At 43.1% G+C, this 238,273-nt stretch overlaps 1 protein-coding gene and 2 non-coding genes across 3 annotated transcripts; 2 read left to right on the top strand and 1 right to left on the bottom strand.

The window, feature by feature from the left end:
- Positions 1-12,909: 12,909 nt before the first annotated feature.
- LOC131753875 (U6 spliceosomal RNA) lies at positions 12,910-13,016 on the bottom strand. The gene has a single exon (XR_009334944.1). It is a non-coding gene; the product is annotated as a U6 spliceosomal RNA (small nuclear RNA).
- Positions 13,017-22,383: 9,367 nt separating this feature from the next.
- On the top strand, positions 22,384-211,103 carry LOC131752835 (dehydrogenase/reductase SDR family member 2, mitochondrial-like). The gene is made up of 11 exons (XM_059057527.2): positions 22,384-22,421; positions 24,390-24,515; positions 167,932-168,109; positions 198,928-199,029; positions 200,200-200,234; positions 202,519-202,538; positions 203,821-203,842; positions 209,611-209,656; positions 209,991-210,125; positions 210,478-210,533; positions 210,829-211,103. Exons 1-11 carry the CDS (start codon positions 22,384-22,386, stop codon positions 210,977-210,979), a joined length of 909 nt encoding a protein of 302 aa, XP_058913510.1. The 3' UTR covers positions 210,980-211,103.
- On the top strand, positions 146,708-146,894 carry LOC131753964 (U2 spliceosomal RNA). The gene has a single exon (XR_009335017.1). It is a non-coding gene; the product is annotated as a U2 spliceosomal RNA (small nuclear RNA).
- Positions 211,104-238,273: the final 27,170 nt, after the last annotated feature.

The raw sequence follows: 238,273 nt of genomic DNA, 5'->3' as shown, positions 1-238,273 counted from the left end.
AGAACATGGGACTCGGTTCCTAGGGCAGCTCTGGAGTCTCTGACATTGTGTTGTCTGTGGTTGTTCTGCCCCACTCCACCCCTAGGCCCTAGAGTGCAGAGGCCCCATTCCAGTGGTAAGCAAAGCCTGACAAGGTGCAGTAAGAGGCCAGAGGCTGTCACATGTCCCCAGCGGCTGCTAACCCCTTCCCAGGTCCCACTGGGCTACCACAGCCTGGTCATGTGGATTTGTTCTGTAATTCAGAGCTCAAGCTACTCCAGTCAAATCCACCTGCTGGAGAGGAGCAGGCAGCCAGCCGAGAGGGGAGCCGGGGTGTGTGGGACCTGTGCATCTGTGATAAGAACTGGGGACTCTTCCTTACGCCAGGCTCCAGAGTGGGACTCCCATGCAAAAGGGAGGAAATGTTGGTGGGAGGGGGCACCAAAGGCTGGGACAAGCCTCTGGCGGTTGTGGGAGAGAGGCCTCTGGTAGCCCCAGCTGGGCTGGGCCCACCCTCCCTTTGGAATGCACTCATGCTAATGAAAAACACTATCAGATGGGTTTGGGATCTTCTGGCTTTAGGGTGGGAAGGGCAAAGGTCTGGGGCCCCTGAAGAGGTGGGTGAAGTTGATCTCGGGTGGCCTCGGCCTGCAGCGGCTTGAAGCAGGGTTTCGGTTGCAGGCCAGAGGCTGAGTTCAGGCAGTGGTACTGAGAGTGCTGAATCCTAGCCACCAGACCACCAGGGACCAGGGACCAGTGACAAGGCCCTGGTCTGTCAGCTGTGTAGAAATGAATTTCCACATAGAGATGGAAAGCAGCGAAACAAGTGAAGTGTTTATTAGGAGGAAAAAGAGTACAGTACGTGTGAATAGACACACAGGGGTGCTCAGAGAGAGAGTCGCACCCTTGTGGTAGTTTGAATCACTTTTATGGGGCATTTCTTCTGGGTTTCCTCTGGCCAATCATCTTGTTTTGCCTGGTCTGAGTCTGTATTTGGTTTATCTCGGGGTCCTTCCCTGTGTGCGTGCTCATCTCCTAGCCAAGATGGATTCTAGCGAAGAGGACTGTGGGTAGTTGACATCACTTACTATGGGGTGGTGCGCCCTCCCTTTTTGATCTCCAGGGAGCCTTTCTGCGAGTGTGTAGTCCGGGAGATCTCCTTGATTTTGAGAATGAGGAATATGCGGTCTTTTATCTCTTATCTGGGCAGGGCCCAGCCTCCTCTCTCGATTGTCCTGTTATTGATATTTTGGAGTTTCTGTCCACAGGGAATGAACTCCAGCTGCCTACCCTGGGGCCCGTCTATTTTCTGCCTCAAAATCACTTGACATTCAACTTTCCAGTAACCCATCTTCCCTTTACCTCAGACATGACTTCTTCGGCTTCTTCGGTGTTAGGCCTCAGCTTGTCTGCAGGCTCTGCACAGGTGTCTGGGCCCTGACTAGGCTGCAGGGAACTCTTGCCCAGCAGCATGGCTGTCAGAGCGGGCTCTGGAGTCTGTAATTTCTGTGTCTTTGGGAAAGTTGTGTCTCTTCTCTGAGACTCTGTTTTCTTATCTGTTGAATGGGGTGTCATCATGACTCACAGGTTGTTAAGAGAATTAAACTGTACAACCTAGGAGAGAACCTGGCAGAGTGTGTGCCACCAGGACTGGTCCAGTAATTCTTGGACCTGGCCTCCTCTTGTCCATGTCCTCTAGTTCCAGGTAGCCGGAGGTCGTGGAAGCTACATGAGGCTCTCTGGGCCAGGAGCCTCATCCCCAACCACTGCTGTTCTCAGAGCATTTGACTCGTTGTGTCCAGTCCCCAGGACTCTGCCTGGGGCTCTGGACCAGGAGGCTGGACGCAGAGCTACAGACACTGTGGGAATCCTCAGGGCTGGCATCTCCAGGCTCCTGAGAAGGGACCTGTTCCCGCCTCTTTGCAAGGCAGGAACTGGCTCCAGTCCCCTGCCCGACTCAGCCACCCACTGTCTCCTGCTTCAAGGTTTCATTCTTTCTGGACCCAAGGCTATACAGGGACTCTCTTCTCTATTACCTACCCCGGAAGGGGACAGGGATTGGCTGGGGTCCCCTCAAGTTTTGGCCTTGTTCTGACCACGTAGGGCCCGAGCATGCCAGGATAAAAGGGCCCTGCTTGGAGGTGAGCGGGGGAGAAGTTGAAGACCCCTTGACTCCCCACATACTTCTGCCCAACCCTGGCCTATCTGCACTTGTGTATAGATGAGACTAGGTTGGCAGTCCTGACCAAAACTGAATATTGGCTGTAGAGGACTTTGCCCCATAGAGCTTCATACATAGGAAATCCACCAACAGTTGAGCATGTCCACCAATAGCTGCATCAGCAGCTGTGAGAGATAGAGAAATGTCCTCAGTTAAAGTGTAAACCAGAAGGGACTAGCAAGAGAGATCTTTGCCCAGGAGAGATTTGTGCCCAAGAGAGACTTGTGCCAACAGTAGACATAGCTCTCCAGGTGCAATTAACAAAAGATTCAAGCTTCAAGTACTTATCAGAGACTCTCCCATGAAACTCTTCATTAAGTTTTATGCATGGTAGTTGCTGAATGAATGACAGTGTGAAAGGCACAAGCAGAAGAGAAGGGAGAACACTTGTGGAGAAAACAGTTCTGTGTGCAGCCTGGGCTGCAGAGCAAGGGGGGAATCATTACAAACATAAGGCAACTGTGTGGCAGGTGGCCCTGTATATGCCAGATTTGGTGCAGAGTCGGTGCCCAAGTCTTTGGGTGTCAGATGTCTATCAACATATTCTAGGATTGTCTGGCTTCTGGGTTTGCCGCATGGTGTGACACTACTAATTCATGATTAGGGTGAGGCCAACTCTGACCTACAGCTTTTATTCTACTATTATTATACCCAGCCATTTGAGCACCAGCCTGTATCTGTGGGGTTTGACTTTCTGTCCCTATCTATAGCAACATTGTTCTGACAATGAAGGGGTCATCTTGGCCCCCCTATAATCTCTTCTCCACACAGTCGTCATACTAAACCTCTTACAGTGAAAACCAGATGTGTCACTTCTCTTCTCAAACCTCAGAGCGACAGCTGAAGTCCCCATCATGGCTTGGAAGGCTGACCCTCTCTGACTTAATTCTCATCCTTTTGCTTCAATCTGTCCACTCTAGCTACACGGGTCTCCTTGCTGTTCCCTGAACTCCATCAGACACTCTCCTGCCTCCTGCCTCTGCCTTGATGTTTCCCACCATCTGGAACATTCTTCACTCTCCCACTTCTTTCAGGCCTCTGCTCACCTTTTGCCTTATCAGAGGCCTTCCCTGACCTGGCTCTGATTGAAACAAGCACCCCTCCCATACTTCTTGGCCCCCTCACCTCACTGTATTTTTCTTCAGAGCACTTGCCAGCACCTGCCCTTTTATGTTTCCTTGTTGATCACCTGTCTCCCTCCACAAGAATGTAAGCTCCTTGAAGGCATAGACTTTTGTACTCACTGCTGCATCCCCAGCACCTAGAGCAGTGCCCAGTACCTAAGAGGTATGGAGTAAATATTTACTGAATTCATTAATAAGTCATGAAGACTTCAGAAACACCTGCAACCCTCTGCACCCACAGTGACAGCTCTTGCAGGGTGTCCATGGCCGTCATGCTTTGGTCAGCCCTCTGCAGGGGCTGAGGAGGTGGTAATCTGCCCTCACTTCCCTACCCACAAGGGCAGAATCTATCACGAGGCTAGAGTCTATCACGAGGCTATCCACAGGAGATAGCCTGATGGTCGGCCAGCCGTCATCAGGAGCAGGCTTGGGAGGACGCAGTGTAGGTGGGTTACTGGAGGAGGGAAGGTGGCTACTCCATGGGAGGAGATCAACAGTCCTGGGACAGCACAACTGCCTCCATTCTTCTCTCCTCGTGGGTAAGGAGCCCAGGCACTGCAGCAGACCCTGCCTTCAAGCATGCCCACCCTTCACACTCTCAAACCAAGAGGCTGTGTCCGCCAGCAGCTTGCTCTTGGCCCCGCCATCCCCAGAGGCTGCTTTTGGAAGGTCTCAGGGTTCTTCCCGTTCCTCTATCATTAGCCTCTTCTTAGACTTCCTCTGCTCATCACGCCCTTCTTTCTGAACCTCTTTGCCCATCCACTTTAAGATGATCCTGGGGCTTCCCTGGTGGCGCAGTGGTTGAGAGTCCACCTGCCGATGCAGGGGACGTGGGTTCGTGCCCCGGTCCGGGAGGATCCCACATGCCGCGGAGCGGCTGGGCCCGTGAGCCATGGCCGCTGAATCTGCGCGTCCGGAGCCTGTGCTCCTCAACGGGAGAGGCCACAAAAAAAAAAAAAAAAGATGATCCTGGTGTGCCTCCGACCTTGCTGACTTCTTTTTCGTCTGCCTTTTCCTCTTCCCACCCCTAAAGTGGAAGGATATCTGTGTCAGTCTAGGTCCAGCCAGGGCAACGATTCTATGCAAGGCATTCCAAACAGAGGGTGTGTGTGTGCAGGGAACAGGACTCCAGCGTTGGAAGGGCAAACAGAGGGGTGACCAGATACTGTAACTACAGGAAGAGCTGGTAGCCTGGGGCTGGAGGAACAGAGAGAAGAGGTGCTGTTGTCAGAACCTCTGGGCACCCTTATAGGTGCTGTAGTCATGGCAGAGAACAGTACAAATAAGGGCCCGACTCTCACGAGGGCCATAAAGTAGGAGAGTTAGGAGCACACACTCCACAGCCAGACTGCCTGGGTTTGCCTCCCAGATTCACCCCTTACAAGCTGTGTGACTGTGGGCAAGTTGCTCTGCCTCTCTGTTCTTGAGTCCTTTGAAACATGGAGATGTTTATAGTGCAACTTTTTAGGATTGTGGTGAGGATTAAATGAGTTTACCTGTGTAAAAGTGCTTTGAACAGTAGTTGGTATAAAATAAGAGCTACGTAAGTGTTATTATTATTTGCTTAGGGAGCTTACATTCTAGTAGCAGAGGTAATAAACTAATAAACAAGAAAAAAAATGTTAGGCAGTGACAAGTGCTATGAAGAAAATAAAAGAGAATGGTGGGAGAGACTGCTGCTGAGGGTCCCCTTGTACCAGGTGGTTAGGGAAAGTCTCTATGAGGAGGTGACATTTATCGACCATAAAATGTTTGTGGGAAGAGCTTTCAAGGAATTGCAGATGCAAAGACTGTGAGGGCAGGTTTGGGGCAGAAAGAAGTACGGGGGTGAAGGAAAATGTGGATGAGTTGCTCTGAGAGATACGCAGGAGCCGGGGGCTGCACGGCTTTGTGAGTCGGGGAAAGGATTTAAGTTTTGATTCTAAGTGGATTCTAGGTGCAATGGGAAGCCACTGAAGAGTTTTAAACAGTGGAGATTTATGTTTAAGAAGATAACTAGGGAATTCCCTGGTGGTCCAGTGGTTAGGACTCTGTGCTTTCACTGTCAAGGGCCCAGGTTCAATCCCTGGTTGGGGAACTAAGATTCCACAAGCCATGCCATGTGTGGTCATAAATAAACAAATAGATAAATAAGTAAATAAATAATTTTTTTTTTAAATTAAAAAATAAAAAACTCTAGTTGCAGGGTGGAGGGAGAAGGGCTTATGAGGGTTTAGGAGAGAATGAAGGAGGTCAGTTAGGAGCACTGCATTCATAGTATAGACCAGAGATGACAGTAGAGGTGGAGAGGAAGAGAGGATTTGAAGTGTGTTTTGGACGTGAAATCAACAGGACTGGCTGATAGATTGGCTGTGGGAGTTTAGGTGCAGAGAAAACTCAAAGGTAGCTCTCATGCATTTGGCTGGAACTCCTTTCTGAAATGGGGAAATACGGAAAGCCAGGTTTTGGTGTGGGTGGGAATCAAGAATTCTACTTTTGTCATGTCCAATTGGACAAATCACTTAAGCTCTGTGATCTTCAGTTTTGTTATTTAGAGTATGAAAATAATACTAATGCCTGCTGGGGCAGAAGATTCCTGTGATTGAGAGAATGGGTTTAAATCCTAACTCTTCCATTTACAGGCCTACCTCGTTTTAGTGCACTTCGCGTTTATCATGCTTCACAGGTATTGCATTTTTTACAAACTGAGGATTTGTGGCAACCTGGCATTGAGCAGTTCTATCAGTACCATGTTTCTAACAACATTGACTCACTTTGTGTCTTTGTGTCACATTTTGGTAATCCTTGGAATATTTTGAACTCTTTAATCATTATTTTGTTGTAGTGATCTCTGATCAACGATCTTTGATGTTAATATTGTAATTGTTCTGGGGCAACATGAACTGGGCCCAATTAAGACAGTGAACTTAATTGATTGTTGAAATGACAACAAAAGACTTAGAATACGACACAAACTTAGTTGGTAAAGCAGCGACAGGGTCTGAGAGGGTTGACTCCAATTCTGAGAGAAGTTCTGCTGTGGGTATCAAACAGCATTGCATGCTACAGAGAAATGGTCTGTAAAAGAGTCAATGGATGTGGCAAACTTCATTGTTGTCTTATTTAAATAAATTGTCACAGTCACCCCAGCCTTCAGCAGCTACCACCACCCTGATCAGACAGCAGTCAGCAACACTGAGGCAAGATTCCCCACCAGCAAAAGGTTATGACTTGTTGAAGGCTCAGATGATGGTTAGCAATTTTAGCAACAAAGTATATATATATATTATATATATATAAAATATATATTAAAAAAATATATATTATATATATATATAGGCTGTGCTGCTGCAGGGCATGTGGGATCTTAGTTCCTTGGCCAGGGTTTGAACCCATACCCCCTGCATTGGAAGTGTGGATTCTTAACCATTGGACTGCCAGGGAAGTCCCAGAAATAAATTATTTTTAAATTAAGATATATACTTTTTAAAAAGTTTTTATGTTTTTCTTCCAGTTTTATTGAGATGTACTTGACATATAGCATTGTATAAGTTTAAGGTGTACAGCATAATGATTTGACTTCATACATCATGAAATAATGATCACAGTAAGTTTAGTGAACATCCATCATCTCATATAGTTACAAAATTAAAGAAATAGAAAATAAATTTCCTTGTGATGAGAACTCTTAGGAGTTACTCTCTAACAACTTTCAAATATAACATACAGCAGTGTTAATTATATTTATCATGTTCTACATTACATCCCTAGTACTTATTGATCTTATGTCTGGAAGTTTGTACATTTTGACTGCCTTCATCCAATTCCTTTTTCCTCCACCCCTGTACTTTTTTAAAAGACATAACGCTATTGCACACTTAACAGTATAGTGTAAATGTATCTTTTGTATGCACCAAAAAATTCACGTAACTCACTTTATTGTGATATTCACTTAATTGTGGTGGTCTGGAACCAAACCTGCAGTATCTCTGAGGTATGCCTATATTGGCTGTGTGACCTTGTGCAAGTATTTATCTGTGTCTCAGTTTTCTCATTTGTGAAACAGGAATGATTATAATATCTACCTTAAAAGGTTGTATGAGGATGAAAAGAATTAATATCTACAAAATGCTTGGAATAGTTTCTGGCACATAGTAAAAGCTATACTAGCTAATACTAGCATTATAGAAATATAAAAACAAATAGGACATAGTTGAACCTCATATTAGGTGAGTGGTTCACCTCCCCCAGATGATCATTAACCATTGTGAAAGAAAAAGAAAGAAAGAAAGAAAGAAAGAAAACCCTGTTCCTTTTGGAGTATACTAGATAGATTTGACCAATTCTACATAATCTCTCCCAGAATATGGAAGAGGAAGGAAAACTTCCCAATTCATATTATAAAGATAGTATTACCTTGATACTAAAATCAGACAAAGACCATAGGAAGAAAAAAGAAAAGAAAAAGAAAACTATAGCCCAATAACCCTCATGAATATAGATACAAAAATAGGTACAAAAAGCCTTAATGAAAAATTAGCAAATAGAATTCAGCAATGCATAAAAACCATTATACATCATAATCAACCAAGGATACAAGGCTCATTCAATATTCAAACATCAATCCATGTAATTTACCATATTAACAGACTAAGGAAGATTGTTCTGTTTTAAAAGTTTTATAGTTTTATGTTTTACCTTTATTTATTTTTTTAAAGGTTTTCTTTTTTGATGTGGACCATTTTTTTAGAGTCTTTTTTAAAAAAATTAATTTTATTTATTTATTTTTGGCTGCGTTGGGTCTTCGTTGCTGTGTGCAGGCTTTCTCTAGTTGCAGTGAGCGGGGGCTACTCTTGGTTGCAGTGCGTGGGCTTCTCATTGCAGTGGCTACTCTTGTTGCAGCGCATGGGCTCTAGGCGCGTGGGCTTCAGTAGTTGTGGCACACAGGCTCAGTAACGGGCTCTAGAGCACAGGCTCAGTAGTTGTGGTGCACGGGCTTAGTTGCTGCACGGCATGCGGTATCTTCCTGTACCAGGGCTTGAACCCGTGTCTCCTGCATTGGCAGGTGCATTCTTAAACGACTGCACCACCAGAGAAGCCCTTAAAGTCTTTATTGAATTTTTTACAATATTGTTTCTGTTTTATGTTTTGGTTTTTTGTCCGAGAGATGTGTGGGATCCTAACTCTCCCACCAGGGATTGAACCCTCACCCCCTGCACTGGAAGGAAAAGTCTTAACCACTGGACAACCAGGGAAGTCCCCATGTTTTATCTTTAAATCTGTGTGCCATTTTGAATTAATTTTTGTATACCATGTGAGGTTTAGGGGCAGCCTGACTTAATGGACACACCCGGAGCTGGGAACCCAGGAAGGAGCAGCTGAGAGTGGGAGGGCAGGAGGGAGCACAGGGGGTGAGCAGAGTCCTGGGGACATTCTTTATATTACCTTGTGAAATGAACCCCTTACTGATTCTTAGAAAAATAATATATGACTCGACGACAGTTTGTTGAGTCAATATTTAGGATTGGAAGGGAGAATATATTCTCAGGAAAGAGGAGGATGGGGGTAAAAGGCTCTGGAACATCCTTGATATGCAGCCTTGGAGGACAGGCTATCAATCTTCTCCTTTTTTTTTTTTTTTTTTTCCGCTCTGGGGCATGTGGGATCTTCGCGGACCGGGGCGCGAACCCACGTCCCCTGCATCGGCAGGCAGGCTCTCAACCACTGCGCCACCAGGGAAGCCCCAGTCTTCTCCTTAACGACCTGTAATTTCCCGGAGCTTGACCTATACTCAGCTGGGGAGGCCTTGGGGTAGATAGGGATTATCTACCCTATAATAGTTAGGGTAGAGTCTTGCATAGGAGGAGGGTGGAGCTTTTTGTCTGTGGGGGGATGGCAGGAAGTGCTGGCCGTGTAGGGAGCCTGCCCTCTGAGTAATTTTCCTTGGGGCGGGAACAGGGTGGTGGGAATCTGAGGGGAGCTCTGTCGAGGGCCTGGCTCTCTGCCCTGGCTACCTGCTTTGGACTGTTACAAGGCTATTGCTCTGCCTGGCAGGTTGCCCAGTGGGCTTCTTAGATCTGAGAGGCTGGGGGCAGGAAGGCTGATGGGGAGTGGCTTCAGGAAGTCTCAGGCAGGTACAGGCTGGGAAATAGGTTAACATCTTAGAGAAAATGGAAGCCTCCGCCCCATGGGCCTCACGGAGTTTGGGGGCAATGGCACCACGTTCCCTTCTCTGATCTTTTGTAAGGCAGGAGACTGCATCTTCCCGATTCACTGCAAACCACAGGGCGAGTATGGGACGGAACCTTCTCCAGGCTCCAGCATGGGGTGGCCAGAAGTATTGGGGTTGGCGATGTGATGTAAGGAAAAGAGGTGGAGAGGGAGCTACCGTCCGATCAACGCTGGGTATGCTCCAAGAACGCTGCCTGGTGCTTCAGACATCACTTAACTCAGCCCTGCCAATAATGCTGCCCATATCATCACCTCCCCTACATTTGACAGATGAGGAAACCAATGTGCTGAGACTCTTAATGTTCTCATCCTGTCAACAGTGTGTTCTGTTTACCTGTGCCAATGTCACCGTGTCTGATTCTGCAGGCCTTGTCACAGTGGGTCTGGCATAGCCGTTCTGACTGTGCTTTCTATTGACAATGACAAACCCAGAACTTCCTTTTTTTTCCCTTTTTTCTTTGGCCACCACACCGTGTGGCTTATGGGATTTTAGTTCCCCGACCAGGGATTGAACCCGAACCTGGGCCCTCGGCACTGAGAGCATGGAGTGCTAACAGGACAGCCAGGGTATTCCCCCCAGAACTTCCTGATTTATCTGCATCCAATGTCAGGCACTGTCACCCTGCCCTTTCCCCTGATACATGAATCTAAGCCACCTGTGATAACAACTAATTACCCCTCTGTTAGAATGCTTTCCTCGAGTAAAAAGGTTTTCTTATACTGTGCACAAAGAGATATGTACAAAGATGCTTATTACAGCATTGCTTACAGGAAAAAAGGGAACAATCAAAAAGTGCCCATCAATAGACAAAGAGTTAGATAAACCAGGGCAGGCAGGGTTCTCAAACTTTTCTGTCTCAGGGGCCCTATATGTTCTTAAAAATTACTGAGGACTCCAAAGAGTCCTCCGTAATTGTGAGTTGTAACTGTCAATATTTACTATAATAGAAATTAAAACTGAGAAATTAAAATTTTTAACTTATTCATTAAAAACAATAGATGTTCACATAAATAACATTTTCAGCTTTATTGAGTTGTAATTGACAAAAAGAATTGTAAGATATGTAAAGTGTACAATGTGATGATTTGATATATATATACATTGTAAAACAATTCCCCCCATTGAGTGAATTACCACATCCATCACCTCACATAATTACCTTTTTTGGGTGAGAATATTTAAGTTCTACTCTCTTAGCAAATTTCAGTTATACAATACACTGTTATCAACTATAGTTACCATGTTATACATATATTAGATCCTCAGAACTTTTCATCTTATAGTTGAAAATGTGCCTTTACCAACCTCTCCCTATTTCCCTGCCCCCCCCCAGCCTCTGGAAAAGACTTTTTAAACTCTCTGGTTCTATGAGTTTGACTTTTCCTTTTAGATTCCACATGTAAGTGATACCATGGAGTACTTGTCTTTCCATGTCTGGCTACTTCACTAAGCATAATGCCTTCCAGTTTCATCCATGCTGTCACAAATGACAGTATTTCTCTCTCTCTCTCTTTTTGTTCAAACAAACAACTTTTTATTGAAGTATAGTTGATTTTCTTTCTTTTTTTTAAGGCTGAAACATTGTGTGTATATATAAATACATATATATCACTTTTTTTTTTTTTTTCTTTTTTTTTTTTTTGGGTTACGCGGGCCTCTCACTGTTGTGGCCTCTCCCGTTGCGGAGCACAGGCTCCGGACACGCAGGCTCAGCGGCCATGGCTCACGGGCCCAGCCGCTCCGCGGCATGTGGGATCTTCCTGGACTGGGGCACGAACCCGTGTCCCCTGCATCGGCAGGCGGACTCTCAACCACTGCGCCACCAGGAAAGCCCTATCACATTTTCTTGATACATCTATCTGTTGACGGATACCTAGATTGTTTCCATACTTTGGCTATTGTGAATAATACTGCAATGAACATGACAGTACAGATATCTCTTCAAGATAATGGTTTTATTTCTTATAGACATTTACCCAGAAGTGGAATTACTGGGTGATATAGTAGTTCTATTTTAAATTTCTTGAGGAACTTCTACACTGTTTTCCATAGTGGCTGCACTAGACATTTCTTCATACAATACCATGTTAAATGAAAAATAGCTATATTTTCTAAAATAAAAAAAAATTAGTGAGAAGAGTGGCATTGTTGTACATTTTCACAAATCTCTTTAATATCTGGCTTAATAGATGACAGCTAGAGTCTCATACCTGCTTTTGCATTTAATCTGTTACAATATGCTGTTTTGATGGAAATAGATGAAGCATATCTGAACTCACAGATATGCAGTTGGAAAGAGAGGTGTATCAGCTTTCTCAGATAATTGTGAATATTTTTCTTTGATACTACACCAACACTTGACAACTGGTAGTTTCTTAAAGGTTAGCTGTGATGTGGAATCTGAAACCATATCAACAAATTTTTCTACTCTGTTACATTAAAATTCCTCTGGTCTGTCTTGCACTTTGAGTGGATTGTTCATCCATGTGTGACTTTGTAACGTCATGCATTGGTCATCTGGAAAATTTTGGTTCATTGAACTTTGCATACCCTCCAAATGTTGATATATTTTATTGCATAATATTTAAAAAATCACATTTATTAATATCAATATTGATCTCATTGGAAAACTCTTATAGTGTCAGGCGGTTGTTGAACTCAGGATGGCAGATGCAGGTTTTCTATAATTCTAATTTTTGCTGGAAAATTCAAATCTTATGGATGGCAGCAAATATTGTCAGTTATTTTCCTTGAAGTGACTGTCTCCTTTGTTCATTTTTGAGAAAATATCTGCCAAATACCCAAATATGAATCATAGTTTGCCTATCAGTCATTCTCTCCAGTAAAAATAGCAGTACATGAAGAAAGCAAGTAGTTCAGCTCACATCTCAAATGATTGCACAAGTGCTTTTTATTGAGATAAACATTGTTCTTCAGTATGCAGCAGCAATGTTTTATGTGTAATTCTCATCTCTTCACAGTATACAATGTTTTATGTATACTTCCCATTTCTTCACAAAGAATGTGAATGTGTTTTACATTGAAGATTTTTTTGGTTGTGCTAACTAGCTTTTTTTAAAAATTGAAGTATAGTTGATTTACAATGGTTCAGGTGTACAGCAAAGTGATATATATTCTTTTTCAGATTCTTTTCCATTATAGGTTACTACAAGATACTGAATATAGTTCCCTGTGCTCTACAGTAGGTCCTTGTTGTTTATCTATTTCATAGATAGTAGTGTGTATCTGTTTATTCCAAATTCCAAATTTATCCCTACCCCTCTTCCCCTTTGGTAACCATAGTTTGTTTTCTTTGTGAGTCTATTTCTGTTTTGTAAATAAGTTCATTTGTATCATATTTTATTTTATTATTTTTTTATATGGAACAATTCACAAATTTGCATGTCATCCTTGAACAGGGGCCATGCTAATCTTCTCTGTATTGTTCCAATTTTAGTATATGTGCTGCCAAAGCAAGCACTGTATCATATTTTAGATTCCACATATAAGTGATATCATATGATATTGCCTTTCTCTGTCTGACTTACTTCACTTAGTATGATAATCTCTAGGTCCATCCATGTCGCTGCAAATGGCATTATTTCATTCTTTTTAAGTAACATTCCACTGTATATATATATATATATATATATATATATATATACACACACACACCATATCTTCTTTAAAGGATCAAGATTTAATAAAATGATCTTAAGTGAAACTGACATTTATGTCCTAAACTGCAAGTGTGTGCTATGAAGAACCTAATGACTACTTGGACAGTTTGGTGCCACTGCTTTATCTGTGGCACCAAATAATCCACTATTGCTTTTGTGCCATTGGTGGAAATATCAAAACCGTTGTTTCAGGAGAAACCATGAGATTCAAAAAAGTTAGTCAGCACTGAGAATTTCACTACCACATTTGTTCATTGCCAAGTATTCACAAAGAAGAAGATCTTTAACGATTAGTTGGTGCTGACATGAGATGAATATAAGAAAACAGCACGTTTCTCCTGTGCATGTTGATTCATTAATTTATGAGGCACAAGTACAATTCTTCGGACAAGACATTAACTCAGTCATCATATTTGCTGCTAAATCTTTAATTTGACGAGTGACTGTCTTGTTGTTAAGTGGAAGCTCAGATTTCTTTCACGACTTTTCATCTAGCAGGTGTTCAGCTATGTCAAGGTACGAGGCTTTATCTTCTCTCAGCTATTGAGTACACTTCTTCAGTGAATGCAATGTGATAAGTTATCCTGTACGACGCTTCAGTAACTTTTTCATTTCTACTTTGAAAAGCTGAAAGAAACAATTTTTAGCTTTTAAAGAGCTCAGCATATCTGCATTTAAAATAGGCAATTCCTTTTTCTCTAAACTCTGAATGATTGGTCTCACAATGATGCTGCAACTTACCTACTGCTATAATACTATTCAAAATGTTCTGTTGCGCAAGACATAATAAGATAAACAACTAACATCTATATAGTTGAGGGAAATACAGCTTTCATCATATTTTTGTTTCTCACTTAGTTTTGCACAGTTGCTTTGGAGTCTATCCCTCCTTTCCACTAGTCAGAGAACTCTGACATGTCAGTTTAATCTTTTTCAGTATTTTTAGGCATAGATGGTGTAGAGGTGGGTTGAAGAAGCAAGTCTTCTAATCTGTCTTTCTTAAGCCAATGATAAATTCTTGAACATAAGAAAAAATATATTTTAAAGAAATGATGGGGACTTCCCTGGTTAGCGCAGTGGTTAAGATTCTGTGCTCCCAACGCAGAGGGCCCAGGTTTGATCCTTGGTCAGTGAACTAGATCCCACATGCAGGCCGCAACTAAGTTTTTGCATGCCACAACTAAGGAGCCAGCCTGCTGCACCTAAGACCTGGCGCAACCAAATAAATAAATATTAAAAAAATAAAGAAATGATGATGTGTGTTAGAATAAAATATTATTACATTTCAAAGTAGCAATTTTAGATAAAATTACAATTTTATTATTATTTTTAAGATAAAGTTTTAAACAATATTTATTTTTTTATACAGCAGGTTTTTATTAGTTATCTATTTTATACATATTAGTGTATATGTGTCAATCCCAATCTCCCAATTCATCCCATCACCACCACTCCACTTCTGCTTTCTTCCTTTTGTGTCCATACGTTTGTTCTCTACATCTGTGTCTCTATTTCTGCCTTGCAAACCAGTTCATCTGTACCATTTTTCTAGATTTCACATATATGCATTAATATATGATATTTGTTTTTCTTTTTCTGACTTACTTCACTCTGTATGACAGTTTCTAGGTCCATCCACATCTCTACAAATGACCCTGTTTCATCCCTTTTTATGGCTGAGTAATATTCCATTGTATATATGTACCCCATCTTCTTTATTCATTCATCTGTCGATGGGCATTTAGGTTGCTTCCATGACCTGGCTATGGTAAATAGTGCTGCAATGAACAGTGGGGTGCATGTGTCTTTTTGAATTATGGTTTTCTCTGGGTATATGCCCAGTAGTGGGATTGCTGGGTCATATGGTAGTTCTATTTTTAGTTTTTAAAGGAACCTCCAAACTGTTCTCCATAGTGGCTGTATGAATTTACATTCCCACCAACAGTGCAAGAGGGTTCCCTTTTCTCCACACCCTCTCCAGCATTTGTTGTTTGTAGATTTTCTGATGATGCCCATTCTAACTGGTGTGAGGTGATACCTCATTGTAGTTTTGATTTGTATTTCTCTAATAATTAGTGATATTGAGCAGATTTTCATGTGCCTCTTGGCCATCTGTATGTCTTCTTTGGAGAAATGTTTATTTAGGTCTTCTGCCCATTTTTGGATTGGGTTGTTTGTTTTTTAAATATTGAGCTGCATGAGTTGCTTATAAATTTTGGAGATTAATCCTTTGTCCGTTGATTCGTTTGCAAATATTTTCTCCCATTCTGAGAGTTGTCTTTTCGTCTTGTTTATAGTTTCCTTTGCTGTGTAAAAGCTTTTAAGTTTCATTAGGTCCCATTTGTTTATTTTGTTTTTATTTCCATTACTCTAGGAGGTGGGTCAAAAAAGATCTTGCTGTGATTTATGTCAAAGAGTGTTCTTCCTGTGTTTTCCTCTAAGAATTTTATAGTATCCGGTCTTACATTTAGGTCTTTAATCCATTTTGAGTTTATTTTTATGTATGGTGTTAGGGAGTGTTCTAATTTCATTCTTTTATATATATATTTTTAAAATTATAAAAAAGTTATTTGGCTGCACCATACAGCATGCGGGATCTTTGTTCCCCGACCAGGGATTAAACCTATGCTCCCTGCACTTAGCTGTTTGAGGAATGTGGGATCTTCCTGACCCAAGGCTTGAACCTGTGTCCCCTGCAGTGGCAGGTGGATTCTCAACCACTGCGCCACCAGGGAAGTCCCTCTTTTCTTCTTTTTAAGGTTTTCTCCCCCCTTCTTTTCCTTCTCTTTCAGATTTTGCCCATAGAAAAATCTCTCTTGCTTTTATCATCTCTGCAATTTGTGAACCAACCAACCTTCTAAACAACAAATCAACTAACTACTAAACCAGCTGACCAACTTGTCTTAGTCTGCTTGGGCTGCTATAGCAAAAATACCATAGTCTAGATGACTTAAACAACAAACACTTATTTCTCATACTTCTGGAGGCTGGGAAGTCCAAGATCACAGTGATGGCAGATACAGTGTCTGGTGAGGACCTTCTTCCCTGTCCATAGATCGTTGTCTTCTCACACTGTGTCCTCATGGAGGAAGGGGTGAGGAACCTCTCTAGAGTCTCTCTTAGAAGGGTGCTAATCCCATTTATGAGGGCTCCACCCTCATGACCTAAGCATCTCCCAAACGTCCCACCTCCAAATATCATCACATTGGGGATTAGGTGTCAACATATGAATTTTGGGGGGGGCGGGACACACAGACATTCAGTCGACAGCACCATCCCAGAAACAAAGGTTGGAGGATGCTTCAACCTGGTATAGAGACCAAAGCAAAGTGATGCCGTGCTTCATATAGACCTCAACTCTGGGAAGAGAGTCTCCCATTCTGTAGGAAATCAGCTTTGAATCATCTATGCCCAGGAGAAGCTGGGGAAGGGTCACCACTGGAGAGGAAAGGGATTGGGTGTAGGTCAGGATCCAGGACTAACAAGTCTCATGGAGAAATCTTGCTTTTTAAAAAACTCAGACCTACTGGTGTTTGCTCTCAGTTCTTTTATTTTTTTTAATTTTTTTTTTTTTTTTTTTGTAGTACGCGGGCTTCTCACTGTCGTGGCCTCTCCCGTTGCGGAGCACAGGCTCCGGACACGCAGGCTCAGTGGCCATGGCTCACAGGCCCAGCCGCTCCGCGGCATGTGGGATCTTCCCGGACCAGGGCACGAACCCGTGACCCCTGCATCGGCAGGTGGATTCTCAACCACTGTGCCAACAGGGAAGCCCCTGCTCTCAGTTCTTTCTTTCTTTCTTTTCTTTTCTTTTATTCTTTCTTCCCTCCCCACCCCCCACCGGTTTCTTTCTGCCATGAGGCACGGCTTGTGGAATTTTATTTCCCTGACCAGGGATTGAACCCATGCTTTTGGCAGTGAAATGAGGAGTCTTAGACACTGGACCACCAGGGAATTCCCTCTTTCTTTCTTTTAAATCAACTCTATTGAAGTATACTGTCGATAAAATAAAATGCACACAATTTAAGCGTACAGTCCGTAGGATTTTGTCCAATGTCTATATCTGTGTATCCACCATCCCAATTGAGATACAGAACATTTCCATCACCCTAGAAAGTTCCCTTGTGCCCCTACACCCAGACAACCATTGATCTGATTTCTACCACCATATATTAGTTTTGTCTATTCTAGAACTTTATATAAATTGTACTTTTCCTTTTTAAAAATTTATTTTAAATTTATTTAATTAAAAAAAATCTTTGGCTGCGTTGGGTCTTCGTTGCTGCATGCGGGCTTTCTCTAGCTGCTGTGAGAGGGGGTTACTCTTCACTGCGGTGCGCGGGCTTCTCATTGCGGTGGCTTCTCTTGTTGCAGAGCTCAGGCTCCAGGCACGCGGGCTCAGTAGTTGTGGCTCACGGGCTCTAGAGAGCAGGCTCAGTAGTTGTGGCACGCGGGCTTAGTTGCTCTGCAGCATGTGAGATCTTGCGGACCAGGGCTTGAACTCGTGTCCCCTGCATTGGCTGGCGGATTCTTAACCATTCCACCACCAAGGAATCCCTAAGTTGTACTTTTCTTTTGGCTTGGCTTAGGTAGTTTTTTTTCCATGCAGAAGCAAAAAGAATTCCTGTAATTTTTTGTATTTATGGTCTCATTTTTTATATTTAAATCTTTGATACATCTGAAATGTATTTTGGTATGTGGTGTGAAAGGCACAGATCTAATTTAATTTCTTTTTCCCCAGAGAGCTACCCAGTTGTCTCAACATCATTTATTGCTACATGTATCTTTTTTCTCACTGATTCAAAATGCCACCTTTATCACATGTTAAATTCTCAAGTGTGTTTGTATCTCTTTCTGAACCTTCCCTTCTGTTCCTTTGATTTGTTTGTTCAAGTATCAATACAACACTGTTTTAGCTGTGACTATATTATTTTTAAAAATATTATATTTTAGGATTTTCTGCTCTGTCTCTTCAATGAGGTAAATTTTTTCAAGGTTCCTGTACTAGTTATCTGTTACTGCATAACAAATTACCCTAACATTTAGCAGCTTGAAAATTTATCTCGCAGGTTCTGAGAGTCAGGAATGGGAGAAGTGTAGCTGGGGGTTCTGACTCAAGGTGTCTGGTGAGGCTGTAGTTAAGCTCCCAGCTGGGGCTGTGGTCCTCTCAAAACTCGGGCTGAGACATTTGTTTCCAAGCCATGTGGTTTTTGGCAGCCCTCAGTTCCTTGCCACGTGAGTCTTGCCATATAGGGCTGCTCACAACATTGCAGCCAGGACTAATCCAAGAGGAAAAGAAAGAAACAGCGAGGGCCCAAGGCGGAATGCTCAGTTTTATATATCCTAATCTCAGAAGTGACATACCATGACTTCTGCCAAGCCGGGCATGATGTGGGAGGGGACTATACAAGGTAGGGAACGCCAGCCCACAGGGGCCCCAGAGACCATCTCAGAGGCTGGCAACCACATTTCCAGTTTTGGCTGTCCTCTCTTTCCACACTATTCACTTTCTTGGGATATCTCATCCGTTTTATGAGGCTGCTTCTACCTATGATCAATAGTTTGCAAATCATTCTTCTGATTACTAACTTGCTCTCCGGAGTGCCAGAACGATTTATCCAATTGCCTGGGTACCTCCTCTGAAAAATCCCACAGGCATCTCTACGTGGCTTATCCTCTGCTCTCCTTGGGTTTGAGGTTGAGTCTCAAACCTCCTTCCATTTGACATGTAGTGCTCTGCACTGCATTAATTTGATTCCTCTAATAGACTGTAAGTTTATTGAGGGTAGGGACTATGCCTTCAGTGAATATGCCTTCAGATATTCTCAGTACTTAACACAGTGCTTAGCAGGAAGCAGGTGCTCATCAAATATTTGGACCCAGGTGACAGCTTGGGTAGTAGACACCTGCAGCTCTGCAGCCATTAGTCCTGTATGGTGCCAGGGGTCCAATATAACAGGGAAGGGTGGGATCACTGGCTTTAGGACTGAGGTCTATGGTCTCTTTTTGGTGCTGACTTTGTACTCAGCTCTGCATCCCCAGCCAGCTAAGCCTATAGGCTGCCCCTCCTTTCATTCACTCCCCTCCACCCCCTGCCCAGTGTGGGGTCTGGAACCTGCTTGGACCCACGGGTCTGTCCACTTCTGTTGTGAGTGAAAGTGTGGGGACAGCTGGACTGGCAAGACTGCGTCATTGGTAAGTGGTCTGTGCAGTATTCTGCAGAATTTCACTCAGACAAGTACTTCCTACACTTTCCCCCTCCTGAGGCTTCCTCACCAGCTGTGTGGGGGAGGCCTTTTCTCACCTCCAACTTTCTTAATTCTAGGACTGTAAAGTCCATGAATCCTTGAGTTTTTCAGATAGAAACAGCAGTGCCTGAAACCCAGCCTGCTGCCTACTCACATTCTCGCACTCAGCTGCAGACTCCACGGCGGCGGGGCCCCTGACCAGTGCTCAGGACAGACAGGAGCACAGCCAGGTGATGCTGAGCTGACGCCACCTAAGGACAGGGATGCTGTGCCCAGGTTGGGGTTCGTGATGCCAGAACTGCCCACCCTCACACTTTTTTACTTTTTGTGCTGGTGCTTCTTTCTCCCGGGCTCTGTCTGCAGCTCAGTCTTTTTTTTTTTTTTTTTTTTTTTTTAGGCTGCACTGGGTCTTAGTTGTGGCACATGGGATCTTCGTTGCAGCATGCAGGATCTTTAGTTGCAGCATGTGGGCTTCTTAGTTGCAGCATATGGACTCTTAGTTGCGGCATGCATGCGGGATCTAGTTCCCCAACCAGGGATTGAACCTGGCCCCCTGCATTGGGAGCTTGGAGTCTTAACCACTGGACCACCAGGGAAGTCCCTGCAGCTCAGTCTTGATTTCTTCTCTGATTGTCATAAAAAAGCTCGTGGGGACTATCAGAGCCCTTAGGATCACCTAGCTCAACTTTTCTTACCAAGGTGCCAATGGAGCCAGAGAGGGGAACAGACACCCAAGATCACGCAGCTTCTGTTGACATCTCCCATGTGGCTTGCAGGATCTTAGTTCCTTGACCAGGGATTGAATCCAGGTCCTCAGCTGTGAAAGCACGGAGTCCTAACCAGTGGACCGCCAGGGAATTCCCTCTCTTTCCTGATTTTCGATGTTTCTAATGACTGTACGTCTCTCCCTAGTCTTTGTTTTCTTTCCTTTACCATTCTCTTGTCTCTTTGGACCCAAGAGATAAGAGAAGCCCATCTACCTCAACATTGGGACTAGGTTGAGGTGTGTCCATTTGACTTCCCATCTTCCACATTTGGGCATCTGAATTGAGCAGCATGGAAAGGGGAATCAGAGTGGGCAGTGCCAGGTTCAGAGGCCACTCCAAGCTCCCAGGACCTGCATTCAACTCTGGCCCAGCTGACTGCTTCAGAGTAAGGATGAGTGAGAATGAGGGGAGAGCCTGGGACTTTGGAAGCCACTCAATGTCAGGCCCTGGTCTAGGGGGACTTGAACAGGAAGGGGAACCAAAAGAGACAGATGAGGCCTGACCAGTCTCTCTGCACTTCACCTGCAATAGCCTGGATCTGCTTTTCCTTACAAGTAGGGCAGCTTTCCGGCAAACCACCTTACAGCAAGAAGTGTTGTAGGCCGCTGGCTTGCTGAGAGATGGGAACAGCTTCTCAGAGGTGCTATAACTCCAGCCTTCCAGCAGGGGATGTCCTGTCCCGACAAAATGCAAGTCCTCTTTTTCCTGCTGCCCTCCCAGCCAAGGAGACTGATTCCCCCGACACTTGATGGGGTTAATCTGTGCTCACAGCTAGGGGGAGAGGAGTCCCCTGGGGGTCAGAATAGTGTTTAGAATCTGGTGTCCTGTTTAAGAAAGGTAAAACCATCAGGAGTTGAAATCCCTCATCCCTCTGAATAAAAGCCTGTAAGTATGACCTTGCAGAGAAGAGAGAGAGCATGAGAGAGAGAGCAAACAGAGTGAAAGCAGCTGGGATAAAAAAGCAAGGAGATGTAGGACCTGAAAAGGGTGTTTTTGGAAATAGGGTACCAGAAGAGACATAAACTGAAAACAAAGGCTGTCCCTCCCAAAGCAGAGCATATGGTCACCTTCATTATGACACTATGACACTGATACAGACTGATATTTAATCTGAAATTTCTCCACAATTCCTGAGCAGCACCCATTCTCTTATCGTGTATAGATACCAACACCTAACTCCAGGGAACTGGGTTATGCAAGGGTTGCTAAGGAACGAGGGGAGATGCAGTAGGTAGGGCAGGGGTTGCTTAGTAACCAGAGTCCCTTTGTGATGGAGTGGCCAGAGCAGGTCTGCAACTGATGAAGATCTGTGGAGGGAGTCAGCCCACACCAGAGCTTCCTGAAAGTGCATGTCCCTTGGCCCCTGGGCCCAGAGTGGCCAGTGCCTGCCCCTCCTCAGCTCCCGGGCACTGCCCTGCCCAAAAAGTACACCCCAAGTCCCTGAGTATCCTCAACAGTCCTTTGCTCCAACTATGCCTTCCCCACCTCCCTTGGCAAGAAGCTAATCAGATTGCTAGATTCAAGAAGGGGCAGGGCTCACCAGCAAGAGAACGGGAATCTCACCGCAGGGGAGGCAGGAGCCTCTGGGCTCACACTGACCTGGAGCTGTGAAATTTGGGCTTGGGCGGAAAGAGGGCCCCCTAGGCAAGCATCCCTGATGTATTTGCAGTTCACAGGGAAATGTCTTCCTCTCTGAGTCTCCCATTCCGGTCTTCATCCTGCCTTCACACCTGCTCATAGCTAGGGTGGCACACCTCTTCCCTTCCCAAGGGTGTGCTGGGGGTGTGGCTCTCCACACAGCAGCCTGGCTTGGGGCTCCTTTGGCTGCCTGGGTTCCTCACAGCTGCCCTTCAGAGAGCTTCACTTCAGCACAGCCTGGAGGAGTCATCATGCAGGCATTTGGAACCAGTCAGCTTTTGTAGCCAGGACTCCTCCATTCTCTGCTCCCCAGGCACAGAAGTGGCCCTGCTCTCTCCCAGACACCGTGGACACTCACGCACCTCTCAGTCAGTGCCCTGGACTAGAGCACAGACCACCTATCCCGCTGCTCCTCCCCCCCCCGTCAGACCTCCCTTCACCTTCCAGGTCCTGTTTATCTGCAGCCTCCCTAGTGATGATTCTCCCAGCCTGAGCAGAATCAGGTGTGCACCCCCGTAATGTATTGGCCTGACGAGAACCCCTGGATTCAGGCCCGGCAAGGCTCTGGGGCCCCAGAGAGGGAGCAAGTGGCGCTGCCCTCAAGGAGCCTGCTGAGCCTCTGCTTCCTCCACCACCTGGCAGGATGCTCCCAGGAAAACCTTCGTGGATTGAGCGTTTATACACGAAAGCTTGTTGTTTCAAACAAAGCCCTTTGCACAGAACATCTCTGAGAAAGTGCTTGATACACTGGGAAGTCTGCCTCCAAGAAGAGAACTGGGAGACTTCATTTTTGAACTAGTTTTGAACCACTTGAATTTAAAAATTTACCATGAGCAGATAATCTTTACTTTTTGAACATTTTGATTGTGAAATATAACAAATACATAAAAAGTATATTTGTATGTATATACATATATATACATGCAAGACACACATATCCTTTTTTTTCTTGTGGAGGTATATTCTTTTTGAAAATTTTAATTTATTTTTTAATTAAAAACTTTTTTATTGAAGTATAGCTGATTTGCAATGTTTCAGGTGTACAGCAAAGTGATTCAGTTATATATATATCTATATGTGTACACACACACACACACACACATAAATAAATAAATAAATATATATATATATATATTCTTTTTCAGATTTTTTTCCATTACAGGTTTTCCTTTTTTTTTGGCTACGCTATGAGGCATGTGGAACAATGCGGGATCCACATGAGGGATTCCCCGACCAGGGATTGAACCCACACCCCCCGCAGTGGAAGTGCAGAGTCTTAACCACTGGACCACCTGGGGAGTCCCCATTACAGGTTATTACAATATATTGAATAGAGTTCCCTATGCTATACTGTAGGTCCTTGTTGATCTATGTTATATATAGTAGTGTATGTCTGTTAATCCCCAATTCCTAATTTATCCCTCCCCCAAGACACACATATCTTAGTGGACATCATGTAGTCATACAAAAGAACAGAGCCAGCACCCCAGAAACCCCTCGGTTTGCCACTCTCCAGTCGTCCCCCCTCTTTACCCTAGGAATATCCACTCTCCTGACTTTTGTGATAATCACTGCCTTGCTTTTCTCTGCAGTCTTATCACCTCTTTGCATTCTTAAACAACATAGAGGGATTTTGCCTGCTTTTGAAACTCGTGTATGTGGAATCACATAATAAGGGACTATTTTGTGTCTGGCTCCTTTCCCTCAATGATATCATTTTTTAGATTCATTCATGTTGTTCAGTGTAGCTTCAGTTCACTAATTTTCATTGCTGCATAGTATTCCATTATATAAGTGCAACCCAATTTGTCTATCTATTCTACCATTAATGGACATTTGGCCTCGGTTCCAGTTTGAGGCTATTACAAAGCATGTTGCTGTGAACGCTCGTGTGCAGGCTCATGGTACACACGTGACAGCACTCCTGGGTTGTGAAAGTGCAGAGTCAGAGGGCTGTTTGTTCAACTTCCCTGGGCAGCGCCAAACCATTTTCCAAATTGGTTGTGTTTATACTCCCTCCAGGTTTGACTGAGAATTTCGTTGATTTCTACTTTTTCAACTATAAGCAGCTCATTAAAATTGATAATTGGTGTAATTATTAGTTTGGCATCTGGCATTCTCACTCTACTGGGAAGCTCCATGGGTGGAGGTTGGGGGCCACAGTTCACCAGGGGTCCCGGCATCTACTGCCCAGTGCCTGACACACTGCAAGCGCTCGGTGCTTGCTTCTGGAATGAATGGGAAAATAATCATGTCTACTTAATTCTGGATCTCACATTCTAATTTGCCCCTTCTATAAATAGAGAATTTTCAGGAAAGTTTCCCTGACCTGAGGCTCCCCTGTTTGAAATTCACCCTGACTGGCCTGACTCTTTCCCACTCTCTGCCACTGGCCTTGTCTGTCCTGAGGAGCTGGGGGTAGATCATCATCATGCTTGCTGATGGCCTCAGTGATAAATGAAGTTGATTCTTTCCCCAGGGCCTAGTTCAGTGAGAAGCAGACCAGTCACTGGCCGCCATGCAGGGCCTGGGTCCCCGGGGGCCTGTTCCATCCCTGTGCTGGGCTCTCTGTGCAGCTGAGCAGCAGTGGGGTAGAACAAAAGGGCACTCTGGCCAATCAGGTAGCCGTGGTCATAGGGCCCACTCATGGGTGAGTATCCTATTGCCCTGTGGGTCTTGACCCCTCACAGGGACCCGTACTTGCTCAAAAGGACCTCAGGGCTATAGAGCAGGACACAGCTTTGTTGATTTCCAGGGCTGCGGGGTAGGAGAATAGTAGCGAGGAGCTGAGGCTTTGTTCCATTCATCTCCACTGCAGGATGGGCTTTGCCATGGCTCAGCGTCTGGCCCAGGATGGGGCCCACGTGGTGGTCAGCAGCCAGAAGCAGCAGAATGTGGACCTGGCAGTGGCAGTGCTGCAGGAGAAGGGGCTGAGCATGACGGGCACCATGTGCCACAGGGGAAGGCAGAGACAGGAGCAGCTGGTGGCCACAGTAAGGGGAACATCCTGCCTGCTCAGCCCTGGGAGGGGTAGGGACCAGGAGGGGGGCTTGGAGGCCCTGGAAGGCAATCTGAGACCACAACTGCTCACAGTCTAATGGGGCGGACCTCACTGCTCACGCCGGCTCTCTGGAAAGGGGCTTGTTCATGGGAAGACCTCACTCTTACCCATCCTGGGAGATCTGTGGTTGAGGAGGGATCTAAAGGGATTTCTCCATCCCCAGCCCGCAGAGGGGTTTCCTCCTCTGAGGCCCTCAGCCCCGGAGAGCCTACCCTTGGGCCTGTCCAGGGCACTTACCTTCAATGAGAGTTTGGTTCTCACAGGAGCCTTATGGCCATTCCTGGTGGAGACAGTATCTAATTAGCAAGCTTTTAAAATAAATTTATTTATTTTATTTATTTATTTTTGGCTGTGTTGGGTCTTCATTGCTGCATGCGGGCTTTCTCTAGCTGCAGCGTGCGGGGGCCACTCTTTGTTGCACTGTGCGGGTTTCTTGTTGTGGAGCATGGGCTCTGGGCACACGGGCTTCAGTAGTTGTGGCGCACGGGCTCAGTAGTTGTGGCATGTGAGCTCTAGTAGAATGCAGGCTCCGTAGTTGTGGTGCATGGGCTTAGTTGCTCTGTGGCATGTGGGATCTTCCTGGACCAGGGCTCAAACCCGTGTCTCCTGCATTGGCAGATGGATTCTTAACCACTGAGCCACCAGGGAAGCCCCTATCTAGCAAGCTTTGCCTCAATGTCCCATGCACAGGGCTGCTCAGGGAGGACGAGGCCTCCTCAGGCCATCTCCAGGCTCATCCAGCCCTTCATGTCACCCCACCCCCCCGGGCCCTGGAGCACTGTGGGGACGTCGACTCCCATATGTGCAACTCAGCAGTCAGACCCCCGGTGGGGAGCACCCGGGCGCCAGTGAGCAGGTGGGGGACAAGGTGAGAGGCTGCCCCTGGGAGTTGGCTGAGGGGTCTGAAGTGCTCCCCCACCAAGACCCTTCTCTCCCCTCCTGACATTACTGTAAAGCGGGTGCTGACCATGTGCCCCCTGGAATGTGCTGTGATGCTCCTTTCTGGCCTGTGTGGTTTTTTTTTTTTTTTTTCGGTACGCGGGCCTCTCACTGTTGTGGCCTCTCCCGTTGCGGAGCACAGGCTCCGGACGCGCAGGCTCAGCGGCTATGGCTCACGGGCCCAGCCGCTCTGCAGCATGTGGGATCTTCCCGGACTGGGGCACGAACCCGCGTCCCCTGCATTGGCAGGAGGACTCTCAATCACTGCGCCACCAGGGAAGTCCTGGCCTGTGTGCTTTTAAAGCTGGTTCCTACACTCTCTCTGCTCTCTTTTCTCTTCCTGTCCCGTTTGCATGTATTCATTCGGCAAATATTTATCGAGGACTTGCTATGTGCCAGGCCCTGTTCCAAGCTCTGGGGGTAGAGGTGTGTGTTTAAGTCTCTGCTTGTGGTAAGAGTCAAGCATAGTAAGGTGTCTGCTCTCTGCCAACAGTTAATGTTTTTCACATCCTTTGGTGGGGACATACATTGATGGTCACGTTCCTCTTTGGTGACCGTACCTGCCACTGAGATTCTCCACCTTTCCTAGACGAGGGCTTCTCACTGTCCCTCAGATGAATCTGCTGCACCTGTCAGGCCTGGACCCACCCACCAGCTTTCCATGGGCTTGGATGTTCCAACCCACTACAGTCCACTTGGCCATCCTGCCACCTGGTCCACCAGGATCTGGGACAGACCTCGTAAAATGCCTTGAAGTTCATCTCTGGCTTTGTTATTCTCCTACGACTTTGGTTCTGTTCACTCCTGTGTTTTTTCCCCTAGCCCCTCTGACAGACCAGATGTACTGTGATGGGGTCATGTTCTTCCTGTCATTGTTAGAATCCCCTGCTGCCGCAAGCACAGGCCAAAGCTTTCCTTCTGCCTCCCCAGCTCTCTGGGTTCTGCTGACATCCTTCTCGGGCTGGTCCCTCCTGTGTATCTGCCCTTGGCCGGATGCCCTTCCCTCCACCTTCAGAAATGGCCTGAAATCCTAGCTCCCTGTGGCCTCCCCAGGCTCTTCAGCTTCCTTAATGTCTCCTAAGGCTCATTTGTGAATCTGTAGCTGGGATTTCATTGCTGACAGTCTCCTAACTCTCCTGAGTCATTTTCCCTTTTAGCGTCTCAGTTCATGGGATCATGACTCTTCTTGGAACTGTTTGAAATCTTCCCTCCTGAAGCTGGGCACACTAGATGACAGCCCGTCTTACCTTCTCTGCTGCTTGCCTATTCTCCAAGGGCTTGCTGTTCTACAAGTGCTTTTGCACAGCTGGACAGAAATTTCCCCTCCCATCACATCTGCCACCACCTCAGAGGGGAAATGCTCACAAAATGAGTTTCTCTGCTTTCACCCAAACGCGATTTTCAGCAGGTGCCCGGTGAGGAGAATTTCTTCTCGCTCATCTTATCCATGGGCCATTTTGAGCACTTCCTTCAGGCAGACCCCATTCTCTCCAGCTGGCTGGGAAATTTTGAATCTATCACCCCATCCACCTCTCCTCCATCCCGTCCCCAAGGACTCTCCAGACTCTCTGCACCCTCCTCAGACTCACAGAGCTCCGCAGAGATGCACAGGGCAAGGTCTGCAGAAAGGGCACAGAGCTTCCATGCCTTCTCCAGGCACTGCTCTCCCCCAGTCTCCATGTGTTCACCAGCCCAGAAGCTCTCTGAACCCTGCCCTTGGGGTTTTTATGAAGGCTTCAGTGCATAGGCCTGATTGATTAAATCACTGACCACTGGTAATTTAAAAAAATTAATTTTTATTGGTGTATAGTTGCTTTACAATGTTGTGTTAGTTGCCATTGTCTATTCAACTTTCAATTCCTCTTTTGCCTCCCCAGAGGTCAGGGGGATGGGGCTGAAAGTTCCAACCCTCTAATCACATAGTTGGTTCCCCTAGCAACCAGCCCCCATCCTTAGGTATTTTCCAAAAGTTACCTATTAACATACTCAGGTGTAGTTGAAAGGGATTTGTTATGAATATCAAGACATGTTTACCACTTCTATCACTTAGGAAATTCAGTGAGGTTTCCCTGGGGTTGGGATTGGTCCAGGCCACACGTTCAGGGCAGGGTGCCACCTGAAGCAGCCTGACTGAGGGCTCTGAAGTGAGGAATCAGAATTTACCAGTGAACCAAGAGCATAAGACTCTGGGGCCGAAGGTCTCAGTCAGTGCAGAGCAGGTTTTACGGGCTTGGAAGAGTTGGGGCCATGGATGGTGGGCAGTGAGGTGTGCTGAAGAGATAGATACAGACAGGCAGGGCAGGACAGACTGCTTCAGTGGGAAAGCCAGGCCCAGAGAGGTGACTTGCTGGGGTGTCCCACAGCCTTTTAATAGCCAAGGCCATGGGCAGAACCTTGCCATTGGATCTCCAGCTCCAGCCCCAAGACCTTCTCCCACACTCCACAGGGGCTGAGCTCAAAGACAGGGAAGTTGCTATGCAGGCCAGGCCAGTGCCCCGGAGGCCTGCAGGGAGACACTGAGGGTGGTGCAGCGGGACCACAGGGGCCCCCAAAGAGAGAGAGGCTGCAGAGAGGGGGCGGGGAACAGCAGGCTGACAGCAGGGTCAGGGCTGCTGACCCCTCACCCTCCTGCAATGAGTGACAGAGGTGCTGACTTCCTGGGTAGGAGTGGGGAGGGGTGTCACCAAGAAAAAAAAAGCCCTATTTCTGTACCCTGAGCAGGAGGCAGGGATTTGAGGCCTGGAAAGAAGGGAACTTTGCTTCCAATAAGGCAACGCTCAGAGAGGGGATTTGTGTGTGTGCAGTGCTTGTGTGTGTGTGTGTGTGTGTGTCTATGGTGGGGAGACCTCAGGGATGGGAAGGGCTGGGGGAGAGTACAGGAGAAAGGGTAGGGGTGCAGAGGGAGGATTTGCGCTCGATTTATGGCCCTTGCCCCTTCTTCTGTTGAGAAGCGTCTGGAAAAGCCGGCCCTGGGCTCAAGTTGTCCAGAGCCCTGGGGCTGAGGGAGTGTCCCGAATGTGGTGGGGGGGGAAGGGGTGAGGGGAGGGGGAGGGGGAAGGCATAGGGAGAATGAGGAGTGGGGCAAAGAGAAGGGCAGGCCCTTGTGTCCACCACTCACGCTGCCCTCACCTCACAGCCTCACAAGAGGACAGGGCCTCCAAGGAAGGCGGCTGCCCGGGTTGGGTGAGGACAAAGACCGGGCTTTCTGGGTCTTCCCATCCCTTTCCCCCAGAGTCCTCCTCAGGCCAAGTTTCCAGCCAGAGGCTGTGGATTGTGGATAATCAGACACAAGTGCTTCCTTGGAATAGATAACCTCAGTATTTCTTTGGCTCCTGACAGCCCTTGGGGAGGTACTGGGATGCTTTCACCTGGGCTAATAAGTGAAAAACAAAACAACGGAGTTTGACACATGAGAGTGCCAAAAATATCCTGCTGTTTCGTGGGTATTTGTGTGTTGGAAGGCCCCGGGGTGCGGGGCACAGGGGCTAATTAGCTTGCAGCTCCCACAGGAATGGGAGGGGGTTCCTCAGGATGGGTCAGGCTCTGGTGCTGGGGGCTTTGCATATCCAACTCTACCAGGGAACATTTTGTCTGTATTTATACATTTCAAGTTGACCTCTTCATCTCTGATCTCTCAAGAAAGATCTGGAAAGAACTATTAGGGCAAGGGGGAATTCTAAGACATCCTGGGATGGCCACAGGTGAGGATTATGATAAACAGGGGTGATGGCATTCCAGCCTGAGGGTTCTCTGTCTTGTGACCCTTGAGGGTACCCAGTCTTGTTTGGATGTTGGGCGGCCTGGGAATAAAAAGTGGCACAAGAGCCAGACCCTGGCTGTTTTTCTCTTGTTTTTATCCCAGACCACTGTGGTGGTGGTGGGTCCCTTGTCCCGTCACAATGCAGCCCTCACCCCTGTGCTGACATCCCCGGCTGCCTCTGCCCAGGTCCCACTTGAGGGGCTGGGCTCACGGGCAGGAGGGCAGCTTGAGGGGCAGTGTCCGGGCAGAGGCTCCTGGTGCTGCACTGGAGCAGAAGGGGTGGTCCCTGGCTGGCCTGAGGCGGAGTCCCTGGGATGAAGAGTCAAACACATGAGTTTTCATGGAGCCTGGTTCGGTGGGGTGAGGTGAGGGCAAAAATAGGTGAATGCCTGAGGCTATGCTTGGTCAATGCAGAGTTCACCAGTGAAGATCCTCAGTCAGATTTTACCAATAAGCTGAATGATCCTTTCATCTAAAGTGAATGGTCCTTTTGGCCAAGTAAGCAGTGGGGCAAACATTAGTTGATTAACAGAATAAATGAAAGATTGGGAATAGGATGCGAATTGAGGACAGAAGTGATCAGGGGAAAGGTTCAGAGCTGAGGCTACAGGCCACAGTGTGCGCTGGGGCTTCCTTACATGTGGGGATGGGACACCACGTGGAGGCAGTAGAGGGACTGAAGGAGCCCTGCTGGGCTGGGCTGTCGTGTGTGTCCTGGTTGCCTGGACTCAAGTTTAGAGTTTCCGTTGCCTCAGCCATTGAAGGCCAACAGATGCTGTCCCCTCTGCAGGATGGGTCCCTGTGAATCCCGGTGGGTAAAATGTCTTCCTTTGCTGATCATTTTATCATAAATCTTTGATGTTTTCCAACTGCAACCTGCTCCAGAGAGGTTAATTTGTCTACATACGCGCAGCTCGTAAAAGGCAACGCTGTGATTTGAATCCCCCTCTGTCTCTCAACCACCCTCCATGACAAAGTGATGGCCAGGCTCTGTCAGCCCAGTTCTCTCTGCAGGTCTGTCTTAGTTTGGTTTCACTTGAAAGCAGAGACAAGGGCTTTTGGACAGGAGATGGGAGGAAGCAGGAGTGAGGGCGGGAGTGGTGAGTGATTAGGGAAGCAAGGAAAGCCCATACAAAGACTTCCCTGGTGGCGCAGCGGATAAGACTCGGCGCTCCCAATGCGTGGGGCCCAGGTTCGATCCCTGGTCAGGGAACTAGATCCCACATGCATGCTGCAACTAAGGAGACCACCTGCTGCAGCTAAGACCCGGCACAACCAAAAAAAAAAAAAAAAGCCCGTACAGGGGTGCGCAGGGAGGGTGGCACTGCTTGCCGCAGACTCTGTTCCCCAACCTCCAACAGCCCAAGGAGAATATGGAACACCTCTCAGACGGGAAGTGTCCACCCTAAGGCTGGTAGCAGAGCGTTTAACAGAGTGCTTCATCTCCCATCCACTGAGAGCGGCCCCTGGGGTTTAGCAACACACCCATACTTCCAGTCAAAGAGAAAGATGCTTTCTGCAGTGTAGCAAGTCAAGGCTCACAGGTACGGTCCACCCGCCCATGTCAGAAATCAGGATGAAGGCAAGAGGGGTGAATCAGGGCACCTAAAGTGTCCACCACAGGTTTCCAGGAAGTAACCGTCCAGGGTCTCAAATATGTTTCAAGGACAAAACACTCAACCATTGCTCCAGTGAGGCCCCAGGGAGAAACACAATCTCTCCTCTTCCGCAAATAACAATTAGTCCACTTCCCCCAAGTGATAGCCTTCAGAAATTTTCACTGGAGGCTTTCAAGCCGCCAGATCTCAGATCTACGGTTAATAATTTGAGTGGTCCACGTGACTGTCCCATGGGGTTCTCAGAAGAAACCAGAGGATTAAAATGAGGAGAAGGCAGGAAAGGAAGATCTGAGAGGAAACTCAGAATAAACTCATTACACACAAATAGAGCTGGGCTGGGGTCTTTCAACAAGCGAATGTTCTACTTGTCAAAAAATCAAATCATTTAAATGCAACGCTTAATATGGTGAAATTTACATATTAACAATTCCCTTTGCTTTTCCCTGAGTAAAAATCAGGACGGTTTAGAATGTGAGGACCTGGGAGGGGAGGAAGGCAGGGCACCCTTTTGTCCCATTTCTGGTGACCCAGCTTCTGGAGGTAATTGACAAAAGACACTGGTGGTGAGACTAGGGCCTTGGTGACCTGGTGCACCTCAGGTGTGGGACTGAGATGTGGAGCCTTGCGGTTTAACAACTGGATATCTCAACAGTAATCTTGACCAGAGCACTGGGCATTTGGGGTCTTGAGTGTCCTGGGTTAGATTTTATCATCTAAAGCAAATGGTCCCCTTGGCCAGTTAAACAGCTTATTGAGAGCATGGTTGGCTCACATTGGGAGAGTTCCTTTTAACAGGCACAAGGAAGGAGTATGAGACGCCAAGCAAAAGAAACCATCATCCTTATCACCCAACTTCAAAACAGACCCCAACAGCCCATATCAGATTGAGTTGTCTCAGAATCCTCCTCTCACGCCTTTCTTCTCCATACTCCTGAAGTGCATCAGCTAACTCCACGCCAAACATTTCAGGGAGACTCAGTGCCCCTCTTGCCTCGCTTCACTTGTTGGGGGTTAAGAACTGAAATGTTTCCCAAAGACTGGAGTGGACCAGTAGAGATCTCTTTCGTACTCAAAGGTTCTGTAATAACACACAGGTATATGGGAGGAGGGGAGACATTGTTTTCAGCTGTATCAGCTCACACCTTAGCAGGGAGGCCGAGGGTCCTGTCAGAGGGGGAGAGAGGGTGGCAGGGAGAGGTCCCAGGTAGAGTGGAGTGGGCAGGGACGCTGCCTGTGGAGCACGAGAAGGGCAGGTGTTCTGTCTCTCAACCATGCTATCCTGACTTGCAGTTTTTGCTGGTGCAGCTAGGAATCTGGAGTTGGAATCCTCTGTGTCTGGAGAGTAGACAAGGAAGATGGCACCGCCATTAGAAAGCCGGGCTCCCCAGGCCAGTGGAATGGCTGAGGAACTGCGTCTTCAGGAGGGGAATGTCTCCTGACTCCCTTAGAGGAGCTTATTTCCCAGGAGTGTTCCTGTGAGTTAATTTCCAAGGCCAGCATCCTTTCTCCACAGATTCTTTTTATTGCCATGGAGACAGTCTGCGGCTCTGTCCAATGAAGAGTCTGAACAGCAGGCACCATGACAACCTGTGGGGGTTGGAAGGACAGCTCCAAAGCACCTCACAGACCAGAGCAAGGATGGAAGCCTGGGGACAGTATGATTGCCACAAGTGTGGCTGATGAAAGGGCACAGCTTGACTGTTCGCTGCTTTCCTCTCTGCGAGCAGCGAGCGAGGGATGGATATGACGGGTGGGTCTGGGGCTGGAGGTGTTGAGGTTTGGGGCTGCCGAAGCCCCATTCTTTTCAGCTTCATTCTTTTTCTGACTCCGTATTTTGCTTATCCCCGGCCAGGCCAGCTGATATGTGCCTGGAGCCGTGACAAAGCCAGAGCAGGGCAGATCTGTCCAGCCCTGGGTGGGGGGAGGGGGCAGAGAGGAGGAAGCAGCACATTCCTAGGAAATGACCCACAACTAAAGAAGTGCTCTTCTGTAGAAATCACCCCACTCCTCCCAGGATTGTGGAGACAAACAACTTGCTGCCAACTTGAAGTGAAGCTTCATTCCCATGTTGGGGTATACTGGCTTTGCCGATGGCAAGGTGTTGGCGGTATGAGGCCAGAGGCCTGTGCACGCTCTCTGCTTGTCCCCAGCATTTGCCCAACTCCTGCTGGAGTCTGCCAGACACAGGTGGGTCCCGTGACCTCTGTGTTCAGCCCATAGCTGGTTACTTTGCAAAGCTGGGTCAGGAGCCTTGCCCACCTCCTTCCTTCCTCCCAGGCTCTCTCTCTATTCTATCCATCCCCTGGCCCTGGGCTTCCTCACTCCCAGGCCAGTGCTCTTACCTCACTATTCCGTGGTTGGGTTATTCAAAGAATCAGCCTGTGTCTCTACTGCAGGACTCACCCTGAAGGGCTAGAGAGGAGCCGAGGGCTACTGAGATCTCTCTGTTCCTGGAGTGGCTTAGGAAAGTCACAGACATGACCTAAGGTCTGCTCAACCTGCTGGTGGCTATCCTGGTGAAGGCCACATCTCAGGAGACAGAAGGTGGTCTGTAAGAGCAACCCTCAGGACTAAACTCATAACCAAATTTTGATAATAGATGCAAGACATGACTCCAGTTCTGGAGGGTCAAGCTCTGTGTGACTCAGTTTTCTCATGTGTAAAATAGAATTAAATGAATTGACAGCTGGGCCTGGTTTATGGTAGGTTTTAGCTGTTATTATGATGTTTTATTACCAAGTCCTCATACAGAGCTTGGGAACACGACTTACTGTTCAGTTATTCTCTGCAGATGCTCCTATGCCTGCCCAGCAGGGGGTTTGCTTATTTCCATCAACTGCAGGCCTGGGGAGCAGCCTCTCCCCTGCTCTTCCACCGTGTACACCTGTTATGTGGAGATTGGTAATCCCAGCCCAGAGCTATTCATTTTCATCTCCCAGGGATCCCCTGCTGGTGTGGTTTGCACTTCAACCCATCTACATAAGAGAGCATCTCAAGAAGACAATCCTTACAGGTGACGGGGATTACAATTCTTTCCTGTGGCATCCTCCATCTTTTTTTAAAAATATATATTTTATTTTATTTATTTGGCTGCGTTGGGTCTTCGTTGCTGGGTGCAGGCTTTCGCTAGTTGGGGCGAGCAGGGGCTACTCTTCGTGGCGGTGTGTGGGCTTCTCATTGGGTGGCTTCTCTTGTTGCAGAGCACGGGCTCTAGGCGTGTGGGCTTCAGTAGTTGTGGCATGTGGGCTCAGTAGTTGTGGCTCTCGGGCTCTAGAGCACAGGCTCAGTAGTTGTGGCGCATGGGCTTAGTTGCTCTGCGGCATGTGGGGTCTTTCCGGACCAGGGCTGAAACCCGTGTCCCCTGCATTGGCAGGTGGATTCTTAACCACTGCGCCACCAGGGAAGACCCGCATCCTCCATCTTCTATCCAACAAGCATAGATCACAAGCCTCCAACTGCCCATCATAAGCCCTTTATGTTCTCATGTAACCTAGGGATCAGTTCTGTGTTCAGTGCTCTGGTTTGACAGCTGGTGGCCTTACCTCTTTGCCCAACACCTCACCTAGTATAAGTACCTTCCTCCATTTCCTCCAGCCCTCAGCTGTGCAATTAGCCTGCAACCCCTAGCAGTGGTTCTTCTGAACTAGTCCACAAGGAATGTCTTACACAAATCACCCAGAGTTTGTCTTCAGAAGCTCCTCCACCCTGGGTCATCACTCTCTGGTGCATCCTATCGCTGTATCCATGTGTTGTCTTTCTCCTCTCCCCATGTCAAAACCTGCTCTTAGGAAGTTTGCAAACTCATTCATTCTGATGGGTAAGTGACTTTTAGAACTCAGTCACTCTGACGTTTAGACAGCTTCTGGGTAGCCATCCTTAGTGTTTAATGTGGATTAACTGCATGCTCATATGTTCAATAAACATACGCTGATGATATGCTCCAGTGGATGCTGCTGTAATTATCATTGTCATTGTTGTCACTGATAACCATTTACAAGCACCTACTATGTCCCAGGTAAGATAATTGGCCATAGTAGAGTATAGTGGCCAACATCTGTGCTGGATCCTTACCCCATTTGTTATGCCAAAAATTCCAGAAGGACCAAGGATTTACATGTAAAGTAATATAACCTGTGTTGCAGCTTATGGACGAGAACACATTTTATAGCCCCACGTATAATAGTAAAAGGCAGGAAACCACCTAAATGCCCAACAATAGGCCATGATTAACAGGGGATGATTAAATAAGTTATAATACATCCATTTATGGACTACTCTGTATCTTTTTTTTTTTTTTACGTCTTTATTGAATTTGTTACAATATTGCTTCTGTTTTATGTTTTGGTTTTTTGGCAGCGAGGCAACGTGAGATCTTAGATCCTCTGACCAGGGATCAAACCTGCACCTCTTGCATCGGAAGGTGAAGTCTTAACCACTGGACCTCCAGGGAAGCGTATCTTTAAAATTTAAAAAAAAGGGGGGGTGGGCATCGGTTTGTAACTACTGATAATGGAACAAACTCCAAGATAAAAGTTAAAAGGGAAAAACGCAAGGTGTGGCACAGTGTATAGAGTGTGCTACTGCGTGTGCAATGAGAGGAATCTATAGAAGGGTGTATGCAGAGACTATTTTTAGAAGGAAAAAGGAAGTTGACAAGAGTGTTTGGTTCTGGGAGTGGGATTGTTGATCTAGGTAGGAGGATGGCTTACTTTTTATCCTCTAATGGAGTTTGGATTCTTCTTATTCCTCACCACATGTGGGTATTATTTCTTTATTTAAAAATTTAAGACATGAGCAGATGCTATGGAATCAGGTAGACTTGGACTGAAGTTGAATTTCTATCAATTTCTACCTGTGTGGCCTTGAGTGTGGTACTTACCTTCATCTAGTCTCTTTCTCTGTAGAATGGGGAGTAAGAGCACCCACCTCTTGGGCTGTGGTGAGGACTAAGGGGGAGAGTGCCTGCGAAGTTCTCAGCACAGTGCCTGGCACAAAGAAGACCATCATTTGTTAGGCGCTTTACATAATTGTATCTAATTACCACTCTGGGTGCAGTACTACTCAACTAAGCTGTGCTAAGTGCATCAAGCACCCAGCAAAGTCTGTTAATACAAAAGCAGTGGGACAATTAGGCAGCAGACAACCAATCATAACAATCCTGGAACAAAGGATCTTAGAGGAAAGCATGTTTAACTCTGCCCCAGGGGTATAGGATAGGGGTCCAGGGAGGGTTCACTAAAGAAGCGACATTTGCCGTGGGAGCTTTATAGGATGAGAAGGAGCAGCTCCAGCAGAGACACCACACGAGGAAAGGCACAGGTGTGAGCGCTTGGGTCCCTCTGTCCCTGCCATAGGAGAGCAGAGTGTGAGGGAGGGGGTGGGGGCAGGACCTCAGATGGAAACAGTGCTGGGGACAGAGGTGAAGCACCAGTTCCTCTCAACGGCAGTGCCTCGTCCCCTCCTTTTCCTTGTGGCCACCTCCTAGAGATCATAGTCTGTTTCCAGTTGCTGCAGTGGAGTCTGGGGCAAAAGCACCGGGGGCCTTTCCGCAAATGTGCTTTGGAGACTTCTCATCTAGCCACAGCCCTTGGAAGTAGCAGCAAAACGTGCTCTTTAGGGCAGGCGTGTTTCTATTCCACATGCTCCCTAATACTGCAGTCTGTTACCTCTAGACATTTTTCTTCTCTGAAATATTCACACTGAGGACTTGTATGGATGTTCTGTTTTCTCTATCAATTATATATCTGCCTATAAAATATAGACACTTTTCTCCCTTTCTGGATAAGCAGGGAAGGATCAATGCAGGGAACTGTGATTGAACCAGATGCTCTGGAAGGAGGAAGAGCTGCAACAGCTGATGGGCTTTGGCGGTCACCCTACAGTCAGAAAAGAGAGAGCCCACCCTGATTGTCAGATGATGGGTTAGCCACCCCTGGGGAAGAGCTGAGTGTGCAGCTCCCTCCCTGTCTCCCGGGTAACAAAGCCTCTGGATGACCCTGCCAACAATAATGAGATGAAAATGAAGAGCCCTGCAGTATAATGAGCGCGATAAAAATAGAGACTTGCTGAGTAAAGGGCCGGCCGCCATGGAGAAGCGGGAGGAGGAGACAAGCCTGGAGCAGGTGGACGGGGCCTCTCAGCCAGACTCCCTGCTCTGCGGCTATGACTCTAACAGGCCAAGGCTGGTTAGGGCTCTGTAGGTGGGGTGGTAAGGATGTCAGAGAGGGATTAAAGAGTGGGCCTGAGTGAGCATCCCGAGCAGACTCTATCCTGGTCACTGTGACTCTGAGCTCCACAGGGGATGGACAAGGTGTGGCCAACATGCACGCTGATGGGGGTTGTGAGATTCCTGCCCTTAGCTTGAACCCCTTGCCTGTCAATGACCATCAATCAGAAAATGCTCTGAGTTAATGTACCAATTTTTTTCAAAACATGGCACCCCTTGTCTGTAGTGTATAGTGTAAGAAGCCTGCTAATTATGCTTGCCTTCCTTCCATCCCCCTCCCTCCCTCCCTCCCTCCTTCCCCCCTCCTTCCCTCCCTCCCTCCTTCCCCCCTCCCTCCCTCCCTTCCTCCCTCCCTTCCTCCCTCCCTTCCTCCCTCCCTTCCCCCCTTTCCTTCCTTCTTCAGTTGGCAGCTTGGAGTATTTGCCAGGAGAGGCAGCTGCTCCTACAGAAGGAGGGCTCTGGGCATTGCAGGGACAGCTGCGTGTGATGCCTTCTGGCACCTTGTCCCTCTGCGGTCTTTATTTTTTACAGTATTTTGTAAAAGAAAAATTAAAATTTATTTTTTATATTCAGCCACAAGAAAGATATCCTCCCGTATGTGCCAACATGGATGGGCCTTGAATACATTATACTAAGTGAGATAAGCCAGGCAGAAACAAGTACTGGCGGCATCACTTATATGTGAAATCTAGAAAAGTGAAACCTGTAAAAAACAGAGAGTAAAGTGGTGGTGACCAGGGGATGGGGGTGCTGATAAGAGTGATGGTGTTTAAGGGTACAAACTTGAAACAAGTAGAAAATAAGCTGTAGAGAGCTAATGCACAGTATAATGAATACAGACAATAATATTGTACTATAATTGTATAATGTGATGAATAGTGCTACACTGGCAATCATATTACCATATATAAATGTATGAAAGTAACACACTGTACACCTTATACTTACAATGTTACATGTCACATTCATTCAATTAAAATATCCACAAAGCTTATTTTGTAAGTAATACATGCATATAGTACAAAATTCAAAAGGAACAAAAATTATACAGTAAAAGTGAATATCTCTTTCTTCTCCCCAAGTCACCACTTCCTAGAGGCACCATTGTTAGCAGTTTCTGTGCAGGTTTCCGGAGATGTTCTAAGCATATATAAGCACATGTCCCCCCGTGCCCCCCACCAACATGCATTTTTTTTTTTTTTTTTTACCTAAGTGCTAAAAACTGTATCAGTCAGAGCCCTGACAGAAAACAGGCGGCACACATAACATGAGTCATTTGAGTTGACTTTAATGAATGGACTGCTTGCGAAAGTGTGGGCAGGACATAGGAGAAGCCCAGGGAGAATGCAGTAACCAGGGCCAGCAACAGTTGAGTGAGATGGCGCAGTGACCCAGTGTGAGCAACACAGAGAGCTGGGGCATCCCAGGGAAGAGACAGGGGCTAAATACCCATTCCATGCTCTCCTCCCTCCCTGCGCCCCAAAGGCTGAACCCAACCCAATCATTAAATCTAGGTGATGGATCTTCTTACATGCTGAAACACCCTCATAATAAAAAAACTTAAATGTCCAACCAAGATAATCAACAAGAGAGTCTGTACTCTCAGGCAGAGAGTGAGGCCAGAAGGGGAGGATGGGTAAGGAGGGCAAGCTGTGGTATGACACCAGTACGTGCACTCAGCCCCTTCACCTGCACTTAAGAGTCTATCTGTACATCTAGCTTCATTCTTTCTGGTTGCCTAGAGCATTCTACAATATTCCTGCCCTGGAACACTATACCATATATATATATATACTATATACAATTATATATGCCATATATAATATATACCATGTAAATATAAGTATATATGGTATATGAGAATTCTCTGTTGGTCCAGCGGTTAGGACTTGGTGTTTTCACTGCTGGGGCCTGGGTTCAATCCCTGGTTGGGGAACTAAAATCCCACAAGCTGCATGGTGAAGCCAAAAAATACATATAGATGTTGTAAATATAGGTATATGTAAATTATACATACATATATATATATAAAATCCCTCACTGATGGACTTGAAAATTGTTTCCAATCTTCTGCAAACAATGCTGCAAGGCATATCCTTTTACTTGGTCGTTCCACACAGCACGGATATGTACAGAATAAATCCTAGAGAAGAGATTGTTAGATCAAAGAGTGTATGCTTTTGATAGATACTGCCACATCACCCTGCATAGTCTTTGTACCAATTTACACACATATCAGCAATGTATGTGACTCCTGTGCAGTGTCTGAACATCTGAGTTACAAAGATGTGAATAAAGTTATTACAGCATCTTTCTGGCAGTGTCTGTACCTTCACAAAATGCAAACTTCTCTCTTTTTTTGGAAACTATGAAAATACACATTTCCCCTTTGTTTTCTGTCATTTCTTTCAGATTTATTCAGCAGGGATAAAATTCGTCCACTCCTGAATGGAATTCTGCTCCTTCTTTGGGAAGTCTTGTGTCACTTTAAGTCACAAATAACAACTTCAATTTAGAAGTTAAAAGTTTCCTATTTATCTTTCTGTGCATGAACAAACCAACTATATATATATATATATATATATATATATATATATATATATATATATATATATGTAAGACACTTAGGAGACAGTTAAGGAAACTGTATATGTGTCAGGCACCAGGGGACTCCAGAGAATCACCATTAATGCCACTAGGTGTGAGAGCGCTGCTGCGTCTGCAAGAAAGCACCCATGTTCTCCGCAGAAGCAGTCTCAAGTATCTAGAAATATGGAATCCCTGATGTCTGTAAGCTACCCCAAAACACCTTAGAAAAAAAGATGAAGCAAATATACAAACATTAACAATCATTAAATCTAGGTGATGGATCTTCTTACATGCTGAAACACCCTCATAATTAAAAAACTTAAATGTCCAACCAAGACAATAATCAACATTTCACACTGCACTCTTAGGTAAGACTTCTCCTCCTCCTTCCCATCTTCCCCTCCTCCTACTCTCCCACCTCCTCTGGCTTCTGTTCCTCTGGCTGCTGCCCCCATCCCACCCCATCTGGATCCGGTGGTCACCAATACACCAACAATCGGAACCTCTTCACTCTTCATGTGCTATTCTTGGGAACATCTTAGAATGGCTCCAGCCTGGCTTCGCCTCTGCTGAGTGGCAAACATTTATTGTATGGAAAACCCTCAACCCTCTAACAAACCCTGGCAATGCAGGTCCCGTGTCCTGTGGCCACAGGCAGCTTAAGCTTTCTTAGGCCTGAGTTAGGCAGGAGTCTCGGATCCACTCCAACTGCAGATAACACACACCAGGCTCTCCAGTGGGCCATGGAAGCCAGCTCTCAATAGGTTTACGTTGGAAGGTAGTTTTCTATCCTTTCCCTGGAGATTGGGGAATGAGAAAGTATCAGCATTCTCCAAAGAAATCTCATAAATCCTCCCAATATATCTCTTAGACAATACACTTTCCCCCCACCATGATGTTGAATATATCTTAGCATTATTAAACATTTACCTTCCATTACATACATTTGAAGTTTTGTCCATATTTACATAGTAGGATTTACTACATTAAATTCCATTTGTTTATAACTGTGTTAGACGAATGTTATTTTTATTATCTATTGTTACAGTGGCTTAAACCAGCCAACATTTATTATCTCATACAGTTTCTGAGGGTCAGGAATCTAAGGCTGGCTTAGTTGGTGGCTCAGGATCTCCCATGAGGTTGCAGTAGAGACGTTGGCCAGGTCTGCAGCCATCTGAAGGCTCAACTGGGACTGGTGGGTCCACCTCCAGAGGGCTCACTTACGTGGCTGAGCCTCAGTTTCCCACCAAGCAGCCTTCTCCATAGGGCTACTCAAGACAGACAACTGCCTTTCCCTTAAGTGAGTGATCTGAGGGAGCAAGGGAGAAGCCATAATCTTGGTCTTATATGGCTAAGCCTTGGAAGTGGCATGCCATGGCTCCTGCCATATTGAAACTGCAGAAATGTGTCTCGGGGGGCTCCAAGGAGCTCCAGTTCTTTATGTCTCAGCACAGAAAGAATTCAGTGAGAGGCAAAGTGATAGATAAGAAGTGCTTTATTAGAATAGGACGTTTGTGAGGCTTACAAGTGGGCAGGCGAGAGGGTGCTGCATCCAGAATTTGGTGGGCTACAGTTTTATAATCAAAGGAAAAGTGGGGAGATGGAGAAGACCACCTTCTTCCTCATTCTTTTAAAAAATTTTTAAAAAAATATCTTTATTGGAGTATAATTGCTTTATTTATTTATCTATTTATTTTTATTTTTGCCTGCATTGGGTCTTCGTTGCTGCGCATGGGCTTTCTTTAGCTGTGGAGAGTGGGAGCTACTCTTCACCGTGGTGTGCCGGCTTCTCATTGTGGTGGCTTCTCTTGTTGTGGAGCACGGGCTCTAGAGCGTGGGCTCAGTAGTTGTGGCACACGGGCTTTGTTTCTTTGCGGCATGTGGGATCTTCCCAGACCAGGTATTGAACCTGTGTCCCCTCCGTTGGCAGGCAGATTCTTACTCACTGTGCCACCACGGAAATCCCCTTCTTCCTCATTCTTGAGTAGACGTCACACTTCTATCATCAGCTCCTCCTCCACATCGGGTGGGGGAGTTTTCTTGCTCCTACATGGTCAAACTGGGACTGTCATGGTGCAATGGAAATGAGCAAAAAAGCGGTAACATATATTAAAATATGGTAAATCATCTCAGGTTTCAGTATAATGTCACCTTTTCATTATATTTTTGTTTTTACTGTGTGCAGAGGAGCATGTCCTAGGAATCATTAACTTACTGACCTCACGGGGCAGGATGTGGTTCTCAGTCACAATTCTTTTATTGTTTTGGGCATGTCTTCATGCTTCTGTTGCATGGTTTTGCTGATAAGCAAGCCTGCTTGGTTTTGTGGTTAAGCAAACCTGCTTTCTTGAGTGATCGTTAACTTACAGGGGTCTCCCAGCTTTTTTTCTCTACTTACAATCCCTTAGTGGGATTAACTATTTAATCACCTAATTTTTGTTCCTTTACTCTGTCCCTATCAATATGCTATTGGTTACAGAGTTCAACCATGGCACATGTGGAAGGGGACAAGGGTGTGATACCAAGAGGCAGGGTCATTGGGACCATCTTGGAGGTTGCCCACCACACCTATTGATGTCATCCTGCACGTGTCTTAGCTGTCAGTGTAAGTTGTGTCTTGTGGACTCATGACGCACAGAGTTGTATTCTGTGGAAGAGAATCCCTCCAAGGGTTTTTTTTTTTTTTTTTTTTTTTTTGAGGTACGCGGGCCTCTCACTGTTGTGGCCTCTCCCGTTGCGGAGCACAGGCTCCGGATGCACAGGCCCAGAGGCCATGGCTCACGGGCCCAGCCTCTCCGCGGCATGTGGGATCCTCTTGGACCGGGGCGCGAACCCACGTCCCCTGCATCGGCCCGCGGACTCTCAACCGCTGCGCCACCAGGGAAGCCCGCCTCCAAGGTTTTGAATGTGTCACTTGGTCACTGGGTACCAGTACTGAGTGGCGTCTGTGTCTCCCAGAGGTCACAGTGATAATAGCACAGGCATTCTCTGCAGCGAGTCTGAGCCAGAGGATAAATCTTCCAGACAGACCCTACTCTGTGTTCCTAATTTCCCCGCATAGTGTCCAGTGCTCTTTCATGCCCTTACCATCGAATCTCTTATAAACAGAAGGTCCTGGGTGGCCTGGCATGTCCAGACATGACTGAATCCTAGCAGGGATTAGGCTCAGGCAGGTACTTTTAACCGTTCCCCACCAACCCCGAGCACAAAAATAAGAAGCTCTGTCTACAGGGATGAAGGTGATAAACGGGGACAAAGTAGCAGTGGAGTTGTGCTCAGGTCGGTGCTTAGGGCATCCATCTCCCTGTCACAGGGGGAGTGAATCCTGACACAGGGCGGCTTCCATGGAGGGGAAGAAAAGACACCAAAAGCAAAGGTACAGAGGATACACCTTTCCCCCCACAGAGGACCTTTAAGCAATCTGTGAATTTAGTGGTCCTGCCACACCATGGACCTGATTCCCTAGGAGAAGGAAAGGGAGAGAGAAAGGGAAATTTCTTCTTGAATCTGGGGAGACATTCTCTACTTGGCACTTATACTTACTTGAATTATCTACTTGACACTTATACTTAACTTGAAACAGAACAGAAAAGAAAGTACAATCCAAACTGACTCAACACCCACTTTTTGGGTCATTGGCCTTTCCTGCCCTGCCCTACACTAACAATGGGCTTATCCCTGTTAACCTGTTGCTGCAGGTTCTGGTGATGGTGTGGTTTCCACTCGGGTCATTCCCATGGAGGTCATGGTTGAAGCCAAAAGGAAAAATGAGCTTTCTGTTTTCGACCTTTCTGAGGCACTTCATTTAAGGCTTGTCTCTTTAAACAGCATTGAGCTGAATTTAAAAAAAAAAAAACAAAAACCTGATCTGAGACACCCCATTTTTAAATAGGTGAGTTTAGTTTGATTGCATTTTTTGCAATATCTGATGTATTTAGATGTTTTTTCTTTACCAGACTTTTCTCCCATTTCTCTTTTTCTTTTCTCCATTCTTACCTTTTGTTGGATTAATGAAGTTTTCTTGTCTCTTTCACTGATCAGAAGTAGTGACTTCTATTTATACATCCATTTTTGTGGCTAGGTAAAACTTTAAAAAATGTGCACACCTAACTATATCTTTCTATAAAAGTCAAAAGTTAATAAAAATGATGATCCTTCTCCTCCACTAAAGATGTAACATGACTTAATTTCCCTCTGCAATCTTTCCTCTTAAATTCTACATTATAGTTGTCTAGTATTTAAATTCTTATATGCTTTTAACCTCTCAATAGTTACGGTTTACCATCAGTCACAGATTAGATTTGCCAATGTGTTTTATTGCTTTTTTGGCCACTACTGCCTCTTGCATTCCATTCTTCCTTTCTGGTTCATTTTCTTTTTTGCTGAGGTAATACTTTTGAAGTTCTTTCAAGTTGTTCTTTCTCTCTGATGCCCTGTAATTGCACTCTGATGTCTCCAGCAGAGGTGAGCATTCATCTTTGTGTTGCTTGATATTTGGTGTATTCCTTCAATTCTGGAAAGTCTCAGCCATATTTCTCAACAGGACAATGTCATAGAAGTCTCTGGAGATGGGGATGACATTGCATTGGATGGTCACAGAAGGGTCTCTGTGGAGGGGATGTGGGAGCCAAGATGTAAATGGCTAGGAAGAGCCTTCCTGGTGAGAGTAGTGTTCCAGGTGGAATGAAGGGATAATGCAAGCACTTGGTGGGATTCAGGAATCCAAGGAAGGCCCATGAGACAAGGACGGAGTGAGTGGGGGTGGGTGGCTGGAGATTAGATTAGATTAGATTAGATCAGAGAGGGAGGTAGGAGCCAGCTGGGTAAGGGTTCCTGGTCTCTTCAGAGGGGTCTGAGTTGACAGATGAAAGCGTTCCATGTGAGATTTTGTGGCAGAGACACCTAGCTGTTTACCAAAATCCACTGGTTCTTTCTTTCTTAGGCTCCCAGCAATATTATCTGCTGTGCAGTTGGGTGTGGCCATGTGACTGAGTTCTAAATGAAGGAATGGGAGCAGAAGTGACGTCTGCTACTTCCAGTCCTGGCCCATAAAACACTCCAACAAGTTCTCATCCTTGCTCATTTTCCCCTGTCTGGTTGACTGAGATGGAAACAACCACAACAATGGTGAAACCTCCGTGTTGAAGGTGGCAGAGTTGCCATTAGTCTGGGTACCTGAGTGACCTTATGGAGCAGAGCTCCCACCCCCATTCTCAACCTAGCCTTTCTGACCTGGAACTGCCCTGGAGTGACACATGTGAAAGAAATCAACACCCTGTTCTCCAAACCATGGAAAGCTTCTTATTGCAGCACAGCCCAACTAATGCTGCCAGGAGGACCTTGGCAATGAAGGCTGAAGTCCCATGGGTCACAGGAGAGAGGATGGAATGTTCAGGGTAATATGAAATTATATAGATTAATAATGTCAGAGATGGAATGGCTTGCTGAGGGACTATGACTCCAAGCTCACCTTTTAACAGATGAAATAGTCATGGCACAGAGAAATTAGCTGCTCTTCCCAAAGACACTCAATGGGAAAGGCCAGATTATAAAGCAGAACTCCCAATTCCTAGTCCAGAGTTCTTTCCTTGAGATTGCAAGAAGAGAGGTGGGAGACTTGGAGGAGAGGGGTGAGTGAAATTAGGTTCACTGGCCACCTGAGGGCTAAGATTTTCATGGGTGCCTTTAGGACACCTCAGCAAGAACCTTAATTAGCTGCCCCTTTAATTCTTTGAACAAGTTTGTTCTCCCTTCCTGTGGCTGAGGATACTCGAATCCTGGCAATGATGTTTTGGGCTCAGTATCAGTTTAGAGACTCAGCAGGAAATGGGTAATAACTCAAACTGGGTAATTGTAAACAGTTTTTTTACTTGAACACCCCTCAAAGGTTTAAGGGGTTTAGGAAACCAACTAGGATGGTGCAGTACCCTTGGGCCTGCAGTGATGCTGAGGGATATATTTGTTGGTGTTGTAAAAAGTTAACACAAATCTAGTGTTTAAAACAACACGAATGTAGTATCTCACATTTTTAAGGGGTTAGAAATGTGAAGTGGATCTCACTGGGCTAAAATCAAGGTATTAACAGGGCTGGGAAGTTCTAAGGAAGAACGGTTTCCTTGACTTTTGCACATTCTTTGGCTCCTGGTCCCCTTCCATCTTCAAAGCCAGCAATGGCTGGCTTTCCAATGATGTCATTTCCCCACTTCTGACTCTTCTGCTTCTCTCCTCCACTTTTAAAGGATCCTTGTGATGATACTGGGCCAACCTGGATAGTCCAGGATAACCTCCTTATTTTAAAGCCAAATGATCAGCAACCTTAGTTCCATCTGCAACCTTAATCCTCCCCTTGCCATATAAACTAATATTCTCACAGGTTCTGGGAATTAGGAGATGGACAAGCTTGGGTGCCATTATTCTGCCTATTATAAAGGGGCAAGGGCAGGGACCAGCTACTGGAACCCAGAGGAGGTAGCTGTATGGAAAGAAAGGGTCACCTAACAGGAATGTGACCTTTCTGAGACTGGACCCCCCAAATCAGGAGTGGTAGATATCCTCTGGCCACTTTTCTACCTGGCCACAGTGGACCAGGAAGCAAAGGAAGGACTTATTGTGCTGGTTGGGTGATTAATCCTGATTGGCATGAGGAACTAGGGATGCTTCTATGCAAGGGAGCAGCAAAGAGAATTTCCAGAACTCAGGGTGTTGATATGGGTGTCTCTTAGTACTCCTATCTCCTATAATAACACAGGAATTACAACAACTACATAACCATGGGAATAATCACGGGAATCATAGTAACTACAACCCACCAAGGGCAGGAAGAAAAGGAGCCTGAAGGTCTGGGCAATCAATCTGGACCAGCCTAAATGTGGTCAGGAGATAAGGGATATTTAGAACGGGTGGTGGAGGAGAGAGATGATAATTATCAGTTATGACCTGGGACCAGGTGCAACAGCAAAAACTCTTGTTTCAGACTCTTGTATCTGAATTCTTCCAGGGGATTGCAACTGGCCATCACCTTAAGGGACTCTGTGACTACTGATTGGACCCCATGCCTCCTGCTTGGGGAAGGAGTGAGAGCATCTTGTACTCACAAGAAATGGAGTCCCTACAATGTACTATGGGAGTCAATACGATGGGAATGAGTGACTCTGAGTGGTGCAAGGGCTGGGTTATATTTGATTCAAATCTATGTTCACCCTCAGATTGCCTCGGTACCGACAGCCTCCTGGCTACTGCTGACACTACCAGGGGCTGACCATCACTTTCTCTGGGAACTGTAAGTCCTTCACCTTGACTGCCACCAGACAGCCAGGCTGAACATCCATGATCCCAGAGTTTCTGGCTCCTCCCACCACATCCAGACTTGGATGAAACGTCACACTGACTCTCACTGCAGAAAGAGCCACCTGACAACCCCAGGGGGCGTTGGGGAGTTAACTTCCGGTGGACTGAAATTTCACTAATGGAAAGCAAGAGATGAGAGGGAGATTGGCAGATAAATTCCCCTTCCTCCTCCCTCCCATGGCTATCATGTCTCTTTGCAGTCTGTTGGGAGAAGAAGCATATGCCAGCCAGACAGGCTTGCTGAGTAACCTTCTGTGATCTTTGAGGCTTAGCATAAAGTGTCAGCCAGAAGGACAACGCACCATTTCACACTTCCTCTCGTTTCCTTGCTTCACTTCTCCTTTTCTCAGCCTTGTTGCCCTCTGTTTGCACTTCCCAAATGTAATCGTTAATTTTACGCTTCAACCTGCCTGGACCATGGTGCCCAGTCATGTGATTAAACTTTATTCTGTGAGGAGATAAATTTATATATTTGTGAGGATATTTTGGGGATGAAATAAACATGTAAATCAGTGGACTTTGAGGAAAGCAAACTCTGCCCCATAATGTGGGTGGGCCTCATCCAGTCAACTGAAGGTCTGTATAGAACAAAGGGCTGACCTTTCTTGAGCAGGAGAGGTTTCTGCAGCAGACAGCCTTTGGAGCGAAATGCAGCATCAACCTTACCCTGTGCCTCCAGCCTGCTGGCCCACTCTGCAGATTTTGGACTTGTCAGCCCATAACTGCAATCGCGAATTCCTTAAAACAAATCACTTTTTATGTAAATCCACATCCTATCAGTTCTGTTGCTCTGGAGAACCTTGACTAATACACCAAATGAGGCTTGAACTCTTTCTTCCTTGCTTTAACCTCTGTTTTAGAGGGAATTAGGTCAAAATAAGGTCCCTGATTTTCATGGACCTGAAACCTCATTTCCATCCCCATGTGAATATTAAAGCCCCAACCCTGGACCCTAAGGGTTTATCTCCAGGTCCAACACTCCACTGATGGCCGTAGTTTCACCTTCTTTACCTAATGGCTTTGGTTTCCCTATTTGTTTCTGGGACTTGAAAATTTCATATTATTTATTAATTCCTATTATTTTATCATAAAATTGCTTTGTATTAATTTCCTTCCTCAACCACATATTTCTAATATTATTATCTGTTATGCAGTATCTCTCTGTATTTGTTAGCAGGAGGGTCACCCTGGCTCTGATCAGAATTCCTCATGTAATTTGCATGTTGTCTTTTACATGTGTATAACAATATAAACAACACAAGTTGTTTAACAATAACAAACTCTTCATATATGTGTGTATGTATATGTGAGGCTCATAATTTCTATCATATGGGGATTTCATTTTCCTGACCATTGTACTAGTGTTAGATATTTAGATTGACTTTCATTTTTACTATTATCAATCGTTTTATGGTGAATGTATTTATGGACTAAGCTCTTTTAAGTATTTAGTATTATGCCTCTAGTATAGATTCCAAAAAGTAGAATCACTGCATCAAAGAATATAAACATTTAAAAATCCAAATCGCTCTCATGAATTATGCTTTCATGTGACTTCACTCTAGACATCTTGATTGAAGTTTGCATGCACTTGTCTCTTCTGACTTTGATCTGTTCCCTAAAGTGAATTCTTTAGCTAGCTACTCTCATCCATTAAAGATTTCTTTTTACTGGTTTAAGTCTCAGAGGGCAGGCATCTACAAGTTTTATCTTTCTGGGTCTAAGGACACAGTCATGTTACTGAACAAATATCTCACATATGCTTCCATAGCTATTGCTTTGGATTATATCTTTTTTTAAAAAATAAAAATATTTACTTATTTGGCTGCACTGGATCTTAGTTGTGGCATGTGGGATCTTCGTTGCCACATGCAGGATCTTTAGTTGAGGCATGCAAACTTTTGGTTGCGGCATGTGAGATCTAGTTCCCTGACCAGGGATCAAACCAGGGCCCCCTGCATTGGGAACATGGAGCCTTAGCCACGGAACCACCAGTGAAGTCCCCTGGATTATATCTTAATGCCATGATAAGTGTATGGACATTTACTTCAGTTTACAAGAAAACCAAAATTGTAGCAGAAAGGTTAGGAGACTGGGGTTGGACACACCTGGATACAAATTATAGCTCCACTACTTACTTGCTTTGTCACTTTGACAAATTATTTATACTCACTGATCTTTAGATTTTCCATCTGTCAAATGGGAGTAAAAATAATACCTAACTCAAAAGGCTGCCGTGAGAATTAAATGAGATAATGAACCTAGAGCCTTGGATATACAGAAAATAAGGCATATAACAAGTCCTCACAGAGGTAGCTGTCATTAATAAGCAGACATCAGATTCCGCTGGCCCCTCCCTGTGGCCCCCATAACCTGATGGTATATCCAAATCCCATTAGGGTACATTTTGTCATGCCCTCTTTTTTGCTTCTAACAGCACTTTATAGATTAGCTAAGTGTAATATAATTACCTGTTTTTTTTTGTTTTTTTTTTTTAGATGTTGGGGATAGGAGTTTATTAGTTTATTTATTTATTTTTGCTGTGTTGGGTCTTCATTTCTGTGCGAGGGCTTCCTCTAGTTGTGGCAAGTGGGGGCCACTCCTCATCGCGGTGTGCAGGCCTCTCACTATCGTGGTCTCCCTTGTTGCGGAGCACAGGCTCCAGACGCGCAGGCTCAGTAGTTGTGGCTCACGGGCCTAGTTGCTTCGCAGCATGTGGGATCCTCCCAGACCAGGGCTCGAACCCGTGTCCCCTGCATTAGCAGGCAGACTCTCAACCACTGCGCCACCAGGGAAGCCCAATTATCTGTTTTATTCTATTTTCATTTTAGTCTTTTAAAAATTGTTTAGTTTTTTAAAAGTTAAAATATTATAGATACTGCTAAGTCCTTAAAAATTTTTTAAAAATTGTTGCTCAATGCACATAACGTAACATTTACCATCTTAATCATTTTGAGAGTACAGTTCATTGGTATTAAGTACATTTATAATGTGCAGCCATTACCATCATTCATCCTCATAGCTCTTATCATCTTGTGAAACTGAAACTCTATATCTATTAAACAATAACTCTCCATTTCTCCCCTCCCCCAGCCCCTGACAATTACCCTTCTACTTCCTGCCTCTATGAATTTGACTCCTCTGAGAGCCTCATATAAGTGGAATCTACCTTATTTGTCATTTTGTGATTGGCTTATTTCACTTAGCATAGTGTCCTCAAGGTTCATCCATATTGTCATATATGTCAGAATTTCCTTCCTTTTTCAGGCTGAATAATATTCCATTGTATGTATAGACCACATTTTGCCTATCTGTTCACACTAAATCCCCTTTGGCAACATTGCCACTCTCTCATCCCTCTCCCTCACAACCCAAGTTATCCAAACTCAGGAACTTAATATTTTTCCTTCCAGACCTAAACCTTTTTTTATTCAAATATTTGTATTCACAGAAAATATATAGTAATTGTATGATGTTTTACATAATTAATATCAGACTGCATATAATATTTTGCATCTTGTGCTTTTCACTTAATGTTTTTTAATTTATCCATGTTGATACACACAGATCTAGTTGCTCCATTTTAATACTGCATAATTTTTCCATTTTATGGATATGTTCCAAGTTGTATTTACCTATTCTCCTATTGATCCCAAGGATTTGAGCCCAGTAACTTTGATAGCTTTCTAATACCTTAAAATACATAAAAAATATTTTGTCCAGTTTTTCTAGTCCTTAGAGGGGGAGCTAATCTTGGCTTTGCTTGCAGCTCTTTATTCTGCAAACCAAATACACAAGCATATACCCACAGAATTCTTTACAAATCAAGCCACAGAAAAATGTCAATAAAATTTTCCACTCGACAGAGAAAGAGAGAGAGAGAGAGAGAGAGAGAGAGAGAATGAACTACATTTTCTGACTTCAATTCAGCAAAATTAGAAATATAAATAGCTAACTCTATTAAGTACTTAATAAGTGCCAGGCACAAATCTTGATGCTTTAAACATAGTAAGCCATTAAATTGCATCTAATCAGCTCGATAATCCCATGAAGTACGAATATTATTATCATACACAATGAGGAAACCGCGGTGAAATAACTTGCCCAGCTTTTCACAGGGTGTCATCGGTAGAGCAAGGATTCAGAAACAGAGTAGCAATCTGATTCCATAGCACTTGATCACTTCATTACACTGTTATATTGAAAGTAGAATTAGAAAAAATGAACAAATACTTGCAAATTAAAAGTCAAAGAGAGACAGTAGAGACGATTCTATGGTGCAGACACAAAAAAAGAAAAGTCTGAAAGTCTAAAAATATGTCTACTGGAAAACCAGAAGACATTACTAAATGAAGGCTAACTGAGAGGGAAGGTGTAGGAAAAAAGAAGCAATGGTAGGGGTTCCCTGGTGGTGCAGAGGTTAAGAATATGTCTGCCAATGCAGGGGACATGGGTTCAAGCCCTGGCCCAGGAAGATCCCACATGCTGCGGAGCAACTAAGCCTGGACGCCACAACTGCTGAGCCTGCGCTCTAGAGCCTGAGAGCCACAACCGCTGAAGCCCTGTGCCTAGAGGCCATGCTCCGCAACAAGAGAAGCCACTGTAGTGAGAAGGCCACACACCGCAATGAAGAGTAGCTCCTTCTCACCACAACTAGAGAAAGCCCGCTCACAGCAATCAAGACCTAATGCAGCCAAAAATAAAAATAAAAAAATAAATAAATTTATTTTTTAAAAAAGAAGCAACGGTAATTATTGAATTTTGTAAAATATTTTGGTAAATGTAACTTTTAATTGACAGTAAATTTCTTGTTAATATACTTTATGTGTTATTTTGAAAGTAAAATAAAGTCTCTAAACAGGTTGTATCCAAAATGGGGTGCATGTACGCCACAGGGTTAGCAAAATGATCTCTTGGTGTTCAGAAAAAATATTAGAATTTTTATCTTTATATTGTATTTCTTCTTTTTTATATTTTTGTATATATTTTATAATTTATGTAATATGTTAGGTGATACATGTATATAAACTATAAATGAACAAAAACATACATTGCAGCTGTATGCTCAGAGTTTATTAATTGGGTATTTGGGATTTTTGGACACCAGTGTTCTAGACAAAATAACAAAGAGGATTGGGCTGGGGGTTATTCAATGGGAAATGAAAGTATGCTAATTTGGGGGTCTATTTTGTGAAAGGACAGAAATACTTAAAACATTAGATTTTATTAGAAAATTTTATGGCTAGCTAGATGTTAAAATTTAAGGACACTTACCAAAATTAATGTAAATAGCCATAGCTTCTGAACAATCAGAGGTAAAAAGATAAACCTTTATCAACCTGACATTAGTCAAGGAAAGAGCCAAAAATTTTAAAAAGCAAAGAAGAAAGAATAAGGATGGACTTGAATGATAGCCCTCCCCCACCCCCCACCCCACCTCCGCCCCAAAGATATGTCCTTGTGCTAATCCCTGGAATTTGTGAATGCAAACTTATTTGCAAAAAAAAGTCTCTGCACATGTAATTAAATTAAGGATCCCTAGATGAGATCATCCTCAATTATCTGGGTGTGACCTAAACCCAGTGATAACTGTCCAGAGGCACACAGGGCGAGGAGTTGATGGTCATATGAAGACAGAGGCAGGATGGGAGTGATGCAGCAACAAGTCTAGGGATGCCAGTAGCCACCAGAAGCTGGATGAGGCAAGGAATGGAATCTCCCCGAGAGTTTCTGGAAGGAACTCAGCCATGCCAACACCTTGATTTCAGACTTCGGGCCTCCAGAACTGTGAGAAAATAAATTTCTGTTTTTTTAAGTTTTTAGTTATTTGTTAGAGAAGCCCTAGGTAAACATACAGTTGATAAACAGAAAACACAATAGAATATAGTAAAAATAAGTCCAAATTTATTGCTAATCACAGTAAATGAGAAGTAGATAAACTCATCTATTAAACAACTCGCAGGTTAGATTTTAAAAGGAATATACAATCCAGTTATATGCTGATTACAAGAGGCTGAGTGGAAAGAGTGATTGTGGAGGTTGTAAACATAAGGATGGGAAAAGATATACTGGGTGATTACTAACCAAGAGAAAGCCGGAGTAGCAATATTAAATCAGACCATATAAAATTTAAGACAATAAAGAATTAATAGAATAAAAAGGGATAGCACATAATTATATGGGGAAGAGTCCACCAAGAGGGCTTTATTTATTTGCAAGAAAAGTTAAAATACAAATAACAAACTAGAAGAAAGTATTTGCAACTCATATTATAGACTAAGGCCTAATTTTCCTAATGGATAAAGAACCCCTACAAATCGATAAGAAAAGGACAAGAACTCTTAGGGAAAATGGTCAAGGAAAATGAATGGACATTCACAGAAAATGTTCAATTTCACTAGTATAGAAAGAAATACAGTTTAAAAAAAATTTATTATTATTATTATTTTGGCCATACCACATGGCTTGCAGGATCTTAGTTCCCTGACCAGGGAGTGAACCCATGCCCTCGGCAGTGAAAGCGCAGAGTCCTAACCACTAGACTTCCAGGGAATTCCCAGAAATGCAGTTTTAAACTGAAATACCATTTAAAAATTATCAGGTTGGTAACAATCCAATAAATTGATTGAACATTGGGTTAGCCTGTGTTTAGGGTGTGATGAAACAGATTGTCTCACACATTGCAAGCAGCAGTGCAAACTGGTATAATGTCTACGGAGGACAATTTGGCAATATCTAATAAAATAACAAAAGCGTATACCTTTTGATCTGCCAGTTTTATTTCTCTTAATTTCTTCTATAGATACAGCAAAATTATGTATGAAAAATACTATTAATTGCAGTAGTTAAAAAGCAAAAGATTGAGTCCATTATAGCAAACATCCATAAAATACAAATACTATTTGTAACTATTAAAAAGAATGAGGAATCTCATTTTGTAGTGATTCATCATGATCTCCAAAATATATTAGTAAGTGAAATATATAATGGATGGGACACAGTAAGTTTCTCTTTTATGAAAAGGAGTTAAAACTACATAAGTGTGATTGATAAATGTATGTAGTTCCTCTTATAAGCACATTAGTTGCCACTGGCGAGGGGAACTGAGAGACGGGTGGAATGGAGTGGGAGGGAGGCTGAGAACCAACTAACCAACAAACCAAACAACGACAACACCAAACCAAACCACGACCAGCATCCTCCCATCTCCATAGAAAGAAGAAATTGTAGGGATGATCGGCGAAACTAAGCGCTGGCTCTTTAAAAATGACTAATGACAAACCTCTGGGAAAACCAGAGGTACAAATAGTATTTGGTGAGATGTGTCCATTGCTGGTTCCCACTTGTTGTGTGTCAAAGTTGTGGATGAATTCCACGTCATCTAGAATGGGTTAAGGAGTAGACTTCATTGGGAAAGGGATCACTTGCAGGGCCTAGTTGTCGAGAGAAGGCAGGAGTCCCCTGACCTCATCCCGTAGAGGCTTGTGGGGTATTGCTGTGCCCACGCAGTGGTCTGCATTCCAGTGAGCGTCCTCTTCCCCTTGTTAGCCCCACCTTAAGTGCAAATGTAGGAGCAACCTTATCAGTGGCAGAACAAACAGATTGTTTGGTATCAAGAGAACTTGAAAAAAAAAATTAGAGAAAAAGAATCACTAGTCAAATTGAGTCTCCCTGCTTCCTCTCAATAAAAGCACTATGACAAGATGGTTTTATAGACATATTTAGCCAAGTAAAAGTGGATCATTCTTTTTTTATATACAAACTGTTTTGCAGGGGAGAGAGAACCCACGTGAGAGAACTATGATACTAGTTTGCATCCACCAAAGTTTGATATATTCTGCTTTCATTTTCATTCTATTAAAATATTTTCTAATTTCTCTGATGATTTCTTTTTTGATGTATGAATACTTAGCAGTACATTTTTTAATGTCCAGATGTTTAAGAATTTTCCAGATATCCTTGTTATTTACTTCTAGTTTAATCTTCTTGAGGCCAGAGAACATACTTGTATGATTTCAATCCTGTTAAATTTGTTGGGATTTGTTTTATGGTCCAGAATATGATCTATCAGGATGAGTGTTCCATGTGCACCTGGGGAAAAAAACATATATTCTACTGTTGTGTAGGGTGTTCTATACATGTTAGTTAGGTCAACCTGGTTGATAGCATTGTTCATGTCTTCCACATCCTCTCTGATTTTCCATTTACTTGCCCTATCTGTTACTGAGAGAGGAGTGTTGAAGTCTTGAATTATAAATGCAGATTTTCCTATTTCTCCTAATTCTATCAGTTTTTGCTTTATCTATTTTGAAGCTCTGTTTTTAGATGCATACACATTTAGGATAGTTACATCTTCTTGATAATTTGATCCCTTTAAAATTATGTAATATTTATTATTAAATATTATGTAATATGTATTCAATGTTGGTTCTTTTTTTTTTTCCAGAAAAGTTCAAGGGAGGAAAAGAGGAACAAAGGAACAACTACACATACGAAGAAGTGACTATAATGATGGAATGTGGATTCTAAGCCATATAAGGTATGAGGTGGGGACATGAAGGGGTAGGGGATGTGAAAAGTTGGCAGGTCAATGGATAGCAGGTTCCATTAGGGTTGCAGAATTATTGAAGTTGGGCTGTTGGAGAGAGTGTGTTGAAGGATAAATACTGAAAGGGTGGGATGCTTGTCATCAAGATAATGAAGGCCATGCTAATGGCAAGGTCTGGGGCATGACTGTGGAGTGTGTGGCTTGGGGGAGGGGATCAGGAAATAAGAAGATCATCCTTGTGAATATTGAAATCCCTGATAATTAAGGCAGTGCTCGTACTTGAAAGAGAGACAATGAACAAGGTGCTAAAATTTTAGGATGAACAAGGAATAAAGAGTGATAACCTGGACATCAGATGATTACAAGAAGTAGGGGGAAAGAGAGTAGTCTATCAAAAAGGATTAGCATTCAGAATATTCAAATAACCCTTAAAATCAATAAAAATCAGACATACAATCCAATAAATAGTGGACAGAGAACGAACAGGCAACTTACAGAAGAGGAACCCTGCATGGCCATCAAACATGTAAAGAGGACCAACTGCATTGGTAATTAGGAAAACAAGATGCTATTTCACATCTATCAGAATGACAAACATGGAAATGTCTGAGAGCACAGGCATTAAGAACAATGTGGAGGAACAGGAGCTCTCATACCAGTGCACATCAGTACAATGGCTTCGGAGAACAAATTTAGTAGTATATACTAAAGATCAAGATGGATGTGCCCTTTGACCCAGCTCCCCTCTTCCAATATAAACTCTACAGAAAAGCTCACACATGTGTGGTGCTAGGAGATGGCAGCATTATATGAAATAGATAAAAATCAAAACAACCCAAATGTCTGTCAACAGGAAAACAGGTAAGTAAATAGTGTCTATTCAAACAATGAGAATGCTCATTCTATGCAGTGAAAGTGAATGGACTAGAGACACATGTGCTGTGATTCAATTCCCAAAACACAAAGCTGATGAAAATCGGTAAATTGCAGCATGATAGGTACAGTGTGGTAATACCACTTTTGGTAAAGCTTAAAAATAAGCAAAACAATATATATTATTTATGAACATATATACAGAGTAAGAAATGTTAAAAAATGGGCCTGAAAAATGCACACAACTTTAGGACAGCAGCCACCTCTGGGGAGGGTTGAGAGAGGGGAGCGGGATCTTGGAGAAGCACAAAATAGCTTTCTATTCAATTTGGAATGTTTTAGTTTTGAAAAAAAGGTGAAGCAAATAGGGCAAAATGTTAATATTTGTGAAACGTGGGTGTTGGCTATATATTATGCTGTTCTTTTCCATTCCTTTGAAATATTTCACAATAGAAAAATTTCATGGCATATGTAGGATGACAGCACTATCCGAGATCAGATAAACATATTTTTAAAGCTCATGTAAGCCCACTGTTCAGTGTCAGTCTGTCAAATTACAAGCATTTCTGGAGCACCTAAAAATTGCATAACATGCAATTTTTTTTCTCCATGTCAGGACACCTGCAGAGAATGAGCAGAATTTCCAAACAGATGTCAGAGATCTGAACATGCAACTCATAGAAACATATAATTCATCACGACAAATGTGCATCAAGAGGAGATGGTGCTGGTGGCTTGGTCTAGAATGGGTTGAATTTGACAGAAACCTCCTGAAATATTTCTCCATGGCCGTAGCTCTCCAGTTCTTCAATATGTGACTGCTTTCCTCCAGGCTCTCTCTGGGCCATTAAGGGACATTTGGATACATGTCTCTCCGGAAGATCAGCAGAGCTCCATGTCTGCTGCAGCCCAGGCTTCTGTTCAAGGAACAAACAAAAGCATCTGAGTCCATCAGTCCCAGGTAGGAATGTGTATTTCCTTCAGGGGATTCCCTGGGGACAGAGGGCCGTAGACACTGGAGAGGCCAGAGTCCTCTAGGTGACACATTAACTCTTCTCGGCAGAATTCCTGTCCGGCAAGGCTAAAGGTTGGCTTTGGGGGGCAGGGAGGCAGTGGTCAGTGACCTGCACTTGTCACCACCGGGAGGGCCAGAGTATAGAGAGGGAGAGTGTTAAGGCTGGGAGTCAAGTTCTTATCAGAGAAGTGTTTACCTCCTTATTTCTTTTGTACCCAGAGATATCAGGTCAAATCCCCATTCCTTGCTGTGGTCAAAAGCATCAGCCACTGCCAGAGGCACCACCAGCCTAAATGTCCCCACCCTTAGAGACTCAGGAGGGCTCCTGCAGGGCTAGGCAAGGAGGGATGAGGGGTCTCCATCTGATCTCTCCTGTGAATCCTGCTGCCTTGGAAGTGTGTCTAGAGGTTTCCACAGTGAAAGTGGAACATATTCTTTCAGAAAATTTAAGAACAACTCAGTTCTCATATATTACCTAAAATCTCTAAATGCATAGCTAATTTAAAGTTGTGAAATTTTAGTAACAGATTTACCTATTCACAATTTTAATAATCATTGCCAAATTCTACATTCAAAGTTTAAGAAACAGTCTCTTGAAATCCACTAAGGTCCGTATAAAAATTAGCTTTTTATTTTGGATTTATTTTAGATTTACTAAAAAGTTGCAAAGATAGAGCTCCTCTATACTCTTCACCCAGTCTCTCCTAATGTTAACATCTTATATAAAACAATGGCACTTTTATCAAAACTAAGAAATTAACACTGGTACAATATTACAACTGAACTATCTACTTTATTCGTATCTCACCAAGTTTCTTTTTTTCTTTTTTTTGGTTGCACGGCTTGTGGGATCTCAGTTCCCTGAACCTGGGCCCCAGCAGTGAAAGCACAGACTCCTAATCATGGGACCACCCAGGGAATTCCCAGCATCTCACCAAGTTTTCCACTAATGTCCTTTCACTGTTCCAGGTTCCGTTCCAGGTTCCAATCCAGGTTACCACACTGTATTTAATCCTGGTATGTCCTGAATCTCCTCCTGTCCGTGACATTTTCTCAGTCTTGTTTTCCATGACCTTAACAGTTTTAAAGACCGTTCCTCAAGACCATGTAGAATGTACCTTAATTTGGGTTTGTCTGGTATTTTTTAATGATTAGACTGGGATGATAGGTATGGGGAAGATAACACAGAGGTGAAGTGTACTTCCTATCTCATCCTACCAGGGAGTACAAGATAGTGGCATGGCATTTATGGTGGTGTTGACCTTGGTTACTTGGCTAGGGAAGTGTCTGCCAGGTTTCTCCACTCTAAAGTTACTATTGTTCCCTTTCTACACTCAATTCTCTGGGAGCAAGACTCCAAGTCCAGCCCACCCTCCACGTGGGGGAGGAGGTATTAAATCTCCACCTCTGGGAAGAGAAAGCATCTACATATATTACCGTTGACCCTTGAACTGCATGGGTTTGAAACGCACAGCTCTACTTATACACAGATTTTTTTCAATAAGTACATATATGTGCTGTAAATGTATTTTCTCTTCCTTATGCTTTCTTTAAAACATTTTCTTTTCTCTACTTTATTGTAAGAATACAGTGCATAACATATAACATACAAAATATGTTAATTGACTGTTTATGTTATCAGTAAGGCCAATGGTAGGTCAATGGTAGGCTATTAGTAGTTAAGTTCTGGGGGAGTCAAAAGTTATACATGGATTTTCGACTGCACAGAGGATCGGCACCCCTGTCGCTTAGTTATTTATTCAGTCATTTTTTGGTAACAGTATGGATACATGTATATTAATTTTCTACTCTAGATTAAAATTCAATGCTACATTATTTATTTTCTTGCTCACTTGTTCCAGTTTGGGCTCCTCTGTCCATTTGACATCCCTCCATCTCTATTCTTTTCTTTTTTCTTTTTCCCTTCCTCCTTCCCTTCCTTCCTTCCCTCCTTTCTTTCTTTCTTGTTTTTGTTTTTTAGCAATTGTTTACTTTCTGGCAGTACAATATGCTCCAGGCTCATATCGTATTTTCCCTGCTCCAGCCCTAGAATCAACCGTTTCTCCAAGGAATAACTAGGCATTTAAAAATAGTAGATTTTTAAATATAGAAGCAATGTATAATGTTTGTGGGAAATTTGAGAAGTACATATTTAATCTGTCACTTTTATTCCATGTTTATTTACTTTCAAGCATTTTTATATGTAGACATTTATGTGAGTATAATTTCAGCCTTTCTGTATATAAGTTTGTGTCATGATTTTTCAGTTAGCATTTTAACTGAAGCATTTCCATATTATTACAAATTACTTACAAATGCCTTTTTTTTTCTGCCTTCTTATCTCTCTCTCTCTTTTTTAACATCTTTATTGGAGTATAATTGCTTTACCATGGTGTGTTAGTTTCTGCTTTATAACAAAGTGAATCAGCTATACATATATATATATCCCTATATCTCTTCCCTCTTGCGTCTTCCTCCCACCCTCCCTATCCCAACTCTCTAGGTGGTTACAAAGCACCGAGCTGATGATCTCGCTGTGCTATGAGGCTGCTTCCCACTAGCTATCTATTTTACATTTGGTAGTTGTATATATGTCCATGCCACTCTCTCACTTTGTCCCAGCTTACACTTTCCCCTCCCCGTGTGCTCAAGTCCATTCTCTACATCTGTGTCTTTATTCCTTTCCTGCCCCTAGGTTCTTCGGAACGATTTTTTTTTTAGATTCCATATATATGTGTTAGCATATGGTATTTGTTTTTCCCTTTCTGACTTACTTCACTCTGTATGTCAGACTCTAGGTCCATCCACCTCACTACAAATAACTCAATTTCGTTTCTTTTTATGGCTGAGTAATATTCCATTGTATATATGTGCCACATCTCCTTTATCCATTCATCTGTTGATGGACACTTAGATTGCTTCCATGTCCTGGCTATTGTAAATAGAGCTGCAATGAACACTGTGGTACATGACTCTTTTTGAATTATGGTTTTCTCAGGGTATACGCCCAGTAGTGGGATTGCTGGGTCATATGGTAGTTCTATTTGTAGTTTTTTAAGGAACCTCCATACTGTTCTCCATAGTGGCTGTATCAATTTACATTCCCACCAACAGTGCAAGAGGGTTCCCTGTTCTCCACATCCTCTCCAGCATTTATTGTTTGTAGATTTTTTGATGATGGCCATTCTGACTGGTGTGAGGTGATACCTCATTGTAGTTTTGATTTGACAAATGTCATTTTTAATGGCTGCATATATCCCATGAAGATGAAGTGACATACCATATTTAGCATTTTAAGTTTTATCTATTTTTTCACCTATTTTATCTATTATTTTACAAATAAGATGGTAAAGGTCTTTGTTCATAAATCTCTCTCTCTTTTTTTTTGCAACACGCAGCTTGTGGGATCTTAGTTCCCCGACAGGGGATTGAACCCAGGCTCTTGGCAGTGAAAGCTCGGAGTCCTAACCACTGGACTGCCAGGGAATTCCCCATATCTCTTTTTATACGTAAAATGTTTTAGGTGGATGTCAAGCTTTGTGTAAATTCCCATCAAACAGATTGGGTCATTCCAGATTTACTAACATATAACACACAAACACATATATATAACACAACTATGTGTATTTATGTACAAACAATGTACATAGCATGCATAAAACATAACACGTATTCTCAGAACATACAAGTCTCTCTTTGTTATTAGGGTTCTTTTGGATTATATGTCTTTGAAACTGATGGTAAATCAACTCCATAACAGGCATAGTCCAAGATTGGGAATATGAAATGTTATATGTAACACATGATGCCTGTGTGCTATACAGGTGTCACCTTCTCTTTGTTGCATCCTTCTTTGAGGGAGGGAGAGATATATATAGCAATGGTGACCACATTTTCTGGACCAAAAATGGGAACACATATTTTGTTCTATGATCAGTCTCAGAAGATCAGGGATGGGGTATGAAACCGTAGATATAGTTGTTTTTTTTTACCTCCTTTTTACCATATAACTTCGACTTTCTGATACTATTCCACACTGTAGAAGCACAGTCTATTTCATCTGCATCATCAGAGGCACCTTTGCTTTCTTCAGATTTGTAAATCTGAAGCTCCTGGTTTCCTTTCTATTCTCTATTTCCTGGGATTCTTTTGGCTGGTCAGAAAGCCTTAGGGCATCTTCTCTATTGAAAGGAAAATTGAGGGAGATTAACAGGTAATAATGTAAGGCAGGGGTTACCAACCCCTGGGCCAAGGACCACTACCAGGGGGCTGTGGCCTGTTAGGAACTGGGCTGCACAGCAGGAGGTGAGGGGAAGCTTCGTCTAATGCTCCCCATCGCTCCCCATCGCTTGCATCACTGCCTGAATCACCCCCACCCTTCCCCCACCCCGTGTCTGTGGAAAAATTCTCTTCCATGAAACTGGTCCCTGGTGCCAAAAATGTTGGGGACCGCTGATGTAAGTTGTGAAAAGAATACTATTGAGGTCTCTTCTTGTATTAGTTTGCTAGGCTGCCATAACAAAATACCACTGACTATGTGGCTTAAACAGCAGAAATTTAATTCGCAAAGTTCTGGAGGCTGATAACTCCAAGATCAAGGTATTGGCAGATTTGGATTCTCCTGAGACCCCTCTTCTTAGCTTGCGGATGGCCGTCTTTTCATTGTGTCCTCATGTCGCCTTTTCTTTGTGTGCACGCATCCCAGCTGTCTTTTTTGTGTGTCCAAATTTCCTCTTCTTATAAGACAACAATCAGATTGGATAAAGGCTTATCCCAGTGGCTTTTTCTTTTTCTTTTCTTTTTTTTTTTTTTAACTTGGTCGCCTCTTTAAAGGTCCCATTTCCAAATACAGTCACACTCTGAGGAAGTGGAGGTCAGGGCTTCAACATATGAATTTTGGGATGGGGGATTGGGTGGGGGGAGGACACTCAGCTCAGTCTATAACCCTCCTTGAGATCAACAAGATTGAACTTGCTTTGAAACCCAGAGATTTAGGTAGAAACTGCATGGTTGTTTAAAGCTTTTATGTTGAGTACAGTTGTGAACTTGTCTATTTTCGGAGTCCCATGATTCCCTAGGAAGGGTTAGGTTAGCTCTCTATATTAATTCCCTACTTGGGCAGGGGCTTAATAGTGGTAGAAAGACTGGGATAGACCACTCAGAAAATGGAATAAGAATTAAGACAAAAAAATGAGCATTAGAAAAACAATGATTAGGATTTCCCTGGTGGCGCAGTGGTTAAGAATCTGCATGCCAATGCAGGGGACACGGGTTTGGGCCTTGGTCCGGGAAGATCCCACATGCCGTGGAGCAACTAAGCCCATGTGCCACAACTACTGAAACCCATGTGCCTATAGCCTGTGCTTCGCAACAAGAGAAGCCCACACGCAGCAATGAACACCCAACACAGCCAAAAATAAATAAATTTATTTAAAAAAGAGATGCTTGGGCTTCCCTGGTGGCTCAGTGGTTAAGAATCCGCCTGCCGAGGCAGGGGACACGGGTTCGTGCCCCGGTCCGGGAAGATCGCATATGCCGCGGAGTGACTAGGCCTGTGAGCCATGGCCGCTGAGCCTGCGCGTCCGGAGCCTGTGCTCTGCAAGGGGAGAGGCCACAACAGTGAGAGGCTCGCGTACCGCAAAAAAAAAAAAAAAAGGTGCGCAATAAATATTTGTGGAATGAATTAACTGCCATCTTTCATTGGCTCAGCAATTCTGTTCATGTTTCAGACTGAAGAGATCTTGTACTAGGCTCATTAATCTAATAGATCAATAGATCATTTTAGAGAGCATCACAAATAGATGAAACACTTTAGTTCTGGATTGGAGGAGATTTTTCTTACTCTGATGTTCCACCTTCCCCTTGACTTCATTTATTCGGTCAATCACCATTTAACAAATATTCTGCACTCCTAATATGTGTCTGGCGTTTTCTATGTAGAACTGAGAATAGAGTGGTGAATGAGAGAAATACAATCTCTAGGTGCCATCATGGAGCTGTATGCTTGTGGATTCAGGGGCACCACACCCTCCTAGGTCCCCAAAGCCATTGCCAATCCAGTCCTCCTTTGCTATCATGTATACATGTCTACTCAGAGATTCCTGCCTTTTGGCCTTGAACCCCTCCTTGTTAGCATCCTCCATTTCCCACCAGAGTATGAGCACCTCCACTGGAAGACCACCAGGTTCACGGGGATCATTTATCTTAATTTTGCCATATCCCTGGAATCTGGATCATGGTAAGTGCTCCATAACATTTTCCTGAATGACCAGCCTGCTGCCACTCCGCTCATTCAAGGAGGACTAGTTTACAAGATTCCTCTTTACTGGAAGTCCCAGCCTCAATCTGGGTGACCTCACCGTTCACCTAATTCAATAGTTAGCCTCACAATTCTTTGACATCCTCCGTTCCAGGGACTTTCAGCCCAACTTCACTTCAGCTGCTCTCAAACACAGGGGTAATTTAGACTTGTCATCACCCAAGTCTCATCTATCTTGAAATATTAAATGTACACACCCTAATCTCTGGCCATCAGTTCCTGTTCTTCTACCTCTTTCTGCTCTGTTTTCTCTTACATTAGCTTGTCAGTACTATGGAGAATCCCTGTTCCCTGAACCCTCCATTTTGTCCTATTATATCCATCCCCTCCCCACTCTATTTCCTTCTTTGTATAGTCTGTATTGCATAAGGTATCACTTTGATCACTGTATTGTAATTGCCCTGTTATTTTTCTCACTGCTTTCCCACTGAACCTTTTGGGAGAAACCTTGTGCTTGATCAGTCCAAATGTCTTAACTTCTACAGTTAAGTTGTCATGGAAAACTGAAGAAATGCACCAAAAAATTATGGCTTCCAGGATAATTGACTTTTAATATCACCTGGCAATTTTTCCACATGATCCTACTCAGGACCATCTCCCTTTCCCCTCAACATGTATTTAAACCTTCACCAGTTGTATTCATTTGCTGGGCTGCTATAACAAAGTGTCATAGACTGGTGACTTACAAAACAAATATTTATTTTCTCACAGTTCTGGAGGCTACAAGTCCAAGATCAGGGTGTCAACAGGGTTGATGTCTTCTGAGGCCTCTGCCCTTGTCTTGTAGATGGCTGCCTCCCCTGTCTGTCTTCACATGGCCTTTCCTCTGTGCATGTCTGTGTCTTAAGCAGCAAAGTGATTCACTTATACGTATATATACATATACACATTCTATCTTTTAAAAAATTTATTTATTTATTTATTTATGGCTGTGTTGCATCTTCGTTGTTGCGCGCGGGCTTTCTCTAGTTGCAGCAAGTGGGGGCTACTCTTTGTTGCGGTGCAGAGGCTTCTCATTGTGGTGGCTTCTCTTGTTGCGGAGCACAGGCTCTAGGTGTGTGGGCTTCAGTAGTTGTGGCTCACGGGCTCTAGAGCGCAGGCTCAGTAGTTGTGGTACACAGCCTTAGTTGCTCTGCGGCACATGGGATCTTCCCAGACCAGGGCTCGAACCCATGTCCCCTGCATTGTCAGGGGATTCTTAACTACTGCACCACCAGGGAAGCCCCACATTCTTTTCCATATTGTTTTCCATTATGATTTATCATAGGGTATTGAATATAGTCTCTGTGCTATACAGTAGGACCTTGTTGTGTATCCATTCTCTATATAATAGCTTACATCTTCTAACCCCAACCTCCCACTCCATCCCTCCCCCTTGGCAACCACCAGTCTGTCCTCTATGTCTGTGAGTCTCTAATCATCTCTTCTTATAAGAACACTGATCACATAGGATTAGGGCCCACCCCAATGACCTCATTTAACCTTAATTACCCCTTTAAGACTCTATCTCCAAATATAGTCACATTCTGAGGTACTAGAGGTTAGAACTTCACCATTCTAATTTGGGGATTTGGGGGAAGGGGACCCAGTTCAGCCTATAACGTCAGTCTTCTCAAGCCCACTTCCTCACCACTGCACCATCCATCTTCATAGGTGAGGCAGAAAAAATAGTCTGGGAACTCCAACTTCTTGTCCCTCCCAATGCCTTATGAATCTGTAAGGGGTTCTCTCCCTTCCTACCTCCTTCCCATCAGTGAAGGATGTCCTCCCCCTTTCTGCCATAATCCAAGGTGTCTCCCACCTCTGGTGTGGCTAGGTTTCCCTTCCCACCTCCTTGAGGTCTTTGAGCTGTCATTCTCTTATTGGTTTCTTCATACCTCCAATGGCAAAATTAAGTCAGAGCAATTGATCTACCACATCTGGCCCCACAGATCTCAGAGTCTATGCAGCCTTGACAGGTCCTCTTCATGCTCTTTTGTGTTTGGGACTCTGCTGTGGGCTGTGGGCTCTTGCCTGGAGCAGGTGTTCCATGTAATTATTTCCCTCCAGTGTCTGGGAGAGGATGGAGTCTCACCTGACAGCTTCTTCCTCTCAGTGCCTCTATTCTGCCCCCTTTGGGGATAGAGGCTGGTAGGGAGTCCAAGTGGGGCAGCTCAGTAAGAACTCTCTCACTACTGGTTTGGAAGGCTGTTGGCAGAGTCATTCCTCTTTCTGAGTCAGGAGGGAGAGTTTGTGGGTTCCCAGAACCCTTTTCTGACTTCTTGGCTCCCTCGTTTCCAGAACCACTTGTACTACCCCTCCTTTACAACACTGTTTTCATTCTATGTCAGAAAAAACATTTGAAACTCGGCAATAGGCAGAAAAGTTGGCAGAATATCTTCAGTGCCACATTGAGCTTGACTTTCTATCATCTCTGAGCAAAGGTTAATGTGTACATTTTCATCTGTTGGAGATGCAGATAATTTCTGTCTATTAGAACTGATAATCCCAAAGATTATGGTTTATTGTCTTGTTGGACATTAATCAGTCTTTTGTCTAACCCCCAAATCTTATTCTAACATTTCCTATATATGCCTAGCTTCTCAAATGTCCTTTGAACTGGTCGTAACATCTTATTGGTTCTTTCGTTAATTAATGAGTTGAATAAGATTTTGACACCTATTCATTTTATATTTGTATGAGAGTCATGATATCATTTTTTGGAAAATTATACTTTAAGACTGATTTATTGCATGTGGAGGGTAAACAAAAGGGAGAGGCTGTTCGACTTTGCAGTAGAACCATTTTTATTAATTATGCTGCTGAATTTCTCCCTTCCTACTATTAGTTTACCTTTCACATGAAAAATGTTTAAACTCTCTCTCATTTATAAAAAGAAAGCTTTCCCAGTAATCCTTTATCATTCTGTAGCTGCCATACAATACTTATCTTTTCCTTAACAAAGTGGTTTTAAAATGTTGTGTGGGACTTCCCTGGTGGTGTAGTGGTTAAGAATCCGCCTGCCAGTGCAGGGGACATGGATTTGCGCCCTGGTCTGGGAAGATTCCCACATGCTGCAGAGCAACTAAGCCCACAAGCCACAACTACTGAGGCTGCGTGTCACAACTACTGAAGCTCGCGTGCCTAGAGCCCTTGCTCTGTAACAAAGAGAAGCCACCGCAATGAGAAGCCTACACCCTGCAATGAAGAGTAGCCCCCGCTCACCGTAACTAGAGAAAGCCCACACGCAGCAACGAAGACCCAACACAGCCAAAAATAAATAAATAAATTTATTAAAAAATAAAATGAATAAAAAGTTGTCTAAGTTGTCTATAAATTTGTCTCAGACCAAATGTGTAAGGCAATACATGAAAAACATCATTGAATATGGAAAGTTACTGTTAGATGCATGTGAAAAGTTTCATGCCTAGGAGAGGTAATTGCAATGACAAGAATGAGTTCTTTATGCTTTCCTACTTTTAACTTTACTGCAAAGTTTTGGTCTTTTCTGGGCCCTTTAAGGATCTCCACTGACTCTTTACCTCAATCAGCTTTAACCAGCTCTTAAAGTAAGTGAAAGTTGCAATGTTCCTGCACAGACTTGCATCACCATAGACACAAGACCCTTTCTGTGCAAAAAAAAAAAAAAAAAAAAAATCACGTTGTAATGAGGAAGACTCCTGTAAAATATGGACTAATCAGTTGAACAGCAAACAGGGTGGAACCTGTAGTAGGAAGGAGTTGAGTGACAGCAAAGGCAATTGGAGGAAGGAGATAGGATGCTTTTCTGGCCTCAAAAGAGAGAGACAAAGTGTAGAGTTCTATGAGCCTGCATCTTACATATAGCAGTATCTTGCTGGAGACTCCCACTGTGGTGATGAAGCAGTGATAACAAGCACAATATTCATGACCCTGAGCTATTCCTGCATATTATTTTGGGAGATCCAGAAAAAAATGACAAGATTTAATAAGTGTTATGGACTAAAGGTTTGTGTCCCCCCAAAATTCATACGTTGAAATCTAATCACCATTGTGATGCTATTTGGAGGAGGGCCTCTGGGAGGTAGTTAGGTCATGAGGGTGGAGCCCCCATGATGGGATTAGTGCCCCATGAGAAGAGGCCAGTGAGCTAGTTTGCTTTCTTCCCACCCTGTGAGGATACCATGAGAAGTCAGCAGTCTATAACCCCAGAGTGTTCTCACCAGAACCTGACCATTCTGGCACCCTGATGTCAGACTTGCAGCCTCCAGAACTGTGAGAAATAAATGTCTGTTGTTTATAAGCCACCAGTCTATGGTACTTGCTGTGGCAGCCTGAACTAAGACAGTAAGCTTAACAAAGGGACTGTGCAAATTGATAAGGAAAATACTACTGCCTAAGTAGGTAAATGAGCAACATTTATGAAAAACAGTGCATAACAAGGAAATCTAACCAGCCAATAAACATATAAAAATTTCAATTTATTTAGTAATCAAGTAACTATAAATAAAATAATAATGGGTTACCATTTTTGCCCACCAAGTTGACAAATATTTGAAAAGGTAAACACTTAATGGTAATGAGAGATAAGATGAGTACCTTCATACATTTTTGGTGAAAGGGGAAACTCTACACCTTTCTAGGAAATGAACTTGACATTATGAATCAAGAACCTGACTCCATTTAATCCAGGATTTCCATTTATGGGAGTCTTCTAAAGAAATAATTTATGAAATGTTGAGTGCAAAGCTATTTATAAAATAAATACATCAGAAATAACATGAATGACCCCGAATAAGGAAATTGTTTGTTATGTGTATCCTGCCAGTCGCCCCCCCCCCCACCCCCCCGCTCACTTCACTTCAACCGTATTGTCTTCACTGCTATTTCCTGGGCAGCCATGCTTTGTCCAACACGAGGACAATTGTACTTTCGGTTCTCTCGCCTTGGAATACCTTTCACCCAGATACCTGCATGGTTTGCAAACTTACCTCATCCAGGTCTTTATTCAAACGTCACCTTCTTAGTGACACCCTTAAAAAAAATGTCATGAAGAGATTAGTGATAGGACGGGAATAAAACACAGACCTACTAGAGCATGGACTTGAGGATATGGGGAGGGGGAAGGGTAAGATGTGACGAAGTGAGAGAGAGGCAGGGACATATATACACTACCAAATATAAATTAGATAGCTAGTGGGAAGCTGCCGCATAGCACAGGGAGATCACCTCTGTGCTTTGTGACCACCTAGAAGGGTGGGATAGGGAGGGTGGGAGAGAGGGTGACACAAGAGGGAAGAGATATGGGAACATATGTATATGTATAACTGATTCACTTTGTTGTAAAGGAAAAACTAACACACTGTTGTAAAACAGTTATACTCCAATAAAGATGTTAAGGAAAAAAAAAAGTGCACCCCTCTACCGATACTTCTCTCCCTGACTTCATTTTTCTTCCTAGACCTTATCATCATCCAACATTCTATGTAGGATCTCGATTATAAGTCAATCTATCTACAAAGTTCATCATTGTCTAGTAACCTTGAAAAAGGTTTTAAATTTTAAAGCCCAATTAAATTCTACATTTCATTATACTGCAAGTTATTGCATGTTTCTAAAAATAAGACAGAAAGAAGAACCTTGAGTCAAATCAAGATTTAAAAGGGTAGAGAGACTCCAAAATGTGAAATTGGCTGAGTGAGAGGCCCTTTCTGGGTTAGGTGATACTGACGTAACTGGTTAAACTCTTTCTCACTGCAGTTTAACTGTCTCAGACCGAATGGCTATTGAAGCTGGAGCTTTAGGAAACTTGGTAGAAAAATACCATGATGGTAGAAAATATCAGCTGTTTCTTGTGTCTCTGTTTAGTAAGGTCTTACAAAACACAGACAGCTTTGATTTGAGCTGAGCTGGCTGAAAGCAGAAAAGGGACAACACGGAGAGCCCCTCCGCCTGTGGACAGGATTGCTGAGGCTGGGTTAACCGTGCTTCTCACAGAATTGCAAAACTCAGAATCTCTGCCCCTTCTAAAATTAGCATAAAAGACAAGGAGATGGGAAATCAGCAGGGAGATAAAATTGGGACACCTGAGAGGGCAAAAAAATGAAGGAAGCCAGATTCCCTGGTCCCTTCCCACATCTCTCCTTCCTTGAACTGTCTAAGTAATACTTTTCTCTATACGGGGCCAGCAAGTGGGCTGCAGCCTGGTCATAGGTGCAGGTTATTCTGCCTCACTTATTCTTTCACAGTTGCATTTAAGCCTGGGGCTAAGGGCAAAGTTCCAAGGCTTATGGCTAAGAGAGAGAACAGCAAGGGTAGGGCCCAATTCTGTGAACACACAGTTCTAAAGTTTATACAGTGTTGGGAGAGTTGACTAGCAGTGAAACCTCAAGCCTGGACAAAAGGGGAGGGTATGTTTCCTCAGCCTCAAAGGTGACTCTAGACCCCCACCTCTCATAAACTGTGCCAGCAGGAAGTGGGCTACTATAGAAGTTAAGGCTCTAACAGGGATCTTTTTGATGACTCTCTTCTACTCCCCTCTCCGTCATGGCCATGGAGGGCAATGGACAAAAGAGTTCTTTGAGTGGGCGGGATGGCAGGCAGTCATATTGGCTGACTAATAAACTGCCTCCTCCATCCTACCCCTGCCCAGAAATATATACTTCGGATTGGTGACTGTTGTTCGTTTCCCTTCCTTTTCCAGGTGATAGCTTTTTTGTTAATTAATTAAAATGTTTTTCTATTTTTCCTCCATCATTTTTTAATCTGTCAGGAGTGTTGAAATGTATCAGTCAAAGGTTGCATAGATGGAAAGAGTAAGATTTGAAAGTAAGAGGGAAAAAAAAAAGTAAGAGGAATGAACTTGTTTCAAGGATCTGGATGCAATAACTAGACATGACATTCAGTTGTTTCTCTTCAAGAAATGGTGCATTTTCATTTGTAAATGGGATGGCTGCATCGTATCAAGTGGGGGCATTTTTGATTCTGTACATATGGGCAAATGGAATGTTAAGCAGCTAAGGTGTGGAATATAGTGGATATATATGGCTTCTCTATCCAGAATCTCTTCTTTCGGGGAAACATCCTTACCCTGAATATAGGCTATGCAAGAAGAATACTTCATTTACCTAGCCACAGGGTTTGATTCAGGGATGGGCACGTGACTTAAGATGGACCAATCAGAATTCTTGCTGGATTGCCCTGGAGCTAAGATTTTTCCCATTCTTCTGATTTTATAATTCTGAGACTATTTCAAATGCGGTAGCTAGCTACATGCTTCTTGGAAGAAGTCTATCTGAAGGAAGAGGCCAACACACAGATTTAAACCGAGCTGAGAGATGGTGAGAGAAGGAAGAAAAAGGAGATATGAGATAGCTAGAGATTCTGACCATCTTCTGAAAAGCAATTTCTGAGCATCCCTGGATCTATTAATAACTATGAGAGAAGCCAATTCTATTCTGTACTTTCCATTTCCATGCTGAGTCTGAGTTTGGTTTCTGACACTTGAAACAGAGACGATCCTGACTCCTACAGGAACTAACCATTCAATCTTTCATATGAGGCAACCTGGCTTCTGTCCCCCAACTCCTCCGTAACTGCTCTTGCCATTCACTCTTGACTGTCTAGTTTCTAAATCTGATAAACCCTTTACCATCCTGGTTCTCGAATTTGATGCTGTTTATAATGTTTTTTCTTGAAATTCTCCTCCACTGCCTTTTAAGAGATGTGTTTCTTTTTGTTTTTCTTCTTCTAACTTTTTTTCTCCTCAACTTATTTTCCAGACCAGTGTTTATCTCTAAGATGACTTGCTCCTTGACCCTTGCTTCTTGACCCTCTTATGGTCTCATTATACAACTTCTCCCAGGGTAATCCATTCACTTCCAGAGCTTCTATCGCTACTTATACACTTTAAGATCCTCATCTTTAGTCTAGAGCCTCTTGGTCTCTACACTCATATAGTCCACGGCCTACCAGGGTATCTTTTCTCAGATATGCTTCAGACACCTCCAAAACAACATCTCCCAAATCTAATCTCATTGTTCATCTATCCAAATATGCCCTTGTCCTAAGGTTCCAATCACAGTGACTGGGACCACATTTAAGTATTTGCCTCTGTTAGAAATCTGAATATTATTGCCAACTCCTCCTCTTCTTTACTCTCTCAGCAAATCCTGTCAATTATATTTCACAAACTTCACAATTATAATTCTCAAATCTGTCTCTGCATATCATACTGCCTTTGCTTTTGTTTGGTCCAGGACTATGTAGGCTCTGCATTGCACAGCTCCAGGAGCAACCATCCCTAGACATCATGGGCAATGGAGTCATGATGGTAATGGTCCTGGGAGAGACCCTCATACTTTCTCACTTAGCTTACTGCTGCTGCAACTTTCTAATATTCTCCTCACTTCCAGGCTCATTTCTCTTTAATCTTTTCTCCAAATGTGGCAAAAGGTTTCTTCTAAATGCAACTAGGAGTACATCACTTTTCTGCTACAAATCTCATTGCTTGCCCGACCTTTCCACCTTAATTTTTCACCACTTTAACTATCTATGTTTTTGCCTTACTAAATATTTGGACTCCCCCAAATGTCCCATGTTTTTCCTACCCTCTGCATTTGCATATATGCCCCCTGTGCTTTGAAAATATATCACTCTTTATCTTGCTAACTTATTTGTCCTTTCAGATGCAACCTAGGGTTAATCTTCCAGACCACCCCAGTTTGGGTTGCAATCTTTCCGAGGTCTTATAATCACACCTTACATTGCCTCTATCACAGCACATGTTACACTATGTTGAAATATGCATTTCCTTATCACATCCATCAGATGTGAATTCCTTAAGGGAAGAGACCTTGAGTTATTTATCTGTGTATTCTCAGGGCTTGGCATGTCGCTGCCTATTAAATGCCCAATAATTTTAAGAAAATGGTAAAAAGAAAAGCAATTTTTTGGCATCTGTCAACTGCTTGCTTGTCAAATCTGTCAGGAAGATGGAAGGGAAGGGAAAATATTACTTACTGATTGCCATTTGCTCCCTTAGAGTTTGTCGAGTCCCTTCCATTGTCAGTCACCAAGCTAGGCACTTTCACACAATTACATCACTTAGTCAGTTCAGTCCCACTGTCAGGAAAGCATTATTTTCATTTTAGACATAGGGAAATTTTATGCAGAAGCGTGGCTTTTGAAGTTAAACTACCTAAGTTTTAAGTTCAACAACTTGGCTGTTCAGCTAATAATGGTGATGGGCTTACAACTCAAGTGACCCCTTTTCAAAAACCATGTTGGTATCAGTGCTTCATATTTTCCCAACGCTGCTTTACAGATTCTTTTTTTTTTTTTTTTTAAATGACACTTCCTGTTCAAGATGGCAGGCTGAGTACACGTGTGTGTCTCCACTGACTCTGGAGACATTATTGATAGAACAGTATAGAAGCACAAAAACCATTCACATAAAAGTGAAGTGAGTAGAAGGAGACGGAGGTCATCAGCTGACTGTGTCAGTTATAAATCCATTGCCTTTCTGCTCCAAACCCACCCATTGTTGCCCTTCCTGTGGTGCTGAAACATCCCCCCCCTTGGCAGCTGCCTTGTTGTTAGACTTTATCACAGGGCACTGGAGTGACACTGGTGGAAGAAGGGGTATTTCCTCCTGTTCTAGCAGGCTCTTGTGGTCCAGCACCTCCCCACACACTGCTTCTCCTGATGCTCCAAAATGCAGTTTTCCAGTAAGTTCCAACTGCGTCACACCTCTGCACATATGGCTTCCACCAGCACCTCTCTGATGGCTTTGCAGTGAGTTCTGAGGCTCAGAACCTTCCTGAGATGGTTCCCCCTGGCAGGCCTGAAGGTGACTCTCCAGTAATTCTTCCTGGCATGTTACCTCAGCCGAATTCACCATCCAGTAAGCCATAGCCATGCTCTCTCCAACCATATCTGGATCAAAGTTCTGGGGGAAGGGATCATTTTCCAGATTTCTTCCTTCCTTGGGGGCTCTGCTTCAGCCCTGGGGTAGTGGCTGCTCCCTACATCTCCTATTCCTGGCTCCAAAGATAAAGTCAGTGTATCTATTGTAAAGAGCAACAGGGATATACCAGTAATCAGAATGACTTGGCTCGCAGAGATTTTGGCAGGAGCTAACTGATCACAGTGTTTATAGGAACAAAATAGATGGACATCTCATTGGAGGATTGTTTGATCTATATAAAGGAAAAACTCTAGTCTGGTAGTAAAAAAAACCTGACTTGAGTCACCGTTGTGGAGAGTCATGATCTCTTACTCAGTTTCCAGATCTAAGTCAATTTATAGATCCAGAGCCCTTTGATTGAGAAGGGAGCTGGATCCCCTTGAAGAATAGCTCTGCATCATTTCCAAAAGTACATACCATCATTTCCACTTATACATACCATAAATCTTCTTCCCCCGAAGTACTTGTGATCATATTTTAGGTTACTATTTATTGGAGAAAAACAATACCCAGACATTTCAGGGATTATTAGACACTAGCTCTGAATTGATGCTAATTCCTAGGGACCCAAAACACCACTTCGCCTACTAGTTAAAGTAGGGGTTTATGATGGTCAAGTGACCAATAGAGTCTGAGCTCAAGTGTGACTCACAGTAGGTCTAGTTGGTCCACAGACTCACTCTGTTGTTATTTTCCCCATCCTAAATGTGTAATTGCAAGAGACATAATTAGTAACTTGCAGAATCTTCACAGTGGTTCTCTGACCCATGTGTTGAGGGCTATTGGGATATATCCCATAAAATTAAAGATCTACTTGCACCCCTTTGTTCATTGTAGCACTATTTATAATACCTAGGACATGGAAGCAACCTAAATGTCTATTAGCAGAGGAATGGTTAAAGAAGATGTGGTACCTATATACGAAGGAATGAAATAGTGTCATTTGCAGAGATGTGGATAGACCTAGAGTCTGTCATACAGAGTGAAGTAAGTCAGAAAGAGAAAAAAAAATTGTATATTAATGCATATATGTGGAAACTAGAAAAATGGTATAGATGATCTTATTTGCAAAGCCGAAATAGAGATACAGATGTAGAGAGCAAATGTATGGATACCAGGGGGAATGGGGCGGGTTGGGATGAATTGGGAGATTGGGATTGACATTTATACACTACCATGTATAAAATAGATAACTAATGAAAACCTACTGTATAGTACAAGGAACTCTATTCAATGCTCTGGAGAGACCTAAATGGGAAGGAAATCCAAAAAAGAGGGGATATATGTATAAGTATAGCTGATTCACTTTGCTGTACAGCAGAAACTAACACAACATTGTAAAACAACTATACTCCAATAAAAATTAAATAAAAAACGATCTAAATGTAGACAAAATAAAAATTTAAAATAATATTTAGGAATAATCTTAAAATAATCTTAAAATGAGACATTCTTAAACATGGCATGAAACTCAGAGCTTATATATGGGAAAGATAAATGAAAAAGATAAATATATTTGGCTACATAACAATTTAACATTTTTGCATGGCAAAAGGCACTATAAACGAAGTCAAAGTCAAATGATATATTGCAGCAAATATGTGCAATACGTATGATTGATAAAATATAAAGAGCTTCTATAAATTGATTCCCCCCAAACCCCAAACAGTCCAATAGAATAGTAGGAAAAATATGAGTAGAAAATTTACAGAAGAATATAATCAAATAAATGATTAATAAACATGAAAAGATACCTAACCTCTAGTAGTAAAGAAAATTCAAATTTAAGCAGATATGAAATAACATTATTAGTGCTAATTATATTATTAACGTACCCCATAATCTTCATCCTCTCTCCTAAATAAAAAGGAATCTAAAACTAACAGCCTTAGACTTCCTTGGTGGTCCAGTAGTTACGACGCTGCACTTCCACTGCAAGGGGCACGGGTTTCTTCCCTCGTTGGGGAATTAAGATCCTGCATCCCGCCCAGCACGGACAAAAAATAGAAAAAAAAATAGAATAGCCTGGTTTCTACCTTTTTGCTCCTTTCTCTAGACTAGAAAATGTATATAAAATATGATTACAAATGCATAGATTTTTGTAGTTGATGTTTGTTTTTTATAAAAATGGTATGTATTTCTCTACAACTTGCTTTTCTCACTTGATAATATGTAAGGACCATCCATTCAAGTAAATAATACATACATAATTCATTCTTTTGAAAAGCTGCATAATAATCTATTCAATGGATGTGCTATAATTTACCTAACTTTTCATCCATTTTTCATTGCATAGAAAGAAAAGTAGGTAATATAGAAAAAGAATAACAATTAGATTGTCATCAGATTTCTTGTCAGGAATAATGGATGCTAGAAGACAATGCATTTAAACAAGGATGTTTCAACTGATAAAATTTTATAATTACTGAAGAAGATACAGCAGTCATAAACTTTTATGTTTCAAATACAACAAAGCCTGATGACTTTTGCCAGGCCACATAACCCAGACATGGCCACACTGGGTTTGCACATGTTCTTTGAATTTCTATACACATTATTACCCAAATAAGCAAAACTTAAAAAGCGTTACCATTAGTGAAGGAAATGGGCCCTTATACACTGTTGTCTGGAGGGTAAAATGGTACAGACTTTTGAAAAGCAGTTTGACAGCTGCATTAAGACTTTAAAATATTCATATCTGTTTCCTAGCAATTCTACTTATCTGCCTTTAACCTAAAGATTTCATCAGGTAGGGGAGCAAATCTTTATCAACAAGGATAAACACGGCATTATACATAATAAGGAAAAACTGAAAACAACTTAAATAATTCAACAACAGGAAATTGTTAATTAATTGTAGACCATCTACTAGGTGGCATATACAATCTTCTGAAAATCATATTTTAAAAGACTATTTAATGCCATAAAGACTGCTCAGGATATAATATTAAGGGTAAACACGAAACAGAAAAGCATGGGTTTCAAAATACTTCCAGTGCTATGGGGTAAAATACTTTGTAGCCTGGAAGTTTGTTACTTTAATATCTACTTAGACTTTCAGTTATAAAATGAAACAAACCATCACAGAACACTAGGATCAACTGCAAAGTTGTAAAAACTAGATATTCAAGGAGAAGGTGTTGGCAAAGTTCATTGCATAAGTAAGGACATTGGTGCTTCTGCAGAGGATGTGGTTTGTTCTGTTAGTCTGTCAATCAGCTGGAATTGCAGGACAATGTTCTGGGCGTGGCAGACACCACTCAGAATAAGCAGTCACCAGAGTAAAGGATTTGAATGGTGCAATGTCAGAAATACAGATAAGTATGTTACCAATTGAAACATAATTACAGCCATTACAAAGTGCACTGAGTAAAATGGAGAATCATGGTTGTGTTGGTGGCTTGAACATCAAATGACACTCTTGATGTGGGATGCACATACCTCCTAAAATCTCTCAATGGGTAACCCATTCTCCTCCCCTAATTTTGCACTTATTCCCTCTTGGGGCTTTCCCACTATCGTATGGTAGTGACCCCTACTTCGACCTCCCTTCCTACTACCTCCAAAGATAAGGGGTCTGAGTGTGATGGAGCCAGTTGTAGACAGATTCGGAAGGCTGGCCTCTTTTTGGGTCTGGGCTATGTCCATGTGTGTAATTTGTGCAAACAGAAAGTCTGTTCTGATGCTCTAATGACGCAAAAAGAAGACTAGGAGGTAGAATAGGGAGGGGAGGCTGAGCTCATCAGAATATTCTGAAGGGGGTGTGAAAGAAGAAGGAATGGGGGTTGAAGCTAAGCCTTAAATGTCTATGCCCATGGGAGACAGTATCTGGGAATCTACAGAGAGGAGCTGCTGCTTTACGAAGCTCCCCATCCATAAATCAGAGAAGGGTCATTAGGATCCACATCTCAGGGAAGGTTCTGTGCTCTTCAGAAAGGCAACTTATCTCCTAGGAAAGGTGGGTGGGAATATCCCCCCAGGGCTGGGACTATAGACAGGAATTTATCTCTGCCTAGCTTACCCTCTATCCTGCAAGATGCCAGGATTGTGTTGTGGGAGCCTAGAGGTGAGGGATGTGCCTTGGTCACCACCGTGAGTGACCAGAGTGTGGCCAGTGAGGGGTTCCTCAGAGTCCAGCCCAGATGGCAGTAAGGGTGTGCGCGCGCGTGTGTGTGTGTGTGTGTGTGTGTGTGTGTGTGTGTGTGTGTGTGTGTGTATGTGTGCCTGTGCTCTTCTAAAGACTCATTTCTGGCCCTGCCTGGTTACCCTTTGGGTACTAGGTCCTTATCTAAGGGAACACTGACTTTTCCGCTTCCTTCCTTCCTTTCTTCCTCCCTTCTTTCTTTCTTTTCCTCCCTCCCTTCCTTCCTTCCTTCCTTCCTTTCTTTCTTTTTAAATTGAAGTATAGTTGATTTACAAACCTCCTTCTTTCTTTTTAATCCCTGAGGATAAAACGCCAAATCTCCAGTCCAGGCTGCAGAAGCCAATAGCCACTGATCAAAGAGGCACTACTGGGCCTGCCACTCTCCACTTTCGGAGGCTCTGGGCTTTCCTCTCCTCAGAACACAAGGTCAGGCTGGGCCGAGGCTCCTTAGGATTCTGCTGTGGGGGAGAGGAAGCCTGGTCTTATCCCTTAGGGAACTCCTTCTAGAGTTTTCCTACTGATCCCTATGTCTAGGAAGTGTGGCTGACGTTTGCACAGCTGATTAGGACCGTGGTAATCGTTCAGCAAATCTAAGAACAGGTCAGTTTTCATACAGTTTAAGTGTGCAACTTAGCCAAGGTCATCAAATTTAAAAAGCAAATTTTACTACTGGAGCTTTAAAGGTGCTGCCATTTGAAGATAGTCTTGGGGCTTCCCTGGTGGCGCAGTGGTTGAGAGTCTGCTTGCCAATGCAGGGGACACGGGTTCGAGTACTGGTCTGGGAAGATCCCACATGCTGCGGAGCAACTAGGCCCGTGAGCCACAACTACTGAGCCTGTGCGTCAGGAGCCTGTGCTCCACGACAAGAGAGTCAGCGACAGTGAGAGGCCCGTGCACCGCGATGTAGAGTAGCCCCTGCTCGCCACAACTAGAGAAAGCCCTCGCACAGAAACGAAGACCCAATACACCCAAAAATAAATAAATAAATTTATTATTTTTTAAAAAAGAATAGCCTTTCAAAATCCTCTGTGGTAAGTGTTATAGGACTTTTTTTTTTAAGACAGTCTTTGTATTATAAAAGCAATACTATTCCTAGAAAATCTAGTAAGAGAAGTAAAGTAGAAAGTCAAGGGAAAGAAAACACCTGAAGCTCCATCACCCATCAAAGCTCCATCAGAAGAAAATTACTTTTGATGTTTTTGTAAATTTCATTTCAAATTTATTGTTGATTTGTTAAATTCAATAATTTCTGCCTTAATCTTTTAAAATGTCCTTTCTTTTTTAAAAATAAATTTATTTATTATTTATTTATTTTGGCTGCGTTGGGTCTTCATTGCTGCACACAGGCTTTCTCTAGTTCCGGCGAGCAGAGGCTACTCTTCATTGCAGTGTGTAGGCTTCTTATCGCAGTGGCTTCTCTTGTCGTGGAGCACAGGCTCTAGGCACATTGAGCTTCAGTAGTTGTGGCTCACGGGCCTAGTTGCTCCACGGCACGTGGGATCTTCCTGGACCAAAGCTCCAACCCGTGTCCCCTGCATTGGCAGGAGGATTCTTAACCACTGCGCCACCAGGGAAGCCCCTAAATGTCCTTTCTACTTTGAGTTTATTTGCTATTTTTTTAAGTAGCTTCTTGGATGGAAAACATACTTCTATAATTTTCAATCTTTCTTAAATAATCTCTAATTACAGTATCTAAAATTATATATCTATGTGTTTTTTCTGAGCAGTGATTTGACCATATCCAACACACTTAAAAAAATTTGGCATGGGGCTTCCCTGGTGGCGCAGTGGTTGAGAGTCCGCCTGCCGATGCAGGGGACGCGGGTTCGTGCCCCGGTCCGGGAAGATCCCACATGCCGCGGAGCGGCTGGGCCCGTGAGCCATGGCCGCTGGGCCTGCGCATCCAGAGCCTGTGCTCCGCAACGGGAGAGGCCGCAGCAGTGAGAGGCCCGCGTACCACAAAAAAAAAAAAAAAAAAAAAAAAAAAAAAAAAAAAAAAAAAAAAAAAAAAAAAAAAAAATTGGCATGTTCTCATTGCTCATTTCTTTCTTTCTCTTCTTTTAATATTTATTTATTTATTTTTATTTTTTTGGCTGCACTACGTCTTAGTTATGGCATGCGGGATCTTCATTGCAGCACACGGGATCTTTTTTTTTTTTAGTTGTGGCGTGTGGGCTTCTTAGTTATGGCATGACGACTTCTTAGCTGCCACATGCATGTGACATGTTTTAATTTCCTCTTTAAGTGAAGAATTTTTGATAAGGGCATTTTGACAAAATTTGTGTCATTTAATTATCCAATACAGCAGCCACTAGCCACACAGGGCTAGTGAGCTCTTGAAATATAGTCAGTCCAAATTGTAATAGGTTTAAGTATAAAATATACACTAGTTTCAAAGATTTAGTATGAAATTTAAATTTTTTTAATATTGATTACATATTTAAATGGTAATATCTTTTATATACTTGGTTAAATAAAATATATTCATAGAAGTAATTTCATCTGTTTCTTTTATTTATTTAATGTAGCTACCAGAAAAATTTAAATTACAAATGTGGCTTACAATTGAGATTCATATAATATTTCTATTCAGTTGTGTTCATCTATAGCCTTATTTTTTTCATTGGAACTATTCAGAGACAGGTGTATTAAATTCATCTACTGAGATTGGGATTTGACAATTTTGAAGCTACACTGTCAGATCTCTAAAGATTCATGACATATAATCTTGGTGGAGTGTACCTTTTATCAATATAAAAGACTGTATCCTTATTTGCCCTTTTTTTGTGGGGGTGGGTATGGGGGCCTCTCACTGCTGTGGCCTCTCCCGTTGCGGAGCACAGGCGCCGGAGGCACAAGCTCAGCGGCCATGGCTCACGGGCCCAGCCGCTCCACGGCATGTGAGATCTTCCCAGACCGGGGCACAAACCCGTGTGCCCTGCATCGCAGGCAGACTCTCAACCACTGCGCCACCAGGGAAGCCCTGCCCTTTTTAATGCTTTTTGCCTTGAATTCTCTTTTGCTCTGATTTTAATGTTTCTACATTGGCTTTCTTTTGGCTAACATCTTACATAGTATCTTTCTCTATTCTTTTATTTTCAAATGTCCTGCATCATTTTGTTTTAGGTGTGTCTTTTGTAAACTGTATACAACTATTTTTTTAAAAATACAATTTGAAAGAATCTTCAATATATTAGTTCAGCCCATTCACTTTTGTTGTGATTATTAATATATTACAAATGGTTCCTGAAAACTTCTTTTCTAATTCCGGAGGCTTTGTTATCTCCTTCCTGACTTCTGATGTATTGGATAGTTGGCCTTCCGTTCTTCTCATCCTTACTCATGGTAGGGGTGAGCACCTGTATTCTTAGCTGCCTGGCAGAAGGGTAGAGACTGGAGAAGAGACATCCCTCTGGAGCAGCATCTGCAAAGAATCACCCCACAGCTGTCGCCCCTTCCTGCCTCTCTGCATTGCACCTCCTGGCTCAGAGCACCATAGCTACTCCCACCTTTTGACACAGTGCCTTTTCCAGGGTTTGGGGATATGGTTTCAGCTAAGGTGGCTCCACTCCTTACAAATTCTAGTCCATCCAAGGACACCACTTCATATTTTCAGGGGCTGCTGTTGGTTTTTTTTCTTTTTCTTTTCTTTTTTCTTTTAACCTTTTTCACAATATCTAGTGATATAATGTGGAGAGACAGGCAGAAGTATGGCTTCATTTACCATCTTTATCTCATTATGGTATGTTCTCTTTCTGGCTTTTTTTCTCCATGTATTTCTTATTTTAATGTAATTTTGGTCCATATTTGCATACACAATTTTGTGTCCTGATTTTCCATCTAGCATTTTAACTTAAGAATCTGTCCTGCACTATTATAAACTACTTAAAAACTTCATTTTTAGTGTCTATAATATCCCATCAAGGAAAAATGTCCAACATTTCCTTGTTATTAGGAATTTAGGTTATTTCCATTTTTCTGCTATTATAAAAAGATGATAAAATTACTTGTACATATAGCTAGCTATATATATATATATTTTAAACATCTTTATTGGAGTATAATTGCTTTACAATGGTGTGTTAGTTTCAGCTTTATAACAAAATGAATCAGTTATACATATACATATATCCCCATATCTCCTCCCTCTTGCGTCTCCCTCCCTCCCACCCTCCCTATCCCACCCCTCTAGGTGGTCACAAAGCACAGAGCTGATCTCCCTCTGCTATGCGGCTGCTTCCCACTAGCTAGCTATTTTACGTTTGGTAGTGTATATATGTCCATGCCACTCTCTCACTTCGTCCCAGCTTCCCCTTCCCCCTCCCCTCTAGCTATAGTTTATATTTTGAATTGTAGCCTTGGGTGGAGGTGCCTCTGTCCTTATAGATTGTTAGCAAAGAGCTTAGGTCATTGCAGATTTACTCAAATTTTAGTAAAACAATATATGTGCTTAGAGCATATATGTTTTTCTGTGCTATTGCAATTCTTTGAGATCATATGTCAATGAAAACCAGGAGAATAGGATAACTCTTCAATGGACATAGATCCGGATTTAGGAGATAGTATCCTAGCTATGTGGATGTCCATGGACGCTGGTAGAATTCTCTTTGTTGTCATCTCTCTCAGAAGGGTGAATTATAACAAAGTTAACCACATTTTCTGAACCACGACGGGAACACACCTCATATATTGCCCTGGTCTGACAAATGTTCTACATCTGTACTGTTCAGTATGATAGTCATTAACCACATGTGGTTCCTGAGCACTTGAAATGTGCCCAGTCTAAGTTGAGAACTGCTGTAAGTGTAAAGTACGCATCGGATTTCAAAGACTTGGTATGAAAGAAAAAGTTAAAATACGTCATTAATAACTGTATACATTGATTCCATGTTGAAATGACATGTGCCTCATATTGTATTTCTATTGGACAGCAGTCTCTATTTCATGCCATCTTAGAAGCTCAGAGATGTACAGGACCACAGATATAGCTGTTTCTTACCTCCTCTGGCTGTAACACTTTATTATTAATTTCCTGACACTCCCAGTCCCCATTGCAGAGGCACCATCTCTTTATCCACGTCAGCAGCAGCTCCTTTGCTGTCCTTTAACTGGAGCACTTGAGAATTTGACAAGCTAAGGATCACACTTTCCCTCCTGTTCTCTACTCCCTGGCACTCCTGCCTGCTGAAGGTGAGTGCAGGAGGCCCGCAAAGCCTAATGTTATGTGCTAAAGAGCTTTCTAAGTCTTTCTCCCTGAGGCAAACGAGTTTGGAAAAGCTTTGAAATGAAGAGCTTTAGATTAAAAGTGCACAATTGCATAAAGCTCTCATGTAGGAACGTGTAGACTTGTCCATTCTTTCATTCATTCAATAAATATTTATTTATTTTTAATTAATTAATTAATTTATGTTTTTGGCGGCGTTGGGTCTTTGTCGCTGGTGCGGGCTTTCTCTAGTTGCATTGAGCGGGGGCTACTCTTCATTGCGGTGCGTGGGCTTCTCATTTTGGTGGCTTCTCTTGTTGCAGAGCACGGGCTCTAGGCTTGTAGGCTTCAATAGTTGTGGCTCTCAGGCTTAGTTGCTCCGCAGCATGTGGGATCTTCCCAGACCAGGGGTTGAACCCGTGTCCCCTACATTGGCAGGCGGATTCTTAACCACCGCACCACCAGGGAAGTCCCAACAAATATATATCGAGTGCTTACTGTGAGTCAGTCACTGTTCTGGGCTCTTGAGGTACATCAGTGAACAAAGCAGATAGAGATCAGTGCTCTCCTGGAGCTTATAGTCTAGGCAAGGCGTATGGATAATAAACAAGAGACATTATAAAAAAGTAAATGACATAGTATGTTGGAAGGTGATAAGTATGGTGGAAAAGAAAAAGTCAAGAGGGATCCAGAGTGATGGAAGAAGAGGGGAGTAGAGAGTGGCCAAGTTTGGCTTCATTGAGAAGTGACATTCAAGCAAAGCCTTGAAGAAGGGGAACATAACAGATGTGTGGCTATCTAAGGAAAAAGCATTTCAGCAGAGGAACAGCCAGTGCAGAAACCTTAAGGCAGGAGTGTGCTCGGCATGTATGAAGAACCCAAGGAGGCCGCTGTGGCTGGGAGGAGAATAGTAGTAAGGTCGGAGATGCAAGGGGGAGCACAGATCATTTAGAGCCTTCTAGGTCATGGCAAGGATTTGGGTTTTGCTATGGTCTGAATGTTTATGTCCCTTGCAAAATTCATACATTGAAATCCTAAACCTCATATTGATGGTATTTGGAGGTGGGGTCTTTGGGAATTGCTTAGGTTCTGAGGGTGGAGCCTTCATGAATAATGGGATTAGTGCCCTTATAAAAGAGGCCTGAGAAAACTCTCTTACCCTTTCCACTGAGCGAGGCTATAGTGAGAAGAAGCTGTCTGTGAACCAGAAAGTGGGCCTTTACCAACAACAAATTTGCCAGCACCTTGATCTTGGACTTCCCAGCCTCCAGAAGGTTAGAAATTAAATTCTACAATTCTGTTGTTTATAAGCTACTAGCCTATTGTCTTTTTGTTACAGCAACCAGAACGGACTAAGATGGGCTTTTACTCTGAATGACATGGGGAGTCACTGCAAGTTTTTAAGTAGAGGAGACACCTGCTCCGGCTGACATGTTTAAAGGCTCACTCAGACCCCTGTGTTGAGGTTAGACTTTAGGCAGGCAAGGATGGAAACAGGGAGAGAGATGACAGTGGTTCCCACCAGGCAGTAGCAGTGCAAGTGGTGACAGTGTTACATTTTGATACATAGTGAGTTAGAACCAACAGGATTTTCTGAGAGATCGGATGTGAGGTATGACACAGGGAAATCAAGGATGACTCCAGAGTCTTAAGTCTGGGCAACTGGAAGGATGGAGTTGCCATCATCTGAGAGAGGGAAGGCTGCAGATAGAGCAGGTTTGGGGAAAATATGAGAAGTTTAGTTTTTTTTTTTTTTTTTTTTTTGTGGTACGCGGGCCTCTCACTGTTGTGGCCTCTCCCGTTGCGCGGAGCACAGGCTCTGGATGCGCAGGCTCAGCGGCCATGGCTCACGGGCCCAGCATGGCTCACGGGCCCAGCCACTCCGCGGCATGTGGGATCTTCCTGGACCGAGGCACGAACCCGTGTCCCCTGCATAGGCAGGCGGATTCTCAACCACTGCGCCACCAGGGAAGCCCAGAGAAGTTTAGTTTTGATATTTATTAGTTATCTATTGCTACATAACAAAATACCCCCATATTTAGTGACTTAAGACAAGCATTTATTAGCCCAGTTTCTGTGGGTCAGGAGTGGTTTAGCTGTGGTTCTGTTTCAGGGTTTCCCCTAAGGTTCCAGTCAGGATGTCAATAGGGGCTTGAGGGCTTAACTTGAGGGCTTAACTGAGGCTTAACCACTTCCAAGATGGTGCACTCATATGGCTGTTGGTAGGAGGCTTAGTTCCTGGCTACATGGGCCTCTCTGTAGCTGCCTGGGTGTTCTCACAACTTGGTAGCTGGCCTCTCCCAGAACAAGGGATCCAAGAAAGAGAGAGAGAGCAACCAAGATGGAAGTCACAGTGCCTTTTTGTGACCTAGTCCCCAGAGTTACACACCATCACCTTCACTGCACTAAAACCAGCCCACATTGAAGGGCAGAGGAGTTAGGCTCTGCTTCTGAAGGAAAGCATATCACAGAGTTTGCGGACATGTTTTAAAATTGTCACATATGTATTAAGTTTGAGGTATCCACCAGGTATCTCAGTGGAGATGTCAAGTAGGCATTTAGTCCACAAACCATAAATGCTGGAGAGGGTGTGGAGAAAAAGGAACCCTCCTACATTGTTGGTGGGAATGTAAGCTGGTGCAGCCACTATGGAGAACAGTATGGAGGTTCCTCAAAAGACTAAAAATAGAGTTGCCATATGATCCAGCAATCCCACTCCTGGGCATATATATGTGGAGAAAACTCTAATTCTAAAAGATACATGCACTCTAATGTTCATGGCAGCACTATTAACAATAGCCAAGACGTGGAAGCAACATAAATGTCCATTGACAGATGAATGGATAAGAAGATGAGGTATATATATACAATGGAATACTACTCAGCTATAAGAAAGAATGAAATAATGCCACTTACAGCAACACAAATGGACCTAGAGATTATCATACTAGGTGAAGTAAGTCAGAAAGAAAAAGACAAATGCCATATGATATCACTTATATGTGGAATCTAAAATATGACACAAATGAACTTATCTACGAAACAGAAATAGACTCACAGACATAGAGAACAGACTTGTGTTTGCCAAGGGTGGTGTGTGGGGGAGGAATGGATTGGGAGTTTGGGATTAGCAGATGCAAGCTATTACCCAGAATGGATAAACAACAAGGTCCAACTGTATAGCACAGGGAGCAATATTCAATATCCTGTAATAAACTATAATGAAAAAAATTATGAAAAACTATATATATAACTGAATCACCTCGCTGTACACCAGAAACTAACACAACATTGTAAATCAGCTATACTTCAATAAAATGATTTTGTAAAAATGTAGACATCTAAATACTTTAGTCTGGGGTTTGAGAGAGACGTCTGAGCTAGAGACATAAATTTGGGAGTCCAGAGCATACAGATGGCATACGTATTGGGCCACTCCCTCTCTCAATGAGAATGCACAGCAGTAGGGCAGACAGGAGCTGTGCACTGGCTGACAAAATGGCTGTGGTCACCGAGTCCCCATGTAGCTGAGTAATGGGAGTACTCAACTGGGATGCATCCAAGGGATGTAGCATCCCCATTACGGAGTGGGATCTGCTGTCAAATTTCCTTCTCCCACATCCCTGCCCAATCCACTATCCCGTTACCCAGCTCTGGAAACTATCATCTTTCCAAGAGTGAGTTTCTGTCATTAAACACTCCCATTTCCCAGGAGGCAGAGTGAGAAGCTGGAAAGAGCAGGTGCTTTGGACTCAGACGTGGATTTGAATCTGGGCTACAGATTTGTTTCCCTGGGCAGTTTGTGGCTTTACTTAACCACTTCTGAAAAATATCATACTTGGATAATAATGCCTTTATGATAGAATGGATGAGAGGACACTCTGAAGGCTCAGCACATAGTAGGTGCTCAGTAAAAGTTAGTTTCTTTTTTTCTCAGATAGATTTGGAGTCTGGGACACTGGGAAATACATTTTATGTCTCATGATCAGGCTCCCAGGTGGAGGTAGGGAAGGGGCTGAAGCCACCACAGCCATCTTTGCTGCAGGATCAGCTTCACCATACCTTGGCATCTGGCCCAGGACGGGGCCCACGTGGTGGTCAGCAGCTGGAAGCAGCAAAATGTGGATTGGGCGGTGGCGGCGCTGCAGGGGGAGTGGTTGAACATGAAGGGCACTGTGTGTCACGTGGGCAAGGCTGAGAAGCGGGAGTGGCTGTTGTCCATGCTGAGGGGCCGGGGATGGGGGTGATACGGGTGCAGAGATCAGAACACACAGACCCAGCCTAGGGAAGTCAAAACACTCCTTAACATAATTTTGGATATTTCCCAGTGCCAGACATATACCAACACCCCATCACATTAGTATGTGAGGCGCTCGATGTTGTTATAACAGCTTTACAGTGGGAAACAGACCTTAAGTGTCAGGGATGATTCTGAACCGAGCTCTGCCTCACTCCAAAACCCACATTCTTAAGCAGGACTGTGGCTCTGCCTGTGGCAGGTCCCTGCAGGGTACAGATGACCGAAGCCTGGTGAAGCTGGGACAATGCCCATGACAGGGGCTGCTCTGTGGACCGGAGCAGGGGAGATGCCAAGCTGGGGAGCCCATCGTGGTCACTGTGGGAGTGGGTGCTCTTCTTGGGGGCTCACGGGGAAAGGGTTGCTTTTGAAGAGCTTTAAAGGACAGCGGGAATCAGCCAGCTATGTTTCCCAGAGAAGAGACACCAGGTACATGGGACTTAAAGAGTGAAGATTTGGGGCTTCCCTGGTGGCGCAGTGGTTGAGAATCCGCCTGACGATGCAGGAGACACGGGTTCGTGCCCTGGTCCGGGAAGATCCTACATGCCGCGGAGCAACTAAGCCCGTGAGCCATGGCCGCTAGGCCTGCGCGTCCGGAGCCTGTGCTCCGCAACGGGAGAGGCCACAACAGTGAGAGGCCCGCATACCGCAAAAAAAAAAAAAAAAAAAAAAAAAAGAGTGAAGATTTGCAGAAGTGAGGGAGAGCTAGGAAGAGGCGCCTGCCTGGAAGTATAAAGGGTGAAAGGAGAGAGTCCAGCAGCACTGGGAGCTCTGATTTCAGGTCAAGTGCACGGTTCTAACTTAGGCACCGTCCAGTTTTCTCCCAGGGTGTCTTAGGGTGAGAGGAATCAAGGATGAGGCCACAGTGAAGCTGGCAGCAAATGGTCAGTGTTCCAGGACCCACTTGGATCAGCCAAGCCCTCCCATATGACCGTGGAGGGAGGGAGGAGGTTTCTGATCCACAGTTTCGTCTCTTCCTCACCCTCTGTGCTGCCTCTGTGTCCCATCAGGCCCTAGAGTGCTGCGGGCATCAAATTCCTGGTGTGAGTGCTGCAGTCAACCCCCTGGTGGGGAGCACTGTGGGGGCCGGTAAGCAGGTGGGGGACAAGGTGAGGCCCGGGGAGCAGGGAGCTGTGAGGTTCTCTCCGTCTCCCAAATCTACTCACACACCTGCACGTGTTCCCAGCTGCCCCCTGTTCCTTGGAACCACAGCCCCCGGTCCCAATGGGTAGAGCACACCTGGGTCAATCTGCCCAGGTGGCCAGTGATGCTGTAGACCTTCTCTACTTCAGCCTTCCTCTAAGCCCGAGACGTGAGGGGACACACCCGCTCAGGGCCAGATCCTCTCTCCTGGCTCAGAAACCCGAGGCTGTTGTAGTCTGGACTCACTGGCACCCATTCTAATCGCTCCAGTCTGGCTGTCCCAGGGACGCCTCACCGGTCCCCAGACATGGCTGAGAAAAGGGACCCTTGCCCGGCATCCCAGATGGAACGCACTAAGCACAGCTGGGGCTCCTGCTGCCTCGGCAGACTCCCGCCCCTGCTGTTCTGAGGGCACCATCCTGACCCCTCCCCCATGCAGGCAGAGGTGGGTCCTGTGATCAGGGAGAGCCGTTCCCTCTTTCCTTCTCGTCAAGTCTTCCTCCGCTGACCACCCCTTCCTTTTTCTCCTTGCAGACCCTGCCCCACTTTCTCTCTTTGGTTCTCACATTCCCTGGCTTTCCCAGCCAAGTTCCTCTCCCTCCCTCCTTTGTCCAGCCTCAGGCTTTTCTAGGAAAGTCAAGATTTCCGCATCTGCCCCTGAAGCAGCACCGTTGTTTAGCTTGTGCAAATTCTCACCTCTCCTCATTAAAGCAGGCACCAACACCCCAGCTTTCCTAATGTCCCTTCCTGATACTATTTTCACTGACCTGGTTTTCTGGAGGGTGACGTGCCATGAGGAGAGTCTGGCGTGAATGACGGTGAGGGGTTCGTAAGCCAAGTGCTCCTGGTGGGCGAGCAGGTCCCTCAGACCCCCTCCTCTGCACTCTGGGAGAAGAGGACCCACACCCCCAGCTCCTCCCCATGGGACTCCAGGGAGCAGAGGTGACTGCTTCCCCACCCTGTTCTGACTGCAAATCCTTGACGTGAACGTGAGGTCCCGGCTGTGCTGCTGAGTGAGCTGCTGCCCCTCGTGGAGAAGAGGGGGGAGGGCAGGGAGGGCCTGTGGAGTTGGGGGGACTCTGTCTTGCTGTCCTCTACGCCAAGGGGACACTTGGGGAAGGAGCCCGCAGTGGAATATCCCAAGGAGAGGAGGTAGAAGGAGTGAGCTCTGGCTGCCAGGATCTGCCACCCCACCATTCCTGAGCCACATCTGCAGGCTACTTTGTCCCGGGGGATGTGGCCAACACAGACAAAGGGACTGTCTGGAAGGAATGTGGCTGGCAGATTCCAAACCTACAGAGGAGCCCCAATCACCCCTGACAGGCTGTGTCCTCTGAGAATGGCGGGGCAGATGCCAGGCCCAGGGCCTGGTAGTGTAACCCAGAGGGCCAAACCCCTCCAAAGAGGCCAGAGGAAGCCCCTTCAGTCCCTCCCCTGCACGCCTCTGGTAGCCAAGTTTTTCAACTCCCCCCCCCAACCCCCGCTTTGCTTTTCACTTCTTCTTGTCTGAATCAGAAACAGTTCTAGATTTGAAACTCAGGTGACTCTAAATGCATTTCCCTCCTATGGGAGTGGCTGTCCCTTGGGCTGCACCGACCTCACCCTGATGGCTGCCTCCAGGCTCCCAGCTCTGTCCTCCAGAGATCCAGCTACTGATTGGCCCTGCCCCTGTGACTGGTTCCAGGGAGTCCTGGGCTTTCCCAGCAGGGGAGGCTGTGTCAGCACCCTCTCAGGCTCAACATCCCCAAAGATTTTACATCTCCCCGGAGACCCTGGCCCCATCCCCAATTTCCCTTCTCCTATTATAGCTCAGCTCTGTCTCCTTGTCAGAAGCCCACTTTCTGGGAGCATCTGCTTCTCATTTGTGCTCACCTTTTACCTCATCACACCTGTCTGTCTCCTCACAGGGGAGGCTCTGCGGTGCTCATTGCCACTGCTGCTGTCTATGTACCTCCACACAGTAAGTGGGGAGCTTTGGAAGGGGGCAGTGGAATGGATGCCAGGGTGTCGGGGAAGTGAATATTGATCCTGTGTGATAAAAATATCCAAGTGCACAACACTGAACATCTCTCTGGTCCACACTTAATATCACATTCATTGCCTTTATCTCATTCAAACCCCACACCCCCAGGGCTGCCGTGGATGGTTGTACAGGTTGTTCACTGTGCAAAGGCACCAGGTCCAGGGACAGGGACAAGTGGGAGCTGAAATCCAGTCTATGTTCTGCTCGCCAAGCCACGCACCCTGGAGAAGTACTCTATTCTCCTGAAGGAAGGGGGTGTCTTGAGCATGCATTCACCAAGTCTGGCACCAGAGGGGCTGTATGGGCTCAAAGGAGAGTTCTTTTAAAAACTCACACCACGGGGGCAGTATAGACATGGCATTCCTGTGACTATCAACAGGCAGCACTTATAAACCACATAGCAGATGAGGAAATTAAGACCTAGAGATCTTAAGTGACTTGCCCAAGGTCGACCAAGTCATAGTACAGCAGGGGTCTGGCCTTGGGTCTCTTCAGTCCCATTCCCTGACCTCGCACCTAAGCTTTTCTCTCTGGGTCGAGCATAGACCAACATAGCCTCTGCCTTCCTGACTTTTCTTTAAGCCCAGGCTGCATCCTGCTCCTGCTTCAGTTTTGTTCCTTGGTAATTCCCAGGGGTGGAGTGGGAGGAGCATCTGAGTTGGGTCTAAGAGAGAGCAGGTTTATCCTCCACAGCCCTGGAGGTCCAGCAAGAGCTCCTCCTCTCACTGCCAGTGTACTTTTACTGTTTCTTTTTCCTGGATGCTGGACCAGTAGCACCAGCAAACTGCCCCACTGGGACTTACCAAGTCCTTGGCTGTGGAGCTGTCCCCACAGGGCATCCAGGTGCATGGTGTGTCTCCAGGACTTGCCAAGACTGACTTCAGCCGAGTGGTGAGGATTCAGAAGCTGCCAGCAGTTCCCACGCCAACCACCCTGTGCTTTTCCCAGCTGGGCAAGCCGCTCAGGGCTCTGAGAGCAGCAGCCTCTCACTTCTCTGTAGCAGAATCAGAGCTCTGGCTTCTGTGAGAAGATCCAGTGGAATCCCCAGCCCCAGCCCTAAGCAGGGTCATCTTCACCAAAAGGCACACATCTGCCAAGAGCAGCCACTCTTTTGCCCTCCACAATCCTATCTAGCACCGACTCTGAATTTTTTCAGTTTGAATATAATCTGGCTGTGCAAAACTCTTTTAAAAATCTCTGTGGATCGCAGAGGTAGGTGGGGTCCCAGAGGAGACAGGACTCTGATTGCATCCTGGCTTATCAGAAATTCCTCTCACCGAGTCTGGGGTTGCACAGCCTGGGAGCTGGGAGCTGGAGGACAGGAGGATCCTGGGAGGTGGGAAACAGGGATGGAGGTATGCTGGGCCCTCCAGCCAGGTCAGCAGGGAGACAGAGGTCAGAGGTCATTAGCACATACACCGAGACTGCAGTTCTGTCCCCCTTCCATGCAGGGCAGGGCAGCCAGAGGACTGTGGGGACTCTGTCCTTCCTGTGCTCTCCAGACGCCAGTTACACCAGTGCAGAGAACTTTGTGGTGGCCGGCTTTTCCTTGAGGCTCTGATATCCACCACCAGGACCAGAAGCTGTTGTTCTGGGTTTGGATATTGAATTTCACCCTGGGAACCAGATGGTGATTGGTTAGGAGAAGGAAGGCCAGGCCTCTAGGAGATGTAGGTGAATTCTAAGAAAAATCTAGTGTATGGTATGGAGGTGGGGAGACAGAGTTTCTGCTGAGCAGTTGCTGAGCTGAAGTCTTGATTTTTTTTTTTTTTTTTTTTTTTTACTGGCAATGAACTTGTTTTGAAACTCTTAACCTCAGCTTCCTTGTGAAGCTGGCAAGTATGAGCAGCTGATTTGCCTGCAAATGCTATCCCTGCATCAGTGGTCCATTTCCTCACCACTACCAGCTTCCTCAGGAGATCCTTCCTCCACGTATGTCACCAGCCCTCAACTGAAACCGTGTAACTCTGATTGGGACTTGAACCCACGTGCCGGGACTCAAACTTGGCCACAACCCTGCTTGGGACTCGAACCCATGGTCTTTTAATTAGAATCACTCACCTGGTGTCTAGACTTACTGAGGCTCAGGTTCTTTGTGTCTCAGCACAGAAAGAATTCAGTGAGAGACAAAGTGATAGGTAAGAAGTGGATTTATTTAGACAGAAACACACTCCACAGACAGTGAGTGAGTGGGCCATCTCAGAAGGTGAGAAAGGCACCAGGGTATGGGGTTGTCAGTTCTTATAGGGGTGGGTAATTTCATAGGCTAATGAGTGGGAGGAGTATTCCAGCTATTTCAGGGAAGGGGCGGGGATTTCCAGGAATTGGGCCACCACCCACTTTTTGATCCTTATGGTCAGCTCTGGAACTGTCATGGCACCTGTGGGTGTGTCATTTAGCTTGCTGATGTGTTACAGTGAGCGTATACTGAGGCTCAAGAGCTAGTGGAAGTCTGCCACCGCTAGTGGAAGTCTGCCACCGTCCACCATCTTGGACCCATTTGGTTCTAAACAGTTTATGTCATGTCCTCGGGCTATGTCATTCTTTCAAAAGTTGTGCCCTGCCCCCTTCCCTCCTGTTTCACAAGCATCCTGAGATGCCGAACAAAGTCTTTGCCTGGGGAGTTAGGGAGGTGGTAATTAAATGTCTTGCACGGGTGCTTCCCTTCCCCTGTGGCGCAGTGGTTGAGAGTCCGCGTGCCGATGCAGGGGACACGGGTTCGTGCCCCGGTCCAGGAGAATCCCACGTGCCGCGGAGCGGCTGGGCCCGTGAGCCGTGGCCGCTGAGCCTGCGCGTCCGGAGCCTGTGCTCTGCAATGGGAGAGGCCACAACAGTGAGAGACCCGCGTACCGGAAAAAAAAAAAAAAAAAAAAATGCCTTGTCCAGTCGCCCAGGAGCACACCCAAGAGCCTGTCCCTCACAAGGTTAGTGGCTCCAAGAGGAGATTCATCTCCTCTGAGATGTCTCCCTCCCCACCTCCCTGCCTGGGAGCCATGGAAATAACCTGGACGAGGAATGGACGATCTGCTAAGAGTCCCTCCTCTGCCACCCTCTTTACCTTTTCTGGTCCTCATTTTTCTCAGCTATTAAATAACGGGTTGCATTAATAGCCCCCACCCCCGCCCCCTCTATTTTTTTGTGAGACTCCCTCGGTTTCCTGACCCTCTAGCTTCTGGGTCCCAATGGTCTCGGTGGTTCCAGCTCCCCTCAACATGTGCCACTCTGAGCCTTGTCACCACCACAAGGTTATGGCCTCTATCATAAACATGTTCCTATCAGGGAGCAAAGGAAGCTGGAGAAATCTGGGTCCCTCAAGGGGCGGTGGCTCAGACAGACCCCCAGCTTCATCCCACACAGGGTGTGCCCTTCCAGTCCAGTGGCCGTTACACTCCAGTCCTCACCCACATCCTCCTCAGAATTCACACAACCAGCTCCACCACTTTCATGAACACTGAGCCGTGAACCTTCCCTCACATGCCTCCATGGCTGGCCCAGGCCCCCAGTTTTCCCCAATGGCTTTTGAAAATTGCCGCCTCTCTTTCCTTACAGCTTCACTTTTATTCACTGTGAGCAAGGACCTTGCTGCACACTTCACAGAGAGAACAACAGCAATAATGAAACAGGAGGGAAGGGGGCAGGGCACAACCTTTAAGAGAATGACAAAGCTATGGGTCATGACAAAGACTAGTTAGAACCAACTAGGTCCAAGATGGCAGAAGATTTGACTTCCAGTGGACCTTGAGCCTCATTATAAGCTCATCGTACTACATTAGCATATGCTAAATGACACACCCACCAGCACCATGACAGTTCCAAGGCTGACCATCAAAGATTAAAAAGTGGGGGACTTCCCTGGTGATGCAGTGGTTAAGAATCCACCTGCCAGTGCAGGGGACATGGGTTCGATCCCTGGTCCGGGAAGATCCCACATGCCGCGGGGCAACTAAGCCCATGAGCCACAACTACTGAAGCCCACGCGCCTAGAGCCCGTGCTCCACAACAAGAGAAACCACTGCAATGAGAAGCCCCCACTTGCCACAACTAGAGAAAGCCCACCCGCAGCAACAAAGACCCAATGCAGCCAAAAGTAAATAAATAAATTAATTAATTTTTTAAAAAATGTGGGGAGTGGCCCAATTCCTGGAAATCTCTGCTCCTTCCCCAAAATAGTTGGAATAATCCTCCCACTCATTAGCCTATGAAATTACGCAGCCCATAAAAACTAACCACGCCATATTTTGGGCCTCTCACCTTCTGAGATGGCCCTCACTCTTGTCCGTGGAGTGTGTTTCTCTCCAAATAAATCTGCTTCTTACCTATCACTTTGTCTCTCACTGACTTCTTTATGCGACGAGATATCAAGAAACTGAGCTTTATTAAATCCTGAGAGGCGTAAGAGGGAGGGGATAAGGGGATATATGTATATGTATAACTGATTCACTTTGTTATACAGCAGAAACTAACACAACATTGTAAAGCAATTATACTCCAATAAAGATGTTTTAAAACATCTTTAAAATAAAGTCCTGAGACCAGGAATGTGATTTCAATTAAAAGACCATGGGTTCAAGTCCCAATCTGAGTTGCATGGTTTCAACAAGATGGCACTCATCACCTTTCCCCACTCTGGTCTAAAACTTATTCGCATTGCTTCTATTCCTCCCCCAAAGCCCACACATCAGTGAAGGAGGTGTGTGTGTCTTTCCTCTCCAGGAAACTCCTTCCTTACCCACTTGGGATCTCATTCACTCCCACCCCTCTAGGCACCTCATTCCCTGAAATTTCTTCTCTCTTATCTGCAGCTTCAACCTCTCAGAGGTTTAAAGACAAAACAAAATCATCCAACAAACAAAACTCATATCTCTGATTATCCTGGAGCCATTATATTATTTCACTCCTTCCTGTAATAATTCCTTGCTCCTGTGCCCTCTGCGGGGGTTTTCTCATCATCAGTGCACATGCTGAAGTTTTCTTTTCCTGCCTTTTGGGGTGTTTAGAAATTTAACATGCAGATCCTTGCTGCTCTCCACATACTCAGACACTTAGCAGGGTCTTCAAGCGTTCTTCCACAGTCACAGAAGTAAGACTCTAAGTCTGTTGCTATTTTATTTTTTGTTTTTTTTTTTTCTTTTCTGTCTCAGAAATTGTTCATTTCTGCACTAAGTCTACAGTGTCCCGCCTATGGGTTTCATGGCCTGCCCGATCACCTATTCTGTCATTTGAGTCCTGCATCAAGGAAATTTTCCTTAGGTATCTGGGGATTAGAAGGTGGGGGGAGATATCTGCTATGGATCTCCTTTCTGATTCTGGAAACACGTTAGTGTCCATAAGTGTCACCTTCCAGACAGGCTTCTGGGACACACTCATGACATTTCTCAAGAGAGTTTAAAGTGTGCTACCCACTTGGACCGTTCACAGCAGAACTGGGGAGGCTCTCTCGGCCTGACATTTTGGGGCCTTAGTCGTCCATCTGGGGCTCCAACCAGGCAAAGTAGTTTCCCCAGCTCTCCCCTGGTGGGTATCCCAAGGCTCATGAAGGGGCAATCTGTATCCCACAGCCCCAGCCAGGAAGCATTTGGCCACCATGGTAAGGAGCCATGCCTGGACCTGAGAAGTGGGAAACTTTACACCCATTGGGGGAGCAAGGGAATTTACAATATTGGAATCCCTTCAGTAGGGCCTCCAAAATATGGATTGGGATTTCTAAGCTATCTATATGTGTATATGTAGAAGAAAGGTCATAACAAGAGTTACAAATCACTATTTCTTTTTATTTTTTAAAAAATTAATTTATTTATTTTCGCTGTGTTGGGTCTTCGTTTCTGTGCGAGGACTTTCTCCAGTTGCGGTGAGCGGGGGGCCACTCTTCATCGTGGTGCGCGGGCCTCTCACTGTCACAGCCTCTCCCGTTGTGGAGCACAGGCTCCAGACGCGCAGGCTCAGTAGTTGTGGCTCACGGGCTTAGTTGCTCTGCAGCATGTGAGATCCTCTCAGACCAGGGCTCGAACCCGTGTCCCCTGCATTGGCAGGCAGAGTCTTAACCACTGCACCACCAGGGAAGCACAAATCACTATTTATTAGGCTCCACCCCATCAGCTCCCAAGGAGCTCCATTAGCTTCACAGACTTTTGCAGGAAGGACCTTTCTCTACACATTCTTGCTTCTGCTCATAAACGAGGACACTTTGTAGAACTCAGCCCTTTCAAAAGTGTTGGTGAGGAAACACACACCCTTTGCTCTGCTGCCTTATTCACTTCTCCCTATAGGCTAAGGAGTAGATAAACTGATTGGTCCACATTACCGATGGGGGCTTACAAAGGCAAGGCAGTGTCCCCTGTCTCTTCCCCTTGGGCCAACTGCACTTAGGTGGGCTCAGGTGACCTTTCTAGTCTCTAGTGAGCAAGGCTTGCCATGTCTCTGTTCTGGGTTGAAGACGTTTGACCTGAAACTTGCTGGGCACATCAGGTCAGCTCTACTCTGCCAGTTACCTTCCATTTAAAGATGAGGTGATGGAAAGCCTTGTTCTCTAACTTAGCATTAACAGTATGAAGGTGACCCTGATTGTGATCCCATCTGTCCCCTTCGGTGTAAGAGAGGACTGTGATCAATTGTTTATACATTTTAACTAATGGTCCAGAATACTTATATTTCAGTTTGGGAGAAAGTGATAAATAATAACTGTGAGTCCATGGGGGCAGATTAGCTTAAGCCAGTGTATAAATCATAGTTTATGAGCTATTTTACAAAACCCTAAGATGTACTTATGGATTATCTTAAAACAAAATATCTCATTTGTACCTAAGTGGTGTATACAATTTTGTATAGCTCAATTTCTGACAGTTCTGTTCTGCTGGGGATTTTACTGTAATTGTTGAGGTGGGAGCAGGTTAGGAATAGGGCTTGTGGCATGGGTTGGCTGTCATCAGTGCTGATACTGATCCCATAGATGTCTGCACATCTTGTTCTTTTGTCCTTGGTATCCCTCAGACCGTCCTTTCCTTCTAGAAAGAGGCACATATGTGCCTCAAATAACTGATGTACAGTTAAAATAATATTGTAATTGATCTGTATATTCCTGACTTGCCATCTCTATCACTATCTTTTTTTTTTTTTTTTTTTTGGTGGTACGCGGGCCTCTCACTGTTGCGGCCTCTCCCATTGTGGAGTACAGGCTCCGGACGCGCAGGCTCAGCGGCCATGGCTCACGGGCCCAGCCGCTCCACGGCATGTGGGATCCTCCCGGACCGAGGCACGAACCCGTGTCCCCTGCATCGGCAGGCGGATTCTCAACCACTGCGCCACCAGGGAAGCCCTCTATCACTATCTTTTATATCTACCTAAATGTACATATTGTTATCCACCATCTATCATACCTAAATTATCTATTTATCTGTCTAGATAACTGGCAACTTCCTGTGGTTCAACTAAATATCTGTCCCTTCATCCATCCTGCAATCTGTTCAGGTAAGGACCCGTTCTCCTTAGGACCCACCTGCTCCAAACAGTTAGCTCAACCCCTTGTAAAAGGAATTATGGAGGCAAGTGGTGAAGGCCATCTGAGTTGAGCTCCAGGGCAGCCCCACCTGCCCATTTTTCACCTACCCTGCCAAGCATGTGTCTGGCATTGAGGATGACAAGTGCTGGACCAGGACTGCCCAGACAAGCAGGGAGGGGGTTCACAGGCTGGATGGTCCTGGGAAGAGGAAGCGAGGGTGTGTGTGAAAGGAAGAGGGGTGGGTAGGACCATCTCCAAACCTCAGTTTTTTTTCCTGAGTGGTTTTCCCTCTGGATCTAGGTCCTTATCAGAGGCTGTTTTTGTTCCTTCTCTTCTGCTTTTGGCTATTCCTGGGCACAAGCAGCAGTCAGTCAAACAAACAAGAACCACCATCTCTTCCCCCCCAGAATAGCCCAGGTCTTCCTTTCCCCTGGTGACAAGTCAGGCTGCCCTGGGGCTCCCACCAGGTAAGCACTGGAAACACTGTGGTTGCATTTGGGGTGGGGATACCTCTGTTTTAAGACCTGCTCCTATCCTTCTTGCTAAACGTGAGGTCAAAGTTTCCATAATGATTTTGAGTCAGAGGCAAAAGACTAGCCCAATGGATGCCAAATTGGCCAAAAGGCAAAGCCGGTTCATAAGCCCCAAATTTAAGGAATGCATTTCACTCAGCTTTACTAGCACAATGTTAAAAATTGTAGCCAAGTTTTATATATAGTCAGATGGAGATATAGACTTTTTAAAAATTTAGGTACTGTGACATTTCTAAATTTTTTCAATAGGAGTAAATTCAAAAAAGGTCTTTAGGTGAGATGCTTGGTTAAATATAAGGTTGTTTATGATGAACTTAATACACCATTCGGGGCTGGAATTGGATATTTAACAGAAGTCACATTTTCTTAAGCAAAATAGAGACATATGGCTTGAAAAATGTATGCTTATTTGTGGGAAAAATGGAACAAACACTTGAAAGTGGGACTTTTCTGGAAAATCTGGGTCATAGAGTTGTGTATTTTTTTAGAGGATCCATGCGCCATCAGCAGAACCCAAACCGTTTAATAAGACTTTAGCCTTTTTGTTCTGTGCTGGACAATCTTGAGCACCTCAGTTGCTCTGGGCTCAGGTGCAACCGAGGGTGGTTTGGTTGCAGAGGCAGAAGGAATGGACATTCTTTACCAGCTACTGGAAATGTAAATCTAATATAAGTTATTATGTTATCCATGATATATCATTTTCAGTTGGTAGTGTTTTTGAATCAAATATCTGTAAATGCCAAGAGTAAAACAACTCTTCAACATCTGTAGTTATTGCTGTATTCATTAAGGCTTGGATTCATACTAATGCACTGACTCTTTCACCAGTTTCTACTGAGAACCAGGTAAGTGCCAAGTATGCCATGGGGTTTGGGGGTATGGAAAACAAAGTGGTCCCTGACCTCAGGATGCACCCAGCCAGGTACGTAGACAGGTATATTGACACATCGGAACATGATAAGTGCTGTAACTGAGGAATGAGCTGGGTTTGTGGCCATATGGATGATAAGCACATCAAGGAGTATCACCTCCTAGTCTAGGTGGGTTAAGAGGAGATGGAGGAGTTAAGCTAGGGAAACAAGAAGGAGAATGACATTCCTGACAGAGGAAACAGCATGTGTAAAATCGCCAGACATTTAGGGAACTTGGTTTGGTATTCCTGGGGCTCAGACACAAAGAAGAAGGAGCAGTGGGAAAAGAGGATGGAGATGAGAGCAGAAGCCAGAGTCAGAAATCCCTCAATGCCAAGGCAGGGAAACTGGACCCAGTCTTGAAGACAACAGAGGGACAATAGAGGGAGCTTTCTTATCCAACACTTTGTGTTTCCCAGCTTTATGCAAGGAACTCAGACTAAGTTCCTGGCCATGTTCAGGCCTGAGGCATGATCTTCTGTCCCAGACAGTTGTTGAAACTCCAGACTCTGCTTCGAGTCTCTCCATTCACTCATCACTGAGTATCTACTCTGTGCCTTGCATCACACTGAGTAGTGCTGACAAAAGATTGAATAAGAAAAGTGAATTGATTAATGTAGTATTCTGCTCTAACAGGTAAAATCCAAAATTGTAGTGGCTTAATACAGGGGTCAGAAACTACCACCCACAGTTACCAGACTGCTATCTGTTTTTGTAAAAAAAAAAAACAAAGAAGTTTTATTGGAATATAGATGTGTCATTCATTTATGTGTCACCTATGGCTGCTTTCACACTAAGATGGCAGAGTTGAGTAGTTGCAAGAGAGACCATACAGGTTTCAAAGCCTAAATATTTACTATCTGGCCCTTTATAGAAAAAGTCACTGACCCTTGACTTAACATAGTAGAAGTTTATTTCTTTTTTATGTAAAGTCCAGTTGGAAGCAGAGAGTTCTGCTCCACAGAACTGAGGCTGATGGAGGCTCTGCCATCTTCGACACATGATTTCCAAGCTAACCCTAACACCAACATCTGGGAAGCCAAGAGGGGAGAGAGAGCGTGCAAAGGTTTTATGGGCCAGGCCTGGAAATGTCAAACAACGCTTCTATCCACATTCCATTAGCCAGAACTCAGTCACATGGTCCCATCTAAAGACAAGGGAGTCTAGGAAATGTTGGAGCTGGCTGAGAAGCAACCTTCTAGTGATAGCTCTACTGAAGGGGAATCAGTCTCTGGTGGAAAGCCATCTATCTCCCACAATATGCCCCCTGCTTAGAAAGCTTGTGCTTGCAGTAGGATCACCACACGTGCACAAATAACCAGAGTGTAGTCTTTTAAGAGGCTTAAACCTTGATGACTTTATCAGTATCCCAGTAATGATGGAGCTTAACAGGATACATCATGATAAAATAGGTGACAATAGTACAAAGACTAGGCATAGTCCCTCTTCTTTTTACTGTCTAATAGAGTGGAAACATCAAATGTACACCTAATGAAAATAAATATAAATATTTATTAAGCATCTGCCATATGCTGTACTAGACCTTTTGAATACACAATCTCTTTAAACATGTGTCATGGTCAGAGGAAGCCAAGACCAGGTTCATCTGTGTTGGCCATGTGAGTGCTCTCCCACCTCTGTCTCTCCTCCCTCCTGCTCATTTTAATTCTGGAGGAGTAGAGGCAGCCTTGTAAGAGGGAAAGGAGAAGCCCTGGATGGGGAAAGAGAGAGAAGAGGACCACACTTCCTCCTCTGATAAATGCTTCCAGGATAAAGCCAACACCCAAGCTGGAGAGGGAAGAAGCTTTCACTTAGAAGGGATTCCAGAATTGTTATTACCATATTGGACTGGACCAATAATCACTAACATGAGACTATTCTTGTGACTGAAGGGGACAGAGGGCTTTTATCATCCAAGAGGAATTTCATCCAGAGGCAGGGCAGGGCATTGGAATAGGGAATGGGGTGAGGGAACAACAAAGGTGTTTTTCTGATTTCATCCTGCTCATTCACCTTGCCAATAACATTTACAAATACTGGGATCCATGGAGTTAGCTTAAGCAAAAAATGACTTTATTAAAAGGTTATTAGGGAGCTCCTAGAACCTTGGAAGGCTGGAGAACCAGGCTAGAGGCTAAAGCTCCAGGTACATTGCCCACACCAAAACACAACACTGGCTTGACTGTTGTCACTACAGAACCCAAACTTTCCAGGTTGCTCTGGCCTGAATACCAGGGACTTGACATCACTGCCGTTGTCACCGATGCCACATCAGTGCTGTGCCTCTGTCAGGAACCCAACCTTGAGACCACCACAGCCTCCGAAAGCCAGCTGGCTCTGAAGCTACAGTTGCAGCAGAATGAGGAACTTATTTCATTTCCTTCTGAATCAGTCTTAGGTGAGGCCCTCTGATTGGTGGCACCAGTGCCTGTGTCTTACTGCAGAGGAGGTGGGGAGAGTCCTTTTTGTCTAGAGAGACTATGGATGGGGAATCGTTAGTCAAAATCTTCAGGTATTAGAACTGTCTTCAAAAGGTGCCAGGCAGCCATAAGACATTCTATGTCCAAGTTCAACACAAATTTAAAAAATACGTGTATAATCTAGGAAATGTTGGAGACGGTTTTCATAATACAAAGATGGTGGTTCTAAACTCAACAAGAAGTGACCTTGAGCAAGTCATTGAACTTCTTTGTGCTTAATTCTTTTAATCTGTCAAGTGAGAGACTGGGCTAAGTAATTCTAAGCTCCTGTCCACAGAAAGAAACAGAGATGTATTTGCAAAACCACTTTCAAGTCAATCAGAACTTGAGGACAAGTTTTGAGCTTGAGGAGGTGCCACGAGGGCAGATGTGGAAAGGGGGACAACTTCTATTAAAGAGCAGTCTAGTCTCAGACTATCCCCAGGATACTCACTGAATTCTGACTTGCATTTTGGGGCGGCACTCTGTTTGCCCAGGGCGCACCTCTGCTGCACTGCCTCTTCCGTTCACTGCCGGTGAAGATAGATAATGGTGGCTGATAACTGAAAACAGGCTTGTGGGCTTGGTCTGCTCTGATCCATCCCTGCCCTACCTTCCAGTTTCCCTCACCCTCTCCCACTCCCCAGAAGACCTTTGTTCCTTCAGGTAATTTTAGCTGTTGAGTGTTCGAAACTCAGACTTATATGACGTGGTCACCTTCGAAGATTATCTTCAAGTCCCACAGCAGAATTCTTCAGAAGTGGGGCGTGTTTCCATAAATGCCAGCAATATCCCAGAAAAGCAGAGGTTTTGCTTTTGTTTGTTTTTTTAAAATAAAATCATCCTGCACTTTTCTTGTCTCTAGCACAGTTCCCTTGGTGACACCCAATGGTTTGAGTCTCTGGACAGGAGGGAGAAAGCCCATCTTTCCTGGATCGATAAAGCAAATGAGTTTCTAAAATGAGGTCCTCATCTCTCATGTACCTTCAATTTCAAACTTTAACTATGGATCTAGAGAAGAAAGTGCAATTGTTGTATGATGGCAAGACACAAATGACTAAGACTATGGTGAGGAGGATATTTAATGTTCTGATTAAGGATAAAACGTCAAATTAATTTCTCCCATCAAATCAGTTATCTACCCGTTGTGGAAAGCAGCAGAAAAGTAATGACAGGATATGTAGAAGCCTCTTAGGAAGGTGGAAGTCTATTTAAAAATGAGTGAATTTTAATAACTTAGTGGCAAGTGAGGAACTTAGAATTCTAAGTACATGGAGATGAATTTAGCAAGCTGTTTTCCTCGATGGAAATAACTGTAGTTATTTATGTTCAAAATGCTTTGAAGGGGTGGAAATGCAGCAATACCATCTAACATCATGTCCGGTGGAAAGTTGTAGGAACTGGAAATCCAATGTTATATAATTAATTGGGCTCAAATTGTTTCTACTTTTTCTGGGCTTCAAATGAGAGGATCTTCGATAAGAAAGGGGAGCTTAGTGGATTTGAGATTTGCAAAGAATGAACAAATGTATGTGTTAGGAGCATCAGGAAATGCAAGGTAAATAGAACCATTAGGGGCTGGTACCCCCTCTGAAGTCATACTTTTCTTTGAAAGAATTTATCAGATAATTCTAACAAATGGAAAGAGATATGTCATTGCCAATGTCCTCAAGAAGATCACTACAACAAATATAGTTCCTGGTTTCATAATCTCCTGTCTGATCGTAGAAGAAGGGCCAGATCTGAAGCCTAGACATAGAAAAGACCTGTAATTACTAAAGGCATTTGTCAAACAACTCTGGTAGAGAGATGAAATAAGGAAAATAGGTCCCTCCAGATGCATAAAAATGGCCTCTGTGCTCCCAAAGACTTCTATTACTCAGCTTCTAATGGCCAGGGCCACTGACATGCCATCTACAGTCTTAGCCCAACCCTTGCTTCTATATCAGTTGCCACTGAGGCAAGTACAGCATTAGTGATCTCAGTCCTAACTCGTCCTCCTTGGCCCAGCCTTGACCACTCCCTTTTACTTCCCACATCTCTATCCCTGTCAGTCCACATGAACATGGGCCCAGCCCTCCCACCACCCTCCTCCCTTTCAGTCTGGCACAACCTGTCAGCCAGGGCCTCTGTTGGTTCCCAGGCCTAGACTCCAAACAATCACTGGTCCAGGATCTAGGTCAGGGCTCAGCCTAAACCCCAGACAGGTAGAGATCCTGCTGCTTGTGGATGGATATCTTAAGTCACAATATCTGCCCCAGGGGATCCCTGGTCCTCAAACAACCAGGAGAATCTCCCTCTCCCTTTCCCCAGCTGCTGTTGTGAACCATGCTGTAACTCACACCGTTTGCCGTGTTCTTCTTACACTTGACTTCACACTCTGAGCTGAACTTCCGGAACCCTCTTTGGCAGGGGCGGGGGCTCCTCATATCAAGAACTTACTGCTGTTGTCTTTTAATTGCTTCTGACTTATTCTGCAGGTTATACGAAAAATTCCTCAGGCTGTAGAGAAGTGAGATCTGTGACAGATTCCACCTGCTCTGTGTTTAGCTGCAGTTGCTACCACCTTCACCAAAGAAGGAATCCATAAATCCTTGGCTCTGTTTGAAAGTGGACAAAATGGTCCAGCTGCCATGTCATCCCTGATTCAGCCAAATAGGTGTCAACTGGTCTTCATTAAAACAAGGCCTCCTTGTTTGACAATTGTCATTATTCGTGGTTTCTTTACATTAAAAAAAAAACAACTGTTCACCCCCTCCTTATCCATAATTACAATATTCAGAATTGAAAAGGAGTGAAAAAAGTAAGGAAATAATTCAAGAGAAGTTGTTAAATTTGGAGATCTGATTTCCAAATAAAAGAGGTTTCCAAAGGTGAAAAAAAACAAACAAAAGGATAAAATCAATACTCAGAGAAAACATTATATTTGAAAAAAAAATTACAGCGAGTATGTCCAAAGCTCCAGGCAAAATCAATAACAAAAGCAACATAATGACATAGTTTCATAAAAAATTAAAACTATAAAGGAAAAAAAGAGAATTCTGCAAGTTTCCAAGTAGAAAAAGTAGGTCATTTTCAAAGAGCAAAATATCAAACTAGCTTTGGCTTTTTCCACTGCAAGGAGAAATGCCTAATGACACGGTGATGACATCTTCTATGGAAGGGATAAGCTGCAACTCTAGAATAATGGGCCACATCAAGCCATTTGTATAGGGAGGCAACAGAGAGACATTCTCAGATCAGCCCAATTTCAAAAGAAATGTGGCAGCCAGTGGCCTCATTTGAAAAGTGCTCAAAGCCACAATGTACGCTATGCAAGGCTAAAATTAATGGTAGAAATTTTGAATGGCTAATGGCTAAAAAATGAACCCGTGATAATTATTGATAGCAACTATTGTTAAAGAAGTAAGGATAACTCTGGAAGGGTTATTTATGACACCAGCTTAATTATTTGAAGAAAAGAAAGACACAGAAAGCATAAAAGAAACATGAAAGAGAAAAAAGTGAGAAATATCATATTTAATTATGAATGGGAAATTAGCGTAGGGAACAAGAAGCACAGACAAAAAGAATAGTAGCCTTTTTTTTCCATGAAGGGGAGTGGAACAGACTTTTGATTCGGGAAAGAGATCATTAGAATGCTTATAACATGGTTTACAATATTCATGTATGTATTTAAAATAGGGCTTTTTTTGTCTTCCAAAACTTTTTCAAAGATAAAGGGAGTAATATAGTTCATATAAGCAAAGAGACAGATCCTAAACATTGAAAGAATGAAAACCAAATGTACCAAATACCAGATTTAATATAAATCATCTAAACCTATTGTTAAAAGCCAGTTTCTGCCTAAATCAATAAGCAAGATTAATACTCCAAAACGTTAAAGTTAGAAAGTTGGTCCAAGATAGGTCATTTAAAAACAGTAAAGACAAATTAAAAAAGAAAAAAGAAATTAAAATTGATAAAAATTAATATTAGATAATAGAGTTGGAAACAAAATTGATTAAGCAGAGTATAAAGTTTCGATAATAAAAACCAATATTCAACAAATGGAACGATGAAACAATAAACAGTAGGAATATAAGATATTTTCCATTGCTATATTTTCTTTCATCTTACAGAGAACTGAACCAAGCCCAATAAAAGACTATTTTTCACTCTCACTGATCTATCGTAGACCTTTTTTGTGATTCTATGGACAGAAGAAGATGTATATTCTTGGCTATTAATATTTCTGCAAACTTGTATGCTAACTTAATACTATTGTGGGATCAAGCGGCAGACATACATAAAACCTACAACTGGGTAGGTTTGTTCTGACCAGAGAGTGTTAATCTTGATATAAATTATTAAAACATCATTGGATAATGTTCACTAGGCCTTTGGTGAACTTTTGAGCATTTCCACGAACTCTGGTTCATTTAGTGTAATGGTGAATGCGAATATTAAGGCTGGAAATAGATCTTTCTTATGCATCATTATATAGGTAGTAATTGTCTCATTTGGATTAATATTAAGGTAACTGGAAAAACAATATCACTCACTTATAGCTTTTTTTTTGTTGTACAAGAGAATAATATATCCTCAAAGGAACCACCCCCTTCCATTTACAGAGATTACCAGAGAATAGGGATTCTGTGAAAGAATTTGACCCTGCACCTCAAATAAAGAAAAGCTCTATTGTGGAAAGGTACGTGCCCTGAAACCCTTCATTTGTCAAGCCCTGGAGCAAGTGCTGAAAGGTGTGTGAGCAAAGGGGACTGTCCAGGGCTCTGTATATCAAAAGGCCAGGTCTCACCCGGGGAGGCTGAGGAGCTGATGCTGCCTCGAGGAAATTGTTTCTGCTCATGAATATTAATTTAGGCTCTGAAGTCTCTGAGAATTAATGCCTGTCCCTGGGAGGGGTGTGTGTGTGTGTGTGTGTGTGTGTGTGTGTGTGTGTGTGTGTGTGGTCAGTAGTTGTCTATCAGATGATTAGGATTAATGAGAAGACATATAGGCCTCACAATGGCAGCAGCCCCCAGAAAGGCAGGACTTGGAGGCAAATTTCCACCAGACTTCCTGCTGAAGTGCTTATGATTATTTTAGGGAAAATAACCCAGCCTTTGGAAAGTAGACTGTAGCGTTATTACTGTGCTTCATTGATACGGGCAGAAAGGGAATTAGACCCTAGAGCCAGCTTTCTAACTAAGGTTCAAAATCCAGAGGTAGTAAAAGAAACCAAAAAAACAAACCAGGGCTCCTAGGAGAATGATGGATTTCAGGGCTGGGACAGGGAAAATAGAGAGTGAGCCAGGATTATCTTGTGGGGACAAGTAAATAGGAAAGTGTTAAAAAAATAAATAAATGGGAGCATGTTGAAAGGAGAGAAAAGCCCACCTAAAGGAGCTCCCAGTGGCCAAAGCTGGAATAATTCGAAAAAGAATGTAAATGGTGATAGCATTGGATTACAACCATAAAATAAAATAAAAGTCCATGAGTCCATACTGATATTAATAAATGACTGAGTAAATAAATAGAGGAGGGGAAACATAAAAGTGCGATTAATAAATGTAGAAGGAGGGAGGGAAATGAAAATTATCATTAAGCAAAAACCACAGTAATAATTTTTGAAGGCAAGTCCATTTATTGATGCTAAAGTTAGTGAGCAAAAGTTTGAAGAGAAACAGGAAATTTGATGGTCTCAAAGTGTCTCTGCACAAGATATTTATGAATTACAAAGGGAGAAATAGTCTCCACAACTGTGGAGAAATCATGCAGGCATCATCTTAGCCAAGTGATCCAGGTCAACATCACCAGTAACAAGACACATTGACATCATATAACCCCTGCTAGGATGCACTAGGGAGGGCACAACATCACCTCTGTGGGATACTAGCTAAAATGCACAACCTCAATCTAATCGTGAAAAAACGTCAGGCAAACCTGACAGGCATTCTACAAAATCACTGAACAAAGCTCTTCAAAATTATCAAGGTCATGAAAGACCAAGAAAGACTGAGGAATTATTACAAATTGAAGGACACTAAAGAGACAGATCAATTAATGCAATATGGGATCCTGGACCAGGAAAAACTAGTGAAATTTGAATAAACTGTGGAGTTTAGTTAATAGTATTGCTTCAATGTCAATTTCTTGGTCTTGATCATCATACCATGATTATGCAAGAAGACATCAGGGAAAGCTAGGTGGAAGGCATATGTAAACTTTGTGAGTACTAGTTTTGCAATTTTTCTGAAAATTTAAAATAATTTCAAAATAAAAAGCTAAAAGAAATCTAAAGAAATAAACTTTGCTTCTAATTGGCTTTTAAAAACAATATTAATAAATGGGAAGAACAAGAAATTCAAAGATGTACTTCTTATACTTTAAATATGTAGTCGCTTTCAGTTATTAGTGAATAGTCTCATGTTCCAGGTATTGACAAATTTAGACCAGTTTCACATCAAAGCTTTAATCTCCTGCAATTTAAACCTTTTCCACAACCCCTGGATCAGTCCTGACTCAGGCTCAGAAACCTGAAGCCCGGAAAAGGGGTCCTGGTTGGCTTTTCATTCTTTCACCTTGTTCTTTTCCCTCCATTTCTCCCTGACCCTGTGAGCTCCACTTCCCCTAGGGTTGACACTGGAAGAGGAGACACGCAGAGGTGGAAAAGGTCTTTGGTGACTGGGACAGTTGTAATCTGGCTTTGGTACCCTCTGTGTGTGACCAGCGCCCAAATGCTTGTCTCTTATGGGATGATTCTGGGGTTCATTGGAGACCTTCACCTGAGCATTCCTGACCCCACTGACACTCTCCTGCTGACAGCTGTGGCTCTCACACTCAGACCTTGGCACCCTGCCTCCATCCCCACCCTGGCGCCTCCAGCCTGTTCTTGGTGGGATCCTTTTCAATTCCAGCTCCCTTCCACAGGGCCCACAGCAAGTCACAGGAAACACACACCATTCCCCATTGTCGGGGAGGGTGCCTCTGTTCCCATGGCAGCCTCTTCTCCCTCTGCCCACGGAGGCAGCTTTGCCACAGACTGTGGCTTTCAGAAGCTTTCCCCAGCAGTGACTCAGGTACTAAACCCTACATCCCCCAGATTCCACGGGATGCGTGACAAGGTCTCTGAGTTGCTCTTATAAACCCTCCCCAGCGACTTGCCTTAAACTAAGAGGGAAACCAACTCGGGAAAGGAGAAACAGCACTCTGCTCTGACAACTCTCCAGTTTCTCACTCTCTAAAGAAACCCTCTCTTCTAACATTTGTTCTGCCTCTTGATGAATTCCTGGCCTTCTCTTATATGACCCTGAGGCAGAGATGAGGCTAAAGGTGGAAAGAAAACAGGTATTACCATCTCTTCACAGCTCCTGAATAGGTAGTTCATGACTTACTTTGGTCTTTGGGGCCTTTGCTGAAAATCTAAGACAACAGGAAAAGTCACATCTAATATCCTATTATTCCATCAAAATTTAAAATGTACATTTCCTAGGGAACCCTCCTACTCTGTTGGGGGGAATGTAAATTGATGCAGCCCCTATGGAAAACAGTATGGAGATTCCTTAAAAAACTAAACATAGAGCTACCATATGATCTAGCAATCCCACTCCTGGGCATATATCTGGAAAAGACAAAAACTCTCATTTGAAAAGATACATGCACCACAATGTTCATAGCAGCACTATTTACAATAGCCAAGACATGGGCTTCCCTGGTGGTGCAGTGGTTGAGAATCCGCCTGCCAATGCAGGGGACATGGGTTCGAGTCCCGGTCTGGGAAGATCCCACATGCCACGGAGCAACTGGGCCCGTGAGCCACAATTACTGAGCCTGCGCGTCTGGAGCCTGTGCTCTGCAACAAGAGAGGCTGCGATAGTGAGAGGCCCGCGCACAGCAATGAAAAGCAGAGGCCGCGATAGTGAGAGGCCTGTGCACAGTGATGAAGAGCGGCCCCCGCTTGCCACAACTAGAGAAAGCCCTCGCACAGAAATGAAGACCCAACACAGCCATAAATAAATAAAATTTATAAAAAAAAAATAAATAAAAAAAAATAGCCAAGACATGGAAGCTACCTAAGTGTCCATCAACAGGCAATTGGTTTAAGAAGATGTGGTATGTGTGTATATATATATATATATATATATATATATATATATATATATATATATATACACAGTGCACTATTACTCAGCCATAAAAAAGAATGAAATATGGCCATTTGCAGCATCATGGATGGACCTAGAGAATATCATACTAAGTAAGCCAGACAAAGACAAATATTATGTGATATCACTTATGGTTACCAAAGGGGAAAGGGAAGGGCAAGGAGGGATGGAGGGATAAATAAGGAGTATGGGATTAACAGATACAAACTACTATACATAAAATAAATAAGCAAGGATTTACTATATAGCACAGGGAACTATTTTCAATATCTTGTAATAACCTGTAATGGAAAATAATCCTATCTATCTATCTATATAATCTATATCTGAATCAGTTTCCTGTACACCTGAAGCTAACACTATATTGTAAATCAACTATGATCCAAATAAATAAATAAATAAATAAATTTTACAAACTGCACATTTCCTCCTGCACAGCAATTCTACTTCTATGCATTTACCTCACATGTACATGTTTAGAGAGATGTATATACAAAGATATTCACTGTAGCTCTATTTGTAAAAGCAAGAGTTTGGAAATAATATGAGCGCCTATTGATAAAGGATGTATTACAGTGCATCCATTCAATAGAATACTATGCAGGCTTTGAAAAGTAAGAGGCAGCTTCAAGTTACAGATACAGCATCATCTCCCAAGATGTATTTTTAAGTGGGAAAAGCAAGACACTAGCATGCAAAATTTCGTGCAATAAACAGCTTGTGTATATGAATGTCTGTTAGCAAATGCACAGAATATTGTTGGAAGGATAAATAAAGAATTTGATAACAGAGTCTGTCACTGAGAGGGGAAACTAGGGAGTAGGTGGGAAGGTGATTTATTTTTCACTGTTTATTGTTTGTATGTTTTGAATTTTTTACCATGTACATCTACTGCCCTTCCAATTTATACACATCGGTAACTTCCCTCCTGTCCATTGCTAAGCTATCCCTTGTAAGGTCCTAAACTCGACTTAGGAGCAGAGCTTTTGGCTTGTGATCCCTGTCTGTTTTCCTGCCCTCTTTTTTTTTTTTTAATGGCCTAGTATTTGTATTTAACCTACATACATCCTTCTGTGTACTTTATTTTTATTTATTTTTTAGGCTGCACTGTTCAGCATGTGGGATCTTAGTTCCCTGACCAGGGATTGAACCCGTATCCCCTGCATTGGGAGCATGGAGTCCTAGCCACTGGACCACCAGGGAAATCCTTCTTTCCCTCTTGACCTGGGTCAAGATATGTAGAAAGCAGCCCCAAACTCCACTTCTCCCTTCTGCCTAAAAGCCAAGGTTCTAGGACAATTATAATCACCCCAGCTGGTGGGTTCTACTGGTGCCTTCTATAGTCCTTTAGACCCGTGCATTCCTAAATCCCCCACCACCACCATAACTATCACTCCAGAAGTTAAAGAGAAGGATAGAAAGTAGAGAAGGTCCTTATAATCCCTCACTCCAAGGATCTCCCACCCTCCTCTCTCCAGGCTTGGGTCACTGTCCACTGGTGACTTTACTGTAGGTTCTTGCTGCCAGAACAATCCTCTCCTCTTCTCCCCAGGAAGGAACCTGGAGGATGGAGGAACAGAATACAAAGCCAACCCTTGGCTCTAGTCCTGGCTCTGCCTTGAGTGAGCTGTGAGACCTCATTAGTAGTAGAAATAATAACACATTGTCACAGAAACCCACCGCAGGCCAGCAAACATGCCAGGCATCTTACACATTGTACTCATCAAATCCTCACAGTGACCCCATGAAATAGGTGCCATTATTGATTCCGTTTTATAGATAAGTTGACGACCTTACCCAAGGTCACACGGCAGAGCTAAGGCTCTATTGCCTGCCGAGCATCTGGAACTGTTTCCTTAAGCTCTCCGGTAGACTCATTCCTCATTTGTATGATGCAAGAAGACGAAACAAGGTTTTCATGGTCTCTCCCAGCTCCGATGATGCCAAGACTTTCATACTGTGACTCCCTAGAACCTGGGCCTTGTCTCCCTTCTCTGTCCCCAGGGACCTCCCCAATATTAGACCAGGCACTTTCCTACTCAGCCCAGAAACCCTAAGAGCTCACCCAGACCTCACGCCTCAGACACTTCCCTCTGTGTTTCTAACTCTGTCAGCCCAGAACCCCAACTCAGCCTCTTTGTTAAGTGCGTCTTGGTAAGTTTTTCAAGTGTCTTGGTAAAATTTTCTCCCCTTTCCCACAAGGTCTGAAGCAGAACACCATACCCTCCTCAAGTCCAGGTGCCTCACGGCAAGGTGCCCACACTTCCTGTCTGTGCCCCAGCTTCATGGGGATATTTGAGGTGATCTCCTGTGAAGTGCTTCAAATTCCTCCTCCCCTGACCACCTCTGTGAATATCTCTGATTCCCAAGGCAGAATTAGGGGGCTCTTCCTCTCTGACACTTGGCACCTTTACATTAGATAAGGAGGAACCTAGAGATCATTGCACAGTGAAATCAAACTGCTTGTCTTTGTCTTCGTCAGATTATGAGATAATTGAAGACGGAGACAAGGTCGTGTTTATCATTTTATCATCAGAAATTAACACTGAGCCCGACACACAGCACAGCCTCAATAGATGCAGCAAGGTTTTAAGCAGTGTAAAAGTTCAGTAATATGTGTGTTTTAAAAGGATTGTTCTGGCACCAACATGGAGGGTCAAATGACAGAAGTGAGATGAGACAAAAAGAGAAGTGTTAAAAGGCAGTGAAGATGAGGAAGAGGAACAAAGGGAACAAAGAGATTGGTAAAATTGACAATTCTTGGACCTACTGTGACATTGAGGGTGAGAGAGTTGGAGCTATCTATATTGACATTGTGGTCCCTGGTTTGGGCATTGGTGGATGTCATTGTCATTGATTGAAATAAGAGAAAGTAAATTTACCAAAAAATATCAAATTTGGGGCTTCCCTGGTGGTGCAGTGGTTGAGAGTCCGCCTGCCGATGCAGGAGACACGGGTTCGTGCCCCGGTCCGGGAAGATCCCACACGCCGCGGAGCGGCTGGGCCCGTGAGCCATGGCGCTGAGCCTGCACGTCCGGAGCCTGTGCTCCACAACGGGAGAGGCCACAACAGTGAGAGGCCCGCGTACCGCAAAAAAAAAAAAAAAAAAAAAGTCAAATTTGGTTTTATTCAGGTTGATTTTGAAGTAAACTTTTCAGCAGAAAATTAGCTATTTGGATTTAAAACGTAGAAGAGAGGTTTGGGTGAATGAGATATTTGAAAGGCACCAGTATCTGCAAAAATAATCATATCAGTAAGAAATTCAAGCCAGAAGAAAACAAAATCATGAAGAAATGAGAAATGTTAGTATTAGATGAAAAAAAAAAGTAGATCCTCCGGAAGAAGAGTTTTCTGTGTTTATTGGATGTTCCTCCATTTCTACAAGGCTGTGGCATAAACCATCTAAAAACTACTGGAAACTATGCCTCCTGTGTGAAAAAGTTTTTCAGGGACCCCTGGTGTCATTCCCTTAGCTGGCCAGTAAACCCGGGGCTCCAGTGAACAAGGCACTTGTTACCAGAGACTCAAAGACTCCCTCACAAAAGGAAGGAAGCCAGATTCTGATAGGAAACTAGAATCCTGTCTATAAATGCGAAGAAGAAAGGATAGTTTAAATAAATCCTGGCAGACAGTGAGCTTGTTTTGCAATAATAACACAATACAGCAGCCAGTGAGTTGTCCCAGACACTTTGTGTGCGCTGGACGGCTGCAAGCTTTATTTTCTCAAGTAACTTAAATTCCAGTCTTAGCGAGTCTGTCTAAAATCAGGTCCATCATTCAGAAGTTGCTGGGATGGATGTTTTCATCAGTGAGTGTTATCTTGGTTCTGGCGAGAGAAAGGTTCGGTGAGGATTTGCCTTTGGCCAAACGGACCAGTGAAGAAAATATCCATGACATTTTCTTGTGTGTGCAGGCCAGACCCCTGGATTTCCAGAATCTGAAAATCAGGGAGTAGAATGGCTGTGGAAAACCGCAATGCACACAATCGTTTCCATTTCTATACCAGTAGTTATTTATCTCTCGATCCTGAACAAACAAAAGTCATCAGTCAAGAGGAAATGATACAAATGAACTTATTTACAAAACGGAAATAGACTCACAGACATAGAAATCAAATTTATGGTCACCAAAGGGGATAGAGGGAGACGGGGAGATAAATTAGGGGTTTGGGATTAACATATACACACTACTGTATATAAAATAGGTAAGCAACAAGGACCTATTTTATAGCATAGGGAACTATATTCAATGTCTTGTAGTAACCTATAATGGAAAAGAATCTGAAAAAGAATATACATACATATATACACATATATATGTATGTATAACTGAATCACTTGATGTACACTTGAAACTAACACAACATCGTAAATTAGCTATACTTCAATAAAGAAAAAAAAGAGGGAAGGATCTTGACTAGTGAAGAAAACTGAAAAAATTACAGAATTTTGAAGAGCAAAAAATGATGAGGTTATGGACACTCTTTGTCATGAATCATGGATGAACTGCGAAAAATCAAATCACCTCTTGGCACTGTTTGTAAAAAGATGGGGACAGAGATTCATTAAGGAGAATGTATTTAGAAACTTGTTAACCAACACGCATGACCTTAATTTTATTACTGTAATGTTAGTAGACTAAGGAGAAAAACTTGGAAAAAGGAGAATCTGATGCATCAACAGATGATGATTTTGGTGGAAAGCAAAACGTGACAACAAACGGATATTGTTAAATTATTGTGAGAAGAAATTTCAGAAACAAATCATTTCACTAGTGTTTCAGAACAGAATAAGCAACAATGCCTGGGAAGAAATGGCAAATACTGTGCTATAGACAAATGCTGAAATTGCTCCAAGGAATAAAGACTCTAGGAGAACTTCTATTCCTTTTAAATTACAAATTTCTCTCAAGGTCTCACACAGAGGAGTTCAAGACCTCTTAGTGCCAGTCAACAGCTATGCCACACAGAGACACACCCAGCTTGAGCTGCTGATATTTTACTACAAAAAAATTCTCTCCCTCTAAAAGATTAAACTGGCCTCTATCTTGCTACATTCTGTAAACACAGAGTGTTTTATGGTGTGTCGGCGTAATTTTGCCAAAAAAAGGGTGGAGGATAAAACCAACTATATTGTTTTGCAACTCATTTACATAGGTATTTAGTTATATGGATACTATAAGTTACTAAACCTTTCTCACATTGTTAAATTTCCAGGTTGCTTCTATATTTTGCTATTGCAACAATGCTACAATGAACATCCTTGTATCTTCTGAATTACTGTAGGATGAATTCTGAGAGACTGCTGAATCATAGGTAGTCCTATAAATTCTGACACAAAATAATTGAGTAATGTTTGCTTTAAATCCTTTGGCTAAGGATTTTTGCATTTGTTATGCTTTGTTTACACAAGAACTATGCTATTCAAATGGTTTTATTTCACTCCCACACTCTGGTTTTGATTAATAAAGAATTATACGAACTTTCTAATGGTATGCTCAGAAATATATAAAATGCAAACTTTGATTTCATTTTTCTTTAAGAAGTGTTTAAAACACAAGGCTATTAAGATAATGACGGAGATATGATCTGTTGTTTGGGATTATTTTTAGTCTGTTGTGTTTTGTGTTTAAATGGGGAAGAGAGGAATAACAGCTTTGGTTACAGATGTATTAATCAAATCATTCTCCAATAATGAGTTATAATAAACTCTAATGCTTCTGGATTGAGGATCTCAAACATTTTTCTCTAACTTTAATTTGCCAAAGCTGTACACAGGTGATTTAAAAATAAACAAATAAATTCGAAGGAGATATGGGCATTTAGTATTTAAACAATAGTTAACACTATATAAACATTGTTGACTGTCCTCATCAATAATAATGAAATTACTTTCAGAAAAGTATACTATCCTATAGTAAAATTGAAAAATACCTCGATTGGTATGCACGAAAACATGACTTTTCTAACAGTTCCCTTGAAAGGAGATTCTGAAGAAATCACATAAGCTGGGAGGCATGTGAATGTTACAGTGTAAAAATATTCAGTTGCCTAAATTCATCTGTCCTTGTATAGTAAATGCATATGTGAGATCAAGTTATTTCACACATAAATTTCAATAAGTAAGCTAGAGGGACTACATTTTTATATGGAAGAAATCACATGGTAAAAGTTTGTTTTAAAATATTAAAAACTCCCTATGTCAAAAATCATAAATAATAAAATTGTCTCATATTGGTGTAGGAACTGAAAAGTAGAACCACCAGAACAGAGTCAAGAAACAGATTCAAGTGTGTATGGGGACCTAATAAATGATTAAGGTGGCATTTTATTTTTATTTTTTTTTGTTATATGCGGGCCTCTCACCGTTGTGGCCTCTCCCGTTGGGAAGCACAGGCTCCGGACGCGCAGGCCCAGCGGCCACGGCTCACGGGCCCAGCCGCTCCGCGGCACGAACCCGTGTCCCCCGCATCGGCAGGCGGACTCTCAACCACTGCGCCACCAGGGAAGCCCTAAGGTGGCATTTTTTTTTGCGGTATGCGGGCCTCTCACTGTTGTGGCCTCTCCCGTTGCGGAGCACAGGCTCCGGACACGCAGGCCTAGCGGCCATGGCTCACGGGCTTAGTTGCTCCGCGGCATGTGGGATCTTCCCGGACCAGGGCACGAACCCGTGTCTCCTGCATCGGCAGGCGGATTCTCAACCACTGCGCCACCAGGGAAGCCCTAAGGTGGCATTTTAAATCAGTGAGGAAAAAATGGATTCTTTGTTTGGGGAAACTGACTACTGAATGGGAAATCAATGAAGTCAGTCAGATCCTTGCCTGACATCATATGTACAAATATGTCCAAAAGGATTAAATATTTAAATGCGAAAAATAAAATTATTGAATTGCTGAGTCAAAATATAGGAAAATGTTTTGATAATCTCAAAATGGGCAAGGAATTTCTAAGTATAACTTGAACCCCCCAAACTACAAAAGATCTATAGATTTGATTATAATAAAATTAAACATTTCTGCACAGGAGAAAATAAACAGGCAAAGTAAAAAGACAGATAACCAATGTGTAACACATATAAGTGTCAGCTGCTATTACAGTCTAGGGAAGTCAGCCTCCTTCGTGCTCACAGCGAGTTAAAAGGAGACATGCAAGCTCATTCCAGTTTCCGTGCACACATAATTACAGGGTGTGTGCTAGATGCCGGCCATAGTCCAAGGCACTGGTGATACACACCTGAACTTTATGGTGAGGGCAGTAAGGTACCACTGAAGTGTTTTAAAGGGTTCAGGGAGGTTCATGCTCAGATTTGAATTTTAGAACAATTGTGCTGGAGAACCAGTTGGGAGGGTATTTGGGTAGGTAGATTTCAAGGTAAGAAAACCAGTTGGGAGGATGGTGTGGCAGTCACCCAGGTGGAGATGCTGCTGGCTTGTATGGAGGCTAAGAATGGGATGTGAGATACGAGAGAAAAATGGTGAGTGAGCTATTTAGATGGTAAACTAGGCAAGATTTTGTGGATTGCATATAGACGTTAAAGTAGATACAGGAATAAAATATGATGCAAAAGTTTTTGGCTTGGGCTTCCCTGGTGGCGCAGTGGTTGAGAGTCCGCCTGCCGATTCAGGGGACACGGGTTCGTGCCCCGGTCCGGGAAGATCCCACATGCCGCTGAACAGCTAGGCCCATGAGCCATGGCCACTGAGCTTGCGCGTCCGGAGCCTGTACTCCGCAACAGTGAGAGGCCCGTGTACCGCAAAAAAAAAAAAAAAAAGATTTTGGCTTGAGTAACTGAGAGAAAATGGTGCCAATTTACTAAGATAAGGAAGCCAGTGGAGGAGAAAGGTGTAGATAAAAGACAATGAGTTCAATTATTGGTATGTTGTGGTTTTGGTAATGTGGGACGTCCAAGTAGAGATGTCCAGAGCAGAGCTTAGTAGAGAAATCTGAGCTGAAGAGTTATGTATCCCAAGTGTCTCAGGTTTCAGCATCCGGGGACAATAGATTTAGTCCCATTATTATTATTTCCCAAGTTTTGTGGGTTCAGATCTACCACTTTTATGACTATAGGAATTCTAGTCTCCTGTACAAGCTCTCCAAGAATTTCCAGGAGTTCCCATGGGATGCATACAAGTGTCCAGGAATTTAACCCATCCTTGCTTTCCAAGATTAGAAGTTCCCATCTCCCCTGACCCACTTATGTTTGGCTGAGCCCAGAATTCACGATGCACAAGGCTGAAGAAACTAGTAACACCAAAGGCCAGGCTACACCACCAGTCGCACTCAGGCTCTGATGAAGTATTAGAATGAATCTATTTCATAGTCCACAGCCCCTCTCTCCTATGGCACATACACTCTGGGGAGGTGATCAGGTCCCAGTGAGCCCAGACCCAGCAACGCCCTCTGATCTGAGGCATCAATACTGATCCTAGTTCTTTTTGCCTAACTTTGTCCAGTACAGTGAACTCTCTTCTAGGTTCCTTGATGTCTATTCCTGCAACTTTTCTCCTTTGAGGTCCCCCCAGCCATCAGACATTTTTCTGTATATCGGAATCTCAGGGGCCCTTCAGCCCTTATGGAAATAAATGGCTACATATAGACAGGGGAGAAGCATCATTCAGTCTTCCTCACCTGCAACATCTGAGCTCCACTTGTTGCCGGGACAGGATTCTATTATATATTCAGTATGACACTGCATTTGCCTAAGCCCAAGCCCTGCTTAAAAACTTAGGAACCTCCGAAAGTATCATTTCTTTACAAACATCCATCCTTTTCACACCACCTGTTGTCCATCGACACCAAATCACATCCCCTTCCCTAACGTGTCTCACACTTTGCAGACGTGTCTTGGGTCATGGACAACATCATTCTCCCACATCCATTCCTCTGAGTCCCATCTGCCTCTCAGGGACCATCTGAAATGCTACAGCAGACAGCCATCTATGGAATCCAACTCTGTCATTCCTTAGGCCTATAGCAGTTTGCTTGAACTTTGGTATAAATCTCATCGTGTATTCTTGCCACAAATATTTCTTGAACAAAATTATTAAAAGGTGATATATATATATAGCATAATAGTGAAGAAAACTGGAATAACAAAGTCTGGGACCACTGCCAGGATTTGCCACTTACTAGTTGTATAAACTCTGGCAAGTGACTTCATCTCTCAGTGCCTTAGTTTCCTGATAATGTAAAAATGTGGATAATGGAAGCACCTCTTTCTTAGGGTTCTTGTGAGAATTAAATCAATGCATCATGCAAAGCACTTAAATTGGTGCCCACACAAGTAAGCACTCAATACTTTTTAGTTATTGTTATATATTTTATGTTTAAAATGCAGCATAGCACATGCTGCATTAAGTTGCCTCTCAGTCACTTACTTTGGGTCAGCATATAGGACAAATACAAAAGCTTAACATCTGCCTCTGATCATACCGTACCTAACATGCTTTATTGAAAATGCTTTGACACCTTCATTTTTAACAATTTTTATCCAGCAGAGAATTGTCCCAGAATACATGAGCTGAACAATTTTTTTTTGTCATGACTGAATCAAATTTTCTTGGCTCCAGTTCTCATTGAATGATAATTATTTGAACCCTACTGCCTGCCAGCGCTCTGCTAAGACTAGATATGCCATCATGAGCAAAATGCATGTGATCCTGTCCTCAATAAAACTTAAGGGAAACAAGCACTCAGTACGTTAAAAAAATAAATGCACAAATAAATATATAATAACAAAACTGTGGTAAATGCTTGAAGAAACAGGGTAGGAAGGAGGTAAAACCAGAGGCATCTAATTTACACTGAGTGCTGAATGAAGATCCATTTAAAGAAGGGAGGTTTAATCAGAGACCTGAAATTTGAGCAGGACTAGCCAGTGAAGAGTGAAAGAATCCAGGTGTGTGTAAAGACCAAAAGGAAGAGAGCAGCTTGTTGAGATTTTTGAAATGGACTTCAGCCCAGGGAGTGAGATGAGATGCAAGTGGGTGGTGGGGTCAGGTCACATGGGGGCTTGTAGGCCACACCAGGGATCTGTGACTCTGTTCCAAGAGCATTGGAGCGCCTCTGAAGTGTTTCGTGCAGTGAAGTGACAAATAACTGGATTTTAATTTTTAAAAGATTGCTCTGGCTGCATGAGAAGTGTAGATTGGAAAGCAGTGAAAACAGATGAATAACAGCTTCCTGTAACAATGGATATGACTCCCAAAACAGACTGCTAGGCAAAAAAAAAAAAAAAAAAAAAAGCAAATCACAGAAGAATGCATTCAGATTGGTTTCATTACTATAAAGGTCAAAACCAGGCAAAACTAAGAAAAAACATTAAGGAGCTATACATATATGTTAAAATATAAAGAAATGCAAGGAAACAGTTATTTCAAAATTCATGATAGTGGTTACTTCTGAGAGGCATGACATAGCTTCTGGTTTGGAAGGGGCATATGGGAGGCTTAAAGGGCATTTGGTAATATTCTATTTCTTAAGCTGAGTGATGCATAATATGTTCATTTACATTATATATTCTTCCCTATGTGTAATATACAGTTGACCCTTGAACAGCATGCCTTTGAACTACATAGGTCCACTTATATGCAGATTATTTTCAATAAATACATATATGTATTGTAAGTGTATTTTCCTTATGATTTTCTTAATAACATTTTCTTTTCTCTAGTTTACTTTATTATAAGAATACAGTATATAATACATATAATACAAAATATGTGTTAATTGACCATAGTAACGGTAAGGCTTCTTGTCAACAGTAGGCTACTAGTAGTTAACTTTGGGGGGAGTCAAAAGTTATATACGGATTTTTCGACTGTGCCCCTAAACCCTGCATTGTGTCAACTGTATTTCATAATAAACATTCATTTAGATGATCTAACTCCAGAAAATTTTGTGAAATGTTAAAATATGAGAACGTTGGGTCATGGATGCGTGAGTGCCTGTTATATTACTCTTTATATTTTTCTATTTGCTTGAAACATTCCAAAACTAATAATAAATCACAAAGAGAAAATAGATCCGAGGAAGGAGACAGAAGAAGGGAGAGCAGTGGGCAGGCAGCATAGCAGGACTTTAAGGTCATCTTCTTATTGTAACCTGTTGTGGGAATAGAGGTGTGCTGGGCACGGGGCTGCCTATATAGGCTTCAGTGTTAACGTTCTTCCTGGAGCTCTGCTACGATGGCTGCGTCATTGGTGAGAAAACTGCAGAAATCTAGGCTGTAGATAAACAGTGACTTGCACCAGGGTAGTGGCAGTGGGCATAAAGAAAAATAGACATTTTCAAGTTACATTTAGGAGCAGACTTGATAACGGATCGGATGTTTCACTGTGTCAGAGGGCTGGGAGACACACCTGTTCCGTGTCATCTGGCTTTTCACAAAATGCTGTTCCAAAAGCAGGAAGTCTGCTGGGTCACAAATGCATCACAGATGCTAATAACACGTCACTTGGAGACTCTGAAACTCTGATACAGCTCTCTCAGCCTGTGTTTTTTCCAAAGTCACCCCAAAGACTTTCCAGTTCTGTTTTCATGCCAGATTTCCCAACAGCAAATGCCCAGCAGCTGTGGAGGGAGCGTGACACAGAGAAGGGACTCCTGAGGGACCCCAGAGGCTGGACTGACTTCAAAATACCTCTAGAATGCCACTTGTGTGTCCATTCCTGCTAAACACTATGGTTTATACTCACGTACTTAGGTTCCTAAGATATAGGTTTCACGCAGGAAGATAGCTGCTGGTGTGTGCCCCAGGTCCTGTCCCCTGGCACATACAAGACATGATCATTTATCACGTGGTCCTGCTTCTCAGCTGGAGTCGGCCAGCCTTCCCGGTGCACCTGACTCAGCAGCCACCCCAGCACATGGCATGGCAGCCATGATGGCTGAGGAGGCAGAGCCCAGGGGTCCCCCATCCTCCCACCTCCCCTGTACCTCGAGGTACAGACATGTGTGCAGTGGCTGAAAAGAGGTTGATTAGGCATAATACTCTAAGCTCAGCACATCAGCGTAGAACTGTGAGGATGTCCAGCACACTGTAGTTTGGCTTGTGGGCATTCATGACCCCCATGTGATAGCTGGACAACAAAGAATCATCTCTCTTTGGTGCCTTCAAAAAATGCTTATTGAGAGTTTCTCTGGTGGGAGGCACTGGGTCAGACTTCGTATGAAAAATGAACAAGACAGTCAAAATACTACTTATGCTTTGTGAATGTGTATTAAGTATCCTGAGAGCTGGTCATGGTCTTTCCTACCCATGCACTAAATTTTTCTACCTTCCTTAAAGGTTTGGTTATGTAACAGTCTTTTATCCAGTTTACTAGAAGGGTTATATTCAGTTTGTCTTTATTTTTAGCGATGGAATATTACTAAGCTGATTTTCAAAAATCAATTGGATATTTTCCATCCAGTACCTATTTCTACAGGGAGTTTTTAAAAGCCTATGGTCTTAAGCTGATGCTCATGATCTGATGGTATTTTTCCTGGCTTGTCTTACCCATGGCAAAGGAATATTAATGATGTTTGTTCTTGGGCTTCTGTGTGTAAGTAATGAACAGGGAACTAGGTGTGAAACACCACAGCAGCCAGATTCAATTCAATTCACCAGTGTGTACTGAGCAACCCACAGTGAGGAATATCATGGTTTATGTTAAGACTTTGATCCTAAAACCTGACAAAGAAAGCAAACGAAATGAATATCATAGATGAGTTTTAGTTGTGAATATAGATGGAAAAAATAAAATGTTAGTAGGAGTAGATTCAGCATTATGTTAAAAGAATAATGACCAAGGAGTTTCATTTCCAAAATGAAAATATAGTTTATTATAAACAATTTATTATATTCATAAATTATAAGAGAAAAAAACAATGAAATCATTTCTGAAGATGCCAAAAAGGGACTTAATATAATTTAACAGGCATTTCTAATTCAATAAAAGTTATTAGTGTATTACAATAAAAAGAATATAAGAGAAACTAAAAGCAACATTACATTAACAGTGAAACACTAGCAGCCATTCCATTAAAGTCAGGAAGAAGACAATGATACTCACCATCACTGCTATTTAAATCATGCAGGAAATCAATATAATAGGCCAACTAAAAAAATTCTATAAATATTAGAAGAGACAAACTTTCCACTATTTTCAGATGTTATCATTGTCTTCCTAAAAATTTCAAGAAAATGAAGTGGGAGGAGACTTCCCTGATGGTCCAGTGATAAAGAATCCACCTTACAATGCAAGGGACATGGGTTCAATCCCTGGTCAGGGAACTAAGATCCAACATGCCGTGGGGCAACTAAGCCCATGCACCACAACTGCTGAGCTTGCACGCCTCAACTAGAGAGCCTGCATGCCTCAGACTACAGAGCCCATGTTCTCTGGAACCCGCACACCACAACTACAGAGCCCATGTGCCCTGGAGCCTGTGCACCACAACAAAGAGAGAAGCCTGTGTGCCTCAACAAAGAACCTGTGTGCTACAACCAAAGATCCTGCATGACGTAGCTAAGAGACCCAATGCAGCCAAAAATAAATAAAATAAATAAATATTTTAAAAAGACGTTAACTTGTTTAAAAAAAAAAAGAAAATGAGCTGGGAAATTATTAGAAAAATGAGTATAGTATAGTAACAAATTAGAAAATAAATATTCTGAAATTAATAGCTTTCTATATACTGGCAACAGACAGAAATATAACTGAGAAGAATCCATTCACAGTTGTGACAATAAAGCAGTCAAATATCTAGGAGTAAGTGTAAATTGACAATTAATGAATAAAATCTATATGAAGAAAACTGTTCAACATTGCTGAAGAGCAGAGAAGAAAACCTGAACATGTGGAGTGACATACCATATTTATAGATGAGAAAATTCGATATTGTCAAGACGTTAATTTTCCCCCAAGCAGATTTTTAAATTCAAAGAAATTCCATTAAACATATTCTACATTTGAAATAGTGAACATGTATAATCTACATAAAAGATGAAAATAGTGCAATGAACATTTGCACACTCCTCACCTCAATTTACCAGTCGTCAGCATCTTGCCACCTTTACTTCATCTCAACTACTTTTATTTTCTGAACCTTTCTGAACCAATGTAAGTTGCAGACAGCAATGTCACTTTGCCCCTGAATACTTCAACATACATCTCCTAAGAATTAAAGCATTTTGACACAGCCATACTCATCAGTTTCACACTTGAGACAGTTTAACAATAATCCTATAGTTCCACCAGAAACAGTGCCTGTCATATTTTACTATGCATGTGAGCCACCTGGGGATCTTGTCAAAATGCCAATCCTGATTCAGTGGATCTGGAGTGATGGCCGAGGTTCTATATTTCTAACAAGTTACCAAATGATGATGATGATGCTGGTCTGGCAGAACACACTTGGAGTTTCAAGGATCAAAAGTTGTTCCTTCTATACCCCCTTCCCAGGTTATCACTCCCCTGTCCTCCTCTAAAGAAGGAACCAGGGCTTCCCTGGTGGCGCAGTGGTTGAGAATCCGCCTGCCGATGCAGGAGACACGGGTTCGTGCCCCGGTCCGGGAAGATCCCACGTGCCGCGGAGCGGCTGGGCCCGTGAGCCATGGTCGCTGAGCCTGTGCTCCGCAACGGGAGAGGCCACAACAGTGAGAGGCCCGCGTATTGCAAAAAAAAAAAAAAAAGAAAGAAAAAAGGAACCATTATCTTAAACTTGGTGTAGTTTATTCCTATGCATGTTTTCATACACTTATTAGATATATGTATCCCTTAACTATATACAATATGTTTTCCATATTTTTAAACTTTACATATGGTATCACACTGAACATATTCTTGGGCAACTTGCTATCTTCGTTCAGCATTATGTGAGGTTTATCTATGTTAATGTCGTTCTGAGCCATTCATTTTAACTTCAGTAAATCTGAAAGAGAAAAAAAAGAGAGATAATTGAAAAAAATATTACGTATTACCTTTGTCTGTTCAGGCTCTATAACAAAATACCAGAGACTGGGAGGTTTATAAACAGAAATTTATTTCTTACATTTCTGGAAGATGGAAGTCTAAGATCAGGTGCCAGCATGGTTGCCTTCTGGTGAGAGCCCTCCTCCTTGTTGATAGCCAGCGCCTTCTTGCTGGGTCCTCACGTGGTGAAAGGGGTGAGGGACCTCTGTGGTGTCTCATTTATAAACACACTAATCCCATTCATGAGGGCTCTGCCCTCGTGACTTAAGCACCTACCAAAGACCCCACCTCCTAACATGGGGGGACATCAACATTCAGACTGTAATTAATGTCCACGAAGCCTTTAGGAATTTAGTATTTCCATGTGTTATGATTGGGTTTAATGTTCATTCTTTTATTCACTGAGTATTTATTGAGGACCTACTATCAGCCAGAAACTGTGTGAGGCACTGGAAATACAATGATGAGCAAAACAGACCAAGACCCTGTTCTCAAGGAGACAGTGATTGTGAAGTAAGGGTCAGACATTAATCAGATAATCACACTCATTTACTAATTACAAACTGTGATGACTGTGGTTTCTGAGTTGTGGAGATGGAACTGAGAGCTTGGAAAGAACTAAGCAGCTAGAATTTGCAGGACAAAAGACAGAGAGGAGAGACCTGCAGAGGAGAACTTCACAGATCTACAGAAGGTGCCTCTTGAGTATTCAGAAGAGTACTGATCAGCACATGCATGTGAGAAAACTAACCAAGGCCAGAGAAAGAACTGCTGGAAAGTTTCCTGGCTGCTCTCACAAGGCCAGGAATAGCACCTGTTTCCATCAGCAGATTGAAAACCTTATAATTCATGGGGCATTGGGCAGAGTGCTCTGAGGGGTCTCACCTCAGTAATGAAGAATAATCATTCTTAGACTGAACGCTACTCTGATCCCATTTAACGAACATTCAAAGCAAGATCCAAAAGGATCAAACTGCTCCTAAGTGATTTAACTGTATCCCAGAACAAAATTCAAGAAGATTAATTGGAATACAAAAATATCCAGCATCTAAGAAGATAAAATGCATAATGTATAGCTTCCAATCAGAAATTACAAGGCATGCAAAGAAGCAGGAAAATCCAATCATAATAAAGAAAAAAAAAATCAATCAATCCCAACTGATACAGCTGACAGAGATGTTAGAATTAGCATAACAAATATATTAAATAGATGTATTCCATATGTCCACAAATTATGTAGAGATATGGAAGACTTTTTAAATTTAATTTAATTTATTTTTTTATATAGCAGGTTCTTATTAGTTATCCATTTAATACATATTAGTGTATATATGTCAATCCCAATCTCCCAATTCATCACCCCCACCCCACCACCACTTTCCCCCCTTGGTGTCCTTACATTCGTTCTCTGCATCTGTTCATGCGCTGGAAGAGCAAAATGTCATTTCTCCCCAAACTGACCTATAGAGTCAATGCAATCCAATAAAAATTTCAACAGCTTTTTTCATGGAAGTTGACAGACTGATAATATGTATGGGTTAATAATAACCCATACTTCACATCATGTACAAACATTAACTCAGAAAGGATCCTAGACCTAAGTGTAAGAACTAAAACTATATCATTCTAGAAGAAAATATAAGAGAAAAATCTCTGTGATCTTGGGCTAGGCAAAGATTTCTTAGATAACATGGTCCAAATACCTACAATAATCATTTCTTCTGGGAGGCCCTGACCCTCATCCTGGACAGCTATCTTTTTTTTTTTTTCTGTATTCTACCTGAGCACTTTGTATATGATACTCATCAAATCATACTGTATATGTTTATATTTCTCTCCTGCATTGAGCACACCTAGAGTAAAGATCATGTCTTAATTATTTTAATGTCTCCAAAGTTCAATAAATGTTAATTACATGATGTCTCCAACTCCAAGATTAATCAGAGAGAAAATTTTTTCCTAGGAGCCTCTCAGCATATTTCCTGATGTCTCTTTGGCCAGAACTGGGTCATAGGGTTACCTCTAAGCAAATCACTAGTTAATGCAATTACCATGATTTACTTGGACCATTTATGCTTCACTCTTAGGGGATGGGCTTACCTTCCCCAAGGAGCTATGGCTGTTGGGTAGGCTGGCTGCAGAGAACTCTCAGAAGTGTGGTGATGGTGGAGTTGGTGACATTAACCAGGCTGCTTCATTTTCCACTGTGAGGTTGTAATTCACAAACAACCTAGCTTATACCTAGATTTTGGAAGGAAAAACTGCCAGATATCACTATATTAGAAAATAAAAAGAACAACACAGCTCTGCTACAGTAGGAAGAGTGAAATTATTCATCTGAAACAGCAAGACTTTGCACTGGGCTTTTAATAGCTTTTTAGATAATGCATCTATAGAAAAAGCTTGGTAAGCTTTACTGCTGAATCATTTACATCAACTCATACAATTTTGAATATTTATTATTTTTCACAATAGCCATTGTTTAAGAACATATGTTGTTATATAAACATTCTTCACAAACCTTAAAACTAACTGAAGCAATAGATATTATTACAGTAAATGTTAGAAGCAAAAAAAAAAAAATCTAGCCAGTGGGTCCTAGGAGTTTGTATTGATATTTTCTATGTGAATATAGCAGCTTAGAGAAAATAGGATGCAAGGAAAAAAACATGTAAAAAATGTTGTTTCTAACCTAACAAATCTGGCAGCAAGCATTTCACTGAGAAAAACTGACTTCCTTTCTTAAAGGAAAAATTCATATTTCTAATTTTGTGTTTTTGTCTGCTGTTTGGTTTTGTTTTGTTAAATAAAATCTTGTATTTTTCTTCCACGCTGTGAACCTCAGGTCCTATTTGGACCACTTCAGGATATGGAAGCTCTGAAGCAATCTCTCAGTCTAGAGTACATGAAAGGACAGTTTTCAGGTCTGGGAACAAGCAAATGGGGAGAAGAGGAGAATTTTTTTTTTAATTTTTTTTTTTTAGAAGATGTTGGGGGTAAGAGTTTTTATTAATTAACTAATTTATTTTTGCTGTGTTGGGTCTTCGTTTCTGTGTGAGGGCTTTCTCTAGTTGCGGCAAGCGGGGGCCACTCTTCATCGCGGTGCGCGGGCCTGTCACTCTCGCGGCTTCTCTTATTGCGGAGCACAGGCTCCAGACGCACAGGCTCAGTGGTTGTGGCTCACGGGCCTGTTGCTCCGCGGCATGTGGAAGCCTCCCAGAGCAGGACTCGAACCCATGTGCCCTGCATTAGCAGGCAGATTCTCAACCACTGCGCCACCAGGGAAGCCCAAGAGGAGAATTTGAAGCTGTGTTTTCATCCCCTCCCTCAGTCTCTATAATGACTTATGCCTTTAGAGCTCTGAGAAAAAACGTGGGTAATCTGTGCTCATTGCCCTTCCTCCAATCCATATGCCAAAGGGAAATCTCTCAGCTCCAAGACTGAACTCCCCAGCTACCTAGTCCTCCTCAAACCAGTCTCCCAGTCGGGTCAAAACTGCCATCATGGGGACTTCCCTGGTGGCACAGTGGTTAAGAATCTGCCTGACAATGCAGGGGACCTGGGTTCGAGCCCTGATCTGGGAAGATCCCATGTGCCACGGAGCAACTAAGCCCATGCACCACAACTACTGAGCTTGTGCTCTAGATCCCCTGAGCCACAACTACTGAGCCCACGTGCCACAACTACTGAAGCCCGCGCATAAAGCCTGTGCTCCGCAACAAGAGAAGCCACTGCAATGAGAAGCCCGCGCACTAAAAGGAAGAGTAGCCCCTGCTCGCCGCAACTAGAGAAAGCGCGCGTGCAGCAACGAAGACTCAATGGAGCCATAAATAAATAATAAAATAATGGAGGCCAGAAAACAACCGAACAAACTTTTCAGAATGCTGAGAGGAAAAACAATAACAAAACTATCAACCTATCATTCCATTAAGTAAAAACATCCTTCAAAATTGAAGGAGAAACGTCGACATTCAGATAGTGAAAAGCTGAGAGAATTCATCACTAGAAAGCTTGTGCTATAAGAAACACTAAGTAAAATTCTGGCGGAAGGCAAATGATACCAGATGGAAACTTAGAACTGTAAGAAAAAATTATGATCACTGGAAACTGTAGATATATGGGTAAATATAAAAACATTTTTCCTTACTTTTCTTCAATACTCTATAAAATAGTTAACTGCTTAGAGCAAAAAAAAAAAAAACCCTACAAGGTAACATGGGATTTATAATTTATGTAGCAGTAAAATACATGATGGCAATTACACAAAGAATGGGAGGATGAGTTAAATAAAATTATACAGTTGAAATATTCTTATGTTACATGTAACGTGGTATAATAATCAAGTTAGATTATAATAAATTAATGCAGACTGTAATTGCAATAGCAACCACTATAAATGTAATACAATTTGTTTTGCTTAACAGCTAATAGAAGAGATACAATTAAATAGTTTTAAAAATGCTTGACTAACCTAAAAAAAGGCAGAAACAGAGGAAAGAACAGAGAGGGCAAATAGAAATCAAATAGTAAGATGGTAGACTCAAATCCAGTCATTTCTATAATTACATTAAATGTTCAGGAATTAACCAGTCCATAGATGCAGAGATGGTCAGAGGGATAAAAAAGCAAGACCCAATTATATGTTATTTATAAAAGACACAACTTAAATACAAAGGCACAGATATATTGAAAGCAAAAGGATAGTAAAAGATGAATCTTCAAAATGCTAAGCATAAGAAAGCTGGTGTGGCAATGTTAATAACAAAGTGGACTTCAAAAAGAGTATTTTACGAGATAAAAGGATCATTTCACAATGATAAAGGGACCCATTTATTCAGTAGATATAACAAACCTAAATTATATGAGCCTAAAAACAGCTCTACAATACATGGAAATAAAAGCCATAAAACTACTTAAATTTTTTTTTTACATTTTATTTTATTTTATTTTATTATTATTATTTTTTTACTTTGTTTTATGCTTTTTTTTAAACATCTTTATTTGAGTATAACTGTTTTACAATAGAGTGTTAGTTTCTCCTTTACAACAAAGTGAATCAGTTATACATATACATATGTTCCCATAACTCTTCCCTCTTGTGTCACCCTCCCTCCCACCCTCCCAAAACTACTTAAATTAAAAACTATCAATAAGTAAATGTTTATCAAATCACAGTATTGTAAAACTTCCTAAAAAATATGCAAAGACAGACAACATAAAAGAGAGATTTGAAATCATAACTACTTAAACTTTGACACATTAAAAAATAACCAGAGGGGCTTCCCTGGTGGCACAATGGTTAAGAATCCACCTGCCAATGCAGGGGACACAGGCTCGAGCCCTGGTCCAGGAAGATCCCACATGCCTCGGAGCAACTAAGCCCGTGCACCACAACTACTGAGCCTGCACCCTAGAGCCAGCGAGCCACAACTACTGAGCCCACGTGCCGCAACTACTGAAGCCCGCGCACCTAGAGCCCATGCTCCGCAACAAGAAGCCCGCACACTGCAACAAAGAGTAGCCCCTGCTCGTGCAACTAGAGAAAAGGCCTGTGTGCAGCAATGAAGACCCAATGCAGCCATAAATAAATAAATAAATTTATTTTTAAAAAAGACAACAAAAAAGAAAAATTAGAAATTAGAAAAAAATTATACCTATGAACAGCAAAACATCTATGAGCAAAGTCCAAGAACATCACCAAATCAAGACTTTCATCATTCTAGGAAGAATAGTTTCAAACTGAAGGCCGCACACGACTCCATCCTTAGGCAGACAATGTGATTGATTACAGGCATACCTCGGAGATGTTGTGAGTTCAGTTCCAGACCACTGCATTAAAGCGAATACCACAAGAGTCACATGAATGTTTTGATTTCCCAGTACTTGTAAAAGGCATCTTTACACTATACTGTAGTCCATTGTGTGTGAAATATCATTATGTCAAAAAAATAAAATATACATACCTTAATTAAAAAATACTTTATTGCTAAAAATGCTAACCATCATCTGAGCCTTCAGCAAGCCATAATCTTTTTGCATAGTAACATCAAAGATCACTAATCACAGATCACCGTAACAAATATAATAATAATGAAAAAGTTTGAAATGTGAGAATTATCAAAATGTGACATAGACATAAAGTAAGCAAATATTGTTGGAAAAATGGTACCAATAGACTAGCTTGATGCAGTGTTGTCACAGGCTTCAATCTGTAAAAAACACAGCATCTGTGATGCACAGTAAAAAGAGGTATGCCTGTACTTCTCCAGTGATGATAGTACTTGCTTGAACACCTAGGAACCATCACGAGAATTGTATCAGTTAGCTATTACAGTGTAATAGCCATCCCAAAACTCAGTCACTTAAACAATCATTTATTTATTTCCCAGGAATCTACAGTGTGGATAGGTGATTCTGCTAATCTGGGCCATGCTTGGTTGATCTTAACTAGCTCACCCATGTGTCTATAGTCAGCTGGCAGGTCAGTTGTGAGTCATGCTAGATTACCCAGCCCCAGCCAAGGCAGCCTAGACAAGAACTGCCAACCCAGCCAACACACAGAATTGTGAAATAAATAATAAATGCTTGCTGTTTTAAGCTGCTAAATTTTGAGATGGTTTGTTATGCGGCAAAAGTTAGCCAATGCATCCTGCCAGGAAAAGCTTTCTGACTATCCACAAATTATATGATGAACAAGATGATGATACATGAGAGAAAATAAGCACTTCCCTCCCTTAGACCCTTATAAACTTTTAGCAGAAATAAGAATAACCATGTAATTAGCTGAAATGTTTTATTATAGTCATTACAAAAGTGCATTTTAGCGGTAGAGGTGAGCCAGAGATTCTCTTGATTACTTGGAGTATGGGTTAGCCTTTCTAGAATCAACCATAGCCCTCCAGTATATTTCATGCTGGTCTCTCCCCCACCTCACCCGAAGCTCTGCAAACTTTCTTTTAGAATAGGAAGAGCTATCTAAACTCGGGGGAGACTTAAAATCATCCATGAGAATGCAGGGAAAACAATAGCTTCTTTTTTATATTTATTTTTATTGCATCTTTTAAGGATTTATGTTTTTGTTTAAAAATTTTTTATATACAAAATATATTAGTACAGTACTATAAGCATAAAATTTTAAAACTTATAAAAGCTCAAAATAACTTTTATAGATAGCATTATAGACATCTGGAGACCCGTAATATAGACATACCTCTAAATTTCTATATGTCAGACATCACAGCACAAAGAAAATGTAGCTCCATCTAATCCATCTTGAAAGAAATTCTCAGGTACTACAGCCATCAGATTCCACAGTTATATGCTCCTTCCCAGGAAACTTCTTCTTCTCATGGATCTTAGAGCTTGTTCTTTAGCAGTAATTAACTGAGCACGTGTTCTGTGCCAGAGCTAGTTCCTGGGTATAAGTGATGAGCAACAGTCATAGCCTCTACCCTAATGGAACTTGCAAGCTGTGTTAGTCTTTTAGGGCTGCTATAACAGAATACCATAGAATGTCTGGCTTATAAACAACAGAAATTTATTTCTCACAGTTCTGGAGGTGGGAATTCCAACATCAAGTCTCCAGAATATCTGGTTAGGGCCTGCTTCCTTATTCATAGATGGACGTCTTCTTGCTTTGTCTTCACGTGGCAGAAGGGCAGAGAGAAGTAAGATTTCTCTTGAGTCTGTTAAGGTACTAATTCATTCATGAGGGCCCCAACCCCATGACCTCATCTAATCTTAATTACCTGCCAAAGGCCCCACCTACCTTCTAAACCATCACCTTGGAAGGTAGGGTTTCAACACATGAATTTGGGGGTCAGGGGGACAGAAGCATTGAGTCTATAGCACAAACTCTCTCTTGTCACATAACCCTGTGTCTCTTCCTGGAAAAAGATGATATATCCACCTCCACGATGTGGAATCCCAGCTCCTAATCCCTGATCCTGAGAGAGCAGAATACCATATGGTTTCTATAGAAAACTCAGATCTATTTTGATGCTTTCATGAATCAGCAAACAGGATGTGGAGGGAAAAAAGAGAAAACCTAAAGAGGTGTTTCCTGAAAGAGGAAGGCAAGTAAAAACATTCTCCCTGTCTGACTTTGCCTCACTCCACAGCTAGCGATAGCCTTTCCCTAGCCACAGGTGGCTGAAGAAGGCAGGTAGGGGAGTGTTTTAAGAGTTAGAGGAGGGACTCACCTGGTGGCGTAGTGGTTAAGAATCTGCTGCCAATGCAGGGGACATGGGTTCAAGCCCTGGTGTGGAAAGATCCCACATGCCGCGGAGCAACTAAGCCCATGCACCACAACTACTGAGCCTGCGCTCTAGAGCCCATGAGTCACGAATACTGAGCCTGAGGGCTGCAACTACTGAAGCCTGCATGCCTAGAACCCGTGCTCCACAACAAGAAAAGCCACTGCAGTGAGAAGACAGTGCACTACAACAAAGAGTAGCCCCCACTCGCCGCAACTAGAGAAAGCCCACGCACAGCAACAAAGACCCAACGCAGCCAAAAATTAATTAATTAATTTTTAAAAAAAGAGTTAGAGGACAAGAAAAGATGCTGTCTCCCACTCCCATCCCTTTCTTCCCTCAAAGGTGGGTGATGACAGAGGAGCTCACTGGACACCTGATTATATACACAGTTTGAATACTCTTGATGGTGAAGAGAGAACTCATGTTTGCATACATTCGGCCTGAAGAAAGGAAAGAAATGAGTTGGTGCAATGAAGGAGGGATGAAGAATGAAGGAGGGAGAAAAGTGTCTGTTCTTTTGATGGCATCAATTTTACTCTCTCTTTTTGAAGGGTCAAATGGTTTCTGAACCACTCCACCACTTTCTTCCCTCTCTTCCATACTTTTTTTTTCTATTTCTTTCTTCTTTGTTCTCCCCCATACCCAAAGCTGTGCCAAGAATGGAAGAAGGAAAACTTATGCTTTTATAGGATGTACTTGATGAGTGTTGGTAGGAAAAGAGACAAATCATTTTATTTCATTTTCTTCCTATGGGCCAAGGGGAGTAAGTAGAAAAGGAGAGGCGGCTTCATATCATGGTATTTAAGTGTTGTTAACTTTACATTATGGTATTTAAGTTACAGAATATCAAGGAGAAGAGTGAACATCACCCAAGGACTTTGCATCTTCTTCTAGGGAAAGGATTTGTTCATTTTCAGTTGATGCAGAAGAGTTATATCATGTTCGGTAGAAGTATGACCTTGTCATTGTCTTTATTTAAAGATTAAGAATGTTTTAAGGAGAGGCATATAGATGCCACGTTGACAAAGGGACGACTTGTAATGGTTTATTTTAAGTGTCAACTTGGCTGGGCCACAGTGCCCAGATATTTAGTCAAACATTATTCTGGATGTTTCTACAAAGGTGTTTTTTGGATGAGATTAACAGTTAAATTGGTGGACTTTGAGTAAAGCAGATTACCCTCCGTAATATGGGTGGGCCTTGTCCAGTCCATTGAAGACCTTGATAGAACAAAGACCTTCCCGTAGGCAGGAAGGAATTCTGCCAACAAATGACCTTTGCACTTAAAACTGCAACTCTTCCCTGGATCTCTAGCCTGCTGGCCTAACCCATCAGATTTTGGATTTGCCAAGCTTCACGGTCGTGTGAGGCAATTCCTTAAAATATCAATAAATCTTTATCTGATATATTTGGCAAGATGCATGAGCAGTTTCTGAAAACTCCATACTTGTGTGAGCTACCTTCCCAGTCTTCACTAGGCTGTAGGTGCCCACCTGTCTTCACCAAAGGAGAGATAACTAAGCCCAGGACGTCTCACGGAAAGAGGACAGGATAGTTCAGTTCCCAACCCCATCTGATTGCTGGTTTGGCAGCCAAATACTACAAATAAACTTTAAAATAAAGTCTCTTGTTTTACCAATTCAATCATATCTCACCATTTGTTAAACCATTTCAGAATTTTTTTAAAAAGAATTAATAAAAACATGAAAATATTTCAGAAGATGTTGCCAACATAGAAATACAACAAAAGATCAACTCTCAATTAGCAGAAGTTTACAAAAAGAATAACACAAGAACAATAGGAGTAGAATTCTTTTTTTTTTTAAGAGAAGGAAAAAAACTCCAGAATTGCAAAAAAGATCACAGATTGAAAATCACACCAACAGAGTCTATGGAAAAGTAAGCATCACCAGAAATTCTGAGACACAGCTTCTTCAACATTTTCAACTACAGGGAAAGATAAACTGGCACATTTCTAAGAAAGAAAATATGGGTAGTGTTCACAGGAACAAGCCCTAAGGCTGAGCTCTGGATTTCCTGTCTCTCACTAGCAATGCCAGAGGATGGTGGGGTAGCACCTTCCCTTGAAGACTGAGTGGAAAGGTGTGACTTAAAAGTGACATTTTTCATTTTCTGTGGGAAGGCAGCAGAAAGACTCTTCGTACTGTCTAAACTCAGCCAACAGCCTTAAATCAAGGGGGTTCAAAGAAGCATGATAAAATACTAAATGTTGTAATTAGATAACATACTTTGGATATAGTTATTTTTATTGAAGAGAATGTGTAATAACTTTCAAATGTCATCAGAAAAGTAACTGATTTTTCTTTAAATGTTGGAATTAAAACAGGAAGGAAGGGGGTAGGGCATAACGTTTGAAAGAATGACATAGCCCGAGGACATGACATAAACTGATTAGAACCAAATGGGTCCAAGATGACAGACAAGTCAACTTCCACTAGACCTTGAGCCTCAGTATATGCTCACTGTAACACATCAGCAAACTAAATGACACGCCCACAGGCACCATGACAGCTCCAAGGCTGACCATAAGGATCGAAATTGGGCAGTGGCCGATTCCTGGAAATCCCCACCCCTTCCCAAAAGAGCTGGAATACTCCTCCCGTTCATTAGCCTATGAAATTACCCACCCCTATAAGAACTGACAACCCCATACCCTGGCGTCTTTCTCACCTTCTGAGATGGCCCACACACTGTCTGTGGAGTGTGTTTCTGTCTAAATAAATCCACTTCTCACTGAATTCTTTCTGCGATGAGACATCAAGAACCTGAACTTCATTACATTAAGTCCAGAAATCAGGTGTGTGATCTCAGTTGGAAGACCATGGGTTTTGGCCAGGTTCGAGTCCCCACCTCATGGGTTCAAGTCCCAATCTGGGTTTAGGCTGGGTTCGAGTCCTGGCACATGGGTTCAAGTCCCAATCTGAGTTGCACAGTTTCAGAATCAGTAAGGCCTAAAAGCAAATAAAGCAACCTAAAAGAGAAAAAATAATGGGGGATGGGGAGAAACTCAGGTTCTTAAGAACAAGAAAAGTTAAGAGAAGCGACAAGCTGTGTAGACCCAAAGGGCAATGTTGCTTGTCTTCTTAAAAAGAAGTGCCCCAAATTGCAATTAATGCAGTAGCTTTGAATTAAGAATGATTTATAAAATATTTTAAGATATGAAACAGAATTTTTTTGAGTTTTTTTTTCAAATACTTTGAAAGACTCAAGGGGAAGGAAAGCTCCGCCCTGCCTCAGAGTTCAGTGTCTGAGTGGGATGGTGGCCCTGAAGCCACTGCACATGACTTTGCCTTAAGTAGACGAGAGACATGACCTGATTTGCATTTTAAAATGTCAAACGTAGAATGGATCCTTCCTATTGCTTTCTTTATGCTCCTGGTCTCTCACTTGAGCTAATATTGAGATTAGCATGCTTCCTGAATCAGAATATATGTTTGTGTTGGCAGCATATCTCTGGGAGAAGGTGTCTCAGCCAGTGTGCAGGGGAACGGCGGGTGTCCTTATTGTCACAAAGGGTGTATCTGGTTATCACCTTTGACAACATTAGTTACGATCTGATTCCAGGACCACCAAACAACCCTGATTATAACTAACTTCTCTTGTAACTTTATCTCTAGCAAGATACTAAGCTGATCAATGAATGTTCTTTTTTGTTGTAAGTCAAGAACTTAGCATTATGGTTTTATTTTTCTTAAGTGTGTATTTCTATGAATTCTCAATCTGCTATCTTTCTTTATTATTTTGATATAAGCCTATAATCCCTTATCCACTACTCTGAAATCCAAAAAGAAAGTTGTTTTTTTCATTTGGCAGCAAAACTTGACATGAACAGATGGAAGTCTATTTATAGTCTATCCTCCTCAAGGAGAATACTTATATATTTTGCTGCAGAAATATAATGTGTTTGATTACAAGGTATCCTTTATCTGTATATACTGAGATACAGTTTTTGTCCTTTTTTTGCATCTATTGAGATAAGATGGTGTTTTTCCTTTATTATGCTTTTTCATGAATTATACCGATTGATTTCTTAATGTTAAATCCAATTTACTTGTAGTGTATTTTTTAAAATATATTGCTTGATTTGGTTTCCTGATATTTCGCTTAAGATTTTTACATCTATGTTTGTGAGAGATTAGTCTGAAATTTACTTTTGTAATATTTTTGTCAGATTTTGAAATGAAAGTTTATGCTGGCCTTATGAAGTGGGTTGGAAAGTGCTCTGTCTTCATTTTTGGGGAGTGTCTGTGTAAGACTGGCATTATTTTTTTCATAAATATTTGGTAAAACATTTATGGCCTTGGAGTTTTCTTTGTGGGATTAAATTTTTTAATTGTTATGGAGCTATCCATATTTTTCTATTTCTTCTGATATAAAATTTGGTGTGTTGTATTTTTCTAGGGATTTTTTCATTTCATCTAAATTTTAATGCCATTGGCACAAAATTACTTACAATATTCTTCTATTATTTTTTATTATCTGCATGATCAATAGAGATGCTTCTTTACATTCCTAATGTTGGTTATTTGCATCCTCTCTCTTCTATCAGTCATTTATCAGTATTATTAGAGAACCAAATTTTGGCTTTTTTGTTCCTCTCATTATGGTCATTTCTTATCTCATTAATCCTCTTGATTTATTCTCATCTTCCATCTACTTTCTTTGAGTTTATTTTGCTGTTCTTTTTATAATTTCTAAAAATGGATGCTTAGTTCATTTATTTTTCAGCTGTTCTTCTTTTTTGTATAATTCATTCAAAACTTACAATTTCCCTTTAAGAAGCTTTATTACACAGGTTTTGATATGGAATATTTTATGATTTTTCAATTCCAAATAGTTTTAAATGACCATTATGATTTATTCTTTAACATGAGTTATGTGGAAATGTATGCCTTAATTTCCAAACATATGTAGACTTTCTAGTTTTTGTTGTTGGTCTTTGTTAGTTGAGTTCTGGCACAACTGAACTGAGGACAGAGAACATGCTCGATATAATTTCAATATTTTTGAGACTTGTTTTATGGTCCTTCATTCCGGCCATAGATTTTTGCCAGGTTGATAGTTATTTTTTTTCAGCTCTTTGAAGATATCTGTTTGTTGTCTTCTGGCTTCTGTTGCTTCTGTTGCGAAAACCAACCCACTATTTGGCTGGTTGAGAAACTGATTACATTGGGCCACTTCACTCAGAAATTCATCCTAAAAAAAAAGAATGTATATATATATATATATATATATATATATATATATATATATGTATATAGGTATAACTGAATCACTTTGCTGAACAGCAGAAATTAACACAACATTGTAAATCAACTATATTTCAATTTTTTTTAAAAAAAGAAAAAAAATGCATCCTGATGGTGACTGACATGTGTTCTGGGTAAGAGGTGTGCTTTTCCTACTAACTGTTTCTGCACCAACACCATCAATCAAGGACTCACAGGGTGTCTGATTTACCACTGTGGCATTCCACATAATGTTGCCCTAGGACAAAAAACCCACTCTATGTCAAAGAGGGTGTGACAAGGGGCACATGACGGCAGAATCTACAGATTCTACCATATGCCATGTCACCCAGAAGCTGCTCATATAAAAGAGCATGGTAACTGTTTTTTGAAGGGATGCTAAGGCACCAGCAGGGAGATAATATGCTGTCTTTCAGGATGCAGTGCACATCTTAAACCAATGGTCATTAAACCAACGATGTTGTGTCCCCACAGATAGAACACATGTGTCCAGGATCGAAGTAGGAGGAGTCCATTTTAACATCATTCCCAGCAACTCACTTGGCTAATTTGTGCTTCCTATCTCCATGACTTTAATTTCTACAAGTCTAGAGTTCCTGGTTCCAGCAAAAACTAAAACTGGCTGCTCCCTAGTCATTGTGTTCTCATGTACATAGACCAGCAGGCAAAGAAAAGAGTTAGACCACTTACAGGGACAATTGATCCTGATCATCTTGAAGATATAGGTTGCTGCTACATTACAGGGGCAAGGAGAAATATGTCTGGAACTCAGGGGACCATTGAGGCATCTCTTGGTGCTCCTATGCCCAAACTTAACTGTGAATGGGCAATTAGTATCAACCATGCCTGACAAAGGCATGACAAGCCACCTCGGCCTGCAGATATGCTAGCCAAGAATGAAGGGCATCTAGAGTGTTGTAGGTGAATATCAGTTATAGTATCAGGACCAACTACAGTTGTGGGTACGTAGATTGCCCAACTAACTCTCCTCTTTCAAGTTTTCAACACGAATGGTGACTAACTGCCATCTCCAAATATGTGTTGGGATAGAATGAAGTGAAGCTTGAGTGGATATGAGTGACACAAGGGGTGGATTGTAAAGGACAATATTTATTCTTTGTTTAACAAAGCATCTTTCCCTTTGGCTTTCTTTTTATGCTTTCTGTGTGTGCCCTTGGGTTAAGTGTGCTTTCATTTCCAATGATCAGAACCTATGACCTTCTTTTAAGGACTGCCCTTCAACCTCATTGAGAGCCAGAGAACTGAATTTATATCCTGCCTTATCCCCCTCCCAAAAGGAAGTCCTTAATCAAAGGTTGTCAAGGGCAGGATTATGAAAGCCCAGGACCCATTTTTTGGGTGGGAATGACTCCAATCTGCACACAATTATTCAGACATTGCAATTCTAATACTTTTGTTTCTCTTCGAATGATCTCTCTCTTTCTCTATCTCTTTCTCTCTCCTATTTATTACAGTTAAGTGTATTTGAGGTGTTACATTTGTAGTGCTAATTTGAGATGGTATTCTTGGCCTCTTTGGCATAAAAAGAGATCTAGACATTTGTAAAAGTGGATCAGCTCCTGTTTATTCATCATTTAGCTGGAACGGCTTTGGGAGCATAGGCTGTCCAACTTCTGAGAGTTATACAAGTCTGCAAAAATCGTATAACCTTTTACTGATGCCCTGATATATGGTTATCCCTGGAACTGTAAAACCATCCATACCCTATAATATTGGCTGTCTGCAACATTCACATTATGCATGCTTAGCTCTCTTGTATTATTGATGATTGAGAGTTGCCCAAGAAAGAAGGAATCTGGGCATATATAGTAAAAGGCCCATCTAGATATGACTCCTATGCATAATTTATTAAATTTCTACCATCATCTTCAATTCTTATATTAGTTTTCTTCTTATCAATGTATTTCTCTCTTTCTTTGGAATTATTAATACTGGATAGCGCCCTTCACCCACTTTCTTTCCTCCCCTTCTTCATCCTTATAGTCCAACATTTGCAGTGAATGCTCCTGAATTAAAGTTACAATACAAATGTACCTCTCTCAGTCCCCAAATCAGATGCTGCTTCTGTCCAAATATAGCCTGCCTCTAGGGGGTGTGCATCCTCAAGAAATAGGGTGTGGCTATGATTCAGGAAGTCTAGGGAGGGGCCTGAGCATGTCATCTTCATAAAGCTCCACTGGCATTCCTGACCTGCTCCTCCAGTTGAAAACTCCTGCCCAAGAGAATCTGTACCTGCTTCTCTCTGCATCTCTGCTCCATTCCTCTCTTGCTACCAAATAGACACTCCCTGCTATGAGGGAGAGGACATTCCAGCTATGAGTGTGAGTAAAAGATTCACCATCCCTGAGAACTGCCTTTGTTCTAAGGTAATTTCCAGATTGGGTGAGGGTGTCCTTTGCAATCAAAAGAACTTAAGTGACACAACTAGTAAGCTGTGATGGCTAATTTTGTGTGTCAACTTGGCTGGGCCACAGTACTCAGATATTTGGTCAAGCACCAGGCTGGACATTGCTGGGAAGGTATTTTTTACATGAAATTAACATTTAAATCAGTAGACTCTGAGTCAAGCAGATTATCCTTCATAATGTGGATGGGTCTCATCCATCAGTTGAAGGCCTTAAGAGAAAATAGCCTAAGGGACTCCAAGGAACAGGGAATTCTGCCTTCAGACTGTCTTTAAACTTGAGCTACAACATCAGTTCTTCCCTGGATCTGCAGCACAGCAGATTTTAGACTTACCACAACTCCACAATCACTTGAGCCAATCCCTTAAAATCTCTCTCCCTCTCCCTCTCTTTATAGCTAGAGATAGATAGATAGATAGATAGATAGAGAGAGAGAGAGAGAGAGAGAGAGAGAGGTTCTATTTCTCTGGAAAAACTTAACATACGCATTTCTTGGTTTCTCACACATTGTTCTTAGCTCTGTGAGTAAACCTGACCTCTGGATGCACAGAATCATGCCCTGAAAATGGCTACAATTTCTGGACGACTGGAGACAAGCTCATTGGAATAGAACCCAAGAGCTGGACCAGATGTTGGTGTTAACACTCTCATAACTGTTACAGGACAGGTTGAACACGGTGTGCAATGAATAACTTTGAAGAAATGTGCATACATTTTCAAAAGGTACTTTATCAATAAGCAAATGTCCTGGTTTTGTCTTCTTTTTTCTGTCTCTCTTGTCCCTGGGGACCCCGAGGAGCAAAGTCCCCCTGACATTCGTGCTCATGACTCTCAATGAAAAATTTCTAAATAATTAGCTTCTTTCTAACTAGCTTTCTTCAGAGTTCACAGTAGCAAAAATTCACTCCAGCAAAAACATAGCACTGAAACAAGAAAGACTCCCTTTCTTGTTTTTTCCTTAAGCTTCCATGAACCTTTTTGTAAGCTCCTGTAGGTATGTGACACAAAAATGTTTCTGAAAATGTGGCAACCTATGAATCAAAGTGAGAAACGACACATCTTCAAGCCAGACATTTATCTTGAGTGCTTTCCTAAGATGTACACATCACTTCTGTGAGCTCGTGCTTTCACTCATTCTTTCTATGCCTCTTCCCACCCAATGGTGTCTCAGTTTCCCTAGCTTGTCCACACTCAACGAAACACAAGGGAATTCGAACCAATCTGATCACCTCTAATGGATTCTCGAATGGGTCATCATTTTCTAGACAAATAAACAAGAGTCAAATGACTGCACTTTAACTGAGTGAAGTGTTCTATAGAAATCTTTTGACTCATTAGCAGCTTGTCTGGTTTTTTTCCCTCCTTTTTCTTTCCTACATATTCTTTCATTCATCCAGAACCTTGGTGAAGACAGGAATCATTCCACTAGCTCTGATGCTTTGGCTACAGGCGCTAATGCATTTCTAGAATAAGTGTTCACACTTCTTGCCTCTAACACGCAGAAACATGAAACCTGTCCCAGGCTTCTCAGCCTGATGGGGAGCCCTAGGGGAAAGGCTGTTTGGGGAAAGAAAGAACTCAGTCTCTCTGTCTGTAGTTTCTTATTTCTCACAGGTCTCCCTAGAGCTCTCCTGCAGGCAATAGCCCTTTTCCCTGCTGATTAAGTCATCATGAATTCCTAATCTAACTGTGTGAGAGACCTTGTTTCTTAAAGTTGCAAGGAACTCAAACTCTCTCTCTCTCTCTCTCTCTCTCTATATATATATATATATATATATATATATATATATATTATATATATATATATATATATATATATATATATTTATTTATTTATTTTTTTTTTTGGTATGCGGGCCTCTCACTGCTGTGGCCTCTCCCGTTGCTGGAGCACAGGCTCCGGACGCGCAGGCTCAGTGGCCATGGCTCACGGGCCCAGCCGCTCCGCGGCATGTGGGATCTTCCTGGACTGGGGCATGAACCCGTGTCCCCTGCATTGGCAGGCGGACTCTCAACCACTGCGCCACCAGGGAAGCCCTATATTTTTTTTAAGCCTTGTATTTTCTTTTCTTTTTTAAAAATATTTATTTATTTATTTTTGGCTGCGTTGGGTCTTTGTTGCTGCGCTTGGGCTTTCTCTAGTTGCGGTGAGCAGGGGCTACTCTTTCCTTTTAGTGTGCAGGCTTCTCATTTCAGTGGCTTCTCTTGTTGCGGAGCACGGGCTCTAGGTGCGCGGGCTTCAGTAGTTGTGGCACGCAGGCTCAGGAGTTGTGGCTCACGGGCTCTAGAATGCAGGCTCAGTAGCTGTGGAGCACTGGCTTAGTTGCTCTGCAACATCTGGGATCTTCCTGGACCAGGGATTGAACCCGTGTCCCCTGCATTGGCAGGCAGATTCTTAACCACTGCACCACCAGGGCAGTCCAAACACTCTACGTTTTAAAATTTCTGCCTGACAGGGTCATTAACATTCTAACTTCTAGCCTTCCTGGTTGAATACAGTGAGTTAGTGTTGAGATGGTTGGAGCAGAAGCCCATTTTGACCTAAATCAAGTTAGTGATATATTTTCCAGCCACTTCTCCATCACATTTTTACAGGAAGAACCTGATGTTCTATGCATTCAACTATTTTGATGCGGTAGTGAGGAGATCGTGACGCTAAAAAGGATGACACCTTTACTTTCACCCCGTTCCTGATCCTACATGAGGCTTTGTGAGTTGAGCTGTGGTCCTGTGATGTCTACTGTGTATACTACTTGAAAATTTAAAATAAAGCCCTTTGAGGAGGGGATTGGATGGCAGGTTTGGAAATTTAGGGTTTTAGGGGAAAGTAGTAGTTGTTTAAATTACAGAAAATTGAGATAAAACACCTCCTTCCTCTTCCCAAAGTTGGGAGTGGGGTGGGTATTAATAGCAAAGGATCATCTCTTTCCAAAGAAATCTCTTCACAGATCTCTTCGGAAATGCAGTATGTCTCCCTCCATACTCTGATTCCTTTTTTGTGTCCTAAAACTGGATGAGAGGTTTAAAAGTCATAGAACAAGTTTTTAAACATTTTCTTTGAATATTTGTATATGATCACCTGGCTTTGGAATTTCTCATCTAAAGTATTTTGGTGCCTTGAACAAAATTTCAATTTTAACAGACTGTTACATATACAAAATAAAAATAGAATTACAAGGAGATAAAGGCAAATCTAAAAACATACGAGGAGATCCTAACACATATTTTGGAAACTGACATCAAGTAGACAACATCAATCAATACACAGAAAATATTTAGAAATAAACCTAAAAAAACATGCACAAAAATCTTTATAGGAAAAAATTTAAACTTGATTGAAAAAGGGTGAATATAAACAGATGTTTAGGTTTCTGGATGAGAAACTTTAACATTATAAAGATGTCAGTTATCCCTCAAATTAATCTAAAAATTCAATGCAATTGAAATCCCGGCAGGAGTTTTAGGCAACTTGACTGTTCTAAAATGCCAGTGAGAAAGTAAAGGCGCACTAATAGTTTAGACAGTTTTGAAAGAGAAGAATACAGGTATGTGTATGTATGTCTAATAGTTTAGACAGTTTTGAAAGAGAAGAACACAGGTATGTGTGTGTGAGGGAGGTCTCTTGCCCTGTTAGACAAGACATATTGAAGACTCTAGAGTTTAAAACAGTGTAGGGAAGGGGGAAGGAGGAGGGATAAATTAGGAGTTTGGGATTAACAGATGCACACTACTATATATGAAATAACCAACAAGGATCTACTGTATAGCACAGGGATCTATATTCAATACCTTGTGATAACCTGTAATGAAAAAGAATAAGAAAAAGAACAGATAGATATATGTAACTGAATCACTTTGCTGTACACCTGAAACATTATAAATGAACTGTACTTCAATTTTAAAAATAAAATAGGACTTCCCTGGTGGTGCAGTGGTTAAGAATCCACCTGCCAATGCAGGGGACACAGGTTTGAGCTCTGGTCCGGGAAGATCCCACATGCTGTGGAGCAACTAAGCCTGTGCACCACAACTACTGAGCTTGTGCTCTAGAGCCTGCAAGCCACAACTACTGAGCCCATGTCCCACAACTACTGAAGCCCATGCACCTAGAGCCCGTGCTCCGCAATAAGAGAAGCCACCACAATGAGAAACCTGCACACTGCAAAGAGTAGCCCCCACTCACCACAACTAGAGAAAACCTACACGCAGCAACGAAGACCCAACACAGCCAAAAATAAATAAATAAATAAAATATTTATTTATTTTAAAAATAAATAAAAAATTTTTTAAATAAATAAAATAGTGTAGTATCATCACAGGAGAAGAAAAATAAATCAGTGGGATAGAAAAGAGAACCCAGACACAGATCCATGCACATCTGGGGAATACTAGAGAAGGCATCAAAACTCACCAAGGAGAAGATAAACTATTCAGAAAAAAAGGCTTGGAAAACTGGCTCATCTTTTGGAATAAAATAAAATTAGATCACAATCTTATAAGTGGAAAAAACAAATTTTAGATCAAATAAAACTTTTAAACTAGTAGAAAAATATATAGAAGTATATCTCTGTGACTTGGCAATGGGTGGGCTTCCTAAAGCAGACACAAAAAGCACAAACCATAAAGGAAAAGATTAATACATTTGATTATATTAAAATTGAAAACTTCTGTTTGGCAAAAGACACTATAAACACATTTAAAAGGCAAGTGGCAGACTATGAAAGCACATTTGCAAAATGTAGCAGATTTGCATATGTAGCAGATGAAGGTGTAGTGTCCAAATAGACAAATAACTCCTACAAATGTAAGGAAAAGACAATATGGAAATGTTGCCAAATGAGGAGCAGACAATTCACAGGAGAGGACACTCAAACAGTAAAAAAAATTATAAAAGATCCTCAAACTCCTAGTAGCTGTGGAAAATAAAATTAATAATTTATATATCATCTTTCACTAATCGGAATGACCAAAATTTGAAAGATTGCTGTTACAAATGCTGGCAGATATAGCAGTTATGGGCTACATATTTATACAATATTTTTAGAAAACAATTAAAAATTTAAACGTTCCTACCCTTCAGTCAGCAGGAGCCATCATGAATTCTATTTACTTCCTTGTCCAAATCAGGACATCCTTGAAGGCCTGTGGCTCTCCTCTCAGTTAATTTCTAAATATGACACACCCCAGGCCTTCCTCACCTGTCCCCACACTGGCCCAGGGCCTGGAAAGCATAAGACTATCTCTGACCTTCTCTTGCCCCACATGCAAAACACCTTTTGTCTGTGTGATTCCATGGCCTGATAGCACAGGTGATTTCTTCCTGATGCCTGCTGCTCAGAAGTATGGCCTGGGCAACTGCTTCTCAGCCTTTTGGCTAAGATCAGGTGTAGTATCTATCCTTATCAGAAGTATGGCCTGGGTTCTCTTTATTCTCAGACCCTAAACATTATGGAGAATTTGTCAGGTTGTTAGTTATCCCCACTCTAGACTAGGCAGGGACAGGAGATTTACACCATTCCCACTCTGCATCTCTGCCCCAAATTCTTCTCTTACACCAGCTCATAGAAATGTTCTAGTCTGTTCTATTGGCTAACTTTTTTTTTTTAAGTCTCTTTTGGTCTGAGACTTGGACTATACTTCTCGAACTTAGAGGCTAAAAATGTGAAATTTCCCAACCTTCTACTTCCTTACTAGGTGTGGTGGTATTAAAATATGTTCAAAATTTCATTGGTACACCTCCCTTCAAGTGATGGAAGCCAAATTCCTATCCCTTTGAGTATGGGCTGAACCTAGTAACTTGCTCCTAATGAATAGAATACTGTGGAAGTGACAGTGTATAACTTGGGAGAGTAGGTCATAAAAGGTACTGCCACCTCCTGCTCACTCTCCTTTGGACCATTCACTCTGGGGTAGGCCAGCTGCCATACTGTGATGTCACTCAAGCAGCCTATGTGAAGCCCATGTAGTGAGAATGCCTGCCAACAGCCATGTGAGCAAGCCATCTTGGAAGCAGATGCTCCAATCCCTTTCGGCCCTGTCTGACATCTTGATTGCAACAACACAAGAGCCTGTGAGCCAGAACTACCCAGATAAACTGACCCACAGAAACTGTGAGCTAATAAATATTTGTTGTTTTAAGACTCTAAATTTTGGGGTAATTTGTTACACAGCAATAGATAATTAATACACTGAGGGGATTGGCAACATCTTGTCTCATGGCCAAATGGGATAATCAAAGAGAGAAGAAAAGAACATACAGGTTAATATTTTTTATGGGCTGAACTGTCACTCCACCCCCCACCATTCATATGTTGAAGCCCAAACCCCCAGTACCTCCAAATGTGACTGTATTTGGAGATAGGGTCTTTAAGGAGGTAATTAAGATTAAATGAGGTCATTGAAGTGGGCCCTAATCCAGTGTGACTTGTGTTTTTATAAGAAGAGGAGATTAGTGGACTTCCCTGGTGGTGCAGTGGTTAAGAATCCACCTGTCAATTCAGGGGACACAGGTTCGAGCCCTGGTCCCCTGGTCTGGGAAGATCCCACATGCAGTGGAGCAACTAAGCCCGTGCGCCAAAACTACTGAGCCTGCGCTCTAGAGCCCATGAGCCACAACTACTGAGCCCATGTACCACAACTACTGGAGCCCATGTGCCACAACTTCTGAAGCGCACGTGCCTAGAGCCAGTGCTCCGCAACAAGAGAAGCCACCACAATGAGAAGCCTGTGCACCACAACGTAGAGTAGTCCCCGCTTGCCGCAACTAGAGAAAGCCTGCATGCAGCAACGAAGACCCAATGCAGCCAAAAATAAATAAATAAATAAAAATTAAAAAAAAATTTTTTTTTTAATTTAAGAAAAGAAGAGGAGATTAGGATACAGAAGCACAGAGGAAAGACCATATGAAGATAAAGGGAGCATACTGTGAACTTGCTCTGTGGCCAATGTGACTGAGACACTAAATTTTTTATTTTAACTAATTTAAACTTAAAATTAAAACTGATGCTCAATTCAGTCATTGGAAAACTTTTAGGTACATTTGGAACAGCTTAGGTAGGTTAATCTACTTTTTCAACCATAAATTTTTAAAAATCTAAATACATGCCAGGTATTTCTGATGAAATTTAACATCTGAATTGAGATGTGCTGTAAGAATAAAATATATACTGGATTTAAGATTAAGATTTTAAAAAGAATGTAAAATAAGATTAAGATTAAAAAAGGAATGTAAAATATTCTCATTAAAAATTGTTGGACTTCCCTGGTGGCACAGTGGTTAAGAATCCATCTGCCAATGCGGGGGACACAGGTTCAGTCCCTGGTCCAGGAAGATCCCATATGCTGCGGAGCAACTAAGCCCGTGTGCCACAACTACTGAGTCTGCACTCTAGAGCCTGTGAGCCACAACTACTGAGCCCACGCACTGCAACTACTGAAGCTCACTTGCCTAGAGCCTGTGCTCTGCAACAAGAGAAGCCACCACAGTGAGAAGCCCGTGCACCGCAATGAAGAGTAGCCCCTGCTCTCCATAACTAGAGAAAGCCTGTGCACAGAAATGAAGATGCAGCCAAAAATAAAACAAATTTATTTTTTAAAATTGTTATATTGATTATGCATTGAAATAATACTTTTGATAAATTGAGTTAAATAACATGTATTCTTTTATTCTGTCTTCTTTTGATTTTTTAAGTATGACTACTAGAAAAATTTTAATTACATATGTGGCTCACATTCTATTTCTATTTCTCTCATTGGTTAAAGACTGCCCCACAGGGCATCAATTTCCCCATACACACACCTAGCAATGTGTCTCTTGGCCCCTTAGGGGTGTCACAGCAGAACAGCCCTTTATCTGGGTCCATAAGTGGTGAGGAAGGCCAGGGTCATGCTTAGCCAAAACCTGAATGATTTCTTGTCACAAGCAGAGCATCAGAAGGCAGAAATAAGGAGTTGGAGGTTGGAGTTCAACCTGGAGAATCTTCTGTCGATAGACTAGAGCACAGGCAGAGCTGAGGACCCTGGTGCAGGACAAGTTGCAGCTGTTCATCGGACAGGGTGGAGGAGTTATAATGCAGCTGCCCAAGCATGCTGCCTACCAGCTGCTTGAGAAGCCACCACACTGCAGCCCTCATGCACTGGCAGATATCCTCCATGCAGCTGATGGGTACCCACCCACTCTGGTGTGGGATGAAGTGAGGAGAAGCATTCCTCACGAGCAAAGGCCTAGGCCTGGAAACATTGAGACTGAATGAGTCCAGGAAGGGTGTGCATAACTGGGTGTAGAATGTCCTGTGACCCATGAGTTCCATTTAGAGCTACACATTCTAAAGAAATCTTCATACATATGTATGAAGAAACATGTTCATTACAGTATTGTTTGTAACAAAGAAAAGTTGGAAACATTTGACCATCAATAGAAAAATGAGCAAATAAATTGTGGTATATTCATGTAACGAAAACTATATAACAGGTCAAATAAACAAATTAACCAAATGGAAATTCTAGAACTAAAAAATCAATAACTGAAATAAAAAACTTACTGGATGGACAGAGTAGCAGAATGGTGATGTCTGTCAACCCAGAACTCTATTTTCAGTAAAAATACCATTCAGGAATGAAGGTGAAATGAAGACATTTTCAGATGAAGGATAACTAAAAGAATTCACAGCCAGCAGATCTGTTCTGAGAGAATTGCTAAAGGAAGTTCTTCAGACAGAAGAGAAATAATACAATAAGGAAACCTGTGACATCAGGAATGAAGTAAGGGAACAGAAATGACAAATACTGGGTAAATACAATAGAATGCTCTTCTCTTTTAAAAAAATTTATTTTATTGAAGTATAGTTGATTTACAATGTTGTGTTAATTTCTACTGTACAGCATAGTGATTCAGTTATACATATACATACACATTCTTTCTCATTATGGTTTATCACAGGATATTGAATATAGTTCCTTATGCTATACAGTAGGATCTTGTTGTTTATAGAATGTTCTTCTCTTAAGTTTCTTAAAATATGTTTAATGGTCGAAAGCATAAATTATAACATTGTGTGATTGGATTTTTAAAGTATGTACAAATAATATTATATATGACAATGATAGCATAAAGTAGGAATGGAAAGGTGTCCTATAAGGTGGTAAGTTTTCTACGTTCCAATTAATGTGGTAAAAGAATGATTCTAAGCAGACAGTAAAAAATGATGCATTTAAAAAAAATGATGCATTTTTAAAAAAATGATGCATTTTGTAATCCCTAGAGCAACCACTAAAAAACTGTACAAGAGATATCATGAAATCCCAATAGATAAATTAAAATGGAATATTTAAAAGATATTCAAATAACTCAAAAGAAGGCAAATATAAGAAAACCAGTTTCTTCTACACACAGAACACTCTGACACAAAATGTGCAGGTTTCCAACAGTGAGTAGTTTTCCAGCTGTCTATGGATGCCAACTGGGTATACTACAATTTAATTCAATTCTGACACTAACTACCCCAAGTAAGTGCAGACCCACAGGTTAAAGGCTCCATCCCAGAAACTGCCTCCCACTTCGGATGCCCATGGCAAGTCTGGGCCTCCCACACTTCTGACCAACCAGCTATAAATCAGGGGTTCCTACAACCCCCTCTTCAGTTTCAATAATTTTCTATAACAGCTCGGAGGACTCAGGGGAAACCTTTACTTACCATGACCAGTTTATTATAAAAGATACAACTCAGGAACAGCCAAATGGAAGAGATGTACAGGGCAAGGCATGTGGGAAGGAGTGTGACGCTTCTGTGCCCTCTTGGGACATGCCATCCCTTCAGTACCTCCATATGTTCACTGACCCAGAAGCTCTCTGAACCCCTTAGTTTAGAGTTTTTATAGAAATTAAATGATGTACACATGACTGATTAAATCATTGGACATTGGCGATTAAGTCAATCTCCAACCCCTCTCCTTTCCTTGGAGGTCAGGTGTGGAGCTAAAAGTTCCAACCCTTTAATCAGGTGGTTGTTCCTCTGATAACCACCCCCAGCCTCCCAGAGTCATTCATTAGCATATAAACAGACTTGTCACAATGGAGGTTCCAAGAGTTTTAGGAACTCTGTGTCAGGAACTGGGGAAGATGACCGACTATATATTTCTTATTATACCACAACATCACAGCAAGAAAGGGGAAACAGGAGTGAAACACAGAGGGAACAAGCAAAAACAAATTTATAAAGCAGTAGACCTAAACCCAAACATGTCAATAATTACATTTAAAAGAATAAGCTGTTTCTGTATGCACTAATGTAGAAGTCTCTAGGACATATTGTTATGTAAAAAACAAGTTACAGAACAAAGCATTCATTATAAACCAGTTAAGTTTTTTATATATTCCTGTATGTCCATGTACATTTGTATTTCCAGCCCAACATAAATGCATTAGAAAGATCTGGAAGTATATTCAAATTGAAAACAGTTCTTGAAAAGCCGCTGGGATTAGAGAGGAGAAACAGTGTCAAGAGGAACTTTTTTTCTGTATAATTTTAATGACAAGAATGTATTTATGTATTACTTTGTCATTAAAAATAAATGAATGGAATTAATTTTAAAAGAACATGTTGTTTCACAGTGTGCTGGTGATACCATATGCGAATTAGACATTTTTAGGTCCCCTGACTCAGGAGTGTAGCCAACTGCTTTTAGCAGAATTTGTCAAATGAAGTTATTAGTATTTCAATCTATTTCCTATCTGTGCCATTTATCTTTTACTCCCATTTTTCTTCCCCTTCCCAAATTTAAACCCTCAAGTCTGGAGCCCTGTAACCCTAACGGTTATGGATCCAATCTCCCTTTATCTTCGCCCACTCTAACATCATATTACTCTTTTAGAATTTAACACTTTCAAAATTTTAGATATTCCCAGAAATGACTTTCATAAAAATATATTCAGCAGTTTTTCCACTATTATTTTTAAAGTAGTTTTAAGAGCAATGTTTTTCAAATTGTAGGTCTCAATTAGTAATGGGTCATAAAACTTATATAGTGGGTCTCAATTCATATTTATTTTTAAAGAAATGAAATAGAAAATATCAGAGTACACTGAAAGTATAGTGTGGGTGAGATTTGTGAAATTTTCGTGTGTGTGCATGTGTGTAGTGGGTTGTGATGGAAAATGTTATTTGTTTTCTGTGGGTTGAGGTAAGGGAAGGAGGAGGAGGAAGAGAAACACTGCTGTTGTGAAAACATTTAAAAGAAACTTGATGCAATGTGCCTTCTTTCCTTCTTCTACTTACACATGTAAGTAATGTGTAAATACTTACCCCTTAAATAAATGCTTGTTTAATGACTAGCCAACAGATTCTTAGCTATATAGGCCTAGAAATGTGAGGTAACTGGAAGTTTTACAAATAATGCCATTCATCCATTCATTCATTCATTTAATACCGATTTAGCATCTATTATGTGCTAAGCCTCAGTGAAAGAATCTTTGGAAATTTCAGGGGGAAAAAACTAACCTCTTGAATGGAATAATGAACAAAAATAAATAAGACATTTGCACAGGAATTTAAGCCAGTTTTGTAATCCGAATGTAATCCCATGAACAGATATCCCCCGACAGGATAGGGAACAACCAAGCATGCATACCAAGACTCGCTGTCTCTGGTGGGGCAGGTGGGAGGCTGGAAAGGATTTCAAGAGTAGGCCACCATGGTGGTACCACAGTTCCACCTCAGCGTAGGATCCCCCTGGGTAGGGATGCGAATTTTCTGGGGCCAAAAAATATTCTCCTCACCAGGACAGGCTTGGCTCTTGCTTACTCAACTGACTCAAAGTATGTTACTTAAGGGGCTGGAAACAGTGATGATTGTGACTAATATTTTTTTTAAGTACTGAGAATTTTTTCATTGCGAAAATTTTAATGATCATGATACAGCACAGCACTGGTTGCAATGACTCTAATTTCAGTGTATCTGAAAGCATGGTCCCCCCCACATATTGATCTCTCCACCTAATGAACATCCTAACATAAAATTTTGTCTTCTGATAATTCACAGTAGAGACAGTAAATATTTCCTTGAAAGCCTTTGTTCACCTGCCCTTAGACTTGAGTGTGTAGTTTGCAGTTGTGGGTTCAATGGTATGTGCTCAATTATACATGTAGAGTTACTGATGCTGGTGATGGACTTACATTTATTCCTGCTCCTTGAATCTGGGGTGACAGTAATTATTTCCTAAAAACTTAGAAAGTCATCAGCCTTTTCAGTAAGAGCAAACAGGATTATGATCTATTCTCCATTCGTTTTAAGACTTTAGTACTTAAACTGACGTTTCTTGGTAAGTATGATCTCAGGTGGCCTTGAGCTGCAGCGGCCTGAAGCAGGATTTAGGTTCCCCAGCCAGAGACTGAGGTCAGGCAGCAGCAGTGAGAGCACTGAATTCTAGTCACTAGTCCACCAGGGACCAGTGGCCAGTGACAAGGCCCTGGCCCATCAGCTGTGTAGAAATGAATTTCCACATAGAGATGGAAAGTAGTGAAGTAGGTAAAGTGTTTATCAGGAGGAAAAAGAGTACATACAGTACATGTGGACAGACACACGGCGGGGCTCAGAGAGAAAGTCACGCCCTCGTGGTAGTTTGAATCAGTTTTATGGGGCATTTCTTCCAGGTTTCCTTTGACCAATCATCTTGCTTTGCCTGGTTCTTTTATCTCATATGGATTTTTTTTCTAGTTTCTTTAAAATTTTATTTACTTTTGGCTGTGTTGGGTCTTTGTTGCCGCGCACAGGCTTTCTCTAGTTGCGGTGAGCAGGGGCTACTCTTCCTTTCAGTGCATGGGCTTCTCATTGTGGTGGCTTCTCTTATTGCAGAGCACGGGCTTTAGGCGCATGGGCTTCAGTAGTTGTGGGGCATGGGCTCAGTTGTTGTGGCTTGCAGGCTCTATAGCACAGGCTCAGTAGTTGTGGCGCACAGGCTTAGTTGCTCCGTGGCATGTGGGATCTTCCCTCACCAAGGGACCAGGGCTCGAACCTGTGTCCCCTGCATTGGCAGGCAGATTCTTAAGCACTGTGCCACCAGGGAAGTCCCGCTTTGCCTGGTTCTAAGTCCATATTTCGTATATCACAGTGTCCTCCTCTGTGTGCATGCGCATCTCTTAGCCAAGAGGGATTCTAGTGAAGAGACCTATGGGTAAGTTGACATCACTTACTATGGGGTGGTGCCCCCTCCGTTTTTGACCTCCAAGGAGCCTTTCTACGCTCCTTTGTAGTTGGGAAGGTCTCCTTAACTTCGAGAATGTGGAATATGTCGTCTTTTATCTCTTATCTGGGCAAGGCCCAGCCTCCTCTCTCGATTGTCCTGCTATTGATATTTTGGAGTTTCTGTCCACAGGGAACGAACTCCTGCTGCTTACCCTGTGGCCCATCTATCTCCTGCCTCAGGTATATGCATTTTCTTTATTAAATAATAGGAGGACACGTTTCTTCTGTCTACTATTGATGTAATTTCTGTGACTATAATTTTTGAAAAGGAAAGACGAGCGAAGGAAGTGAGAGTGGGAGGGAAAGAGGGAGGGAAACTCACGTGGGAGGTGACATTGGTAAGGACATGGATGGTCCATGCCATGCCACTGTTGTTCTTCCATGATGGCTGAAGGTGAGCCATTGGGAAGTTGGCAAAATATGCCAATTTATAGCTGAGTTGAAAGGCATAGAAGAGGGACAGCTTTGGAGTGAGTGTAAGTAGTAGATATTGTGGTATCTGACCAAGAGAGCCTCAACATTCCCCTCAGCTGGGCTTTAGGCAGGCTTTTTTCTAACTCCAAGTCCTTACCTCCCTTTTCTTAGAGTGTTTCCTTTTCAAAACCTGTCACTGTGAATTCTTTCTGTCCCTTTGAGTTGTAAATCTTTTTTAAAAGCACCTTGCCAGTTTTACAACCCAGGAATGTCTTTCTCAAGGACCAGGGAGCCATCCCTTTGAAATATAAACATCAAGGTAGACAGCACCTCTATCTCCCAGTTTCTGTGGGAGGGTAGGAGCCTAATTTAGGTGGGGACCTAGCTCCAGATTGTAAAACTACCTCCTGTCATGAAGATGCAATAAAGTTTATTTTTCCTTTGGGTAAGGCCAGTTAACAAACACAGATGGCCTGGAACATCCCCACCCCAGCTCTTAAAAACTCTCCTGCCCTTTGTTTCCCTAGAGATGAGCTCAGCCTGAGCTCAGGACCCCAGGCCCTGTTGCAATAACCCTGAACAAAGTCTTCTTTGCCTGTTTAATTTTGTTCAGGAAATTTTTCCTTTGGCACAGCTATGGGCTAGCCTGGGGGGAAAAATACTTGAACTGAGAGCTGGGAAGCTGGATCGAGGTCCCCCCTCTGCTCCTAAATTATAGGAACTGTGGGCAAAGAACTTCACCCCCCTGAGCTCAGGATCTTTAAAATTTAGAGGTTAAAAAGATGAACTCCAAGATTTCTTCCAGCGTCAAGGTTTTTTGATGGCGGATGTGCTTGATTGACAGTAGGGAAAATTATAAATTCTCCAAGAAACATATAGCGATTTAAATGCAGGTGGGTTGTTGTGTCACATTAAGAAAACATTAAGGACTAACAGGATCATACACTGTTGCACTGCTCTTACCTGGTCCTTAGAAGATGAAGGGACTCTTTTAGGAAGCATGAACGTGACCCCCCCCCTGTGGAAAATCCTTGTTCTGGAGAAGTGACTAACCCCCAAGATGCTACCCATCTTGACTCCCCAGAGACACTTGTTTCCAGGTGGGCACGTTGGAGGCCACTTTTAAATAAATATTCTTTCTCGACAGACTTTTTAGTTATCCTAAACACTGCTCTGTCCTATCATGGGTCAGACACCAAGACAGCTGGTGGGAATTTGGAACCAGAAGGATCCAGAGTAGGGATAGGAACCCAGATAACCAGTTAAGGGTTTGTGATGATTACTCCATACTACTTAACTCACTATGCACTTTTATTGTGTAAACCTCTCACCCTCCACTCATTCTCCCCAAACGGGAATGTCATTCAGTCATCGATCGGCCAACCAGCCCATCTTAAGTGAAGTGGCTCAATCTCACAGAGTTCCAGCAAACGAAAGGCCTCGAGATAAGAGGCAAATAAGAACTGACCGTATTTGTCCTGCTCCATCAGGAGTGAGTGCTGTAGTACAACACATACAGCAAGGACCTCTGGTCACAGTGCTGAAGGAATTATACAGAATCTTCCTGTTCTATTATACTAATAAATCTAATATGAATATACCAATATACATATACTAATACTAATATACTTACACGTTAATAATTAATAGGAATGAAAGTTGCCTCCAACCACCACTGTGACCCCCATCACGAGGCAGGTAAGTGCTACAGCAATGTTCTATCAGTCAGGGCTCTCTTGCTAAGGAGAAGCATTTCTGTATTTCAAGGAGAAAGGAGTTAGTTAGAAGCTTACACAATGATTTGAAGGGTTGGAGAAACAGTATGGAAGCTAGCTGGTTCATGAAATCATGAAGGGGTGGATCCTAGGGAAACTGCTGACAACAATCCCAGCTGTCTGTAACACCAAAGCAGGTGATTCTCAGGAGGGGGCCAGAAGCTGCAGCAAATCATATGTCTATCATATGTCCAAGCGTTTGTTCACAACTGCCAAACAGACACACTGACTTTTCTGCCTTCCACATGTCCTGTGAGCAACTTTAATTGGCAGACTGTAACCCAATACAGGAAGGTGATACTGGGAAATGGAGCTCCAGACTTCCCTGCAATGCAGAGTATGGAGAAAGCGGTGTGGATGATATTGAATTGACAAAGATAATCTGGTACAAGCAAATTAAGCCAAATACCTATATCAAGGGTAGAAGGCACACAAGATGCCATCAGAGCCCATGACTCCTCGTACATTAGTACAGAACCTCAGGGACACTCTGGGCAGAATCCCTAGAGCAAATTAAGCGCAGACAGACATGGTGGCTTAATAATTCACCCAGCTTCTCTTTCCTTCTCAAATGTCAAACTGCCTGGAAGTCTCAGATAACTCCCATGCGACACAGGCTATCTTTCCTCAACCTGGCAGTGCCCTCGAGCATAACAAGACTCTTCAAAGCCCAAGTCCAAGAGAGCAAGGTCCAGAAAGAGAAAGGAGTTTCCTCCTCCCCTAAGTCCTCCCTGGGGCATCCCTTTATAGGGCCCAGAGCCTCCCTGATAATTGACATGAACACCCACGGCCATGTGCTTTCAGTGACACCAGAAGGGTATGGTCTGAACGTATGGCCCCTCAGAACAGGGCAAAAAAAATGTGCATTGTGCAAAAAAATGACCATTCACCATATAAGGCATAGCATACACAGTAGCAGGGGGCTCATTTTGTTACACTCACAGATGTCTAACCAGGGAGATGATGGTATCGTAAGTACAGGAGGGAAAGGAGATTTAGAGGAGGAAGGTGAGGAAAGGGACCCTCTGACACTGGGTGGGAATGTAAACTGGTGCAGCCACTATGGAAAACAGTATGGAGGCTCCTCAAAAAACTACAAATAGAGCTACCGTATGATCCAGCAATCTCACTCCTGGACATATACCAAACAAAACTATAATTCGAAAAGATACATGCACCCCTATGTTCATAGCAGCACTACTTATGATAGCCAAGACATGGAAACAACTTAAATGTCCATCAACAGATGAATGGATAAAGGATATATATATACACATATATAGATGTGTATGTAAAGAAGATGATATATACATATGTGTATACACACACAGTGGAATATTACTCAACCATCAAAAAGAATGAAATAATGCCATTTGCAGCAATATGGATGGACCTAGAGATTATCATACTAAGTGCAGTAAGTCAGAAAGTGAAAGACAAATACCATATGATATCACTTACATGTGGAATCTAAAATACGATACAAATCAACATATCTACAAAATAAAAACAGACTCACAGATATAGAGAACAGACTTGTGGTTGCCAAGACGGAGAGGCGGTAGGGGAGGGAAGGAAAGGGAGTTTGGGATTAGCAAATGCAAACTATTGTATATAGAATGGATAAACAACAAGGTCCTACAGCATAGCACAGGGAAGTGTATTTAATATCCTGTGAAAAACCATAATGGAAAAGAATATGAAAAAGAGTATATATAACAGTCACTTTCACAGAAGAAATTAACACTACATTGTAAATCAACTATACTTCAATAAAATTTTAAAAAAATAAATAGAGGAGGAAGGTGAATTCAGTCAGACACACTGAGTTTAAGCTGTCTGCAGTAGAGCCAGGTAGAGGAAGCCAAAATGCCCTGGAGCCAGGATTCTCTATTTCTCCTGTTGAGAATACACAGCAAAATCACCACTCGGCAAGCTTCCCAGCCCTTCCAGATTCACTGTTGTTGAAAGGCCTCCAGGCCTTTCATGCCCTAAGGGAACCCTTGCAGATCTGTCTCCTCTCCACCACACTCTTCCCTCAGTTCTTCTGTCATATCAACTGTAACTGCTTACAAATGCACGGTGCACGTTCTAGGCCTAGGATACTGAGTGTGATATCTTGGTCATCAAAGAGCAGTCACTGGATAAATATTTGTTGAATTGAATTGAACTGATGGGAAAGGCTAAACTTGTTTAAATGATTTTACCTGAAGCTGTTTCCAAATCAGATCTGAGGAGAAGCCAGTCAGGGTCAGACTGAGCCAAAAGCAAGAAAAGACCATTTATGCCTGGGGCCCTGGCCCCATATCCTTAAAATTCCTTTTGGTACTGCCACATCCAAATCCATGAGCTAACAAATGCTAATCCCTTGGCCAACTGCAGTGATGCAGAGAGAAGAATCCATGTGACACGGGGGGTGCTGTGGTCAACTAGAGTTGGCATTCTGGTTTAGAAGAAAGCAACTCACTCCTCCCCCTCCCCTGCCTTGCACACTGGCCTGATTGTGCTTTCCCTACGTCAGAGACAAAATGTGGTTAGTTATCTTGGCCCCCGACTTCCTTTGAATTTGGCTAAAAGGCTATACCCATGATGCTGGCCTGGGTCTTCTCCCATGAATACACCCAACAGAGAAAACCCTTGTTGGCCCTTGTCTCCATTGAAGGAAGGCAAAACTCCGAGGCCTGAGCTAGGCTGACCCTGGCTGGGCTGAGCTTTCACTGGAGCTGGCCTGGCTTTTGGGGTGCAGATGCCCTGACCATCTGGTACCTGCCTCTTCTGGGGAGTTGAAACTCACAGAACAGAACTTGAAGGCTGCAACTGTACTTCGTCATTATGTTAAAGGTCCAACCCCACTCCAACACCAGTTAGAGAGCTGTGTCTCTGTGGGGTCCTTAGAAATCAGAACTCAAGGCAAAGCTTGTAAGCTAACACTTCACTGAGGGTCCAGGCTGCAAAAGTGAAGGACAAAGGTCAGTGAATGGGGGAAGGAGAGCAAGCAAATTCAAAGGGGCATGTTACAGAGCTGTCCACAGCCTCAGCAGAAACACTCCAGCTGTTCAGTCATGCCCGATGTCTGGGAGAGACCGAGCGGAATCACAGTGCCTCACAGCAGTCTGGCTGGGACAGAAAGGACAGAGACTTTACCTGTCAGCTCTTTCCCATTTCCTGTCACTCACACCCTTAGAGTGTGAACTCTCCTATACTTCCTGCTGTGTTACCAGCTCCTGGGGAAACCAGAAACTCCAGGTCTAATAAAGTCAGGCTGCTTTTCTAGAATCCTTGTGGTCATAGAATATGGAAGAAAGAGCAACATCGTCTTACTTCCCTTTGATGTCACCATATTTTTTGTAAACTGCTCATCATCCAAAGGAGAGAGTTTGTGAAGTTTGGGAGTTCCGTTGTGATGACCTGAGTCTTGGCCAATGTCTAAACTCGCTGAGGTATTTCTCAAGTACTTGAAATCAGTTTTAAGAAACAGGAAAAAAATATTTGAGTCGATTACTTTGTGTGTGTGTGTGTGTGTGTGTGCTGTACGCGGGCCTCTCACTGCTGTGGCCTCTCCCGCTGCGGAGCACAGGCTCCAAACGCACAGGCCCAGCGGCCATGGCTCACGGGCCGAGCCGCTCCGCTGCATGTGGGATCTTCCCGGACCGGGGCACGAACCCGTGTCCCCTGCATCGGCAGGCGGACTCTCAACCACTGCGCCACCAGGGAAGCCCCGATTGCTTTTTTAAAAAAATAAATTTATTTATTTCATTTACCTACTCTTTTTGGCTGCGTTGGGTCTTTGCTGCTTTTTTTTTTTTTGTGGTACGCGGGCCTCTCACTGCTGTGGTCTCTCCCGTTGCGGAGCACAGGCTCCGGACGCACAGGCTCAGCGGCCATGGCTCACGGGCCCAGCCGCTCCGCGGCATGCGGGATCTTCCCGGACTGGGGCACGAACCCGTGTCCCCTGAATCGGCAGGCGGACTCTCAACCACTGCGCCACCAGGGAAGCCCTGCTGCTTTTTAATACAGCTAGATATTTTTAAATAGTATGCATTCGATTTTTTTAGTGCACAGAATCAGTCTAAAGAAGATAACCACAAAGGACAGTGAATTGGATACATTCTCTGGGCTCCCCTTTTATTCTTTCCATTGCTGCAGCTATGAGCTTCATGCGGATGTAAACTGACACCACGCTCCTCAGCGCTCTGTGTTTCTCTTGCTCTCTTCCCAGTGTGTCTCTAATGCTGGGGCACGGGACTCATGCGCGGTCTGAAACTGCAAGGGAATTAACAAGCCCTGGGACAACCCTTGACCAATGCGGGAAGGAGCTGATGAACAACTGATCCCCCTACCAAACTCTTTTTTTTTAATTTAAAAATTTATTTATTTTTGGCTGCGTTGGGTCTTCGTTGCCGCGCACGAGCTTCCTCTAGTCGCGGCGAGCGGGGGCTACTCTTCGTTGTGGTGCGCAGGCTTCTTATTGCGGTGGCTTCTCTTGTTGAGGAGCACGGGCTCTAGGCGCGCGGGCTTCAGCACTTGTGGCTCCCGGGCTCTAGAGCACAGGCTCAGTAGTTGTGGTGCACGGGCTTAGTTGCTCCGTGGCATGTGGGATCTTCCTGGACTGGGGATAGAACCTGTATCCCCTGCATTGGCAGGTGGATTCTTAACCATTGTGCCACCAGGGAAGCACCCCCTCCGAACCTTTTGAGTGGAGAATCCAAGGTGCATTCTATGTGGCTTCTCAGAAGATCCCAGTGGCTTCAGCCCACAGCCTCCCACAACTGGAAAACACACTTTTGCATTGGCTTTCCCTTCCTCTCTGTTTTACTTTCCCCACTTCCTCCCTCCTTCTCCTGAGAGTATTCTCCAAAAATTGCCTATATGCAAGCCTTGTGTTGGACTTTGCTTTTAATTTTGGGGGGGGATTGGGGAGGGGGAGGCTAGAAGCGTTGGTAACAGAAATGGTAGAAAGCAGACCCCAGAGTAGGATCCTGGATCTGAATCACTCTCTGGTCAAATGGAAGTGAGGGCTGCACTGCCGGACAGCATGGAACGGGCATGACCCCTGGTGTGCCATAGTGTCACAAGATTCCTAAGATGGGGATGCAGTGCAGGGTAAAGGTCAAGTGTTGGGTTACGAGGTTGCTAAGGCACTTGAACAATATGAGGGCAGTTATGATTATAAGGACTGAGAGTTTGCCGGCTTTTATTAATTACTTTAGAAGCCTTGAAGAAAGAAAATGACAAGCCCAGGTTAGCCAAATAACAACACAAGTCACTCTGGGAGATCCAGAAGGACTCTGTAGCTTGTTTAAAGAGACCTCACTTCCGTCAGCCAGAGGGAAGAATGTGCTGAAAATAAGTATTTAATTATATGAGTGATGGAACTGCAATGACGATTGAATGCATGGCTTCAAAGGTCTCTTTACTCAAAGCCCTTTGAGGAGTTCTCAGGAGAACTCCGAGAACAGGAATAGGGGCATTTGGGTGTATGAGCCTGATAATATCGTGGAGGCTTACTCTAGAGGAGTCATGAGAAGACACATTACATTAGATAAGAATTCTTGGGAGTTCCCTGGCGGTCCAGGGGTTGGGACTCTGTGCTTTCACTGCCCTAATACACCAGCAACTCTTTTCTCTCCCTCCCTTTTCCCTCCTTGCACACAGACCCCCAAACTGGCAGTGTGTCAGCCAGATGTGTTTTGTAGAACCAAAGTATTATTTTAAAATTTGAATTAGTTGTCAACATTTTAGAAATCACGTCAATCCACATAAAACTCTAAATTTCCACCCTTTTTATTATTTACATGAACTCTATAAAATGTTAGAGTTTGAAATCTCTGCCCTGGAGTCCCCCTGGGGGCCATGCTTGTTCCACCCAAGAGGCAAAGGCTGCCTTGGGGTTTTTTTTTCCACTTACAGTCAGTATCATAGACTGTGCGGATGGGACTAGACAAGGATATTAGTTATGACCTTTCACTTCATTTTGCAGATGAAGAAATTGATGAGTAGGAGATCATAGAACATAGTCAAGATTATACATTGGTTGGTAGCAAAACCAGGAGAGAGTTTAAACCTTTGTTTTCTGAGTACATAGCATTTTCCTTAGGGCACCCATCACATTTTGGAGGTCAGAGTAGAGGGGAGGTAAGGAAATCTTTCTCATTTCTCCCTTTAGCAGTTATATTGACTTGACATCTGCTGTGCCCTAACCCAAAACTACCTCTCCTGCCAAACTTGGGTGTCTATAACCTACCAGTGCATAGCCCACTGTTGGATAATCAAGAGATTATTTTTTAATGTAACCCAGGGATCACACTTCCCTTAGGATAGTCTCCCTGAATCCCCATCCTGCTTACTCATAGAAAACCCCATCTTTTACCAAGATTCCCTGATGTTTCTGACTATCCCCAAGGAATGCTTAAAGATCCCACAAATTCATCCAAATTGTCTCTGCCTCCCCTGCCCCCTTGCCTGGGTCGGGACTGCTGCTCATTTCCACCACAGGACTGTCTTTCCATCTCATCACTAGCTTCTCCACGCAGATCATTTTCCCCTCAAACCATTTTCTTTCAATTCTGGACACAGATACATTCCTATATTTCTCAGGTATAGCATTTCACGAAACTTTGCTTTAGCCTTATATAATAACAGGACCAAGTCATGCTGCAGAAAAGAAAATGTATAACAGGTAACTAGTTGCACCCCCTCCTAGATTGTCTAGGTTATGACCATGCACAGGAGATTACCCATTAACCAGTGCTCTCCTTTGCCCCGCCCCCCAACCTGCAGCAAAGTTGCAGGGACCAGAGATGGGCCAAAGATGGGCTATTTCTGCACCTGGGAACACATTTCCAGTAAAACAAAGAAAATCTAAGTTTAAGGCTAGCTTTCCACCAAATATAATGATTTACAGAGATGCCAAATCTACCCACAATGAAAACAAACGGTTGCACTGTTTGCATAGCAGTTTGTTTCTTTCCTGTCTCTCCACCCTAGAGTAGTATTTTGGTTTGACTTGGCATAACCAAAGGGCCCTTGAAATATTTTCAGTGTCAAAAAAGCAGGGCCCCTGCTCCGCAAAGATGAATTTGAACCTTCACCTTTGATGAAACAAAACTTGCTGGCCTTTGAAAATATTCTTCATACTTCTAGCCACTGAGTTAGGAAAAAAAAAAGGAGAGGTTTAACCTCAACTAGAAAAAACAAGAAAAAATGTTTTATAGAGTTTCTGGACAGGTGAGTGTTGTATTTTTAATATTTCAAGATTGACATGGTTTTTGGGGAGTGAGTAAATAATGAGGCTAAATATGGAGAAAGAAAGGGGTATTTGTTTAAGAAAACAAAGGGGTATCTCTCCGAGATTGAAAGGAAAGAGGCCTACTCAGGGAAAAGCAGGCCACCGAATTTTAAAGCTCATCAAACACTCTGCCCTACTCTCTACTTAATAATTTAGCAAAGTACAGCCCTAAGAAGTAGGTGATTTAGCTCAAAGGAGACATCTAATTAGTGGTGGAACAAGTGAATAAATCAGGCCTCCTGACTCACTAGGCATTTTTCTTTCCACCACGTCAGGCTGCCTTCAGCAGACAACAGGTAGGCAAGGCAGTAACAAGGAGGCCCCTTAAGCAGAGATTTCAACTGCCACCCTAGAAAGGCAGTGGAATCACTCTCCCCTTTTAACTGTGAACCCTTTGTGGGAGTGATAGGGACAGAGTAAAGGGACAAAGTAGGTGATTAAATAGTTAATCCCACTAGGGGATTGTAAGTAGAGAGAAAAGTATGGGAGACCCCTGTAAGTTAAGGATCACTCAAGAAAGCAGGCTTGTAGGGACTTCCCTAGTGGTCCAGCTGTTAAGACTCCGTGCTCCCAATGCAGGGGGCCCGGGTTCCATCCTTGGTCAGGGAACTAGATCCCACATGCTGCAATCAAGACCTGGCTCAGCCAAATAAATAAATATTAAAAAAGAAAAAAGAAAAAAAAAAAAAAAAAAAGGAAAGCAGTTTTGCTTAACAACAAAACCATGCAACAGAAGCATGAGACATGCCCAAAACAATAAAACAATGGTGGAATGAGATCCACATCCTGCCCAGTGATGTCAGTAAGGTAATGATTCCCAGGACATGCTCCTCTGCATGCACTAAAAACAAAAATATACGGGAAAAGGTGACATTATTCCGAAACCTGAGATGATTTACCATATCTTAGCATATATTACCACCCTTCTGAATAGCACCATGACAGCCCCAGTTTGACCATGTAGGGACAAGAAAACTCCCCCGCCCGACGTGGAGGAGGAGATGATGATAGAAGCTTGACGTCTACTCAAGAATGAGGAGGAAGGTGGCCTTCTTCCCCTCCCCACTTTTCCTTTGATTATGAAAATGCAACCCATTAAGTTCTCAGTGCGCACTCCCTTGCCTGCCCGCTTGTGTCTCTCACAAGCGTCCGATACTAATAAACTCTTTCCTTACCTGTCACTCTGCCTCTTGCTGAATTCCTTCTGTGCTGAAACAGAAGAACCTATGCTCTACTAAGTCCCAAAATGCATTCTGTGATTTCAGCAGCACCTTAGGGAGAGTGTTAATGATGGGGAGGGGGAGATGGAGCTGGGAGAGAGGACACCTGGCACTTCTGTGTGTTGACTGAATGCCAGCAAAGTTGTTGCCCATCGATTCTGGGAAATCACTTCTATTTAACTTGTGGTAAATGTTTTATCATAGGACAAGATTCTGACATTTTCCAAAGTGCTTTTTTAAGAGAAAGAAGATGTGGAGGGAAGAGTGCAGAGTGGGGAGATGCTATCTAATGGGCACAGAGTTTCAGTGGGGGAAGATGAAAAAGTTGGATGGTGGTGATGCTTACACAATGACGTGAATGTACTTAATGCCAAAGAAGTGTACACTTAAAAATGGTTACGGTGGTAAATGTTATGTTAAGTATATTTTACCACAATAAAAAAATTTTTTTTTAATTTTCATTGAAATATAGCTGATTTACAATGTTGTGTTACTTTCAGGTATACAGTAAAGTAATTCAGATATACATATATATGTTATATATTCTTTTTTTACATTCTCTTCCATTATAGGTTATTAAAAGATACAGAATATATTTCCCTGTGCTATACAGTGGGTCCTTGTTGGTTATCTATTTTATATATAACAGAGTGTATATTTTAATCCCAAACTCCTAATTTATCCCTCTCCCCTCCCCTAAAAAAAAAATGTAAAGAAAGAAGATGCAGCATCAGGAAGAGCTTGATCCCCAGAAGCCACAGAGAACTGTCTTGCCAAGGGAGCTGCTACCTGGGCCACTCGAAGCAGCTGAGGGATCAGGAGCTGCCACCACAGCTGTCAGCTCTAGAAGGAGACACCCGGGCCTCAATCCATGCCTAGCTATCCCCATGAAGCCAGGGACTGCATATTCATGTATTCTTTAAAACCAATAATGATGGATATCACATTATTAAGGTATTTAGGTCCCATTGGATAAGTTTAAGAGAGTGAGATAACAGTTTTATTTCAAAATAGGAATATTTTAAATATGCCAGAAATTACTTCCTTTATAGTGATTTAAATGTAGATGTTAACTCAAGAATGTATGAGGGCCGAACTAGTCTTTCAGAATCCTTCCCGGGGTTCATGGACAAGAGTGTGGGGACCATTGCTTGCTCTGGCACTGTGATTATCTTTGCATGTGTAACAGTGGCATAGACAAGAGAATGCTGGACTTTACACCAACCGGGTTCAAGTCCCAGCGCTCACAAGGCTTGCTCTCCCACCCACACCATTCGGCTCTCCACTCAGAAGTCACCTCCTCAAAAGCCTCCTCTGACCCCCTTGTAAAGCAGCATGCCAGGGCCTTCTGCCCTAGATTTGCCTGGCTTTACTTCCCAATGCTTATCCATCTGCAACATGGTATGTATGTCTTTGTTCACTAGGAGGTGACCTGCTTGAGGGCAGGACCTGGGTCTCTCTTGTTCTCTGTGGCATCTCCTGAGCTTAGGACCGTGCCTGTCAGGGTGAGGTAGACTGGTTCACCCAACATTCCAGCCCCTGGCCTTGCCTGACCCTTATAGCTTGGGTTCCATGGGAGATGATGCTGCAGCCAAGCAGACCCCCAGGCAGGACACGGCAGAAAGAAGGGAGGCCCAATCACCCCCACAAATAACAAGCAGCTAACTCTGTGGCCCTGCTTAATTAAGCTCAGGAACAGAAATAACACAGTCGCAGCCCCCACCTCACTTCTGCTTTCCTAGCTCTTAAAAAGTCTTTGTAGCGTGCCGCAACTAAGAAGCCCACATGCCGCAACTAAGACCCGGCGCAGCCCAAAATATAAATAAATAAATAAATAAATAAATATAAATATATATATATATATATATATGAAGTCTTCATAGACCAAACATCGTTTGGAAACTATGAGATAGAGAATGTTTTAAGAACTTTATTTTTAAGCACAAACAATATGAATAGGCAATTTAAGAATGCAAACAATTTTTAGTTACTCAGAAAACACAGATAATGCCAATTGTGTTCCAATCTCAGAGCCAGGGGCTGGGGGTCAGGGCAGAGACTTGAAGAACAGGGTATTCTTCAAGAGTGTTCTGGCAAAGGAACATGTGAGGTGTGAAGAAACATGGGCAGGTGCAGAAAGAGGTCGTTGAAATGAGCTAGCAGGGAGGAAAGTGGGAGGCTACCTACTGGATCTATCATGACCTCTATCAGAGACCTCCCCAGGCCAAGTTCATCAAGAGGGTAACCCAGACAGAGGCCAGCATGTTTAAGACGGCGGCCTAGGCCTCCTACCCCTTGCAGTCTCACTCTCCTGGAGAAGCACCAGCAGCGGAGCCAACAGCAGGAAGACATTGGTCAATTAGGTTACTGTGATCACAGGGTCCACACTGGTTTTGAGCTCCTCCCTGGGGGTCCACTGGGTGATGAGTGACTCTGGGATATTTGCTTCATGCCCTGACTCACGCCATCACTCTTGGTCCTCTGACCATCCATAGGTAGAGGGAGGGCTTATCAGCTCCGGGCTGTGGAGACAATCCAAATGGCAGGGGACAGGGGATAAGGTCTCAGAGAAAGAAGCACCACCTGAAGAGATGGTCTCAGCCCCAAGCTCACATGTCACATCCTCTCCATTTCTGCTCCCAGGATCGGCTTCACCATCGCCCGGCATCTGGCCCAGGATGGGGCCCATGGGGTGGTCAGCAACCAGAAGCAGCAGAATGCGGACCTGGTGGTAGCAGCATTGAAGGGGGTGGGCCTGAACGTGATGGGCACCGTGTGCCACGTGGGGAAGGGTGAGGACCGGGAAAAGCTGGTGGCCATGGTGAGGGAGAGTGGTTGTTTTAAAACCATAACCTGGGACATGGAATTTCTGGGATTGAGATTCCAAAAGATCTATGGGTAAGTGCTTTTAACATTACTCCTAAGCATGCCTGGTATAGAACACCCTCAAGCCAGAAAAGAGATTAAGTCTAGAATAAAGACAAATTTTGATCATATTTTAAAAAGTGTCCATACTAATACTCCTTAGTGGATATTGAGCATTCAAGTGTGGCATGAAAACTAAAAGTTGCTCCTGGCCCCCAGGATGCTCTTAGACAGAGGAGACAGGCTGGAGGAAGGCAGGAGCGGGCTCTAATCCTGACCTAAACTCCTCCTGCTCACCTTCATGGTCCTCAGTGTCCACTTCTGTTCATGCCCCAGCTGTCTGTATTTGCCTCATTCATATGTGTCTCCATCTGGACTTACCCCTTCTTTGTCTTCCCAGGGGAAGCTCTGCAGTTCTGGTCTCCTCAGTTGGGGTGTACACCGAGAAGCTGTAAGTATGAAGTTCTCTGGCTTTAGATTTGGAGAAAGGGCAAAACCCCATTTGCCAAGAAAAGTGGAGAGGTCCAGGAAGATCCCAGAGCAGGCCATTGCTGGATGGGGCACACCTACATAAAATTTGATCAGTGGGTATCTCAGATCTTCCTTCTCCAGAAAGGATACTCATGGCAGCATTTTATCCTTTTTTAATGACATTATCAATGATCTCTGCAATTGCTGCTGAAGGGATGTATTTCTAGGCACAGACCTAGAAATGCAATCCAAACTCTCCTTCCCAGTTACCATATGTGTCATCTACTTTCTTGTCTGTTCACAGAAACTAGGGGCCCTACCATGTCAGTAAGACAACCCCACTGGGACTCACCAAGAACTGGCACCAAACATCTGGATGATTTGCCTGGTGCCTGGAGTCTTCAGCCAAGTGGTGAGGACCAAGGAGTGCTCCTGTTCCTGCCCCACTGAGCGCCAGGGTGCCTTCCCTGGCAGGCCATGCACCATAGGCGCCTGGACTCTTAGACCTGGACCTGTGGACTCTCATTCTGATGCTCTGATGCACAGCCTTTGGGATCAACAACAGAATCAGGACTTCAGTCCTCTGTGAGGGACCAGCCCAGAGTGTCCCCTAGCAGCCCTTCCACAAAGACACAGGCCTGCATGATGTGGAGCCCACGTGACTCCATCTGTACAAGTAGCACTAACCTTTTGACTTTTCCTTTAGCTATTTGAGGACTCCGCCTTCTGGGAGCGTAGGAAGGGACTCCATGAAATACAGAGGCAGGTTGTGAGTGAGGCAGTGTCCTTTGTAGATTTGGATTAACATGATCCCAGAACCTTCATGATGGATGAAAGATCATACACCATCCCTCTGCAGGCTATTACCCATTTCTCTTTCTGAGATCTGATGACCCGCCTAGCTCTGGGACGAGTAAAAGTCCCTGCAGAGCCCATATATCTCCACTTACAGCCCTTCACACATCCCCTCGGGGTCTTGACTTCACAGCATCCCACAGGAGTCCAGGGCTCATGGGTAGGTGTCACCACTCTCAGCCCCATCTCCTCTTTCCATGTAGAGTGGGGTGGACTGAGGACTGTGTATGACTGGTGTCCTTCCTGTGCTCTCCAGACGCCAGCTACATGACTGGCGAGATCATCATGGTAGCTGGATTCTACTCCCACCTCTGAGGGGCATGAGCTCAGAGCTCAGGCTTGCCTCTTGATGTGCAGACCCCATGTGGTTCTGGGCCACTGTGTTGGAGCACCTCTATTAATGATGAGCCTGTGCTCCAAATACACACTCTAGTTCAAAACCTTCACTGCCAGAAATAATAAAGGACATCAGAAAAGAGGGCTTTTGGTATGAAACTATCATAAAACCAGCTAAAATAATGTCAGCTTTGCCAGAAAATAAAATATGTGCTTTTGAGTCTTGGAAAAGGGAAGGAACTAAAGGTAGGAAGGGAGAGGGCTGTAAGGAAGGGGGAAATGCATTTTGAGCACACTGGTAAGTGCTTTCTTATAGATTATCTCCTAAACATCTCTGTGAGCCTGCTGTTTACATCTCTAATTAATTCTATGGTTAAGGAAGCCAAGACTTAGAGAGATTGAAGGAAAATGCTCTGAGAACACACAGCTAATCCAAAAGCAGGAATTGAACCCCAGGTTTCGCACAACAGAAAAGGACCACGACAGAGCCGGAGGTGTCTGAGGGGAAAGACCAGCTCTTAGGGTCCTCGTTCTTCCCCAGATCCCCATCCTAAGAGACTAGATTTAGTCTACCTGCATTCATACAACTCAGCATTCCACAGATATGTGCCAGGGCAGTAACTGTTATCTCTCATACAATGAATTTAGATGCTTGATGCCTGAAAGTCAGGGACAGTAGCAGACCCTATGGGTATCCTGCCCATATTCCCTTGGCCCACATTGAAGTCACAAGCATCTTCAGTGGACAATTCCCATACATGCTGAATGCTTCAAACTCAAACACGTGTGTCTCCCTCCCTAAGGGCTTTCTCTGGTCACAGTTTTGTGCTCTGCACGTGGAACTAGTTAGTGCCTGCAGAGCAGCCCACCCCAATAAGGGGTGGGAGTTGGGGAATCACTACCCCAGCTGCTTGTCACTTGGTGGGACAATGCCAGAGTGTGTTCTATACAACGTTTCAGAGGGTGCCCAGCAGTGGGCACTAGCCCACAGTTTAAGAGTTTGCTCTTAAACACACTTTATTGGCTCTTCTCCCTTCCCTGTTTCATTCCCCATTCCCTCACGATTCTCCCCTAGCTCGTCTCCCAAGGAAACTACTTACACCCAAATTTTGGTCTGAGGGTCTGCTTTTGGTGCAATCCAAATTAAATTGGGGACAAAACCTTTCATTTCACATTTATAAATGAAAGGCTAAAAATGCAAAAGTCTCACTGAAAAACACGATGGCTGAAAATCATTCACCCTAAAGAATAATAAGTCAATTATTATTTATAATAAGCACATATAGGGCTTCCCTGGTGGCACAGTGGTTGAGAGTCTGCCTGCTGATGCAGAGGACACGGGTTCGTGTCCCGGTCCGGGAAGATCCCACATGCTGTGGAGCGGCTGGGCCCGTGAGCCATGGCCGCTGAGCCTGCGCATCCAGAGCCTGTGCTCCGCAACGGGAGAGGCCACAACAGTGAGAGGCCCTCGTACCGCAAAAATAATAATAATAATAATAATAATAAGCACATATAGTTGGGATCAGATTACTTTCATTTTGATAGGCGCAAAGAGTTAGAAATCAGGATAGCTGTTGCTTAAAGTTGGAGAGATCATCAAGTTTGAAAAGAAGCAAAGACAAATAAGCATTTATGTAAATGACTAACATCAGACCCTTTCTAAGGTTATTAGGGAAGGAGATAATGAGCAAGATGGCATCGAGTAGTTAAAAGCTAAGGAGAAGGTAACCCTAGAGAGGTGATACAGCGCAGGAACAGGGAATGAGATGCCAGAAACCCTGAAGGTTGACAATATTGTCTTCACATCTTTTCTTTTCTTTTTTTTTAAAATGGTTGAAAGTATTATATTTCTTCATCTTGTTTTATTTTTTTTTAATGAATTTATTTATTTATTTTTGTCTGCGTTGGGTCTGTTGCTGCGCAGGCTTTCTCTAGTTGCGGAGAGCGGGGGCTACTCTTCGTTGCGGGCTTCTCATTGTGATGGCTTCTCTTGTTGCAGAGCACGGGCTCTAGGTGCACAGGCTTCAGTAGTTATGGCACGCGGGCTCAGTAGTTGTGGCTCTCGGGCTTTGGAGTGCAGGCTTGGTAGTTGTGGCGCCCAGGTTTAGTTGCTCCGCAGTATGTGGGATCTTCCCAGATGAGGGATAGAACCCATGTCCCCTGCATTGGCAGGCAGATTCTTAACCACTGCACCACCAGGGAAGTCCCGTCACATCTTTTCTGAATCTCTATTTTCCGAATTTGTTCTTGGATTCACCGAAGGTTCCTGGAGGTATCTGCAGCCTATAAAACCATATACACAGAGAGGAATCTGGGAAGAGGGCCAGGAATCTATATCCCCACCTAGACAACAACTGCACCAGCAGAAACTGCCAGGGGAAGGCTTGGATAGTAAATTGCAGTTAATTTCAGTCAATTTCAGTTCCTAACACAGTAGCAATTACCCATCCCCCACTCTTAGCCACCTGGTAGGTTGACAGCTGTGCATTTGTTCCTGGAGGAGCTTGCATACAGCTTCCAGGAGCCAGTGTGAGCAAAAAGGACCTTATCCTCCAAATATCAGGGATCAGTGCTCTGACTGCTGATTGCTGCTTCTGATCACAGAAGTGCAGACAAAGAGGCAAACAATCATTGTTATTGCATCTCCTCCCTTTATTGCAAGCCTCTTCTCTGCTGGTTGAAGAGACTTCTGGGGGAATTTAAAAGGCTGACACTAGGGAGTTCCCTAGTGGCCTAGTGGTTAGGATTCTGGGCTTTCACTGCTGTAGCTTGGGTTCAATCCCTTGTCAGGGAACTGAGATCCTGCAGGCAGCACAGTGCAGCCAAAAAAAAAAAAAAAAAAACAAAAACAAGAACATATCTTTAAAAATAATAATAATTAGGGCTTCCCTGGTGGCGCAGTGGTTGAGAGTCCGCCTGCCGATGCAGGGGACATGGATTCGTGCCCCGGTCTGGGAGGATCCCACATGCCGCAGAACAGCTGGGCCCGTGAGCCATGGCTGCTGAGCCCGTGCGTCCGGAGCCTGTGCTCCGCAACGGGAGAGACCACAACAGTGAGAGGCCCGTGTACCACAAAAAATATATAAAAATAAATAAATAATAATAAAAATAAATAAAAGGCTGACACTCTCCCCCACACACTTCATTTTTTGCTTTCTTTTTCCCCTTTTGGGAGCCAGACATTAAAGACTAAGACATTCAAAAACAACTGTATAGGGCTTCCCTGGGGGCACAGTGGTTAAGAATCTGCCTGTCAATAGAGGGGACACGGGTTCAATCCCTGGTCTGGGAAGATCCCACATGCCGTGGAGCAACTAAGCCTGTGCCGCAGAACTACTGAGCCCGTGTGCCACTACTACTGAAGCCCACACACCTAGAGCCCATGCTCTGAAACAAGAGAAGCCACCACAATGAGAAACCTGCACACCGTGATGAAGAGTAGCCCCCACTTGCCACAACTAGAGAAAGCCTGCACTCGGCAACAAAGACCCAACGCAACCAAAAATAAGTAAAATAAAATAAATAAATTTATAAAAAAACAACAACAGCAACTGTATATACAGGCAAACTTACAAAGTAAATGTGCAAGCTCAAGGCTGAGAAGAGACCTAAGAAGACTTTAGGTTTACTCCTCAGGCTGATCCCCAGCACAGAGACAGCCTACAATTTTTTTTTAAAAAAACAGCAAACCCTGGGAAAAGGGAGAATCTGATTTCCAGAGTTTCCACATTATTACAATCAAATGTCAAGTGTTCAACTACAACAACAAAAACACAAGGCATACAAAGAAACAGCAAAATACAGGCCATTCAAAGGGGAAAAAAAAAAAAAACAACAGAAACTGACCTTGAAAAAGACCAGATGGCAGATATACTAGACAAAGACCGTAAAATAACTACCTTAAAGATGCTCAAAGAACTATAGAAAAATGTGGAGAAATTCAGGAAAACAATTGTTGAATGAAATTAAAGTATCAATAAAGACATAGAAAATGTAAAACAAAATAATCCTTGAGCTGACAATTACTATAACTGAAATGAAAAATTCACTAGAGGGATTCAAAGGAAGATTTGAGCAGGCAGAAGAAAGTGAATTTGAAGATAGAACAATGGAAATTATCAACTCTGAGAAACAGAAAGAAAAAAGTTTGAAGAAAAGTGAACAGAGCCTGTGGGTCATCATCAAGTGGACAAACTTATGGATCAAGGGAGTCTTAGAAGGAGCCAAGGGAGAAAGGGACAGAGAGAATATTTTTTAAAATAATGGTTAAAAATTTTCCAAATTTGATGAAAGATATGAGTATAAACATCCAAGAAGCTCAATGAACTCTGAGTTAGATGAACTCAGAGACATATTAAGTTGCCCATACATATGTCTATGTCACAGCTCCACAGATCTGTGCACAATGTTCTTTATGCCTTCACTCTACCACATGCCACCTCACTTCCAATTTGACTCCACCCTCCTCCCACCATTTTCTCCACTTCTTTGTCATAGCCTGAAGATAAGGCTAGGACAATGCACTCCATTCAGAGAAGTGCCACTGGGTGGTTGAAGTTGTCATAAACTTATACACCAGAGATTGAATTAGCTCTCCAGGGGAAAACTTCTTAGGGCTACTCATGCCTGCAGTCTGATTTGAAGATGCCTCATTGGGAGTTACAGGGGGAGCCACTCTCTCTATCACCAAAAAGTAGACAAATTAAGTGCAATCCATAAAACCCATCTACAAACTTGAGAAATTTTAATGTACAAGGAGGTTGTTTTGATATGGGCATGGTTAATATTGCAAGTAAAAATGAAAACAGAAGTGCATCCCTTAAGTCTAGAAATAAGAATATATGTCACTTTATCCTGAGCAATCTGCAGGAGGAAGACAACATGAAAACTTGGTCCACGTTAAATATTCCTTAGCTGAGATGGGTGACAAATTGTCTATGAATTTGAAGAAAATGTTAACATCTACCCAATATTATTGCCCAAATCCACAGTTCATATTCGAATTGCATTTGAATATTTGAAATATTCATTTCAATATTATTGTACCTACAGTCCAAATTCAGATGTAAATGGTCTAAACATTCCAATATATAGTTGAAGACCATTAGATTGGATTTTTTTAAAAAAGCAATACCCAGTTATATGCTACCTACAGGAAATGCATTTTAAACCTAAAAACACAAATAAGTTAAAAGAAAAAGGGAGACTTCCCTGGTGATGCAGTGGTTAAGAATCCACCTGCCAATGCACGGGACATGTGTTTGATCCCTGGTCCGGGAAGATCCCACATGCCATGGAGCAACTAAGTCCATGAGCTACAGCTACTGAGCCTGTGCTCTAGAGCCCGTGAGCCACAACAACTGAGCCCACGTGCCACAACTACTGAAGCCCATGCACCTACAGCCCGTGCTCCACAACAAAGAGAAGCCACCGCAGTGAAAAGCCCTTGCACCACAACAAAGAGTAGCCCATGCTCGCTACAACTAGAGAAAGCCCACACACAGCAACAAAGACCCAACGCAGCCAAAAAAAAACTTAATTTGTAGCAAATGAATAACAATGATACAACTATACAGTTGTACCAAATCAACCAAAGTAGACTGCTAAAAGAAAACTTGTTTAATCATTACATCAAACAGTCCATAAATGGTAGTACCCTTTCCCTCTACCAAATAAGAAAAGGAAAAAAAAAAGAAAAAGGGATGAATAAAGATACACCATGCTATCTAATCAAAGGAAAGTTTGAACTATATTAATATCAAAGTAGATTTCAAAATAAAGAATATACCAGGAATAAAGAAAGTCACTTCATAATGATAAAAAGCTCAATTCACATAAGCACATAACAATCTTAAGTGTTTATGCATCTAATAACAGTGCTTCCAAGTACGTGAAGCGAAAACTGATAGAACTGTGAGAAGTAGACAAACCCACAATTACAGTCAGCAATTCAGTACCCCCACAAAACATGTGAAAGACCTGTCCACTGTTAACTACAAAACTTTGTTGAAAGAAAATTTAAAAGATCTAAATAAAATGAGAGATATACCTTGTTCATGGATTAGAAGACTCAACGTTGTTAGGATGTTAATTCTCTCCAAATTAATTTACAAATTCAGTGCAATCCCAATCAAAATCCCAGCTGGCCTTTTTCTGGGAATTGACAGACTGATTCTAAAATTCATATGGAAATGCAAATGACTGAGAATTGCCAAAACAACTCTGAAAAAGAACAAAGTTGGAGAGCAAATGTTACTTAATTTCAAAACTTATTTTAAAACTACAATAATCAAGAGTGTGATATTGTTCCGAATCTTAGAAAGTTAAATATATACCTACCTCATGATCCAGCCATTTCTCCTGGAGATATTTAAACCAAGAGACTCTTTTTTTTTTTTTTCCCCGGTATGTGGGCCTCTCACTGCTGTGGCCTCTCCCGTTGTGGAGCACAGGCTCCGGATGCGCAGGCTCAGCGGCCATGGCTCACGGGCCCAGCCGCTCCGCGGCATGCGGGATCTTCCCGGACCGGGGCACGAACCCGTGTCCCCTGCATCGGCAGGCAGATTCTCAACCACTGCGCCACCAGGGAAGCCCAAACCAAGAGACTCTTGAGGACACATGTGCAGAGTAAACTCAGAGCTAGAGCTTGACTCTCTAAGTAGGCTCCATGTGTGGCCCTGTAGATTACAGTAGTATATCTTTTTCTGACTTCTCAAATTTTCTAAATCTCTGTTTATCTTCATTTGTACTCAGAGACATGGAAAATACCTAGAGATATCTCTGGCCTACACAACTACACACAGATGTGGGAGTTTTGGTACACTATACTGTATCCTGTTAAACTTTAAAGAGAACATTTCAGTATTGTAAATAATTTCCTTTCTACTTTGGCCAATTTGATTCTAAGAACAATTTGTTCTCAGAAGACTCATTAAGTAAATTGTCACTGCACTTAAATTCAACTGAAGCATAAACTATTTGATTTCAGCAAAACTGTCATAAATAAGGCTCATTACAAGTATAGGAGCTCATTTTCTTCTAATATGACTTGGTTTAGAAGCAGTGATTAGTTGCATCCCATCACTAAGCTTTTGCTCTGACCCTGGCTATTGAGAGTTCTCTTGGTTTTCCAGCAAGTTCATCTTTATTTTTATCAAGGACAAGAATCATCATATTTCAGGGTTGGGAATATCATCTAACTTTAATCCCTATTTAATGTTTGAATTCCCTCCACAACACCCCTGCAAAATGATCTTCCATCCTCTGTCTGAATACCTCTAGTGTTAAGGAATTCACTATTTCTTATGGCAGTATATTTTATCTATGGACAGCTCTGGGCATTTGAAAATACCTTCTTAAATTGAGCTGAAAAAATGTCTCCCCATAGCTCTTCTGCACTGGTCTTATAGCTATCCAAGGAGCACCATTGATCAAGTCAATTCTCTTTTCCCCATGACAGCTCTTCAAATGATAACACGCTCTATCATTCCTACCCATCCCATTTTGGTCTGCTCTGTTCTCTGCTAAACATCCTCAGTTCCTTCTCTAAGCACCTTTGATCACCAGATAAATAACGTTTACTAACATCACTCATCCCACCAAGAAAACACTGATTCTACTATAACTAGAAACACATGAGCATTATCATAATCTTAATTCAGTCCACACATTTTTTTTCTGAACTCCTAGTTCACACTTTATTTGTAGGATAAAACTGTTCTTGAAGCTACCTAAATCTTCAAGGATTCTGAAAAGCACTCAAGCATCACCAACAAGCATCACTTAATTCAAGCTGGAAATCACAGGCAGACGAGTCAGAAGATTTTGAGAAGAGTCTCAAATTCTCTTGGCATCCTGCAAAGAGGCATCCTTGGACCCAGTTGCAGTTGGATGTTCGATGGGGCTGTGCTCCACTTGAGTCCTGCAGAGAAGGAGAGAGAAGCGTCTTGATTTCCCAGTGGGCAGGTATTATGATAACCTTCACCCTTCATCTGAAGATGCCCTCCAAGTGCTAATGTCAAGCTCCCTGCAGGGATGAGCCACCAAAGTTGCCTTCTGTGGCATGTGGCTTGATAATGGCACTCTTGTTTGGCCCCCATTTTGTGCTGATCCCACTTTCTATCTCCCCTAGTGTCTTTTCCCCCATGGGAGCACTTCCTAACCAATCATTTGTACACAAATCCTTGCCTCAAGGTCAATTTTGGGCATCCACTTCACTCACCATGTCACTCACCACCATCAGGGAGGTCCTGGATATCAGTGAGTATTCTAGAATCCCATCCTGAAGCTCTATTTGCTAGGGTCACTCCTGATACAAGTTATCTTAATTTGGTTCCCATGAAAGCAGACCCTGAGATAAAGACCTTGGTACAGATAGTTTATTTGCTATGTAGTCCTAGGAAGCAGGAGTAAAGGAGTGGGAAGGGTGACATGGGTTTAGTGGAATCCTTTCAGGGTCCTTGGTAGAAGCACCCAACTGTCACTAGCATATTCCTCACTGCATTTGTATAAGAAGTGTCTTCTAAGCTCTCTAGGGACCATAGTAAGTCAATAGATTCTCGGTCACATTTCTGTGGCCTCAGCTCAGATAACCAGGCTGTCTCAGCTCTGGTCCCTGTATACGATGCTCCAGCTGGCTAGCCCAGGCTCGTTCACATGGCAGAGGCAGAGGTCCCAATGCATAGATTAGAAACACACAAGGGCTCTGGAGGCCAAAGCTCAGAATTGGCACATGGTCATTTTTGTAATAGGGAAGAACAAATCTGACTTCATATTGGATCTGTTTCTTTTACTTTAATCTTTGTATTCTATAGCTTTTTTTTTTTTTTTTTTTTTTGGTGGTACACGGGCCTCTCACTGCTGTGGCCTCTCCCTTTGCGGAGCACAGGCTCCGGACGCACAGGCTCAGCGGCCATGGCTCACGGGCCCAGCCGCTCCTCAGTATGTGGGACCTTCCCGGACCCGGGGCACGAACCTGTGTCCCCTGCATCCGCAGGCGGATTCTCAACCACTGCGCCACCAGGGAAGCCCTGTATTCTATAGCTTTTGTTACAAGGTAATCACTAAAGGGATGGTGCCGATAGCTTAAAGTATACATAATGGCCCATCTCTGAGAACCCTGCCTCCCATGCCTGAGTGTTAAGCTAAAATACCTTTGTTTAAGCTCACAGGAAACATCCAACCAGGCTCACCTGTGAATGGCTGCAGGAAAGAAGAAATTAACACATCCCCTCCACAGTCTGGCTGGAACCAGGAAATGTTTTCAACAACCTACCACCTTTTTTACTTTACCTCCTCACCTCCCCCTCTTTCTTCTATAAAAGAAGCTAGCATCCAAACGCGGGCAAGATAGTCGTTTGGGACACTAGTCCACCATCTTCTCAGTCTGCTGGATTTCTGAATAAAGTCACTATTCCTTGCCCCAACACTTCGTCTCTCGATTGATCGGACTGTGGTGCAGCGAGCAGTAGGAGCTTAGACTTAGTAACACTTTCACCTCATGCTATTGGCTAAAACAAGTCACAATGCCAGCCTAGATTCAATGGAAAGGAAAATAGACTCCATCTTTCCATGAAAGGAGCTTTAAAATAACATTGCAGGACTTCCCTGGTGGTGCAGTGGTTAAGAATCTGCCTGCCAATGCAGGCGACACAGGTTCGAGCCCTGGTCCGGGAAGATCCCACATGCCACGGAGCAACTAAGCCCGTGCGCCACAACTACTGAGCCTGTGCTGTAGAGCCTGTGAGCCACAACTACTTAAGCCCACGTGCCTAGAGCCTGTGCTCTGCAACAAGAGAAGCCACCGCAATGAGAAACCCGCACACCACAACCAAGGGTAACCCCCACTTGCCACAACTAGAGAAAGCCTGCATGCAGCAACGAAGACCCAACGCAGACAAAATAAATAAATAAATTTATTTTTCATTTATAAAATCACACTGCAAAAGGCTTGGGTACAGGGAGGAGTGAAAAACTGTAGATATTTCTTTAATCTACAACAGAAAACTACATAGAAACTAAAAAAAATAAACTGCTGCTATATACAACATGGATGATTCTCACAGACAGTGCTGAGTGAAATAAGCCAGACATGAAAGAATTCATACTGTACTATCCTATTAATATAAATTCAGAAACAGGCAAAACTTAAGTGTAGGGTTTACAGATACATGCTGAATAAAGTATTTTTTTAAGTAGGGGATTAATTATCCTAAATGTTAGCATGGTAGTTACTTTGGGATTGGTAGTTACTTTAAGACTAGTGGAAAGGCATTACAATTGACAAGAAACACACAGGGGTTTCTGGGTTATTGGCAGTGTTCCATTTCCTAACCTGAGTGGTAATTACCCGGGTAATCAGTTAAAATCATTAAGTGGTAGATTTATGCTTTATTTTTCTTTGTGTTATATCTCATGGTAAAAAAAAAATTAAATACTGTATGATATTGGCATGAGAACAAAAGAATGGACAATGGAACAGAGTAAAGAACTGAGAAACAATTCACACCCATAGAAGAGAATTTGATATACAGTAAATGTTGCGTCACAATTTAATGACAAAGGACACACTGTTTAGAAGAGGGTGCTGGAAAAACTGGTCTGCTAGAGGGAGAAAAATAAAACGGAATCCCTACCTTCTAAAGTATACAAAGAGAGCTCCAGAAAGATTAAAGACCTCAAGGCAAAAGACTACAAATTAATGGTAAATATTGTGGATTAATGTCTTTCTGACATACGAGGCAGGGAAGGACTTCTAAAGAACAGCATAAGAAAAAATCATAAGGCCAAACTAATTAAGTTAATTGCATAAAATTAGGAAAATTTGTTCAATGAAGCACAACATGATCAAAGTTAACAAACAGATAACAAATTGAGTGTTATTTGTGATGCCTAAAAAGTATTGTTTTAAAAAAACTAATATCTAACATATACAAGGAACTCTTCAAAGATTAAAAAACAGGAACCCTAAAAGATAAATGGGCAAAGGAAATGAAAATACAATTTGTAGAAGGGGAAATCAAAAAGGCTGGCAAACATGTGAACGGAAGCTCAAACTCAGCTATCAGAGTAACACAAAGTTTTAAAATAATAAGATATTACTTTATTAAGCTGGCAAAAATAATAAAGCTGAGAATACCAAGTGTTGGCAGGGATGTGGGTATAGCGGGACCTCTTATGCTGTTGGTGGGCGTGTGGACTGGTGCAGCCACTCTGGAGAGCAATCAGACAGTTCTTAGTTATAGATCATTATATTTCGTGACCAGCAAGCCCCACTTCTGGATATATTTCTCCAAAAAATTCCCACTCAAATTCACATGAGGACATCTCCAAGAAGGTTTATTCCAATGTTTGTGGTGGTAAGGGTCTGGAGGTTATCCAGAGTCTATCCAAGAAGTAAACTGGAAAATAAGGAGTACCGTGTAGCAGTCAGAAGCAACAGTTACACGTACCAGAGCAATATGCATCATGCCGGGAGAAAACAGGAAGAAAATAATGAGATCTAGAGTGTATATCACTTATATAAATTAATACACCATACCCAACAGACAATATACATCTTAAAAGAACACATACAACTGGACGCATATACATTTAACTGGATGGTTTTCTGTAAGGGGAAAGAGGCAAATGAAAGTGGAGATTGGGGTTATGGGTCCTGCCCCAACCAATGAGTTCCATGAACCAAAGACTGTATTGAATTCAACCCTCTAAGTCCAAAGTTCCCTCAAAAAAAAAAGGAAAACCTCAAAGGGAACAGGAAGGTTTGCAATGAAAAATAAAATCTTTCTTCCTCCACAGTTTTTCTCTCCATGGAATCTGCTGCTAATGTGTATGTGTGTGTGTTGCACATTTTTTAAGAAAAATGCTGAATGCATTTACTAGGACATGTTTGTGCGGATGGGTAATTTTTATTTCTATCACATTGTTCTCTACCTTGTTCTCTTTGCTTCAGAATATACTTTGGGCACTTTTCCCTTTAAGCGCTTACAGGGACTTCCCTGGTGGCACAGTGGTTAAGAATCCGCCTGCGCATGAAGGAGACGCGGGTTCCATCCCTGGTCCGGGAAGATCCCACATGCCGCGGAGCAACTAAGCCCATGCGAGCCACAAGTACTGAGCCCGCATGCTGCAACTACTGAAGCCTGCGTGCCTAGAGCCCGTGCTCCACAACAAGAGAAGCCACCCCAATGAGAAGACCAAGCACTGCGTGGAAGAGTAGCCCCCGCTCCGCGGCAACTAGAGAAAGCCCGCGCGCAGCCAAAAAACCCAAAGCAGCCAAAAAAAAACCCACCACCAACAACAACATAAGCACTTACAGATCTATCTCCTTTATTAACAGCTGTATTATATTGATATACTCCAACTTAAATGTCCTACCAATAGATATTAGTTTGCTTTTTAAGTTGTTTGCTATTAAACAAATTTGCTTTTTAAATTGTTATTAAACAATAAATTTAGGGGAAATTTTAGCAAGCATATTCACGATGTAAACCCCAAGTACTGAAATTTCTCAATCAATACAGTCAAAATATACACACACTTAAATATTTGATAGATAGGCAAAATTGCTTTCCCAAAGGTTGCAAGAAAATAAAATCCCATCAGGGACTTCCCTGGCGGTCCAGTGGTTAAGACATTGCCTTCCAATGCAGGGGATGCCTGTTCGATTCCCAGTTGGGGAGCTACGATCCCACATGCCTTGTGGCCAAAAGACCAAAACATAAAACAGAAGCAATATTGTAACAAATTCAACAAAGACTTTAAAAATGGTCCACATCAAAAAAATATTTAAAAAAAATAAAATCCCATCAGAAACATGTGAAAGTACCTATTTCCCCATACTTTTCCCAGCTCTGGATATTATGAAGCTTTTCTTTTTTACCAATCTAAAAGTTGGAAGATTGTATCTTGTTGATGTTTTGATCTCCATGTTTTTAAAATATGAGCGAGATGAGTATGTTTCCATAATTTTATAGACCATTTATACTTTTCCTGTGAACTGTCCGTTCTTATAACTTGCGTATTTTCTTTTGAGTTGTCTTACTTTCTCTCATTCATTTGCATGAGCGTTATTTTGCAAAATAAGGCAATTAGCCATTTTATCATATGTTCTGCAATTACATTTTCACAGTCTGTCTTGTCTTTTGCCAAACAGAAGTTTAAAATTTTTATACAGATTTATCAGTCTGTTCCTTTATGCCTTCTGGGGAACAGATATTTTAAATTTTATTTTATCACTTGGAAGTTTCTGAGAGGATTTATTAAAGTGTCTGAGGTGAAGAGGGAGGAGGGGAGCAACTGAGACAGTTGCAATTTCAAGGCAGAACAAAGAATTTAAACAAAGAGGTGGCAGGGGTGTTAGTGGCAGCAGAAATAGCAGCCCTACTGGGGCCCATTCCAGGGAAGCAACATCCCAGCAGAGCCTGCTGGACCCTTGCACTTAATGGGAGCTCTTAGGTACACCGGTAAGCAGCCCAGACTGGTCATGAGACCTGAGAAACATGCCTAGTTCTTCCCGGACACAGCAGGGAAGGGACCTCCCCAGGTAACTGAAATTCATAATTATCTGGGTCTTTGGAGACATTTCAAAATAGGGTGTCATTGTTTATTAAGCTGGAAAAATTGGGCATACTTATAATATAAACCTCTCAGTCTGAGTTTCTCAATCAAGTTTCCAAGAGAGATTAAGATTGATAAATAGGACTTCCCTGGTGGCGCAGTGGTTAAGAATCTGCCTGCCAATGCAGGCGACACAGGTTTGAGCCCTGGTCCAGGAAGATCCCACATGCCACGGAGCAACTAAGACCATGTGCCACAGCTACTGAGCCTGCGCTCTAGAACCCACGAGACACAACTACCGAAGCCTGTGCACCTAGAGTCCGTGCTCCGCAACAAGAGAAGCCACTGCAGTGAGAAGCCCGCGCACCACAATGAAGAGTAGCCCCCGCTCGCCGCAACTAGAGAAAGCCCACACGCAGCAACAAAGACCCAACACAGCCAAAAATAAATAAATAATTTTTTTTTTTTTTTTTTTTGTGGTACGCGGGCCTCTCACTGTTGTGGTCTCTCCCGTTGCGGAGCACAGGCTCCAGACGTGCAGGCTCAGCGGTCATGGCTCATGGGCCCAGCCGCTCCGCGGCATGTGGGATCTTCCCAGACCGGGGCACGAACCCGTGTCCCCTGCATCGGCAGGTGGACTCTTAACCACTGCGCCACCAGGGATTGAAAAAACTAATAATAAACAAGTTTTGAACTTTGCAAATTGGGTGATGCTGAAATTTGCCAGTGATGGCCATTGACAGAGCAGCTCCGTTAGCAATTTAATTAGAATACTTTTGAAGCCCCCTGTGGCAGTGAGGGTAGAACTGTGGTCATTTGGTTGAGCCCATCCTCAGTTTTTGATTTGAGATAGGGAAGGACACTGATAATTGGTAAGCACTGTATATTGCATGGAAGGGAGGGGGTAGCTGATGATGTCACCGTCTCCCTCTGGATTTACCTCTCCAACCTTCCCTGACACACCACTGACCACCTGGCAGAAGTGAAGGAGCTCTACAGGGTTGACAAAAAATCAGAAGGAAATTTTCATACCACACAGATGCCCCCCAAGAGCTTTGCTATTGTAAATGTTACAAACTTGGATTACGTAAGCTAGAGGTGAATTGTACTGCGGATTTTTCTGTTTCTTGCAATTCTCTCATTAAGTTATTAGGCCCTTCTGTTTTATATTTTACTAGCATTTGTATTTCACAAATAATTCCATTGGGACAATTTTTGAAGATAAGGTGTGAGATGGAAGAGGAGAATTCTAGGCTGCGTCCTAAGGACAATTCTGATAAGATTAGTGATGAAGAATTATAATCTTCTGAGTCATTCCACTACACCATTGTAAAAAGTGGTCTATAAAAAATCCTCGGGCTTCCCTGGTGGCGCAGTGGTTGGGAGTCCGCCTGCTGATACAGGGGACACGGGTTCGTGCCCCGGTCCGGGAAGATCCCACATGCCGCCGAGAGGCTGGGCCCGTGAGCCATGGCTGCTGAGCCTGCGCATCCGGAGCCTGTGCTCCGCAACGGAAGAGGCCACAACAGTGAGAGGCCCGCGTACAGAAAAAAAAAAAAAAAAAATCCTCTTTACAACGAAAACTACCCCTCAATTGATTTTTTTTTTTTTTTTTTTTTTTTTTTTTGGCTGCACTGGGTCTTCGTTGCAGCACTCGGGCTTCTCTGGTTGCGGCACACAGGATCAGTGGTTGTAGTGTGCGGGCTTAGTTGCTGTATGGGGATTTTAGTTCCCCCATCAGGAAACAAACCTGTGCCCCCTGCATTGGGAGCACAGAGTTTTAACAGCTGGATCACTAGGGAAGTCCCCCCTCAATGGATTTTTACACATGCTGGTAATCCAAGTTGTCCTAGTGCACTGTACTTCATTTGAGGCAAACAACTTACAAATGCAGCAATGGCTCCAGCAAAATGGAAAAGCCACTTAACGATTAATCAAAGCCATCTGACCCGGAAAAGTGCTGAATATTTCTAATGGCTACTGGAATCTCAAAGCAAACAGAGAAAAACTTTTGTTTACAAAAAAGGTCAGTGGAAAAGCTCAGGAAGCAAGTGATTGAGTAGCAAACTTACTGCCTAAAAATGAAAAATTACAGAGTTGATGAAAATCTCCTAATTCCAGGATATAAAATTATAGTGAGTAAAATACTTGGACAGATGCAATACAAGACACTGAAAAATTTCCATAGCAGGGTTTGTTGATGTATTTATAACTTGTCACATGATGTTAAAAAGGTTTTTATGTAATAAACTGAAAACAACCTCTTCTATATCCAGGTTGGTAAGTCGACAGATTTCACTAATGAATGTCATGTTGCAACATTTATTAACGTGTAAATAATGGTAAAATTCAAGAAAAAATTTCTACTGCAAAGTGTTACCTGAAGCAAGCAAAGGCCAAGATATATTTCATATTTTGTTTAGTATCTAGAAATGAAAGGTTATCTGGGAGGATATTGGCATTTGTACTGATGGTGCCCTATAAACAGTTGGTTCTGTGAAAGGCTTTGCCCCTTGTGTAAAATAAGACAGTCTTGACATCATCACAACACACCGCTTTCTTCATAGGGAGGTGATGGTGTCAAAAAGTCTAGGAGATTAAATGAAAAACAGTTCTGGATGGTGGTACAAAAATGGTTAACTGGGCTTCCCTGGTGGCGCAGTGGTTGAGAGTCTGCCTGCCGATGCAGGGGACACGGGTTTGTGCCCCGGTCTGGGAAGATCCCACATGCTGCAGAGCAACTGAGCCCGTGCGCCACAACTACCGAAGCCTGCACACCTAGAGCCTGTGCTCCACAACAAGAGAAGCCACCACAATGAGAAGCCCGCGCACCTCAACGAAGAGTAGCCCCCGCTCGCCGCAACTAGAGAAAGCCCGCACGCAGCAACGAAGACCTAACACAGCCAAAAATTAATTAATTAATTAATAATTTTTAAAGAATTACTCTGAGGATGAGTGCGTTCCTTGATCTGAAGAAATGTTACTCGGTGGTCCAAATTGGTACAGTATCTTGTCAGTCGAGATAAATATCATGATCACCATAAAACTAATCCACCATGGTTTGCATACAAAGTATATCAGCCCCTTCATAGGGAGAGTTCCACTAGGCATTTATAGGAAGAGAATAATCCCCCTTCTTCAGAGTAAACAAGTGTTAGAGCAGCTTTTACACAGTCCACCAGGCTTAGGAATAACCTCCCATGCGTCTGGATCATGCATAGATATCTGTATTTGTTTAGTAGTGAGCTGTGGGTCCTACATCAACCCCAATGTGTTCTTCCATGCTGCAATATTCAAAAGCAAGGAAACTGCCCCTAAATTAGTCACTCTCACAATCATTTTAGTAAAGGTTTTGGAGGAAGCTGATGACATTGATTCACAAAATGAGATAACTCCTTCACACTATTGCCCTCTGGTTTTAGTAGTTTCTTCGTTTTGCCCTTTTCAACCTGGACAAACTCCTTGGTGACCAGAGGTTGTTAACATGGTGTCTGCTGTCCCAGCATAAATTTTCCAGCACAGGTTTTAAATGAAAAACACAAATTTTATTATTTCTTTTTAGGTTCAAAAATAACATTTTATATGCATATATAGGCCTACAGAAGAGATCAAGAAACATATATATGTATAATAACTTTGTAATTGCTAGACTTTTATTTTAGCCAGATCATGTCACTTAGTGAGAAATTTCTTTTTCAGTCTTAATAAAATAGTGACTTAGGCTATTTTTATTCATATTGCTTTGGCTTGTGATTAATCGCTTTACTATTCAAAACTGTGAAATGTTTTGTATTATAAATAACATTAATTAAAATAAATTTACAACCCTTGTTTAAGTTAAATATATCAAGCTGACCTTTCAAAAACTGAATCCCCACTTTGGCTTAAGCCAGTTATTTAACAGAAATGTATTATGTTTGCTTTAAAAGTTTTTTAAATTTATGAGAAGGAAAGAAAGAGATTAGTTTCAAATAAGGTTACTTAATCTTTAGCTACCTGATTCTATTCAAGATACACTGGCCAAACAAAAAAAACAATAACAAAAAAAAACTTTTTAGCTTTAAATAGGAGAAATAATTACTCTTGCATATATTAAATACCATGTACCATACCTCATTAGTATTTCTTACAATATGATTATGTGATAAAACTTTTAGACCTATTTAGTTAAGTTTTTTTTTTTAATCAAGTAGAATTTTTTTTTAATCAAGGGAAAACTGAAATCTCCTCACATGCACTACTTATGTGCAATAGAGTGAATATCCTTTGTGGGGAAGTGAAACCACACAAAAAGAGTAGGCCATAGTAAACAGATCCACAGAAAGTATGCTTCTCTACTCAAAAGAACACTGACTATTAATATTGGATTATTATATCTGTAATTTACTATCATAGTAACGAACCATTGCTTCAGATATAACAGTGTTTATGTCAGAATTCCTTGAGACCTTCCCTTGAAAATTATTTCAAGCATTCCTTGAAGGTAGAAAGATTGAGAATGGCCTCCCTAAGACCCTACTGCCGCTGTGTCAGTGTGACAGGTTTCTGTGCCCTCTTATTTGCTCACTTTCTAATCGCTAAGAGTTCTGAACAACAGTTTCACTGACAGCCAAGCCCAGGTCCCATTACAATATGATTTTTGTCCAACTTGAGCACCAATACCCACTTGGACATCAGGTTTACTGCAGGACTGAAACATGGCTGCTAGTCTCTGTATATTCTCACGAGCTCCTTCAGCCAAAAAGGGCAGAATTGCTCTTAAATGAGGTAAATATACTAAATGCTGATGCAAAAAGATTTCCAGGACACCTTATAACATGAAAAAAGCAAAGTTACAAAGTGGTGTATAGCATGTAAACACATTTACATAAACATACCAAGTTATATAGTTTCATGAGTTCCTGGCTGATTATATGTTCAGAGACATAGAGGTGAATCTAAAGGTAAATTTGGAGGCAGAGACTGAATAGAAGGAAAAAAATTTCCTCACCAAGAACCATGGAGGGCTTCCCTGGTGGTGCAGTGGTTGGGAATCTGCCTGCCAATGCAGGGGACACGGGTTCGAGCCCTGGTCTGGGAAGATCCCACATGCCGCGGAGCAACTAAGCCCGTGAGCCACAACTACCGAGCCTGTGCTCCGCAACAAGAGAGGCCACGATAGTGAGAGGCCCGCGCACCACGATGAAGAGTGGCCCCCGCTCTCCGCAAATGGAGAAAGCCCTTGCACAGCAACGAAGACCCAACACAGCCAAAAATAAATAAATTAAAAAAAAAAAAAAAAGAACCATGGAAAAGAGCAATTATAATAAAAACGTTAAATGAAGCAAATGGGATGAGAGTTGCTAAATAAAAAATTACAGTGTATGCATGTGTGTGTATATATGTATATATTATGTATATAGGTACATGTATGTATATGTATAGATATAATTATATATTTATATATAATTTTATATGATATTTCTAGGAGTCCTCTGGCTGAAGATGGGACAAACTGGTCCTTTCTTGGGGCAGGAACACAGTTATACCTTCATGACCTGAGTCATATTATTATTTGTTCTGAATAAAATAATCAAAAAGAAAACAAATACTTGCAAGAGTAGGTTATAATGCCAGTTACCTGTCAAGGTGCCAAGGATGCAAATCATCTTTATCTCAACAACATATGTGGGGAATTCCCTGGCGGTCCAGGGGTTAGGGCTCCGCACTTCCACTGCAGAGGGACATGGGTTTGATCCCTGGTCAGGGAACTAAGATCCTGCATTCTGTGTGGCCCAAAAAAACAACAAACAAACAAACAAAACAACAAAAAAGCATATGCGGACTCATAGCAGGAAAGCTAAACTATACTAGGCGTACTTTGGCAAGAAACTGTCTAATATAGAAGGATTGTCTCTGTATATTTAAGCCTGACTCTACAACTGGCTGCAGAATCCTGTATCTTGCTATAACACTTAGACATGCAATATTTGAAAAAGAACAGAATTATTCCAGGTATAATTCCTATATCAAGGAATTAAGAAAAGGGTAGGCAAGCAAACCCTTAACAGGAAGCCCAGGCTGAGCCCACCTGAAGGCAGGACAGGGAAAGAGGCTCCATAGTTACCTTGGTTCTCATCTTCAGCTCACATTTAGACACCCTCTTACCTCCAAAGATGTGTTGGGTCAGGATGCAAAACTGTTTGAGTATAAGCTCACAACATTTGATCCATTTCATTATTGGACCCATAAAACACACACACACATAGATATATATAAATAGATATCTTAGAAGTTAAGAACATGGGGCTTGGAGACAAATCCCACAGCTGATGAACAGTGGTGGTTGGGCAAGTTATTTAACTTCTCTATGACCCAGTTTCCCTGTGTGTAAATGGGAATAGTATCACCTATCAATACCTCACTGGGTTTTTATAAAGATGAAAACACCTAATGAACCTGAGTTTGATACACAGTAAGCACTCAAAAAAAAAAGTGCTGTTGGACCCTCCTTAGGAAGAAAGAGGCTGCTTGTAACAGAAAACAATATCAGCTTGGCCACACGCCCACTTTCTCCAGCTGAATCTCAGGCTTTGACTCTCTGGGTCGCAACACACAAGCCTCATGATGTCATAAGAGGCTCAAGGCATCGACAGAGAAGAGAGACGTCATTTTTAAAAGGAGAACTCCAAACAGTAAATGCAAACCTGACTCTGGAGAAGTATAAAACATTGACTCTGCCCTTAAGGTACTATCAGCCTCGTTGGGGGTGGTAGGAGACACAGGGCTGAGACATAGAGTTTGGTTGGAAAGACCAATAGGTGTATCCAAGAAGGCTTCTCTGCAGACGTGACTGCCTCCAGAGGAGATGATGCCTGTGCTGAGTCTTGAGGAGAGTAGGAACAATCCAGATGATGAGGATACAAGCATAGAAATACAGGGAAATTGTTATGTTTCTAGTAAAAGGAGCTTGTGAAAGCAAAGAGAAATGAAGCTAGGGAGAGAGGTCAGAGACAAATCAACAAAATCCTAGTACAAGAAGCCAAGAATTTTAACTTTATCATAAAAGTCAATGGACAGCCATTGTTGAATTTTCGCAACGAGATGGACTTGATCAGATTTTCACTTTGGAAAGATCACCCCAGCTTAGTTTGGAAGTAACAACAGAAAAGAGCTACAACTACACTCCAGGCCAGATACATGACCACTGCAATAAAATATAGCAACAGTGGGATGGGGAGAAGATTGACTTAAGGAGAGCAGATATAATATTGGCAGGATTTGGTGACAGTTGGATGTGGAAGAAGTGAGGGGAAGAATCATAGCTGACTCTGAAGTTTCTGACTTGGACAACTAATGAATAATAGTTAACATAAAATACAAGAAAAGAAACAGGGGTCCTGGAAGCAGATGAGTCCAGTGCTATAGAAAGTCACAGAGGTCACTGTTCGCTGTGATGATAAGGGAAGGTGTTCAAGAGGCCCTGCATGATGGACAAAACATGATTTGGTGTCTTTCAATAGGAACCTCCATCCTAGTTTGGGGCTCTGATGACTCAAAAAAAGTGAAGGCTGGAAAGAGGGCACGGAGATCTCATGGGTGTGTCCTGGAAGGAGGAGAAACGGATGGCCTGACCTAAAGCATGGAGAGGAGTGGCAGCAGCCCAGACACCTGAGGACCTGCACAACATTGAGAGCTATTACTGTCACTCGGATTCTCTCCAGGCATCGAGCAAAGCACCTGGGACTCACCGTCAAAGTAAGAAAAGTATATATAGGGACTTCCCTGGTGGTCCAGTGGTTAAGAATTCATGCTCCCTATGCAGGGGGCCCAGGTTCCATCCCTGGTCAGGGAACTACATCCCACATGCTGTAACTAAGAGTCCACATGCCACAACTAAAGATCCCATGTGCCACAACTAAGACCCAGCCCAGCCAAATAAATACATAAATAAATAAATATTTTTTAAAAGTATATATAGAAAATTTTATACAGATATATATTCTTCCCAAAACCCCATATGCCTGAGACAAGTGTCCCATCCTTTTGGCAAGAGAATGCTGTAGAACAATACATATGTAAAGACTTTCCAATTAGGCATACGTATCGTTTAAGAAATCAATTTTCTCATTTATATGAAAGCTTCAGAAAAGGCAAATTTAAAATTTAAGAGGCAGAAAGTAGATCAGTGGCTGCCTGGTGCTAGGGGTAAGAACGGAATTACCTGTAAAGGGCTTGTAGAATCTTATTGGAGTGATGAAAATGTTCTAAGAATGTCTTAGTGAGATTGCTGCATCACTTGGTAAAGTTACTGAGAATGATTCAATTGTATACTTAATTTTTATAGTAAAATAGACTTCAATAAATTTGTTTTTTAAAAAAGAAATCATGGGCTTCCCTGGTGGTGCAGTGGTTGAGAATCCGCCTGCCGATGCAGGAGACACGGGTTCGTGCCCTGGTCCGGGAGGATCCCGCATGCCGCGGAGCGGCTGGGCCCGTGGGCCATGGCCGCTGGGCCTGCGCGTCCGGAGCCTGTGCTCCGCAATGGGAGAGGCCACAACAGTGAGAGGCCCACATACCGCAAAAAAAAAAAAAAAAAAAAAAAAAAAAAAAAAAAAAAAAAAAGAAATCAACTTCCAGATGTGGTCCTTTCTAAAAATGATCTGCCTGAGAAAGCACCTATGTTCAAGGCTATGTAAAATTTCCCTTCCTACCTCCCCTTACCATTAGCCAAGCTCAAAAAGGGAAGAAAGTTATATTATTCTACTATGATGTATTGGTTCAGAATGAGAAAACCTCCCAGTTGCCAACAAAGACTATTATACATATTGGTTTCTGGGATGCTTCATTTAATATTTAAATGCCTTAGGGCTTCTTACCTTTCTCTTTTTGATACTTAATTTTGTTAAGAGTGCTGGTATATTAGAAATTAAGTGTTTTAGCCTGTGTTGGGATGTTCTGAATTCAGATATATTGTCAGGAGCAGTGCGTGTGAGGACAGTTTTCATTTAAGGACCTTTCTACACCTCAGTTCTTGTCAAGGAACACATATGGGGGAGAGCTCTACAGGAGCAAAGCAAAAATAGCATTGATACAAAATAGTAAATGCTGAAACTAGCATTTCCAAGTATTTAAAAATAAACATTCTTTTCAGGGACTTCCCTGGTGGTCCATTAGTAAAGAATCCGCCTTCCAAAGCAGGGGATGTGGGTTTGATCCCTGGTTGGGGAACTAAGATCCCACATGCCGCGGAGCAATTATGCCCATACGCCACAGCTACTGAGCTCCCGTGCCTCAATGAGAGAGCCCGTGTGCCGCAAGTTACAGAGCCTATGCGCTCTGGACCCCACGAACCACAATACAGAGCCCACGAGCCCTGGAGCCTGTGCGCCTCAACTAGAGAGAGAAAACCCTCACGCCACAACTAGAGAGAAACCCCGGGCGCCACCTCTAAGACCCATCGCAGCCAAAAAAAAATTCTTTTCAGCTCTTCTCAACACTCAATCCCTAGATTGTGTCATTAGCTAGGAAAAAAATCACCTTTGGACGAATGAAGCTGAACTGTTTAGTGACACTTGTCTCCTTAGACTGTTTTCCAATACTACCAAAATTTCAAGATATATTAAATAAAAGCCATGAATAGAAATTTCAAATGTCTTCTTCAGAGTCAATATGAATTTATCAGAAAGTTAAATAAGTTAAAATAAGTTAAAGCTTATTTTATCAAGTTGCATCATAATCCATACATAATCCAGTGCCACTATCACTAACCAATCTTAAGGGAGCCCTTAATGCTGCATCATCATACTCTAGTTCCATTACTCTCTCACTCTCTTGACAACTGTTTCATTCTCTCTCTTCTCCTCAAACCTCTAGCACTTCACTCTCAGATGAAGACCTCACTTCATTTTTCCGTGAGAAAATTAGGCAATGAGAGAGACCTTCCACAAGCCCCCAGCACACTTCTTCCTATTTATCTTCTCTCTTACTCCGGATGAATTATAGATGCTCTTAGCTAAAAGCTCACTCCTTGTGTTCTAGGTCCCATCTTTTCCTGCCTATTCAAGGATATTCCTCCTGTGATCTGCTCTCTCTCCTATATTGATCATCTTACCCCCTATCCTGGATCACTGAGATCATCCACATCAGTTTATGGATGTGTTGATTTTTTTCTCCTCTTAATCATCTTCTCCATCTGGCGACTGCCCTACTTCTCTGCCTTTTTTTGCCTCTCACTGTTGTGGCCTCTCCTGTTGCGGAGCACAGTCTCCGGACGCACAGGCTCAGCGGCCATGGCTCACGGGCCCAGCCGCTCTGCAGCACGTGGGATCCTCCTGGACTAGGGCACGAACCCATGTCCCCTGCATTGGCAGGCGGACCCTCAACCACTGCGCCACCAGGGAAGCCCCTTTAAAAAAAACAACAACAACAACAACAAAGCTACTTGAAAGACTACAGTCTCTTATTTTTATCTTCCCCCTCTCTATTAAACCCACTCCAATCATGTTTTGAAACCTTTCTTGTCAAGATCACCAGTAACTTCCACATTGCAAAATCCAGTGGTCAGTACTCAGTCCTCCTTTTACTTCAGCTATCAGCAGCATCTGATACAGCTGATAACTCTTCTCCATAGATGCCATCTTCACTTGACTTTGAGGATGCCAAAGGCCTGGTTTTCCTCCTACCTCTCACCTCTGCACAAAAAGATGGAAAGTTTAATTGCACGTGAGCACATGCACGTGCGCACGTGTGCGCGCTCACACACACACACACACAAACACACACAGAAGTTGTCTCTATAAGGCAAAAATCTAACCATGTCAATATCTGACCCTTTCACCTTTCTTATTAAATTTCAGTGTCTCCCTCTGCCCTCTAGATAAAGCCCAGGTTCTCTGTCTCAGTGTTCAATAACTGCCACCATTTGGCCCTTGACTAATTCTCTAGCCTTATCTCCAGCCTATCCCCACTTCACACTGGATGTTCCAGGAATACCAAACTTGTTGTAGTTTCTCCCACTGTGCTTTTCTCTCCTTGCCTCGATTCATGCTACCTTCCTTGCTTGGTGTGCCCTCCTGTACTCCCAAACTCTGTATTTCATTCTTCGTTTAAGAAAGTTAAGGAGGGCTTCCCTGGCGGCACAGTGGTTAAGAATCCACCTGCCAATGCAGGGGACACCAGGGTTCAAGCCCTGGTCCGGGAAGATCTCACATGCCACAGAGCAACTAAGCCCATGTACCACAACTACTGAGCCTGCACTCTAGAGCCCACAAGCCACAACTACTGAGCACACATGCTGCAACTACTGAAGCCCGCGTGCCTAGAGCCCATGGTCCTCAACCAGAGAAGCTACCGCAATGAGAAGTCCATGCTCTGCAACAAAGAGTAGCCCCCGCTCGCTGCAACTAGAGAAAGCCTGCATGCAGCAACGAAGACCCAACGCAGCCAAAAATAAATAAATAAAAATAAAATAAAATAAAATAAAAAGAAAGAAAAATCAGCTAAGAAAAGAAAGGAAGAAAGAAAGAAGGAAGGAAAGAAGGAGAGAGAAAGACAGAGGAAGGAAGGAAGGGGGGGAGGAAGGAAGGAAGAGAAAGAAGAAAAGGAAGAAAGAGAAAGGGACAGAAGGAAGGGAGAGAGAAGAAAGGAAGGAAGAAGGAAGGATGGAAAGAAAGAAAGGAAGGAAGAGGGAGGGAGGGATGGAGAAAGGAACAAAGAAAAGCCATGAGAATTGTGATCCCTTTCTGCAAAATTGAATACATGGATATTATATGAGAATGGATATGTAGAGAGGTAACTAGGGGAATTGTTTTTAAAAAAACAATATTTAACTTGACATCAAATTTTTACTTTCTTCTGTTGAAGGATAATTTTTTAAAAGGTAAAGTCATGACTGTCATATAAATATAATGTGAACAAGTACCAAAATTTTTATTTAACTCAATAATTCATGAAGGGAACTACTAAGATATTATAAAAGATTCAAAAGTTAATTCAAAGAACCACACATAGAGAGAGACCATAAGGAAGACTAAAATAAATTTGCTTAATAGATGCAAAGCTGATTTCTTCCACAGTGGGGGAGGGAAACCAATTGACTCTGCTCCAGATACCATTTATTTGCATCTATGGATGGGAATCATTTGCAATGCTATCAGTTATCTATAACTCATGGAGTTGTAAATAGCTCAAAGGTAATGAAAGGTGTAGTGATCCCACAAGATCCGATCACCTGGAAGAGTGTGCTAGGCAAAGCCTGGTCTTCCATTGAAGACATCCAACCCATTTCAAAGTTGGACCCACTTTGAAGTCTTTCACAACTTTTCCCTGAATTTTCTCATGAATTTTCCCAAATATTTTTTAAAAAAATTTACAGTGGACATTTATCTTTTTTTAAAAAAAAAGCATGAATCTTAAAAAAAATGGTTCTGGGCTTCCCTGGTGGCACAGTGGTTGAAAATCTGCCTGCCAATGCAGGGGACACGGGTACGAGCCCTGGTCCGGGAAGATCCCGGACCAGGGATCTGGTCCCTGCGAAGCAACTAAGCCAGTGTGCCACAACTACTGAGCCTGCACTCTAGAGCCCGTGAGCCACAACAACTGAGCCCACTTGCCTAGAGCCTGTGCTCCATAACAAGAGAAGCCATGGCAATGAGAAGCCCGCACACCACAACGAAGAGTAGCCCTCGCTCACCACAACTAGAGAAAAGCCCACGCACAGCAACAAAGACCCAATGCAGCCAAAAATAAATAAATAAAATAAATTTATTTTTTTTAAAAAGGTGATGAACCTAGGGGTGGGACAGGAATAAAGACGCAGACATAGAGAATGGACTTGAGGACATGGGGAGGGGGAAGGGTAAGCTGGGACGAAGTGAGAGGGTAGAACTGACATATATACGCTACCAAATGTAAAATAGACAGCTAGTGGGAATCAGTCGCATAGCACAGGGAGATCAGCTCGGTGCTTTGTGACCACCTAGAGGGGTGGGATAGGGAGGGTGGGAGGGAGATGCAAAGAGGGAGGGGATATGGGGATATATGTATACATATAACTGATTCACTTTGTTATACAACAGAAACTAACACAACATTGTAAAAAATTTTACTCCAATAAAGAAGTTAAAAATAATAATAATAACAATAATAGAAGCTCTTTTCCTGAGTCCACTCAGGTATTGTCTTCCCCAGGATATTTTATCTAACCACTCTGACCCCAAGGTTGGGTGAGGTACCCTCCTTCCCTTTTGCCCCCATAAAACTGTGTTAATCATATTTATCTCCTAAGACAATGGATAATAACCATTTTTTTGTCTGCAGGCCCAGTTCAGAATATGAGAGCTTTGAGTACCAAAACTAAAACTATGATAGAGTCATCTTTCTATTCTGTGTGCCCAGTATATAGTAGGTTCCCATTAAATGTTTGTTGAAAGAATGAAGAAACTAGTATACTCCTAGATTCTGTATCATTTTTCCAAAATAAAGATGTGATGGGAGCAGAGAAGCAGAGAGAGAGAGAAAAAAAAGAAATGCTTAGCCTTTTGCTACCCCCAAGCAGATTCTCCCTTGTCAAAAAGACTAAGAAATGGTTCGGGGAAAGGTGAGAAAGTGATTCTGTCCTTGGACAAGATGAAGCCCCAGAGATTTAAGAATAAATTGCCTGGAGTGACACTGACGAAAAGTTAAGTAGGAGGACAAGGAAACCCTTCTATTTTGAATCCTTGGCTGAAGGGGAGGTAAGGAACCATAATGAATGAATAGGAACCATAGGAGCTAAGTTTCTGAGAAAAAAGATTATGAATTTGTGTATATTTGCTTTGAAAGCATTATCTGCTTTGACATTTGCCTAAGATTTACTAAAGTTTAAGTGCTTAAATAAGGGAATTGGTTTTATGTAAATCAGTTCATAGCTATAGATTTGTGGAGATTTGAGCAGAGGGTCAGAATCCTAAACATCATGAAAACACAAGTTCACTGTGTACACAAGTCCTGATGCCATTCAAAGCCTGAACACTTAAAAACCAAGAATGACTACTTGAAAGTAAATGTTTCCAGACCAGAGCTGAACTGACACAACTGGACAACAGAGGGGAAGAGTGTGGCTAAGGAATTTAACTCATGGGTCTAGTGGGGCCCCTACAACATCACTATTTCACTGCAGCCAAATCTCAATTCATTCCTTTAACAAATATCTATTAAGCAATTACTAGGTGGTGGGCACCCTGTTAAAAGTGATAAATGCAACACAATCACTTAGAGTTAGTGAGATAAATGCTAGAAGGGGAATAAGCACAGGGGCCACTAGGTCACATGGAGGAGACAGTAAGTCAGCTTTGGGGGGTCGGAAAGGATTCCTTTAATGCATTGAAAACAAAGAAGTCTGGAAGAGGCTGGGGGATGAAAAGCAGCCGGGGAAGGGCATTGCAAGCAGGGGTGAGGTGCCTCCAGAGGCTGGAGGCCAGAGGTCTTTCAAGGGAAGGGATAGAACAATGAAACACACATCACCCCTTGTAAGAAGCTACAGAACTGCTTATATTTTAGGCACTTTACAGTTTACAAAGCCCTTTCACACCTTAACTTGCTTGGTACTCACCTTCACAGCAAGACTGTGAAGTAAATATTTATTATCCTAGGGGGTCTCAATGAATAAATAATTTTTGAATCTATGTGTGCATATGTCAGGATTTGATTCTAGGCAGCAGAAACCACTCCAGTTAGTTTAAACAGAAAAGATTTCTTATGGGAAAGTCTGTGTTCAGAAAACCATTAGAAGGGCTAGAAGAGCAGGCTCTAGGCTGAGCTTCCTGGGATGATGCCCAGACCACCCCAGTACTAGCCCAGCCAGGGAGATGGCACGTCGATGTGCCATGTGGGGAAGGGCGAGGACCAGGAGTGGCTGGTAGCCACGGTGAGAGGCATTCAAGGAGGTACAGACGGGGCCACGGGGATGCTGCTGCTTATAACCAGTACTAGGAAAGAGGCACCATGACATGAATCAAGTTAACTATGTGTCATTCAGCCCCTGCCCAGGATGCCCACAGTCTCCAACAGATCTGGGCAGGAAGAGGAGATGCTGGGGGGTAGGGGGCAGTGCATATGGACAGGATCTGGGGAGGTGTGGGGTAGGCAGCATGCTGGTGGAGGAGAAGAGTCTGGTTACAACCACCAGCTGCAGTGTGAGAGGTTGGCCAGGCCCTCCTGGAAGATCCTGAGAAGGGATATGAAGGGGTTCGGAACATTGTAGAGAAGGGAACCCTGGCTGTACGGTCAGAGCTAGTGTTCTTGGGGAAAAGGAGAGCTGACAGTGAAACTTCAGGAAGCAGTGCCGATGAGGAGTGTCTGAGACTAGGAGGAGGACACGAAAGGGTACCTGGGGTGTAACTCCACCCCTTCCTGTCCTGAAGCTCAGTGCCTGGTTCCTAAGAGATGACTCCGTCCTCATTTGGTGTGGTCCTCTCCTGGGTCTGACCTGGCACAGCCCCGGGGAGAGCAAACAGGAATCACCTCCCACTGCAGCAGAAACCTCCTTTCACTCCCTGACCCTTGTCCTCTAATATCCCCTTCTCCCCACAGGTCCTGGAACACTGCAGGGGTGTTGACTTCCTGGTGTGCGTGCCAGGGGTCAATCCTTTGTCGGAAAGTACCGTGTGGAGCAGTGAGCAGGTCTGGGACAAGGTGAGGTCTGGGGAAGCCGGGTGGGGCGGGTTGGACGTCCCGCTCGCCTTCTGTGCGACTCTCCACCTCGGCTTCCATGCCCAGAGCTGGTCTTCAGCTCCCATGCGTCCACCCTCCCGTCACAGACTCACCAGCAGAGAGCAAGGCCAGATGCCTGCACTCTGAGCCTCAGTCCCCCATCTGTGAGTTGGAGGTAAGAGTATCTACATTGCAGTTGTGGTCCCCACCATCCAGGAGCTCCCAGTCTGCAGGGAGTGTCCAACACAGAATCAAATAATCACAATAAATGTGGGGCACAGAGAAGGGAATGACTCCCTTCCTTGCCAGGGTTGCTTAATGCCCAAGGCTCTAACCCTGAAATCCAGCTGTGTTGCTGCAGTAACAAATCCACAAGCCAGGTAGCTTGAACAACAAAAATTTATTGTCTCACAGTTCTGGAGGTCAGAAGTCCAAGATCAAGGCATCAGCAGGGTCAATTCCTTCTCAGGGCTATGAGGGGGATTCTGTTCCCTGCCTCTCTCCTAGCTTCTGGTGGTTTGCTGGCAATCTTTGGCTTTCCCATCTTATAGAAGCGTCACCCCAATCTCTGCCTCCATCTTCACATGCCGTTCTCCGTGTGTGTGTGTGTGTGTGTGTGTGTGTGTGTCTGTCTGTCTGTCTGTCTGTCTCCAAGTTTCCCCTTTGTACAAGGATAGCATTCATATTGGATTAGGGCCCATCCTACTCCAGGATGACTCCATCTGAACTACATCTGCAATGACCCTATTTCCAAATAAGGTCACATTCTGAGGTCCTGGGGGTTAGGACTTCAACATATAAATTTGGGGAGTATATAATTCAGCCCATAATGCCTGCCTTTCCCACACTGTTTGATGCCTCCTCAGCCCCAGATGAAACATTCTTTTCTGACTGGTGCCGTTGGAGACATGGGGAGACATCCTGCAGACTCTGGGGTCTTCTGTCTGCAGAGTCCTCAACCTGCTCCCCATATTCCTGCATCTTCAGGGTGCCTCCCCGCCACGCATGTCAAAGAAAGCCAGGATTCTCTCCACTTCTCGTGTCAGAGGCCATCACACCCACTTTCTAATGTGATAGATCTGCTAACATGGTGAAAACGCACACTGGACTGACTGTCTCCCCTCCCCCACCCTTCATTTGCTCTGATTTCAGGTCCTGGACGTGAATGTGAAGTCCTCCACCCTCAAATCTAGAGGCCCAGGGAATCTGGAAGCAGAACAGGGATCCACAAACAGAAGGGCCCAGAGTCGGGAATCGGGGAACCGGAAGTGGTCTCTCTTGGGCCGCAGCCGCTCAGGGCACAAGAGCCCTGAGGATGGTGACCCTGAGACACACTCCAGAGCCCGTAACAAGAGCAGTCATGGTTTCCCAGTCCCTCTCAAGTCTGGTCCCTCCACTCCCCGCCGCACCCCCCCCCTTCCCCAGCCACTGCAGGGCAGTTCCTGCTTCCCTGTCTCCCACAGCCTGTGGTAGATGCCAAAGCCTGCCCAGCTCCTCCTCTCCTGTGGGATGGGCTTGGGCTCTCTCTCTTGCTCTGATTTCCCACTGGTCTCAGGGAGTGGGGCCTTCCCAGATATTCCCCAGGAACCCAGCATTTTTCCTGGGGCAGGAGCAATCTGGCTGTGCTCCAGGGAGCATTTCTCCCTCATTGAATTGCCAGCCCAATCATTAGAAGCTTTCCATTGTCTGATCACCGTAGGAATACAGCTTTTCCTCAAAGTGCTCTATTCACCCAAAATCAGTCCTCCAAGATGGGCCAGTCTCATTTCTGTTTCAAAATAGATCCCTCTGGGTGTATCCCAGCTCCTCAGGCCTCTCTCCCTGCTAAGCCATGTCTCCTCTGAAGGTCAGAGCTGCCCGGTTATCTCCTTCAGCTTTTCCCTCACTCCCTCTTTAAAATGGTCAATTGAGGTTTTTTCAGTCTCAGTACAGTGCTTTGTAGATGAAGCCTTAAGACCCCTCTTCCCTCTGGATTACTTCCCTTCAGCTTCTTCCATATTGAAATTCTGGAGCAGCCACTGAACTCAGCAAGCACATTGAGTGCCTGGTATAGCTAGGTGTCTCCTCTGGACCTGTGTGGCCACCTGTGATATACAACCAGGACTTCTAACGCGTCATGACTTCCAAGGCCTCTCCCACACCTAACACAGGCATGATGGCTGTGGTATTAGATTGAGTCATACTTTTTAAATGCCATTTTTACATACAAAAATGGCCAGCTACCAGTAATGTATGTGATTTAACCCAATACAATGGTTTTCAAACTGTTTTTCACAACAGAACCCTTTTATCAAAGAATACCCTCCACAAGAACCCAATCTCTAAAACAGACGAAAGCAGAGATGCCCAGGTTGTAATGGATCAGAGGCCTGGTGCTTACCCATTTGACCTCTGCCTAATCCCCTGTTGGCTGTTGGTAGTCCTGAGTACCTCTGCAGAACTGGTTTCACAAAATTGGTTAAAAACTACTAGTGTGTTGAAGACAGCATGGTCTTTGGTATCAGAGAGACCTAATCAGATCCTCGCTCCATCACTAGCTACACATTCTTGGTGATTAAACTCTCTGGGCCTTCATTTCCTCATCTATTAAGTGGAAATAATGATACCTGGTTGTGAAGATGAATTGACATGATTAAATGTCAATTACCAAGCAAAGTATACATAGTAGAGACTATGTATAGTTATGTATATTTTCTATAATAAATAATAAACATGATTTTCAAATGAATATTAATTACAGTATAGATTATAAGTACCATAAATATAATTTAATAATAATTAAATTGGTCTTAATATTTATAATAAACATTATTAATATTATTATCACTACTATTCTTACTAGTTACAGGATCTGAGCAAGTAAAAGATTACTTTCTCCAGCCTTGTGGACAAGGCAGGAGTTCATGAAGGAAGCTCTATTTAAATCGGGTTGTGAAGGGTAGTTAGGATTTTGACAAGTAGATATAAATGGAATATACTTATAGAAAAAATGGAAAAAAATTTATATATTTATAGAATAAATGGAAACAATTTAAAAAATAATGGGAAGCTTAGAGAAGTTTCAAAGAACAACCTGAAAAACCACTGGGAAATAAAAAGAAGTGGTCAGACAGCATGAAACAAGGAGAGTATTAATATTGGGTGTCTAGATATTATGCAGTAGGCAAGGAGGAGGCTCTGACTTTTTTTAGCAAGAAGTCATGTGATCATGTATTTTAATAATCTTGAGCATATTTCATCCATCCTTCTAAATTTTAAGTATGAAGAGAAAAAGGACCTTGGTTATGGTATCCAGTATAAACAGCCAGAAAGAAGAAGAAACCACAAGGACACAATGTAGCAGAGGTAAATAATTTAAAAATCAAAGGTAAAAAAGTTTTAATGTATCATCTTAAACACAAGCAAGAAAGTTAAACAGTCTTAAACCAAAACACTAAGTGAAAATAGGAGCCTTGAGAAGTAAGCTGAGACCTGCAGTCAGCTTTTGCCTTGTGGGTATTTTCCAAATCCTCTTTGACAAATGCCAAACCCTTTAGCTTCTGTTTTCATGGCCTCCCAGGATATAGGAAACAAAAAAACGGCCTGCCCAAGGAAGAAAGTCCAGTAGGGGACACTCCAGTCATGAAGCTGGGACCCCAAATGACTACCCCTCAATTAAAATACGAACTAGAACTAGACTCCTGGAAGACTACAAGGAAAATTAGCTTTTGCAAAGTTAGAAACCAATAGAGGGGAAAAGAAAAACATGGCTAAGGATTTGGACCCCAAGTTATGCCCTCATGCAGATTTTTAATTTAAATTCCTGCTACTGAGATGACTTCACACACACACACACACACACACCTCATACATACAAACAAGCAATAAAAAAAGAAAAGTCAAAAATTTAATTTAGGGACTTCCCTCGTGGCTCAGTGGTTAAGAATCCACCTGCCAATGCAGGGGACACAGGTTTGATCCCTGGTCCGGGAAGATTCCACATGCCACGAAGCAACTAAGCCTGTGCACCACAACTACTGGGCCTGTGCTCTAGAGCCTGCGAGCCACAACTACTGAGCCCATGTACTACAACTACCGAAGCCCACATGCCTAGAGCCCGTGCTCTGCAACAAGAGAAGCCACCACAACGAGAAGCCTGTGCACCGCAATGAAGAGTAGCCCCCGCTCATCACAACTAGAGAAAGCCCGTGCACAGCAATGAAGACCCAACGCAGCCAAAAAAAAAAATTTAATTTAAAGTTATCCCAGGTGAATATTGGCCCCAGGTGCTTAACAGAGGCAAAAGAAAAACTTCTTTAAATGAACTTACCTTAATCACAGACCTTACACAGTTCTTAATAATAAAATGTTAAGGTAAGATCAGCTCACATTCAAAATAATAATTAAAACAGAGAGCAAGAAGCAAAAATTAGCATAAACAACAGACAACAGAAACAGACCCCCAAGTTCTTTACATACTGGAATGATCTGACACAGATTATAAAATAATTAAATGTACTTTTTTTTTTCAAGAAATAAAAGATAAGCTAGGAAATGTGTTAAAAGAACAAAGGAACTATAAAGAATGACCAGGCAAACTTGAAATGTAGAGAAAAAGAATGTTAGAAATTTTTAATATAATTATTCACATTTAAATGCAATGGATGGACTTAAGGACAAATATGAGACATCCAAAGAGAGAGTCAGTGAACTGAAAGATGGAACTAAGGAAATTATTCTAGAATGCAAAACAAAAATACAAAAAGATGGAAAATATGATAAATATGTTAAGAGACATGGAGGAGAAAGCAAGAAAGTTACACTAACATCTAAGTAATACTCACAATGATAAGAGACAGAAAATAAAAGTAGAAGAGACAATAATTGAAGAGATGATATCTGAGAAATTCTAGATCTAATGAAAACTACCAACTCACATATCCAAGAAGTAATGAAAATTACCAACTCACATATCCAAGAAGTAAGTGTCAAGCAAAATAAATATATTTTTTAATTCTACACTTAAATCACAATAAGTCTGAGAATTATCATGAGCCATTTCAGAACACAAATGAAAAAGAAAAGATCCTAAAAGGCACCCCAAAAGAAAAGAGAGATTACCTTCAAAAGGAACAGAGGTACTGTAGTTAGACTACCTTTTCATTGGTAACAAAAGAAATCAGAAAGAATGAAATGAGATCTTCTATATGCTGAAAAAAATAGCTATCAACCTAGAATTCTATACCTACAAATATATTTCAAAAACTAGGGCAAAGTAATAACATTTTCAGGCATACAAAAAGAGTTCACTTTCAGAAGACCTTTATGAAAAGAAAGTCTATGATGTACTGCAGGCAGAAATGAAAATGAGAGCCCATATGGAAAATCTAAGATGAAAATAAGAATTAAAAGCACAGAATATAGTAACATATGAACAAATATAACCATTTACTATAAAAAGCAATAATGATGTTTTATAAAAATACAAAGAAAATAGTACTCAAATCAGGAGAATGGAAATGGAGTTAAGGTGTTGTAAGATTTTCATGTTCTTTGAGAGAGAGAGTAAGGGTATTACCTTTAAACTCTTATAAGGTAAACAGGCCTGTTTGACTTTCTAGGATAACAGCTACAAGAATGGCAAGAGAGTATGCAGTATATTTTCAAACTAGTAGAGGAGGGAAATGGAAAGAGGAAAAATAATCCAAAAGAAAACAAGAAGGAAAAGGAAAGAAAAGAAAGAACTGGGAAAAATAATAAAACACAAAATTTGATGTTAGATATTAATTCCAGTGTATCAGTAATTACAGTTAAAATATGAAGATAGGGGCTTCCCTGGTGGCGCAGTGGTTGAGAATCCGCCTGCGGATGCAGGGGACACGGGTTCATGCCCCGGTCCGGGAGGATCCCACATGCCGTGGAGCGGCTGGGCCCGTGAGCCATGGCCGCAAAGCCTGCACGTCTGGAGCCTGTGCTCCACAAAGGGAGAGGCCACAGCAGTGAGAGGCCCACGTACCACCAAAAAAAAAAAAAAAAAAAAAATGAAGATAGCCGAGCTAGAAAGTTTTTTTGTTTGTTTGTTTGTGTTTTTTTGCGGTATGCGGGCCTCTCACTGTTGTGGCCTCTCCCGTTGCGGAGCACAGGCTCCGGACACGCAGGCCTAGCGGCCATGGCTCACAGGCTTAGTTGCTCCGCAGCATGTGGGATCTTCCCGGACCAGGGCACGAACCCGTGTCTCCTGCATTGGCAGGCGGATTCTCAACCACTGAGCCACCAGGGAAGCCCTGTTTGTTATTTTTGTTTGTTTTTTTTGCAGTATGCGGGCCTCTCACTGTTCTGGCCTCTCCCCTTGCAGAGCACAGGCTCCGGACGCGCAGGCTCAGCAGCCATGGCCCACGGGCCCAGCCACTCCGCAGCATTGGGATCCTCCCAGACGGGGGCACAAACCCGTGTCCCCTGCATCAGCAGGCAGACTCTCAACCACTGCGCCACCAGGGAAGCCCCCGATCTAGAATTCTTAGTCAAATTATATGCTCTGTTCAAGAGAAATATATTTTTAAAACATTACTGAAGGTTGAAAGAAAAGAATGACAAAAATGAAAGGTAAGTAAATTTCAATCAAAGGAAAGCTGGTATCACTATAGTAATATGAGATGAAAGAGATATTAGATCATTGATAAAGATAGAAATGGTTGTTTCATAATGTTGAAAGGATCAATTCACTAAGTACATATAAAAATTTTAATTGCTATATATACTGACAGCTTCCAAACATATAAAGCAAAATTTTACAGAAGTAAAAAGAAAAGAAGAAAAATCCACAGAGTGGGATAGATAGTGTCACCTCTCTCTCAGTAGTTAATTAGAGCAAGTGGGCCCATACCCCCCAAAATATCAGTAGAATAAACAGGATTAAAATAACATGATTAACAGACTTGACCTAATGAATACACATAGAAAATGTACCAACAACTGTAGAATATACATTCTTTTCAAGCACAGAGAGAATATTTACAAGATTTGATAATGCTGGCCATAAAAGAAGCCTCAACAAACTTCAAGTTATTGAATAAAAAATACTAGTTTCTCTGACTTCAATGCAATTAAACTAGAAATCAATAACAAAGTTACTTTTAAAAACTTCATATGTTTGGTAATTATAATTGAAATTAGAAAATATCTAGAACTGAATTATAATGAAAATATGTATAAACTATTTTTATGATTATAGTTTTATTATAATGAAAGAATACAAATTAGAACCGGCCAAACAAGAGACATATATATGGCAGAATCTAGAACTGGGAGGCTTACACAGTAGCAAAAATAAATAGAACTGACACTTGCCCTCCACAGTTTGTGGAGCCAATTTCAGGTACTTTTGATACATTTTAATCCATTTCTTAGTTATATCTGGTTTGCCTGAAAGGATTTTGGAGCATCTATACTTCTAATATGCTGTTTATACTCCCTATGCTAAAGTGGTGGTGTAGAAAGTCTTAGAAGGGACAGTGTGTCTTCCACATCCATCTTCTCTCCATCTTCCTTTTCTGAGACTTCCTCTAACCCAGTGACCTCCCTTATTCCCCATGTACCTTTTTCACTGTCTGCCCAGGGTCTTCCATTCATGCTTTTCACTCTTAATCCTCACTGGGTAAGAGCATCATTCAAAATTTACCAAATTTCTATTCTTACTCTGCTCTCAGCTAGCTATCTGCAAGAAAAAGCAATATGGTAAATTCTTAATGCTAGGGTATTATGTCTAATATTGATTCAGTGTTATCCCTCCCCAATATATTTGATTTTTAATAGTTTCTTTAAAATATTTATTTATTTATTTGGCTACACTGGGTCTTAGTTGTGGCACTCTGGATCTCCATTGCTGCGTGTGGGATCTTCGCTGCCGCATACCGGAGCTTTTAGTTGCCAAGTGCGGGATCTTTATTTGTAGCATTCAGCATCTAGTTCCCTGACCAGGAATCGAACCCGGGCCCCCTGCATTGGGAGCACCGAGTCTTAACCAGTGGGCCACCCGGGAAGTCCCCCAAGTATATTTGATTTTGAAAAGAAATTCCTATAAAATCCATGAAGATGATTCTCATATTGCAGAATTTCAGGCCAGAGGGAAAGATACATTTGACAGAGATCCTGATGAGGGAGTGAGCCATGAGCCATGGGGATAAATTTAGGAAAGGGTGTTCCAGGCAGAAGATACAGCAAATACAAAAACCCTGAGGCCGATATGTGCTTTGTATATTCAAGAAACAGTGAAAAAGCCAGTATGACTGGACCAAGGGAGGCAGCAACAGGAGATGAAGTCAAAGAGGTAGCTGGATTCCTCTGAGTCAGCCTAAGGGGGGCAAGGTAGAAACAGGAAGACCACTTAGGCAGCTCTCAACATAATCTAAGCAAGAGACAATAGTGACTTGGAGCATCAGTGGAGACTGGGAGAAATCAGATTTTGAATAAATTTTGAAGGTAGAGTCAAAAGGATTTGCTGACAGTTTAGACACAGAGTGAGAAAAATCTCAATGACACGCCATGGTTTCTGAGCAACTGCAATGATGGGGAAGACTGGAAGGAACAGATCTGGAGGGAAAGATCAGGAGCTGTTTTGTAGATAAATAGTCTGAGAAGCCTATTGGGCAACCATATGGAGATGTCAAGTAAGCAGTATGTTATAAGTATGTGTCTGGAAAAGAGGCCTGGCCTAGAGATACAAATTTGAAAACCATCAACAAATGGATGATTATTGAAAACCATGAGACTGGATGAGATCATCAAGGACGTGAGTGTAGATAAAAAGGACAAGAGGTCAAAGGAGTGGTTCTGAGGCAGCAGAAAAGGAGACCGAGAAGGAGAAATAAATGAGGTAGGAAGAAAACTACCAGGAACTCGGAAGCAGGGGAGTGTAGTGTCCCAAAAGCAAAGAAAGCCCTTCAAGGTGAGATCAGCTGTGTCAAATACTGCTGACAGGCCAAGTAAGATGAAAATGGGATTGGGCTGTTGAATTTAGCCATGTGGAAGGCACAGGCAACCTTGACCAGAGCAGTTTCATTGGGTTCATGGAGTTCTTACCAAGACAGTAGATTTTTCTTGAATGAAGGTCTTATCATTCTCTATATGCCTTTAGGACAATTCCCAGTTTGTTTTTTTAAGAATTTTCACCATTCATCATTATTTCCCTGGAGAGAGTTTATGCAAAGCTCTGCACACTGCCTTTGCAGAAGTGACCCCCTTTCTCCTTCCCTTTTAGGAAAACCTTCTCAAAAGTTGTCAGTGTTCAATTCCTGACTCCTTTTCCCTACCCCAAATTCTTTCCTGGACCAATCCAATCAGGCTTTGTGAGACATCTCCTACTGAACCCAGTGAAATTGCTCTTGTATACATAAACTATTAAAGCTGTTCTTAGGAAGTTGATAGCCTTAAATGCTTATTTACAAAAGAAAATTAGTGTGCTAAGCATCCATCTTAAGACATTGGAATAATAATAGCTAACTATACCCCAAATGGTCAAATTCGTGACCATTTTATATAGGATAGGACAGGCCAGAAACACTGGTCTTCTCTTAAGGGATTTAAGATTGTCAAATTTTAGCACTACAGTGAAATTATTTAAGATATTCCTTATGTTCATAACATGTGAGGCTATTTTGTTTGTCATGATGGCAAAAAAAATGTTTTTAAAGGGAAAGTATTTCAAACTGTGCTCATTCAAAGTAAGCTATCAGTTTACACTGAATAGTTTGGCCAACCTAAAAAGTACCATATGACAAGGGGGAAATGTGATTACTTTAGACAACTATGATATGTTTTATTAAGTTTTTCATTTCTGTTGACTATTGAGTTTGTAGTTCTAGCAAAGGTATAATTCTGGAAAAAACTAGTAATCAAGAAGTCGTTTGGGCTTCCCTGGTGGCACAGTGGTTAAGAATTCACCTTCCAGGGCTTCCCTGGTGGCTCAGTGGTTGAGAATCCGCCTGCCGATGCAGGGGACACGAGTTGGTGCCCCCGTCCGGGAAGATCCCACATGCCGCGGAGCGGCTGGGCCCATGAGCCATGGCCGCTGAGCCTGCGCGTCCGGAGCCTGTGCTCCGCAACGGGAGAGGCCGCAACAGTGAGAGGTCCGCCTACCACAAAGGAAAAAAAAAAGAATCCACCTTCCAACGCAGGGGACACGGATTCGATCCCTTTTCCGGGAAGATCCCCCATGCCGCGGATCAACTAAGCCCGTGCACCACAACTACTGAGCCTGCGATTCCAAACTTAAACTGGAATTGCAATGAAGTGGACAAACTCTTTAAAATTATATACCTATTATATTACATGATATTACCATTAGATAAATGCGATCTGTAGTCAAATTTTTCCCTCCAAAAACAAAATCCAAACACAAATGTCTTTACTGGCAATACAACTTGAGAAACATCACTGAAGACGGAAAAGGAAAAGGAGAGATATACCTGCACCAGCAACCTCTCTCACACTCACAGTCCTCCCCCTCATCCATATAGTCTCCATTCTCAGTCACACACAAGTGTCTTCAGCTCACATGCCAACCTATCTTTCTCTTCCCAGGCAAAGTTCAGTAGTCCTGATCTCCTCAGTGGCAGCCTATATTCCACTTGCCGTAAGTATGACTGTCTGTGGCTCTAGGTGAGCCAAGAGGAAACTTGCTCTCATTTCATCTGGAAAATTGGGTGCATAGAAATATCCAACATTTGACAATTGCTCCTCAGGACTCCCCACATGCAGACATGACATCATTGGGTGTCACAGATCTTTCCTTTTACATAAATGCACTTAGTGGGAGCCTCTTACCCTCTTTTTCAGGCATAGTCTCCCAGACTTGATGATCTGGAGGTGCTATTGGGATGAGCTCCCAGGCAGAACCCAAGAGATCCAAGTGACATTCCCTTATTCTCAGTTCTAGGCTATTTATCTATTTCCCTTTCTGCCCACAGAAAATAAGAGCCTACAGTGTCAGTAAAATGGCCCTGCTGGGACTCACTCAGACTCTGGCAGTGGAGCTGGCACCAAAGAACATCTGGGTGAACTGCCTGGTGCCAGGAATCATCAACACAGACTGCAGTCAAATGGTGAGGGCCAAAGGCAGCTCCTGGACCCTCCCACACTGTCCCATTGCTGTCTTCCCCAGGCAAGACCTTAGCCAAAGAGACCCATGCTTATAAATGTGAAGTTCTGTCCTCAAGCCCAACACACCCAGATTCTGGTCTGCAGCTTTGAGACTTGGCAACTTCTGCCCACCATACAGGAGAATGGGTTTCAATTTCAGGGTTTTGATTCTTTAAGGGAGGGGCAGGGAATGTTCCCCCACCTGCCTTAACTCTGAGCCGGGTCATGCTTCCACAAGGGCACGTGCATGGTGGGTCTCCCAATGTAACTGCATCTGTCTGAGTAACAATGACCTATTATTGTTCTTTGCTTTAGCTCTCCGAGGACCCAACTCTGTGGAACTGTTTGGAAAGATTCCATGGAATACAGAGGTATGTTGTGATGAGGCAGTATCCATCCGGATCTGGATTAAGGTGACCTTAGAAGCTTTGTGATGGATAAAAAATCACATGCCATCACTCTTCAGGCTGTTACCCATTCCTCTTTCTGAGATCTGATCACCCGCCTGGCTCTGGGACGAGTAAAAGTCCCTGCAGAGCCCATATATCTCCATTTGCAGCCCTCCACTCATCCCCATGAGGGTCTTGACTTCACAGCATCCCACAGGAACCCAGAGCTCATGGGGAGGTGTCACCACTCTCAGCCCCACCTCTTCTTTCTGTGCAGAGTGGGGTGGCCTGAGGACTGTGCAGAACTGGTGTCCTTCCTGTGCTCTTCAGATGCCAGCTACATCACTGGCAAGAACATCATGCTGCCCAGCTTCTCCCCCACCTCTGAGGGGTATGAGCTCAGAGCTCAGGCTTGCCTCTTGATGTGAAGGCCCCGTGTGGTTCTGGGCCACCGCGTTGGAAAACCTCTATTAATGACGAGCCTGTGCTCCAAACACACACTTTGAGTTCAGAATCACCAGAGTGTAAAATAGTAAAGAAAAGAAAGTTTACAATATAAAACTGTCATTAAGTATTTTCATTTTTCTTCACCCCTTTCCCACCTTAGTTATTAGGAACCATGGCCTAACAAGAGCATAGTTACCAGGAGATCAGCATTCTCAGGGATGAAGTCTGGGCCACCCCATTAGGTGAGCAGCCTAGAACAGAGGACATGCTGACCAAGGGTGAAGGGAATCTAGAAGGGGTATGGCCTGAGCCCATTTGCAGCTGTGGGCAGTTCCTGGCACACTGACAGTTTCTCAAGTACCTGTACATCCCTAGCACAATGGGAGATTGCTTGGTTGTACACAGATAACAAGCCAGAAGTACAGAGGAGTTAACACCAGCAGAGGTCACCCTCACCAACAGAGGATGGGAGTTGGTGGATCAATGCCAGCCTCCCCACTTGGATTTTCAGAGAGTGCCAGGCAAGAATGAGGCCCTGTTACAGTGATGATAATTTGCACATTAATGTTGACTATTTTCCCTCCAGGGTCTCACTTTCCCCACTTCTGTTTCTTCACCTGGTACATAGTTACATAGGCATTGTTTTTTATAATACTTCATTAAGCTCTACGCTTATATTTTACATACTTTTTTGTACATATATCATGTTTCTCAATTAAATGTTAAAAATATAATAGGTGTAAGTAGGACTTTGGCTTTGAGTCATTTTAATACAAATAAAAGGTTTCATCATTTGAAAAATAACAAATAAATGACACATAAGTTGGAAGGGAGTAAAGAGAGAGTATTTTAGGTTTTCATATTTATGTATCAGTCAAGATCCTAGGAAGAAACAGACAAACTCTTAAACTGAGTGATTTGAGAACGTATAATAAAAGTACCATTTACAAAGGTGTGGTCAGGGTTTAAGGAAACCACCGGTTGGGTAGGGCAGTGGGGGCGCAGCACTTCTTCTAGGCCGAAAGGAAAAAAGGAGGGAGCAGATGCAGGGACCGAAAAGGGTAGCTGTAAGGAGTAGGCCAACGGACAGGAGCCCTGGACTTAGGTAAACCCAGCCCACACACTGTGACCTAGCAGAGATGGAGTTGGGGGAATAAATATCCAACCAGAGGCCAGAGGGAGCCTGTTGATCAGCCTGTACAGGTCAGTCTCCTAGAGCACAGAGCAGAGAAGGAAAGGGGGGAATGTGGTTATGGAAGGATAAACAAGATGTCCAACTGGACTAGGAGGATGGTCAAGTTATTAATCTTAGATTTTGACAGTTAAGCTAATGTGTTGTAATTTCTACAGTAACCACTAAGTGAAACAAAAGATATAGAGCTACAAATAAACAAAGAAAACTAAAACGATTTAAAAAATCAATCCAAAAGAAATCAAGAAAGAAGACAAAAAGGGGACTTCCCTGGTGGTCCAGTGAGTAAGACTCCACACTCCCAGTGCAGGGGGCCCAGTTTTGATCCCTGGTCGGGGAACTAGGTCTCACATGCATGCCACAACTAAGAGGAGTTCATGTGCCACAACTAAGAGTCTGCATGCCGCAACTAAGAGTCCACATACCTCAACAAAGATCCTGTGTACTGCAACTAAGACCTGGCACAGCCAAAACAAATAAATACATAATAAATCAATACATATAAATATTTTTTAAAAGAGCAAAAGAAATAGCAAACACATAGGATAAGTGGAAAATACAAAATAAGAGGATGGATGTAAACCCAAATATATATGTGAGTGTAAATGGACTGAATGCTCTACTTAAAAGAAAAAGAATATCAAACTGGATAAGGAAGGAAAGAAGGAATCCAACCATATAAACACATATGAGACTTTAAAAATAAAATCTGAGGTATACAAGAAGGTTGAAAGTAAAGGCAGGAAAAAGGTATCACACTGTGTTGAGGGTCCCCAAGACCACCCTCAGGCTCAATGATTTACTAAAAAGATTCACAGGACTCAGAAAAGCTGTTATACTTATGGTTATAGTTTATTACAGTGGAAGGGTATAGATTAAAATCAGCAAAGTGAAAAGGCACATGGGATGAAGTCCAAGAGCAACCAGGTATAAGCTTCAAGGTGTCCCCTCTCAGTGCAGTCGTATGGGGTCATGCTTAGTTCTAGCGTCAATATTGAATATGTGCAAAGTGTTGTCAACTAGGGAAGCTCACCCAAGCCTTGGTGTCCAGAGTTTTTATTGGGAGTCAGTCATAAAACACTCACATGACTGATCTTAGCTACCCAGCCTCCAACCCACCCCCACCAGAGGTCAAACTAACACAGTGTATCCAAAACCTCAGGCATGCAGAAAGACTCTTATCAGGAAGCATATTCCAAGTACTCAGAGATTATCCTCCAAGATGCAGTCATGTGAGATGATGATGTGTTAATTAACTCTACAGTGGTAATCACTTCACAATGTATATGTATATCAAGCCGTCATGTTTATACTTTAAATATATACAATTTTATTTGTCAATTATACCTCAATATAGCATGTGAAAATACACAGGACCAAAGCTCACAGCACAGAGAGGTAAGCAGGACACCATTAAATCCTGGCCCTTTACATTTATTGGTAAAGCTCCTTATTACTAGTAATAGTAATATCCTAGTACAGAAGAAGAGCAGGCGGATCAAATGTGTTGATAATTCAGGCAGCCACTAATAGGTTTACAACTCAGCACCTGCCAGAGCCAGGTTCACATTGGCCAGGCCCAGCCTAGCTCAGGCTTCAGGGACCCGCCCTCACTCTGAGGACAAGGACCAGCAAAGATCTTCTGTATCAGTCATTCCAGAGGAGCAAGTCCAGGCCAACACACACAAGGGCAAACCAAATCAAAAAGGATATTGAGGACTAAGAGAATTAACCCCAGCTTGGCTCAAGCACAGGGAATCATAACCAGGCCTGTGTGCAAGGCCAGGGAGCTAAGAGTTACTACCTTTAAACCAGAATTCTCTGTGTCTGCCACTGACCACAGGTCTTCATATACTATGGCCTCTCTGTGCCACAGCAGAATTCCAGAGGATTAGGATTTCTGGAGCCATTTCCATCTGCAGGCAGAAGTGGTGATCTCTTCTTGCCTTTGGCTCAGTCTGACCTCTGAATCTGGCTTTTCTTCAAATCTGATTCAGAGGTGGCTACTCAGACGTCCTTACCCTTCTCCATTCATTCAGCTAAACAAACATGAAACAACTACTAATGTGGTGGCCATGGTATCACGCTGTGCCTTAGGTCTCGAATGTTGATGTGCCGTCGGTACACAGGTGGCCATTAAGGTTTAAAAAATCAAGAATACATACGCTGTAACGGAGAGGGAGGTCTGCAAGGTCCTCTGAAAACTGTTAGTAGTTGCAATAACCACGGGGACTGAAGCATCTGCATGAATATAACAGGGACTGGTGTGGTGCTGAACACCCATTTCCTCTTCCACAGATGTGGAAAGGCTGCAGCTTCAGCCTCCCTGACAACTATATTGAAGCTATGTCATAATTTCTGCCTGTGCCTGTCCCCTAAAATGTCCCACAAGAACCTTGGCTCACCCTCTCTCTCCAGTTTGTATGGTTGGAAGTGAAGGATTTTGAAATGATGGAGTTGCCAGATAGAAACAGCCAGACTGCCTGAGTTTCTACTTGAAGAAAAGTTGCCCAGGAGTGCCACAGACCCTGCATTGGACTGTGACACAAGCAAGAAATTCGTACTGGGTTAAGCCACTGAGATTTGGGGATTGCTTATTATCTAACACAGCCTAGCTTACCATAAGCAAGTGTGGAGGAGGAGGGTCAGGCAGCCACTTTTCCCCACCACTAGTAGTGACCTCGAGCATAGGCTCCTTGAAGCCCAGAAAAAGGAAGGAATTGGACTCCCTAGGCAGGTCTTAGTTGGGGGCAGGAGTCTCCTAATGGCCTCTCATCTCCCTGGTGACAGTCACTAGGATGGCCATGACTTCTCCTTCTGGCAGAATCCCTCCTACTCACAAGGGCTATGGCCTCCCCAGTTGACTTCCCAGGTGGTACCACCTGCCACTAACTTCAGGAGAAAGAACAGCTTTAGGTGAGAAGCACATGCAGAGACTCAGATGCCATAATACTACAGCGGACAGCTAGCTATCCACCAGGGCACTAGAGCTGGGAGCCTATTTCCAGAGACCATCCAGGATGAGTTAAGTACATGTAGATTTCTTTATTCCTCCTATTTAGAGCTTGCCCTGATCCTTCCTAGCTCCATCCTAGCTATCCTGTGGCTTCCTGCCCTGAAGGAATTCAAGCTATAAGCAGATTCTTGGATGCCCTTCTCCACCCCTGGACACCTGCCTCGTTTTTTCACTTCAGTGATGTTGTTTACCAATGGCATATAAACTTTCTAAGCCTAAGGCAGTGTGGGGTCATTTGGCCATCACATAGGTCTACAGGATAAATTTCTGTTGAATCATTAGGGATAATTGAGAGGGCTTGGATTAGAGGCACACCCTTAGCATCTCCAAATCAGATGTGAAGAGAAACCAGTGGCCACACTAATCCTAAAACAGAAAGAGGACAGCTGATCCCACAGCAGGAGGAGGGGTTCCACAGACAGCTGCAGAGTCATGAAGTGCTGGCATAAAACTTAAAAGGAAGAACTCTTCCTTTCCCCAGCCCCACACACTGTTCAGTTATGTTTCCTGTGTCTGAGGCAAAATGCTGGAGATGCACAATCATTAACCTTCCCCCAGGGCCTCTGAGGAATTGATACTCTCCCGGAATGCATCACATTCCCAGGGAGACAAAGAGAGCCATAACCTGAGGGCACTGACCAAATCTAGTAATTTCCTGGCAAATCTAACCCTGGTTACCAGGAATGTAACAGGATTTAACAACGGAGTGATTCCTCCCTTTGTGAATTATTGTTATAACAGTCAAAGGATATTAACCTGAATGAGGGCCTGGATTCAGACTCTGTAGGCAAATGGTGTCCCATCAGCCTTCTCTGATATACCCACTGCAATATGATATTGTACTTGGTTCTTGGATGCTCTCAGGCACCCAAACAAACCCAAACATATCTCTCTGCTGCTACACATTTACACAGAAGCAGGACCCCTGAGAGGAAGGAGGCTGAGTCCCTTTGACAGCCAAGTTTCCTACAGTATCTCTGAGGAGCTGGGGTTTCCCTGACCAAGACCAGATGGCAGGACCACTGGTGTGGCCCCTGAGAGAGAATCATGGAGGGAGAGAAGGAGGCCGTCGCGGTGGAAAGAGGACTCACTGATGCCAGAAACTGCCCTGACCCTGTCAGCCCCAAATCAGGTTTATGCCCCACTAGAAGGGCTCAGGGCTGCTCTGAGTGGTAACATGGGAAGGCTGTGTCAGTCACTACGTAGTACCCTTTGACTGCGTGTAACCCAGGGGAGAGGGCATTATCCCTCCACACCACTCAACACACACATACACACGCACACCTTTTATACCCACACATAACCCACCAGGAGGTGGCTCCTCTTACTGGGAAGGCTGGGGTGGTGAGTGGTGGCTGGAGAAGTTGCCAGGTGAAGACACACAAATGGATTCTTTACCAGGCTGCATTGTCTGAAGTTTTAGAATTTAATTGACATATGATTTGAAGCCCCAAAGGCAGGAACAAAATATTAACCCTCTCCCCTCTTCTTTTCCTGATTTCTCGATATTCTTAAATAGCATTCAATCATTTTTAAAACAAAAAATGTAAAGAATAAAATTCAAATGGCTTATAATACCACATCTCAGACATTTGCAATTAGCCATTTATAAATGAAAGCAATATGATACATGGATATGATAAGTCAAATATTACAGAAAGGTATGCATTTTTCTTTAAAAAAAACTTGCCGATTTCATTCCTGAAAGGCAACCACTCCGAACAGTGATGCCAGTTGGGTGGCCAGTAATCCAGCTCTAAAACCCTGTCTCATCATCTGTTTTCTTAGACCACTCCTGGGTACCCACTATCCTTGCTTGGGTTTCCCAGGAAGCAGACTCTGAGATGGAGATTAACATGTAGTAGGATTTTTAGGAGGAGAAGGAAGCAGGGTTGGGCGAAGGATGAAGTCTAGCTGAATGCAGTCTCAAGGGAACGTCTCAGTCAGTCCTGTGGGGAGCTCTGAAGATGAGATGACCCTTCAGAGCTCTCCTGAGCTGGGGTGAGAGGGCTGGGCTCCATTCCACTCATTCATCCATCACTGGATGTGGGCTGCTGGAAGAAGGGTGCTCTTCAGCTAAAGAAATCCCTAAAGGGGTTGACAGTTGAGGGCTTTCTCCCAGCAGCTGAGATAATAAATCTTCTAATCCTGAAGGGTAATTCGGGCAGCAAATATAAGCAACCACCACATAACCCAAGCTCTGAAGCTAAATATACCTGTTGTATAAACCCTCAGGTAACCTTGTCAACAGAAAAATGTCCCTGGGGATTATGTGCTCTGTCCTCTGCTCATTCCCAAGAACAGGGAACCCTGACTCAAGAGAACCTGTGCCCCCACCAGAGGCAGAACCTGATATTATAATAATTTCTTTATGGCTCAGTCACATGGCTGTTGGCAGGAGGCCTCAGTTCCCCACCACATGGGCCTCTCCTTAGGGCTACTTGAGTATCCTCTCAACATGGCAGCTGGCTTCCCCCCAGAGCAGGTAGTCCCAGATAACAAGAAAGAGGAGAAAGACTCAACACCATTCCAGTCCTAATCTCAGACACTACAAACCACCACTTCTGCCTCACTCTATGCTTTGAAAGCAAGTCACTAAGTACCTCCTACACTTAAGGTGTGGAGGATTAGTCTTCACCTTTTGAAGAATAGTATCAAATAATTGTGGATGTATTTTTAAACCACGACATATATACAGAAGGAAATTTCCCAAATCAACAATGATAGATACTTCTGAGAAAGGGAATAGACTAGAGGAGTCAAGTAAAAAGAAGTTTTTTGTTTTCCCTCTGTTTTTTTTTTTCTTTCTTTTTTTTTTTTTTTTTTGTGGTACGCGGGCCTCTCACTGTTGTGGCCTCTCCCGTTGCAGCGCACAGGCTCCAGACACACAGGCTCAGCGGCCATGGCTCACGGGCCCAGCCGCTCCACGGCATGTGGGATCTTCCCGGACTGGGGCACGAACCCGTGTCCCCTGCGTCGGCAGGTGGACTCTCAACCACTGCGCCACCAGGGAAGCCCCCCTCTCTTTTTTAATAAGGGTGAATTCTTGGGGAACTTCCTAGCAGTCCAGTGCTTAGGACTCCACGATTTCACTGCCATGGGCCCTGGTTTGATCCCTGGTCGGGGAACCGAGATCCCACAAGCTACATGGCGTGGCCAAAAAAAAAGTGTATTCTTGTCATACTCTTGTAATTAAAAAATAAATATTATTGACTATTACACATATGGCAAGCAGTGAAACTGGTGGGAAGCCAGAAGCTCCCCTAAGGGGCAGACTGTGACTTACTGTCCGTCTCTGCCATGGTTTCTCCTGCCTGAGCCCACCCAATAGACATAAGGGAACAAGCAAGAAAATGATTATTGCTAAGAGCTTCTCAGAGGAGTCATCATTTTCTTAGCACACAAACAAGGAGTCAGATGACTGCACTTTACTGAGAAGTGAAAGGTTGGGAAAAAACATTAGAACCATTAGTCGGTTTCTTCCATCCCCATTCTTCATCCACTATTTCATTTAATGTGGAAATCATCCTATTAGTTTTGATGGCTTGATTACAGGCTTTGGATGGGGCACACATAACCCAGGGAAAGTGCCCAAGAGAGCTGAGCTGGGGGATTCTACACCCTTGTGGCCCCCCTCAATCTGGGCCCTTGGGCCCATTCCCGTTCCTGTATCCCACGTAGATGCCCATTCTTCAACAGCTAGGGCCAGTGCCAGCATCTGCATGCAGTTAGGGGACCCCTGTGGGAGGACTGGTCCACACCCAAGCAGAGAAATCACACAGTGGCTAGTTAGGGCCTATCCCTTGGGAACTGATGGCCTATCAAGAATTTTCTCTCTCCTGGGAGGCAAGATGTGTCTACCCTTCCTGGGCCTTTGCTGACCCCTTCAGGCGAGGGAAGGAACTTCAGCTGTGTCCACACAAGCACAACACTCCGATCTCTCCAGGCCCCCTGCATCTCACTTACCTGATCCTTTGCGTAGGAGAGACAGCCAGAGACCCCAGGCTCTGTCCCACGTGCAGGAAACCCTGCCCATCAGGGCAGCAAGCAGGGACAAATAGGACCTTCTCCCCTTCTCCTCCTATAGAGGAAAGTACTTTGTAAATGTGGCCTATCCCACTCACTTTACAGACTAAGAACCACCCTGTGGGTCCTAAAGGTGTTGCTAGAGACACCCAAGGTTCAACCACTAGCTATCTCTAGTCTACATTCAAGTCTTGTATTTGTCTTTTTCGTGTGTGACTCTCCCTTTTGGAGGAAATCATACACTGGAGAACTCCCGGTTTGGAAGAATTTTTGGATTTGAATTTGGAATTTTTGAATTTTGCAGTATCCAACAATGGATACTGCAGTGGATACCACCTCTGGCTTGAAGAGTCTCAGAAAGGGAGCTCTGGGGCACCCAGAGAGTGGCTACAAGAAAAGGGCCACCCATGCGAAGTGGGATGCAGGTATCCCTCTTGAACTGGAAGGGCACAAACCGGTGTAGTAAATACCTGCGCCTTCCTCTGAGCCCTCCATCTCCATGTCCTGCTGATGCTTTCCACCAGCCGATCCCAACCAGAAGATGAAGGCATCAGAGTATGTTGAGAATGTCCATATGCGCCAGCCTCCCTGGCTGGCAGTGCATGGGTGGAAAGTGGGTCTGAAGGGGCAAAAAGAAGACAACTAATGCAGGAGCCAACAGAGGAAAAGGACAAAGAGCTAAGCTGCTTTTCCATCTGCCTCTATTAATGACATGAACAGATTGAGAAAACAATATATAATGATTCAGAAGCACACCTGGGGAAGGCAGTGGTTTGTGATGTGCAAGGCTATACACCAGAATTTTGATTATAATTGGTCTACTCAGTTTTTTTTTTTTTTTTTTTTGTGCGTTACTTGGGCCTCTCACTGTTGTGGCCTCTCCCGTTGCAGAGCACAGGCTCCGGACGCGCAGGCTCAGCGGCCACGGCTCACGGGCCCAGCCGCTCCGCGGCATGTGGGATCTTCCTGGACCGGGGCACGAACCCATGTCCCCTGCATCGTCAGGCAGACTCGCAACCACTGCGCCACCAGGGAAGCCCCTCCTTGTTTGTTTTTAAAGCCCAAGTTAATAACTCCTTCAAAATAAATCTCAAAACTGAGTAGACCGGGCTTCCCTGGTGGCGCAGTGGTTGCGAGTCTGCCTGACGATGCAGGGGACATGGGTTCGTGCCCCGGTCCAGGAAGATCCCACATGCCGCGGAGCGGCTGGGCCCGTGAGCCGTGGCCGCTGAGCCTGCGCGTCCGGAGCCTGTGCTCTGCAACGGGAGAGGCCACAACAGTGAGAGGCCCAAGTAACGCACAAAAAAAAAAAAAAGAAAGAAAGAAAAGAAAAGAAAATGGGAAAAACTCTTCTAAGTCATGAAACACGGTACTGGTGGATTTGTGTGAATATGGAATAAGGGAGCAGGTGTCTATGGCAGGAAGGCTTGAGCAAGGACACCGGAGAAGCTTGATGAGAAAGACAAATGTCTTTAAACCTTAGAGGAGATGCAGAAGATTTAGTAGGACAGGTCCTCTTGGCAGATGGTTATTCTTCCTCTTGGTCAGATGACCTGCCTATTTTGGGGTTAATCATTTCTATTTTATTCATTTCAATATGAGGACTGCTGGTGATAGATCAAGATGATCGAGACCTCAGTCATCCGTCTGATCTACTACAAAAGCTGGAAACTTTCTCTGCATCCTTTTTTAATCTCATAAAATCCTAAACTTCATCTCCCCTAAATTATATCTGTATTTCATCTTTTATGGAATCTTTTGGGTGTCCATAAACAAGTCATTCATAAAAAGATAGTTTTAGAACACTTTCTTATCTCAGGTGGGTAAACCGAGGTCTTTTTTGCATTGATTTTTTTTTTTTTTCTTTTTTGGCGCGCGGGCTCAGCAGTTGTGGCTCATGAACTTAGTTGCACCGTGGCATGTGGAATCTTCCCGGACCAGGGCTCAAACCCGTGTCCCCTGCACTGGCAGGCGGATTCTTAACCACTGAGCCACCAGGGAAGTCCTGCATTGATTTTAATAAAAACTGAAGGTATGAACCTATCAGTGTCTGATATGGATGAATTCATCAGCCACTTTTCACAAAGTGGACACTGAAGAGAAAACTTGGGGTGATTGGCAGCAATTTTAACATCTGGGTATGAAGTCAAGTTCCCTTTAATTGGAGCTCTCGGGTGAGCTGGGTTTTTGTCTCTTTGCTCAGCACCTCTGAAGGGGACAGTTAAGAAAACTGTCCCCTTCAGACAGTTTAGTTTGAGTTTATTGCTATTAATTGCTTCTTCCCATTCCTGCAGTCCAAGAATCTAATGAGGCGAAACTAATAGGAAAATGTTTGCTGTGGTTCCACACACTTTGTTAGGTAGAAAAATCGTCAACACAATTTTCTACTCATTTGCTCACAAATGTGAGCCAATTCAGGGGTAGACTAGAAAGGACCATTAAATATGAGGTCAGGAGTTTGGTATTCTAATTCCACTGTTTTACTAACTAGCTGTGTGTGCTCAGGTAAAATTTACTTAATTCTCTGTGTCTGTTTCCTATAACTTTCCAGCAGAATGATTAGACCTAACAATCAATCTACATTCAAGAAACTAAAATGCCAGGTCCTAAGAGCAAGGGAGAGGGGTGTGGTAGCCGAGGCTGGCCATGAGGACAGGGGCCAGAGCACACAGGACCCCAGAGACCTGGTTAAGGATTTTACTCTTTATTCTAAGATCATTAAGAGGCCCCTGAAGTGTTTCAAGCAGGGGCTGACATGACTAGATATTGGCTTGAAAAGATCATTCTGGTTCCATTTTGGGAAACGTATCAGAACCCCCTATATGACATTTAAAGTTCATTATGTCAAAACATGCTCACCTTACCTATATTCCCATGCTATGGTATAATGAAGAATTCGTCTGGTCTTTGTCCCAGGTTCCTGGCACAGAGCTTCTAAAACCCTTGGAATTCCCCAAGTGATATTGTTCTTCCTGAACCCCTGGACCATACCTGAGTTTATATTAGTAAGATAATCAGGGGGTCTCCTAAATGACTCAGGGGGTCTCCAGGATGGGGGCTGGTCACCCGAAAGACCAACCACCTGATTAGAAGGTTAGGTCTTTAAATGATGTGCGACCAGCCCAGCCCTACTCCCCGGGTGGGGAGCAGGACTGGCGACTGCATTCAGTCACCTGGTCAACGATTTAATCAGTCATATCTATGTAATGAAGCCCCAATAAAAGCTGAACACTGAAGCTCAGGGGAGCATCCTGGTTGGTGAACACATCAATGTACCAGGAGGGTGACCTGTCCTGATTCCCCTGGAGACGGCAGGGAAACTCTACGTTCGGGGGCCTCCCAGACCTTGCCCCATGTGTCTTTCATTTGGCTGGTCCTGATCCGTATCCTTTATAATAAAATTGTAAACAGATAGTGCTTTCCTGAGTTCCATGAGTCATTCCAGAGAACTAACAAAACTGAGGGGGCCATGGGAACCTCCTGGATTTGTAGCCTGTTGGTCAAAAGTGTGGGTGAGCTGGGAACCCCCGAAGTATGCCTGGCATCTGAAGTGGGGGCAGTCTTCTGGAGGATTGAGTTCCCACCTGGTGTGGTCTGCAGTAACTCCAAGGGGTTAGTATCAGAATTGGATTGCAGTATACCAGGTGGTGTCAGACCAGTGCGGGTTGAAACAGAATCCAAGCTATTTTGTTTTAGTCATTCTGAATCAGTTTCAAGTCAAAAACCCTTTTGTCAAAAGGAGTTTATGGGCTTCCCTGGTGGCGCAGTGGTTGAGAGTCCGCCTGCCGACGCAGGGGATGTGGGTTCGTGCCCCGATCCAGGAAGATCCCACGTGCCGCGGAGCGGCTGGGCCCATGAGCCATAGCCGCTGAGCCTGCGCGTTCGGAGATTGTACTCCGCAACGTGAGAGGCCCGCATAACGCAAAAAAAAAAAAAGGACTTTTTAAAAAAAAGTGTCCCAAAATTAAGAAACGGACATATTTGTCTGCATTTGAGAAAAACCACTGGCTTCTGGCAGCTCAAAATTCAGACCTGGTTACCTGGTGGCTCCCCTGGAGGCTCAATGCCATTCATGCTTGGTGGTTATTAGCCCTAATGTAACTTGGGGGTGAAATCTTGCTTTTCCATTACTGGCCATACTGCAGCCCCTTGTCATTTGCTTCTGAGATGTGTTACTTTCACCGGGCCGGGGAGTCTGCATGCCTGTCATCTCAGGCCATCCTGTGTGGGCTTCCTTTCCAACAAACAATGCAGACTAGATATTTTGGTGACCTTTGAAATGAAACTGCAATCTTTCATAGTTCTTTAAACTAGCTGCTCACATAAGCATTGTTTGCCAACTCTAAAACCCTCCATTTTCATACCCTTTCTGGACCAGCACACTCCTTAATTTCCCTGCTAACAGATTAATAAATGTTGACCTATGCTTGCAATCAATCTAAGAAATTTTGTCGAATATCTTCTAGAAATGACTACAGTAAAACTTCAGGTTAGCAGTGGGCAGGAGAAAAAAGTCTCTTCCAGAATGCTGTCTTAACACGGCCTATTTCAGTCCAGATAGATCACAGGTTACACATTCAATATGCCCAAGCAAAGCACATGAGTTAGAACGATACTGGTATTTATGATTAATACATCATTCAACAAATTCTGCCATTAAAGATTTTTGGGGGCTTCCCTGATGGCGCAGTGGTTGAGAGTCCGCCTGCCGATGCAGGGGACGCGAGTTCGTGCCCCGGTCCGGTAAGATCCCACATGCCGCGGAGCGGCTGGGCCTGTGAGCCATGGCCGCTGAGCCTGCGCGTCCGGAGCCTGTGCTCCGCAGCAGGAGAGGCTACAACAGTGAGAGGCCCGCGCAGCGCAAAAAAAAAAAAAAAAAAAAAAAAGTTTTTTTGGCCTTTTTAATCATTTGTATTATAAATGATATTATTTCCATAACTAGAAGTAAAATCCCATTACAAATGATTCTCAATAATAACTCTCTTCAAAGGCATCCACAGCGGCAATGCTTCTGATCACAGTAGTAGCGTAGTAATAATTGTCCGGAAGGAAAATCCCCCATTGTCTATTGTCTTTATCATAGATAGAGCTGGAAGAACTCCACCAACCTCAGAGCAATTCCGTTTTTTTTTTTTTTCCTGCATCTCCCTTTATAGTAAATGCCTTTTTTTACCACTTTTCTCTCCCCATTTCCACCCTGGACATTCTAATCATTCCTCCCAGAAAAACACTTAAAGAATAAATTTTTTTAATGAGGGGAAGTTGAAAAAAGAAAAAGAAAGGGTTGACTGGCATTTTCCTCCTTGTTCTATGGAGTGCAGAGCTCTTGATATTTCAGTCTCTAGGCCTCATTCTGATTCATCGCCAGGTTCAACATACTTGTCACTACTGTCATCAGCCTAAGGGTGGCTTTGAAAGAACCACATAGAATCACAGGGTAGAGAAAGAGATAGTGGATCCTGCCCTCAGCTTCCTGTGCCACCTTCTTTATTTCATGCCACCAACACAAAGCTTAATTACAGGTTCCTACCCTTAGTCAACCTTATCAAGATTTCTAGGGGATCATTAGAAATATGTCATTACTAATTGTGTTCCTGAGTATACTAGACAAGAATAATATTCTCTATTGCAGAGCAGAAGGCATATTATATATACATATAGTTATATGTGTGTGTGTATATCTATATATAGATACACAAACATACCCACAGACATACTGGTTATATATTTTGGCTCTTTTTTATTTGCATGTGATTTCTATACCTTCTCACATAATTTTTCACTTTTTTCAAAATATTTTCCCTTACGGACAGTATTCAGAGAGATTTTCAGGTAGTAGTTACCAGAAAAAAGAAAGTCAGAGTGCTTTAGAAAGTATTTATGGGGTCTTCCCTGGTGGCACAGTGGTTGAGAGTCCGCCTGCCGATGCAGGGGACACGGGTTCGTGCCCTGGTCCGGGAAGATCCCACATGCCGCGGAGCGGCTGGGCCCGTGAGCCATGGCCGCTGAGCCTGCGCGTCCGGAGCCTGTGCTCCGCAACGGGAGAGGCCACGACAGTGAGAGGCCCGCGTACCACACACACACACAAAAAGTATTTATGTTTTCATCAAAAATAAATGTTTTTTAAATACAACTGGTCCTTGTCATCATATAAATGTAGTCATATTAAACCCAGTAATGTCATTGATGAGATTTGTTTGAACTCCAATAATTGGACCAACTACAAAGCCAACTAAGATTTTTAAGTGTTATTTTCATTCCCAAAGGAAAGAAAGGGGAATAAAGAAAGGTAAAACCTTCTTGGTCACAGCAAGAACCCAGAGGACTATTTCACCTGTCTCTTGGCATGAATTTTACCTCAAACAAACACATACAAAAATCTACTTCAAACAAACCACTACCATTAGCTCAAACCCGATCAATAAAGTCAGCAGAAGAGGGGCCCTCTCCATGCCATTAGAGAGAAAATACACTCCCATTATTCAGGAGACCTGAGGAGAAAGAGATCTAAAAAATTTTTCCCTTTGAAAATAGTAAGAAAAGTAATTAGCTGTCATTCAGATTCTGTGAATGGGGCGATATGGCTGGAACTTATTATACAGGTCTTCAGAAAATCCTTGTGTTACTTTATTTTTTAACCATTTTTTAATTTAAGTATAGTTAATTTACAATGTTGTGTTAGTTTCAGGTGTACAGCAAAAGATTCAGTTACATATATATGTATTTATATATTATGTATATATATATTCTTTTTCAGATTCTTTTCCACTATAGGTTATTACAACATATCAAATATAGTTCCCTGTGCTATACAGTAGGTCCTTGCTGTTTATCTAGTTTATATACAGTAGTGTGTATATGTTAATCCCAAACTCCTAATTTATCTCCCCCACAACCCCCACTATCCCCTTTGGTAACCATAAGTTTGTTTTCTACATCTGCAAGGCTATTTCTGTTTTTAAAATAAGTTCATTTATACTGTTTTTTTAGATTCCACATGTAAGTGATATCATATGATATTTGTCTTTCTCTGTCTGACTCACTTCACTTAATATTTCACTTCGCTTATTATACAGGGTCTTCAGAAAATCCTCGTTCTACTTTAAATTTAACTCTAGGGCTTTGTTCAGTTTGGTAGTGGGAATAACTAAAATACATGTGTTATGAGATGAAACAGTAAATTCTCCTCTGCTAGCTGAGGTGGACTTCCACACCACGAGTCACAGGAGAGAGTTTGTCCCTTTATCTACAGAAATCATGTATTTCCTCAGGATCTGAACTAAGACAGCACAGCTGTTCTGTAAAGGGCTCAGGATGGACACCCACCAGTGTCCCCTGGTGCGTGTGGGACTCACGGGAGCAGGGTCAGCGGGGCCAGGTCCCGGCGTCCCCGTGTTCTGTGGAGAGGTGTGCCGCGGCAAGTGAAAGGCAAGTGCCACGGAGAAGAGCCACACAGGGCTTGGACGCACTCCTGGGACGCTTCTATTATATGAGATGTGTACGAAAGTGGCCTCACCTGGGGATTAGACATTTTATTTATGTACACCAAGCAGTTCTTATCTTAGGTGCCCACTGTCTAGGGTGATTCTCTGGGATGCCTCGACGGTTTCCAGACCTTGGAGACTTCGGGTCCTATGGGACAGTGAGTCTGAGAGCTGGCTCACTGCCAGGCCACTCAGAGAGAGGGGCCCAGAGTCAGAGTCACACTCCAGACAGCGCTGCTTGTCTCCACAAAACACAGCAGTACGCAGTTGCACATACTTCCTTACACAACATACACAAGTCTACAGTTGCAGGTGGGGGGATAATTAATAGATTTTATTTTTTTAGAGTAGTTTTTGGTTCTAGGCGATGATGTATCAATGTAGGTGCATCAATTGCCACCATATCTACTTAGGTTTCTGTGTTTAATGCAGACTTCCGTTAGAAGAAGTCCCTAGAGCCAATTGGAATAAGGTGAGTGGTTAGATTTCTAAGACCTTGAAGAGCTTACGAGTCTTTGTTGCATCCCACATGAAGGGCAGCTTGGCAAGGTCAAGAACAAACAATCTCTCACTCTTTCTCATTCTTGGTGCTAACGTTCCATATCCACCAAGCTCTTTTTTTGTTACTAGAAAAGGCAATAGTCTTTCTAATTTTCATACTTTTAAAAGTACTCTTCTCTTTTTGTTTGTTATCGCAGATGTGTTTTCCTTATTGTTTAAAATGTGTTTAAGACCCTCACACTTTGGAGAGCAAGACCCGGACCTGACCTAGGGCTCTTCACTTACTAGTTCTATTCCTCAAGCAAATAATTTAGCCACTCGGAAGTTATTTTCTATCAGTAAAATGAGAGATTAATAGTATCTGCCCACCTCACACAGTTGTTGTGAAGGTCAAAAGAAAAGATGTATGAGTGTGATTAACAAAATGAAGGATAAAAACCATATGGTCATTGCAACAGGAGAACTGTCTTGTAAATTGAAGTCACTCTTCAAATGTTCATACGTGTTCTATTAGACCATAGGACTCCTCTATTTCAGATCCAATCTCTTACTGGTTCTGGGAAAATGTATTATTGCATCTTTGATTATTGATTTCGTGCCTTTGATTTTGATTGCTTATTCGGGAAGCTAACTATTCAGAAATTGCAACGCTGAACTCTACTCCCCAGATCTGCCTTCCCGAAATGTTTCATTTCTCAGTTTCTTAAAATTCTGGTTATATTGCTCAGGTTTTCTTTTTACTTATTTAGGTGCCATTTCTGCTGTGTGCAGCTGAAACAATATTTTCAGTCTGTCTTTTGCAATGATCTTTACCTTCATTCTTTTTCATTCTGACCTTCACTCACTTGAGAGGATGTAGAGTCCATTTCATTTCTTTGAAAAAAGGCTCCAACCAGTTTCTGAATTCTCTGTGTGGTTCCCTGCAGTTGCTCTTTTGCAGAATTAATTTTTAAGAAGTTTTCTGTACACTCTGTTTTTTTTGGAGTAATGAAACTTTTTCAGGGAGTCCACACTAATTTTTCCAGTTTACTGCATTCTCCCTTAAGTTACCTTAATGATGTCTGCTCTGCTACTGAAAATTCCTTAGTAAAATTTCTGATTGATTTCGATAGAATTGGTGATTAGGAGTTTGACTGGGTTTCTACTCGCTCCACGGTCTTCCTGGATAATTTTCCTACTGTGTCAGATCTTTCTATCCTCTGGTTCAATAGAGTCTGGAAAGACTCCACAGACGAAAGATGGGATTAAAACCAGAGAGCCAAGCATTTTTAACAGAAAACTAGAAGATACCTTTTTGTGCTTTGGTGCTGCTGTCAAGGCTCAGGCTGGGCCCAAGAAAGGGGGAGCAAGGATGGAATATTGAAATAAAATCTTACCACAAACCCCTTAATAACTCTACTTAATAATTGCATTCTGAACCTTCCAGGCATCTTGCAAGCAGCAAAGGCTGGTCGGTTTCTTTAGCTATAAATGAGGGGGGCGCTAAATTATTTGCAAGGTCTTTTCCCAGTTCTGAATTTCTACATTAAATAATACTTAAGCTGCAGGTTCAAGCATGAACTGGTAACTAGAATTATCCCCACTTCCTGATACCCCACCTTCAAAATGTACATATGGGTCTGTGTGCATATGCACACGCACACACCCACCCACACACACATGCACCCCTCCACAGGCCTATTTCGATTTCCCCACTTGTACATTTTTCAAATCAACTGTTATTAAACATAAAATGAACCAGTGAAAGGGAAAATAAGGGAAGTAAATAGGAAATTCCTCCCTCTGGAATCAGGGCAGCCTCTGCATCCCCAGATGTACTCCAACACATGATGTACCTAAGAGTAGACACCACAGGCAGCCAAGGCTTGGATCGGGCACCAAGTCTCAGCTCAGTCTGGACTCTGCCAGGGGAGGCCCTGCGGCCCTCTCGTGGACACACTGTGGAACTGCAGCCTTCTCTGCATCCAAAAAGGCACCAGTGACCTGAAACCCTAGGTCTTTGCCTAGCAAATGGTGCCTCGAGTCATTTTGAGGCACACTATCCCTGCAGCCATTAGATCTGAGGCTCAAAAAAACTAGGCTGGATTTCAAACTGGGTAATGTTAAATGGCCTACGTATTTACTAGTATTTTGGCTACTCCCAGCAGAAGAAAAAACACTTAAATTCAAGTGCTTCAGAATGAAGTTGCCAGCCTCAGGGCTCTTGTCTCTCCTTTGACCTTCAATTACACTTCGTTTGCATTGTCCAAACTCACGTCTCAAGAAGATATCTTTGGCAACTAGTAGCAGAAAAATGAGGGATGGAATTATTTTGACAGGTTGAGAATGGGAGGGTTGTGACATCTTTATTGTTCGTTCAGCCAATGTTTAATGCGTGTCTCTATGCCTATTCATTCATGCAAACCACAAATACTTATTAGTTCATACTGTACCAGTCATTGCCTGTTTGCTCTCAGATCTCGTCCCTGTCCTTCTCCTGAAAACAGTTTCCTGTTTATCCTTGTCAACTATCTTCCAGTAAGCATGGTCAGTGGGAGGCACTGTCAAGAGACTGGAGGTTGAGAAGTAAGGAGAAGCCAGATTCTTTTTGCTGGCTCTCTCTCTCTGTTTTGAGCATCATTTTCCTATAGTGGTTCCAGCTCCCCATCAGACAGCTCTTCCCTCCAGGGCCCTTGCCTGTCCCAGCCATGGGACAGCCTCAGCCTCTGATTCTGGTGACACCATCCCTCTCCTGTGTCCTTCAAGCCCTCGTGGTAGTAGCATTCAGCTTCTCACCTCTGTGCATTTCCTGTGTAGTCAATCCCCTGTTTTAAATTCCCTCTTTGAAATGCCCAGGATGATTTTGTTGTACTTGGTAATAAGGATATCGCAGTGGGCAATACAGGCTCCATTCCAGATCTCATGGAGCTCATAGTCTATCAGGGAAAACAAATGTTAAACCAACCATCAGTAGCATGATAAGTATTTTGAAAGAGAAGTATATAAGAACATACAGCAGAGAGACCTAACCTAGAATAAGAATAGTTCTATAGGCGACACTAGAAACCCTAAGTCAATGGATCTTTACACAAAGACATAGCCCCATGAGCTGTGGCTGCAGCACAGCAAGTTTTAATGCTACCTCTCTCCCTTCCTGGATCCAGCAGGGGAGAAAGAAAGGGTCCCTAGTGAAAAAAGAAAGTCAGGGGTTTCAAGCAGGATTCAGTGCACAGTAGTGGCAGAGAAGCAGAGATGGAGTTATTCCGGCAGCCTTCAGGGGTCCAAGAAAATTAGGCTCTGCCTGGTCCAGGCAGGGGAGAAACCAGAATCTTGGAGGAATGTATTGTCCCCCTGGCAACCTCCAAAGCACAGGAGTCAGGCAATGTCCAGGCCAAGCTTGATTCAGAGAAAAAATGTCTTCCCAAAGATTTAAGCTCCAACATTCCAGTATTTTCCGGGCCTCCTCCCACCCTAGCACTGCCCCCAGCAGGCGGACCAGCCAGCTGTGCTCTTTTATCCCAACAGGTTTCTACGCGTGCCTTGGTGAGCTCATGGCACTTTCATCCTCTCCATCTACCCCTCCATCTTGAAGAATTCCAGATTTATTCAACACCTTGACTCCTCTTGCCAAATCATAAAAGCTCTGGATTTATGTATCAGATGGGAGAGGCATACTCTCTTCGCTTTTGCCACTTAAATCACTGTTTACCAGATCTAAAGTGTGTTTTTTAAATGGAGGTTTTCCGATTTCATACTATAGAGGAAAATCATGACTCAAATGCACGGCGGTTCAGAGCCACCCCTCCTTGCGGGAGCTCCCAGTGTGGAAGGAGGGAGAGAGCAAAGTTTGAGGATCCGCTTCCCCCTCCCAGCTCACTGCCTACTGTAGGTCCATACTGGAACTTAGCACATCTAAAAACATTGTAACTCAGCATACTATCACCCACAGGTCTCTGGTCTCTCCTTCAAACCCCAATTATACTTAGTCTACACCATCAAAACTCATGACTCAGGAAGCCATTATGGGTCAGTTGTGGCAACCAAGGCAGGCCAGGAAAAGGAGGGAGCTCAGCACGAGGGCCTGGAGCAGCCCTTCTCAATCTGGGTTCCATGAGAGAACTAAACCCTAAGGCATCTATCATATGTAATGAATTAACTTGTATCTCTTATGCTTCCGGAATGGTACCAGCTATGTACTGTCCTTGAGAGAACTGAGAAAATAGTCACTCTCATAATATTCTATAAGCTTTCATTCTCTCCTGGAACCCTTGTTGAGAAAGCCTGGCCCAACAGCAGAAGCTGGTCCCAGTAATGCTTTGGTCACTCTCTTGAACCTGTCTGATTCAGAGGATCATACACGAATGATTCCACCCAGGGGAATTCCCCGGCGGCCCAGTGGTTAGGACTAGGCACTCTCACTGCTGGAGCCCCGGGTTGGATCCCTGGATGGGAACTAAGATCCCACAAGCTGCAGGGTGCAACCAAAAAAAAAAAAAGGTTCCACCCACAAGCATTAGCACAAGTGGGGGAGGGGGGATGTTTATTTTAAGAATATGGGTATTAAAGCATAGTGAGAGAACATGGAAAAACAACCAGAAGAGCCTCCAAGAAGTCCACACCTGGGTCTCCTGATGGCCTTTTATTGTCCCTCTGACCATTCAACTAACCTAACTCATCCAATTTTAACAGAAGATGATCGAAGAATTAAACTTATTTTCATCTGGGCAGGATCCCCTTTGCAGGGTCCATTTTCTGGAATTATCTCCACACAAAACCCTACTCTCAGCCATGGGTGCTAAGCTCAATGGGAAGATAGGAGACTAAGTCCTATAGCATGAGGAGGGAGTGGGGCACGGAGGGAAGATGCTTATTACCTGCCCACTGTCTCCAGGGTTCCACCACCTGGGGCAAGAGAGAGCCTCCCCATGGGGCAGATGCAGTGGAAAGGGTGGAAAGGAGATGCAAATAACACTTAGCTGAGTACTTTTTTAAACTGTTGTTTTCTAGGTGTTTCATTGACATGTCTGATCTCTGCAGCTAGATTGTAAATTCCTTGAGCGTAAGGACTAAGTTTATGCTGTGAATCTTTAATCTACTACAGTGTTCAGCCCAGTGCTTCTCCTACAGATGCTTCATCAGCATACTGTTGATTAATTAGAATCTGCTTTGGTGGGGAAAAAAAAAAGGTTTATCCTTGCCACAATTACAATGTAAGGTTTATTTGAAAGTACTGGATGAATATGATAAGGTTTAAAACATTGAATACGGGACTTCCCTGGTGGCGCAGTGGTTAAGAATCCGCCTGCCAATGCAGGGGACATGGGTTCGAGCCCTGGTCCGGGAAGATCCCACATTCCACGGAGCAACCAAGCCAATGTGACACTACTACTGAGCCTGCACTCTAGAGCCCGCGAGCCACAACTACTGAGCCTGTGCTCTAGAGAGCGCATGCCGCAACTACTGAGCCCGTGTGCTGCAACTACTGAAGCCTGTGCACCTAGAGCCCATGCTCGGCAACAAGAGAAGCCACTGCAATGAGAAGCCCGCGCACCGCAATGAAGAGTAGCGCCCGCTTGCTGCAACCAGAGAAAGCCCACGTGTAGCAACAAAGACCCAGCACAGCCCTAAATAAATAAATAAAACATTGACTACTTGTGTGCTATGAGACAAGGATCTCCCCACATCACCCCGTCCTGGGCCTCATAGGAGCCACCCACCCCACCCTGGACATCTGACAGAGAAGCCTGAATAAGGGAGAAGTTCATCACCACTGAAATTGAGCTGAGTTTCCCCTGAAGACAGAGCCCAAAGACTTCTTTCTCACCTAACTTTCTAGGAATGGCACGCCAGACAGAAACTGAGGACAAAACTGACCCCCACCCCACCCCATCTTCCTTCCACTCCTGCTCTGCTACCAAGAGTCAAAGGTCTCTCTCACCCACCCCCATGTGAACACCCCTTTCGTGCTGGACTTCAGAGTCTCACCAACAGTCCAGGTTTGCTACACCCAGTCAGGAATCAGCATGTACTGCCTAACCCTGGGGTCTCAGCTCAGCCTCAGGATGAGGCAGGAGCTGGCACTCCTCCATAGTCTTGGAGCCTGTGAGTTCTGACTGCCAACTTTAGGCTAAGTCCCGCAGGTTCCTGAGCCCCACGTGGCTCTCAGACTGGTCAGCCAGGAACTTGGAGAGTCAACACCTCGGGGAGATATGGTACTGACTCTCATACCCCAAACACACATAAAATTGATTTAGTCTCAAAAGCCAATGGACTCAGTCTGGGTAGGGAACAAGCCCTTGCAGTGATAAGAAAAAGTTGTCCATGATCCATACCTCCTACCTGGAGTAATAATCAGAAGGCAGCAGAGTGAGTGTGGAATCAGGAGTCATCTGAGGGTCCTCCAACCAGACCATGACCGTGCTGACAAGCAACCACTCCCCACACTGCAGCATACCTTCGGGGTAAGCAGAATGTCACATCGACCAGAAAGCATGGCTCTTCCCTGGGACAACACTAGAGACCCTATGAATTCTTTTTTTTTTTTTTTTTTTTTTTTTTTTTGCGGTACACGGGCCTCTCACTGTTGTGGCCTCTCCCATTGCGGAGCGCAGGCTCCGGACACGCAGGCTCAGCAGCCATGGCTCACGGGCTTAGCCGCTCCGCGGCATGTGGGATCTTCCCAGACCGGGGCACGAACCCGTGTCCCCTGCATCGGCAGGTGGACTCTCAACCACTGTGCTACCAGGGAAGCCGGACCCTATGAATTCTTAACTCACAGCAGTTTTCATCCTAAACTTGATAAGCTGAAGTCGCCTCCTTTTTCCTTAGTCATACCATTGGGTTTTCAACATATTTTTGTTGTTTTCTAAATATGGAACCAATCTTACATCATATGTACTGACAAATAAGGATCTTCAGCTGACACGATGATGGCAGGGCTTGAAAGGTTTTCCTGGGTAGATGGGTGTCTTGCCCTCTCCCCTGCACTGCCTTCCAGAACTCATTGCCACCGTATTTTGGGTATTGGTGCTTTCTGCCTTCCACTCATGGCCTCCAGTGGATTCCTGCAGATCCGACCCACAGAGACTTGCCTGACCTCTTAGCTAGGTCTCATTGGTTGTTAGTGAGTATGTGTTGTGCTCTCTTTCTTCTTCTTTTTTTTTTTTTTTCCCCGCTATGCGGGCCTCTCACTGCTGTGGCCTCTCCCGTTGCGGAGCACAGGCTCCGGACGCGCAGTCTTAGCGGCCATGGCTCACGGGCCCAGCCGCTCCGCGGCACGTGGGATCTTGCCAGACCGGGGCACGAACCCGTATCCCCTGCATCGGCAGGTGGACTCTCAACCACTGCGCCACCAGGGAAGCCCTCTCTTTCCTTTTTAACTGCACTGTCTTTGGGGGTAAATGCAGAGCAATTCTGAACACCCCATCTAAGCCAAGCCTAGGGCCAGAGTTCTGGGATGGCAACCCTGCCACGTGGTCAGGCACACCATCTGGCTCTGCTACAAGACAAACTTGGTCTTCCTGCTTCTACTAGTCCACAAAAAATTAATAATCAACCATCATGACCTTTATACCACATTTATCAACCTTAGCGAAGGGAAATCTGGACTTTGAAAGCTAATTGACAGGCTTGACTGCCCAAAGAAGTTCAAAGAACAGCTTAGCCAGTTGTGTCAAAGTTGATGGCATTCTCTAGACACATGACTAAGATATTTTTTATCCAGTATATTTTAAGTCGCTGCGCTCAAACAGGCAATAAGACCTGGAATCTGATCTGTAGTTCTGATCCTGGGGCGTCCAGGAGACTTTCCAGCATTATGAACCATACACAAATAGAAAGACAGTTTAGTGTGGTAAAGGACAGTGGCTTTCAAACTTTTTAGCTTCGTAGTAAGAAATGCACGTTATATGGCAACCCAATACACAGAGAGACAGACAGACACACACACACATATACACACACACACACACACACACCCGTCCACATAACTGAAACAAAAGTTTCTTGAAACAATACTGCCTTAGAGGAAGATGCATGTGAAAGTAATTTATTAGGAAATATTTCCAGGGGAAAGAGAGGAATGAGGAAGTTGGACCAGGAAGGGGCCGAGTAAGGGTACTATATCAAGCCAAGTCACAAGGAGGATAATTCTGACTCATTCCCACAGAGGGCTTGGGGGGCACTGTGGGTCACAATGACTTGCAGTCAAAATCATCCCAATGAGAGGGCAATAGAGCTGGAGTGTGTACATCCCCGTCTCCAACAGTCATTGGCCGAGGGCCATGCACACTGGAATTCAGCTGATGTGCACAGAGGATAAAGAGACTGAAACTAACACGACATTGTAAGTCAACTATACTTCGATAAAATTTTTTTTAGAAAACGATTTTTTCCAGGAATTCCCTGGCATTCCAGTGGTTAGTACTCCACGCTTCCACCACAAGGGGCATGGGTTCTATCCCTAGTTGGGGAACTAAGATCCCACAAGCCACGCAGTGAAGACAAAAAAAAAAGACAAAAAAAGTTTCTCTCCTAGACCAAACTCTAAAAAAATTTTTTCTTAAAAAAGGTAAAGGGGGACTTCCCTGGAGGTCCAGTAGTAAAGAATCTGCCTTCCAATGCAGGGGATGTGGGTTCGATCCCTGTTCAGGGAACTAAGATCCCACATACCACGGGGCAACTAAGCCCGTGCCACAACTATCGAGCTCGCGTGCCTCAACGAGAGAGCCCGCATGCCACAAACTACAGAGCCCACGCACCCTGGAGCCCACACACCACAACTAGAGAGAAGCCTGAGTGCTGCAATGAAGAGACCACGCGCAGCAACGAAAGATCCCACATGCCTCAACGAAGATCCCGCGTGCTGCAAACTTAGTTGCTGTTGACCTGACACAACCAAAAAAATAAAGAAAATAAATAAATATTTTAAAAAAGAAAAGGTAAAGGAATCCCAGGTGACATGGTCTCAGAAGGGACAGCACCTGCTCCAAACACCCTAAACATGAGTGATAATCTGTGATGTTTTCTACTCTGGTTTTGCTTTGTTTTGTTCTTTAACTTGTTGGCCATGGATTTGAATATCAGTGCAGCCACTTATGAGCTATTATTTAACCTGTTTGAGGTTTTTCCTCATTCCTAAAATGGGAATAACAATATTAACTTTGTTCATTGTGGTGAAAATCAGAATCGATATAGATATCCCTAGCAAACAGTAGGTGCTCCACTTGTAGCTATTATGAAAAAATATATTTTCAAAATGCCTGGAAAAAGTAATACAAAAATGTCTGTATGTTCTTGATGTATTCAAGACATGCGTGCATAAAAACACAAGTGGTGGAGTATGGGCTCCTTTGCAGAGATACAACGGGCATCTGCACAAATATTCACCACCTCCAGACTCCATGCCTTAGCTCTTTATTCTCTTTGACTAATGTGGCTCATTGTCCAAGCTTCTTTCATGAAGCCTTTCCAGACCACCCCAACTAAAAACACTCTCTCCCTCCTCTGAATTGACATGTTATTCTATTTGAAATTATTTGATATAACTTTTTCCACTTTCCTTTTACCTCTTTGCAGTATCTATTAAAATCCTGACATGGGAACAGATAGACAAATCAATGGAATGAAATAGAATCCAGAAATAGGTTCAAATACATATGGGAATAATAAAAATAATCAAGGCATAGAGGGATAATGCAAACAGTGCTGAGATAACTGATTGACCCTTTAGGAAAAAAAATTAACCTGGATCTCTACCTCACTTCCCATACAAGAGCAAATATCAGATGGCCCAAAGATTTTAACAGACACACACACACACACAAAAAAAAAACCCACATTGACTAACTATAGGAAAACATGAGTGAATTTTTTATATTTTTGGAGTAAGAAAGGCCTTTCTAAGCATGACATAAAACTTAGAAGCCATAAGAGAAAAGATAAATAAGTTTGATTCCATAAAGATTTAAAACATCTACATGACATGAAAGACATAAACTCCAAAGTCAAACTGGGAAAAATATTTGCCATATGTGACAGTCACATGGTTAATTTCCTTTCATGAAGTGTTTATAAGAATAAATAAGAAAACAATAAAAGTGGACAAATGACATGAACAAGTAGTTTATGAAAGAAGAAATACAAATACCTGTAAACATATGAAAAATAATCTTAATAAAGGAATATAAATCGAAAAGTTTCTTCGCCCAGATTGGCAAAAGTTAAAATGTTTGGTGAAACTGAGTGCTATGAGGGTGTGATGAAATGGATACCATCACACAGAATTGCCTTCTCAGGAAGGGTGTCTGAGACTGGAATAGGGCACAGCTTGTCTGGAGGGCAACTGGCAATTCCTCTCAAAATGTCAAAGGCACATACCCTCTGCCCTATTGCTTCAACTATTTGTTTGGGCCCGTACAAACAAGTTCTCCTACCTAAGTGAACAAAGATGCTATTGCAACATCATATTTATTGGCGATGTCAACTACAATTGCCACTCACCATGGGCACTCGCCATCTACCTCTACAAGGATTAATCATGTGCTGCTGCAGCTGCTGACTTTCAACACCCCCTGAAAAGTGTGGAGGGTGGAGAGCAGAGATGAGTCCCTCTGTGCTCTGGGAAAAACTGGCAGAACAGGTCTTCAGAGAGTTAGATATTTTCAGGAGCTGATTTTATGAGCCCAATTCTTGTGTCTCCTCATACCTAGAAAAACACTAAAATCCTTCATGGTGACGTCTGCTCCTCGTGACTAGCGGTAACCTTCACGCGGCTAGTGGAAAACTTCTACAAAAAATATGTGCTTGGGCTTCCCTGGTGGCGCAGTGGTTGAGAGTCCGCCTGCAGATGCAGGGGACGTGGGTTCGTGCCCCAGCTCGGGAGGATCCCACATGCCGCAGAGCGGCTGGGCCCGTGAGCCATGGCCGCTGAGCCTGCGCGTCCGGAGCCTGTGCTCCGCAGCGGGAGAGGCCACAACAGTGAGAGGCCCGCGTACCGCAAAAAAATAAAAAAATAAAAAAATAAGTGCTTGATTGCATGTTTTCCCCCTTCACCAAAATCACATATATACTGACTTTC

The sequence above is a fragment of the Kogia breviceps genome, chromosome 3, assembly GCF_026419965.1.
Source record: "Kogia breviceps isolate mKogBre1 chromosome 3, mKogBre1 haplotype 1, whole genome shotgun sequence".
Taxonomy (NCBI): domain Eukaryota; kingdom Metazoa; phylum Chordata; class Mammalia; order Artiodactyla; family Physeteridae; genus Kogia; species Kogia breviceps.
This window is presented reverse-complemented; position numbering and strand designations above follow the sequence as displayed.

What these genes read in the sequence shown, in the direction of transcription:
- LOC131752835 (XM_059057527.2), top strand. Translation starts at nt 22,384, where the DNA reads ATGTATTGGCCTGACGAGAACCCCTGGATTCAGGCCCG. An exon ending in GTGAAGTCCTCCACCCTCAA is followed by an intron (nt 200,235 to 202,518) that starts ATCTAGAGGCCC and finishes GTAAGCTGAGAC; the next exon opens with CTGCAGTCAGCTTTTGCCTT. An exon ending in ACACAGACTGCAGTCAAATG is followed by an intron (nt 210,126 to 210,477) that starts GTGAGGGCCAAA and finishes TCTTTGCTTTAG; the next exon opens with CTCTCCGAGGACCCAACTCT.